This window comes from Cloeon dipterum, chromosome X (genome assembly GCF_949628265.1).
Source record: "Cloeon dipterum chromosome X, ieCloDipt1.1, whole genome shotgun sequence".
In the NCBI taxonomy this organism is placed as follows: Eukaryota; Metazoa; Arthropoda; class Insecta; order Ephemeroptera; family Baetidae; genus Cloeon; species Cloeon dipterum.
In genome coordinates this window covers 10,542,106-10,790,149 of record NC_088790.1, presented here as the reverse complement: position 1 = coordinate 10,790,149, position 248,044 = coordinate 10,542,106, and the positions used below count along the sequence as shown (strand labels likewise).

The following is a 248,044-nucleotide window of genomic DNA, read 5'->3' as shown; positions in this document are numbered from 1 at the left end:
AATGAAGCATGAGAAGACCTCGACAACATCAAATATCTCACATTTTGCCACTGGATGCTTCTTGGTTTAAAGTTACTTTCAGTGCAACAGTAAAAACAGAATGCCTGACCTTTTTAAATTCTTTAAACAGCTTTTATGATTATGAGGGAATGACTTTCTTTTAATTCTCGAAGAACGTAATCAGAAATTTTTTTATCAACCAAATTCCTGAAAATCAGTTTTAGTGGCGTCAAACTTGTAGATTTAATGTGCATATGTTCCTTTTAGAAAATACGAGTTTCCACGACAGTAAAAGCGGTAAATTTGTTTATCTGGAGGATAATGAACATGAACTCCTTGCTTTGGATTTGATAAAAAACAGCCGTTCCGATTATTAAATAAAAATTCATATATCGTGGTTAAAATTACTTTTCTTAAGAATTATTGCTCTCTGTACACAGCACATACCGTAAACACCTATTTCCTTTTTTGATAACAATAAATACAACTGGTAAACTGAAAACCACGATTCGGAAACGAAAATTACATCCGTGCAGGCATCAAATCAAGAGCGGCGCTGCATGCACGTAATTTCGAGATTTGAGGTAATTGCAGGCTGACAGACGGAAGAGCGCAGTGTAATGAGAAAAGTGCACACAACACACACTGCGAGTGTGTCTGAAAATTCCCGGCGCTCACACGCGCGTTTTGACAAATAATTGGCCTCGGCCGCGGGTCGGAGACCCCGCGAGCGGGAATCTGGAGCTGACCTTGGGTGCCGGACCGGCGTGTTAGGGTGCATTCAACTAGTGTGGCAGACCTTGGTGGGCCGCCGCATTAGGCCAAACGCACATGCACACGACGAGCGAGCGCTGCCTGCGCTCCGGCGGCCGAGAAAGAGAGTGCATTCAACTCAAAAATCAAGGCGCGCGCAAAAACGTGAAAAACACACACATACACACACTCGCAAGAGCAGAGGAATAATACTAAAAAAAACGCGGGAGAGCGAAACCTGCAGACCTTGGATGGCCACAATGTGCACAGCTTTGAGCTTTAATTTGAGAGAGCGTTCAACCTAGTAGCGAAATGCACCTCTTTTTCTCTTCCCGCTCCGCTATAATAAGAGCTGCTCGCTCTGCATTTTTCATTAATTGGCCTTCACCTTGCTCGCGCCGGCCGCCAGCGAAATGTTCGGACGCCCGCCAACAATCTCGTGCAATTTGGTTGCATCGGGTCATCGCCGAGAGTCGACTAGCGTGTTTGTATTATTTCAGAGCCACGTAATGAAATTGAAAGCAAATAACCTCCACAATCACGTAGCAAAATAATAATTAAATATACAACACGAAGACACGAAAGCTAAAAGGGATTAGATCTCATTTAAAAATGTGTTTAACATCAAACTGTCTATCTAAAGAGAAAAAATACGAATTTTTACACGGAATATTTTGTAATTTCGAAACTTTACTTGATCGTTGTGGATAGCTTGGAGCAACAAAATCGACCACATCAAATAAATGCAGTTTTAGTGAATGCGCAACTGTTGGGACCTAAGATTTTTGGTTGTCTCGCTATTTTTACTACGACGGCCTTGAAACAAAAGAGACTTTTTATTCTTAGCTTCTAACCATCTTAGATTTACATAAAATGCACACCGCGTTCAACTCGATATGATCACCCAGATAGCTGAAGCAGTCAAAGATGCCAACACCAACAAAAAACGGAAAATTAGTAAATTAAAGCTGAAAAATGATAATTTCTAATTACAAACAATCTTTTGTAGGTCTTATAGAACTTCTATTCAATGACAGAGAAAGCGGGATGAATAATCAGATTAAATTTGAGCCATTCTTAATTGTATGCATGCCTAATTAGTCGTGTCGTTTGCTTTTCTGACAGATCAACTGATAATTTAAGATCGTGCCAATTTTAACGAAAGCTTAAAGTGTTTGACCTTTTTTCATGACATAGTTCTCCAGTTGCATGAATAGAAGCAAAAATATAAAACTTATTTCCAGCTAATTTTCTCGAATATTTCCTTCATTTCAATCCAAAAACAAATATTTTGAGACGGGTTACTTTATAATGTTTGTCCACTTTTCTGGACTGAAAAACTATTTTGAGACCTTAAACGAAAAATTTTTAAACAATAAAATACGACATCTAAGTCCAACCTTTGAAGGTAGTAAATTAATTTCAATAAAAATGACTTGATTTTAATTAAATTTTAAGAAATGAAAGAAATTGGTCAGTGCACTGCAAAAAGTAAACAGATCGATAAACCGTCGTCCTGGTCTAACAAAAAATTAATTAGTTGGTAGATTAAGGAAGGGAAAAATATTTTGACGCGTAAAATTACTAACAATAAGCATAACCAAACAAACAATTTTCGCCAGCTTCAATCTGCTTTATAAATACTGCACGACGCGATGATCTTTATTATGTATTTCCAGGGCGTTGTCATCCAGACTATTGAGATAATGATAGTAATTGTTGTGTAGCTAGAAAAATTGTTATCTAAACAATTCGATCTTAATATCTGACTATTGATTTTCTATACCGTATTTCATATCAGGAGAGGTTCACTTTTTCCACGCACGTTTTGAAATGCAAATAAATATTTTGCAATGCGCTGCACCCAGCATGAGCAAGAAATCTCGTCCTTCAGTAGTGAATGATGCCTTTCAATTGTTTGTTAGATGGAATGACGAATAAACGCAAAGAATTTCAACTCACACACCAGTAGCACGTTCTCAGGCAAAAATAGTAGGAGATATTCATACAACTTATATATGTATGGGGCAAAATAGCCCTGCAGAACCATAATAAAGATTACTTTGAAACTAAAATAAAATGCAACATAACGAATGTATTTTTATTTTCTGAATAATTAAATCTCGCTGAATGTCAAAATTTGCTCACAACCACGATATTTTGGTCTGCTCGTGCCAACGCAAAAATAAACCCCTTACTGCTTCAGCTTCCACTTGGTATATCAGATTTTGCATTTTTATTTTGGTTCCTACCAAAATAGGAGCATCAATAAGTCGTGGTAAAAAATAATTCTGGCGTTAAAAGCATCCGAAAGACTGCTTTTAAAAGCATAATCGAATAGCAGTTGGCTCCTCTGCAAATCAAATGAATAGAAAGCCTCTGACTTTGCACACGTCAAAGGTGAAAAGCTGCGGCAACAACAAATCACTCGTTTAAGAGCCTTTTGTTGTTGGCAAATAGGCGCACGCTAGAGCGAGCGGAATTGCCATTTTCTGGTTTTGCACTTGCACTGCTGCAGCTCGCTGCAGTTATGCGATGGACGCGAAATGCAGCGTCGGGATAAAATTTAACTGGCTGGTTAAGTTGTCGAGTGGCGCGTAGTAAAATGATCCTGCGGATCGCGTTTTCCGGCGAGCGATTCTGCGTACTGCTTTTGCACAAATATTGAGTCCCGAGATGCATGCGGCTAGAATATGTAATTATAATTCGTCGGAAGCCTGCCTGCCTGCAGCGTCGAGTTCCTGCCGCAGTTTGCTACCAGACTATTGGGGATAAATCAACCTAGCGGTGCGTGCTGTTTTAATTAATTCACAATGAACCAACGTCGATGCAGTGCTTTTTCGTACATAAGAATTTGATGCAGCAGCAGGTTTCGCAGCTGAAGTTGGAATTTTTGAATCTTCAACTGGTAAAATTCATTTCATAATTGGGAAGATTCGCAGCGCATAATATGTCTCTGCGAATTCTGTCGCATCAGCAAATGTTGGAATCAGACGTTAAATAAATATGATTATTTATCCGATATTTTAGCAGCTCACGAACGTCTAAATAAATTCAACATTTTCCTAAATATCTTTGAGTAATTTTAGATAAAACCTATCGTTCAAAAAATCCCCACCAATCCATTACGAATTCAGCGAATTTATAATTTTCCAGAGTTCTTTCACGAAACCAAGCATGCAATTTTTTCTCTCGAATCTTCGCAAATGCTATTAAAGACAGACATGTTTTCAACTTCTCGCGTTCGAAGGAAACAAATTGCAGCAAGGATTCATTGATGCGTAACAAATAACTAATAGCATTACGACACAAGAGCTGACCTTGAAAAACTTTGAAAAGAAAGTTAATGGGGTTACGCAAGTATTTTGAGAGTGATCTTGCTCACACACAGAATGCCAAATAATACTCCTTCGTGACTTGGCTGTTGCAGTTAATCGCCTTTTGTAATTATTACCGACACATTTTCCCAGCCGAGATGCCTTGGACATGCGTTCGCTCTGATATGGTTTCAGAAAATTCTTCCTTGACCTAGGACACGGAAAATGAGAATTCCCTATTCCCAGCTCAATCCGCACTCACGGCGCGATTGGCACGCGCGACGGCAGGAAAATCGAAATCTGTGGGCATGTGTGTGTCTTACTTGAAGGTGGAGAGCTCCCTGCCGCATTCAAGGCCCTTTACTAGTTGGGCCATTTTTACTCGACTAGCCTGGCAAACCGTGACAAACGGGCGTGTAAACTGGCTGATTTAAAGTGCATTTTACCTTCTAACTCTTCGCATATAAATATATAAATACGTGTGTGCATAAAGTATAATTCCCCTGCTCGCGCGCGCACAGTTGTTTTATGCAACGACGTCTCTATAATAGTTTACAATCGCCACGCCGCGGGAATATTAAGTGCACACACACACACCGTCGCGCTGTTGCTGCTGCTGATGGCTGGGGATGTGCTGTTTAATTGAAAAACGTCTCGATGGCGGCACGTCAATCTGTGCAAATTTATTTCTGGCGCTGTGACGAGCCAACCGTGCGAAATGTCAAACTGGAATTAACGAACCGGGAAGTGTGCATCGCAGTACACGAACAGTTTTGCATAATTTATGCGGCAGATTTAATTTGCTCGAGAATTTTCATTGAATAATGATTTGCACCGACCAATGAGAGCTCAGTATTTCGTTTCATGTTTCCTGGTTGGAAATTCGCACTTGGGAAATGGTTTCAAAGCGTTTATCTGTTCACAATTATAGACGCAAAAAAATTTTTGAACTGTTTACAATAGCCACTTTTTTGCAGCTAAAACTTTTATGGGTCTTTCCGAATCATCTTTTCTTTGTTTTAAGATGGATATTGTAAAAATATCGATTTTGTCGGTGGAAATCAAAGTTACATTTACCGGTCACTTGATTTATTTGTTTGAACATTTTATTTTAGTGACTTTGCCGTAAAAATTCGAAAGATGTATTTTTTTCTTGAGCCAAGAATTTTATAAAATGTTCTGTTTTGAAACTTAAAACAAGACCCTCTTCCAAAATTTAACCCGAACGCTCTCCCTACCTCTAGATAATTTCAAGGCCATAAAGACTAATGAGTGAAAAAGCAACTTGCAAGAGTGACCGATAAAAATGGAAACACCCAGATAAAAAGGTACTGGTCTTGATTTAAATTTTTGAAGCAATTGACAGTTAACCTTTATCCGCTTTTATGAAAATAATAAAATAAAAATTATTAATAACACGTTTTTAATTTATTAAATATATGGAAACCCCAAGTTTTTCCAGCTCTTACAGTTAGAACAATAATAGTTTTCCAACGGCCCTAATAATCAAGTGGTATTCAAGTTACAGCAAAGCCAACAACTTCTTAATAGTACAATATTGGAATGCTCCAATGATCATTTTAAAAATTGTCTGCATAGCAAGATTTTTTAACAAATTCTTAATTTAATTTTTGAAAATATTTGGCACGTTTCGAACGGCTTAATAAATCGCTGGAACTTTCACATCAAGCAATTACGACCTCTCAACTTATTTCTCAATGAGATCGTTACTTCTTGTCAAAACGTATGATCCATGAACTCTTCTCCTGAGTCATTTTCACTATCATTATTCGTTCAAAAATGTCATGTCTCTTAGCAAATTAGAGCTTGTCTCTTTTCAATGAGATGCAATCGCTCTGGAACATCCGAAGTTTAGAAAGATTAAGTTTATTTAAAAAAATTTGCTCCGCAGTTGATTTTCAACACTCGTCAACAAATTAGTTGAAATTAGGTTGTTTTTAAAATTTCGGGGGTTGCAACCCTTAAAATCACCCTACTCAATGAAACGAGGCCACTCGATTGAACTCGACACAGTCTCAAAATAGAATATGTCGCCGGTAGCGGCGAAAAAGCATGTCAAGCCGAAACTGAAAATAGACGCGTTCAGCCGGCGTTTTGAAGCAGAAAGTGCAATATTCGTGAGGGGTCGGTCGTAGGGATTCGCCGGCGGCTGCAACAATCGATAGACGGGCGGGCCACCCACGAGCTGGGCGGGCGGGCGGGTGGGTGGGTGGGTTGCAGCCTGGTACGCATTCTGAAAATGCACGCGCTGTCCCAGTTTCGCGTTGTTTGCTTGCTTTTCCGAGCGCAGGCCAGCTTACAGCGTCTTCGGTTGCATCATCCGCGCGCGCCAGCGAGATAGAGAGGAGAGAAAAGAGGGAGCGGGTGTCGCAATTTTATTTCATACATTTTTACTGCGTGGGACCAAAGCCGACAACGCGAGAGAGCTGCAGCTCCGGCGGCGCGGTGCGGCGGGCAGGGGGAGGGGAGGCGGGCGGGCGGGCGACGCAACGAAAAATGCAGTAAGCCATGATGGCGGCCCAAGTGCACGGCAAGGGCGGGAGGGAGGGGGGCCTGCACACAAACCGTGTGTATGGTGTGTGTGGGAAATGCAAGCGGCAAGCAAAAACGAGGTCATGGGCTAGCTTTGGCTGCACACGCGCTTTGCACCGAAATGCAAGACGAAGCGGCAGGCAGCTTTTTGTGCATGTGCACGTCTTTTCGTGCCCTGGCACACTCACGCGGGAGGGGGTGGGCCCGGCCGGGGGAGGGGGGGGCGCGGATGGGGCAACGTCAAATAATGTAATGCTTGCAAGCTCGGATTAAATCTATTTTCAAGGATCGTTCCAGAAAAATAATAAGGCCGCCGCGGCGCGTGCACTCTATGCACCGCGTATGGTTGTTATTTTGTAATCTGCCAAAGTGAGTCATGTGCGCTAACCCACACCGCACCGGGTGACACACACACACATATACAACACACGCCGATTAGAGAGAAGGCGAAATATGGGGAATCGTACAACTGGTGGCTCGTGTGTTTGTCGATCTTGCGCTGCAGATGTATTTTAATTCGGATCAAATTGCCGTTTATGGGTCACGGTTGGTTCAGTGCCGTCTGCGTCAACGCTCGCCTCTCGCTCTATCGGGGGTTTGCTTTGACCCTCTGCAGAGTGACACAGAGGGCCAGTGACGCCGGCATTAGAAACGCAAATGCCGTGTTTTCGATTTGGTCTCTTCAGATTAGCCGACGCAGTTGGAGCATCCAAGGTCCGCCGCGGCTGGCTGTTCAATATGCATTAAATGTCAGCGGCAGTTGGTCGCAGACTGGCCAAACCCGATCGGGGAAATAGTGTGTTCAGTCTCCTCCCCTGATTCGACTGGAACCACAAATCAGATTTTAGGAGGGACAAATTTTATCTAATTAAACGTGTTTTTAATCAATTTTGAAAGGGGATCGGTACAAGTGTTCCATTTTCTGAAACTAAAGACGTGATTTCGACCGTCTTGGCATATGGTATGGTGTTTTTCAGATTTTTATTTAAATTTGGTGATGTTGTTGAATTGCCCAATTAAAAATGGGCCACTTAAAAATCCAGGTAATTGTAATTTTTGTAAAAAAAAACCTGACTACTATATATCACGATGTGTGATAAAATCCGTAACTATACAGGAGGAACCAGATTCCCCGGTGGACTGCACTCATTACTGAGCACAGAAAACATAAAAAAGAACATGACGGAACTCCCGCCATTCACCCTCTCTGTGACAAAACTCCTTTTCATTGAGTTTCGACGAGAAAATCACGAAATTTCTTTTCCATTCTTATGAATGCATGACGTTTGCATAAATTTTGCATTTCTCTTTTCTGCAAACTAAATAATAGCTTCAATCACACAAAGGATACATCATGCGTTTGTAACTCTTGTTTTCTAGCACCACAACAAAAGATGAGAAGTCCCGCAAAACTAGTCAACAAAGGGATTACATCAACGCCAATAGAAATAACTCTCATCGTCTGGATGTGACATTACTTATTATCACAGATTTCACACGTAATTCTGGAATAGCAAAATCAGCTGCTTCCTTTTCTTCCCACTTTCTGCATCGATCGCAAGGGGGAGTTGTTTTTTCAGAGCGTGTCAAATTTTCCCATTAAGAGGGCTTTATTAAATTAGGAAGTCCATACACCATCACGTGGAGCAAGAAGTGGTTGGCCAAGCTGAGCGGGCGTGTGTGCAGTGCAGTGCATGCGATAATATGATAATGGTACGTGCTCAACGGGTTGCCCACGGAGCGGCATCTGTTGCGCGAGGCGGCAAGCAGGCGGACGAGGTGGTGGCGCCCGCAGCCAACTCGATTTATTTCCCGTTTGAGATGCACACGTTCAAGTGAGAGCAAGAGCGCATTTAGCAGCCGATGCTTTTCCATTCCGCGAGGCGCCTGCTGATGCTGCTGCTGCTGCTGCTGCTGTGTGTGTGTGTGTGTGTGTGTGTGTGTGTGTGTGTGTTGTGTAACTTGTTGAAAGTAAGAGCTACGAGATGAGATGCTTTGTGCTGCACTTGTTTGCTCTCTCTCACTTGCTCGTTTTATGCATGTAGATGTGGTGCTGCACACGTTATGTACCACATATACTCTCATGCCTGTTCAACGGAAATTAACCGTACTGCTTTATGGGATTCGATTTTTCTTTTTGCCTCGCTTTGATTGTCAACAAGGCTGGAAAAATTGCCAGCACGGTACACACGGCGGGGAATATCATTGTTATGATTGAAAGCGTTGAATAAACGGTTGATGCGAACGCTGAAGAAGTGGCAATTTGTCTGTTTGAGCTCAAAATCGTGCCACAAAGCACCGGAGCTGCAGGGGTTATGCAATTTGGTGGGCACGTCCGTCAAGCAGGTTGCATACATTCGATTTATTCGGAGTGACTAAATAATCTTGCACTTGATTCAAAATGTGAGGATCAAGCTATTTATCAATGGACCAATACATTTTTTAAATTTGATAATAAAAATACTTCAAAACACAAGTTAATTGAATTAAACAAGAGCCATTATTTGCTGGTTTTCGTACCATTCCAGCATCTTTAGGTTCAAATTGGTTCTGGGCCAGCAGGGTAACTTTTCCCCATATTCAAAACCAAAAGCTCCAGGGACAAAAGTTTGCCATTGTATTAAAAAAACTGGGGAGGCGAAAAGATGGCCAAATGGGGCCCAGGCTCCTCTGCGGCCACTCAGGCCCCATGTTTTCCGATCGGTAGTGTTATTGATATCCCGTGAGCTCATAGCTCATATATATATATATATATACACACATGACGCAGGAATTATTGTAATACTTCAAGGATAAAAATTCCTAACCCCAAATTCTGCATTGTGAAATATTTACGAGAGATTCAATTGTGTCTACACAATTATTAGTTGTGTAAATATTAGGGGGAAGGGGCGAACCCTGGCAAGGCTAAATTCGGTATATATCCATCATTATCACTTGTTTTGCTTTTATCAAGTAAGTCAATTGATAGCTGCGGCAGGTGAGACAAGATACTCTGCAAGTTGTTGATTTCGTTTTGCTGGTGAGGCTGAAGGGGTGGAAATGGCTGCTTTCTAGAACATTTAATTTACCACTTTCTTCTCATTCAGAGTTGAAAAATAGAATTGAATGCTAATTTTAGACCAATTATTTTTTAGATAAAAATGTAGCCAACTAAAATCAACACACACGTTTAAAATGGAGAAAACTGACACAAAATGAACGATTCGGACGTTTCGCTGAAGAGATCTAAAAAGGCATCAGACATGAACAACACGACAAGCACTTTTGAATTTTAAAATAATATTATATATATTAATTTTCATTATATGTATTATGTAATACGTGTATTCAGAATTTAAGATTAAAATTTTCACTCTTCGAAGAGATTCCCATTTAAAATTAACATAAATTAACAGTAAAGTTCAACGTTCTACTTCAAAAGCTTAAGAATTCGAAAAACTAACACCCTAAAAAACAGAAATTTCACAGACGCCGCCTAAATAACAACACGCGACTGGTGAAAGTAAACAAGCGGCTGCGGTACGTTAGCTTCCCCTCTGACACACTAACACGGGCTCTGCTTCTTCCTCTCGGTCGGAACGCGCAGCAGATGATCCAAAAGCAGCGGGCCGAAAATAGCCGCCACCGTCCGTCCGTCAGTTGTTCAGTCGACGCTTCGAACGATGGAGCACCAATGCTACCGATGCCCCGTGTGTCTGCACTCGAGTTTCGACTCGTTGGCCGCCCTGTGGCAGGGCCTGATGAGCGTGGCCAGCCGAAGGCTGTCGTGTCCCGTGTGCCAGGAGGTGCTGCTCGGTCTCGACAAGCTCACCCTACACCTGTACGCGCACCTGCCTTCGCACCCCGCGGCCGACGCCCTGCCCGACGCGGCCGTCTTGCCCACCGTCCAGCCGCCCCCACCGCCTCCTCCACCCCTCCAGCCGCTTCCGGCACCGGTGCTGCATCCGATTCAGGTTGGGGCGTCCTGCCCTGAGCTGGACAGGGTGTTTGCCGGCGTGGTTGGTGACGTCGGTGGCAATCAGCACCAGCATAACGGTGGTGAGTGCGGGAGGAGACGATTTAAATTGATCCCATCCAAGCATCCCCAAATGTATTTTAAATTTTATTAGGGGTCTCAGCCAGCCGCGCTGCGTCGCGCCATCCGGCAAATTTTGGGTCACGTGGGCAGCCGCCAGGCGCCGTGAATCTGGCTAAGCTGCGCCAGCCGCCGGCAAAAAGAGTCAAAAATTAAAAAGTGCAGGAGAAAAAAAAATACTTCGGGCCCTTTGGACCGTTAAGCACAATAAAACTTAACGTTTAAAATATTTTCAGCCACCACCTGGCAAAAAATTCGGCTAAGCCGGTAGCCGGTCCCGCCAGTCGCCGCCATAAATCTCGCGGCTGAGAACTCTAAAATGTATATATTTAAAGGGAATTTGCTGAAAATTCTAAAAATTAGAATGCTGTTGGGAGTATTTTGAATCGGCAACTAACAGGTACACATTGTGACGTCATCACTACTCAGGGTTAAGGAGAGGAGTTGCGAACAGCCAGTCAGGAGTCACCGCAAGAAGAGAAAATGAGAGCTATGGCGCACAACAATCAATAATTGCCCCCACTATAATTTTTCCTTTGTTGGTGACCCTGACGGGGTATTTGCATCTCCTTACTCAGGGTGGCAAAGATGCATCGATTTTTGATGCGATTGTTGGGCTGCTTTTTGGATTTTCCGTTTGCTCATGCCAACTTAAACCAAACAATTGGCAAGGAACGACAATCAGGGCGTGTCCAGGACATTCGTGGTTATAAAACTGATGACGCCACAAAGTTCTGACCGCTCTCTTTTCCCAGTATCTGATGGCTAACAAGGCCACCGATTCCAAAATTTCCAACAGCACTTTTACTTTCAAATTTTTTACCCAGGACATCAAATTAGAATTTTTTTCAACACTTATGTTCTTTAAGGTAGATTAAATTTGCCTGATTCAATTAAAAAAAAAACGTTTTACTAAAATTAGTGTTAAATTATTTATGAATGTAAATAAAAACATCTTCCAGGCTGCAGTAACCAGTGCAGCGAGTGCGGCATCTCATTTTCGAGCAGCCAAATGCTGGCGACGCACACGAGCATCGTGCACCCCGTGCCACCAGCGGCCGAGAAAAAGGTGGAGCAGCCACAGCACCAATGCCACCTGTGCTCGCGCAAGTTCAAAATGAAGGGTTCGCTGATGGTGCACATGCGGTTCGTGCATGGTGGCGCGAGGAAGGACAACGGCAAGCACAAAAGGCAAAGCAGACAACAGCAGGTACCGAAATAAACCAATCCGACGCCGTTAATAATTGAAACAGCTGCACGCCGTAGTGTTTGGGAAATTGGGGCGTTACAGCTTTTGGCATGGTGGTGAAATTAGGTTGGTATCCAGAGAGATATTCTATGAAAAGGGGTTTGGAGCTCGGAAAAAATTATTTTCGAAGAGAAAGGTGCAGAATTTAATTTTTGTATGGATGTAGAAAAATTTATTGTAACCATCAAACCAATTAATTCTGGCTCATTTAAAAGTTTAAGTAATTTTTAAGGAGATTAATTACAATTACGTCTAATTCAAGTTCAACTTAAAATTTATCTTTTTAATGAAAAAAGTACTCTTAAAATAAATTTTAAATTAATATTTTAATCTCCATAGCTCCGGAATTTTTTTGTTACCGCGATCAACCCCCTAATTTAATTGTGTCACTTAAAAAAATTTCAGAATCCAAAATCCCCGCCTATGGAGGCGCCGGTGAGCAGCCCCCAGTCCTTCCCTTCGCTCGCCGACCTGAAGGAAACGTTGAGTCCCGTCGAGCCGGCATTCTCACCGGTGGCTGTGCGCTCGCCTGAAGTTTCCGCACACAAAGCACAAGAGTCGTCGACGGCGCCGGTGGAGAAGGAAGCGGCCAACAGTCAGCAGCAGTGGAATCAACTCGTGTCTTCGTGTCTCAACGAGAACTTCAAGTGGGACAATAAACAGTGGGAGTGCGAAGTATGCGGCAAAAAGTTCACGACCAAGTACTTTCAGGTCAGATTTAATTCGATTTAATTCATCCCATGGACTAGAAACTAGAGATAAATTTAAAGCTGGCGGCACACCCCTGCAAGAGAGCGGATTAGGCTTTCCGCTCGTCATATCCACCAAGCGGGTTGCATAATCTGGCTGATCAGGATGCTTGTTGGTCTAGGAGTAGTCTAGGTTCTATCCTTGAGTGGATTTACTGCTTTTATGCAACTTTACTAAACGACCTCAAGACTTTTCCATTTTTTCGAAAACCACACCTTTAAACAACAATAGTTCTCCCTCTTCCCCCTGCACCGTAAATATGAAGAAATAGGATAATTAGGTTATTGTTTAAGTCCAATTTTTGCTGCTTTAAATAGGAATTTAATCCAATTGATCTTTTTGGATTGATAAATTATATAATTTTTGGAGCTATTTTTATTGCACTGAGTAGTAATATTCCCTGAATAATAATTAAACGACTTAATGGCTAGTAAGCAGAGCACACCCCTGCACGAGAAAATTAGGCTTTCCGCTCGTCATATCCGCCAAGCGGGTTGCATAATCCGGCCGATCAGGATGCATGCTTGTCTAGGAGTAGTCTAGGTTCTATCCTTGCGTTGATTTACTGCTTTATTCGCAACTAATTAAGACATTTCCATCTTTTCAAGATACAAACCTTTAGTTCTCCCGCCTTCTCCGTTCATATGCAGAAGTAGGATAATTAGGTTATTTGTAAAGTCCGTTTGTCGCTGCTTTGAATAGGAATTAAAGCCAATTGATCTTGCAATGATAAAGCTTTTTGGTTTGATAGATTACATAATTCTTCAAGCAAATTTTATCGCATTGGGCAGCAAAATTCTCCGAATGATAATTAAACGACTTAATGGTTACTAAGCATAACATATCTAGAAAAGATCTATTACAATTAGTTCTATCACATTTTGTGAATTTAATAAATTTGCAACCAACCTTTGGAAAAAAAACAAACGGCCGAAACAGTTGGAAATTTAATTGCTTTTCTTGAAGTAATTTTTCTTTTGAAAAGAAAAGCTAAAAAATATCAGAGAAAGTTCAGTGAAAAAATGTAAGTATTTTTTTAACATTTGACTAGTCTGTTTTGATTTGAACTTAGGAATGATAAATTAATGTATTTTTGACTAATTGTGAAAATAAACACACGGGCAATTTATTTTTAAAACAAGTATAAAAATTAAAATCGCAACAGTGATTGATACAATGATTATCTCGTTCCCAATTTTTCGTGTTAGAAGAAGCGAAATTTATCTCATTGAAAAAGCTAAAAATTAAGAAGGATGGGATTTTTGATTCGTGAATTTTTTAAAGGGAGCAATATCTTGGAGGCAAGTCGATTGGCGTTTTTTAACGACACCCAAAACACCAACCACAACATGTAATTTTAGGTGGAGAAATTCCTAGCTTCTCAAGTAGTGTTTATAAGTATTCTAATTCTAGATTAATTTCTTAAATCAACTGCTTCCAGTGAAAATGCAAGGCATAAACCCCAAACAAAATGTTATAGATCACCTAAAAAGTCCCAATTCCCCCATTTTCATGGTACTCACCGGGTTGCTGTCGGTTATTTGCAGAAGAAGCACCAGCGGCTGCACACGGGCGAGCGGCCGTACCAGTGCGGCACGTGCGGCAAGAGCTTCGCGTTCCAGCAGTCGTTCCACAAGCACCTGCTCTACCACACGAGCGCCAAGCCACACGTGTGCCAGGAGTGCGGACAAGCGTTCAAGGAGCTGTCCACGCTGCACAACCACCAGCGCATCCACACCGGCGAGCGGCCCTTCGCCTGCGAGACTTGCGGCAAGGCCTTCCGCCAGCGCGTCTCCTACCTCGTGCACCGTCGCATCCACACCGGCGCCCTGCCCTACAAGTGCACCGCCTGCAACAAATCGTTCAGATACAAGGTCTCCAAGCACTTCATTTAAAAAAAATAATATTGCGTGTCAATTAATGCCTACTTAACTACACTAAATGTATTATTCGGAATCGCTCGTTTAGAAACACAGGTTTCCACCTCATATGGAATAAAACATTCAAAAATGTTTTATCTTTCGGAATAAAACTAAAATTAAGATATAATTTCCCCGATAGCTGTAAAATATTCAAATATATCCAATTTCAGAAAAACGGCTATAAAAATCGGGGTTTTAAGAAAAATTTCCGCGCAAAGTAGTTTTTTTTCATATGAAACTTAATCCCTCAAATGTTCTCAAAGAGCACATAATATGATTTTGTGTGCAACTTTGTGAGTGGTGTTTGCGATTTTTTTACTCTCTTGCTTAGAATAAAGATAATTATCTTGCTTGAATTATTTTGACTATTTCAGCTCGAGGTCAAGATTCAGCACGTCATAATCGTTCCTATATACCAGAAGGTTGATTTCACAATATTTTCTAAAATCAAAATATATAAATTTGTTATTCAAATTATGGAGCTGAATTTCTTACTCATGAGAGAGTATACACTTGAAAATTTTCCGATATTACTTCCTTTTAAATTTAAAGAAATGACCAATGGTGAGATTTGGCCTAGATTAATGATCTTTATATATTGACAATCATTTGATCGGGTTCAGCGAGAGCTGAATTGAATATACACACAATAATATGAAAACGGTTACATTCCGAGATCAGACAAAAAGGTCATGGGAAACCCGCTAAAAATGTAACAAAATTTTGCTGATCCTCATAATGAAGACTGACACCTGGTGGGGATTCCGTTGATTTTCCCCAAAATGATTTGAAACTGTCCAACTGACCCGTCACTCTCATACAAACGATTATAATTTACGAAACATGTTAACTTTCTATGGTTAACGTTTGGTTGTTAGTTGTCCAAAACGGAATTAGTCAGAAAGGTTAGAATTTGTCTGAAATGGAAGGGGTCCTAAAGGAATTTATCACCCAAATGGATGGACATATTCAACGATTCCTGCCTGTGATCTAGTTCGCAAGAGAAGAGAACTTCTTTGGAGAGCTTGAATTTGTCTTTAAAATACTCGAGAAACATTTTAAATGGCCGGTAGTGAGTAACGTGATATTAATAAAAAAATACGCATGAGAATTTTTTTTGACAAATTTCTGTTGAATAACTTACATTAAATTTGGGTCTTTCTTACTTATTCCTTTTTAAACGTTTTGGACATCCTACGCACTCTCCTATTTCTATCGCTGTGTCAGTTTAATATCTTTCAAAGCTTGTTTTAGTATTTTTTAATTTCCGATGAAATCTTGCAAGAAACAATCTAAACCCCATTTTTCGCTGTATTTTAATGTTTCAGGTGAGTCAGCGGACGCACAAATGCATAGCACAACCACCCGGCGATTTGGTGCGGCAAAGCGACCTGGTGCAACGCTTGATTTCCAAAACAGTAGGCGCAGACACCATCAAAGACGTGGAAGCGGTGCCGCCGGTTTTGTCCACTCCTGTGGTGCAGCCTGTGCTAATACAGCAGCCCGCGGAGCCGCTGCTAACCATAAATGAGGAATCGTTACGTCAGTTGCTAGCGATTTTCCCGCCAACGTAATATTCAGTTTCAGAGGGGCTAAATGACTGAACGACATGTGATTTATCTGTATTTGCATTTTTATTTTTAAAATTAGTTGTCTGCGTTCAAAACCTTGTGTAATTTAAGTCGAAACTATGCACAATAATAAATGTGTAACTACAGTTACACCAAATCCCAAGGACGATGATTAGTTCATTTGTGCCTTTCTTCTAATGGTTGCAGACTCACCCACTCAGTTCACAAAAATACAGCCCTTACATATTCCTTCCGAAGTCAAGAAAGATAAGACAAACTTTCTTCAACACAAACATCTATCAACGGAAAAACTAGCTAAGCACTTCATGAGTTGACCTGGTGATGCTCCTCCTTCAGCGACACGATTTGGACGAAGGTGCCGCCATCCTGTTCGTGCTCTTCGCCCACTTGCTCGATTTCATCCGAGTCCGCGTTTAACTGCACTATTTGCACGTAGTTGTTGCTCTGATCGGCAAGACTCTCGGCCGTTTCATCGGCACTTGGCAGCTTTACTGTGGCATCTAAGTCGTCCGTGATTAACTGGTGCTGCGGATTGTCTCTGTGCCGGGAAATGTGGTTCAAGAGGTACTGTCTCACAGCAAAGCTCTTCCCGCACTTGTCGCATCTGGAGCAAATTTTTTTAACCCAATTAATTATTCAAAGAATTTCTTGTCTTCTATGATATAATATATTATGTGGTACAATTTGAAATTAAAAAGGTCTAGATAAAAAACATTTTAGCGAAAGTTTAAATATATATTATTAAAAATATAATTAATTGCAACCCCTTGCAGTCTCTCTTTTTCATTAAAAAGGAAACGTTGTGGACCTTCCGCCCCTAGCATGTGTACATTTTTTGTATAAACCTGGTAAACTTTTGTAATTTAATTGTGAACCACCAATCAAAGCATTATTTCCAATTTTCAAAGTGGATTTTTTTGAAATTTAAAAAAAATCCAAATATTGTTATATCATGGTGATTTTTGGTAAATAGATTTCCCTTCGCCGACACGAATCGATTGGTTAGTCACTTAAGGCTTTCTGAAAAACATTTGAACAAATAATTTCAACTTAAATGAGGAAATTATTGATGTTCTGTTAAAATTTTCTGTAAATGGAACATGGTTTTGGGAAGAAGCCGTAACTGGTAGAGCGATATAAAGACGTTAATTTTGAGGGAAATGTTCAGCCTTATTATTCAAGATAAAAAATTACGTAAAATTATTAAAAAACATAACAAAAATATGAAAAACAGTCAAAATCATAAAAATTACTCATCGATTGATTTTTCTTGTCAATGAGAGTCTGCATACAGAATGTCACACTGATTTGGCACAAATTAATCATATAAAAAATAATAAATAAATAAAATGCAAAATCCACATAAGACTCACTTCTTATGGTGCTAGATCAGCACCAATTTTCTTCTAATTTAATGAAAAGTCTACAATTATAAAATACTTTTTACTACGGAACATGTGTGGGGTTTCCTTGTTAATTAGCAAGCAATGGAGAGTGAAATCCAATTAAACGGAAGTAAAATAACTTAAATAATTATTTTGGTTTAAATTTTCTTACCAATATTTTTATATATCTGGATTTGAATGTTGGTAGTTCAACCATTTGACTGGTCTATTAATTTTTTTACGACAAAATGTTATAAAAATCTAAGCAAGTTCTAGAAAATGTCTATTATTTATGGATATAGATCAAAATATAGTTTCAGGAAATTAATGTAAAGACTAGCCTACTTTTTCATTGAAATCTAAACATTAGCAGTAGCAAACAAATTAGACTTCGGGACTTCGGATTTAATAAAAATAATGGTTGCTAGTTTAGTCTCGCAATTCACTGAATTCAAGATTAAAAAATAACTTAAACTCACTTGAATGGTCTCTCTGGAGTCTCGTTGGTATGTGTGGCGCGGTGCATGACGTAGTAATGTTTCATTGTAAACGTCTTACCGCACGTCTCGCACACAAATGGTCCGTTGACGCCGTGCGTTTTGCGGTGCTTCAGCAGGTTGTCCCGCCGCGAGAAGGATTTGCCGCAGACGTCACACTCGTGTTGCTTCTCTCCTGTGTGGCAGGTTGTGTGTCGGATCAGGTGCTCTTTGCGCGAGAATGTCTTCCCGCACACGCTGCACGGAAACGGCCGCTCGCCAGTGTGCAATTTGCTGTGCTGTATGAGGTGCTCTTTCCGTCTACGGAACGCCAAGCAATTATAAAATCGAACTGCAGAAATTTGAGTCAAAAAAATTTATTTCAGGTAAAAAAAATTTAAATCAGGGAGCCATATGAACAGCATTTATATGCTATTATTCTACGGTTTAACAGACGTTTGTTAAGTCTGTTTAAAAAAAAAATTATTTCTGGTTAGATTTAGAAAAACAGTTAAGATTTGTTTGTAAATGATTTTTAGCTCACTTGAACGGCCTTGAGCAGACTTCACAAATATAGCAGGCCTCGTCTGCATTATTTGACTTTAAGTTTGACAAGTTGGCTTTCACAGGTACAATGGTGACTTGGACGCCGCCACATTCATGCTCGTTGAGCAGCTGACTGTCGAAAAAGGTTTTGTTGCAGCGACTACAATGATTTGACGCCTCTGTTGTAGCCGTATCCTGCTTGTTGACTGGCGTCACTGAAACCGGGGTCACCCACACGGGCTTAATGCGCAGGAATTCGCCAATCTGGTCCATTGAGGTTCTGGGGAGGATAAAATTTAAATGAGAAATAGATTGACTCAAAACAAGAATTACCGTCCACACTCGCCATCAGTTTCGTCTGATTTGTCTCCTTTGATGAAGTTGAACTCCATTAAGAGTGTCTCGTTTTCTTCCTCTTCCCTCTGAATAATATGATTTAATTAATTTTTCTCCAAATTAAACGAGAAAGTGGTCAAAGACTTGAATAAATCATCAGTCTGCAGGACAATTTTGACGCGGAATGCTGAGAACTGATTTGTTCTCATTTAATTTATTTTATGAGCGGTCATTGCATGATTTTGTTGTCTTATAGAAAAAAATAAATAAGTGGCTAATATGCACAAATCCAATTATTCCAACACTAACCTCGTCAGAGTTCTTGACCTTATCGTCGACAATGAATTCAAACTCCTGCACAGCCTCATTGTCGACACTATGTTCCACGTCGTCTTCGACCCCAGAGTTCATTGTCTCAATGGGGTGAATTTGCACCTCGCCTACGTGCTGGACACTCTCGATTCGGGGGTTAGTCTGCTCTTCCTCTTGAATTTGCACCGTCGGAAGCACATCCTCAGCTGCCACATCTTTGATCGCTTGTGGTTCTGGTAACGACGGAGTTGTGTTTATCCGAGTGATGTTTATATCTGGTTTAACCAAAGGTTCCAGAGGCAGCTTCAGTTTCTCTCTTTTCTTTGGTACTTCTTTTACGTAGCACTAAATAACCAATCGAAGCCAGATTTAAGGAGTGTTTTTTTGTTTTTGAAATATTGAACATTTATACCTTTCCAGTCTTCCTAAACTCTTCGTTGAATTTTAACGAAGAATAATAGCTCTCCAGCATTGCTTCTGCATTGATGCATGTTTGCCGAAAATCGTAAAAACTCTCAAGCCTATGCACACAGTCCATACAGATGATATTTGGCAAGGAATCTTCTTCTATGACCTGGGAAATTTAGATTGTTTGTTAAAATCAAACAATTATTTGTTGAGTTAATAATTATTAATTAAAAAGTCTAAATCTCAAATTATGCCTAATTAATCACTTTAGAAGCTTGAAAATGGAAAAAAAACACTGAGCTTAATAAAAAGAGCCGAGAACATAGTTTCCTTGTCATAACAAATTATGGGTTAATGGCTAAATTTCTGGGAAATATATAAAATATTAACAACGTTAACTACATAATAATAAACAAATTCAAGATTTAGAGTAAAGTGGCAAAAGGAGGTCAAAAACAGAAACTGACAAAACAAACTCAGAAACTCAGGTCAAAGCTCTTGACCCTGGTAAGAAAATTAATGTGAAGGGACTTAAAACATAAAATGAAATCCACAACTTTATAAAAATAAAAAGGAAAAGGGTTCCTCCCTCACACCCTATTCGGCGGGAACGCCGAGGGAAATGCGGGGAGGGGCGGGTCACCCTGGCGATAAAACGCACCTGGAGGGGCAGGCAGTTCTGAATTTTGTTGATCAACTGCCGGCGCTGGCCCTCCTCCCTGAAGATGTGCACCTTAACGCCCTCGCTGGAGGTGCAGAGGCGGCAGAGCTCGTAGTAGTTAGCCCTTCTGTAGCCGGCGGCCATCGTCCCCCCGGATCGATACGCGCTGCCACTACTTCTCCTCCAGCTGACCTGCAACCTTCGACCTGCCCCCTAACGAGCCACCACCCTGGCAACTGGCGCTGCGGTTCGGCGCCCTCGCCCCTCCTGGCCACGTGACGCACAATTCACCCGCCGATTTCTGCCGATTCGACGGCCGAAAAGCGCCAAGGCTCGGCACAACAAAGCGCTCACTCGGTTGTTTTGTTTGCAGCGTGCTGCCGGTTTAACCGGTTTTCTAACTCGGTGGTTCGGTTTAATTTGGTCGTTTGTTTGGCATTGTAGTTTAAAAACCGGTACTTGTACCGGTGTCAGTATGTGTAACCAAAACCGAGGTGGCAGCACCGGCGCTTTAGATATATGTAAATATTTTTTATACTACACATACATAACATTATATGTATTATCAAAATGATATTAAAAAGATCTGCACGGCCAGCACAACAGTTATGAATTAGATGAAAATTAATATTTCATTTTTTGCTTGTAGGATGATATTCTTTGGTTTTGTTTACAAGATACACTAAAATATTTCAACACAATTCTATGATAGCTCTTACTTGAAAAAATGTGTTTTAGGAGATTAAAAATGGATGAGGCATTTTAACATAATTATGGAAAACATTTTTATGATCAAAAATTTTATCAAAGGTTTTCACAACTAAAATAAAGTGCGTTAATAGTTCTGATTTGATTTGTTCGTTTTTCACGTATTTCATGTCTCTTTTGCTTAGTGGGAGTAAAAACAATTAAAACCATCGATTTGTCCCTTAAGCAGATAAATCGTCGCAACTTTTATTTTTTAACGAAAAAAGAGAGGACGACATTGCTAGTAGCTAATCGTGTGAAGCATCGCAAGAATTTTCAAAATATATTTTCTGGTATTTTGTTTAAATAAACTTATTTAAAAATGTACGTTTTTATAATACTTTAGTTCTTTTTGTGCTTATAAGTGTAAATATGAAAATGAACACATCAATATTCTGTCATGACAAGGCCACAATTATTCAAGCAGATCCGATTCCAAGAATAAGTACAGCAAAAATACAATTTCAGAGAGATGAAAATTTTCCATTCCTCCAGTGCGGAACAACTTTTTATCCTCCTCTGTACGACTTGTAGGCCAAAATAGTACTAGCCAGGTATAGGATCGTGTTGATCAGACCCAAGATCTGTGAAAATTTTTAAATCAAATATATTTATACTTCCTTTTTAATGATTGTTTGAATTAGATTATTATATCAAACAACCATTTCGCTATAAATCGCTCAAATTTTGCTCCCTCACAGCTGCTTGGATTCTGGTGGAGTACAAGTCCTCTGTGACTTTGTGGCCGTGGTTGCGCGAGATCACCGTGAACAGGAGCAGGACGGCGGACAAAAGGTTCATCAGGGTGAGTGGCACCAGTAGCAGGGGCAGCTGCAACAGTCATAGGGGTTCATCCCAAGACAGTTACTGCGGGCGCAACGCACAGGCCACAAAGCAAGCAGAGGATTTGGTGCACTCTCCGTTTCCAGCTCGCTGTGAAGCACAAAATTATTTGCGACGTTAAAGGGTTGCCAGACCCCCATTGTCTCCTGAATTTTAATTTTTAATCATTCTTTTTCCAAATATTATTAATTGATTTTTGTGCCATGAATTTTACAAATGATATAGGAAAATTGAAGATTATCGATCTGGCATCCCCGCTGAGGGGTTAATTTGGTAGGGGTGGCTTACAGCGGCCGTGAGGTAGAGGCTGCTATCGTGGCGGCGGTTCGAGCCGGTTGAGTGCACCAAAGCGAGCGCTGAAGAAATCAGATATAGGAAGAAGGCGACTCCATGGTACACAAGCTCCTACGCGGCGTCAAAAGCAAAAATAGAACAAAGAGTCAGAAGAAAAATTCTTAAAACAAATTCGAATTAAAAAGATCGTTTTTTTATCAAATTCAAAATTAATTTTAATCTTTTATTCACTTTTAAAGCTTCACAAGCGCCGTGAAGGCGTCGTTTGTTGTATTGAGTGCTAAAACACAATTGAGCAAAAATTTGTGATTGAACAATTGCGCTGACGAGTGAATTTTAAATGGCCATTGAATTTAAATTGCGAGGCTACGCAGGTTTATTCCAGCGGATTTCCCGATGTATTGTTTTCATCAATACACGACATATTGCGAAAACCGAAAACACAACCTTTTCATTGTATTAAGGGAGCAGGAGCGGCCTTAAAAAACTAAAATATTTCGGAGTGAATATAGATAGCTTTGTTTAATCTTAAAACTATTTTCTCTCTCATTCTCCTAGTCTGCTGCAGAAAGATGACGCATCACGCAGTCACGTGACCCGAACGTGCCTTTTTTAAGAAAAAGAGGAGCGACTTTTGATATCTTACAAAGTAAACGCGGCGAACTGACGCAAGGTCGGAGACATGTGGCAGCTCAGCGAAAGTTAATATTAATTTTGTTTCAATTTCACTTACAAAAATCGTCTTGCTGATGATGCTGGCCGTGGAGATGGAGAGTAGGCAGGAGATGAGAAGACAGCCCGTGGCTATTACGCAAGCACATGCTGTCACGAAGAAAAATAGCTCTTCATTCCCCGACGAGTAGTAGTTGTGGTAGCGCGAAAGGGTCGTTGCGACCAGCCCAATGATCACCGTGCCCACAATCTGGCAGGAGAAAGTGCGCCGGATGTCATTAAGGATTGTCAAAAAAGACACAACATGTTTACTTAAATGCTGCTATCAATCTACTTGCTGGAGATAATAAAAATAAATTACTGAAATCCGAATAAACAAAACTCAAATAGCCTTTATTATAAGTTTCTATCTTGAATTATTTTATATGTTGAGGCCAAATAGCCTAATGCGGCCTCTAAAATATTCTAGCCTCAATCACATTAAAAAAATTGAGTTTCCTACAAAAAAATCAATTCATTTTGGAAAAAGAACTGACCAGTTCTCCAAGTTTGAGAAGTCCTGGCGCGGCCTTGAAGTAGCCAGTGTTGATGAGGATGGCAGAGGTGGTTGTTGTGGTGGTGGTGCGAGTGACAGTTACGCTGTGCGACATTTTTATCGCCGGAACTGCCGCACACTTATTTCAGACCGAATTGTCTTGTTTTTTCCTTTCTGCGACAAGAACATATAAAATATAATACAGAGATTCTACAGTGCTTCTCGCTACGAGAAAATAATACCAAATGACTATTGTACTACATTATTCAAAATGTTCTGTGGGTTTTAACAGGAAATGATAATGACGTTATCTAAAGTTGAAAGAAAACAGAGAATAAATAAAATAATATAGTTGTATACGTGCTAGGCAAGATCGATCGCGCGGGTGGATGGCGACTGTAGTCTAGCCTCTGTGCGACTGACTGACTGACTGACTGACTAAGACGCGCGTATTGAGGTCACCGCGAGCAAAGGAAAAAATAGCCTCTGGAGTCCAAGCAGCACAAAAAGCGCGTTCGATAATTGGCAAAGAGGCCGAGTGTCAGTCTCCACCCTTTTCGACCTCGTTTTCGGCTCACAAAGGTGCGAGGGGTGTGAGGGTGGAGGCCTATAAGTCTCACCTGTTGGTCGAGGCCCGCGGCGCGAGGAGAAATTGGCCAGGGCGCCTTTTTTGGCCACGACACGGCAACGCCTAATGGTACGCAGAGGTCAACGCCATCTGCTTGCATTCGGATCAAAATAACTCAGGCCGCCACCGCTTCTCTCGGTGCTCGGATGCGCCGTTCCGTAAAATTGGTGCAACAGCCACGGTGGGTGTGCGCGGGCTGGACCACGGGGCGCCCCTTCGTGCGTCACAGCTTATCTGATGTTATATGAGTTGATAAAATCATTATCAATCAAAGTTCGGTCCAAATTTCATCAGATTAAATACAAAAAATTGTTGCAAATTTTTAAAAAGAAAGAAATAAGATTTGACTATTTAAGGAATTAAAATTTTTCGTTTCGAAACAGCCATAGTCAAAATGAACTGAAAGCATCAATCAATGCTATTTGTGCAATTTTAAAACAAATAATATAATTGTAATTATATAAGCACTTAATAAGTAGCTATTGTGTCCACCCCTATGATTGGAAGTTTACTGATTTTCATGGCAAACTTTGACGAGTTTGAGCATAAACGGGTAATTTTGTGTTTGTACTTGTACAAACCGTCGTGGTAGCATATTTTCTCATCACTCAACAAACACACAAGTTTTAATTGTTCATTTGATTGTTGCCCTTTTCTTACAAGAAAGAAATTCGCATTTTAGTTGTTGAGCTATGCTACTACTATGACGAAATTAACAGTCTTACGTGTGAAATTCTACAATTAAAAATACAAGATCGGAACGTTTCATGTACACTTGAGTTCCTAAATTTTGGTTAATATTTTATCAGCAGTAACCAAAATAGATGAATGATTTGGCCACTGAGAAGGCCTGATATTGACCAAAATCGCAATACTCGACAATTATTAAATTTCTAACTCTGAAAAATATGAAATTTGAACAAAATTGTAAAGAAAATGATCTTTCCATGATATGCAACCTGCAAGACATTGCTGTTCGACGGCACAGTATTCCTATGAATAAGTTTTCTTGCGGAGTGCGAATTATTGTGAAGAAAAAAGCAAAACGCTGTAGCAGCGGCGATTGCACATAACTTCTCTCATTGTCAGAGGAACGCAAATTTTACTGTTAAATTGCTCAACAATCAACTCAAGAATTAAAATTCAATCCTTTGTTGGAGGTAATGAGTAATATCCGCTGTCACTACTGCGAAAAGTTATAATCCGTTGGTGTCACATTGAAGCTTAGCTATTTTCCTACGCGTTAGAGAATTATTTACGACCCTAGATTACTAAAAGACCAGGAAAGAAAATTAAATGTAGTCATCATACCTTGCCAAATCTTTTGGGTTTTTTTTATCAATACAACAAGCATGATCAAATTTTAATCTCCGTCGTAAAATAGATTAAGTTTGCGTGACAATAATAGCTACCTTTTCTGCACCTGGAATCCGTTATCTTGAGATTGATCATGGGAAGAGAAAATGTTGACCAATCAGATTTATGGGATTTCTACATCGTGCAACTGCACATTTTAAGACATTGGTACCTCATAACATATTGGAGGGGGGCTCGCCTTTATATTGGAGAAAATTTGAAAAAGCAGTACTCTACTTGCACCAAGAAGTGAAGCATGCCTTCTGAACGTAAGTTATAATTAATTTTCCCTACATCTTTGTTGTAATATGGAAATATTTCCACAGAATCCTACGTCAGCTCTCCTGAAAGAGATGTCGAGGTGCCAAATGTTCCGCTTATGTCCTATGTTTTCGAGCAGCTGAGAGCCGGATTAGAGAAATGGCCGAAGGATAAAAAGTGGATTGTGAGTTTTTAAATGTTATATAGTATTTAGAAGCCATCAACGACACTTTTGTACAGGTGGACATTCCATCTGGCAGATCCATAAAACTCTCCGAAGTTGAGTCAAATGCTCGTAAGATCGCAAGTGCATTCACAAGGCTGGGAATGCAGCACGGCGATTTTCTTTACTTCTGCACGTATGAAATGGCACAATTCTACCAAATTCAGGTGTCGCTCTTCCTTCTGGGCGGATGTGTGAGAGGTTGTCACCCTGCCACCAGACCAGGTTGGACCTCAAAAACAAATTTTAAGCATTAGCCCAATAACAATTGATTTTGCAGAAATTAGCACCAAGGAGATGCAGGATATCAAGGCCAAGTTTGCAATCGTGGACCACGAGACGATTGGTACAATTCGAGAAGCAATCAAAAAGGTTGGCTTTCCCGTTCAGTTGATCAGCGTTGGGGAGAAAAAACTGCCTGGAACTATTTACTACACAGAGCTTCTTGAGGACGACGGGACGGGTATATGTGCGAAATTGCCTTTTTAGAAATTAAACTCATGAAAACTATGGATTATAGCTTTCCCTGAGGACGTGAAAATCAACCCAAAGACCGACATCGCAATTGTCATCAACACAAGCGGCTCGACTGGAGCGCCAAAAGGTGTCGTGCACACTCAGCGCTCCATATTGGCTGCGATGCTCTCCGAGGAACGGTAGGAAAACCAGATAAACAACAAAAATTTTCAACAAGAATTATAATTTCGCATTAACAGCGTGCTCGTGATAGAAGATTCAATGATGGAGCTCATGACGAACTACGGCGTCATCTCTAACAGCCTTCTGATGCACGACTTGTGCCACGGCATAACCACTTATCACTTTACAAAGTTCGAGAAGGAAATTCTCGTCGACCAAATGCTGAAATACAAGGTAAACGGGGCAATGATAGTTAATACAAAAGTATCGAAATACTTAATTTGTGTCACGGGGATTTTATATTTAAAAGCCGTTTTCTTTTCCCGAAACCGACAAAAGAAAGGAAACTGACAATTCACAATCTCCTGCAGCCAAATGGAATCATTTTATATCCACACATCGCAGCCTGGCTTAGCAAGCAGACAGATAAATTAAAGGAAATTCGAGAAAAAGACTTTCTGCGCACCCTCCTCTGCGGGGGTTGGGTCGTGGACGCGCGCACGGCAGACACAATGGCAGAGGCGTTGCCAAATACCTACTTCAAGACGGTTTACGGCATGTCAGAGGCGTTTGGAGTTTCAATGAAGATAAACGGAGCTAAACCCAACAAAATGGAGCGTTGCATCAACGAAGGTGAAATACGACACTTTTATATTTACATGGATAGGGTTAATATTTTTGTAATCTGCAGATAGAGAATATATATCCTCTGGTCCGCTCATGGTAAACGTCAAAGCAAAGGTAAAAATATGACAGAGACAAACGGTAGACGAAAAATATTTACTCTTATTCTTCTCATCAGATCATTGATTTGGAGACAGGAAAAGCACTCGGCCCGTACTGTAGGGGAGAAATTCTAGTGAAAAGCCCATCACTCACGGCAGGATACCTGACAGAAAAAGGGAAGCCGGTAAAGCGCGATTATTAAAGGAATAAAAACCAAGTATTTTAATACCCAATTTGCAGCACAACAGAGATAGTTTCACAGAAGACGGCTGGATGAAGACGAGCGATCTGGGATTCTTTGACGAAAAGGGCTTCCTGTACGTGGTGGAACGGATCACTTTTGTCTACAAATACCTGACCATGATTACGTCCCCGGCTGAAGTCGAGTCAATTCTGATGCAGCACCCTGACGTTCTGGAAGCAGGTGTGATCACCTTCTCCGACCCAGAGTTTGACAATCTGGCCAAAGGCCTCGTAGTGAAGAGGCGCGGCAGCAAGTGTACCGAGGCTGATTTGGTCAAATTTGTTGCGGAGAGGGCGGCCATCAACAAGCACCTGCACAAAGGCGTGCAATTTGTTGATGCTCTACCTCTTGGCACAGGAGGGAAAATTGATAGGAACGCCCTCAGACGTATGGCCATACAGGACTAGCACATTTAAATTTGTAATTTTAATTAAAATGTACTAATTTTTAAAATTGAGTGAGGTGCTTGTTTTGAAGCAGTTGTATGGATTGTAAAAACGGGCCTAGCTTATTCAAGAATATTTTTTCACACCTCATCCTAGATTTTGTATCATCAATTTTATTATAACATATTTATCTACATGCTGAAAATTACATATATTACAGCAGTACGGTTCACGTGTAATAAATAGCGTGGTACTCTTCAGGAAAAAATAATTTTTATTCCAGTGCACCTACTTTCAAATTAAATTTTAATTTGTAGACAAATTTATGGAGAAATTTTAAACTAATAAATTTTTAGCTATTTGTGCTGTTTTAATTGCAAATAAACGAGAAAAAAATCAGAAAATATATCAGCATTTTGCATCTTCAATAAAAAAAACCTTATAGCCTCATTCGGAATGGTCAAGAAAAAGGCATTCGGCATTTTTCTATTAATAGAATGACAAACTACAGCAATCAATAAGCCCTATTGAGACAAGATTAAATTTGTTCTCATGAGGTAACCTTTTTGTTCACTTTCTTAAACATAATCAAGATAAGAGACGCTTTCAGGGAGATTGCAAAGCGCTGCAACGATAGCTTGATATACCAAAATAGATTGCGCCTTTTGTTTGGTCAATCTGCGAGCTGCACCTGGTGTTTCCAATCATATTTTCTTATCGATGATTGAGTAGATCTGAGTCACTTTGAAACAACGAACACGTGAAAAACAACAGTATCATACCGCCAAGTTCGGTCTTCCCTAAGCAAACATCCTACTTGACAAACGTAATCTGCCTCCTTTTGGGGATTCCCTTCCCTACGCACAAAAAAATATTGCGTTCATCCTGATTACAGTATTTACTCGTTTTTCTAAATAGTTTTATTGCGTTCCATCTCAAATCAAGCCGAAGCCACCAGGTTTTTTCGAAAAAACTCGGTGGACTGGGTTAAACTGGTTAAAATCGGTTTCAACCAGTTTGGTCCAAAGTGACTTCGTTTTTTGGTTTCGTCACATTTACCAATCACCATACTATGACACTGTCAAATAATGTTTGCATCATGATACTTTTTGAAATTTTTAAGGTTTTATGCTAAATGAAATAAAAAAAACAAAAAACCCGGGTTTTACTATTTGGTTTAACCCGGTTTTAATCGGGCTGGTTTAAACCGGGTCGATAAATCTCTGAACCCTGGAAGCCACAAAGTCTTAAGTCATCTTAAGTTATCATTTGGCGATCAACAACACGTAGTCCAAATAAAAATCATCGCGAGGAGCCAAAAGCCGGAGAACTCGCAATCAGTACCATAAAAGACGAGATATTAATGAAAAATAACACGCAATATATGTATCAATGCTTCAACGATTCGTTCTGATTGAGAGGTGTTCATTTTGCTTAAAAATCTTATGGGGTTAGAACAGACCAATCTGCAAAGGTCAAAGATTTAAATTTATTTCATGAATTTGTCATCAAATCAAAAAGTTTATATTTTTATCTTCATTATCTTTCATATTATTTGCCTTTAAAATGTGAGAGTGATGATTTTTAAGTTGAGAATAACGATTACCTAACGCACTGATATTGGCTAACAACAAGTAGCTAAGGCAAGTATAGTGCTTTTTCTAGTGACTACACACCTAGGAAGCTGCGTTTAATTTCTTCTGACAATTGTGATAACTTTGCGAGCTTCTACCTTCATTAACATCTATAAAGAAATAAAAACATCTCTTACAAATTTTGCTAGCTAGATCACGCACACTTGAAAAGACAAAGAAAGTGAGGTGACATCAAATAGAAAGATAAATAAAGGTTATTTGAATGGTTTACACGTTCGTAGTAATTTGCGTAATAAGTTTGGCGATCTACGTATTTTATATCGCTTAAAATGTTACCTCCCAATTTGAAGATTGGCTAATCGTAAAATTCATAAGACTTTATTAGATTCAAAAATGGTTTATTACGGATCAGCAGGGCAACTGTGCCCCATACATCCACATCCAGAACACAACAAAAATACATATTATGCCTTATTAAGAGTTGCAGCTTAATAATACAGGGAGGGAAAAAATTTAACGTTCAAAAATAGTTGAAAACCCCGAAAAGAATGGTTGGGGTGGGATCGAAATTCCAACGGTGAGCCGCTCAAAAACTGAAGTTTTTTGTGAAATTTTCAACCCTTTCGGACAAGTGGTTTCGGCGCTGCACCCCAAAATCCAAATTTGAAACAAGTTTAATATGGGAAATCCCATGTTAAACCACTTGAATTTTTTTTCGAAAATTCATCGTGCAAAGGTGTTTTAACTTGGCGAAAAAAATTCCAGCATTTTCGACTTTTCCAGAAAACTCCTGTTAGGGTTCACTTAACTTTATTGAAAAAAGAAAAATATCTATAAATTTTTTCAAGATTTACAAAATTTAGCTGGGATCTTCATATACATCTCATAAAAAATTATAGGAGCGTCGGCGGTCATGAGTTGTAAGAGTTGTAGTCGAATGAATGAAACACGACAAGTAAACTCAACTATTAGATTAACTTTAATCAGCAAAATCAACAGGGGATCTTGAAATCTGGTGTTTGAACTTAACGATGATATTTAATAATATTTATTTCTGTGTATGGTTGATTGGGATGAAATTAGGTTTCTATTTATTATCAGAATTTACAGTACATTATTACATCAATTAGTTGAAAGCACAATTAGTCAGTTAGTTAGATTTATTAACTAAAGTCAATTTAGAAAGAGATGCCGTAATCGATTGTTCTGTAAAGTTTCGTGAGAGTAGAATGAGTGTGGGGATTCTAGAAATTACGCGAATCATCTGGTAGTTTCCAGCACAGAGTGTAGGGAAGAGAATCACCGCAAAACAAAAATACTCTCGTGCAAGCCGTTATCATGCTGCGCGCGATTTCCCAAGTGTTCACCAGGGAAAACCATGAAAAATCGAAACTTGGTCATGTAACAATGAGTTTGCACCTCTTATTTGGACTCGTAATGAAGTGCTGATTTCAAAAGAGTTATTGGTTTTCTAAATTCGGGGCATTTTTCAAAAACATCTTTTTTGAAAAGTTGAAAGTTTTTCCAATTAAAGTTTAAAAATGTAATACCTATTTGAAAAATGCTCCGGTAAATTTCACCACCGGAAACATGTGCGGCACTACAGTTTTTGGCGACTTTGATGTTGACCGTCATCTCCAATCAGCCACTCAACCCTACCCACCAAAAACACCCCTTCCGGACGCCGGAACAAAAAATAGACCTTAGAATCGGAATCAGCGCAAAATTTTAGTCTAGAAAATACCTATGCACGTTGAATTTTCGAAAAAAAAATCTAAGTGGTTTAACATGGGAATCCAATAATAAACTTGATCAAAATCGTATTTTGGGGTGCAGCGACGAAACCACTCGTCCGAAAGGGTTGAAAATTGTACAAAAAAAATAATAATTAAAATTCCAGTTTTTGAAGGGCTCATCACCGTTGGAATTTGGATCCCACCCCAACCACTCTTTTCGGGCTGATCAGTTCTTTTTGAACGTTTAATTTTGCCCCTCCCTGTATTTAAATTGAAAAATCTCTCGTTCTAAAATTACGTCTCACCATATCAACGGGATTTTTCGCTGACAAGATGAAATTGGTTTTGTTTGGCTTTAACTAGAAATGTTGCAAGCCTGACGAATAGCACGTAACCTTTTCAAAAAGTTGTCAAGATAACAAGCAATTTACCAATCACGCACACCTCTCTTTTGGATTTTCCATCGGCATAGAAAGAGCCTTTGTACTTAACTTAAAGAGGCACAATGGAAGGGCGCGAAACTTTATATATACAATAACAGCGTAGAGAGAAAACAATATAGTATAGACAGTATAGTCAATATTGTGCACATAAATAAGCAAACATGCCATCCGCAGGTGAGTGTGTTGCTATTTATTTATTTAAACAAATTTCAGTTTTATCAACGAAGGAATATTTCTAGAGCACAACGTTGTCAGCTCTCCTGAGGGAGACTTAGAAATACCAAATGTTCCTCTCATGACTTACGTTTTTGAGCATCTGAATTCCAGACTGGACAAAATGCCAAAGGACAAACCTTGGATTGTAATTATAACTCAATTTAACAACTCATTGTCAGAGGAAATGGAAAACTTTGCATGTTATCTGTAGATAGACATCCCGTCTGGCAGGTCCATTCTATTTTCGGAAGTGCAGCCTAACGCTCGGAAAATTGCTAGTGCCCTGACTAGACTCGGTCTCAAACACGGAGATTTCATCTACTTCTGCACGTTTGAAATGGCCCAGTTGTTCCAAATCCAAGTGTCACACTATCTTTTGGGAGGGTGCGTGAGAGGATGCCACACTGCTACAACGGCGGGTCTGTACTTAAAATTAGATCCGTAGGAGACGCAGATGTTGAATGTTCGATTTTAGAAACAATCGCCACTCATTTGAGGGAGACTGAAGCCAAGTTCGCAATCGTGGACCCTGAGACAGTGGGAAAAATGAAGCAAGCGATTAAAATAGCCAATGTGGAAGTTCAACTGATTAGCATTGGCGCTGAGAAACTTCCAGGGACGATTTACTACTCTGAGCTGCTTGAGGACGATGGATCAGGTGTGATCATCACCTTTTTTGGAAAATATGCACCACAACATAGAAATTTAAAAACTAGCATTCCCTGAGAACGTGAAAATCAATCCAGAAAAGGACATTGCTGTTGTGATCAACACGAGCGGCTCCACTGGAGATCCCAAGGGAATCGTGCACACTCAGAAATCCATATTGGCTGCAATCATGGCCGAGTCCGAGTAAGTGGACCCTAGCTGGACAATACATCCTCAAATTTAAAACCTGCTTTATAGGGTTCTTGGAATAGAAGATTCTATGATGGAGCTCATGATGAACTATGGCATCGTTGTGTAGGAGCGGTAGTCGTATGAAGTAAAACACTCAACTACTGATTTTTAACTTTACTTCTTACTTCTTGCTTTATTAGACTGAGTGAACAGAGACTGGCCAAAACGGCTGGCCATAAAGTGCGTCGCGAAGTGGAGTTTTATTTGAATCATATTTATTGCTGTGCATTACTAATATGGGTGAAATTGGGTTTAATATAGGGTATGAAACACAAATTTTAAGTAACATTTTCCCAATTAAGTGATATAAACTAAATTTAAAAAATTAAAAAGGAATTATAATCTCAACAAATTAAATCCAATAATTTAAACAGGATTTATAAATGGAAAATCTCTTGTCTACAGCCTAATGGAATTTTTTTGTACCCACACCTCGCCGTTTGGATCACAAAGCAAACAGAAAAGATGAAGGAGATCAGAGAGCAGGATTTCCTGAAAACTCTTATTTGTGGTGGATGGGTCATCGACTCGTATACGGCCGACACATTGTCCGAAATGTTACCGAACGCTCACTTCAAGGTGACATATGGCTTGACGGAGACTTTCGCAGCGACTTTGAAGAAAAATGGCCCCAAGCCAGTAAAAATGGAGCGTACCATCAATCAAGGTAAAAATCACGACCATAATAGCAGTACATCTGATAAAAACATTGTTCCGTGTGTTTACAGATAAAGAATACATATCTTCTGGTCAACCAATGCCTAACTACAAAATTAAGGTTTGCAGATAAAGATAAAAAAAATGATTAGAAGAAAAACTTTTACTCTTCTTAGGTGGTTGACGTGAACACCAGAGAAGCTCTTGGTCCACACAAACGAGGAGAAATTCTTGTTAAGGGTCCTGCTGTCATGGCAGGGTACATAAACGAAAGAGGAAAACCAGTAAATAGCACATTAAAAAATTTATATATAGTGAATGAAAACTTTTGCAGTACAACATGGTGAGTTTCACAGAGGACGGCTGGCTGAAGACCAGTGATCTGGGCTTCTACGATGAAAGAGGACATCTTTACGTGATTGAACGGATCACTTTCGTGTACAAGTACCTGACCATGATCACGTCACCAGCGGAGGTCGAATCGATTCTGCTAGAACACCCGGACGTGCTGGAGGCAGGAGTCGTCACCTTCCCCGATCGAGATTTTGATAATCTGGCCAAGGGTCTTGTGGTGAAGAGGCCTGGCAGCAAGTGCACCGAGGCCGATTTGGTCAAATTTGTTGCGGACCGGGCGGCCATCAATAAGCACCTGCACAAGGGCATCCAGTTCGTCGATTCTCTCCCAATGAACATGGGAGGAAAAATTGACAGGCACGCCCTCAGGCGCTTGGCCGTAGAATAGAATTTGGATTGATTTACTTTTTAATTTCATACAATTAGCAATTGGAATTTTGGTGGTTCAATTGACTTTTATTGTTGGCCAAAAGGCTTTTCTTGAGAATGATGAAGTTTTAAATTATTTTACACAGCTTTTATCTTTAACACCAATGAACACATATACTTTATGATCTTGATAACACATCAAAATTAGCTCACACATACTATGATAAAATAGACGATAAGAAATGTAGCCTTAAATTAATGTCTTAACCTTAAATCAAAAAAGGAAATATGCTTTTAGCTCAAGTTATGGGGACTACCTATCGGCGTAATTATGCAACCTGCACGTCAGGTCACTTTTGCTCCCCACTCATCGCTGCAGCGGCTATCATATCCACAAACCCTGTAGCAGCCGAAGCGACATGAGTGTCTAAGCTAAAACGCAAAGCGATCTCACGCCTGAGCTCTCGCACCACTCGTCGTCGTAAAGCTGTTGGCCGAGGGTGCCTTAAAAGCGTGTGTTAGCTAATTAACGATATGACCCGGACTCGGGTTCTACTTCTACTTCGAACAATATAGCACGCATTAAGGAAAAAGTGAGGTGTTTGAAGTATCCCACACAGCCTAGCTATTCGAGCACCCACAAAGTTTACGACGAGTTGAATTGTTGCAGAAAATGAGTTAATCTAAATAAAAATCTAAAAACTATACACTTCGTTTGTAATTTTTGGGAACCTTATAAAGAGTCTGCTATGAATTGAGTAAGAAGAAATCACATTTGTAAAGGTATAGTTATCAAGTAAAGCAATCAGTTTATAGCTAAAAATTCTAAAAGAATAAATTTATGCGACTAGCTTTTCATGCCGAATTAAACTGTGGTTACATGGACGTAGCGAAATATTTTTATTTGCTGATCCTTCGAGTTGAAATTTCATGTTGAAAATCATGTGATTCAAATATTTCGCTCCGTGCCACAGAATTTAACCACAAAATATATGGAAATATTCGATTAAAAATAAAATTTGGCATTTCTTAACACGCTCAGGACGAGTATCTACGAATCTGTTGAGGATAGGATACTAAATATTTTCGCAAGTAAAGTGAAATTTCTTGGCTTCTCTATTTTCAGGGTTACAAAAAAGTTAACATCGCAGCAATAGTGATGTTTCTTTTCGATTTGATCCAATATCTGCTATTAATGTGCACATTATGAAGACAGGGCGAAGCAGGCAAGCGACCAGACCAAGGAGTCCAAACTGACTCACGGGGAGATGGGTATTATTTCTCGTGCTGAGACAGACCTCGAGGTCGGTCGAGTGACTGACTGAGATCTCACCGAGTGGGTAAAAAGAGGGAGAAAGAAAATGGCCCTTTGCCAAAAAAGTGGCGAAAAGGTTTAAAAAAGCGATAGGCATTTTTCAAGCGTAGACAAAGGGGTCTAACCGATACAGTGAGCAAAACACGAAGGTAATTTGCTCTTTTGTGAGCATATATAAATACTAATTTTATTCGACGAAAAATTTGAGACCAAAAGGAATTTAACGCTTCTTGACAGATATTAATTTAAGTTCTTGTTTTAAGACAGATCTTAAATTACATAATTATTAACACATAGTTAATTAGATTATGATTTGATTATGCTGGTACACCTTTTTCAATTGATTTAATATTTCAAAGTACTATTAGCTTTTCATAAATTAATTTCAATTAACTTAAAACTCTAAATTAACTTGCGGAAAAATGTTATTGTAAGTGACAGAATGTTTAGGAAATTTGAAAACGCTGAAATATAGGGTATGAAACAAACTTTTTTAGAAACGTTCTCCCAATTCAGTGATATAAACTAAATTAAAATAATTAAAAAGGAATCAGTTATTTCCTGAAAAGAAAAATACATAATAAAATAGTAATCTCTTGGCTATACCTTGCACAGGTTTAAGTTATCTCTCAAGTGGTTGTTATAGATGTTGTATAAATGTTAAAGAAAAAATTAATATCTGCAGCTATTATGATGGAGGTTTATCGATCAATTTTAATGCGGAAAAATGGGAAATCCAAAGAGCACCGCCGTATCACTAAATTTTGCTCTGAAAGCGCAGTCCTCCTTTTAGATAAGAGTCAAGCCTTCAAGGAGATGATTCAAAGTCCAATTGAGCCGCAGATGTCTTTTATGGGACGAAGTACATGACGTGACATTATCTTCTCCATAAGTTTTTATCGCGATTTTGTTAAAGGATCTAGAGATTTTGCACATCATCCAAGTAATATTGACGTTGTGGGTACGTATGTATAACATCCTACTTGAAAAGTAGTGAAATCTGTCCCGTTGGGTATTTCCTACACGCCATGCGTAAATATGTAGTTGTTTAAAATACAACATATATAAATATTCCTTACTAGGGGAGCCAAAAATTGATGAAAATTCATTTTAGAAGGACACCTGCAAAATGGATTTTTCTCATTTGTTGCCATATAACAAATTTGGGTAATAAATTTTAATAAAAATGAAATAATTTTTTATTGCTTGTTAGGAAAGCTTCTGCTCATTTAAAATCGAATAAGGCAATAGAAGAAATACATAAATATTTGTAACTCAAATACAGAAAGCATTTCGGTCCACTTTTACTCATCAATCATCAGGGTTCCGAGTTTTATCGGGCCGGTTTAAACCTGGTTAAACCAGATAGTAAAACCTGGGTTTTTTGGGTTTTTCATTTCATATAGCATATGTACAACCTAAAAAATATTAAAAATTAAACGATGAAAAAATTATCTGACAGTGACATATTATGGTGAATGAGACGAAACCAAAAAACAAAGTCGTCTTGGGCCGAACTGGTTAAACCCGGTTTTAACCAGTTTAACCCATCCCCCGGGTTTTTCGGAACCCTGTAAATCATTAATCTTTTCATAACACACCGTTAAAGAAAGAGTTTGGAATACTTATAATATTTAACTTGATATTTCCCCAGCAAAAATTGTTATTTATATAACAATATAATGCATGATCATCAAAAATCAAATTGTGTATAACTAAAACTATCCGATTTATCAGAAGTATCTTTAAAACACCAAGTTCAAAGTGAAAATTAGGCTCGATGATCTAACATTATGAGTAATTAAATGGGAAATTTGTTTGTTCAGCATCAAAGATCATCGTCACGAAATCTTATCTCAACGTATTTATAGTACAGCAGAGAAAGAGTAAATCATTAAGCGGCAAGAGGTTCAACACACCTCCTAGCGACGATTTGCGACCCCTGCTGAGTGTTGATTAAACTTTTGATACTACAAAAGTAAGTTTCCCAGGAATTCATAGTAGGAAAGTGGAATTTTAACACAATGTTGTTGCAGTGGAGCGAATTTACGAATCACCGAGAAAGGCCGATCCTAATGATATTCCAAATGTGCCAATTTATGACTACATTTACAAGAAGCTGTGCGACAAAAAAATGGAGAACTCGACCGACCCCTGGATCGTAAGTGTTATTTTTTCATATCCTTAAATCTAAGGACATGAATTGAAAAATTATAAAAAAAAATCATATTTAGATCGATTCAAGAACTGGTGTTGAGGTGCGATTTTGCGAAATTGATCCTGTCTCAAAGAAAATCGGCAGTGCCCTGACCCGGCTGGGCTTCAAAAAAGGCGATTTCTTGCACTTCGCAACGTACGAAACTGCACAGCTGTATCTGGTCCAGCTTGGTATTTGGAGGATCGGAGGGGCAGTCCGTGGCTGCTTTCAAGAAGAATCGGCGGGTAATTTTATGAGATTTATTCAAGCGAAGGATTGTTTAGTTTCAAAATATAAGTTTATTATGGGCTGACAGGGCAACTCTGCCCCAAATCAGCACACATCCATAAAGTAATGATACAATTATGTAGGAACAACATTTGGAAGGAAGTTTAAATTGTGGCAAATATTTTAGAGGAGTTGGCAAGGCAAATAAGCGAGAGCAAGACGCGATTTGTCCTTGCTGATGAGGAAACGTTGCCAAGGATGAGGGAAGCGGTGGCGAGTTTGGACTGGAAAATTACGATCATTGTTTTTTCCAACGAGCCTGTTGAGAATGCTATCACTGTCAACAGTTTGATGCAAGACGATGGAAGCGGTAAACGCTCTATTTTTTTAAATAACAAATTAAATACGGCTTCAAATGTAGTAACGTAATAAGTAGCAACATTCGAGATTTTATTTAAAACTATTCGTTCACACTCTAAAATTTCACGTTCAGCCATATTAGTTCAATTGAATTATAATCCTTGCTTAAATTTATAGCTTTCCCCAGCAAAGTGGACATCGATCCAGACAATGACACATTTGCAGTTGCAAACACAAGCGGAAGCACTGGATTGCCCAAAGGAGTTGTTCAAACGCACAAATGTGCTGTAGCACTTCTTACTAAACGGGAGTAAGCTTAGATTTTATATGATCAATTTATGCCTATGAATGACTAATATACTTTAATTTTATAGTTGCATGCCCTTCTTTGATCACTCTATCATGACGCCAATGAACAACTTCCCTCAAGGAGTATTCACAGTGACGACAGGCGCACTCGCGCATGGCCTCCGGGTAGTGCACTTGGGCAAATTCGAAAGGGAGCAGTATTTTGACCATTTGGTGAAGTACAAAGTAAGTCTCTATTTAAAATTTTACCTCGTGTTTCAATTACACTCATTACAGCCTGGAACCGTGGTGATGTACCCGTTTGTTGCGACCTGGTTTGCCAGACACGAAAATTTAGACCAATTGGACCTGAGCTTCTTGAAGGTCATTCTTTGCGGCGGCGCTATCATTGACCCGGTGACAATGGCACTTCTGGTGAAGAAACTGCCTCACGTCAAAGTGAAACAGGTATAATTATTTTCAAATTTTACTGGAGGAATTTATTTTTACCTTTTTAAAGATGTACGGAATGACTGAATGTCCTGGAATTATAAATACAGGGGACGAGGTTGGTGTGAAAACTGCTGAGGTTGGAGGTGACTTCATAATTTCTGATTAAATATAAAGAAATTAATTGAATTTTAAATAGGCAAGGAATATGTCTCACCAGGGACACTCACGCCATACGTGAGTGCTAAGGTATGAAATAGGCGCATTTAAAAGTTTTAGGTTCAAATTCTAACAAAATACGAACGTTTCAGATTGTAGATATAAACACAAGAGAGACGCTGGGTCCATATCAAATAGGCGAAATCACGGTCAAGTCCGTTATTGTCATGAAGGGCTACTTGTCCAAAGACTCTCCCACTCCCATACGTTCACACATCGACTCGGAGGGGTGGTTCAGCACCGGGGACGCAGGATTTTTTGATGATAAATCACACCTGTACCTCACTGAAAGACTTAGCTCCGTTTTCAAATACATCATGTATTTTGTAAGTTTAAAATTGAAGAATTAATTCTTGCGCGATTATTTTGTTCAGACTTAATACACCTCCAAACGCGAAGATGAAAATTTTCTATTTGCAGAACGTTGTAGAAGCTTTATTATAATCTTATTTAGAACATCAATATTTTTGATTATTATTGTTCACTCCGTCCGCAGGTTTCCCCAACAGAAATCGAGACTATCTTGCAACAGCACGAGAAGGTCCTTGACGTCGGAGTAGTGGGGGTGCCTAACCCTGAGACCACCAATCTGGCTAGGGCATTCGTCGTCAAGAAAGGAGAAGTCTCAGAGAAAGAGTTGTGTGACTTTGTAGCCGAGAGGCTGCCCGTTTACAAACACCTGCACGGTGGAGTGCGATTCGTTGAGAAGATGCCAATTGGAAAAACTGGAAAGTTGGATAGAACGGAGCTCAAGAAAATAGCGATCCAGCTGAATTAATCTTCATTACCATTATTTTGGTTAAGAGTATGAATAAAATAAAATTTTGTTACAAATGGGTTTCATTTGGCATCAATTAAAAATATAATGAATAAAAACTTACTTTTCTTCATTGCAAAATTAAATGAATCATTGAAGAAATTTTTGTCAAAAGCAGAAGAAAGCCATTTTACTATAGTTTCAAAAAAGGCAGGAAATGAATAATTTTGTATTAGCTATAGAAGAAATTAAACGCAGCTTCCTTGGCGTGCGTTAACATCTTGATATTACACGTGTGCTGCTTACTGTACTCGTAATAAGTTGGATTTTAACTTTGAACAGCCAAAATAAATTGGTACGATCTTCTTCTCTCAAAGGAAAAAATGCAATTTAGTTAAAACGTCTTTTTAGAATCCAATAATGGCAATAATATGTGCTAATGAGATAACGGACGGACAGTAGTTATCCATACAGATCTATTCTGTAATTGATATTCAAGGCGGATAATTTAAAAGGCATGTAGCAATAATGTTATTGTTTTGAAAGCTATTAACAAATGTGTGAGAAATTAATCAGCAAAATTTTCCGCGATAAGAGGGAATTCCAACAATATTGGATTCAGCAAATTTTGCTCTGAAAACGGAATCCTCCTTTAAGATAAGATATAAATTGGCAAGGTGTTGGATGATTCATTGTTCAGCATAGCCAGCGTAATAGATGACAAAGTACACACCATATCTTCCCGTTAGGTTTTATGGCGATTTAGCAAATGGTTCGAGAATTACTGAAGACATTTTATTGGTGCAGGAACAGAATAAGCATCGAACAAGATAAATGTGTGGAATCTGCCCTGTTGGGTATTTCCTGAATTAGATACGTGATACGCAATGATTACAATCAAAATTGCGCTATTTTCCACACAGGGCACGCTAAATTAGAATATTGATATTTAATTCTTAATGAGCTTGTACAAATTTTAGAAATGCGAATTTAAATTTTAGAGCTTCTTCTACCTGAACAATTGGTGAAACCTGAAAATCTTTTGAAATCGGAAGTTCAGGGGCTATGAGGACCTTATGATTTTAAAGAAATTTTACTGGAAAAAAAGTTATTTATATGTGCAATCAAAATTATCAGGAACAAATTTAGCTTATTTAGAAGTTAAGAGCAGCGATTGACACAGAGGAATTAATTAGAAAGAAATACACAAAACTTTGTGGTGACACCGAAATTGCGATTCATGATCATTTTACAGTGCCGTAAAAATGAAATATCACCGTTCATACAACACCATTGCGTCGTCACAACGTTTTATCTTATCTTTTTTATATATAGTAGAACAGAGAAAAACAAGTTCTCATTTTAGTAGTCGAGAGGCAAGACACACCTCTGATATTTTGATGCCGATTGACATCTGAGCGATAAGGCCGATAAGTAGGTTTGAAAAGAATGCATGCAATTAATACTAACTCAATATTAACGCAGTGGAGCGAATATTCGAATCACAAAGGAAGGCCAATCCTAATGAAGTGCCAAATGTACCGATTTACGATTACATTTACGAAAAACTATGCAACACTAAAATGCAGAGTTCCACCAAGCCGTGGGTCGTAAGTATTTTTTCAAAGTTAAATGAGAATCTAAATTTCAAAATCAATAAATTATTTTTAAATTATTAAAAGATCGACTCAAGAACGGGCAAAGAGGTGCAATTTTGCGACATTGATCCTGTCTCAAAGAAAATTGGCAGCGCCCTGACCCGTCTGGGCTTCAAAAAGGGCGAGTACTTGCACTTCGCAACTTATGAAACTGCGCAGCTTTATCTGGTCCAGCTTGGGATATGGAGAATCGGAGGAGTAGTTCGCGGTTGCTTTCAAAACGAGTCGGCGGGTAATTCTACGTGAAGCGGCCCTTCACAATTATTGCCTAAATTCTACCGTATATTATAGAGGAGTTCGCAAGGCAAATAAGCGAGAGCAAAGCACGATTTGTCCTTGCTGATGAGGAAACGTTGCCAAGGATGAGGGAAGCGGTGGCGAATTTGGATTGGAAAGTTACAGTAATCGTTTTTTCCAACGGGCCTGTTGAGAATGCTGTCACCGTCAACAGTTTGATGCAAGATGATGGAACTGGTAAACTTTGAATTTGAATATTTTATTTCGTGTCGGGTCAGTACCAATAATTGACATTTTTTAAAGACGAGATGGCCGGATAATTATTCAATTAGGTGTTTTGAGCCAAACTTTGAATACAATTTAAACATTTGATTGTTTCTTTTTTCACACGTGTAATAAAATCTCAAATTGAATCGGATCCAATTTTTAAATTTTGTTTTCACTTTGTTTCCAAAATTTTAGCTTTCCCTGTCAAGGTGGACATTGATCCGGACAACGACATATTTGCAGTTGCAAACACGAGTGGAAGCACTGGATTGCCCAAAGGAGTTGTTCAAACTCACAAATGTGCTGTTGCGCTCCTAACCAAAACAAAGTTTGTTTCATTTTTGTTTGAATATTAAAAACGTCATTATGTTATTTCTGCCTACACATGTATGCTAAAAATTAACCGTTTTCTTGCTGATAGTTGCATGCCCTTCTTTGATCAGCAATCTGTCATTACGCCTATGAACAACTTTCCTATTGGAGTCTACATGGCGACGATAGGCTCCATCGCAAACGGTTGCCAAGTGGTGCACTTGGGCAAATACGAAAGGGAGCAGTACTTTGACCACCTGCTAAAATACAAAGTGAGATTCTCAAAGATTCTGATTAAATTGCTAGAATGAAAAATTTTAATTTCCCTCAATTAAGCCGGGAACCGCGGTGATGTACCCGTTCATCGCAATCTGGTTCGCCAGACACGAAAACTTGGACAAAGTGGACCTCAGCTTCTTAAAGGTCATAATTTGCAGTGGCGCTATGATAGATCCAACGACTATGAACATACTGGCAAAGAAGCTGCCTCACGTCGAAGTGAAGCAGGTAAATAATGACAAATTTCAATGAAGTGCTGGTTAATAATTCACACTTTCCATTAGTTGTATGGGCTTACTGAATGCTTTTCAATTGCAAACACAGAAGACCTGCCAGGCGTGAAAACTTCCATGGTTGAAGGTATTTTTTTATCTGTTATGTAGTTTAAGAGGGGAATTTAATTCAATCATATACTACTATAGGCAAAGAGTACGTCTCCGCCGGGAAACTCACACCCTACGTGAGAGCGAAGGTATGAATAGAGGGCCTTTATAAGTTACAGTTGTTGTTCCATTTCCAATAAAATATGAATTTGTCAGATTGTAGATTTAAACACAAGAGAGCCACTAGGTCCTTACCAAATTGGAGAAATCACAGTCAAGTCCATCATTGTCATGAAGGGCTACTTATCCAAAGACTCTCCCATACCCCTTCGCCCAAACATCGATTCAGAGGGGTGGCTGAGCACTGGAGACGCAGGATTTTTTGATAATGACTCTAATCTGTATGTCACCGAAAGACTTAGCTTCGTTTTCAAATACATCATGTATTTTGTAAGTTTTAAATTACTTCGGTAAGGTCTTGCATGATTTTTATTAAGTGCAGATTTAATATTCCTAAACGTAGAGAAAATTTTTCTTACTTGCTGAACGTTGTGTAGAAGCTTTAATATTGTTACTTATTTTGAAAATCAATGCTTCAGATTTTTATTATTCACTACGTTCGCAGGTTTCTCCATCAGAAATCGAGTCTATTTTGCAACAGCATGATAAGGTCCTTGAAGCCGGAGTTGTGGGGGTGCCTAACCCTGAGACCACCAATCTGGCCAGGGCATTCGTCGTCAAGAAAGGAGAAGTCTCAGAGAAAGAGTTGTGTGACTTTGTAGCCGAGAGGCTGCCCGTTTACAAGCACCTGCATGGCGGAGTGCGATTCGTACAGAACTTGCCAGTCGGAAAAACAAGCAAAATTGATAGAACGGCGCTCAAAAAACTAGCTATTGAGATGAATTAGACGGTGAATAGCACAATGAAATTCGACGTCATTTATTTTACGATATTTAGTACAGATAATAAAGTTAAATTACACAAAAGAAAATGGCGTTTAATTTTACTAAAATTCATTTGGGCAATAATTCCCACGGTTATTCTATGTATAAAATGTGTCTTGGCCATTGTAATCCTATCAAATATTTATGTAGAAAAAAAACAGAACCGCAACATGCGTTCTTAAAGAGTCCGCTGTTTTACGTTTATTTCAGCGTTGATCAAATAAAAGATAATAGCCTCAGATCTCAGATCAGAGTGCAATGACTTTTGACATAAAAAATTACACAGCGTTATCAAATTCTTTAATCTTCTAGTTAAACGAAGTTTATTTATAGGTGAATCTTATCTGACACAGAACACAGAAGACCCAGTAATACAGCAAACAATTCCTATTCATCAGAAAGGCGATTCGGTTGTCAAGAGTAAATTTCAAATCTGCTTAACCCGGCCAATTAATAATTTTCAATGTCCGTGAAACACATTTTTACTGCTCCCGACCCTGCCGATCCTGATGACATTCCAAATGTGCCTATTTACGATTTCTTGTACGAAAAATTGTGTGAGAACAAGAAGCAAAATTCAACCGAACCCTGGGTGGTATGTTCGACATTTTATAATAGCTATAGTGGAAGACACGAGCAGGACTATTTTGCAGGTTGACTCTATAACAGGCGTGGAAGTCAGGTTTTGTGACATCGATCCGATTTCTAAGAAAATCGCCAGCGCCTTGACTCGCATGGGATTCAAAAAGGGCGACTTTTTGCATTTTGTGACATTTGAATCGGCCAAGTTATATTTGGTGCAGTTAGCTGTGTGGCGACTCGGCGGGGCCGTCAGGGGATCGTTCCAGATGGAATCGGCAGGTGAGCATTTGCAGCACTTTAAAATTGCTTGTACCTTGAATCTTTATTGCATCTTCCAGATGAATTCGCAAGGCAAATTAGTGAAACCAAAGCTAGATTTGCTTTAGTCGACGATGAGACCCTGCCCCGGGTGCGAGAGGCAATTGGAAAGGTGGACTGGAAAATCGAATTGATCATCTTCAGCAACCGCGCCATCGAACAAGCAACCTCGGTAGAAACTTTGATGCAAGATGACGGAACTGGTATAATATTTTGGTCGTAAAAATCATAAATAATTTCAAAACATCTTACTTTATTCATGCTTTCCTAGAATTATTAAAGTTTCCCATTATCACAGCATCATCCCAGTAATAAATTTAAATTATCAGCGTTCCCGTCAAAGATTGATATCGACGTCAATAGTGCGATGTATGTAGCGAACACGAGTGGAAGCACTGGACTACCAAAAGGAGTAGTGCAAACCTACAAATCCACAGTCGCCTCTATCTGCAATCCAAAGTTTGCCAAAATTTTACTCCATACGAATTTAAAATATTGACGACTATTTAATTGCAGACACAAGTACTTCTTTAGGGAGACAGTCATGACACCCATGAACAACTTTCCTGTCGGCGTTTACACCATCACAGCCGGATCAATGGCATACGGATGCAAGGTCGTTCATCTCGGTAAATTCGCGAGAGAAGAATTTTTGGACCACCTTCTCAAGTACAAGGTGTGTGGTTTAGATGTTATAAAAGGGAAACAAATTTAACATAATTAAAATCAGCCAGGCACTGTACTTATCTACCCGTTTATTGCAAACTGGTTAGCACGCGATGAAAGATTGGACAAGGTAGACCTCAGCTTCCTGAAACTGCTTGTGTGCGGTGGAGCTATAATTGATGCGACTACTATGAGACTTTTGACCAAGAAATTGCCAGCAATCAGAGTAACACAGGTAATTTTTCAAAACCTAACTTTCTCCAATTTAATTTTAATTTTTTGTACAATTTATACAAAGGTTTATGGCATGTCCGAGTCTACTACTCTGTCAAGCACAGAAGAACAGACGCAGGTTAGACTTAAGGAAAATGAAGGTAAAGAACAAATTTTATAACTTAGGATTTATTTTTTAAAATACTGTATTTCATTCATAACTAGGAGAATGGTGGGCTTCGACTGGAAAACTAACGCCTTTTGTTCAAGCGATGGTGAGGCTGCCAATAGTTTTTCAATAATTTTTTAACAGATTTTATTTGATAAGATTGTCGATTTGACCACTGGAGAGAGTCTTGGTCCAAACAAGAAAGGCGAAGTCAAAATACTGTCGCCCATGACTATGAAAGGCTACTTGTCCAAGGACTCTCCGACCCCTATCACGCCCAACATCGACTCGGAAGGGTGGCTCAGTACTGGGGACGTGGGATTTTTTGATGAGGAGGGAAATTTGTACATCACTGAGAGACTGAGCTTCGTTTTCAAATATTTTATGTATTTTGTGAGTCCTTTTTCTATTTTTAATTTTTGTCTGATGCCCTAATTTTAATATTTTATAAATTTTGGTGTTATTGCAAGACACTGAGCTACATTCATTGGCTTTAAGAACATGACGTATCAATTTAAGGTAAATTAATTTTGCAGGTCTCCCCCACCGAAATCGAGTCAGTGTTGCAAAAACACGAAAAAGTTGTCGAGGCCGGCGTAGTGGGGGTGCCGCACCCTGAGAGCACAAACCTGGCCAGGGCGTATGTCGTCAAGAATGGCGAGGTTTCAGATAGGGATTTGATCGACTTTGTGGCGCAAAGACTCCCAAGTTACAAGCATCTTCACGGTGGAGTCGGATTTGTGCAAAAATTGCCGATCGGACGGGCTGGAAAACTGGACAGGGCCGAACTAAAGAGGATGGCTATCGACGAAAAGTAATGTTTCCTTTTTCTATCAAAAAAAATGTTTTTAAGACTTGAATTGTTTAGTTGGCTTACTTAAACAAAAGCCTATTATTCCAGTGATTTTTATTTTTCCCTGTATAATAAACTATTATTTGATTAACTTTATCTGTCGGGAGAGAAAAGGGCAAATAAATTATTGGACGTATTTGAACTTTATTACTCTTAACTTAATTTAAGTTATACCAGAGTTTAATCCTGAGGTAGCTTGTCAAGATCAACGCAGATCAACGGTTCTCCTATTTCCAAACAGTAAACCCTAACCCTTCACTAATCAAATAATAGTTGTTAATGTTAATTGTTAAACTGTTAATCCAATAAAGGAGCGCTGTTTCAAGGCCAGTTAATTTAATGACTCGAGAAAAAGAAATTATTTTTCCTACCTTTCCAACGGGAGTTTTCCTCAAAATCTAGCATCTCCTGAAAAATAATTAATTAATATTAATTATATTTATTGTTTGTAGGCAATTAATTTAGGACCTCACACCTCACTAAGAGTATGTTTGTATATATTGTATTTCAATTTAGATACACGTCATTTGAGTGGCATGAAAATGTATACAAATATTATATGATCTACAGAAAAAAATTAAAAAATAATTTAAGTGCAATAATTTTTTTTAACAAAAATTGTTATTTTATAATACATAATAAAAATAATGTTTTTCATTATAATACCTACATAGGAATCCAGGGAAGCTGTTGTTCTGATGTGAAGAGATGGTACATAAAGATATCTTCGGCTATCTTGATACAAGTCAAATTATGTAGCTAACACAGTAAAAAATATCCACTAAACACTCACGCGTAGCACACTAATCAACTTTACAGTTAGTTCGTAAATACTTAAAATAACAAGGTGCTCTTCGCTCTTCATCTCCACAAAACTTGAAGATACTTTAACACTAAACAACACAACGAAGCAACAAACACACAAGAGACAAAAGAGTTCACAAAAATGAATTCTTATGTTATGCAAGACGTCAGCTGACTGGAAACATATAACCTTGCGGAATGGGGGATGTGGATTTGGGAAGACGAGATTTAATTGGTTAGATGAGACACTATTAAACTTGGAGAAATGATGACAGAGATCTTTTAAAGAGCGGCTGGAAATTTACGGAATTATCTAGAACTGAAGAAACTTTTGATTGGTTAATTTACTTTTTTCTTCTTTCTCTCCCTTTCCTTAACAATAATCTTGACATATCAGAACAGAGAATTCGAGATTCGAGGCGCTCAAGCCTCAATCACTGTTTAGAGGATGGGGATGGTGGAGGTTTCCCGCCTTCAGCCGTCTGACGGGCAGCAGCAACAAAATCGGCGATACGAATAAACAAAAGACGGTCGGGAGGCGTTGAATGGACCGAAAGTGACGTTTTGTTCTCCGATTTCCGTATTTTCCGTCGCACTTCTTAGCTGAGACGCGCATTCACGAGCGGACAGCTGGACACTTTGCTGTCCCGATATTCTGAAGTGTCTGCGATGGTTCAGTGAAGGAATAATAGTGGCAGGAATCCGCATCATGGAGAAATTCACCGTGGACCTGGACAAAGTTCTGGACGATTTCGAGGGCACCGAAGAGGGTCAGGAGGAGTGCATCATCGAGCAGGACAGGAAGGTCCTCCCTGAGGCCCGTGTAGAACGCCCATTCGATGACCAGGACAGAAAACCCGACCTCATCGCACCGATGGAAGGGTGCGTTCATATTATGTACTTTTAAATAGGCTATCATCACAAATAATTATGTACATAAATAAAACACGCCCACTTATCACAGTCGACGTTGTTTGTTAATTAAATTATCAAATTTACCGCTAGGATGCTAAGGTTTAGCATTAATCATGCATTGAAAAATATGTTTCAGTGGTGTCGGCGGCCTTCCTGACGTATGCAAAGACGACGGCCCAAAAGAGGAGCCGAGGGAAATCAATACAATTGAATCTCTCGATCCAAATGACGAGTCTTCGACATCTTCCTTGTCCACGGACGAGACCCTTTCTGAAATACCTCTGGCAGCTACAGAGCCTCCACCTCAAGTTGAAGCTGCTCCAGAGCCACTTGTCATCCTAGCAGAGCCGCCGCCTCCCGCTGCTCTTGTCCTTCCTGAAGAGGTACCAACGCCAGTCGTCACAGAAGAGGTGATTCAGCTGGTAGCTGAAGAACCAGCCACCGAGGAAGTGATCACCGTTCAGGAGGAGCCTCCACAGGTCGTCTCCTTCAGTGCTCCTGTCCACATAACTGATGCAGAACTAGACGAGATGCTGGAGGACCTGGACCATTCTGACGTTGCAACTCCCCAGGCTGAGGAGGTGCCGCAGACCCTTATTGAGGAGAGAAATGAACCAGTGGAGGAGGCGACCGTGGTGGCAGCGGAGGAGGAACTGGAAGCCACTTCTGAGGATATGGAGACTGAAACTGGCAGCAGCGATCAGAGCCCGGCATTTGTGCAAAGAGAGGTTCTTGAGCCTGATGACGCAAGGTTGTTTAAAGTTACGTGTCCCTCTCAGCTGGTCTGACTCCGTCTATTTTCAGTGGAAATGATGAAAGGAGAGGCTCTGCAGTCAGACCACAGTCGCTGCAGCTGAATGAGGATGATGGACAGCAACGTTTAGTGACAGTTGGTAATTTTTTGCGGTGACAAATTGAATTGGAAGTAATAATTTCGCTTGCAGGACCACCTGGGAACACGCCAGGAACAAGTGCATACCCCAGCCCACCAAATAGTCCAGGGTAACAATTTTTATAAAATATGATAAGAATTTTATATTAAAAAAAATAACTGTTAACATGTCTTTTCTAGATAAGAATTAAATTTCTTGTCATGCAATACAGAAAGCTGTGTTTTTGTTTATTTTCAGTTCCAGTTCGCCGCGGCCGTCGTTATTGCAGACACTGGGTCAGATGGCGCCGTACTGGATCCCTGACTCTGAGGCCCCAGCATGCATGCACTGCGAGGCAAAATTCACCATGATTAAGCGCAGACATCACTGCAGAGCGTGCGGCAAGGTGTTGTGTTCGAGATGCTGCAACAGTAAAGCGAAACTTAAGTACCTGGACAACAGCGAAGCCCGAGTGTGTCAGAGCTGTTATCCAATCCTAAAAGCAGGTAAATAAAATATGCATTATTTGTTCATGGTGCGTTGCATATACACAAAATTTGCTCTATTTAGCCTGGATATTGTCAAAAGAATTTGATGTTTATATTTTAATGCCTTGCACATTAGCTTGTTTGAATTACTGACTAAAATTATTGGTGCATTTCGATTTTTGTCAGCTATCAAGTGTAAGTGTGTCAAATATGAGAAAACATATACACGTGTTTTAGCTCTTTACAGAACAAGATTATACGTATATTTCCTATCACGAGAAAGATATTGTAAGTTAACGTGATTATGATTCTAATGGCATTACTACGTTGATTTAGACATTTACCCTGATTATTTAGCCTCTAATTGGTTTTGTATTGGTAGATTGTCATTTAAAAAGCATGTGTTAAGTACTTTTATAATCACCATTATAAAGTTCTGATAATTTTGATTGAGTAGAACCCTCTAACATGTGAACAATCGATGTGATGAAACAATTTAATATTATGTTACTTGTTAGCAGCCGAGGATGAGGAGTCTCCGACAACGCGCTCCCCAAATCCCAACAACCCAATGGAGTACTGCTCAACAGTGTCACCCCTGCAGCAAGTGTCGGCCAACCAGCGGCCGCCGTCGGTCATGGTGCCGGTTGGCGTGCTGAAGGACCGGAACAAGCCGCGCGGCGAGCCCAAGCAGGTCGTCTTCAGTGACGGAGTGCGTCCGGGCGGTGAAAGGACAAACCGAACGTCTCCAGAGAAGCGAGGTGCCGAGGCCCTTGTGCCCCCTGACCTCGCGTCCTACACGCTCCTTTCAGACTCAAGTTTCGAGGAGGAGAAAGTGCTAGACGCCATCCGCAATGAGACAGAGCCGCCGGTTGTCTTTGCACTTGGGAAGAATCTCTTTGTCTTAGTGAAAATTGTCAATTGTGAGTTGTTTCGACATTTTTTATTGCTTCCGATTTGATCGTAGACAGAGGCGGTTTTTTATTTGATGTCAAGTATTGCCATTTTTATTCGTTTTTAATGTCTGAAACATTTTAATCATTGATTTAAATTAAATTAATTTTTTGAAGCATTATTACTCGGTCAAGTCCCAAAGTGGTTGTAGTTATTAATTAATTGTTGAAAAAGGATAAAATGCAGTTGACCTGATTTATTCTCCCTTTTAAATTATAAAATCGCTGCTGTTACTTGCTTTTAGTTTCTATAAATTAATCTTGTAGTCTAAAGCAGCCAAACATGAGGGCTTCATCAGAAATTATAAAATGCTTTATATAATTTTATGCCAGAAATATTTGCTCAGCTTTAATCAAATCTAAAAAAAATAATAAATCATTTTATTTTGACTATTAGTTATTTTACCTAAAAATTTACGAAATCTTATAAATTTTAATCGCAGAAACAACATCCTTTTAGATCTAATTATTCATTTTTTTCTTCATTTTCGCAGTAAATTGTTGTGTCCACCGGACTGTGTGGTGTCTGACGACAAGAGGGCTTCGCTGCGAGGGCCAGGACGAAATGGTCTTCATTTTGGAAGCCCGGCCTGACGACCGCCTGCCCAGGGACATTTTCGCGCACATCCTGCGCGTCCACTCCGAAGCTAGTCGTGGCAACACGGTGACCGAGATGGGCCACTCGACCCTGTCTGGGCAGCTGGGTGGCTTCCTTTATATCAGACCCACTACGCAGTGCCTGCAGAGACTCATCCTACCGCCGCCGCCCTTCCTTGTCGCTCTGCTCTTGCAGAAATGGGAGGTGCCGTGGGCCAGGCTTTTCCCCCTCAGGTGTGTATTTCAATTCTGGAATATTTTCTTATGCTCTTTAATGCTCAAACGCTTACGGTTGATTTTAATTTTATTAAAGAGTGTCTGGAAAAATGAATAAATTTTATTACTGATTATCAACATTATCTTAGGAAGGATCTAAATCAAGTGACACCCCCCTTGGCAAGTGGTCTTCAGATTTTGATAAAATTCGGTGGAGATGTTGCCCTAGGGAACTTAAGTTGAACCCTAAAATATTAAGTGAAAATTCCAAAAATTGCCCATTTTACAGGGGTTCAAAATTTGAGATTTTTGAAAAAGGTGATGTTTTCGGCGATTTGTAACTTTGACTCTGTTTGTGGTAAACACAAAAATTTGGTATCCAAAATAATCTACGTTTAATGCCAAACAACTTCCCCACGACAACCAACTTCGTAGGTCAAAGGTCAAGGTCACTAAATTCGGGTCAAATTTTTCAAAAAAATCCCACATACCCTAGTACATAAAATTTTGAAAATTCAAAATAGCCAAAATGTGCCTCATATTCATGGTAACAACATATAAAAAATTGGCGAGACTTATTTTTTTCTTTTTCGAGATATTTTGAATTGAGTGTTAAAAACCGGTGTTTTCCGGGTCTTCTGATCATAAATAAAAACACGTTTTCCGCTTTATCTCAGCTTCTATGGGTCCGATTTAGAAAAACCGCAAACCATTTGATACGTAATGACCTCCCCTAGGTAATGCAAGGGACCATAAGGGTGCCCACCCCCTTCGAACCCTTAACCACCCCCTGGAAATCCGAAAAAAAATTTATATAAATATTTACTCTCTAACTCGATTAATTAAGCAAAATACTAATCAAACATGTTTCAAAATAAATAAAATATAAAACATTTTCATTTACTTTGTAGAAAAATAACTTTAAAAAAGTAAAATTGCTAATAATAGAATAATTCATGTTTATTTTAAATATATATTTATTTTTGGTTTTTGTTTATTCAAAATAGCTGATTTTTTATTTTTTTAAAGAATCTTAAAATGTATTTTATATTCTAGAGTGTTCTTTTATTATTATAAATAAATGCAACCATTAATATTTGTTAAACCACAAGCATTTGGTGAAAATTGTGTGTTTAACAAATTATTGGTATTGGTTGCATTTCTTTATATTTATAAAGAAACACTGTAAAATATAAAATATGTTTTAAAATTCTTTAAAAAAATAAAAAATCAGCTATTTTAAATACACAAAAACCAAAAATAAATATATATTTAAAATAAACATGAATTATTCTATTATTAGCAATTTTACTCTTTTAAAGTTATTTTTCTACAAAGTAAATGAAAATGTTTTATATTTTATTTATTTTGAAACATGTTTGATTAGTATTTTGCTTAATTAATCGAGTTAGAGAGTAAATATTTATATAAATTTTTTTTCGGATTTCCAGGGGGTGGTTAAGGGTTCGAAGGGGGTGGGCACCCTTATGGTCCCTTGCATTACCTAGGGGAGGTCATTACGTATCAAATGGTTTGCGGTTTTTCTAAATCGGACCCATAGAAGCTGAGATAAAGCGGAAAACGTGTTTTTATTTATGATCAGAAGACCCGGAAAACACCGGTTTTTAACACTCAATTCAAAATATCTCGAAAAAGAAAAAAATAAGTCTCGCCAATTTTTTATATGTTGTTACCATGAATATGAGGCACATTTTGGCTATTTTGAATTTTCAAAATTTTATGTACTAGGGTATGTGGGATTTTTTTGAAAAATTTGACCCGAATTTAGTGACCTTGACCTTTGACCTACGAAGTTGGTTGTCGTGGGGAAGTTGTTTGGCATTAAACGTAGATTATTTTGGATACCAAATTTTTGTGTTTACCACAAACAGAGTCAAAGTTACAAATCGCCGAAAACATCACCTTTTTCAAAAATCTCAAATTTTGAACCCCTGTAAAATGGGCAATTTTTGGAATTTTCACTTAATATTTTAGGGTTCAACTTAGGTCCCCTAGGGCAACATCTCCACCGAATTTTATCAAAATCTGAAGACCACTTGCCAAGGGGGGTGTCACTTGATTTAGATCCTTCCCTTAGCAATCAAGTGCTGCTCATTTTGAATCATTTTTGCTCTTGTTGATAGTGTTTACCCTTAATTTTTAGAAACTACAAGTCTCTTTTCTCCTCTTTTACTTCAATATTGAAAAAGGAAAGATTAACTTAAAAATAAATAAAAGGATTTTTGTCATTTCCTTCTTTTAAGTGTGATGAGGATTCCAAAAAATATATATTATAATATATTCAGTAAATTAATCTCCTGCAAATGTAATTTTTCAGACTTGTCCTCCGTCTGGGCTATGAATTCCGTTACTACCCCTGTCCACTGTTCAGTTTGAGAGAGCGACAGCCTGTTTTCTGTGAAGTTGGCCAAACCATTTTAGATCTTTTAGCTGTGAATATTCCACAAAGTCAAATCCACATTGCGCCTGACCGGTCTTCTCCGCAGGATTTTCGCAATTTTACATACACGCTGCCGTGCATTCAAGGCCTTGTGATTCACATGGAGGACAAAAAGACATCCTTGCTCATTCCCCGCAACCGTTACGACCAAGTGGCCAGGGTGCTTAGCAACGCCGCTGACCACGTACTGGCCCTGGGTGCCTCCTTCAGCCGAGATGCCGACTCGCATTTGGTGTGCGTGCAGGGTGAGGACGAGACCTACACCTCTAAGGCGATCAGCATCCAGAACACGGCACGCAAAAGTAAGAAGCCCTCTTGTCTTTTGATAATTACTCTTCTAATACCAGGATTTTCTTTTTGACAAATAAATAACGTTCTATTGGATTAATTTGTGTTGAGAACCAAGTTCAGTAGATGGTTTTTTATTTATAAATTTAGCGGTTTAAGGTTCTCAAAAAATGCTAAACATTTCAGATTTGACTAAATCGCAATTTTGTTCAAAGAAAAAATTTTATGTACCAAAAAAATTGCCAACTTTGTTCTAATTTCTGCAAATTTGTTTAAAAAAACTGAATTTGCTTCAAAAAACTAATCTAATATTTTGATTTTGCATACTAACCAAAAAATAAATACAATATTTCATCATTCCGTAAGTTAAAAAATAAAATGGTTAGTAAAAGTAATATTTTTACGAAAAAACGGAAAAAACTAAGTATTTTCTTCAGCTGTTCCTGTCTAAAACTAAAGATTTTATCCTATAAAATTATCTTTTTTACATATATATGTTTATGTCAAATCAGAACCAAAATTTTCAAAGGGAGTTTATACAATCGTATCTACATACAATCCTATTACATTGAAAATGCCTTGTTTGGAACATTTCGAGTAATTTGTGAATTTAAATCTGTTTTTGCAGCCACTGGAGCGAGTTTCATCGTTTTCAATGGAGCTCTGAAAAGCACTGCCGGATTATCAGCCAAATCATCCATTGTCGAGGATGGGTTGATGGTTCAGGTACTGCCTGACACAATGCAGACCCTGTGCAATTCTTTGAAGGAGATGAAGGACTTTACAATCGCTTGCGGACCGTCAGGCGCTGAAACGGAAACAATTAACATTCAGTGGGTGAAGGAGGATCGTTATTTCAATGTTGGGTTAGTTTATTCTCCACTTGCACCCCTACTCAGAGGAAATCTGATTGTTACGTTCTCTTTTTGCAGTGTTAGTAGTCAGGTTGATGGAACAAAACTAGAGGGTGTGCCTTCGATTCGGGTGCACAATGGAACTGATTACCGAGGGGAAAGGTGTTTTATCCGTTGGACTGAAGTTTTTCTTCTTAAAGTTGTAAGTATCTTTGACTGCAAAATATCTCTAAATAATTCATTTTATTATGCTCTCAATAGAGTGAGGATGTGGGCGCAGCTAGAGGAGACTTAGACATTAGTCGTGTGTCTAGCAACGTTGCTCGTGCCTTTTGTGTGGCCCTTGTGCCCCTTCTTGACATGCTTGCTGCAGCTGGACTATTAATTCTGGCTGTCCGCATCACTCTTCATCCTGAGCAGGTGCTTAACTTTTGTTACTTAATTTCAAACATCAATAGACTTTGGAAAAACTAGTGGTTTTCTCCTACGAATTACACTTTGTGGGTGTTAATAGCCGGACAATCAATTCATAATTTTGTTATTCCCTGGAGATCAAGTCATCATGAAGTTAATTCCTATTAAAGTTGATTTAATGATATTATTTTTTGCCATTAGAAAACAATCTTTGCAATGTTCGGGCGAATGTATTAAATGTAGGGATTTTTTGGAAGAATCGATTTGTCTTGTCAAGAAATTTAATCACGATCGAATGAAAACTGGCCACACAATTTGATTGCAAATCATTTCCCGGGTTAAATTTAATTCCTTTGGAGCTTGTAAACTCAATATTGATCAAAAAAATTCTCCCTAATTTCTCCCTAATGTTATATATTACTCATAGGAGGTAAAATTAAAACAGTGAATCCTAAGGTTTCCTTTGGAAAAACGATTGGTGTTTTGAACAAGAGCTCTTCATTTAAACCAGTTAAAAATTTACAATGAATACAATTAATGGAGCGTTGAACGATAGCTGATTATTTTCAAAGTTTCTACATTTTAATTTATGTCATAGCAAACCTTTTCATAACTGAATTTAAAGAATTAAATAGAGTTTGCTGTAAAAAATCCATTAGTGTTTGGTATAGGTGTATATTTTTCAAACATGTCAAAGAACTAAAACAGCCCCTAACTCTGCAACTTGATTCTTGTTTAGGTTGGCTTTGAGGCTGGTAGCGGCGGTGAGAAGCTGCCCCCTATCTACATGCAGAGTCTGGACGACGAACTAGTACCGGTGATCCATCAGGCAGCTTCGCAGGTGGTCGAAGGCTCGACCGTGCTCGAGCTGGTCTTCAGTGTGATGAGGCATTGATCAGACAAATTTTATTCTTTTGTGGCCAATCTCTTGAGACATGTTGTTTACTCCTCCCTGATCAATTGTGATTATTGCTTGTAATACATATTTCAATAAACAAACATATTTTGAAGCTAGTGTCTAGAGTTAAAAGAGTGAATTTTGTTTAATGTCCCTGTTTTCCTTATTAACGCTCTGCGGAAGTACGTCTACAGTTCCTTATCGCCTGAGCAGCAGTGAGTGTGCGGGATGGAAATAGCGCGTTAGGCGTTTTCGTTGATTTCTGGATAAATCTCAGCATGACAGCCAATGGATTTGCTCAGCAGATGGATGGGAGCATTAGGTCAGTGGGACATTACTTTCTCGAACATTTGTATGTTATCTACGCCTTGCTGGCTGTGACGGCACTCTTCAACATACTGAACTTCGTCCAACTGATCGTAATGCATCTGAGCGTGAAAAGGGAAGAGAAGGAGATGGCTACCCGCCCCATGGAGTTGCAGGGAAGCGCTCGGCAAGAGGCCGTCGAGGAGGAAAATTACATGTACGGCCAAATCGGTGCGAAACCCCCAGTGGAGCAGGAGGAAAATACCATGTACGGCAAGGTCGGGACAGAGAAGAACGGCTACGCGAAGCAGCCGAAAATCGAAACCCGCCTTCCGGCACCGGGAACAATCGAACAAGAGGAGAACTACATGTATGGAGTAATAACGCCAGACACTCGCCCTGCGACGACAATAGCAGAACAGGAGGAGGAGAATTGTTTGTATGGCACAGCAGGCGGATCAGGAGCATGTCTAGTTACAACAGAACAAAAGCCTTTTCTCCAGACTCCACCCCATGTGGTCGAGGAAGGGCTGTATTCCGAGGTTAAAAAACCTTAAATTTACCTGATAATTATATATATTTTGTTTATTATTGTATTGATATGATTAGAACACAAATAAAAAAATCTGTTAAGTTTTCATTCCAGTCTTTTACGAGCTGGTTTCCTTCCCTGAATGCGATTTCCTTTATTTTTTAGTTTTGGTGTGCGACAGGAAAGATGCGGTCTTGATTTTAGAGCTCAGCTTTGTCGCTTTTGCGTGCGCAACTTAAATATAACACAGCATTATTTTTTGTTTTTCAATCAGAACAAAAATGTTAGGTGTCAAGAGAGCTTCCTTGATAATTACGTATCTTTTTGCGTATATCCAAGGTATCATAGCTCTGGAGGGATAAAGGTACTGCACACTAAAGGAAATCTCTAATTGTAAAAGTCCATTTTTCGGGACTTTGATGATGCAGAAAATATTTTTGGGTGCCCATTCACTGTGGTACGTGCATGATGGTGTTTATTGTTACGCTTCCGAACCAACTTCAGTCCATTCTTACGACTTCTCCCAATGAAGTAATTATTCATGCTTCGAGCCAATAATTAAAGGTTAGTATGTATAGTTTTATCCATATGAATGACATAAAATGCTCCAATCATTATTATTCCTGCTTATAATATCAATGACTTCCACTGTCAAAAGGGAGATCGAGGAGCGGAAAAATTTGATTCTCTGGTGTATGCCCTTAAGTCGAAGTTCCACCAATCAAGGAGAAACCATACCCCGGCCAGTTCTATTTGTGCAACCATATAGTGAGCCTGCTGAGGAAACCATGATGCCTGAATTAATTTCATGGGAACTTGCGGCATTTGCAGCGTCTGCGGTTTTGAACGTTGTGCTTCTTGCAGTGATACTATACCTGAAATGCTGCAATAACAGAAAAGCGCCGACGATTAGCACGATTAGCGGCAATTTGAATGGAAACAGTAACATGAACAATGGCGAAGAGGTTAATGAAATGTACCAAGCCTTTGACAATCAAGTTGCTGTTGATTATGCTGAAATATATGAGAAAAAATTTTAGCTGGACAGAATTTTTCTACTGAAATTAGTATTTTGATCGGGAAGAAAACTGCGGTTATATTTATATTGATCAAAAGTGGAATAATTAGATTTATTGTTGCTGGATAAGATTTTGTGAAAATTTGACATTAAAATTATATTGTTTTAAAATGAAGTTTCAAAACAGAAACTGTGTGTGTTACAAATTATTTGGTCACATATACTCAGGTTTTCGTCTCCATTACATTTAAATCAATTTTATTTTGATATTAATTATTTTGCCTTTTTGAAACATTATTATGATATTAGAATAAATTACATTTAACCATTGGTTTAACTCCTGTGCGGTTTGAGGATAAGCATGCAAAATTTTAAAATTAATCCACACGCACGTTACTTGTTTTTTGCTGTGGAAGCTGTTTTTTTTCTACACAAATTTTAAATTATTTTTTATTATCCATTTTCAGTATTTCTATAAATGATTAAACAAGTTTAATTTTAGGATAAAATCATTTTTCAGACAAAAAATTATTTTGTCGATTTATAAAATTAGTATCTATAAACATTAAAACACAATCAACATCTCACAGGACAATTTTCCTCTCTTAGAAAAATAATAATACTTGACTAGTCTATTTTTCCGGAAGAATTTCATTATGGCGTACGCCACTATCTGCCGCAAATGGGCAAATTGACGGTGAAGAAGACGTTGAGCTCGATGAGGGAGGCGAGCAGCAGGTAGAGTGCGTACAGGGCGAGGCACGCGGCGCCGACCCTTCTGTTGAGTCTGAAGTGGTAACAGCTGAAGGTGGCGTAGAGCAGCAGCGTGGTGGACAGCAACGAGACGGCGCTGTACTCAAGTCCGTCAGAGTTGATCACCACGGCCCGCTCCAGCTCCTGCCGCGAGCGCGCTGGGCCCACCAGCGGCACCGCCGTCGCCAGCATCGTCGACTTGATCAGCCACGGCAGGCCCAGGCAAAGCAGCACGTCGAAGATGTTTGAGCCCAGCGAGTTGCTGATGCCCATTCCTCCGTGACCTATAGGTTACATAAAATCGAGGCAAATTTATGAATTAGATAAAGATAATAAATCTTGATAGAAAACATGTCATTTATTGTTGCTTAAATTTTTCTTATTAATTTTTTCTAATTGTTTCAATTTTAAAATAAAACTTTGAGGTGTGTTATTTTTTTAGGGAAAAATAAATAAAATGGTGTCCTAATTTATCCCTTAAATCATATAAAAACATCCATAATAGCAAAGCCCTCAACAGATTTACAGTTTTTAAATTTGTAAAAATTAAGTTGGTCTTGAAACACCGTTAAAAATGCATCTTAAAAAGAAACCAATTTTAAATCCTTGCGTCATCTATTTTCAAAAAAATTATGCTGTTAGAGGCACCAGTCAAAAAAATAAATGCTCTATATACTCTAATAAAACAAACATAATATTCTATTACAATTTTAAGCCAACGCCAAATTAATAAATAATTGAGACAATTAATATTTTTAATTAATTTCCAGGACCCCCAAAAAATTAATATCTTCCATAATTGTGTGCAACAGATGTACAGTAATTGGAAAAATCGTTTAATAACGAAATAACTAAGGCAGACCTGATCTAGTGACGATCACGCTGGACACCACCTCAGGGACGCTCGTGCCCGCCGCCAGGAATGTGATGCCCATGACACTGTCAGGTATTCGCAACGTGTCACCTTATGAAGAAATACGTTGGTTAGCAAGAACTAAACATCAGAAAACTCTTTCATTCTTTATTAATTTACGCACCGACCACGGTGATCATCCAGGAGATGACGTAGGTCATGGTGCCGATCCAGCAAATGCACATGATAAAAGTGAGGGGGTAGAGGCGGGGGCAGCACTCTTGGTTGGGGATGCTGAGGAAGAGGGCGAGGCGAATTGGTGCCGTGAACACCCGCCAGCAGGAAGCGAACCAGCCGCGCTGCACTGCTTTTGCATCTGCGTCATAAACTATGACACGCTCTGAAAAAATACCAAAAATGAAATCAATTTTTTAAATTTATCTCAGTTTATGGTTGAGAGGAAGGCGGAAAAACTTTAAGTTGTATTGATTGGGCGTAAACAAGAGTGAAATCTACAAAAATTTCAGAAACGTTTTCTTTTAGTAGCTATATTCTTTAGGAAGAAGCATGCTAACAAATATCTTGATTTTCGTTGCAATCTGTTGCAATGCGAGAGCAGATGTCACTATAGAATTCGAAAAGGGTGAGTTATATTTGAAATTATTTAGGTGTCATAGTTCTATCTATTTTTTAAATTTTACTGATAGCTTTATATTTAATTCGCATTAATCAAATTGCAGAATGTGAATGCCATAAGTGCAAACCGAGTTGGAGTTGGGAGTTGCCAGTTTCAGGGTGTAAAAATGAGAAGGAGCTGTACAAAGAGAAGATTTTTTTGAGTTGCAGCAAGATGAACGAACAATCCCCAAAAAGAGTTTTACACTGCAGAAAAAACTCACATCCGCTATATGACAGTATGTCAATGTAAACAGCTTATTCTGTATAAATGATTTAAAACAGTTGTTTTCTAGGTGAAATTAATTGTAACGTGATATCTCATACCCCTAACAATATGCCACACTCTGTGACTTCAACTCCACTGGAAAAAACGAAAGGAAACGCAGGAAATTTAGACAGTTCACCATCAACAGGGTCACCAGTAGAAACATGGTCACCAGAACCAGGGTCAATTGGTTGTGATGCACCAGGCAATGATTGTCCGGGTACCATAGGCTTTTTTGTCTGTTCTTTGATAATTAACGTAATTCTATTCGCTTTGGTGATAGCATTATTTGTGAAATTGCAAAATGAAAAGCAGTGCCGATTGGGGCAACAGTCAACGCAGGACCAAGTAGGAAATAGGGAGGAAATGGAGGAAATTAATCCCCTGTATGGAAACATCATAACCATGAATAGAGTACACATAAATCAAACAACTTCTGCATGAGAAAAAGAGTGATCAGGAAATTATGTTAATCCCGACATTCCCGACGTCATTGAATTTCGGGACGCTGCTTGATGGATTTTTTACTGCTACAGTTAACGATAGCCTGAAAATATTATTTGCACCAAAAGCAATCGGAAAATCCCAACTTAATATTATAGGGCAACTGGCAGTTCTTTTTAATTTCCATCGGTCATTTCTTCTCCTAAAATTTGTATACTCTATCGCGTCTAGATTGATTATTCATATTTCCTGTTTTAATTATGTAGAGTTAAATGTGGTAGAGAATAGGATTCGGCAATCCTTTTACCCCCAATGTAATAATTATAGTGGGGATGACGGGGTAATAGGATTTCCGGCCTAATGTTAGATTCTAATCTCTACTATCGCGTTAAGGTATTTTATAATATATGTTTAGCTTAAATAAAAAAGCAACTAAACATTTATTTTCAGTTTAAGCATAACACACAATATAGCACGTTCTCTAGAATAATTAGTGAGCGCGGATATAGGCAACACATTTTAAACTTACGGGAAAAAGCATTTCAATTCACCCAAAAAACATGAAAAATAAATAATTGAATGAAATTTTATGAGCGAAAGCATTAATGAATGCGGTGAGAAAAGCGGGTTAGTAATACCTTCGTCGTTAATGTTTTCATTCAGTTGTCGCGTGGAGACGGACTCGTATTTGGTTTCACTGGGGTTTAAGCTGTGTAGCCAAGCTAACAAGGAGTCCTCCTGCTCACCGCGTACCCCTTGGACATGCACTAATTCGTGTCGAAACAAAAGCAATGAACAGCCTTCTCTAAGGGTTATGAGAAAAAATTGGCGATCACAAACCTTTTGACTGGTTCGCCTGCGGCGGCAGCAACGGCGTCGATTCAGGCGGTGCGGACCAACACTTAAATAATACCTTTCTGCTTGCCCACTGCGATATTCTCCGATTGTAGACCATCACTTTAAAAAGTTAAAATGAAATACTTTATTCATTTAAATAGATCATCAACAAAAATTGCTTTGATATCAAAATTCATAAAAAAAACTTTCAACTAATTGCAATAATTGCGACTTTTATATAAAAGTCAAAAAATTATTCTTGCGGCTTAATTAAATTTTCTTTCTTAAAAAACCATATCCTGATTGATATGCATACGTCATTTTTTTCTATTTTATCAAAAGGTCTTGCACTAACAGAAAAAATGTATGACTCACACACTATATATCCGACGTACATGCTGACTAAAATCGCAGCTTCGTACCATTGAACTACTTCGTCAGCAAGGCAGACTATCAACGCAACAACAGCCAACACGTACACACCGCAATCTCTGGTCATCGGCCACCAGTCGAGCATTATTTCCTACAATTTTAAATTAAATTTACATTTTTTGACAGACTAAGACAAAAAGTTTTTTCCCTCTTTTCATTTGGCATAGTGCATTTTTGAACAGCCTATTACATTTTTTTTAATTTTCCACGCTTAAATGAGCTTAACATAAAGAGGGATGTCTCACTTTTGATGCTGCAATGCCGCAGCATGCGGGCACCGCCAAAATGTTAAAGACAGCGCTGCCGAGGATTGCCCCGACGCCAATGTCCCCCTCGGTGACGAAAGTGCCGACCACGTTGATGAACAGCTCTGGAGATGAGGTTGCTGCTGCCATCAACGTGGCTCCACCAACGTCGTCTGTTACGCCGATAACTGTTCATTCAAGAGATGATTAAAGTTCATTGAAAAAATTTATGTTGAATGTGTTTGCCATGGATTTTCTTTATAAAAGAGGTAATCATGATTGTCTGTGCTTTTATTTTAGCATTGAAATAAAAGTAAGATAATTATGAATTTTGTAAAAAATTTCCCTGTGATTTTGATAAGAATCCAAGTTTCAATTCCATATAATGTCCAAAACACATTTAAACAAAACCCCAAAAATGGTACTGCTTGCCTTCAATTAGTGTTAACAATGCATCAGAAAATTTTTTTTGTTTATACAATAACTACAATGTAGGAGTGAAACATTACATCATCGCGGAATAAACATATATGGACAAATATTTGAGATGACTAATCGTAAGCTATGTAATTTTTATAACAACATACTGTTTTTCTTTTGAAAAGTGCCAGTGGATGAAATACTTGCCTTCGATTAGACGTTCAATGCTAGGCACAAAGTAGTCATCGCACACGATCGCAAGCAAAATAAACAGATAAAAGGCGAGAAACGCGTGCAGCAATGCAGCCCCATGGCGTCTCTCTACGTCGGTAAATAAGTCGGTGGGAAAGTCGTGTATGGCAGGCGGAGTGCAGTTGAAGGGTGAAAAAGTTGTGCCATCCTCAGCAGCCAGCCGCGAGGTGGATAGAAGGCGTCTGCTCGCAAATGCTCTCTCTGCAGAACACGAAAAATGTGTCTAGGAAACGAGATCGAAAAACCGAGAAAAGCTTTATTCAATCAATAAGGTGATTTTGTTTGCTCGACTTCAAGCGAGTTATTGAAGATTGGCCAAAACGTGTTTGAGGCGTCATTCAACACCTTTCACCGCGCCAATAAAACATTCGTATGTTGTCACCCTCAACTCTCCTCTAATCAATCCTGAAATGGCACGTGATGCCTACAACCAGGTCTAAAAATAAACTATCCAAATCAGGCCTCTTTCACTTAAAAAATAATGTGCTATAAATAACGGGTTTTGCGCAAATTGTGCAATTTTTTTCTTTAAAGTTTTGCTGCGTTGAAGACATTCCTGTAGCTCAATCGCATTCTTAAAAATCTAAATACATAAATCAGGCAAGTGAGTTTCTATTTTGAGCAAAAAATATAATAAGGGCTGCGGTAAATTTCCTTATTTCTTAGGAAATATTCAATGAAGTAAAATAAATTGTTCAATTTATCCCGTCCAAATTTTCCGTTAATTTTAAGTCCGCATCTTTAGAGATCTTCCTTTTTGAAAACAAAATACAAATATGTAATGTTAGAGAGTTTCAAAACTTTCCAAACAACAGATCAAACACACCGCGGGCTTTATTAAATTGTCCCCATACAAGAGCATTTCAGAATTGATTCCATATCTCTTTTAATTCGAATTAAACTCCTACTCTATACACTGTCCTATCACAAGAAATTCCTGCAATGAATAACAATTACATCAGACCTGATTGCTGTGTCACGCCCGATAGAGCTGCGATTGCAAAGTAGATTAGCGGCACTCCGAGCGCGATGCCGCTCCTGAGGACGAGCGCCCACCTGAGGAGGAGCCTGGCCCCCCTGGCCCGGCCGCTGTGCCCAGTCTCCGGCATGGTCACGCGCCAACTGATTGTGAGGATAATCAGAAGATCTCTGGTCAATGAAAGAGACGGTTTTACGGAGGGAAGGGGAGGGCAAAGGGCGCTGCTACGGCTTCCCAGCTCTCACCACTGTCAGCAAACAAAAGGGGTAAACGCTGCTTTAACAAAATTATAAAATATGTGGGATGGATTCGGTGACACACAGAGACTAAAATTTGAAACTTTTCAAACGGTTCAAAATCCAGTAAGTTAACTTTGTGGTACAAATAAGAAACTGACAAAATAAACTAAGGGAAAATTATATTAATACACTACGTGTCGCCAACGAAATGACACAGGTAAATGATGCAACTTACAAAATTTTCTTTTAAAATCAATGAAACTTTTGAACAGTATGTATATAGTATGAAGTTGAAAACTTAATTTTTTGCACTCAATCCAAGTGTTGTTTTTATCTCATTTGCACACTACCCTCAAAACAAAAGCTATTCATTTTTTTAAAGAAATATAGTAAGTGGTTTTTTACTTGATAGTTTTCAATTTAATTTTTTTTAGCGAGTTGCAATATTTTTTTTCGCTTCCTAAACATGACAATTTCGACACATGTAAAACTGAAAATTGATCCTTGCCATGTGACCACTGCCTCGCAAGCGCACAAAGAAATCAATAACAATCAAAAGTAATTCGATCCTCCCAGCCGTAGGCAAACGAATTGCTCATATGAAGGGAATGGTGAAATATTTGCTAATTTCTAAAATTTTAATTGAATAAATTATTAATAATCACAATTTTTAAAACAATTAAATGCAAATCAACGAATAAATGAGATAGTAAATTTAATTTCTAACTTTTGTTTTGCCAGGTAAAATGCTAATCGTGAGAGATAAAAATATCTTCCAATTTAACTTTTATCTCATTTTCCTCCTATTTACCAATAAATTTCCGGGTTCTAAAATTAGATTTAAAGACAGCACTGTGAGTCTCATGAGAGTGTAGATTTTGTTCAGAAGGTACCCGCTAGAGCTCGCCTCAATATCAGTCTTCAAACTAATATGTGCTTCTAACATACATATACTGCAGGTAGTTGGCTAACTTTTAAACACACACGTGAAAAGAAATAAGCTATAGGTTGTTTTTTATGTATTGATTCCTTCTATTATATAATAATAGGTCCTCTACTAAAACTTTCAAATGAAGTGTGGCTTTTTTGTTCTTTTTTCAGTCGCTTGAAATGTGATTATAAATGTACAAAACACATCTGAATATATGAAGATTCACAATGCATAAAAACACATTTTTTCCTTTTGTTTTAGTCTTAATTATTTTTAACTTTTTTATGTTACGCTGCGCAGAAGCATTACGCAATTGGAGTTTCCAGTGGATAGACTAAAAGAAAAATCCGTAACATTTTTAAAGGAACATTAAAAAATAAATTTTTCTGATAAAGTTTCATCATTATCGTCTTTAAAAGCAGACTTTTAAAGTTAGAGTGCAATAGAAAAAATGCTCTTGTTTTCCTCCAAATATCGCTAATCCAAATTGCGCCTTCTTGAGCAGAATTAAATTTGATGGAATTATATATATACAGGTGTGATTATCATAATTATCCCTTTTGCCCAAAACTATGAGTCGAAGGCAATTGAACGTGGTGCGTGCTGGCCGTTGATAAGTGTATAGCATAATATCTTTAATACACGATACAAGCGCGAGCCTATAAATACAAGAGAGACGCGGGTGAACGATAAGAATGGGAGAAGATGCGCGGCGCGGCTATTATGCTTCAAGTGGAAGTTATTCCTCCTTTGACGTCACGAGAGACGTGCGAATCTTTGTCGCACAGCTCCAATAAATCGAGCTGATTGAAAATAAAGGCGCGGCCGATGTGGACGGATGATTACACGCTGCTTCGGATTCAAGTTCACGCATAGCTATGTTGAATGCGCGGCTAATTTTCCCAACGCTCATTAAGTTGATTGGGGAGACAACCTTTTGTCTTCTTGCACACAGAACTGTATTGAATTACTGCATCGTTTTGTCGTGTCCTGAATTTCCCGAGTAATTATAGAGTGATTTGTTGGTTCACCATAAAACGAAGCTGTTCAAACGTTGACAAAACCGATGCAAGCGATTCATATCTATTGATTATAAATATTCATCAGCTCCTGAAAACATTTTAAACGCGTGTCATTCATCGTCAGTGGCTTTGTGAACAACAAAAATTTCGTTTTTCCTAGAAGAAAAATGACGGCTGCTGTTTTCCGAGTGTCAAGAGCGTTGATAAACCTACTTTTGACGCGCTCCATAACAACACACACCGCAATCCACGGGGCCACGTCCTCAAATTCATATAATGCACACACGTCGGCTAGTGTTCATCAATTGCTATATTCTTGATCCCTTCTGCCTCTTTATTTGCGACAGTGGGCTTAGTCACCCGTGCACACTGAGTGAGGGTCGTATTTTGCGACCGACTGTACTTACTGGCACAAATCATTTCTATATGCAAGCCTTAATTCCGTACATAATAAGGATAGGCCGCCACATCTATTAAAGAAGAGAGGCGGAAGAGAAACCACTTTGCCAATGGTTTTAAAATTTAGAAAATAATTAACTCGAGACGGCGGCTTCCCAAAAAGAGACATAATAAGTTTTCATTTAAGTTTGGAATTATTAAATGTGTGATTTTTAGTCTTAGGTCATAAACACTAATTGGTATATTAATAATTTAATGAAAAATATCCCAAAATACAAGCCACCTCATTTTAACCATGAAACATGCATGTAGGGTAAAATTTAGAAAATATATTTTAAGTTGAATAAAAAGTAAAAAATATTGATTCTTCAAATTTTGCAAATATTTTGACCACCAAATATCGGCTTCTAACCGTCAGAATGCAGAATCCGCACACCGTTTAACTCCTCTTGACCTCCTCTCTCTTCTGGTGCACTAAATAGGTGCTTACCCTCTAATGTTCTTGTTTTATTCATATATATAAGAAAATAATTTAACTGATGAAACTGCCTCTAATAGAAGTTTTTAATATCAGCATTGAGTTGATATTGATTATTCAATTTCGAGATTTATTCAAATATCCACGTTGCCTTAATATTTCGAAACTGCGAACCCATGACTTTTTGTCATTAGCTAGCTATTTTGCTGTTTATATATATAAGAAAAGTAAAATAATTTAATTTAATATCAATTTTAACTGCATCAGTTCAGTCGGAGTTCTTATTTGGGTCGTTTCGCAGAGGATTTAAATGAAAATGCATTTATCGGAGATTTTCTAAAATACAAACTTACAACATCGACAGAGGCACAAATTTCAATATTAGTAAAATTCCGCAATATTTTCAAATAATTTAGCAAATCACACAAATTGAACAAAGCATGAACGAAGCTTAAATGATAGAATGTATTCCAAATTTGCTAATATTTCAGAGAACTCAAGCACGGAGGGTAAATTTTGATCTCTCTCGACGGTGCATGCTTTACTACGGGGAAACTCCCTTCAATGAAATTAAATCAGAATTTAAAATAGGAATGCAGAGCAACCGTTAAAAAGCACACAATATTTGCATACACGTATATACATCCAAAAAATGTTGGTAAAATTTGCTTTCAGCTCAGAGCTCATCCCTCAAAGATTTTTGTTCAGTTTCAAGAACTATTTTGTGTGTCTGGCAGTAAATGATTTATGTAATTAGAATGGAGAGGAAATATTTACAACAAATATTATTTTTCTCTCCAAATAAATATTTATGCTCTCTTTGCACCTCTCTACAATTCGGTGCCGTCCGACAGGCAGCGCTGGGTGCTGGAAGTCGGCGTGCGCGAGGTGTCTTTCTTGAACCATTCCATCGGCCACTGCGGCGCGAGCAACAATCTTTTCGGCACTAATGTTCTTTTGTTCCGCTCCGCTCGCCGAAGGAATCAGTTAGCCGACGACGGGGGTTCTTTAATACTTGCTTTTGACTGGGAACCAAGGACGAAAATGAGATCGGTGAACTAGAAGCAGAAAGTCCGAGGGAAAGAAGTTGTCGACCATGGCCTCGAACAACAATTTCACGCACACTTTAAGAGGTAACTTATTTAATTAGCTCAATTTTTTATTAAATAGGCAAATATTTTATTGTTTAAAAATTGAAAAAAATATCTTTAAGTGCTGCCCAATTGTAAATGTGTAAGCAACAGATTTTTGTCTTCTTTTTACGCTCTTTTCTTATTTGCGGATTTAATTATCGTCATGAAATGCTATTTTTTGCCCCATCTCTGCAGCAATTTCATGCATTTTTCTCTGGTTGTGTTAGCTTTGCATTACTGCGATAAAAAGGCTTGAAACAAATATCCAACAAATGAAATGATATTTTTTAACATCAACCAGCAGACAATGCGATAGTGTTGGTTTTTGTTTTTTCTTTCAAATCACGCCAGGAGATTATATAAAAAAATATTTTTCCAAATATTTCCTCATCTATTTTTCACACAAGCTTAGTTTGAAAGAAAACATTTGAAGCCAAAAAATTCAGTTAATGTTCGAGGAGCTATTAATTTTCTTAATGTTGCGAACTAATTAATAGGTAATCAAACTAAATGAATGACGTCTCTGAAAAATAAAAATTTGAGAGCTAACATCATTGATTTTTTTAATTTCGTATTTTTTTCATTCTACTATACAGATGTGTTCAGATTAGTCCTCTAGATTGGTGTAATAGGTTTAAGTTGCACGTCGCGTCCTTGAATTAAGTGGCTTAGGGAATCAATCAAAGCTGTGTGTTGGTGTAGAAATAAACGGCTGCTGCTGACGGACTCGTTGCCGATGATAGAGCTTTGAACTTCTTCTCACTTAGGGGATCAGCAATCAAAAATTAAAATAGTTTAATTTTTAGATCTAAGTGGCACTAACAAGAAATCACTGCGGTTGCAGAAATCTGCAAATATTTGTGTATTTCGCACGAGAAAAGTCAATGTTTGTGCTTCTAAGCTGTACATCTGAGCACTCACTCTCTGTTGTTTCAATAATGTAGTAAATCAAAGTTATGTTCATCGCAAAAACTCAGAAAAAGATACAAGTCATCTCACAATCAGACCTTTTTTTCTTAAAAACTACTTTGCTTTTTTGGCTGTCATCTCTCTTTAAAAAAATTATATTTTCCAGAGGTAATTTTACAGTGATCACGAATCTGAAACGTTTTTATTATTACGACTATTGATCGGTCCAGCTGTAGACCCTGTATTTTACAGTTTCAGAAGTACTTCAATAAGCCAATTCTTGCAAGTAAATTTTAATTTGATCGTTATTTTATATTGTGTGTATAGACTATTTAAAGAATTTTAATAAACACAAAAAATCCGTGATCTTAAAATTTAACCTTTTCAGCTGGCCGCATATTGTGGAGGGACGGCCAGCAGAGCGCGGCAAACTGCACGCCGCCGGCCATCGATGACTTCCCCGGCGACTTTTTCACGGAGGAGCAACGCCAGGAAGGTGCTGTCATCGTCCACCTGTTCATCTCCCTCTACTGTTTCTATGCAGTCGCGGTCGTGTGCGACAAATACTTCGTTCCTGCCGTCGAAAGGATATGCAACAGTAATTTAAAATATTACTTGACGTTCCAACTAAATATTTCTTTGATTTCTCTCTGTAAGTTCTGCACATGTCCGGCGACGTGGCGGGCGCCACCTTCATGGCGGCGGCGACGTCGGCGCCTGAAATGTTCGTCAACGTGATCGGCACGTTCATCACGGAGGGCGACATCGGCGTCGGCACGATCGTCGGCAGCGCCGTCTTCAACATCTTGGCGGTGGCCGCGTGCTGCGGCATTGGCGCCGGCATGGTCGTGCCGCTCGAGTGGTGGCCCCTGACCAGGGACTGCGTCGCTTACGGCATCACTGTTGTCCTCCTTATTATCACCATCCGCGATGAGCGCGTCGAGTGGTACGAGGCGCTTACCCTTGTCCTCATCTACTTCATTTACATAGCTGGTGAGTTATCCGATTTTATTTTTATCTAATTTCGATAATTTGTCTCATACATGCCTTTTCTTTGAGTATATATCGTGACTGAAAAATTAGATTATTTATTTCCTTAGTCGTGTTTAGTTTAAAAAAGTGATAATTTATGAGGCAAGGCTTTCATTTTTTTTTCTGAAATCCCTCTTCATTCATGATACACGCGGTTGATGCTTTTCACTTCTTATCTATTTAAAATGTCTTGAAAAATATATGGTAAATTATTGTTTTTAAATACTTTTGTGCTGTAGAAACATTTTATATTATTTTGAACGCAGGCAGAGATATTAGTACATAGCAAAGACAAGACTTTACTGACGTAGAAAGTTTCATTAACATAGAAATTTAAATTTGTTTAACTAGAAATTCACTTTGTCATCTTTTCAACTCTACGTTTTAATATTTTAATATTTATGAAATAATTTCAAATTTTTGATGGATTGGAAAATTAAGTTTAATGCTTTCATAAATATCCGATATCCCTGAAAAATCGAAAGATTATTCTTTTATTTAAAATTTTGGTCAGCTCAGTCTCAGGATGAGATGTAAAAACCTATTGATTAATTCGTCTTCTCCAATAATTCAGCCATTAGAAATTAATTTAATATTTTTGACCATTTTTTGTTTGGTCGCAGTGATGTATTATGACACGAGCATTCAGAAAGCGTTTAAGAGTTTTTCGAATGATGCCAAGAAGCCTGAGTCGATCCCCAGCAGAGATGTGGAAGGTGAAAATCAGATGAGCTCATAATCAAATGCTCTAATTAATGACCTAATTAGCGCGTGACGCTTGCATCCCTCTCCAAGACACGGACTCCAAGGCCACGGCTACTAACGAGAATGACAAAGAAAATAACGGTCGAGTCTGTATTGTTACGGAAGAATTCAAGTCAGGTATGAAACAAAAAATCAAATTTTCAGCTTTTTGAAGCTCACTTTGCACAGAGAAAATCTACTTGAGCACCTATCCGAAGGGCAAGAGCTTTTGGATCGAGTTGAAGTACATAATTTCGTGGCCAATTCACTTCATCCTGTTCCTGACCGTTCCCGATTGTGAGAATCCGAACTGGACCAAGTGGTACCCCGCCACCTTTTGCATGTGCATCGTCTGGATCGGCAGTCTTACCTACATCGTCTCCTGGGCCCTTACAATTATAGGTATTTTCGCACAAATCACTGGGAAATACAAATAAACTTTTAATAAATTTCTAGGCGATACCATGAAAATTCCCGACAGCGTGATGGGAATCACTTTCCTGGCTGCTGGAACTAGCATACCTGAGGCGGTTTCGAGCGTCATTGTTGCCAAGCAAGGTAATTAAAAATTGGCTTTAAATTCACGTATTTTTTTTATTTTTATATTATTTCCAAAAGAGGAATAGTGTTGCTAAAGCCTTGTTGCCGTTTGCATAAACTTAACTTTTCCTTTGCTCAGCCTTTTTTCAATGACAATGCAATTTAGAATAAATATCTTGAATCAGAAAAATTGTACAATAATACAATCTCCTTCGCTCACGGATGATTATTTTTTAATTGCAAGCGCGTGTGAAAATGCAATTAATACCATAAGGAATGAGCCGGTCTAATTTCTCGTTTGTTTTGCAGGCCACGGCTCAATGGGTATCAGCAACTCGATCGGCTCCAACACTTTCGACATTCTGCTCTGCCTTGGTCTGCCGTGGTTCATCAAGGCGGCGTTCTTACCGACCCGGGAGAACCACCACTACATCACGATTCAATCCTCAGGGCTGGAGTACAGCGCCATCTCGCTGCTCTCCAGCCTCTTCCTGCTCTACATGACCTTTTTCTGCAACAAGTTCCGGCTGGATCGCAAAGTGGGCATCGTCTGCCTGATCATGTACGTGTGCTTCCTCGTGCTGGCCTCGGTCATCGAGCTCAACGTCTTCTTCGTCGTCAACCTGCCCACCTGCGAGAGATAAAAATATTTCTTGTGCGGAATGAGAGACGATAATTATACATGAAGTGCCTTTTGTTTGTCTTAGTCAGGATTATAATCGAGATTTTTTAATGTTGCCGATTTTGATGTGCGTGCGATGATGCATTTTCGAATCTATTACTCTCTCAACCCAGTGATACTGTTGATATTGAATTCGTTGTGAGATAGAAACTAGACGCAGCTCCGCTCTGCAAGTGTTAATTATTTTGCTTTGCCAATTAGACTCAGTAATGCATTTTCAGCAAACTTTTCCATTTATTTCTTCCACGCATGAAAATCAAGATGTTTCTTAGATTCTTTTAAAATTTGCAAATGCTTTCCTTTTCGTTTCAGCATAGTTTGAATGGTCTCCGATCAAACCGATCAGCTTTGAGAAAAATAGGTTTTTATTGGATGTCCTGTCCATCTCGGCGTCGCCAGATAAATAAATTTTTCTAATCCGATTCAGCCGAGCAAACTCGAAACCAATTGGACCAATTGTGACTGCGGGGAGATCGGTCGTGGAGGCCATGGATGAAGTGACAAGCAGGAACACGATCAAAGACTCCCAAACTGCCATTTCACTGAAAACAATATTGCTGCAAAAAGGTCATAATGAGCTGCATGTTGTAGATTTTACCTTGGAGCAGCGAGACTCACAGGTTTCGATTATCACTGCGGCTCTTCGTTACACTTTATGCCGAAAGCTCAGCACAGAGAGCTGATTGGAATTAAGTGCTGACTCCACTTTCTCAAAGCAAATATTCAAAAAGAGCCGCGTTGAAAAATTCGATTTCATCGAGGTCTAAATAATAAAAATCGCAAGTATAAGCAATTTTGTATTAAAGTCAAAATATTTATTCAATTACAACGTGGATAATGGCTACTTCTGCGGCATTACGGCATCCCTGTTGTACAGGTAGAAGGCAGCCAGAATTTCGGCCTGTTCGCGACCTAAAAAGTGCTCCACGATGGCGAACGCGAATTCCGCTGATGTTCCTGGCCCTTGGCTCGAAATAAAGTTTCCTGAAAGAGTTAGACAGCCAATAGTTAAACAATGTCAGCGTTGGTATTGGAGGCATTTTATTATTAAATTCCAACAGGTGAAAGTAGTGCATAAAGCGAGTGAAATTGAATTGCAATTCACCTTGATGTCAAGATCAGGTAAACATTACCGTTGCGCTGATTTTTGTTACAAATATTATAGCAGAAAAAATCAAAATAGATAGCGGATAAATCCTAGAAACATCCTGAATATTTCAGTGCAAATTGGCTTTGTTCGTTCCTCAGAATTTCTAATTTTTACTGTCCTTGCCTTCTAAATATTAAAATAATTAAAAGAAATCGTTATGCCTTTTTTAATTTATAAACCCCAAAAAATGAAAATAAAGCTTTTATGCAACCGGCAGTGCACCGACGCCGTGCCTGTTGCATAGCCAGTTCTGGGCAAGGGGCTCACCATCTTTGACGACGCGCTCGTCGTCGATGATTTTCCACTCGTTGTTAACGTCCATCTGGCGCATCAGGTTCCTGAAGTAGGGGAACGAAGTGATCCTCTTACCCCTAACGGCACCGTGCTTCATCAAGGCCCAGCCCCCGCCGCAGATAGATGCGATCACGCGACCCGCCGCCTCCTGCTCGCGGACCAGGGCGCCGACTTTCTCTGACTGAACATTCAATTAAGAATTTAAATTTTATGATCTCAGAGAATGGAGAGAAAACGTGAGCCCACCGCTGCAAGGACTGGAGCTCCGTACAATCCACCTGGCAGGACGACCAGGTCGTACGGACCCTTTTTCAGGGCGTCGTCCAGGCTTTCGTCGGGCGTGCAGTTGATGTCAGCTGAGGTTTTGACTGTCTCAGGACCGATCACGCCAGCCACGGTCACCTCAAACTGAAAATATTGGCATTGGATAAAAATTTATCGAATTAATAATAAATTATTTCTTACTCGTCGAGCCTTTCTCAAGGTGTCTACGGTTTGGAAAATCTCCATATCTTCGCCGCCATGAACGAGCAAAAGCAATGTCTTTATGGCGGTCATTTTTGCTCTAGCTTTTTCTAGTTGAAAAATCACACAGGCTAAAATTTCACGAGAAAGAAGAGTTTTAATTCTCCTGAGCGGAAAATAGTTTTCCTGTTTTGTACTTACAGGAAGCGACGGGATTTTTGTTTCAAGCGCATCCTATCTTGCATGTTATTTTGTGGTATTCTGTTTACATTACGCGTCTTTTAAAATTTCCCCAGCCATGGAAATTTCCACCAACGGAACAAAATATTTTGCAACTGTGCAGTGCGCAAAAGTCAATACATTTAGAATATTAATCAATTTCTTTTTATCAGTATTTAATAAAATTTTTCTGGTCACTGCTCTTATCAAAATAAAACTAGAATGGTTTACTAAATCAGATCATAACCAAAGGTTTATTTAAAATACTCAAACATGTAAATATCATCAAAAATGATTTTCTACATTTTTACTGGGATTAAAGTTGCATTTTTACGGTGACGAATGTGGAGAACAAAGTCTGCAAGTGTGTCTGCTTCCTTTTTGCCTCGCAGCTTTTCAATCAGGTCAAAGGCAAAGTCCATGGCAGTCCACATACCATGAGAGGTGATAAAGTTACCTGAAATAAAAAATGAGAAGAAAATGAATAGAGTCGTAGTTGAAAAAGAATTATACATACCGTCAATAACGACCGTTTCGTTCTTAACGAATTTCCACTCTTTTTTCTTGTCCTCGCTCATCATCACTTCAATAAAGCCTGGCGAAGCGGCGAACCTTTTCCCTTTGCCAACTCCAAACTCCATCAAGGTCAAACAACCAGCGCCCAGTGCACCCACGAGTTTTTTCTGGGCCACATGCTCTTGCACCAATTTCTTCGCTTTCTGGTTCTAATTAATAATTAATTACATTATCTCTACCATTCCGTATTATTTCAAATATCTCCACCTGGCTGACCAAATAAGCGCTTTGCTCCATTCCTGGTATGACAATGACGTTGAACGGACCTCTCTTCAGGGCGTCGTCCAGGCTATTGTCCGGAACGATATTCATGTTTGAGTCCGCCTTCAGTGCTTGAGGCCCGTCGATGCCAGCAATGACCACCTCCATCTGCACATATATTGAGTTAATTTTTGACCTTTGAGATGATATCCGTTTAAAAATTACCCTGACACGACGCAACATGTCAGCCACAGGGATAAGCTCAGTGGTGCTTATCCCTTGGGCGATCAGCACCAGCACCCTCAAACCGTCCACGATCATGCTCAGTGGTCGACAGGAATAAACTGTTAATGCGGCTTGCTGAAACCAAAACTATGTAGCTTCCCTCCTTTCTGCGGTTTAAATCCCACTCCAGTACCGAATTCATGCAGTTTTTGATAAGATTTCGCTACTCAAAACAGTAAATATGAAAATTTTCCATAACATACATACAGCAAAATCATGATAATTGAAGGTCTTATTTAATGGAAAGCTGTTAACTAGTAATAATTAATTGAATTTTAGTGATTTGCCAATATACTGAACAAACGTAGGGGTGTTTCCTTACAAGATATTTGATGAGATCTGCAATTTTAACAATATTGTTTGAGCACCGTCTTGATTTTTTGGTATGTTGTTAGGATGGTTTGCCGGAAAAATTATGCCGTGTCTTGGATCAAAAAATCGGGGAACAGGTTATAATCTGGAGAATCAGGCCTCTCGCCGTTCACAAGAGCGAAAAAATGTTGGCAGTCAAACTATAGGCATTATTCTTTGTTGTTCTAACGTAAATTTAACAAAGGTTTTTTCATTTAAATTAAAAGAGGCCCGTCAAACTGCTTCAAAACATCATTTAAATCATTATTTTAAAAAATTATCTCTCGTGGAAACACTCTTTTATAAGTCTGGTTGAGGCTTGGTAGAAAAATTCGAAGTTGAAAGTTGTTCTGTTTTTTATCATTAATAATATCAATGTGTGGGAGAGCCTGGTAAAAGCGTCGTCATTTCTCACGTTTCAATTGTTAAATCTGTTTTTATTTTTATTTTTTGAAACAAAGACAAGGGAATTCCTCAAATTATCTGTATGTCTGTATAAATCAAAAGGTCCGGAATCTTGTTTTGTAAAGTATATATTTTATTTTATTAAGCAGTCTATAAAGGTCACAATAGACGAAACATTAACAAAAAGTACTGAAAGCCTTTGGTAAAGTTGTGCAATTTTTGTATTTAGTTGATTCTTGGAGCGTCCAAGTCTCAAATTGTGCATCGCTTAACGTATATCATAACAATAAACAAATAAATAACTGCTGGATGCGATAAAAACATCTTATCAAGATAGCTGGGCGGACGAAGAAAGTGAACTTCAAAATGCACTAACATACTATCACAGAGAAAATTACATGTTTGATTGAAAACATCGGTCTTCAATTTCAAAGTTGCTTAGTGTGAAAAACAAAATGATTTATGACTCTTCGGCGTGAAAACAGATTTGAGTATAACGACTTAGATAATTTTGTTGTGTTATTATTGGCTGAAACTAATAGAAATCATGTAAAAAGTATAGTCTTCCATAAAATGTTATCTGTTCTCTATGAGTCATCTGTAAGGTTGGCTCAGACATTTCTCAGTACCATCTAACGCGGTTTTCAGCTCTGCCTTGGCTTTGTGCACCACAAATGCCATCAAAAGGCAGCCAACAAGAATCTGAAATCACAAAATGCACGAAGTTGTTGAAAATATTACCCAAAGAAAATGCAAATAATGAAGTTTTAAATGTAATTATGCCAACTTATTTTTATGTACCTGTACAGCGAAAACAAGGTAACCAGTTGAAGCTGTTGCCTCATCAGAGAGTACGTCTTCCATAGAGCGCAGCGTTGAGCCTAAGTATACGTTGATCACTTGTGTCGGGAAGAGACCGGTAGCAGAGGCCAAAAGGTACATTTTGTAGCTGACATAACTCCCCTGAAGATAAAAATATCAACCGTAAGATAACAATGCATAAACATGGATAGCAAAAGAAATAAATTGGATTCATAAGCCCCAGTCACCAAAAATGGCAATAAGTAGGATGTTATAGTTATTTTTTGGGGGGTACAATCGTAACTAATAAAATTTCAGTACGATTTCTTTACAGGGATTGAAATTTTCAATGGTCTTTAGCATAAAAAAGAAATTTAAGAAACTCAAATTCAGTCGGTTAACTCATTTTTTTTTATTTTGAAGCGAAATACTTGAACTTCCATTTCTGTTAAAGTCAACGACTGATTAAATAAAGAGCATTAAAATTAACCAAAAAATATTACATTCTTGAGTGTCGCATGCAATGAAAATGAATTTAACAAGGAAACTCAGGATTCGATGCTTTAGTTTCTGGCGAAACCATTGAATTCATTGCCTTTTTCCTGATGTGAATCACTTCAGTGGCGTAAATCTCTTGATTAAACGATTTTAGAGATGTTAAGAAAATGGCCCGAAAATGGTATCAAAAAATATAGTTAAATGTGAACTCAAACTTCTCTGCATCCTTCATTACTTCCGAAAAATTGTAAACAAAAAATTATAAAATTAAGTTTAGTTAATTTATTTAAAATTTCTTTCTTAATGTAAAAAATGGAGCTACATTTTACGTGATATTTACCTTATAAATATATAAAACAACATCTCAAAGCGTTAATAATTAGTCATGTCCCAGCAACGGTCTTAAATCTAGGGAATTTACCAGAAATTTAAAATCCATCAATAGATTTTGTCTTGTCAAGTAGTCTGCCTACTAAAAATCATCACGATTGAGTGAAAACGGGCTTCAAAATTAGATTCTGAAACATTTCCCATGTTGAATCCCATGAAGATTTTTATTAACCTTTGGAGAACCCGGGAGCGCCAAAACTCCCTAACTCCGTTCAATCAAAAATTTTCTCTAGATTATTGGTATCTCTTAAATCATTTGGTGCTACAAAATTTTAATAATTTCGCCAAAAAACTAAAAATCCTAAGAATTCTAATTGTTAGAGAAGCATCAAAACTGTGCAAAACCTTTAACTGTAATAAATTTTGTGTTGTACGCCAGGTGTTATTTAGAGACTGGAATTATTAAGTGAAGTTAAAAAACTAAGCTGACCTCTGCTCATTTAAGATAATAAACGTAAAAAATATAACTTAAGAGCCGTCTTTTAAGTCTGATATTGACTTTGAGCGAAAATTGCTTTGCAGAAAATTTCAAATATTTTAAATAAACGGTTTGAATGTGACTGTAAGGTAAAATAATGTTAATTAGGTGTCCACAAGATAACAACAACAATTAACTTCAACTAAAACTTAATACGTTAAGTTTTTGTAGTTAATTATATATTGTATTTGTTTTCAGCTTACAGCAAAAATTGTGTTCTGCAGTCCAAAGGGGATGGGCGTAAGTCTGGCAAAGAGGATGACTTTGAACGCGTTTGGTCCAGCTATGACGGCGAGCAGGGCCTTGGCCGTGTCGCCGTTGAACATTCGTTGCATGGCAAGGTCGGCGAAGAATGTCTGGATGACGTAGTGGGCGATGGTGATGCCGATTACCGCCGCCACGGCTACCACCAGCAGGCCCTTGAGGGTGCCGAAGAGGTAGCCGCAAGCTAGGTTGAGGAAGATGTAACCCCAGGTGAAGGGGAACGAGACCACAGTAAAGAGCACCACGAAAATCAGGTACACAACGACTGAGTCCTGCTGCTCGATCCACAGCAGGACGAGACGCAGGTATTCCTTGCACTGCAAAAGCGAAATTCGACAGTTTTAACAAAGAGATCAATACCGAAGATGAGTCGAACACGCACCTGAAAAACGACGAACACCAGTGAGACAAGGGCCAGGGCCGATATGAGGCAGTTGCAGATGGAGCCCACGCTCAAGATCTGCACTTTGATGTCCTCCTCGAGACCTTTCTCCGCGTCCATGTCCCTAAAAATAACAAACAGGACGTTGTCACACCTCTTTTCCGGAGAAACAATGGGGCTGGCACTCTGTGCGTTCTAAAATTAGCCCTGCTGCGAGCTGTCGAGCGTGCATACATGCATACAAATTTCAGTGCCGCTCAATTCATGAACTCACCACTAAACTTGGGTTCACGGCGTAGTTTGAAGCATTTTGCCTTGAGTTTTTCGATTTACCCTGCCGGTGTTTGTCTTATCTTTTGTTGATTAGCACACGACAGGGATTATCCAAAAGGCAATTCGCACAACATGCTGCCGGCAGGAAGTGTCAGCGTGTCTTGATTGATAAAATCGAGACAGCCCCGCAGCCGTGAGGTGTGCGTGCGGCTAAAATAATAATATAGATGTATCCAATGCTTTTTAATCAGCTGTTTTTTGACAGCGGGCAAAGCAAAGGAAGCAAAATGAGCAACACCCGACAGATGGCTGCACTTGCGCTCTCTCTTTTCTTTCTCTATGCTCAACTTTCCACAAAAACCTTGATTTCTATTCAAAGAACAAGCGAGGTTTAATTTTCATTTTTATTAATCTTTTTAAAATAAATGTAAAACTAAACGTGAATAAACAAAAGCAATTAATAAATTAAATTTCCTTTAACGAGGGTTTCGTTTTATGACAGTTCTCGTAAGTTGGCAGTAGTTGTGCAGGTTTTAGTGAAGCAGCGATGGCCGACAAAAGTGGAAGTAACGACGAAGAAAATCCAAATTTACGGCGCCGCAGAGACTCGGAGGAAGACGACGGTGCTTATGACGATGGTGCCTCAAGCTCGACAGGTGCCCGCAGGCCAGATCTTGGGCTAGGTCACGCTCAGAAACGGCGGGGGCGCGGCAGCAGGGACGACTCAACACCGGGTAAAGACGCCCCCCCACAGAGTTGTGTCCGACCAGAGATCCTTCAGATGTCCGCACTTTTTTTAAAATGTTTTATTGATCAGAATAAATTTTAGCATTGCTGAACAGCTGTGACGGTGTCACCGAATTTTTTCTATCATAATCAGGCCAAATAAATGAATTCTACGTTCTTAAACTTTTGCAGAAATGCCTCGACGTGAGGACAGCAGCTCCCTCTCCTTCAAACACTTTCTTCAGGCGCCGAGCTCGTCAACAGGCGCGCGGCCGAAAGTGTATGACAACCCTCGGAACAACTACGAGCAGAATTCACCACCGTTCAACAGGCCTCCCGCGGCATCCTCCGAGCTGGCGTCTGCCCTGCCGGATTTTGTACAGGACCACCTCGTGATGGAACAGTGCTACCTGCAGAACAACATTGACATTGACAACCTGCCCGACTTTGCCGCGATGGCCCTGGGCCAGAGCAGGGGTCGGCTGCCGTTCGACCTGACGGCCAGGAACAGCGACGACGCCCCCCAGAATGGTAGCCTACCCCTCGACCTGGCGCCCTCGGCCGCCAGCCGACCTGCCCGGGCGCGAAGTGACAATGTGCCCTGTGATCTTGGACTCGGAAATAGCCTAGTACAACAAGTATGCTGATTTTGGTTTACATTTTGTCTGAATCTAAAAATGTGAAAATTGTGACTGAACCGTTGACAGTGATATTTTTCAGGGGTTTCGTTAATAATCTTGCAATTTTTGCCTTACACAGGGGTTCAAAGCCAGTCTTCAATGTTTTAAATCAACCTGACCCTTGGAATATTTTTAACATAAAACAGGATTTTTTATTTAGTATACAAAGTCATTGAATGTCCATTTTCACGTATTTTGGACAGCTTCATTGAATAATTTAAATTATTGTCAGCATCAGTTGAGAGGTTTTGATCTATTTTTTCTTGCAGTCGCCGCTTGATTTGAGAGGTGGCGAAATGAATCTCCAGGACAATTCTGTCAACCAGTCATTGCCAGATTTTTTGTCCGACGCACCAATTTTGAGTGGAAGAGAGACTGACGGCCCAGTTGCCATGGTAGAAGACAATGATAGGGTAAAATTTTTGCATTTTTATATATCATTTAACGATGAAAACACAATTTTACAGAATGGAATGACTGATAATGAGAGAATTCTCAGACGGCAACTAACAGAATCAACGAGACGCGCTGAGCAGCTCGAGTCTGAGCTCCAGAGACAACAAGAAGTAATTAGGCACAAAGAAGAAATTCTCCGTAGAACTAATGTAAATGATATTGTAACTTTGATAATTTCCAATAACGACGTTTTTCTCTTTCAGAGTGAACTAGCTGCTTTAAGAAGAGAAAACGCAAGTCTTAGACAGGGTTTTGGGGGTGGTCAACCTGATCACAGAACGCAAAGGTTGGCCCAGAATTTGGTCACTGCTGCTACAAATGCGGAATCATCTCTAAGGTCAGTTGAAACTTTTGATTTTTGATAACTAACTAGCAGCCAAAAAAATTAGTAAAATAAAAGTATTCATTATAAGGATTCATCGGTTTTTGTAAAAGCTTTGTGGACAGACCCCATGGGTTGTGACATTTTAGTTAAGAAACTTTGTGTCTTTAAATTGGCCATTATCTTTTTTTTTTGCCAAAACCAACTTCATTGGCCAAATGCTTTGTAATCTTGAGTATACTCTATCTCGAGCTGTTAATATTTTTTTATGGAAAAAATAGACCATTTAATAGTTCAAATTTTTCGGAACCCCCATTTAATTTTTTCCCCTTCTTGAATTTTATTTAAGAACTTTCCATAACACTTCCTGTAGGCTATGAGCTTACTGAGTGTGAGTCACAGTAACACATCTAAGCGAATAACTGGGGCCCCGAGTAATCGCAGACGAGCTTGGGATCAATGTATCAATCTTTTCGCCTCCCCGTACTGAGTTCTTTGATAGAAACGCCAGACATTTGTCCCTTAAGCCACTGGAAAGAAGTGAATCCTAACCCATTGAGCTATTTTAGAATTATTTATAAGTCACTAAATTAACCTCCTTTTGCCATCTTTGACATTCAGTCATGACAGTCAGAAACAGATCCATGCTCAAATATCTCCCATTGCCTTAACATTATTAGGAACGCTTTAACAATGCCAACAGGCTGGTGAAAGCTTAAAAATGTTAATACTGCATGCGTTGTTTCACCATGTGGAAAAATGAATATGTCAGCTCAATTTTTATTCCTAAAATAGTAAGCCCCCATGAATTATTCAAAATATTTTTAAAATGACCATTCTAGCAGAAATGATCTTTGTGAAAACCGCGATAAATTGGCTAATATTTCCTAATCTATCCATTAATTGTTTCGTTTCATTACCCCCTGCCCATGATACATGTCATGACAAAAGAAGAATGAAGGAATGAAATGATTCATAAAAAAACTTATCCTCTTGTACCTGTTATATTTTAAATATATATTAACTCCTGCATTGCAAAGGAAACAGACCAACAATGCTTATTGTTTGTCCGACCCATGGAAAAAATCCCAACCTCGATGTATTAGTTTCAAAGTTATATTATTTATAATAGTTCTGCTGGGCTATATTAATAAACAGGTACATTAGAATAACCAATTTTTTGTCACTTATAAAAGCGGATCATATTTTTTCCTTCAGAACCCTTCTGCAGGGAGTGGAAGACCTTCGCATCCTTGCGTCAGCCCTGGACCAGGGTCCATCGGGCCAGATGCACTCACCCCCCAGACAATCCCCCCACCACGACTTTGACCACGAGGACAGAGCAGGGCCTGCCCTCTAACTTCAGCTGCTATGCACAGAAGCAAATTATTTTTTAGTAGCAATTGTTTTAATGTGATTGTGTGATAATTAAATGATAATGCAATAGGACTTTTTGTAAGGATTGGAAGTATTTTGACATTCCTTGTGAGAGTTTGAGTGATGGACACTGAGCGAGCGAAGTGACTTAAGTGCGAGCGCTCTTTTAACTTTAAAATGCTCTCCTTGCGAGAGGGAGCCCGGATTGTGCCAAATTGAAGTACATACTTGAAAGGACTAAATTATTTTATCTGCATGTGTAATGTGAAGTTTATTATTTTCAACTCTTGTTTCTCCACCAATTACCATGTAGCCTTCTACATCATATTTATAAGGGCAATATTAAACCAGATATACATTTAAATGCTGCTTGTGCAAACAAATAAAATTGTTCCACTGACTATATTTCCATGCGAATTTTCATTTTTCAAGAAAAACATGACAATGAGTTGAATTTTGGTCCTTTCTGCTGATGAAATAACCGGAGTAGTTGATTGAAAGATATAGTGATTTTATTACTCTCCATTATGTTTCGGCTCCTTGTGGCGCGCTTTTTATTCATAGGAATGTATGAGCTATAGTCAAACATAATAAAACTCGACAAAGGAATTCTTTGAAAACAACATAGGAGGTCCTGAAATCAAGTGCTCGATTTTCACTTCACAATTTGTTGTTTATTTGAACTATATTCATTACTGTGAATAATCAATTGGGGTATATTTTTAGGTTTGTCTTTATTGCCATAATTTTTAATATCGAATACACATCAATTAATTGGAAAATTAATTTGTTAACTTAATTCTAATAATTATTTTAAGTCTATTTTGGAAAGAGAAAAATCGCACTCAAATGTTCTGGAAAGTTCGGTGTATAGTGCAGAACAAGCGTGGAGATTCTAGAACGTACCAATACATCTTAGAAGTTTCCACATTTCCAGTACCAAGTAGTGGGGAGAATCAACATAGGAATATAAATTCTAACATTTTAACAATAGTCATCTAAAATTATTACAAATTTTTCAAAGAAGATGATATGCATGCACAGCTATATTTGCTGTAAAATTAATTTTTGTAGATTCACCAGATAATGGGGCAAATAATGCAATTCATGCTGAAGCAGCAGGGGATAAACTTTTCAAAGGAACACTCTGCCAGCAAATAGGTGCATATATATGACGAAGAGGATAATTCTTTTTTCCTAAAAGCCTTATTGTTGGTTGGAACCCACGCACTCATGGCTATGCGGGTTAGAGCACTTTGTTCCCTTTATTGTCGAAGCAACAGCTTTCCAAGTTTTTATAAACTTAAAACAAAACTCCTTTATGGAAAAGAGAAACTTTTCGAAAGCACGACACGCAGTGCTATATATATAACGATGCTATATACCATAAAAAAAAATAGAGTGTGTATCAGGGAGAAAAGTTTTTTATGTTTTACCAAGCAGTGCGTGTCATACCCCTCGTCGGTTAACTCATTCGATAAAAGATTCCTTATTTGCAGGAAATAAATATTTAGTATACTTTTCTTATAAAAATTATTACTAATTTTATAAATATATGAAAATAATGGATTTGCTAATAAAATTTATTTCCTCATCAATAAGGGTCGGTTAAAGCCGTGTGGCGCCTTCTCGCCACTACTTTCCTAATGACTAGTTTTGCATTAAACCTGTATCGTCAGGTGGCAGTATTAAGGTGTGCGACAAGCAGTGCACCCTTACTGCACCTTCTCCCCCACTGCACCTTAAGCCTAGCACGACAGCAGTCGCAACACAATAATATTCTCTCTCCGGCTAGGATGGGATTTGGTACGAGAAAATTCCGTAAAAACTATTTCTTATTAGACCCGCACTACGGGTCTTGATTACTAATACTTCAACCACGAGACTTGAATAAAAGACGTTCAGTACTAAAAGACGCATTTCTGTCACTGCTCCACGTACCCACAGCTGAGACATGTCGAAAAAGTCTTAACTTAAACCAACTAGAGAGGACAAGAAGTCTCAAATCATTTTATCAGCCGAACATGACAAAAAATTTATTGAAATAGGTTCCTACACAGCACTATTATTTGCATGGTATAGGAGCCGCTTAATAATATCCTTCCGCTCAAGAAAATGTAAAGCCTCAATCGATATTCCACTTATTTGGATGACACAGGTAGTTAGAAAAGAACACATTACTAAAGTTCTTAACGCAGCAAATTTTCACTTTTATTCACCTGAGAGCGTATTACAGATTTTTGTATGCATTTTATGCATAATATTATATTTACATCATGTAGCTTTTGCTGATGATTTCTTGTCTTGAATTTCTCGGATATACTATAAAAGGGAAACTCTTTTAGGATTTTAAACATTTTAGTTTTTGGCGAAATTATTTGAACCGCCGCAGTAACTAAAACGTCGAGACTTAAATGAGTTTCCTTGAAAGCTGGGTTTTGAGATTGTGCATGTGGGTGGGTCACTCTAAACTGACAATCAATTAATAGTTCGCTAGAGAAAGTTAAATGATGTGAGACTAGTTTTCAAAGAGCTTTTCAATCTTTGGAAATAAAAGTCATTGTCCACCCAAGTGTCCAACACACAGGTATTTGGAAGGATAAGTGATTAATTGTGATCGCTGAAATAATTTCCAAAATTAACAAGCCTCATATAATTATGCTCACATTTACTACACTCTCTGTCAAGTGATTTGAGCATGTTGGTGATCTATGTAAAATGACTTCCCGCAATTTTAGCGGTTGCAAGAGGCATGGTTTATTAAAAGTGGCTTCTGCAGAACACTAGCAAAAGTCAAGCATCCGCATAAGGCCACCGGTATAATAATAGACGCGGCGGTCAACTTCACATGATCTTCTCGGAATGGCTAAAGCTTTGGTACTTTCTACCTCCCGCAGCGTTCAGCTCAATGGACAGGGGAGTAAGCTGTTATTGTGAGCAGAGGTTCAAGCATAAAAAATGTTTAAAGAGAAGTGCTCAATATTTAGGGCTGTGAAAATAAAAGATGGTCTTTTCGAAAAATAGTTACTATTTTTTAGACTGTTATTATTATAATTAGTGCAAAATGGGAAGATAGATAGTTTTAAGTTTTAGACGGTTTCTGAGCCGATTTAAACGATTTTTAGCTTGAATGAACAGGTGTTTTTCGGCTCAAATTTTGAATTTTCCGATGTTCTTGCCTAGACGTTATAACGTCTAGGCAAGAACATAGGAATAATAGGCATGTCATTTTCTTGACAAGCGGGGATGCTACAAAAGCAGGAAAAAATAAAAAATTCCCGATTTTAAATAAGATATTGTTAAGCTAAATTTTTTACAGTATCATTTATTCTTTACTGCTGGAAGGGACCCAAGTCAAATGTTATATTCCAATTGTTCCCTCAATTAAAGTGGAATGATACTGGGCAACAATTAAAAATTATTTAAATTGTTGGATGCCTTAAACAATTGACCGATAAACAATTTGTTCAACAATTTGCAATAATAAAAAAATGACCTTCCTACAATACAAATACAAATTTTGCCAATTTTCTCCAAAATTTACAGTGCTCGAACATATTTTCTTGGCATATTCTGATTCCTTTCGTCGAGATCTGTTCAACGGTGTATGCCACTTATTGGGCAAACTCTTGGTTTTGAAATTAAATCGGATTTCAAGTAAGGAGACAGCCATTGCCATTTGAAAAGCACGGTAACTTTCCAGCCAATTTTCTCAAAAAATTACAGCGCTCCTTAGGGACGAATTAATGCATTGGCAACAAGCATTTTCCAGGCTTTTCCAGTATCATTCCTCTTTAACCCTTCGAATAGCATTGTTTACAGAAACAACGTCTTGTCAAAAAGGTCGAACACTCTCGCCCTTGTCATAAACCTACATTTTGTTATTATTCTAAGCACACACATGTGCATGTCGAATGTCGAATTTGCTTATCCTAGTCGTACACAATAATAGTTTCCTTAGAAAAAAACACATCTGGACATCATACAGAGAGGGACCGCTTCTCACGGTCTTATTTATATTTCAAGATAAATGAATTTCTTTTAGCTGTCAAAGCTGGTGTTTATATATATCCCTGGTCACCCAAGGAGAATTTATCATTGCACAAGTATTGAGTTCATTTATTATTGGGTTTCCTTCGATTTAATTACCTATTTTATTGCACTATTTATAGCGATATTTATTTTATACTTGCTATAAAATAGCATATATTACAAACTATTCCTATCAGTAAAAAGTGAAAAAATCTAAGTGCAGAAGAAGAAAAACACGATCATATAAAATAACCATCAAACATAAAATAGTTCAAATTTCGAACCCATTCAAAATTTAGCAATGGCAGGATCCGCTTTGCTTGCGATTATCGATTATCTTATTCTTGCTCTAGAATAAGACATGACTGTATCGCAGTACTGTTTGGTGTGGGGGTTGACCTTATATTTATTTATTTAATAGTTTATTTCTCTGCTATGTCATTTACATATATCAAAAAGAGTAAAAAGGCACATGTACAAAGTGATCAGGTCACTGAAACGTTGCATAAAAGGTTTTATAAAAAAAGAAACATGTGAGGCCATTGCAGAAAAGAATTTTTTTAAGAAAATGAAGAATAGGAGCGTGATAGATTTTCTTGGTAGAACGTGTGCCCCAAACAAAATAATTTCCGTTATATTAATATGCGGAGGTCAAAGAACTAATCACAGTAAACCTTCATAAATAAAAAGCATTAAAATACAAAAATTTATATCGAATCTGGATATTGAAACAATTTTGAAATTATGGAGCGCTGCATTTTCCTTTGCGCTACACAAATCGAAGCTTAAAATGTTTGCGTGTGGTGGGTCATTGTTGGACATTGAGGGGTGAGAATAATGGATATTCACCTGACAATTGGTCCCTCAAGCATAGCTGGTTTAGTAGTTTGGGATAGGAAGTGCGGGAACTGCGGGAGCGGCATTGAGAGGGATTCTTTTGTCCCCACCATCCTTTCAAAAGAGCCTATGCAAGCCACAGGGGTAAACAACCCTCCGAAGCGCCTGCGCGTTACACAGGTCGGTTTATCCCTCTCTTATTCCTCTTACCTCTTATACATTCCATGCCTTTGCCTGCATGCCTCACGCCTCACTCTTCGCTCGCTTCAACGCAATCACTGCCGCAGCTTGCCAAGACTTGAAAGTCGCACCCTCTCACAGTTTTACAGTTTAAACAACTTTAAAGGTATGTATGAAAAAGGTTTATTTTAAAAACGTTAAAACTCGTACCATATATTCTTTTCTTATTAGGATAATAAGATTAGGATCCGACAAACAGATCAGAAATCCAAAGCGACGAACCAGGAGGTAAAGCACTGTCGGAATCCTAAAATTTTATTAATATGCTCTCCTTCTTGTCTTTAAATCCTATATAATTCCAACCCGTGAAATTTTTTGTCACATCCACAGCCAATATAAGATTGACGCGATTGACGTAAAAAGTTGCAAATATTTCAGAGCGTTTCGCGCCTTTTTTAAAAGTGGGAGTGCGCCGCCGCACCGTGACACAAGTAAAACCTGTGTCTGTGTGGTATTTCGATTCGGCCTTGTGAGAACGCAAACGCACCTCCGTTATTCAAATAACTAAACAACTTTCCGCAAATCATCTGTGTGTGCGAAGAGCAAGAAAGCCGATAAGAAAGCAGGTGTAGATACCGCGTCTATAACGATTCGTTGTGCTCGCGAGAACTATGTATACATATTATCGGGTTATATGAATCTTGTTTGTCGTCTATTTGTGAGCTTTACCGTGAGAAATTTCAAAACCCAAGCTGAGTATTGTGTATCCCTCAAGATCCCGTTATATGTATTTTTCTAGGTCACGCACTGCGTTTAACAAAACAACATATTTTTGGCCGGTAAGATTTTAAGCAAACAGTCTCCCGCAACAACTACATAAATATAATACATAATTGAAATCTTTTTCTAAATTGAAGTATGCTATCTACAATGTTTTTTCCAGTTTTGAAGTTAATATGAGGAGACACAAGCCGGCGAGAGAATTTCCATACATTTTTTTAAAATTTTGTGCATTTCATTTGACATTGATGGAGATAAATTTTTAACATGTCAAAGAAAATCACTAAACAAAACGATTTAAGTGATGTTTTGTTTGTTTGACTACATATTTAATCACTTCCCTGTAATTGCATTCATGTGACGAATGAATGATTTTTTTTCAGCTGCGTCGCCACTATGTCTGACAACGAGAAAAAGCCTTTTGAAAGACTGCCGAAAACAGTTAAACCAGAACACTATGTGTTATATCTCAAACCCGACCTGAATAACTTTACCTTCGACGGCGAGACTGAAATCCACGTTAAGGTATAGGCAATGCGTCCGTGCTGTGCTTGACGTTCCAACATTTTTCCTCTTCCTTCACAGGTTTTGACAGCTACAACAGAAATCGTAGTAAATGCGATGGAACTGAACCTCAAGTCGGTGGCATTCACCCCCAAAGGTGGGATAGCGACCCCCGCCAAGGTCACGCTGTGTGTCGAGGAGGAGACGGCTATCCTGTCGTTTGCAACGCCTATAGAACCCTGCTTGGGCAAGCTGTTTTTCTCTTTTTCTGGAGAGCTCCACGATAATATGAGGGGCTTCTATCGCAGCAAATACACCAGGTTGTATATTTTTGCTACTTTGCTTGTTGAATTTCTTTCTAAACCACAAGTATCAGGTGCGAAAATTTAAAGCATACCTCAGCAGCAGTGACGTTCTTGTGCCCAACAAGTGCTCGTCGGATGTTCCCTTGCTTTGACGAACCCTCCACTAAAGCCACCTTCTCCATTTCGGTTTTGTCTGACGCTCCGACAATCCTATCAAATATGGTGAGCACCTCTCTTTGGTGCACCGCCCTCCCATTCCCTCTTTTCCCATGTGCAATCAAATTTTCGAAAATTGGGATTGTTTCGTTGTTGCTAGACTTTTGCATTTAATAATTAACTCCCTCAGTTTGGAAATCAGGAAATATTAGGAAAATTTTTAGGATTTCATATAAACCGTTTATTCTGATTTTATGGATTTTTTAAAACTTTAGGGAACTATATCGAAATACTAAAATTTCATCTGTTCGCGCGGCGAGTTGTTGAATGTTGCCTTGGCTGATTAATTACGAAAAAGAAGTTAAATCAAAATTCCTAAAATTTTGGTAGAGGTGACAACTCGAGTTTGTTTCCATGTTTTATATAAATGAAACCAGGCTTCATCCTTGTTGTTAAAAAGAATTCGTTGTTTTTAATCCTCGACCAGTTACGACGTCATCCAATGCGTACTAATCATGAGTTTTGAATTACAATCATATACAACAATACAATAATGCCACATCTAAAATTACATAAATCCAACACAAAAATTCCAAACACACTTCTTTACAAATATCACTAACCTATCATGAGGTAGTTGAGGCTTTTTCCAAAGAGCAAATGTAAAAATTCTTGAATATACGCGCACATCACAGTTGGTAGGGGACCTTTTTGTTCCGTGAGCTAAAACTTCCTCTTTCAGCGTGTAAAAAATCCTTCCTAATACCACAAAGTAGGTGGCTCTGCTACTACCCTCTACCCCAAATTGTTGAAGCAGGAAAATAATTTGGGGAAGAGGGTAGTTTTGGAGGCGGGGGGAATGGGATGCTTGGTAAATGTAGTCAGCAGCCCAAGCCACCTACTTTGTGGTATTTAAAAGGATTTTTTACGCGCAGCAAGAGGAAATTTTAGCTCACGGAACAAAAAGTCCCCTACCAAATGTGTTGTGCGCGTATATTTAAGGACGTGGTGAACATATAATTTTTTCATTTCGTCCTGGTCCCGGCAAAATTGCGCAACGTTCAACAAACACCCAAATTTTAACTGTCGAATTGATTGTTGACCTTTTCTTGCAACAAGGATATTCGCGTTTGGTTGTTGAAAGTTACGCAATTTTGCCGGGACAAGGACGATTTGGTCTTTGGAGCAAGCCTCAACTTCCTCATGAATAGGTTGGTGACACTTGTAAAGAAGTGTTTACATTTTTGTGTCGGATTTTTGTAATTTTAGATGTGGCATTATTGTATTGTTGTATATGATTGTTATTTAAAACTCATGATTAGGACTTATTGGATGACGTTCAAACTGGTCGAGGATTAAAAACGATGAATTCTTTTTAACAACAAGGATGAAGCCTGGTTTCATTTATATAAAACAAAATTCCTGAAGTTTTAAAATAAAATTGATAATACATTTTTGTACAGCCAGGCAGTAAAAAATAAAACAGTTCAAGGAGAAAAATTAATCAATTGGAGCACTGATTAATATTTTTGCACTTTCGTCTAATTCCAAGCCTGATTGTCAGACAACCTGGCAATATAAAACCCACCAATCGTATTTCACAACTGCTCATGCACATGGACTGACCAAAGAATATTTTATATTGAGCGAGCGTGGGTCGTTCACAAACCCTTCTGATTGACTCTGCTTTTTCCTCTGCAGCAATTCTTAAAAATTTACAAACATACTCACTGCTAAGTAATGCGTATTTCTCGATACGGTTTTAGAAGTAAAGGGCGGCACAATGGCACAAACATCCTGCTCAAACAGGATTTTTGTTCTGCCAAGCGTTTTGTACCTGCATCATCTTTGTCACAATAGTGAAGATATAATATATATTATCCTTAACTTGTTTACTACTTTTCCACTGGAGCGTTTTCATTTACAATGGGCTTGGCTTGTCAAACCTCAACTTTTCAGGGGAACCTTTGGCTGGCAAATGATGAAATGAGAGACCACCATATTGTATTTCAAAGAAATCCGTATTTCAAAGGTATTTCAAAGCCAATCGGTATTCGCTTTGTCAATTTTTCAAGTTATGATATTTATTTTCTCAAAGGGAAAAAAGAGTTTATTCAACTTTTAATGTAGCTCCGCACTTGTTGCATAGCGAAGCGACAGCCAAACACACCGCAATTCCAATCTTGCTTAATTATTTGAAAAGATATGGCGATGTCGACAAATTCTATCAAACGGTATGTAAATTAACGTGGATATAAGTCATTAAATTAATTATCCATTAATTGAAAAAAACAAGCATTTTGTATCTCCTAGATCAAGAAATACGGGCGTTCTGAGTGACTCATTTTATTTGTGTCATTGTAGGCCAAAATTCACACGCTAAATTACCACTATTGACCTATAAATCTAACTTTTATAAAGCTGTTATAGTTGTATTCATTAGCGATGTCCTCATTTTTCACGTTAGCATAAATTATTATTATTGTATTTCAAAAATTAAAAAAAAAATGTTGATAAATCGGTTAAATATGATTTTATGAAGTTGAAAAATCATGCATTACTTTAAATATATATTCCTTTCATGATACATGAAAATATCTTAAGTATCTGACTGTGAAATCTATGTGTATGGGGCAACCAGGGCAAAAAATCCGCCTTTACGCTTCGAGTTATGTTTTGTGTTGAACAGTGTTTAAGAGGACTGCACCTCGCTGTCCTAAAGATGAATTTTGTACATGCTGCAAAGTATAGATCGGTAAGGAGTGAGAACAAACCATGCTCGACCAATAGAAAAATTCTTTTGTCTGTCCACTTACGCAGTTGTGATGGATGATTTGTGGGTTTGCTGACGAGGCTCAGGATTAGCTGAAATTGCAATACAAACCAGAGCTTCAATTGATTATGTTATTGATCTCATTGCACTACAATGTTTAAATAACACTTACTTCCTGAATAAAATGGAAAATTTTCCCTTGCAACTGGAGAATTAATCTTCAATTTTAACATATTTTAATTCCTAAACAGTTAAGGCAAACTTATTCCACATCCTCCCACGCAAATGAGTAGAGTTGGAAAAATAGCTTAATCAGTTTATTAATTTATGGTCGCTCTATTTCCAATTTGGTGATCATACATTCACTTCTAGTGTAACCAATTTTTACCAGATTATTGTTGAAAAAATAAGTTTTTCTTTTTTAAATTAAATATGAGTGAAAAATCATACAGAACGGCAGGTGGCAGATGGTTTTGAATATAGTGAATTGAAGCTTTTAAAGATGTGAGAGATTTTTTTTTGATTTTAGCTAACTGAAGGTATAAAAAATCCTTATAGGATTAAACATGGAAATCATTTTAAATTCGAATTTGGAAGTCCGTTTCGCGCTGATTTTGAATGGTAGACCCAATTTGACGAAACAAATCAAAAAATGATTGTATCCTTTCTTGCCAAGAGGAACTGTCTTGATTTAAGCCGAAATCTTTATCAGAATTTTGGATGGTTGCACATTAGTTTATATATTATAATGTCCGGTGCACCAAACCTGACTAATCCCTCTGGTTGTCGCGTGTTTTAGCCCGTCAGGCGAGGCTCGCCATGTTGCAGTGACTCAGTTTCAGGCGATAGACGCGCGGAGGTGTTTCCCTTGCTGGGACGAGCCGGCAGTTAAAGCCACTTTTGACATTTCGCTGTGCGTGCCTCATGACAGGGTCGCGCTTTCTAATATGGTGAGCCTCTCCTGTCGATTTGCCTGTGAACAGACTCTCACTTGCGAAAAATTTTGCAGCCAGTCGCGTCCGAAGAGGTGCGGGGAAATGAGCGTCTGTTGAAGTTTGAAAGGACGCCCATAATGTCCACGTACCTGGTGGCTGTAGTCGTTGGCGACTTCGATTTCATTGAGGATACAACAAGTGAGATAATTATGTTTGTTAGGTTTGGGTAGTGAAATAATATTAAAAGAATATTGAAATATAATTTTTGGTTCTTGAAATATATTTAATGAATTAAAATTTAATTTGATTTTAAATAGTGGCCAAGCTTGGGTTTCCTTAATATTTTCGCACATGATTGTGAAACTTTTAAAATAAAACTCAGACTTAAAATTACTTAAAGTTGGTTATAATGAAATAAATTAATAAACAAGCAATGGGAGGTATTTGAGTAGTTCGGAGATCTAATACTGGCTACGAGATGGCAAAAAGTGGTTAGTTTAGTGACTCGAAATGCTCAAATTGCTCAACGGGCTGGGAGGCACACCTGCGCCGACTCGCTACTTGCTGGTTTGCACCTTTCCAGCATGCGTGATTTGGCTTCACGGGACGAATGTCTAGCGTTTCAATGCAGTCCTCGGTGCGGAAGCAAGTGGCTCTTCAGTGGGCTGGGTCCCTGTACGGCCTGTTGCGCCCATGTTATCCGTTCGCGGCGTTATTGTGACCCGGGTTTCAGCATTCGTACTAGTGCAGTGCGCGCCCTTCCCGGTCCTTCGACAGGGATAAAAAAAATATTTGCAACTTAAATTCATATGCAAGTAAAAATCGAGGAAAACTGCTTTCGCTCTTAGATTTTTAAGGATGCGCATTAATTGTAAGTTAAAGCCTGCACTAATATCCAAGGATAAAATTAAATCTAGGATAGTGACTACTCTTAAATTAGATTTTAATTTCTTAACTGAAAAAAAACATTAGTGGAAAATTTTGTTAGCTGATCACTTCCCAAGGGATCTCTTGGTTTGTTCCACCTCTAACAATTATTTTTGCAGTAAACGTGTTCTCTTTTGTGATTTTTACATGGACCAGAGATTTGCAGTCCTACATTTTCTATCTAATATTTTTCAGTTACGGCCTGGACAAATGTTTTAAACTTAAAAATCATTTCAAACAATTACAATATTAGTTCAACCGTGAAGAGTTTTAGTAAAGATTCTCTTTGACGAGACGAACCTATTGATGGGTGTTTTATTAAATTCCGAAATTCTCAAAGATCTGACCAATTTTACTTAAAAGAATTTAAAGCGCATCACATAATAACACATTTTAAAACATTTAAAGATAGCGTGCATATTTTTAATGCTGAATATTTTTTCCATTTTTTTCACCTATACATTTTCTATTATGTAAATTCAACGGTAATTTTTATTAAAAAGTTATTAACATTTAGTATTATATTTCATAAAATATTGTTTCAATCCAAAATATTGCTAAACTGCTTAACTGTTAATCACAAAATAATAATATTTCAAAATAGTTACGTTTCACGATGGAGCTACAAGCTGTTAATTTGTCCCATGCATAAAAATTGTTAAAAATCGATGTTTTTGTAAGAACTTAAAAATAAATTCGATCAATTAGTCTCATCAAGGAGAGTCGTACTGACTTTTTTCATGTTTGGACAAAATTTTCATTTTTTATCATTGGAATCACCATAAGACGCCCTTAGTATTTTTTTCTCTAGAATTCTATCCGAAATGACTAGTTTTTAGCTCATAACTCATCTTTGTCTTTTTTAGGAGACGGAATCAAAGTTCGAGTGTACACGCCCGTCGGCAAGAAAGAGCAAGGGAAGTTCGCTCTGCAAGTGGCCACCGAAGTGCTGCCATACTACACAGACTACTTCGAAGTCAAATACCCCCTGCCTAAAATCGACCTGGTTGCCATTCCAGACTTCGCTGCTGGTAGGCTAGTCTTTATTGGCGAGTTAGCGCGTTTCTAGTAGTTTAAATTCGCAGGTGCCATGGAGAATTGGGGACTGGTCACGTACAGGGAATTATGCCTGCTTGTAGATCCTGACAACACAACTACAGACCGTAAACAGAAAATTGCTCACACGGTCGGACATGAGCTTGCTCACCAGTGGTTCGGCAACCTTGTCACTATGGTAAAGTATTGATTTATTCCTAAATTTTTTCTCGCCATTTTCATTAAATGGGCAGACTTCAATTTTATCTTTACTGAGGTGACAACAAGAAAAAATAACGACTGAAATACCTGAAAGTCTAGATAAATTGAACTTTATAAAGGTTATCGTGATTTTGGTGATTTTAAGTAGCTCTAATTGTATCACAGGAATGGTGGACTCACCTGTGGCTGAATGAAGGATATGCCACTTTTGTGGAATCTATGTGTGTGAACGACATGTTTCCGGAATATGAGATCTTGAATCAGTTTGTCACAAAATCAGTCATTGTCGGACTCCAGGACGATGCTTTAAGGAACTCGCATGCTATCGAAGTTCCAATCTGCCATCCTTCTGAGATTGATGAAATCTTTGATGATATCTCATACAACAAGGGTGCCTCTATACTTCGCATGTTGCACAAATTCATCGGGGACGAGGTTTGCTGCTAATCTTTCGTGATAGGGGTTGGTTTAATAAATATTATTTCACTCAGGCCTTCAGAAAGGGAATGAAATCGTACTTAACCAAACACGAGTATGGAAATGCTGAGACTGAAGATCTCTGGGCTGCCTTACAGGACTCCAGCGAAAAGCCAGTGAAGGAAGTTATGTCAACATGGACTAACAAAATGGGCTTCCCTCTTATTACAGTTTCGTCAAAGCAGATTGGCAACTCCAGGGAACTGACCCTGTCGCAAAAGCGGTTCTGCGCAAGTGCGGATATGAAAGGTGAGTGGAATTAAAGTTCGGATGAAATTAAATAAGTCACGATCCTAAAGAAAAAGATCTGGATAAACAAGAGATAAGTGAAAAAATAGTAATATCTTTTTAATATATTTTTTTAATTTGCTGGAATTTTCTGCTGCGCGCATGATTTAGTTGCGAAAAGTACCACCCAGAATTAAATGAATATATTATTTCAAGACAGGTTTTTTGGTTAATAAGGTTGGATAACTTCCCCTCTGAAAGTCGACTTTCGTGTTAGCGTGGATGTGCATTAAAGATTCCTTGACATAACCATTCGCGTTTCGCATCGTCAGTTCATTCAGTTTCACCACGTCCAACTCGACATTATAAATTTATGCCGAGGATTTTCTTAATGCTAATTCAGGAGTTAATTTTAAAAATCATTCACAATTGCAGACGACCCATCCATGTGGATGGTGCCAATTTCATTGAGCACCTCAGCAGACCCAACGAAAGATTCGCATAATTTTGTGCTCAGTGGCCCGACTCAGATCGTAACGATCGACAACATCAATGATGGCGACTTTGTCAAGGTCAACACGGGAACGTTTGGATTCTACCGCACATTCTACCCTATCGAAATCATCAATCAGATGATTCCCGCTATCACGTCGAAGCAGCTGCCTCCTCTGGACCGTCTTGGCATACTGGACGACGTCTTCTCTCTGGTGCAGGCTGGACACATGGCCTCGACCGAAGGCCTTAAGCTGATGAGCACGTACGCTGAATACGAGGACGACTGTACAGTCTGGAAAAACTTGTGCAGCTGGATAACCAAACTGAACTCTCTGTTCAACTACGCTGACGAATGCAAAATGCCATTCTTAGCTTACGCCAGAAGCATACTACGCAAAATATCGGAGAAACTTGGCTGGGATGCAATTGAAAATGAGAGTAAGCAACAATGATTTTAGGTTACACATTATTCAGGAAGCCGTATTAATTTCACTGAATTTTTCATATAGGTCAAAACTTTATTTAAAAAAATTATAAATCCTCTTGCGTAACCTGTGAACTGACTGACGCGTTCCGAACTTTTGAATTATTTCAATTTTCAGGCCACATGGACACTCTGCTGAGAGCCCGCATTATTGAAGCTCTTGTAGAATGTGAGGATGAAAAAACAATCAAAGAGGCCAAGACTAGATTTGAAGCGCATCGCAATGGAACGAAAATTTTGCCCGCTGACCTAAGACTTCCAGTTTATAGGGCTGTCTTCATTGATGCAGATGCCTCCTTATTTGAGGAAATTGTCAAAGTATGGAAACCCACTAATTATCTTTTTCAACAAGTATATTGGTTCACTTTACTATTTACAGATGCACCGCAGTGCCGATCTGCACGAGGAGAAGCACAGGATTTCCTTTGCGATGGGATACATGAAGGACCCAGAGTTGCTCCAAAAAGCTCTTGATTTTGCTATGTCTGTGAGTGTTGAATTTACATTTCCTTGACTAAGTTTAATTTTGAATTTAATAGGACGATGTGAGGAAGCAAGACACTATTTATGTCATCAGCTTTATTGCATTTTCCAAAGAAGGCCTAAATCTTACTTGGGCTTATCTTACCAAGCATTGGCAAATGTTCCTGGACAAATTTGGGGTAACGCCTTGTTTAAGATGTATTGATTTAGATTATAATTGATGTTTTGGTTAGAGCTGTTTTGTAATTTGATCACTAATTTGTTGGGTTGAAACTCTTAACTGTGTTTGATTGCAGGGTGTATGGTTGATCACAATGCTGGTTAGAAAAGTGACAGAGAAATTCGCCTCGGTGGAAGCAGCTGATGAGGCGGATAAATTTTTCGCTGATAAACCAATCAGCGGCGTCAAGCGCAACATTCGGATGGGTTTGGAGACCGCCCGTCTGAACGCCGCATGGCTGAGCAGGGACCGTGCCATGATTGCTGAATGGCTGAGCGAGGAACTTGCTAGGATTGCCAACCGTGCCACCAACAAAATGTAGTTAACGCGACCGTATGTGCAGTCTCGTGTGGCGACGATACCAAAAATTTCAAATTTGAAGAACCAACTATAAAACCATTACAGTAAGACATTTTTTGATTGTCATTTAGCGTCGAGACATAATCACTCAGCTTTTCAATGCCAAACCTAAGCATGTTGTGTTTGGCAGCAGCGCAACCTTTTTTGGTATATTTCTTTATAAAAATATGTATATATTTTAGATTTAAAGTTTTTACGATTAACTCAAGTCGATTAATTTTGTTCATATTTTATGATGTATTCACCGCGGCGCCCAATCTTTTCTTAGTTCAATTTTGATTATGTCGTCAAACATACAAATAAAACAAGTTAAACCACTACAAAAATCCTTTTTTTTTTGTCCAGACCCTCTCTTAATGTGCACGTGACACATTTTTCAATATAAACAGGACAATAAAATTGAACCAAAATTGCTGTTAAATTAATGTGTGAGAAAAAAATTTGCTGTGTACATAGCACTTTCTTTGATTTATTTACAAAATTGTTGTAAATGCACTTTCAAAACATCACGAGGTCTCAGTCTTTGCTGCACAACTGGAATGTGAAATCTTGAGTTTTAGATGGAGGTATATTCGTAAAGGTAAATTTTTTTAGAACCTCACTCGGTTGCTTTTGGTCGACTGGAGAGAACTTGCGGCTCTGCAATATCAAATCAAATCAGAAACTCTGGACCATCCATGATTTAACAAGTCCCTCAGCACTGATTAATGTATAAAATTACTTGATAAATTAATAGTTTACTAAATACGAGAGCTTTAAAACATCACTTTACATTTGCATTTGGCACAGTATCGCCTTGTACGTTTGCGGGTCGATGAATCTCATTTGAGCACTCCGATACCGTGTGGATGCTGCATCACTTAATTCGCGTAATTCAGTTTGTCGTTAGTGGGAATGGTAATCAGCATAGTCATTTATAATGATTTACTAGATGGCTGGCGACTGCTTCAACTGTTGTCTCGCCTGGATCTTCTTGCGCAACTCCAGCAGCGTGGACGGTTTGGCGCCGGTGCCTGGACGCACATGTTTGCCAGTCATTGGCCGTTGACCTGCTTTCCGCTTTGACTCGCACGCTTCATCCCCGACAGGATGGTCACCAGACTGCAAATTGGAAATGATTTAGTTAAAATTGACACTTGAGGCGTGTCTTGCAATCAGAATTCGAAATAATCCAACACGCAAGAAAATTAATGAAAATAATTAGGTAAATAGGAAATATTATTTTCTGCCGAATGTCAAGAGATGGCAAAAGGTGAGTAAGTGACTCGAAATACTCAGAAGATATCTCAACGGGCTGTGAGGTGCACCGGCGCCGACTCGCCATTTTCTGGTTTTCGCACTTTTCCAGCGGCTTTAAGGACAAATATGGCGTTTCAATAAAAGATCTCGGTGCGAGGAGGCGAAAAGATGGCCACATTGGGCCAAAGCTGCTCTGCGGCCACTTGGGCCCCATGTTTTCCTCTCAGCGGTGTTATTGCGATCGGATGTGCTGAGCAGAGGTTCAAAATTACTATCTCAGCCGCGAAATTTTGGGGTGGCGGTTAGCAGGTCTTGCTTACCTGGATTTTCACCCATCAAATTTTTTTAAGAAAATTTGTAAAATTCAAATTATGGTTGGTCGTAATTTGATTCTTGCATTTCCACATAAATTGAAACCGACAGTGCGCTAAATCCTTTGCCTTTTGGGGTAACTAAAAATAAGTTCAATGTCATATCCTGTTCAGCAAATTTAAATTGCAATAAAATCTAACGTATTCGAAGAAGAGATCATGTACGTTGTAATAAAACACTACGTTTTGAACGTGTATGAGTTATTGCGCTCTTCAGACAGAGATCCAGAATAATTTTTGAGAAGGAAACCTGTTTGGCGGCACCAGCGGGCGAAGCCAATTTTTCGCGTACGTTAATTGTATATACAGGTAGTTGTACTAATTTTAGTAGATTGCATAAAATAACACCCAGATATATATATATAACACCTTTGACTCCTGTCAAGAAACAGAGGTATAAGCTGTTAATATTTGCATTTTGATGACGATATGATTACATCTGAATGACGGCGAAAGGTTGTTTTTACTACCTTAAAAAACACGAACAGGGTCAACGCGCACAACATTAAGAGCATTCACAATTTAATTTTTATTGAAATTAAATTTGTGGACGAGTTGTATATTTATGTATCCAAGGATAAAAATGGAACCAACACGCGATCCAAAAAGAGGTTTTTTAATTCCAACGCCCGACTGGTTTTGTATAAATAGCTGGTGCAATTTTACATTGAGAGCACCTGCTGATTTATGCAGACTTCCTTGTGCGCGATCGAGCTGAGTGTGAGTGTGTGTGTGTATATTTGTTCTTGAAGGTAGTGTATCAGCCGCTAAAAATAAAAGTGAATGGAGACTAAATATAGAATTGGACTGCTCCGCGCGCATAAGCTTTTTGTCGCAAAGTAGCGCAAAAGGGAAACAAGATAATCACATATTACTCAATCATTTCGGAAATTATGGGATTTCCACTATTTGGGTTAACAATTCCGCCATAGCGGAAACATTCCCATTTTTACTTTGCGCAGTAAAAACACAGGAAAAATTCTCTGTGGTTAACATTTTTTGTGCTTCAGAAGAGATTTCCTCCAAAACTAATTCTTTTCTGTTTCAATTTATTTGTGTTTAAACCCCCCATTTTAAATTATTGTTAGTTTTAATGTCTATTAAAATTTGTTCTAAAAAATATGTTGAAGTTGAGTTCTTGTTATTTATAGTTTGCATTTTCGTTTTTGAAAATGGGGCATTTGCATCATAAATGCCAATTAAACTTAAAAGATACTCTAAACGATTCAGCTTGCACTAATAATAAAAAAAACACCATGAAGGCGTTGAAAAACGTCATACAAAGGCACTCAAAATATTCCTCTTTTAAATCTTAATTTTAATAATAGTGTCAACACGTTTGAAGTGCAAAAATTCCCATGCGTCATTTGTATACTTTCTTGAGGATATAGCATGCAAGGGAAATAAAGCAGTGTGGTTTCGTCGCGTTGACCACGTGAAAGGCACGAGTAAAAACAATTATCGCTATATATTATTTACGACCATATTTTTATAGTCCTCGGCGAAATTTGCAAGAACTGGATCTTATAACTATCGTGCCACTTATATTGCTACCTCTGCAATCAAAACCTCAATTTTAAACCTCCACAAGATACCGAGTCGGTTATTTCTGATGATAAAAATAACATTTTGAATTTGAATAAGTATATATAATTTATAGCTGTGGCTTCAACTCTTGCTCGTAATCTAACTCTAAATATCAAATTAAATACTTTCCGGCTTTTCACGCGTGTTGTTTGCCACATTTGAGTGTTAAACAAAGCTCCGCCCTTTCCTGTTGAAAAACTGGTTTCCTTAAAAGCATATAGGTGGGCTAATCTTGTAGCAATAGCAAAAATAATATAAAAAATGTGTAGTTGAGGACTGATTAAATAATTAAACAAACTTTGCGTCATGGCAGCAAAAACTATGGATCGATATTAATCAAATCCTTGAAATACAATAAGTTTTGCACTGGGTACAGCGAGAGGGAAATAAGGGAAAAGATCTGATATAAAATTTTAAGAATACGATAAAAAATAACTGGAAAAATAGGAAAGAGTCAATAGACAAAGTGAGAGGTCATTTTAACGCGAAGTAGAGCTGAAATTTGTTTATGGCCATATACTGTTATCCTGGTGGCTAAAGCCAATATTCGTTTGTTTGGTGACATCAATATAGCTAACATATAGGCAATAAAAGAAGTAGCGGACTAGCCACATCTACGGAGAGACGCAAAATTATCTTTTAGCCGCTGTTTATTACCCTGGGCATGGCTGTAACAAGTTATATAACAACGCTCATTTAGGCCTACAGGTAAATGCGGCGATCGATTCTCAATAATCTATGGACGGGCAATGCTTTCCGTGCCATTTTTCTCGCAAATTTCTTTCCTTATAATTTATTGATATATTTAATTTTTATTATTTACGTTTGTTTGCGATAAATCAGAAATAGAGGGATTGCAATGTTTTTTTGAAAACCTTTTCGCAATTAATCGAATTTTACCTATAAATAATATTTTTATTAATTTAATTTTTACACTGAATCTTATTATACATTGATGGTATTCAAATTTTTGAAAAAGGCAATAATTATGTTGAAAGAAAAAGCACTAGACATAAATCTAATCTATATATACTGATTTTGCAGATTAATGGATATTATTTGAAATTGTATTATAATTTTATTACTCCCTGACTTTTTTGTCGCAAAATATGACCTCTTTTGTGGTTCAAATTCGGAAAAAAGTTGAAAAATGCGGTAAAACAATCAAATTGGTCGGTTTCCCAACCATATCTTCGCGCTAAAGCAAGTATGCCCTTCTAGAAATACATTAATGCGTATTATTTACCTGACTAGGCGAGCTGGAATAATCAATGTCGGCGAGTTCGGGACACTCCTCGTCATCATTATCGTCGTATCCATCGTCCTCTTCGACGGTGGTCGGTGCTGCAACCCCCGTGGCGGCTGACTGCGCGAGCCTCTGCCTCTCGGCCTCCTGCGTCTGCATGAACTGCACCACCTTATTGTAGTAATTGAGGTTGATCTCGGTCGGCTCGGGGCTAGCGCGCTGTTGCAGAATGTCCATCTGCTGCATCCGCTGGCGTTGTAGCTCCTGCTGGTGCTCGATTAGCCACCGCACCGTCCGGTCGTCTGTAGAGTTCAGGGGCGACCGCATGGGTATCACTTGCACCGGCGACACGTCTTGCACGGCGTGCACCTATTTTCGAAACAAAAATAATTCATTTGGTTGAATTGAAATTCGTCCAAGCCATTGTGGGAAAGAACTGTCGAGCAAATAATGGAACGTGTTAGACTTTCTGTTAACTTCAGCTGAGTCATTGCGTGTCGTTCAGAGTCAATTTAATTCCTCGTCAAGGATATGAGGTTTTCTTGTTTTGCTATGACATGGTGACACATTTTAACATTTAAAGTTACTCGCGTCGGGAACAACAATTGCGTGAGTGAAAATTGATAAGAGAGCATTTTACAAGCTTGTAAAATTTGACCATTAACTAAATTGAAACTTTAAACTTTAAGCTGGAACACATAAATCCTTATAAGAGTAAATTATTACTACTCATAAGCAAAGTTTATATCTGAGAAAATTGGGCGATTTACTAAAACTGAACTATTTTAACTGAAAATGACTCAATCTCACAACTTAACTCATCAATAAATTTTTCACTTCGCAGTGCATATTTTTTCGTATTTTCCTCGATGCTCAAGTGTACTCCGATATATTAAAATTATTTTTAATGATAAATAGATGGTGTCGTTGTGAAATCAGAAAGTTTTATTGTTGTGTAAGAGTCAAGAAAATACAGCTATGATTTTACTCATGTTATATTTTTGGAAGCTCATAAGGTACAGGTGATGTATTATCTTTTCTCTGCATTTTGTTTTGTGGACTTTCAAATGAATTTTCAAAGTCGGACAATGAGCCATGAGGATATTTTTGCCTATATAACTGAGTTTTGGAATCTGAAATTAAAACAATTTACTTGATTGCTCAATGAAGAAATTGCAGTCGGATCAACAGGTGGCTGTCTTATTGGCAAACGCAAAAGATGGCGAATAGGCTTCTAGACAGGCGCCAAAACGCTATAATATAACTACTTAATACACATTTTAGTCTTTATTTTAATTACTAAAATGTCGGGGCGTGTTTCTTGAAGGATTGATTAAGTGCATGTTCTACAGTTAATATAAACCCTAAAGAATTCTTTCAGTAAAAAATTAACTTGTATTTTCCGCTTTAAATTTTGACGATGAAGTATTTTTAAGCAGTCGTCCAACTCATTGTTCAAATTACATTAATTTAAGAAGATCAGATTTGAAAAAAATTTAATCAAAATTTTATTATTGAAGCGCCCACTGCGATTACATTCAAAATAGAAAAAACAATTTCGGAATAAGATTAATTTTTCAAATCATAACAACAACTGATACTTATAAATCGTTTTGTGAATCATACAAATGAAATTAATTAATAGTTTATGAAACAACAGTCAAGTTGATAAAGAGAAGAACGTTCACATCAGGTTTACATTGGCAGTTTGAGAAAATATTCAACAGTTTAGGAATAGACAAGAGATGGAAAAAATCTTAAAAGAAATCTGGCAAGTGCCTGATTTTCCTGCTATACTTATTTTCATTCGGATTTACCTGTTACACCTGCCCTTATCTTTTCCTTACTAGCAATCATTTAACTACAAAACAAATCAATATCGCCAAAACTATGTGGATTTTGAGGCGATATTATAGGCTGTGAAAAGTATCATATTACGAATGGCATGGCAAGGATACGAATTTTGACTGTATTTTGAAAATTTTCATTAATTTATCTTATCTGATTTTAATTTGTATTATTAGCACCAAGCATTCAACTGAAGTGGTTTGTGCTTTGAATGCAATTCCTTGAAGTGCATTTTTCATCAAATCCGGTCAGAAATGATTTTCTTTTGTCTTATACACTAGGGGTTTCTTTAATTCCATATATATATATATATATATATATATATATATATATATATATATATATATATATAGAAGAAAGTCTAAAAGTTCTTGCGTGTTTCAAGTACAAAATAAACACGTTTTAAAATTCTTTGTTCGGAGCGTAATTTTTTTAACATATTGCTATCAAAATATTGAAAACGCACCTTGGGAGTAATCCGGGACTCACTAAGCGACTTTTGCCTCTGCAGCGGCGGCAGCGCGGATAGGTAAGGCACGCTGTTGGCCCTGTCGAGGCGCATCTCGAGCTCCCACTGTCTACTAGAGAGCACGGAGGCCGACTCCTCGGTGGTAGTCGTGGTGGTGGTGGTTGTGGTGAACGACGAGCAGCTCATCTCATGCGCCCGCCTTTTGAGGGCCGAGTGCCTGATCCTGCTGAGTGGCACGAAGCGGTTGCTGGTCTGACTCTGCGCCAGCCACCGCTTCTTCACGAACATGTTCTTGGCCATCTGGCCCGCAGAAGTCTCGGCGGTCTCCGTTCTGCTGGCCGGCTTGCTCAGGTCGATCGGCTGCTCATCGGGCGCTCCCATGCTCGGCTCCATCGAAGTCGGCGCACCTCAGGAGCCGCTCTGCATCGCACCTGCGGCAACAAACGCGGCTTGAATGACACATCGGATATTCAGAACGCCAACACGCGTTGACCGGATTATTCTAACATTTATTTTTAAAGTCTTTAGCGGAAATTCGCAACGATGGAAAGCAGGACGCCATTTTTCGAGCGCCATATGTGCACTCTGGAGCAAATAATGATGCGCAATTTACTCGATTTTATTTTTAATTAGCAACGATAGCATGAAGCGATATACAATTTCAGATAATAAGACATTTCAGGAACGTTGTGAAGTTAAAGCAGCATGAAAATCAATTAATACTAGCAAAATTACCAAAATTAAAAAAGTCATGGACGCATGAAATTGAGAGGAACTACTTTTTCAGTGACATAATTAATATTCAAATTGTAAACAGTTATACTTTTGCATAAAATATTAAATATATACAAAATAGTAAATAAAATTCCTTTTTTCAAAATATGTGAATCATAGCCGCCATTACCAGGCTTGGCCATAGTACTTTGGTTATATTCTACCAGCAATTGAATTTAATGAACATATATACACTCCTTCAAATTTCCAAAGCGTCAATTTTCAAGCTAAAAGCCTATGCTCTCCAGCGCAAAAATGTCTAAACTTAAGACATTCTTAATTATTTAAACTCTTTTTTAAATACATATTTACTTTCCATAACTAATTCTCTGCACTGAACACGAGTATTTAATCAATTTTAAACATTCTAAATAAATGATCTGAATTATCTTCAAGCCATAATGAAATTTGTCGCTGATGTTGGGTTAATCTAAATCGTTGTAAAAGCATTGGAAATGTTCAGAAGCTGCGAGAATAAGGGGCAATAAATTTGTTGAGTGAAAATAAAACAAATCCGTGGAACTGGTTGAACCACAAAATCAGCATTGTCGCTGTGTAATAAAAGTTATGATCAGATTAAAAGCACTTCACCAAAGGCACGACCTCATTGTCTATTTATAAGCTAAAGTTGCAACACCCGATTTAAATTTAGAGCTTAATTAACCCGGAGCAATCAACACATAGGTTTATTGACTTTCATATTCGATTTGGCAACCACCATAAATCGTCAGCTGGACCGGATTTTCTGTTTAAATCCACCGCGACATCGCTTTTACACGTCTAAATTCGTGGATCAGTCTAATCTTTGCCATGGTGTCGAGAGAAAAACTACGTGGCCCACACTGCACGCAGCAAACAGTGCTATTAGATATTACATAGCAAGCAAAGCTGGTTAAGTTGGGAAATCATACACGGTGGCTTGGTTTTTGTTGTCTGATCTCGTCATTAAAACTTGACACATGTTAACCACAACACTGAAATAACTAACCTCTTCTTAAAACAATTACAAATTTTCACGATAGTTAAATTATTTAAAACAATGTGATGTACGACAAATATGCGAGAATAATCAACGGTAGAATACTATTGTACTTGTCTTTCTATTCTATTTATACAATTTGAATTGAAGTAAATATTGGGTTTGATGCTTTTCATTTTAAGGCTAGAAGTTATCTCAACTATGGCTTGAGCCAACGCTTTTTACGTATATTTAAAAAAGTGAATTATCTCAAACGGTATTTTCAACGCGTAAAATCTCCTTCTATTTTATCTGCTTGTTCACCATAAAAACTCACGCACTAATATTTTTGCGCCGCGTGAAACTAGTCACGGCATGTTGTGGTTAATTTCCATTTCCCACTGTTTCCAAAAGAAATTAAGGCTCTCGGGCTCCCCAAAACTATTTTCTACGAACAACAACAAGACCTGAAGGCAAAATAGCACAAATTCGGGGAAAAATTAACATAAATAAACATCTTTCTTTTCTTAGGTTGGAAGGAAAAGAGCAAACAAATGAGAGGAAACGATTAATTTTCCTCGTGTCTGAGATGTGTGAAGTCATCTTTGAATTCACTACACTCTGCATGCGTGAAAAATCTAGAAAAAATGCCACACATAAAGTTCGAAATGTCCGCCTCAGGGTCTTATAAATATGTAGCACCATATTTGTGAGAGGCAGATTTCTTAATCGGTAAATCTCCGCAAGTGAAAGTTTATTTTTAGATGCCAGCGTGATTGTTTGAAGCTATTTTTGGATTGTGAATCATTGTTATTGGCTTGTAGTGCAATGTTTTACATGTATGTATTTTGGCATTTCACCGCGAAAAAAGTAAAAGGCGCCGGTGTGCTAGTACCTGTATTCGTGCCAGACGAGTACTTCTGTGGTGGGTGCTCAGGGTATAAATATATCCAAGCATGATTTCAGTGTAAATGTATTGAAACGGGATCACCCGAGCACTTTGACATATTTAGCCAAGATGTCAGCTATTTTTGGCCTAAAAGTGAATGGATCTTTCGCAACCACGATTTATTTTTGGATGTAATTTATCGACAGCAGTATACAATGTTTTCACATGCCTTCGTTGCTTAGTTTCTTTAAAAAAAATCAGCCCGTTGTATTTAAAGATCTGGCATATAAAGCTATATAGTTATTTCCAGCAAGATTTTAAAGGGAATATTTTCCCTGAAATCGAGGCAAGGCTTTGAGTTAAATCGTGCACATTTACTAACTTTCTTTCTTTTGAATTGTGTCATAGTGTGATGTAGCTAATGACTTTAAATATTTCGTTGATGCTAGAGAGCTAAGACTAAAAAGAGATATTTTAGTCGTTTTGGACCTGTTGATTTTAAAGATTTGCTACTTATAAAAAACCATGGCAATGATTTGTTACGAGTATATGAGTTATGAAGAGTAATTTCCTCTTTAAAATTAACTCGCTTTATATAAAAACTTTTTTGCTGCTGGTTCCATAAATTTAGTAAATTTTGAATTTTTCTTGTTGCAATCAGGAGTTTAGACGCATGCAGCGCATAAAACCTTGTGTAAAATGCCTATTTCACACAATTAGCGTTGCTATACTAAAAATATCGACTTTTTGGTCTTTGTTTTGGTGCAATGCAGTCAGAAACGGTCCTTCGTGAACCATCCTTGATCTAAATCCTCATGATCTGTGCCCCGGAATTTAGCTATTAAAAATTTTCTTTTCTTTTATAAAAAATGTGTTACTTGACAGGACAAAGGACAAAAGTTATTGAAAATAATAATAATTTAACAAACAGAGCCCAGGCTTCATCATTCCCGTTTTCCAATAAATGAATGCTCGGTTTGGGAAGTGGACTTGTTTATGCGATTTTTTAGCACCAGAACACTTAATTTTATTGGTCTCCAGAATTTTGTAATGATTTATACGGGTTTTTTACAATCTTGTGCCATCGTGCTGCTAAAGAAGGCTTAGAAAAAAGTGGATCGTCCTAAATACCATCATACTTTCGGTTCATATTTTATTTACTGGAGCAAAATTAAGCTCTGTGCGCATTGAGTATATTTGATTTAAAGCAATGGTAAAATCCAGACTGAATAAACTGGCCAACAGAACTGAAAATGATGCTTCTAAATTTTGATGGTCAAATTTTGAGAGTAAATATACAGCGTCCGGGAGCAGCCTCGCGTGCAGAAGAGCTGATGACATCGGAGAAAGTATAACAATCGAAACTCTGCTCACGGTAAAATTTAGCATTTTTCTTGGTACAGAAGCGTAAATTTTTTTAAATAAAAATTACTTTCACACAGCTAACAGAAAAAAAGTAGAAATTTGGCTTTTAGAATTAGTTACTTCAAATCCAGTAGCCTTCATAACATATAAAAATCCTGGATTTTCCCCAGTTTGCTGGTGTCTCATCGTTTTTAAATCTCAAAGACCTGCGAAGCGGTGCGCTCGCAACCTTCCGACCTCCTCGCTAGCGAGCGTGAGTGGGCCCCATCCAAATTCTATTTTTAGCCTGGCTGGAAGAGGCACCAAAATGCCTTCGCAACCATCATCAGGCATCCTTTAGGAGCTGGGCTCGCAGGGCACCCGTGCCGAGACAACGGCGAATATTCAATATGACGTCAATCGGGAAAGCGCAAAATAATACGCAGCGTGCACGGCACTCTCGTTCGCCCTCGCGAGAACCGTTCGTTCAAGTCACTCATCGGATGGAGACCAAACAGGGAAAAATTGGTTCCCGTTAGGGGCACCGGGATGTCTCTGGACCCAAACTCACCTCTTAGGGTTCTCGGCGGAGGCGGCGGCGGCGGTCGGGGGCGGCTCGGGGCGCAAGGGTCCAGCTGCACGCGGCTTCTGATCGTCCTGGCCGTGTGACACTGCTCCAAGTGCTCCACGTCCTGCTGCACCGACAACAGCACAATACCTGAGAAATTTTCCCCCACTCTCCCGCCGCCCGCCGATTATAAAGACTTACGTCACTCAGGTATTGTGTGATGAGTACGCCGAGCGGTGCGCGTGGCATTTAAAAAACTCGACGGCCGCGCCCTCTCGCGGTTCTGTACTCAAACCTGCACCGCAATTCGCACTCTTTGCACTCGCTCGATCGCAGCCGCGATTTGCTCTGTTCGTGAGTCGGGCTTCTAACCGCACACTCGCAATCAGGTGGAAAGTAAAATTGAAAGTTCTCATATTTTCTGGCCTTTCCCATTCTTGGAATCTTAACTCTGTCCATTTTTTATCCAATGTCATGGCTACTCTAAAATGTATGATATACAATGTTCTATTTTTTATTTAGTTTTCATAAAGTGTTTTGACCACACTTTTTGGACAGAATTTAAAAGAGGAAAGGGGATTTTTATGTAATCATTTAAGACAGTGATATTTAGACGATTGGCTATATTTTCAGCTTCCAATTGTTGCGTACCCATCAAATGAGCACGAATCGCGTAATTCTACGCCATTTAAAATAAATGAAAACTGTCTGGAACTTACCCCTAAAAGCATCTAAATTGGCTAAGTGTGCGTGGATAATAGCTTCGCGTGTCAGAAAATATTTCTCACAGTTTAATTGTATTAGTTTTTGAGCAGAAAAAGTTATATTGACTAGTTTTTCAGTCGAAACATTTTGTCACATGCCAAAGTATATATTTTTTGCAATTTTTACTAGACCTGTTGAGAAACAGATTGGTTTCCATTTCCATTTTTCTCAAATTATAGATACAATTTATTTTTTCATTTTCATGAATTCATTCCATTATGATTGCAAAATGGAAAAAATTCCTGTCCAATTAGTTTTGGTGATTATGTAAGAAGTGTTAAAAAACAAATTAAGATTCAAGTAAGATTAAAAAGGATCAATGTATTCTCTAAAGAGGATTAAACCGTTACGTTTCCGTTTTTATAATTTTTCAACTTAGAAGAAAAAATGTGAATAACCTAAAATTTATTGTTCAAAGCGTTTATCTGTATTTTTAGTTCATGGATTTAAGATATTACCATTTTGACATTCGGACAAGAATATAAAATTTTTTCAGTAAAAATGATAATTTTTACTGTAACATTGTTATAGCAATGGCTCGAAAACCCGTCTAGATAGGTCCAGAAGCCGTTGAAAACCGTCAAATTTACACAGTAAAACAGTCGAATATTTTTCCGAAAAAATCTGAAATTCTCAGCCCTAGATATATGAGACTAAATAAGATTGGAAACAATTGGTTAGTTTTTAGGCATTTAAAAATGTATATAATGAAAGACATGAAAGAGATTAAAAATAAAACAAAAAAGAGTAGCAGTAATAAAAGCTGCGATGTGTACAAAAATACCATGTAATGCCAACTTTCGTAAAATTGTTTATATATAATTAATTATGATACAGTTATTTTTTGACGCAAAGGCGCACTACATTTAATTTTGAAAGTTTTTATCTCTTTCTATCCCCCGAGAGCGATCAACTCGCGATAACTCGCATCCCAATAACATTGTGAACGAATAACATGGGCGCACGGGCCTCATTGGAGGAAGTCTTAGTTCAGAAAAGGGTCTCCTAAAGCTAAATTGATTGCTCAATTGATGCAGAAATTATTTACAAAATTTAATTTTCAATCACGAACAATTCCATATAACTGAATCTCATATCATAAAAAATTCCACCATTTAAGCGCTTTTCTTAAAAAATGTAATAATCATTAAAAATTTAATGGACTGCGAACAAAGAACCCATATAAGCTGATTGAATTTCGGCACCATCAAACAACACGATGCAAACTATTCAGAACCTCTTTCGCGTTTTAATTAGCGGTTAATGATTAATTTAAAATTTGCACCACTAAATCATATGTGTAATTAATTAATTATCTAGTTTAGCACGTCATGTAATGGAGTTGCTCAGGACCGGTTTGTAAATCTTCATTCTTGAAACCATCGACGCGCTCCCAGCAGCGCGCATTTCTTTAAACACGGCGTGCTGTCGGAAATCCAATTACTCGGATCGTGCTAAATGTTAAATTGATCGTTGTTGTAATTATCAATTTTGGGCTTAAGTCATATTAGTTTTAAGTACTTCCGACAACGTGCCAGTCCAGGAGTTCATAAATTTGATTTTGTTTTAATTAACATTAAAATGAGTGACACAAAACGCGACTAGCTGTGCTAAATTAAATTTTAGCCACGAGAGTAAAAATTTAATAATTTTATTTTATATTCCAAATGAAAAAATATTGGTTCTATGCGATGTTACTAACAAAAAACTTCAATTTATCAATGCAGAAGATCTGTCAAAAGTTGTATATTGTTTGCCGGCTCCCCTAATTTTTCCCCATGAGTAGACCCGCAATGTCGAATGAAAAGAGAAGAGGCCTCAGCGTGAGCTTGTTGCCGCGCAGCAGGTATATTTCATAGAGAAAAAAGGTGAGTACGATCCACGACGTAAACAAGGGTGGTTTCCCTGCGGGTAGTAGCGGAGGTGAATAACGTGTGTTGCACAATACCCAGGTGTGTCTGCGAGGCACTAGGGGCGGAGGGAGAGTCTGCACCCTTCGCATACCTGCCTTTTGGCAATATAGCATTGCGTGCGCAACACAGACGTGCCGGCGCTTTGTGTGAGCACAGGCAGAATCCGAGGATTGCGCGTGCAAGCAGGGTCGACGTCCTACGTATGGAGCAAAAAACAGACGTTGGAATTTCGGCTCGATCAATGTTTCCTTAGAATTCATCTTTTTGTGTCGAATGTCGAATAATTGAAAAATACACGGGATTTACATAAAGTTATAGTTTTAAATCTAATGTAATGAATATTTACGTAAAATGGCTGAGATCTGTGTGGAGTTACTCAGGTAGGATAGCTAATATCAGTGAAATTTTTATAGAAAAATTAAACATTAAACACTAAGTTTTCGTACAGCACAATGGCTGTTTCGGCCCCTTAGGCAATCTCCAAACCAAAATTCATACCATGGTATTAGCTGCATTGAATTCTGAATCATAGTTGGTATAACTCCGTGCAAACCTGACAATTAGGGAACTTTTAGAGGATTCGACGTTTAAGGTTTTGGCGAAACCATTGGATTCGTGAGGCCTTTACTCATGAACCACATACAGTCGCGCAATTTGTTCGTTTATTCGACGGTAATTTTTGGAGATTTTAAGAAAATTGCAAAAATTGTAAAATTGATTTAAAACAGTTTTTGTTAAAATTAGTTTAAATTTGGTCTGTAGACATTATAAATGAGACAAATCAATTGGTGGTTAATAATTGACGTTCTGAAAACAATTATTTTAATTTAACTTCCTACGTGTGTATTTCTTTCTTTTTCTACATCAAATTTTAGTGTGTAAATATCAGGGATAGTTTAATTTCTCCTGCAGCTCATTAGTAATGCATTACACAAAATAATATTATTTACAGGATTCTAAAAAGATCTTTAGTTTTTTATATTGCAAAAAATACGAAAATATTATGCCTCAAATCACGTATATTTTGCATCTAGAGGTGCACTGAAAAGCTGTTAAAAATTCATCATTTTTCATTATTAGTGTTAAATATGAAAATTGTATCAATTCAGTCAATACCTCGAGAATATTAGTTTAAATTTGTTTTTTTAGCAAGAGACTACTCCACATTGAATTTTTTACACGACGTGTGTCACTAGACAACCTTTCACCTCAAAAGAATGCAACAATGCGAGGGACTATTTGGCCGGGGGGAGGAATTCTGAAGGGTGAGTGATGGGCTTTGTGTGCACACCTGAGGAAGGTTGCGCGGGTAAACAACCCTTGGGGCATATATAAAGAGGTCATATTGCATGCGTACTCGCGAGGGCACCGCCTCGCAGCTTTTGCCGAACCCGCATCAAGCCGAAAACAGCATGTGTGCGATCGCGGATGAAATCATTATTCTTGTCTGGCTCCTTCGACGAATGCAATTCACTGGATTATATTTTTTTATTGACACAATGGACCCGAGGCAATAATAAATCACTTCCGATCCGATGCACCCATGGTGCAACTGGTTAAAAGTATTAAGTTCCGTGTTTTTCTCTCGCTTGTTGTTCCCAGAGAATGGAGGTCCTATTTTTCTTCCAAATCTCGGATCCGGTTTGTGCTCCCTAATCAGCTGTGCATTAAATAAATACACGCAGTATCTGATTTACTTTATTCTTAAAAATACGTCGATTAGTCTTGTAGAAATTTAATAAAAATATTTGCAAATGGATGCCTGCAATGTAGTGATGAGATTCCACATGATCTCTTTTGCAGTGACATGCCATGAAATAAATAAAGATGAATTGAATTGAATGTTCGATATCAAGATCATATAGATCAGACACAATTTTAAAAAGTATTTGTAACAAACTGTTGGGGGGTCGTCCAGCGTAATCAAATGTGCAAATTCCTTTTGTTGGTTGCGGTTTATTGAATCCCACTAGACTGAACTATGTATTTTACAACAATTATAATTATGCAATTGCGTGTCAATAATACATATAACAATAATTATTATCACAGTGAAATAATAGTCTTACCCTGTTAAAGTCTTCGAGTCTACATATAAGTACCATTATGTTTTAGCTTCTCGCTTGAGCGGCTCCTGGCCAGGGAGCGTGAGTGTGATATGACCGGTAGCGAGCGAAGGTGAGCGGTCAGTAAGGAGTATTACACAGGTTAAGGGAGAAGAACTTATTATACCGTAATAGCGACATCTATAGGTTAAGATAAACACTCAGCTCAGAATACAAAGTTATCACAATATGAAACGTTTTAAATATTACTCGAAAGCTTAGGTTTGCGATAAAAATATTTTTCTAGGTCAAAGGTTTAGGCCACCAATTTATAATTTCAAATATTCTAAGAAAAGAAGCATGTTTTAATTTTTTTCAGGTACACCTTTTGGGGTTTCATAAATATTTCATTATCATTTTAATTATTTTAATATTATTTTCTGCCTTGCAATTTTTGATATGGTGATATGTTACTCTTTTGAGATATTTCAGGTCAAAGATCAAAACCGGCTTTGGGTCAAAATCAAAATATCAAGTGCACGCGAGATTTCGGCTTCTGTACGGTTGGCCAGAAATGCAAAAACTGCACACCGTTACCTCGTCTTGATGCTCTCTGACGAGCCAAAAAGGTTTCAGGGTGGTAACCATCATCCATTTTAATCCTTTGTCCCTTAATCCCCCTCTTCTTCAAGGAATAATTTCATTTTTCTAGCACTATATGCACCGGAGCTGGCCCTGAATACTTGAAAGTATATTAAAAATAGTTTCAAAACACCCATATATTCCTTCATAAACACTTAACTCTCTTCACTCGCCCTTAAAAAAGTACTTTTTGTCAAAATATCTTGTTTCATCCCAATATTAAAATTTGTGACAGAAATTGCTAACAACATTCAAAACACACGTGCCCATTTTCAGTGTCTGTTTCCGACCCAGATACAATGCTAATTATAATCCAGCTGAAGGTTGCAGCCACCGGGATGTGAGCTAGATTCGCGTCCTCAAAAGGTTTAAAATACATCTGCAAATAGGACAACGAACGAACGAACTGATCCATTTCGGTTGCGAAATGGAAAATATTGAGCATTGAAATGCGGTTTAAAACCAAAGTGGCAAAATTTATTTTTTCAATAGTATCCGAAGATCAAACTAACAATGAGATTTTTTAACAGACTTCTAGAATAAACTTATTTTATTAAGTAAGATTTTGTAAAAATTAGGAGTGGATTTCCGGAATTGCGACTTCATATCTTGATTTTTATTTTCCACCAAGTGCGTTTCTAATTGATTGTATATTCCAAATCTTTTGCTTCAAAGAAAAAATATTTGGATTTCTTCATAATTATTAAATTTGTATGCGAGTGCCATCTTGTGAGCCAATGGAGGTATTTTTTATTTCATAATTTTATTCAGAGAACTTTGAAAATTTTCAAAATGAATTTTTGAAATTATTAAAATTTAAAATAGAGCAAAAAATAATGTAAAATACTTTTAGAATAAAACATTTAGGAAAAATCAAACAATGGGTAAATTTTGACATTCTGTAAAATAGAAAGGATTGTCAGGACTCAGTAATTATCTGCACATTCTGGCGTTAACTAAGTTTGTATCAATCCCAACCTATATAGATGTCGCTATTACTGTATGATAAATTCTTCTCCTTTACTTTGTGTAATTCTCCTTATACTGACCGCTCACCCTCAAGCGAGAAGCGAATACTTTACTGTAATTGTTGGACCCAAAGACTTAACCAGGGTCGTAAAACTATTGTTTTACTGAGATAATTATTGTTATATTATTGACACGCTATTCGCAAGATTAAAATTGTTATAAATATATTTCAGTCTAATTTCCATACTATGGAACTCAATGAACCGCAACTATCAAAAGGAATTCGCATATTTGATTCCGCTGGATGACACCACCCCCTCACTATGATCAGAAATTACAGCAGCAGGATTGAGTCTTAATTCGTAACTGAAGAGTGCAATAAAAATCATAAGTGACCTCTGGCACCTTCTATTGGTGGATATGAAAACTAAGGGGCTTTCGCAACTGGCCAAACACTCATCGGAAAGCTTATAGCATTTCCAAACTTTCAATAATCGCCATATTTAATATTCCAAATAAATAGGTTTAGTAATTATTATTTAAAGTTAACAATGAGTGAATTTCATACACGGTCAAATAATGACCAAAAGGGTTGCTTTTATAATATTGTAAATAATGATTATTTTAATAAAAAATCAATCTTATTTCAAACGGCAAATTAAAAATTACAAGTTATTTGCCATGCAATTGCGGAAGCCTGTGGGTAATAATGTTTTATTTTCATGCTTGTGATATCATTTTATCGGAATGATATTCAAAATATAAGAAATTTAAAACGTGTTTTGTAAATAGCAATAACTCCAATAAATGCCCAGCTGAGAGCAAGTCATAAACACTGAACTTGGAATTACACTCACAGTGGTATCGATCATTTCCTCAGTTAGAATTAATTCACATGTTCAGAATAAATGAAAAAGTTGAAATACGCAGTGCAAAAAAGCCCATTAGGCAACTTTGAAATTACTTCGCTGCGCCTGCCAGCAAACGGGCGCGCAGTATAATAATTCATAAAAACGAGGCAGCTCTGCTGTGCGTGTCCCGGCGGACGCCGGAGCGCCGAGTGAGCAAAAAACACACACAGGCAGGTCCCTGCTCAGCTCACAATGGACCGTACGTTGTGTTGCGTTCCGTGCGGCGGCTCCCAGCGTGATGCTAGCGGCGCCACCCAGCGGTGATCTCGCGACCCCCGCGCCGTGTGCAGCATCCCCTCGCGCGCCCGCCGGCCACCAGCCTAAATAAGTGAGCTGCGCGACGACGTCACCCGAGTAACCCTTCACTTGATACGCTGGAATCTGCACTGCACTCTGGGAGTAATAAATTACTAAAACATGCTGAAACTAAATTTTTTACAGATCATAAAGTTGAAAAATGAGGTTCTTGTTTAAATGCCTAACTTACCATTTCGGAGGAAAAGTTTCAGACCTTGTGATTTTAACAATTTAATGCATATTTTTGGTTGGAAAACAGCAAATTAGTATAATAGCCGACAGATGATATTAAAATCAAGTTTTAACCAAAAATTTCTGTATAACTAAATTTATTTCATCATCAGCAAGCCACTCAAATTGCCTGGGATTGGTTTCTCGCACTTGAGAGAAAGAGAGGCTTTTAAAGCATCAAAAGAACAAGAAATTTACTCAACATGCAACCCTTATTACGTAATCAACATCAATTATAATTGAATATTCTGCATTGTGAACGTTAAAACAGTATGAAAAACGTATTTATCAGTATATATACTTATTTTCGTATTTTTAACAATTTAGCTTACAACAGAGCCAAATTCGCTCCCAGAAGAGATGCGCGTATGGTTTTATTAGAGTAAGCAAAATACAAATTACAATAAATACAAACATTCAGATAAACAAAACGAAAAATAACTTTGCAGTCGAAGGAAAAAGTGAAATAGGGCTCCATATCTGACAAACACCGGGTTAAGACCATCCTCTGACTGGGTTGTGATTTTAAAAATTTAATGTATATTTTTGGTTGTAAATCAGCAAATCAGTAACTTAATTAATCATCAAAAATATTAAAATCAAGTAATAACCGATAATTTCAATATTACATATAATATATTATATTTTCCTGCTTCTTCCCAGTTGCTCATCAAAATTTTTGAGTGCTTTTATTGCTGAAATATTTGGCATGAAAAGTTTTTTAGTCCATGAAAAATATAGAAAAATTAACGTTTTTACTTAAAAATAATGGCCATTATACAGCGATGAAAAATTCGAAAAAAAATAAATAATCTACAGTTGGCTCTAGAAATTCATATAAGCACATTTTAACTCCTTTTCCCCGGAAATATCGAGAACTCTAGAACATTCGTCCTTCTAGCAATTAGCTCGATTATTAGCAGTCTTCAACTATGGGTCAATTCGTTATTGATAAAATGAAACTTAATTTAGTCAATTTTAAACAAAATATTTTACGTTCCAACTGTGTCTAGTATGTGGATCTGATACGTTTTTCCCACATTTAATTACATTGCATGAACACAAAAGCACGGAATAGGGTGGAATGCACGAAGTTTTATCTCACACAGCCGTACGAAAGTTCTCAAGCCTCGTTCAAAGTCGCACCGTATAAAATGAATCCTGACCTGCACTTTGACATCAAACCCTGCGCTCATATTCGTGTAAATATGCATTGTTGGCAAGCAGAAAAATTCCGAGAAACTCTCACATTTCGCGCGTGTAACAAGCAGAGTGCACTGAGGCTTTTAATAAGGGCTGCTTTTTCGTCTCCTCGGCTGATTCCTCTTACAGTCGGAGCACACTTGACAGAAGCAAACTCGCTTTTTATTGCTTTGTCAGAGCACACAAGGCACCAAAGTAGGTCAAGAAATGAAAATATTCCATTGCCACCGCGCCCTCGACTCCGTGTCTCCACTGCATGCTGCATACTTCGTCTCTCCACTGCACTGGCGAAAAAACTTATATTGGTGCAGGCTGCATTTACAAGTTTAGTGGTTTCAAGCAGGGTGAGCAAAGGGTGCTGCTGCCAACAAGCGAGCCTCGTAGTCCCCAAAAGCGCACATCAAGAGCTCACTTATTCAAATTGAAATGAAAAATCCATCTTGGCAATTACATTTCCATCTTTAATTTTCTCAGTAGTTCTTGTAATCGTTTAATATAGCATCTCTCATGTTTTACACTCATATAATTAGATTAGGTTAGATTTATTTACGAACACCGACGATGTCCAATTTACAGGACATAAATAATACTAACGCTGATTTAAACGCGATCCAGCTTACTTAGTAGTAAGACCAATTAGCATTGCATTAAAATGGAACATACTAATTTGGCTACTTTTACAAAATTCGCATGCACAAGTTGGGATTGATTAAAAAACGCAGAATGATATTAATGAAAGCCGTATCGAGTGAAAATATGCTCATTTTTAAAGTTTCGCAGATAGTTTCGCTTGAATATCGTAAAAATCAAAGACAATTCAATGGACAAATCACGTTTTAATCAACACATTCCCATAATTTTGAAGGAATCCAAAGAATTTAATGATTAATTAACAACTTATTGTTATTAATATTTTGTTGTTTGAGACTCATTTCTAAATGCGTGGACAGAAATGGAGAAGCTTCGATTTTTGTACCGCTGTGTAATACAAATAAAATAAAATAAAAATTAATTAAATAATTTATTGATCGGAGGGTTTGAGATAGTTTATCATCTACAGTTCACCATTAGGGGGCCTTTTATAAAGCTGATGTACTTGTTTAAATATAAACTCTGCACCATCCATGGGAAATTATGAACACAATCAGTGCACTACATTTGATTGCAACATGAAATTCCAAATAGGTCTCAGAGGCAGCCTCTGTCAAACGACGCGCGCAACGTAGAAATAGGCAACCGGAAATACTCACGTGTTCGACAGGTTGTATACACGTACAAACTTCTTGGCTTTATCTCTTTTGAAATTCGTTTGCTGTGATATCAATATATTTTAATAAAATTTAGAAAAACTATTTGCCAAAGCTAAATTGATGTTTTTTTACTGTAAATTAATTTATAATTATCTTGGATTGCCCGTTAATTATGACTTTTTAAATGAGACCACACCCTTTTTATGAACAATTAATTATTATTGCCTTGTCTTAAAGAGTTCACTCTTTATAAAAAATATTGATATTTGAGAGTTTAAATTATCTTTAAAAATACAATTTGACTGTTATTATAAGCGTTTTTCTCATTGGACGTGTTTTATTATCATTTCTTGATATATGCCAATGAAGGCAGCAGCACGCGAGGCTGTCATAATCGTAAGTTGAAATTAAATGCAGTTTCCTATGAGTGTAGCGAGCTGTTTATTTTTCCGCATATCTACAGAAATGTGCTGCTCTACTAGTCTCGGCTACTTGAGTTATCCTCAGCCTCCAGATGGGACAGGAAGCTCATGCGTTAGGGCTGCTACCAGTAGCCGAAATTAGTTGAGCAGGACATTTCTGTAGAACTACGACGGGATAATAACAAGCTCTCAACACACCGAGGAAGCTGAATTTATGATCTTCTGACAAATGTTTTATTTTTTATTTACGTTCAGTGGAATTTCTTTCGAAACATATTCGAATTAAAACGTCATTAGCGAATGCGTGTTCCTGACCTACTTTGGATAATTCTAAACGGTGATATGGAAAATTTTGACAAAGCAAGTTAATTTTATTTACGATCCATAAGATTTTGGCTAATTTAATATGTTATGGCACGCCAACCCATTGGTCAGGAAATGTTGACTGCTGCACTGGAGCCCAGGCAAAGGAAGCACACGGTTGCAGGAAGCTTTGGGCGGGCGACTGAAGATGGTGGTCGGTCCGGTGGTGGCGGCGGCGGCGGCGGGACAATACGTGTGTCACAATAGCGGCCGCGGTCCGAGCAGTCAGTTTAGCAGTGTGTCCCTGCGTGCCTGCGCGCGGCTCTTTCTCTCTTTCTCTCTCTTTCTCTTCCTCTCTCTCTCTTTCTAGTGCGGACGGGGCCAGCCAGCCGACCGACCGACCGACGGACCGACCGAGAATTGAAGAAGTGGAAGCTGGCCGCTCGCCAGGCCGGGCTCTTTTCTCTCTCTGTGCGGTGAGTGGCCCGCTCTGCCTAGGCACTCTCTCCGAATCCACGAATATACTTTCAGCGTCGGCACTTTTCGGCCGAATTGCCGCCTCCACGCCGCGGCCCCCGTAGATTTGGTCCAGCGAGTGCGTGCGATGTGTCGGCACCACTGGTGAGTACCCCCCGTTTTTATATTGCTGTCTCCGTGCGTGCGAGCTGCTTTGTGCGATTGTGAGTCACGTGTGTGAGTCTGGCCGCTAAAAATACGTGCCTCGGGCTGCCCGTGCCGCGTGGAGCCCGCCGGCGCTTCGATTTCGGCCGAATTTGCGGCCGACCGCACTCGGAATTCGGCGCTGCTCCCCCCGCGCCTCGCAATGAGATCATCTCGCGCGCGCCGCGGCACCAGCCTCTCGTCGGGCCCTTGCAACCATCAGACGACGGCCGGCTGTGGGCGTACATTTTCTCTCGGAAAACGCAAACAGCCGCCGGGATTTTCCGACGCACCGGCTCCGTTTCAAAACAAACCTGCGCGCGTCCTGCTCGCAAGGAAAACAGATGCTTTTGTTCCGCCGCCGTGGCCGAGGAGGAGGAGCAGCAGGCTGGAGAGGAAAAAACGTCTACGCCCGCACCTTGCCGAGATTGTTTGTCACCCTTGAACGGACGGCCGAGTGGCTGAATCAGCGAGCGACAGGCATGAAATGCGATCGAAATATGTTCGCGCCTGCCCACCAATCCATATGCACACGCGACTAATTTGCTCTCCGTGCGGTGCATTGCATGGACACGAGTCGGATGTACATTGTGTGTGTGTGTGCGGCGCGAGCATGGCACAAAGCGCAGGGTTAAAAATAAATCACCACGCCTTGTCCGATTGGACCAGAGCGATAGCTTGGTGGGCGGCAAAACTATTATTGCACTCCCAAGAGGAAACAAATTTTCGGTTTTTCGTTTTCCGGCTTTTCCCCTGTTGGTGATTGGCTCGATTTTCCTTCTATTCACGGCGGACTAACAAAGTAACAAACGGAGGGAATGACGCTTTTTGCTCTCAATGCGAACCTCGCTTGCCGGCCCTAATTGGGTCGCTTTTCAAACCAAGTGGGGCAATTTATTTTCCATTGCACACATGCAACTAATACAAGTGGGTTACCGCTTCTGATTCTCAACTGGCATTAATTGAAAAATGAATAAATAAAAATCATTCTCAGTGAACTGAATGCATTCGCAGAGCTATACGCGAGTGCAAAGGAGGAAGAAAAATTATTTTAACATCAATGGATTGGTATTGCACAAAAGACAAAAAGGGAATTCATTTTATTATTAATTTCATTAAATTTATTCTAAACAGAAAATAACAGCAGCATTGAGAAACTCAATTGGAAGATGCCTGAATGTAGCTTGCCCCAGATGTGATGCATTTCAGTTGTGTTTCTGGCTCTTCAATATCCCTAAAATTAAATTTTCACCTATTTAACAAATAAGAAAATATAACTAAAAATGACGTTTTTAACTTAATTTCTATTAAAGCCCCTGTAAAAAACCCATCAATTAATCAATATTTATTACATTATAAACTAACGAAGTAACGGATCTAAGGATTCACTAGACTTAAAAGTGTGTCAAACTACTTAAAATTTTATGCTCATATATATGGTCTTCCAAATACCTATATTTTTCACTATTTTTGATAGGCATAGGAAAATAAGGGGAATTCCTGTAGGGAATAAGGCAAAGAAGAATGAGTGGTTAAGTCGGTTATTCTGAACCTCAGGAAAATATTTTTCGTAGATTATACGTGAATTGCTTAAAATACGCAAAACAAAATTTGAGAATAAATATAATCCAATGAAAAGCTCTGTAACAAACAACAAAGCGATATGGCTGGCAGGAAGCACACCTCTGACGAGTGGTGCCAAACGCAATTTCCACCTTTCTTTCAGCTTCCGCTCTGGCCTCGCGTTGCATGTATTGGCGTGCGCCACCGATCGATAATTTATTGTGTATACTCAGCCCGTCTGCCGGTGGAATCGCCCTGCCTTGTCGCGACAACGCAAACAATTGCACGCGTTTTCAGTCGACAAAGCTAAAAAAAGTGCGTCATGCAAAAGCCCTGTTTGCCCGGATAAACGAGGAGAGAGAATGGCGGGCGAAAAAGGCATCATGCGTGGCTGAAACTCATGATGAAATTAAACGATGACGGAGGGCAACAAGTCAAATTTATCGTTGCTGGAAGCACGACAAAAATTGTTAATTAGTGAATTTTGGGATTATATGAATTTGTCAAATGATTCATCGGGTATTTCTCTTAATTTTCTTTCCGTGAGAAAGCGGATTTATATTCGCATCAGTTGTTATTGTTACACAACGAGTGGTAAAATTGAGGGTCTGAGGGAATTTTAAAAATATAAACGCGCGGGCGCAGTGAATCTTGGGTTTGGCAGACAGACATTGACCGCGGTGGGCCGCTAATCACATTGTCTGCTCGGTTTTGTTATAGGCTGGGGGCGTGCTTTATTTACGCTGAAGTGCCCTTCTCCCAGCAAATGCATTTGGCATGAATTCGCTGAGTGACACAAAACAGGCGCCTTTTCCGCGCGGGCAGCGAGTGCGGCGCGGGGTTGGAACCGAGAGGGCCGATTGCTTTTAACTCGCCAGCGTCGAAAGCCGAGTTGTTATTGTCGTGTGATGTCTTTTTTATAGACGCGCTGCCGAAAGCTCAGAGGCCATTGGACCGACGCCTCGTAAAACGACAAATATTTGCAGACGTAATTGTTACATTTCCAATAAAAACTGGCAGCAGAAAGTGCGAGAGCGTGCCCAAATGGAAATGATAATAACTTCAGACGTAGAGAGAAAGTTGGCAGTTCGCAAAGAGCTCCCGCGAGAAACCAAACAAGCAATACCGCAAAACTAGCAGCTGTCGAGAAAAAAGAAAGACGAGAAGATCAGAAGATACAGAAACGTCAGGAAGAATAGGCTTCTTCTTACATTTAAGTGCAATCAATGGAGAGAACATTTATTATTAATTTTTGAAGGCAGCATTAGGACTTGGTTGACTGACATAAATAAGCACTCAGTACTCAGTCTGTATTTTCACCAAGCTGTAGTAAAAATGAGAGAAAGACACTTCTGTCGCTCATCTTGTTTATCGCTTATAAAAAAAATCCGACAAAGAAGCAGCCAACAGCTGACTCATCCTAATCTTGCTGCCTCTATATCCACTATTGACGTCACGATATTCTGGCTGCTCTCATTGCATATTGGCGCTTTTTACTTGTTGATTTGTTTCCAACACCTGGAACCCTAAGTTAGCTGACGCTGCACACGGTTTCACCAATTTTAACAAAGTATTTCCTTGTTGTATTCTTGGCAACTTTCATCGCTAAAATTCAATAATTTTGATCAATTGACAGAAAAAACCAGCGGTCTCAGCCAACCGCGATGTCGGCTAATTTCGGGTCACGTTATTAGCCGCCAGTCGTAGTGACACTAGCAAGCTACGCCAGCCGCACCGGTCGAACAGTTGAAAAATTCAAACTTAAATTTTTAAAAATGTGCTAGCCACCGTCAGGATAAAATTCGGCTGGAGCCAGTGGCCATCTAAAATTATGCGGCTGACTAACTAAGACCTCTAGAAAAACTGATTTATTGTAAGTTAAACAGAAAATTACAGTTGAAATTGATAAATTGGAGCTTCCTTACTTAGTGTATAGCAAGCCATTTGTTTCCTGCTTAGTAAGCAAGACTGTTTTAAATTCTGAAATGTTAAAGGAGACGTAATATGTGACGTTATATTCAATACATGTTAATTTGTAATCACTGCATGCTGCATGTAAATTTCTGAAAAACTCTTTTTATAACTCATGTTCCATTCTAGCTCATGAATTAGGGAGTACAACACCTCTAGCCAAAACTAGTTTAGAAGCACGAAATATCTGTAGAAATACAGAATAACAAAATAATACTCACTATGCAGTGTGAAAGCTGCATATAATATCAGCTGAAATATTTTGACATCTTCATTTTATGTTTGTATATTCTCGCTATAAAATGCATAAAAATCACATAATCATCACAAAAAGTTACCTTGTCAAGGGAAAAGTGAGAAAGGACAAACCTTCTCTGGAGAGCAAAGTCGAGTAGGGCCCAGAATAAAAACTTACAACATAATATCACACTACAAACTTGCAATGGCATACGCCTTGCATAAGGGGGGACAACTGTTCCGCCGTACAGGCATGTGCTGCGGAACAGTTTCATTGAAAAATTGTCATCATTTAGTGTCAGTGCCATCATTTTGGCCGCATCATTACATCTTGAAATTGAATCCAATGTTCTATGGCTTTAGTGTATACATTTTAATAATGCCATAATGAAGTGCCAATTTTTCAAACAGAAAATTACAAAACTTTTGTGTATTTGCGTTGCATTGCTGCTAATTTTTTACAAATCATGAACAGAAGGACGAGAAAATAGATTTTTAAATCGAATGAGAAAGTTGTGCAGCCCAATTTCCGGAATAGACAGGCATCGACCGCGGCAGAAACTAATTTTCGGCCGCACGCACTAGCAAAAACTTTTAGGCGGAGAGAATGGAAGCGAGCCTCCCCGAGCCCAGATAAACCGAAAGCGTTGTTAAAAATTAACGACACGAAGAAAAAGCAGTTCATCCCCAAGTTGCGAAACTGAACAGAGCAGCTCACTCGCGACTGGCTGGCTGGCTGGTAGGCAGGCAAAAAGTGGGCGAAAACGTATCATCGATTGCGATCGCCGAGGAATGCGTCCGGAGACGCGAGAGCATCGATGATCGCCCGCCCGGTCGGCCGTCAGCGGGGGCGGCCGGCTGCGCGGGGGAGCGGGGGCCGCGGAGGGGTGCGCGGCGCTGGCGCAGCGCCGCTCGCAGCCTCTCCAGGCTGCTGGAAGGACCCAGTCAGTTCGTGCGAGTCGTTGGCCAGCGTCGGGCCGAACGCACATGGCCACCAGTGAATGAGAAAGAGAGACTCAGCAGCCGCCGCCGAATTGCCGACCGTCGCCTCCGCGCGCGCGCTTGCCGACGCACCGACGCCGCAGCAAGGATGGCGCGATGACCGCCGCCGACACGCAGCCCCGGCTTCTCTCTCTACGTAGTGTTTAGTGATTTTTCATGGAAGACTTCTCTCCGGCAGGTAATTGATTAACGGGCCAGCCAGCCAGCCAGGCGCTCGCTCTTTCTCTCTGCTTCTCGGAACCCTGCTCTCTCTGACTCGTCCGAAAAAATCATGTTGTTTTAGCGGCGGCGAATTTTGAGGCGTTATTCTCTCTAAGGAATTCTCTCCTTTAGGCTTGAAATATTAAATAAGCGGTTTTATCATAAATTTTAAATAACCGTATCAGCTGGGCTATTTTATGACATCAAAACAGACGTTGGTAAAAGGGCGGATAATTGACAAAAAGACCATTAAGGGTTTTTCCTGGAAATTTCTGAAAAACTGCTCGCGTTTCAACAGTTTCATTTAAAACGATTAAAAATAGGGAAACCTCAAATATTATGTGGTAGAAATTACGTGGAAAATTGCGGAAAATTTTTCCCAACAACATATAAATGGAAAAACGTTATAATTTAGCTGAAATAAAGTATCTTTTGCTAAAATGAGGTGTCCAAAAATTTTCATTGGTACACAATTACCAAAAAAGTAAACAAAAATTATTTTTACCTGATGATTATAATGCTTTAATTTTTTAGCTGATAAAGAAACGGCTATGTTTAAGTGGTGTCATCATTTTTTTTTTACCAGAAGTGAAGAAAAAACGCTAGACGGTTTCATTATGGTTTTGAATATAATCCATGTTTTCATGAGTAATTTGCATGTCCAGATAAATAATTTTATCGACCCCAATTGAATCAATCCCGACTTGCTGCAAAATTCCAATCATTTGGAATAACAGCCATATCATGCTCATTTATTTTTACGGAAAAGCCCGGCTGATAAAAAAAAACCAGACGGATAATTGAGTGAGCCCTTAATCCACACTGCATTACTGCTAACAGATAAATTTTTAGATCTCCCTTGGGGCAGTAAATAAATTTTCAACAAACCCAAAATAATATTTTCCGACATTTATAAGCGCTTTGTAATTAATTCAATAAAAAAGGCCATTCAGCTGTATCAAACCAAATTTAATAAACACACATTTCCCTCTGGGAAAGCAGATTATTACTATTTTTTTATTTCCAATCAGTAGATATATTTCCTACGTCACTGAAACGAAAACAGAGCCGGGAATCACTGACCGCTGCCAATTAACGAACGATCAAAATCCGCCGCCGCTCGCCTCCACCCAGACAGAAAGAGAGAGAGAGAGAGGGAGAGATGCCGAGCTGCTGCTAATTGCCACCTATCGCCGACCTTTACTTTTTTATGTGCGACCAACGAAGACGTGTACGTTTTAGCAACCGCAAACCACGACGGCAGCTAGAGAGAAAAGAAAAGGAATCTTGTTAAATTTTGATCAGCGCTCGCGCGTAGCCTAGGCAATAAAAAAGTAAGTGCGCCGGATGAATCTGTTGAGACACACGCTGCACTGCATTTACACAGAAACGAGTGTGCATAGTGAATTTTTCAATAGACCAGAGTGGTAGTGGCCCTGTACTCTTTTCCCTCCTGTAGATCAGAGTGTGTATTATTAGAACTTAGAGCAGAGGTATATAGTGTGTGCGTTTGCTGTGTTCTAGTTGGTAGCTGCAGAGTGAGACTTTTCTACTATTAATTAACCACGAGCTTTTTCACACGCTCACCCGACATTTTAAATATATACATTCAGCGAAAGAGAGAGCGCACACACGAACATGTTCTGTTATATTATATATATTTGCCTGCTTTCACCAGATGTAGCGTGATGATAAAGAGGTATTTGGATAGTGTTGTTATGGCTGCCACGTTTTATCGCGCCACTGAGAGCTTCATTTCACGAACGCACTCCGCCGCTTGAGTACTTATTTCTGCCACGTGTGGATTGGAATTATTCAAAAGCGGCGCGCCCGACCGCGGCCGGCTGCAGGAAAAATGTTTATCGGACCAGAGACCCTCCCTCCGACGGGTGGAATAGCCAATTTCGAAGCGAAATGTGAGTTTCACTCGTTACTACGGGTGCTTGCAATAAATGATTGATTTCAATGCGAAAATAATGGGATATCTCACATTCCGGAAATGAGACATAACTTATTCTTTTTCTTCATTGAAAATTGTTACGAGTGGAACGATACGAGTCGATTTGTAGACCAATAATCGTTGTTTAAAGTGAGAATTTTGCATACATTTCGGAAACTTGCCTTGCTTGACAATTGTTTATTTCTCTCCGAGGTAATTCCCAGAGGAATATGCCTCATGATGGAGATGCTCCTTTTTTTAGGTAAATTCTTGCCTTTATGAATGCAAACAAACTTTACAGCATATACTTTGTATAGGTTCATTCGGCTTCAGAATGGCCTGATACGTAAATTATTAGGAAACAAGGATAATTAATTTTTATTTTTGTAATTCTGTTTGTGAGAGAAACGAGTGCAAATTGATTTATGTAACTTCCAAGTCAAAAAAGGGGCTGTTTAAATTTTAACGATTTCAACAAGTTTGAAATGATCGTTGATTTTAGGGTAATATTCACAAATTTTAAAAATAGTGTGTGCAATTTGGAACAATTCCGTTATTTTTAGATTGCAGAATATTTGTGGCAATAACGTCATGGAGTAATAGAGTGATTGGGAGTATTGGTAGTTGCAATCGATGTGATGCGTAATGAAATAATTTTTAGAATCTTAGCATGTTTGACTGACAATTTTCTTACTAAGCATCACGTGTTGAGGGATTGTTTCATTTATTATAACAAAAGTCATTGAACCAATCAAATCATCAACCATAACCTCATTTTTAAAGTAAATCAATTTGAAAAGTTGTTGCGCATCAGAAGAGGGTTGTGTGCGACGCCCATGTGCAAACTGGACATATCATGTTTATTATTAGCGTTTGTAGTCTGAAAGGTTATGCAGGTTGCATAAACACGAAAAGCTGCAGGCGCGCTTTGATTCAATAGGCGGCGGGCGCGGTGCTCGCTCATTCTCTCTCTCACACACAAAGTGCAGGCAGTAGCAGAGAGCACAACACACACACACGACCGGGCTTTTCAATAGCGAAAAGATTGTTTTTGTCGCTGCTGACGACACGAGAGTGGCGGCTCACTGGATTTTCATGGAAGCCGCGCGTATTGCAATTATTTCGCCGGCGACCCAGTTAACAGCGTCGGGCGGCGCCGGTGATTGCATTATTCGCGGATTGGAACGGATCGTGTGCCAGTCGATTGGACACAGCCAGCGACAGCACAAGAGGCCCTTTGGAGCATGCCGGAATGACTTCCAAATTGGTCGTTTGCATTGTTTGCCGAGCCTGAAAAGCTGCCAATCGAGACGCCGCGCGCGCAATGCCTTCTCAGACGTTTATTATTGCCTCTCGCTTATAGAGCAATTCTCGCTCCTGCGTTTACTCTTGCGAGTTTATCAATGATTTCATATTAGACACTATTTCTCAATAGTTGAAATATGTTTATTAACTACTCCCCTTTTCACATCATTTTCAACACACAGTAAACTAAATGGTGAGTCGTGGGATTTTTACTGTGTTGAAAATGTTGCTCTACAATCAGTCTCGAAGACCAAAATTATAGTTTCAAAATTTAAGTTTATTATGGGCTGACAGGGCAACTCTGCCCCAAATCAGCACACATCCATAAAGTAATGATACAATTATGTAGGAACAACATTTGGAAGGAAGTAATGATTAATGGTAGCTTGAGAATATTGCTTCTTCAATTTTCTTCTTAAACGCACTTGAATTCTCGTTCATTCTCAAATTTGGTGAAAGACTATTCCAATGACGATAGCACTGCACTTGGAAGCACTGTTCAGGCACAGTAACATTTACACGCGGAGCCAGAAGCCTCAATCGATGAGCTCTGGACCTATCAAGTCAACATCGCGCATGGGGGTAACATAACATTTTAAATATTCAGGGCAATTATTGTACAAAATCTTATGTGTTTGTGTTAATACATGCAATTTACGTCTGTCTGTAATCTTTAAGATACGACACTTTTTATACAAAGATGACAAGTCTTGCCCGCGTTTGACGTCAAATATATACCTCATGAGGTTGTTCTGTAAAACTTGCAGCTCATTCAGCTGCTCCGCGCTAAGGTTACAGAACACGATATCACCATAATCAAAATGGGGTAGCATTAGAGTTTTTACTAGTTTAATTCTTATTTTTTCTGGCGTGACATTTCGAAATTTTTCTACATTTTTAAGTGAACCATAAACGTTTTGAAATATTTTAGAAATTTGACCCACCCACTTCAGATGCTTGTCAAAAACAACTCCTAAATTTTTTACTTTGTCACTATAGTCAAATTTAACACAGCCAGTTTCCACTTCATCACTGAATTGAATTTCAGTGTCATTCATTTTAACTTTACTTAACTGCGCCAAGTTTAGCTTTGAGTGCGATCTCTCAGAGCCAACAACTAGCACCTGCGTCTTGCGCGGATTGAGCTTTAAACCGTGCTTTTCCGACCAGGCGACCACGTCGCACAAAATACTGTTCATATCCGCAATAGCGTGTTCCAACTCCTCAGGCTTGCAATTAATATCCAATTGAATATCATCTGCGTACATATGGTACTTACACCGATTTTGAAAGAGATACACCACGTCGTGGGTATAGACGGAAAACAAAAGCGGACCGAGCACCGACCCCTGAGGAACTCCGGTCTCGATGCGGACCCACCTTGAGAATTTTCCGTCCTTGTCACGAATCGCGTGTTCTCTCTCACTTAAAAAATTATAAAACTGAATCAGAAAAATTTAGCTGCGTCAGCTTCCTGAGCAGCAGAGCGTGATCGACCAAATCAAATGCCTTTGAAAAATCAAGGAAAACCATAAGGGTTACCTCACCATATTATAGAAGTCGTTCCGAAATTTACTATCAATATTTTTATCGGTCATTCGATTATTTCCATTTCTGGGAATTAAGTTCGATAGTAAATTTCAGGGTGGGATAGTTCTCATTTGGTAGCAATTCGTCAAAACAAAAAGATTTTAAGGTGTCGCATATTCCCTGAATTAGATTACTGTTCTGCCAGTCCATGCATCGTCTGTTGCATGGATATGCAAATTGAATCCTGGCAGCCCTCAGGGCCTTGAGTGGAAAGTGACAGACGCAGCATTTTCAATATGAACCAATGCCACATTTTGCATTGAAAAAAAGCTCGCTTAGAAAAAGCAATAATCCGGTTGATTTTCTATGATTTGTTGGTAGAATACAATCGCAATCACGCATCAAGCGTTGCCCCCGGCCGCAATAGGGGTTATGTTATAGTTAAATAATTGCTGCCTAAGAAGTACATAAACCGTTAAAAATTCCTACTAGATTGTTGAAAATTTACTGCATAAACCGATAGTGGGTTTCATCGTCGTAAATTATTGTTTTGATTAAACAATGATCACCTCGTGCATGCTGATTGACCAACCCAGACCGACACCATTATCGAGTATTTTGATTGGTTGTTGAACAATGTATGCTGTTAGGTGATAGTTGAAGGTTGCAATGCCTGATGCGCTGTCGTAATTTAGATTATGTAACAGTTAGTAATTGTAAAAGATATTAAATAATATCCACATTTTCCGGGTCACTGAAGATCCCAGCAGAAATGGGCTGGCAAACCTTTAAAAAATCAGATCCTATCAAATCCAAGCTTGAAAAAGGCCGATTTATTGGGCGGGATAGGCGTTATTTAAAGAATCTGGTAATTCAAATGCAAAATGAAACAAGGTTGATAGATGATACCAATGAAGGCAGATGAAGCATACATGCTTGTCATAATTTTTCAGTTTAAATAAAATCCAGCTTCCTCTGAGATATCGAGCTGTTTACTTCTCTGCATTTCTACAGAAATTTCCTGATTTACTAGTTTTAACTGCTGGCTTACAGCCCTAATTCATGAGCTAGAAATGAATTAAATGTTGATGCAATTAGAGTTTCTGACTTTTCACTACCAGATAAGGTTGATTTCGATCTTTTTCAGCCCAGAAATGGATCGATTGTGACCAAATTAGGTTTTGTTATATTTATAGTAATAAAAAATGTCCGAAATTCAACCTTTTGTAAGCTAGAAATAACCGGGAAAACGCAGAATGCGTCGAGGATGGAGCGGAATTCCACGCACGTACATGGATGGGATTCCACGGTTTTGACCTGCCCCAAAGAAACACACGCAAAGATGCAAGTTTCGGGTCCACCAGACGCTGCCCCGCGGTGGGAGGGAGGCGGGGAGGCCGCGGGTCGAAAATTGGCGGTCGTTCGACACACGCGAGCATGCATAAGTAAGTGGGCGCGAGAGTGACAATTGGCGGCGAGTGACACTCTGGAAGCAACCCTTTGGCACGCACGTGTGCAGCTGCACACGGCGGGAGAGACGAACGCGGCGAGCGGTGGTAGCGGCAACGCGGCCACGCCCAAATCAATATGAATGTACTTAGTCGCGAGACAAGAGCAGAGCAGAGTGCATGCAGCTTCGCTCTTCGTTCAGTCTATTTTTCTCGCTCCGTCGTCCGCTCCGTCCGTGCAGGTCTTGCTTGATTACTGACCGAGTTGCATCTCGCCGCACACACCCTTGTGTCGAGTGCCGGCGTGTGAGCATGGCGCGGAATTAGGTGATGCAATTGCGGCCGACAACTGCCTCCTCGACGGCGAACCTTGTTAAGAAACTGGCACGGACGGCAATTCAAATTTCTGCTTTATTGGTTAAAAAGTAAAAATTACATGGAATGCTCTGAATATTTCATAAATTTTTTCAATCCTTCTGAACTGTTTTTATTTCAAATAATGATATATGGCAGTTGCGAAGTTTTTCAAGAAGCTTTTAAGCACTAATGCGGTGCAATAAGAACGCTTTTATACTTTGCCACACACTAATTACCAAAAAATTCACGGATTTCTAAAAACAAAATTAATAAAGCCGTAAGAAATAATGCGTTTTCTGTTCATTTTTCGAACACACATCGATATATATTTATTTAGTCTGCTAAAATTATAATTATTTTATTTAGGGTCAAACGAGTGAAAGCATTTTATTTTTCCATATTTTCATCGAAGGATTAAAAAAAACATTTAATGCTTTTTGACAAATCATGCAGAGGGTTACTTAGTTTTGATTAAGACACTTTTAAGCTGAATCTCAGCGATCTCACAAGGTATTTGTCAGAATTTTGTGTAGCCTATTGGGATATGAATCAAATTCATTTGTCGAAATTTTTAACTCGTCAACTCATCAATTTGGGAGATTTATAAAGAATCTTATTTGGATAGCTGGCTGCACATTTCAAAATTATAAAAATTGTGAATATACGTTAATATTAATGGGTCGAGATTATAAAATAAACCAAAGGACTGTTGTGCCTGACTACAGTAAAACTTTATAGAATATATTTAAAAAAATACCTGAAAAATGTCTTGTATCATTTATTGTTTTTTCCGAAAAATCAAGTATATTTATTAAAAATTGCCGCCGGTTTAAGATATTTTAGAACTTACACATTAAAGCAAAAGTGGAGCAAGGTTACTCATTAGTCGGCTTAGGAAATTTGCTTTAAATATAAATGACTCAATTATTTTTAGAAGGTTTATTAGACCTCGTTAATTCGAGATGGAAATTTTTTCTTATCCTGGCATCGCTGAAATGACAAATGGCCAAAAACTCCGTTTCTCCTGCGCACAAGAGCCTCAAAGTCGACACTTTTTAAGACAGCTGCAGCTGTAGCATCCCAAGAAATAATAAAAAAGGTGCGCATTGATCGTCTAGAAGGGCAAATGAGTGAACAAACACAGGAAGTCGCGACTGTGATCGAGATTGGCTCAGCACAAATCTGAGTGAGAGATGCTTTTGTTCCTTTCTCTGTTCTGTGCGCCTCTAAGAGTTATCGTTCTCAGTCGACACACCACGCGAGCAGCGAGTGGGGCGGAAAGCGTGTCAGGGGTCCGTGCTTGTGATTTTCGGTCGGTGGAATTCTGCGAGTTGGCGCCCCGCCAGCCGCGAGAACACAAAAGAGCGGATTGCCGAGGAAAGTATCCTTGAAAGCGGCGCTCACTTGAAATAAAACGTCGTGGATTAACAAGTTTGTCTGCCACAGCGCGGCTGGCCCACCGCGCGAAACAAAAACGCCAGGCCTTATGTGCAATGCACGACACGTTGTAGAAGTTTTTATTTGTCATTTTCGCCATGGCCTCCTCGGCTGTAGCCGTCAGGCGGAGTGCATAGCGGCGACTGTAAGCCGCTTACGTGGTCATGTTTATTTGTTTGATATATCGAGGCGCGCATTGAATTGAGATTTTTAAGTTGCAACTGATATGAAATGTGCAATTTTTTTATAATATAACTATTTTTCGTCAATTGTTGAGCCTGTATTTTAAACTTGAATTTTATTAAATTAAATTTAATCCTTTAATTTAAAAAAATTAATTTAAAAAAAACCAATTTTAATTATTTTAACCAACTAATTCCAGTTATTTAGATTTTATTTATTATTAAACACATAATCAACAATAATATTTTTAATAAACATGAACTTTAACGCAATAGAATAGAATGCGCTAATAACAGTTTTTTGTGATTCAATAATTTATTTACAAGTGTTTCAGTCGAGTACACTTGTAAATCACATATACTAAAATAATTACACCTCTTCGGTTTTTATTTTGCTGATGTCCCTTCTGTGAGGGGTGGTTTGATCACCTGAGACTCTCCCTCCACTCTCCCCTTTGGGCGCCCAAATATTTTACACTGATTACCTCGATAATATTGATCGTATTCTCGTCAGGTAAAACCCTCACATTTACCTTACAATATAAAAATAAAGTAAATATTTTAAATTTTGTCTTTTGTAAATTGACTTTTTTGAGGAATCTCAACACTGCCCGACATTTGGTGTTGCCGGTGATGATTTTTATTCCGCGCTTTTTTTCTTGCCGCGTCCCTCGTTCTCACGCATTCATCATACGCCCTTCCTGCATAGCATATAGTATATTATTTTAAAAAACCTCTTTTAACGATATTTCGATTATATTTGCTCTTTAAAATTGAATTTATTTTTTTATCGGTTCACTTCTTTTGAGATGGGCGACCACCTGATAGCGAACAACTCTAGAAATCCATGTGTCCCAATGTCCCAAATAATAACGCGAATGAGTAAATGGGTTCTTGATCCTCAATGAAGGAAGCTTAGTCCAGAAAATGACCAGCTCATGTTACTGCCTTCGTAGGATCTTTTTATTGAAACGGTAGACATGATAATATCTCTCTTGATATTAATTCACGCACGCTGGAAAGGTGCAAACCGGCAAGTAGCGAGCCGGACTGCTTTCGCAATCCTCCCAAATTTGAATGGGCACTTGTTAAACAAAACAAGCTTAAGTTATTACTAACAAATTTGAACTTAGAAAGAATAGACGAGTTATAAATATATTTCAGTAAAATAATATTTTTTGGGATATTATTGTTTGTTATATAACAATTTGTTTGATTAATAAAACAAACATGTTTTTAATTTAAATATTTTATTCCCACTCGATTTTAAATAAATATCCTTCCTAAGCGTCTAATCGAATTAATGAAACGACTAGTTCATTGTGTAATTTCATTAACAGGGTGATAAATCCTTTTTATTGGCAATAATTGACGATCACAATCAGTTAAATTGCATGTGTATTAGTGCTCCCCCCGTGCACGAGTATAAGGGACGGGGAGCACAAATACATGCAATTTGACTGACATACATATTAATTTTCTGAGCTCACAATAACTTATTAATTGATGCGAACTGTTTGACTGGCCAATTGCGGTGCATTCTCCGCCGGCATCACCAAGCATTGGTCAAAGTCGACCGCAACTGCTTCTCTTCCTGCTGGGCTCTTCGCTTCTTTCTCAGCTCTAACCGGGCCATTGTGAGCTTTACCTGGTAGTTGAAAATAAATCACATACTAAAATTTTAATGTCATATTTAGTGTGTTTCGAATTAAAGCCGATATCACACAATGAGTGGGCTTTCGTGCGCCGATATAAGAAATAGTTAAAAAAAATTAGCCTACTATCAACATCATGATTATGACTGACTGCACCACGCCAATCCGGGTGTCGGATATGAGCCCTCCTGGCTTTCTTCTTTATTGCGTTTTTCTCCCGCATGTACCGGTCGTACGCTCTACCTGATCATCAAAAAATATAAATTGACACCACGATTCAAATAAACGGCGGATACTTACTATCTTTGTTTGGGTAAGAAACTGTCTCATGTCTATCCATTTTTCTGCTGTGCGTTACAAGTTTTACAAGGAATTGACAAACTCCGAAATGGATTTGTTGTCAGTGAGGACAATTATTTACTTTGTGCAAATAGATCGCAATCGCACTTCGGCCACTGATTGTCAGTTTCAAAAATAACTCTACTTAGAGGCTTATTATTTAAATAAGAATGCACACAAGCAAACATATTAAAAAATACACAAACTGATTTTAAACAGGTCTGATGGGATTGTTTCTGTTTACCAATAACTAGACAAAGCCCTCTATTTTTTTGGTTTGTTCAACGGAGAAAATTATAAAATGTAATTTAATGGTGTAAAAAATATCAAGTGTAAATATAATGAACTCCGTGTTTGGTTAAATGTATTGAGAACAAAAGGCAACTAGCGTTTGTTCGCAATTTTATGTGTTTAAAATAATGGATATACATAAAGCTAATGGAAAAAATTATATAAAAAAATAATCTCACACTGTACCGCGGCTGCATCTACCAGTTGGCAATGCTCCATCTGTTATGCAAACTGTAGAAGGGGACTTGTCCCAATCAGCTGATTGATGTCAGCAACGCGGGGCAGGGGTTTGCAATTGGAATGCACCCTGCCGAGGGCTGTTACTTCTCTCACGAGTCATGACCATGACATGGAGTACTCAATTTTTTCGAAATACAGTTTGAAAGGAGGAATAACACAAATAATTCTTACATAAAACTACATTTTTTTGCCCCTCATTGGGAGGTTAAAAATTTGAACCAAATAAAGATGATAAGCGATTTTTGTAATCAACTCTGCCACTGATATACCTTCCCATTTGAGAGAAATTGAGAGCATTTCTTTTTAGAAGTTTAATTGAGAGATGACAAAATATTTCTCAAGTGTAAGTTACTATAAGCAACTTAAATTGTTCAATTATTTGTTCATTCATTTTAGAGTAAAGACGAAGTTGTTTCAGCTTCCGCAAAGATGAAATTACCCGTACTGGGCATTGTTTCCGACCCACTTTGCTGGGGGTCGAAAACCAAAAGCGAACCGCGTGCGTGCTGCTGTGCTCGTAGCCTGAAACCACTCTGGCGCGCGCAAAAGGCTTTTGATTTCCCAACCGTTTGACCTTTGCCGACCTGCCGACCTTTTAAGTTCCGCGGCTGAAAGTGAAACAGACGTGGTCATTCCAACCTAATTACCCGGCAGACCCAGGAAACGTTGCGAAACCGCTGCAGTCGGGCAAATCGTGCCGGTCTCGGTGGAAAAAGGGCTTTTGGAAAAGTTTGTCGGATGCCGCGAAGGCGGGCACGTGCCCATGCATTCATTCCAGCTCGTTGCGTTGCGCATTGACGGCAGGAGTTTCCTCTTTTGAGCCTGCAAACTGGGCACATAATGGACAGAAATAGCATATTGCAGTGGTTGGTAGGACTAGTTTTACACACACAATATAAAACGTATACTTTTAGAAGCAGTTTTCCTAGAACTAAAATTTGTTGGTCAAAAAAATTCTATTTTTTGAATTACTTGCAGTGAAATTTTGAAGTCATTTTTAAAAATATTAATTCTTTTTTAAGCCTTCAAGGTATTGAATTACTTTAACTCGGTTTTCATATATTATCCTTCGTATTTTTTTTAGATTTAGTGGAATATTTCCTAGTTTGAAAAAAAATAATCCTCTCTCGTAAAAATAATATCCTACGAAAGTTGAAAAGGAATAAAAATCCTTGTAGCCATTTCATGAAATAATCATTGAGGAATGACTTAAAACTAAAATTTGTCCGCCAGCACTGTCAACAAGCATTATCGAGAGAAATTGATGTTAAGTATGAAAAAAATGTTAAGTAAAATTGTCCCTTCTGATCATAACTTAGTCGAGTCTTCTTTTTTTAAAAACAGTTCAGTCTTAATGAAGCCAAGAATGCAAATGATACTGTATACTCACTTTCAATTGGACATTAATTTACACAAAGTTATTTTCACGTGAATATTTAAATACCATATGCCGTACTTCGTGTATTATTCTGAAAAAAAGTTGTTATGAAAAATCGCAAAGAGAGCAAGCTTGCTAGCTTGGCGCTTTCACTCCGATTATTCCATCAAGCTAAATTAACTGAGAATTTTTTAATAACAGCTGAGCTGGTCGCGCGACCCCGCTCTGATTTTTATATCGCAGCCGAGCGGCGACAGACATGAAAGCGTCGAGTTATAAAGTGACAAAGGCGGCTGGCAGAAAAGGCGTCCGCATTATCTAGTTGCTGGCGAAATGAAGACCCAGTGGGACGGCAGCAAATCAATTTCCAGCGCAGCTTCTTCTGAACAGAGATGAAAAAAGCAGCTTTTGTGGCCCAAAACTCTGCTGCCGGCGCTCTCGGAGTCTGCAAATGAAAAATGCGGCCTACTTTGAGGGTGTGAAAGGATTCAAAGGGGCTCCTTTCACAGATTGGCCGCCTCGTGAAATTGGCTTACTCGTGTATGTTCAGCGCGCGGGCACGAGGAACGTCGTTAATTTGCGTCCTGTTTGAGCGAGGTTTGCGTTTGCACAGTGATTCCTCCCTTTGCTTGCCTTCTTATTCCATATGAAATTGCAGTGCCATCAAGATTTTGTCGACTCTTTCTTAGGCAAAAGACGAAAAAAGAAAATCTCTGGAATATAAGTCTGATTAATAATTTTCAGGTTACGCTAGAAACAGCTGGAAAAACATTTTGATGTGAGAATGTTGTTTTTATAGTAGGCTAAACCCGACGAAAAATGCGGACAAGTGGCTGCAAACCATTGAATTTTCTCAGCAAGCAGAAAAACATTTCACTCGGCAAAGAACTCAAGCGCCCTTCAACTTTCATATATAATCTGGCCCTGCACAGCAATATCTGTTCCTAAAGGAGCTATTTTTGTTATTTCTGTAGCCAAGTATTTTTCATGCTACTCAGTGGAGTCATTTTATTGGGATAAACCAGTAAAAGACAAATTAACTGCAACTTTAACCTGTGAGATTGCAATCAGACACGAAAGTTACGATGCTGTAATAGTTAACGCGAGTGATTGCAGCATATACCAATAAAACAAAATGCCCTGGGAACCCTAAAGGCACTAAATACTACTTGATACTTCAGGGGCTCCCTTTTGCACACATCTACTTTTTACAACTAATGCTACGCTTAACTACCAAGAATCCCTAAACAACCCATTGCCGCTTTTTGCCATGAGATTTTTTATGTGTAAAAAACGACCCTTCCCAGCACGAAGCAAAAGAGTCACAGTTATATAAATCCTTGTGTAACAGCCTTAAGATTCTTGAGAAAAGTTATGTAATGGTATATATAATTATTTTAATGCTTATAAGTCTTGTGTCGTTGTTTGGAGTTTATTTTTTTAACAATATTGCATATGGTCCTGGAAAATCGATATTTTACGTATTGGTGAACCAAAAATTTGGGCATACATTTTCTAGTTCTTTGGTGGGTGAATTTATGAGAAAACTATTTACTTTCTTATTTACCATTTTTTTTTCATTTGGAGCTGCTCTGTTCAAAGAATCAAAAAAATATTACACTTAAAGCATCATCGTCACAATATTTTTTTTTGAATAAGAAATTTTTGTTTTATAGAAAATATCTACCTTTTCGGATTTGAGATTTTCTTTCGAGACACGTTTTTTTGCAATTTTGAAGTACTCGATGCCAGTAGAATGTCAATTTTATAAAAAAAATGAACGAGTAATTTTTTTAAAACACCAAACAAAATACGAAATTTAAAAATTATTTTTGTATTAATCACAGCTGGAAAATCACAGTGAGAAAATTATTAATTAAATGTTAAAACAGAAGAACAACACACATGCAGGGCGGATTTCTTAGTATTCATAATTTAATTTTATATCAAATAAATTTTTAACCCACTTTAAAACATCTACATTTTTTTATTGAATTGCTATGTTTTCGAATTATGGTCAAGCTGTTCCTTGCCGTTTCTCTTTTGTTGTAGTAGTCTGTCCAAGATATGAGGAAACTAACTTCTAACGTGCAGTCAAACTATTTTTTTTTCGTTTCGACGGTCTACTATGCCTTTTCCTTTCTTTCCGACGCAACACGATTTTCGCGTGTAGAGCGAAACTTCATCCTCGCCGAGCCAAAGGTGGCGGACGAGGGTGACTCACCATTTGTTGCCGAACGGTTGAACTTGGAGCGCGGCCCCGAAATAAAGTTAGAGCGCGCCAAGACCATTATTCTTATTACAAAAGTCGGTAAAATCACGACTGCTTACGCGTGACGAGCGTGCCACAAGTGGTGCGTTTGTCTCCAGAGAGTGATCGAAGGCGCATTTTTCTCTGAAGGCCAAGCATGAGTAAGGCTGGCTCGGCAGAGACGCGCCGCCAATTGTGTAAATATTTAGAGACGGAGCTGGCGCGTGGAATTTCGTTTCCAGGATGTGAGAGAGCGTTTCCAACTTTTCGGTCGACGCGCCTCCCGAGGGAAAGAAGCGCGCGCGGTCCAATCGGTCGGATATTGCTTTCGTAATCCACTCGGTCGTTCGTTATTAATTGGATTTTGCATAAATTAACAGTGTCGCATTCATGCAGAGCTTTTTCGTTGCCTCCGCGCATGAATAATTAGCTTTTACCAATCGAAGTTTTTCGATTTTATACACTGTACAAATTAATCTAGGTTGAGTGCAGACGACCTATAGCGTATTTAAAACAAATTTAAATGTGCAACTCTGTATTTTTATCTTCAATTCAAATCGGTCCATGTCAGCCATAAAAAAATTCAATTTATTTAGCAGCAAAATTAAACCAAACGTCAACTAAATAAAAATTGTAAGGTCAACAATCATGAACGGCTGCGTAGCCTCGAGCTAGATTTTAAATTTCGAATTGGAACTTAAATACAATTATCTCGGTTGCAGCTAATAACTACATGCGAGTTTAAGATCTCAGCCAGCCGAATAATTTTGGGCCAGGTTGTTAGCCGCCAGCCTCTGTGAATTTGTCGAAACTCTGCCACCTGCCGGTAAAAAAGTAGTAAAAATAAAAAAATGCCGGAGAGAAAAATTCAAACTCAATTAAACTTCATTCTGAATGTTATAACTGAAGTATTGGGAAACTTAAACCAAAGCAATCGCATGCGAGAAATTAGATTCGAAGGAAACTGTCATAACTTGTTTCAGTTGAAGTTAGAAAAAGAAAAAGTAGGTGCCAAAAAATATGATTTTGATGTTTGAAATGCCTGATAACTTGTATCAAGCATGAAAAAGTTGCTCTTATTAAACATGCAGCAAATAAAGCGAATATTAAATTAATAATCTTTAAAGATTGACATGCTCGATGAATAGGTGGATTTTTTTTTATAAAAATTCAGCTTTGTTTTGCTATTGATTTATTTCTAATGGGAAATAAATACATTAGTTAATGCTTATTTGTTTTCTCCATCAAAACAAATATTTTACCACAGATGATCAGCTGGTCTTTTCCTGGACTATAGGCTATTCGTTTGCGGTGTTAATTGGACGCGGAGTTTTCGCGAGTTGTTCACCCATCTCAAAGGAACGGAAAACAATAGTGGAAATATATTTAAATAATTATAAAAGAACCTGATAGCTAAAAAAATTTAAGACACCGCAAAAGGCGCTGGTTGATAAGGCTTTTAATCTTAGTTTGACCTACAAAAAATATCAAAACTCACGACCTGTTAAGTGATTCGTTCAGTGAAGTTAATAGAATAAATATCTTATAGAAAGTGAAAAGGAGTAATGTATGCTCACAATGAAATTAAACGAAGTAACTCATTATAAGTTTTCATGATATTCAATATCTTCAGCTGATGAAAAGGCATTGCGATTCCTTGGCGACGCAGGTACAGAATCCTCGTTCTTGTCTCTTTTAATTGCAAAACTCGGGTCTCTTGCGTTCATTAGCAGCGTCTCAAGGATCTAATTCCAAACGAGCGCTACTTCTTCTCCTCACCGCAAGTAATTCCAGCGAAACACGTTATCAGGCTGCAAATCCCAGGCTGCATAAAAGCTCATCAAGAGCGCGACACGCGTTCTTTACGCGTGCGTTTCCGAGAAAGTGGATCACGCTGCTCGGTACTGTGCTCGGCTAAAAATATACACACACATACAACACACACGCACGCAGGACGCAACGGTGAAAGAGTGAGTTTTATTACGGGGCCTCCTTTCTCCCCGTCTTCCATCTTTCTCTCGCGTGCGCGCCTTTATGGTTCCCTGCTGAAACGGGATGCGCCAACGTTTTTAAGATGCTCTCGGGTGCCACGCGAGATAGAGAGAAAGAAAGAAAGAGAATACGCGGGGATGTGAACGAATAGTAGTTTCTTCCACGATAGCTTTTCCGAGTGCAAACGCAAACTCCAGCAGAAGCAGAGAGATCGCTTTTCTGTCCTTGGTTCAACAATAACCGATAGTTTCAACGACCTTTGTTCTGTCCTTGGATTATTATGATATCTCCCAGTCTGCTTCTCAGTCAGCTGTACCTGTTTAGTTGAGCCTAAATAGCATTTTTGTAATTTAATTTAAATCACATCACTGTAAAACATTATTGGCCTTCATTTAAAATTATATTCTGGTCATTTTGAATGTTTTAAAAACGATAGGATTCGAAAAGCCGAGTATCTTTAAAGAGAGACAAGAAAAAGTAAACAAAATAAACTATAATATTTACATGGGTTAACATTATTATCAGAATTTTCGTTCCTAAGATTGGCACAGACAAATTATATTTCTTTCACTAATTTATTTTGATTTATTAAAAAACTGAACTTTCCAATTTTCGAAATACAATGAATAAAACATTTTAAACGCAAAGAAATATACCAGGAACCCTGAGGAAAAACAAAAGTTCTAGTTTTTTGAAATTTTCGCATTTTACGACTTTTAAATTGTTTTTCATGAAATTATTTAGCTTATTTCAAAGAAAAAGGGTTGACAAGATGAAATCATGAAGCCTATAGGGAAAAGTCTGATCAAGAAATTATGGAATAAATGGTTGATTCTTAGGATTTAAAAACATTCAAAACTAGGAAAGAAAAGTTTGTTTCACGTCCCTGGCAGCGAATTCGGCAACGCAGCCAGCGCCAAGGGAAAGCCAATTTTAGAAGCGTTAACCCGCTCTCTTATTCGCGCTGTTTTTCCTGACACGCATATTGGCCGTAAAACTGGCAAATTTGCTTACGAGGTGATTTTCCACCGTCGCCTGCGTCACCGCGGGCACGTTTGCAGCTCTCACAAACGCGATTTTTGGGCGAGCAGCCAAAATTATCCGTCAGCTCAGCGGCAAAAGCGCGGAGAGAAAATTTCGGAAAATGGCAGCCGCTCGAAATTGAATTGTTAGAGAAAGAGAGCGAGTGGGTTTGAGATACGCGCCGCAACAAGTCTCTTCTTGCTCTGATCTAATCTGCATTGTAAATCGTTGCCGCTGTTTGAGCATGTCAGCTGCGAGAGGCAGGTGGGCAAATTGCTCGACTCGCGTGTCCAACAGATTGCCTACTTCACGCCGCGCCGGAATTTCTCGTGTCTGCAAGCAATGCGTGTTTCTCAGCACGAAATTAATTTCTTTCGCGATGACAGGTACTGCTTTTTGCGCATGAGGTGTCAAGTGACACACCATGCCCGGTTATTTCGGAAAACACGCTTTCTAATTTACCGTGTGAGAAGCGATGCTGAGGCAAACCAATCGATACCCAGTCAGTCGTGCGCCATGTTTATAGTAGAAATAATGATTCATTTCAATGGAAAAGCTGTACAGAAAAATTGAAAAGCCCTCTAGAAATTGGAGCTACAATTTTGCCTGGTTGCCGTTTAAATTTGTAATAAATTTGACTCCAAAGTTTGCTTGCTGAGCACCGTCTCCTTATTGAAAATCATGATTTATTTCGCCAGAAGGGTAATTTATCTCAAAACTCGTACAACGTTGTATAAATCGCGACGAGAGGTATCAAAATCAAGGGAAAATTTATGAACATTCTGATTTTCCGAGAAATTTGGCTAAATCTTGAATTTAACTGTTTGGTTCTGATTTCTGTGCACATTTTAAGTATAAACTGTCGCTAAATTAGACAAAGAATAGACTAAATGAACCACTTGCTATAAATAGCGAACAATGTAAAAACAATGTTCTTAATTGTTGGCCTATAGAGCTCACCTTCAAAATAAACTTGCGAAACATGGGGCTGCAAAACTTTTAATTTGAAAGGCTTCTCGGGAGCATTTTTGTTGTTGAAAGAAAAATATTTTTCAAAAGTTTTAATTACACTTCTTATTTTACTTTTTACAAGGATTCTTTTAATTTTTAACTGCTATTTCCCCAAAAGGAGGATTTATTTTCTTTCCGATTCATAAAAAATGCAATCGGAGAAGTAATATCGTAATACGTCGAGTTAAAAACAATTTTTATAAAACAACGAAACGTTTAAAAATTAAACTCACCAAAATTATACATTGAACTGTTGAATAAATTAGTTCGATCTTAGAATGACGAACGTGCACGTAGGTTCATTATGTAAAATCTAAAAAATCAATCTAAAATTGAAATTAACAAAATAGATGATTAAAAAAAATTTACTAACTAAAAAAAACATTTTTTAAAGTATTTAATGCAAAGTTTAGCATTGTTTTGCAAAGTCTCACATTATCCAGTTCGTTTAGTGTAAAATTAATAAAATTACCAATTTAAAATAAACTAAGAAATTAAATTTGCACTACTTGTTAACTTTGAACTCGACTGTTTGACATACATCTGAAATATTAAATTCTTGCACATTAACTCCCTTTTAATTTTCAATCACGAAAATGGTCGTCACTGTTGTTGACCAACCTTCATAGTTGCCTGATTATTTGTAATTTTAAATAAAGAACAGCTCTAATTAGGGGGAGCCAAATTGACAGCGTCATTCAAAGAACTGTCGAATATTCCACGGGAAAATATCGAGCGTCCTCGCAGCCTGATGGGAAAGATGCAAAAGGGGAATAGCAAAAAATTCGCGAACACGCCCGAAAACATCAAAGCCCGCTTTTCCAAGGGTGGCGAGCCGGTGTGCTCGTGCAAAACAAGGTTCGCTGAATAATTAAACGGCCGGCGACGATCACCTGCAGCCACATAGTTGGAATTGCCTGACGCCGGCGGGGTGCACACGCGTTATTTGCACGCCATATATACCCGAACATGAAGTATTCATCAGCGGCAAGGAGCCCCCGCTTTTCCCGCTATTAGATCAGGTGGAAAATCGCATCATGCAACGGTGAACGAGTGACGTCGCCGGTTGAGCCGAATGGGATTTATTGATTCGGGCCGCTGACCGCTATTTTTATAATAAATGTACCGACCGGCTGTGTTCTGTCACTTTGGTTAATTGTAAGTCGGGCAGTGTTGTTGCAGCGGTTGCCATATGCGAGTCCCGGGTCGATTCGGCTCAATTTTATGTGCGGTTAAAGCGAATTCAGCTCGTGCAGTCTGTTATTGTAGGCGATAAACGCCGGCGTCGTTACGATGCCGATTTCCTTTTTGTACTTACACGTGAAATTGTCCACATGTCGCACAAAGCCTTGCACTAAAGCAAGGTTCGCAAAAATGCACGTATGTAACAGCAAAAAAATGCTTGTTTCCCTGCAGTTTGATTAGTAAATTGTAAAAAGCTTCAATTCATGTCTATAGAATTTTGTAAAGTGATAACGCAAAGGATATGAATAATGTTTATATAAATATAACAAATATATGCGTTTATGTTCAAACGAAGCAAAACCTTCCATTTTAACCGCAATGGAATTTTTGAATTAAAGATCGTCCGGTAAAAGAACTATAATCGAAAAGATTATCATTGTTTTTCTTTCTAAATTTTATTGAATATTTTAAAAAAAAATCCTTTAGCTTGAAGCATCTTTTTGCACCGTGGTTTTGCAAACCTTGGTGACGAGCACATGAAACATTAAAAAGCCAAGTACACGGCGTGATCATCATTTTCTGACGCTATCTCTGGTTTTCCGCAGGTGGCGAGAATGAGGCGTCGTGCAGCAAGCGGCCCTCGTGCAGCAGACTCGCCCCCGCAGCATTCCACACCGACAAGCCGTTGTCGCCCGCATGGCAAACTGCTCTTAGCATCACAAGCATGAGCGCAGAGGCCGCGGCGCCGCCCCCCGCCCCCGCCGACTCTGGCGGGGCCCCCGGCGATGCGTCGGCCGCGGCGGCCGCCGCGCCCGCCGCACCCAAGAGGGAGCCGCGTCGGCCGCTGAGGCGGGGCGGAAAGCCGCTCCCGGACCGGCCCCAGCGGGCCCTCTTCTGTCTCGGCCTCACCAACCCGGTCAGGAAGCTGTGCATCGACATCGTCGAGTGGAAGTATCCTTTTCATTTCAGACACATCGGAAAAGGTTTGTGACCACTTTTTGACACACAATGGCGATCAGCTGGGTAAATTTTTACTTTTTTAAATTTATTTCAATGAATTTTGGGCAATCATGTTTTTGTCCATAATTTACATAAGACATGAATGACGAAAAAATTTCTCATAGTTTGATTGATTAAATTTTACTAAGGAGAATTGATCCGTTGTGAGCTTGTGAGGGTTGATCCCTAAATTCAAATATTTCTTTTTTTGGGGGATGTTAGGAAAAATAACTTTCTTGGAATAATGAATGATACCTTTTAACAATAACTTCATTCTTCGATCAAGAGATTATGGGATTCGATGTTTTAGTCCCCATTATAAGTCAGTGCAATAGGTTAATATTAGCCCTGTTGTTCAAGGAAGTGCTCGGCATACGTGATCAAATGTTTAATCAACGTGCACATGAAAGTGCAAATATGCAGAGGTAGGAAGGAGCGAAACATTAATTAACTCTGACTGGCTAGGAAATCGATTTCGCACACTGTTACTCCCGTATAAAATGGTCAAAATTCAAATAAATGGGAAGTGAAATGGGAAGTGATATATTTATATCATTATTATGTTATGTAGAAAACAAATTAATTTTTTTTAAATTAAATTTAAATTCCTGATTCAATTCAAAATATATTAAGTTCATTTAGTATTTTCATGTTCTCCTCTTGATTTAAAATCGATCGAAGCTTTCTGGAATAGACTAAACCCTTTTGCTGTCACAAGAAGATTAATGAATTCCAAAATAGCCTTCCTCTAGAATATTCGCAAGACGTGCTGCGACAATGGCGGCTGAGTGCGTTGATTCGCCGATTGATTACAAGCCATTAGCGTAATAATAACAACGCCGGGACATGTCCTGCGAGGTTCCGTAATGACGGGGCTCGTGTCACATCTCCATGACGAAAGAGCGAGTTAGAGAACCGCATTTATGTTATTGATCTCGGGGTGGCCGGCTGTGCTGGAGTCGCGCGAGATAAATCACTAGAATAAGGCCAGCTCAGCAGCAGCAGCAACGGCGGCGGCGGCGGCAGCGAATGCACGGTGGCCGCCGCCGTCGCTCTGGCGCGGCGCCCTTTATTATTTATTGCATCGGGGGTGTGCCACTCTTTCATGTCCCGTCCGTATAATGATCAGCCGACTGATCACCGACCGATATGCCCGCCTGCATGCTCACACATATATACACACGCTCGTAAACACGCCGCTCGGCCTTTTCGGGCTCGCCAATTGACCAATTAAAATGGAGATCGCGTGTGGTGTGGATCGATTTGGGCTCGGATATTGGCATTTGTTTACGATAACGTCAGCACACGCTTTAGTAAATATAAAATAAATTTATCCCTTTTAATAAATAATAAGCAGGGGCTGTGAATTTTAATAGTTCTTTTGGGGAAAAGAATCGACTAAACGGTTTCTATGTTTACATGGTTTTCTTGCAATGCTCTTTTGTCATTTTTAAAATGAAAATTCATTATTAAAATATAATTCCTACAATGCTATAACAAACAGCAAAAAGAAATATCTACGATTAATTACGATGTCTAATTTTGTCACTATTTATGTAAAACCTTGATTTAAGGTCGGATTTGAAGGTCCCGTGAAAAATCGAAACTTTAAACCAGCCTGGAATTTGTTGAGCAGAGGTTTTAACACTGTTAATAATGAATGAAATATAAAAAAGGAAAATTAGTCAACGGTCTTAAATTCACAGCCTTATTAATTAGCTATCATTATTTATAGCCGAAAAATATCAACTTAAAATTCAAGCTGTCAGAAAGGCGTTGAATTTTCCTAACTCCGTCGCTGCGGCAAAAAAATTACATACTGAATTTGAGCACAGTTCTGTTACCGCGGATTCCTGAAATATGCGATTTCAATAAGATACAATCTCATCAATAAATCTCTCAAACGCGTTCGTACTTGCATGTGTCTTCCAACACGAAAATAATTGAACCGTAAATTAATTAGCAGCCTAACAGTTGTGAAGTGAGGTTGCTTGGAAAGTGCTCCTGCTCCAAACTTTGTGCGGAACACTTAGAGTCAGCAATCCTGAGCAAATACCATTAAACAGTCAGAAATTTTAAGGACCGCCGTCGTTTGTCCCAACATAGTCACCACTTTACGATTGAGGAGATTGCAAAAAAAGTTACGAGTTGAAATCGAACTCTTTCCATTATTAAAAGTTTACTCACCTCAACGAAGACTTTTTCTAACCTCTCGTCGTCTCTCTTATGATCCGTTTTCCCGGCATAATACGCTCTTTGTGGCAAAATGTAAAAGATGAGAAAATCCGAGGCAGGATGAAAACAATCTTCGGGAAAAGAAAGAAACTCGGTCTCACAAAAGACGACTTGCATTCATTTCATCTGCGCGGGGCGATGAGACGTCGTCGTCGTTGGTGGAGCCCACACACATATAAAAAAAGTAAGAAAAGAAAGAAAATGTGGCCGGCATTCATTTCCTGTGGGTCTGGTCCTCCCGCGGGACGTGCAAAATCACACTTGCACGCGCGCACAAAAGTCATTGTGGCCGGAAAACTCGTCAGGACTGTGGGCGGGCTCTGGCGGGCGCAGGGTTATTTTTATTATCAGCCCACGAGAGCAGGAAGTACGCTTCAGACTTGCGACATGCGATCCCCCGCACCCCCTCCCCCTCCAGCCCGAGCGAAGGGTGCCTTCCGGAAAATCCAATTTCTGGCACACTTTGTGCTCGGAAAATTGCCAATCCAATGATCTGCCTCCCTCCAGTCTCGCGCTCTATGCATGCGAGTGTGTGTATGTATGTGTGCTGCTCGCCCGAACACACAACGGGCCTTGTCATAACAGCGAAAATTATTGTCTCGCTTATCGCCAAGGAATGGGACATCAGCTCCCAGCCAAAGGTCGAGACTTTGCCTCGTCCAAAATGAATTCGTCTGTATTCAGGATGGGGGCTTTCTTGGATCACATCGTAATAGCTTTATGGATATTGTCAAAAGAAGGAAAGAAATAATTTTTCTTTACCAGGAAACCCTATAGGAATGCTATATATGAGTTTTTGGTAAATTCATTGTTTGTTGAATTCATGGTGGCTTCCATGAAGTGAATCATTTACTTCGGTAGAAACGATTTTGGCGATTTGCGAGACTAGGAAAAACGACCAATAATGTAAAAATTGACACAAAGGTTTTGTTGAATCAACATGAAATATTGTTTTATGGACGATGTTTCATGAGATAAATTGATCGGTGGGTAATTTTGACGTTCCAAGAAAGTAAGTGTTTTGCCCTGGGCTTTGCAAGTTTTAAAAAGTAGGCCATAAATGTAGCAAGCTGATGGTCATAAACCATCATATTTTTATAATTTAACCAAAGTTTTCTTAAAGTATGTAATTGTGTGGCTTCCGCAAGGTTATGTTAGTTAAAAAATAAAAAATTCAATAAATCTTCGGATTTCTTAGTTCTCAACATGGCTTTTGAATCATCTCGTTAGAAAGTTAAAACACGAAAATATTATCTCAAATTATTGTCAACGAGCTATTTGGAATTTTTCCAGGCATTATTGTCTAAAATTAAAGAAGAGAACGAAAGATCGAGAATGAATCAATTCCCCTTTTAGATTCCTTATTCCCATTACTCGCGAACTCTAGGCATTGAACTTGAAATCAATGATTTCGCCAACGACTAAACCATAGCGTTCTTTGAATGTCCTTTATGAGGTACACGGTATTTTCTTTCTATTCTTTTTCACTGATCTTAGATGTAGAATTTTTATCTTAGAAATAGCATTAAAAAAAGAATGGAATTTTGGGCTATCAAATTTTGGGAAGGGGAAGTTTCGTTGCAAAAGGGAGTGTAAATGGTTAGAGCGGTAAGAGAATTAGTCACTTGCTCTCTTTTTGAATGTGAATGCAGTCGATCGCTTTAAGCCAGTGATTCAGAATCCTCTTTGAGATGGACTTTGTTTCGCAAGTAAAGTGTACTGCTGATCCGAGGCCTGACGAGGCCAAAAAACTGCTGTCCAGAACGAAATAAATTTTTAACCCTAGGAACTGGAATGTTCCGAATCAATAAAATCTGTTTGGATCGAGAAAGCGTCTCCCTCTGTTCTCGCTCACATTAAGAACAAAAACAATCGGCCAAATGGCAAATTGATTCCCTTGAGGCGTTCGGAAATAATAGAATTCCCAACTTTTTGCCCCGCTCTCTTGCGAGGGAACAAAATGTCAGTTCTGCCGCGTGCACGCCGGTCGAGGGCGAGCACTCAAGAGGGTTGCCATCCGAGGAGGGGCACACCACAGACACGGTGCCACACAAATTCATCTTTCGCACACATGCACTCTCACTCGCTCGCTCACTGGCTCTCGGAGCCTGCCTGCTTCGCTGCTCCGCACTCGCTTACACAATCGATACGCCCTTACAAAGCTGAGCGCGAGAGGAAGAACCTCTGCTCCCACTCGGGCTGCACCAAGTGCATATGCACTTGTTTATTAGCTCGAGATTCTCACCACGCCAGCAGCTGCACACTGCACACCGTAGGTGCGGCTGCTTCCCGTCAGGCGGAATCTTCCAAACGAACTACTTCTTTTTTACTCGGCAGATTGTCGCTTTCTGACGCTCAGTTGAACTTCCGTGCATTAAAGATTGGCCTTAATCATGTGACATAGTGGAGTGCAAGCAGGTCAAAAAGATTATGTTTGACAACTGTTTGACCTTAAAACTAAATCGGCATTTATATAAAGAAATTTTGAATAAATCTGCCTGTTCAGAGGTGCTGTTCTGAAACCTTCAAATGCTGAACAATCCCTTATTTTCTTAGCATGTGGATCAGTGACGCATTCCGTGCACCATTCCCAGCGAAAAAAGAATACACGTAAAAATGGAACTTGTTGAAAATCAGCACTATGTCCAGCTAATTTTCCATGAGGTGGATTCGTTGGTTTTTGGTGAACATTGACGGATTAAATTATAAATATTTAAAAACATTTTATTTAATTTATCCTCAATTGGACCTGTTTCTAATTTTTGGAAAAAAAATTTGTTTGACCACTGTGAAGGTGGTAAAAAAAAAATCAAATTCAGTTAAAGAGCTGGTTACCATGAATTTCTTTTAAAAATGTATCCGTCTCCAACGGTGAAGATCTTAAAATCAACACGTGTGTTTATATTTCACATTTTATTTTTGTATTTTTAACTGTTTTAGGTGGTTTTTGGATATGGTTCAAAAAGTCTTTGAATACGATCTGATGTTCTTTAAAGGCTTTAAATTCACATCAATTTAAAACTATTTATTGCTTGATAGGTGATGCGTACACATTTTTTGTATTTATTAATTCCATTGTAATGTTAATTTGTCTGAAAAAATATTAGCCTTTGCCAATAATTCCTCTGAATTGACTAAACTTGCAAAAGGAGTCGATCGAAGACAGACTTACATTTCCAACATAATTAAATTAAAATCGAGAAAATCACATCAATTTGTAAGATAGATTTGCCTGGAATGAAATTAAAAAAAGAGAGTATAAATCATTGTTTAATATTTGTAACGAGTCAGCATTAAATAAAGCAGATGGATAAAAATTCCAAACAAGGGCCGAGTAAATAAATAAATAAATAAATTTAAGCTTGTGCCGTTTTCCGCGTGTTCTCTCGCCACATCATCAAACGCCGGCGTTTGCTTTCCAGCCTCATTTCAGACGTTCTCCGCACGCGGATGCAGCAGAGGCGGCGTGCTGAACGAGAGATAGAGAAATAGTGCAGCGACCTGCGCGCGCGAGTGAATCGAGTGTCCGGGCTGGACGCAAGCCAAACCTATCAATAGCGCGCCCCGTCCCCCTCCCGCAGTCGGACGTTCGGGCGGGGGTGCGTGGGGGCGACCAGACGCGTGTTGGCAGCGCGCATCCAAGGCCGGACGGACGACCCAAACTGATAACCAATCATTTCGCATTGTCGGCGGCCGAGATTTGTCGCCTCCGGTCGGCGTTTGGCAAGCTTCGCCGCCGTCGCCACCGCCGCATTGCACTCACTATACGAGAGAGCCGTGGCACAGGAATGCTGCTAATTAGATTAAGAGAGGCTGGCTGGCGAACAGCGTCACCGCACGTTGCCTCGCTGCTCCTCTCCTCCAAGCAAACTTAGCGAGCATTACCGACTCACGAGATTAATAAAATTGATGCTCTCCACAGGAGTTGAGCCAAGCACTTTAGAAAGGTTGAATTTCGTTACTAGAGGCAATGCAAGTGCGTTTTTATTGCTCAATTTAAAGGGTTCTATGCTATTTTTTTTTCTTTAAAAGAGGTATTATCGGTGAACATTTCACCGTTAGATTAAAATGAAAATATCTGGAAAATGATGGGTGGCTAACGGACTAAAAAAGTATTTTATTACTGCGGACAGCAGCTGTGTCGGCCCCTCAGGCCTCATCAAAACAATCCATACAGAGTTAACAATGCAGAGGAAAGCCTGAATCACTAGCCGTTGAAAACGATTGACTGCGCTCATTACTGAGCACAATCAAAATGTCAAAAAATCCTGTCACTCACCCTTCCCTGCAAAAATGATTTCCCTGTAAAAATTCAAAGCCGAATCATGATTCTGATAATTCTGCCTACTATATTTTGATATTTGAGAAAAATTGATTTCGTGTTTCAGTTTTGGTCCAACCATAGAGGATTTCTGTGGCAAATCGGCAACATCTCATAAACATTTCAGAGTGACTTGAGCTCACATGTTCATCTTTTCTTCGTTACTTTCAATCAATATTTAGCGGGAAAAATAAATTTTTTAAGCGGGATTTTTTATTTTTTACTAATCATGCTGGTGTACAGAAAAAACTTGTTAAAAATCTCGGTTTATTTTTACTCTCTGCGTGCTCACATTCATGAAATGCCTGAGCAGATATTTGGGATATTAAAAAAACTGAAACGTAAATTAAAAAGACGTAATGCAGTCCTTACCCAGCAATTTTCTTGGTAGGAGTAGACCCTGCCCACTTTTACTACAACAATTCTCCTCATATTCGAGATTTATGTCAATAAGTTCGTCGTTCGTCAACTGATCCTGCCTGAAAACCCCTTCAAACATGAAAAATTAACACGTTTGCAGCTCTGCTTCATTACTCATTATTTTCCTTTGATCCTTTGTTTTCCTCTGATGACATTCACCTCTTTTTCCTCGTCATATTGCGATTTAAAAGTTCTATAGCCACAAAATCATTGAAACATAAAAACCACAAACTTTCGCCTGAGTGGCCTGTGTGCTAACAGTCGGGGGTTAAATATCTCTTGTTATAAAATGAGGTACACCAAACGCAAGCATAAACACACACGGTAATACGGCATGTGGTGAAACGCTCTCAAATTCATTATCAGTTCGGTTTAGGACAAATATTGCGAAAATCTCCCTGCTAGGCGGCAACGTGTTTGCGCAGATCGAGGAATAAAAACCGCATATCGGGCGTATGATATATTTTCTGCCCGGCAGGGCTAATTGAGTGGAATATACGTACATCCGATGGTATTGACTCGCTCGCATTCAGCGGTGCTCGCGCTTATCACGCTTTTCACTCTGAGCCGATGGCAAACAACAGGCTCCGATTAAACCGTGGGTGCGTTCATAACCTGTGCATCGTCCGTCTCTTTAGAGTACGATCCAAACGGAAAAGCAATAAAAAGAATTTGAGTTGAAATGATAGCAATTCGACGAAGCAACTTTAATGATTTGCGATGGATTTCAATTTTTGTTGATCAAAGGGAAAACGATGGAAATGGGAATTTCTATATCATTGGGATAAACTGTTTGATGTTTTATGTTGTTTGATCTATAGTTCACTATTTTTCAAAAAGCATGGACTAATACATCATGGAAATTGGACATAAATTGAAAACCATAGATCGTGAAATGCCCTTATTTTGAGTTACTCCGATTATAATAAAGATAATACAAATCAAACATAGATTTATGCACTGTCAATAGGATCGCAGCCCAACAAGACTAAGTCTGACCTAAAAATAGAATAGGAAATATTTTCATCTGTCGAGATCACGGTTGAATGCCTTAATGACAGGGAAAATAATTAAATTCTTGCTTTTTCAAAATGAAAGGAGTCTTTCCAAAAACACAACAATTTTGAGCTTATTTTCTTCAAAATACATCTGGATAAACGAAAGCTTCAATTCAATCCTGAACGATTGATTTACGCTATAACAACAAGGATTTCTAATAAAATATTACGCTTTAAAAATTCAAAATAAAAATAAATAAATTTGACGTAGTGAATATTGTCGCTAGTAATCAACAATGTCTCGTGTTGCGAAAAATGAATTTTGTTTACATTATCAAAGTAAAGAAAAATTGTGACAAAGTATTTTTATCTTTCCTTTTTTACTCTCTAAAAATTGGGAAAAGCTCAAATTAGCAAAAGTTTCGTTTAAATTTGCGAGAAAATCGGTTACAAACATTGCATGCTAATCAATTGGTGAGCTCTGTCTCCTAATTGATAATCTAATCAGGATTTGCTTCACCAGAAGGAAAGTTTACCTCATAATTCACACACCGTTGGATAGATCACGACGAGAGGAATTGAAATGAAGCTAAAAAAATCACTGACGCGAACTGTTCATATTTTCGAGTAATTTGGCGCAATCTGAAATTTAACTTTCACACGGTCCTGAGTCCATTATTTCACATTGCAAAATACGTAGAAATAAACTGTTGCTCAATTACACTCAAAATAGACTCAATGAACCAATTTCTATAAAGAAAACATGTGAAATCCTCTTTTAATTTTGTTGGCCTTTAAAGTTCCACTTCAATAGAGTGGATATTTTTATGCGAACTAGTCTCGACACAAACTTCCCTCTCATATTTTTTATGTTAACCCTATTGTTTAGGAATAAAAAATATTTATAGAAAAAAATCACAATAGCGTCATAATGCTTGAGCAAAAGAACTTTTTTCCATGGGCCGTTTGAAATCGTGACAAATGCATGTGTTGTGCTTTGTCCTTGTGCAAACAAACGAATTAAATTGATCAGGGGGAATTCGCGTATTTCCCTATCAACTGTTGTGGCTACGTGGCGAGTGAAGCGTGTCGCCAATACGCTAATCCGTGAAATTGGTCGTGCAGCGTGATTAGCACTTTGCTCTGGTGGGACAACGTGCGCGATCCAAGTTCCCGTCGCAACTGTCCGCTCGGCGACGTGCCAACTCTCTCTCTCTCTCTCTCTCTCTCTCTCTCTCTCTCTCTCTCTCTCTCTCTCTCTCGCGTGCGCACACAAAGTCGCGAATAAATTTAGCGATTGCTCCTGGCAGCCGACGCCTCTGCAGAAATTTTAATTTCCTCCTTTTCTCATATCGTCTCGACTGTGTCTCACGTTGCGTCGCTCGGGTTCATGTGAGGGACGCACCCACCCCTCAAATTGGCTCGCAGCAGGGGCTGTTTTTCATCCAGGACAAAACCCGATGCCAGAATTTCGAGCAATTTGAGCTAATGGCTTCGTTTCTTTTTGTCTGACGCGATAATGTGCTTTTCGCACCGTTCACGAGGCAATTTATGAGACTGGTTTTGAACGCTGTGCCATCACTCACCGAATTCAAGCATAATCATGTCGGCCCCAGGTTCTTGCGAAATCGCTTGTCAATCCCGAATCCATGTCGAATTAATCATCAATCGAAAGAAAAGACAAAGAGCTTTCATGTGCTATAGGCTTTTACTGTCTGTATATACGATTCGTGGATACCAATTAATTACGATTGAGACAAACAGCGTTTATTCAAGTGGAAAATTCTTTTCACGAATCGCTAAGGTTATATCTCAGCTGTAAATTCAGTTCAAATTTTATTTATCTTAAGGTATGTTTCTGCAATAAAAATATTTGTTTTCCTTATCCCAATTTTATTGACAAATTAGGTCAAAATCGGTCCATGTATCGGCCGAAAAAGGATGAAAATTAACTTCTTTCCGCTTTTATTGTCTTCCTACTTGTTCTGTACAATTATAAATGCATAATTTAGCATTCAGGGTTTTTTCAATTTCAACAAACACAGAAGGGTTGATTCAATTTAAAAGTTGATCAACTAGGTGGCGAAAGATTCTAGACGAAAGGGGCACAAAAAGGGCGAATGTCAAAAGAGCGTAGCGTCGAAATGCAAACAACACACACACAAAACAGTGAGCTACAAACTGGCCAAGTGGAAAGCGAGCAGGAGGAGCCAAAAAAGAACAGGCTGAGGCTAGAAAGAGCAGAAAACCGCGGCGCGTGCATTTGACACGAACACTTCCAGCGGAAAATTAGCATGTCGGGCGGAAGCGCGTGCGTTTCGCTTTGAGGAAAAGTTCGAAAGCGGTGGCGGCGGTGTCGGCCGGGCTGGCTGGCTGCGCGGCGTACTCTCGCAGTCGATAGTCGGCAGCAACAGGTGAGCTGAATTATTCCACGAGGCGACTCGCCTGCCTGCCTGCTCGCAGCGCAGCCGGCGCGCACCACACCCTCTCTCAAATTGGCCGCCGATTTGATCCGATTACCAACAGACTCGCCGCGGTGAAAAGACTTTTACTATTTTCATCCCAGATTTCGTTACTGCTCCACCGATCGAAATGACTTACAACACGATAACTGCGCATTTACCATCTTGCTCTCGCTCCGACGATTTTTTCGCTGGGAGAAAGGCTCCATCAATCATTTCTGAACCAGTCGTTCAATCAAATGCTTGCGGGAGACCAATTTGTGGCTCCAAAATTCTATGACTTTTTCTGCACCTAAACCAGTCCCTGGAATTCTTAAAAAAAACTTCCATTATTTGTATTCGCAATTAAGACTTTTTAACCCAAAAATGTACTTAATAGTAATAAGTAGCAAATTTTCAACTAGTTGGTCGCGGATCACCCGGTGCGAGACAAATTTGTTTTCAAGTGACATTAGTCAGTGTAAAGAGAAATTTCTCTCTTGCCAAAATATTTGTTTCTGGATTTACATTTTATTATTTTGTGAGTGGTTTAGTTGGTTTAGTGAACTGTCGAGTTATTCATTTACCGCAGAAATAAAGTTTTGTGGAGCTAATTATTGCAGGTATTCAGTCGTCGACTTGTATTTAGAACTTGAAACAATAATTTATTTTATAAATTTATCATTGTGATCAGCAACACATTTGAAAGTAGAAAATGCCATTGAAAATTTTAAGTACATAAGTCCTAATAGTCGTGGTTTATTCGGTTCACCTGTTAGATATCACGAAAATTTAAAGTTACTAGGAGAACGTTTCTAACCGTATAAAAAAAGCAAACTTGTGGGCTCCGTTAATCAAGGAAAAAAACAATTTGAATGAAAAAGTCAAAACTGTTTAAAATTCAACCCTTTCTTCTCTCCAAAATTCTCATAGTCTCATTTAAAAATGATTAAACTTCCTCTCTCGTGACGCACACTCGCTCTGCTGATAAAGTAATAGCGTTTCGCATGATAAAACTAAAAGGGAGAAAATTGCGTGCAAGTGCGTAGATGCTTTCATTTTCGTGCGAAGCGAGAGCGAGCAGTCAAGTGTGGATTTATGCAACCTAATTGTCAAGTCAAGTGGCAGGCCTGTCACCCGATGCGCTGGATTCTAGGAGAAATAAACTAATCTTGAATGCACTTGAACAATTTCATCAAAATAAAAAGTGAACGCTCCGCTGCTTTGGAATGGCGTTTGTGTGTTCAAATAAGAATGAAATAAATCAGTTTTCGACGTATAAAAAAGTGGTAAAGATGTTCTTTTCAGCGTGCCAATAATATGATGTGTTTATAAAGTGATAAAATGATACAGAGGAAGAGTGCCAAAATTTATATTGCATGTCATTTCTCGCTTGAATGCTCTTGGACTGGTGCCAAATGAAAGTGATGTGTCAAATCGGTTTGAATTTATTGTACTATGTTGTCAAACAGCGATTTTCCTTAACCAGCACTTTCAGGCCCTTCGAGTACATGATTTTGTTGACCATCTTCGCCAATTGTGTTGCCTTGGCTGTGTATACTCCATACCCAAACAGTGATTCCAATGTTACAAATTCGTATTTGGTAAGTATTGCAATCTTATAATGATCAAAGTTCAAACTTTTGTACCCATACTCAATTACACAACACCAACGCACGTTCTCGACCCTTTTGCAGAAATAATCCAAGGGCGAGGGTAACGAGAGGGAAATTTCCGCTACGCGCAGCACGTCTTTTGTGCACCAGGGGTCGCGGTGAAGAGGCCGCTTATCTCGGTATTTAATTAAAGCCGTCGCGGGGCACAAAGGATTAATTTATTACGCTATCATCGGCCGCGTTTTCTCATTGTCCGATTATATCGGGAAAAATTAATCAAAGCGCCCTTTCAATTTCCCCTCGGCTCTGGTGGAAAATGCAGCGAGCGCACTTTTATCGAAATTGCACACCTTCTCCTGTGAGTGATCACAGCAGCGCAATGACCCAGTTTGCTAATCAACTCGAGAAGTGCGTGACGAACATTTCTAACTTTTTTAATGAATACGATCGCAAACAACTTCACAGAATTCAATATCCTTTTCACGATCAGTTTAATTAAAATTTGTTTTTGTTATTAATTTTTCTGCGATGTGCATAAGAAAAATAAAATTCATAATGTTGAGTAAATAAGTGAAAAGGAACTGCATTTGTGGTCAAATTAATTTTGCCTTAATTGAATTTATCTTCAAACCATTGGTCTGTTTTTAAGTTTGTCAATAAAAATTTTGACAAACTTCAGCAAATTCTTTTTTCTAGACAATTTCAAACTAATTTTACGAAGAATATAGTTTTGAAGGGCAGTTTCACGATACTTTTTGTACCATTGTTAAATTTTTTCTTTGAGCTTTCATTTTAATAGTACATATTATTAAACGCCTTTTGTTATAGATGGGAAAAAATAGGATTTCAATGCATACATTTCTCTAGGCAGGCCTAAAAATACATTTCCGTCAAAAGAGTGAAGCGTTCCTTGGTTCAGCAAATACTAACGAGCTGAAATTATTGCAGGGACAATTTTTCCTGCTCAAATTTAGTTTTCTGAGTAATATGTGATGCGAAGTGTAAAGAATGATAGATATTTTTAGAAGCATTCAAAATATTGATTATATTCGATTTTACATAATTTACTTCAAGTCCAATTCTTTGAATCTGACGAATCAGAAAAAACTAAATGCTCAGCCCTATTGATGCGGCTCTCCTTCACATCAATAAATGACTTAGTTGCACTACAGCCACGTTTTTATTCCTCTTTTGCTTAAATTGTAGTGAGAAAACATGAAAAGACGTGACGCGCGAGACTCTCGCTTGGAAAAACGGCTTAATTGCATGCGCGACGCAACGCCAGGTACCCAGCCACCCCGACAAGTGCGACGTTTTGCGACATCGCACCTGCGGTCTTCCCTATCTAATGTTTTCGCGCACACACGCAGATCAGTAGGAGCATTTCCATAAATAAAAATATATTGAATTCATCCCGGCTGAAGGAAGAACGCCTCTCACTCACTCATTTTCACATTGGCGGATAGAATGACGCAAGTAGAGTAGAATGCTGACGTCACGCGGAGCGCTCTCCTTGCCGCCACCGCTGCTCCTGTCATTTCGCGGAAAACATAAGAACGTTATATTATATATATATTCTATCGCACACTAACGCAACTGTGCTGTGTTGTGCAATATATTATGTAATTCAGTTCACAACACATATACACACACTCTTACCCCGGATACACCACCACATTTTCTGCCCCTCGGGCCGCCTTTTGCTCCCTTTGATGAGCACAAAGTGGTTTCTTGAATGAAACTCATCACCCGCTTGCCTCTCTCATTCTCGATTTTTCTGCTTGCAGGAGAAAATTGAATACATTTTCCTTGTGGTATTTACATTAGAGTGTGTCATGAAGATTATAGCGTACGGTTTTATGATGCATCAGGGTTCATATTTGAGAAACGGATGGAACTTGCTAGATTTTACAATTGTAGTTATAGGGTAAGTAATTTTTCTCATTATTTGACTAGTAAATATCTGTTGAACATTGTAACCATTTTAGACCATGCACTCTAAATTATATTCTAATTCTAATGAAAGGAAATTTACTAAATACTGTTTGAAGTTCGCTAAAATACAAAGTGATCTAAGTGGATAAAAGATGATCGTTTTCAATTTGAGGGCACTTTCGCTTCATCTTTTAAATTATATTTAGTACCACTTAAAGTTTCAAAATATTTGTTATTTTTTTAACAAGAAAATTAATCTGTTCTGGCATAAAACTGCGTTTGACTAAATCTGTTAAAGATTTCAGCACATCAGATAAGACCTTTAAAAGTCTAGTTTGGACAGTTGAACACGGAAAATCTTTTAATCTGTAATTTTTTAGATGAAATATGTTTGATATAATCATCTTCCTCTGGAAATAGTCGTTTCAAATCCCAAAAGAAATGCAGGTTCTTCACATTTCACAGATTTGTATCTTTCTAATTAAATTAGATCTCCCGATTCCCTTTAGGGAAAATCGCCAAAGTCCCATCTTCTCTCTCGGAAGAGCACTCTTTCCTTTCCTCTCCAGCAACAAGGAGATGAAGATAACTCACGCTTGAATTGTTTTTCAGAGTTATAAGCACAACTCTCTCAAGTCTAAACCTCAACTTGGATGTGAAAGCGCTGCGAGCCTTCCGAGTGTTAAGACCGCTTCGATTGGTCTCCGGTGTGCCAAGTGAGTTCGCTTCAGGATCAGCGCGCGGCCATTCCGCCTCCCAATCATGCGTAAGCCGCTTATCCCTCTCATTTCTCTCTTTCGGTTGCAGGTTTGCAAGTTGTGTTGAATTCAATTCTACGTGCCATGGTGCCTTTGCTGCATATTGCTCTTTTGGTGTTGTTTGTTATCATCATTTACGCGATCATAGGTCTCGAGTTGTTCTCAGGAAAATTGCACAAAACGTGCGTAAACAACGTCACAGGTGGGTGGAGCGGTCCGTCTTTTCGCAGCCGGCTTAACGCGATTTTCCAGGCGAGGAGATGGACATACCGCACCCGTGTGGGGACGGTGGCTTCCAGTGCATGACCATCGGAATGGTGTGCAGGGACGGCTGGGACGGACCCAACTGGGGCATCACCAACTTTGACAACTTTGGCCTCGCCATGCTCACTGTCTTCCAGTGCGTCACCCTCGAGGGCTGGACTGACGTCCTCTACAACGTGAGTTGTTGAAATTTTTTTGCTAGAAAGTTAAGGGTTGAAAACACGTGCATTGCGTTAGGAGAAATTTGATAAATTGCTGCAAAGGAAACAAAAACATAGTCAATTGGTAGGAGGTGTAAATGAGCCACGTTGGCCCTTGGAAAATATTCTTCAGTCAGTTTGTATGCAGATGCGTGCTGGACGACTGGTGGATGTTTCATTAGCCATAGGTTCGCTGACGAGGCTTGGGATTAGCCGAAATTTGTACAAAAAACCAGTGCTCCAATTGATTTTGTTGTTGCACAATTTTTAAATTTCCCTTCCTGACCGACCAAGATTTTTGCTGAAATTTTCACAATTTAAAATAATTAAGAAGATTTGATTTAAAAGTAAATAAAAATTAGGCAAGACACTATTAATTATTTACTGTTGGCAGATTCAAGACGCGATGGGAAGCAGTTGGCAGTGGATCTACTTTATATCGATGGTCATCCTGGGTGCATTTTTCGTCATGAACCTGATTCTCGGTGTATTGAGCGGTGAATTCTCCAAAGAAAGAGAGAAGGCCAAGGCCCGCGGCGACTTCCACAAGCTTAGGGAGAAGCAGCAAATCGAGGAGGATCTCAAGGGCTACCTCGAGTGGATCACCCAGGCGGAGGACATCGATGCTGAAGGAGAGGATAAAGGTGAGCTTTTTAGTTTTTTTTTCAAAATATTATACTTATAATTTATGAAAAATTCTTCATAGCAATTTAAAAAATAAAACACAAGTCCTATATAAAAAAGAAAATATTCCTGTTTCCTTAGACAAATTTGCAAACGAGACTGGCAACGTGGAAAACGAGGAGAATGGAGGCGAGGTCCAGCAGGAGTCGTGGTGGGCCAAGAAAAAAAGAGGCATTGACAAGTGAGCACAATCTTAAGTCTGTCGCGTGGCCGATTGAACACCCGCTTTGTCTCTCCTATTCACAGAGCGAACCGACGGTTGCGGCGCAAGTGCCGGGTAGCAGTCAAGTCGCAAACCTTCTACTGGCTAATCATCATCCTCGTGTTCCTCAACACTGGCGTGCTCGCCACCGAGCACTACAAGCAACCGCTGTGGCTCGACACGTTCCAAGGCAAGTCGGCTCCACGGCTAGGCAACCCGCGCATCGTGTCCGTCACGCGGGATGCATATCACTAAAAATATATTAAATAAGCTAATCAAAGTCCTGCCAAGCAATGAAAACTACATTATTTTTATTGATTTGTTCTGAAAATCAATTATTGTTTCTTACAGAGATGACAAATCTGGTATTTGTCTGCCTCTTCACCATGGAGATGTTGGTGAAAATGTACAGTCTCGGCTTTCAAGTGAGTTCCGCTCGAGATAAAATTTTGATGGAAAATATAACACCAAATTCCAATTTCAGGGCTACTTCATGTCCCTGTTCAACCGCTTTGACTGCTTCGTCGTGATCGGCAGCATCAGCGAGATGATTTTAACCAACACGGACGTGATGCCCCCGCTCGGCGTGTCTGTGCTGCGTTGCGTGCGCCTGTTGCGAGTGTTTAAGGTCACCAAGTACTGGAAATCACTGTCCAACCTGGTGGCGTCATTGCTCAACTCGATCCAGTCGATCGCGTCCCTGCTGTTGCTGCTCTTCTTGTTCATCATGATCTTCGCCTTGCTGGGCATGCAGGTGTTCGGCGGCAAGTTCGACTTTGACCACACAGTCGACAAGCCCAGGAGCAACTTTGACTCCTTCTGGCAAAGTTTGCTAACCGTCTTTCAGGTAAAAAATTGGGCTTGTTAACTACTTGATATTCGGGTGGTATTATTGAACGTATGGGCTAGATGTTTTTTAATTAAATGAAGTAAAAAATTCGTGGACAGGAAATTTAATATTTCTTAATTTTTTTATCTCCGGGTTAATTAATTAATTAGTTTACTTCACTGAACCATACATACACTAATGGAAATAACAAAGGCAATTCATCAAAGATCAAGTCGCTGAACCGTTGGCAAATTAAATGATAGTCGAGTCGTACACACCCTATGCTAAAACACGCTTGCCATAGATGATTTATGAATTCAGACGGGAAAAATCGATATGGACGGTCTTGAAGGGGCTAGGGAAAATAATTCCACTGCTCGGCAATCATAAAGAAAAAAGGCTTCTGGCCGGGGGGCAGTAGCAGGCGCCCTCTGTAGCGTGCCAGAGATTAAAATAATATTAAGGATTAATGAACAAACTGAATTTGTTCTAAAATTCATCTCTTAGCTGAAGAGAATTATGAATGACATCCCCTTCATTTAATTTCTAAATTGAACAAACATTTTTTCAGATATTGACGGGTGAAGATTGGAACGCAGTAATGTACGACGGCATTAGATCGTACGGAGGAGTTTCATCAGTGGGGATTCTCGCTTGCGTTTACTTCATCATCCTCTTTATTTGCGGCAACTGTATCCTTTCCAATTTTCAGGATTAACAAATTTTTTAATTAACATTTTTTGGTCTTTAAAAACTAATTTTATTTTTAAAATAAAATTGAATTAGTTAAAATCACCACTTTCCTTGACTGGCCTGTGTAATCAGACATCCTGCTGAACGTCTTCTTGGCTATCGCCGTGGACAACTTGGCCGACGCCGAGTCGCTATCTGACGTTGAAAAGGAGGAAGAAGGTGCCGAGGTGAGATATGGCAAATCCATTATTTGACGTGCTCGCGATTCGTCTCGCAAACAATGGAGGCGGGAAATCGATGCGTGGCGCATCGCTGCCGAACAATTGTAACTTGATTACGCTCTCGGCAGGGAGGAGAACAAAAAGAGGGATCCGTGGTGGCTGAGGACGGCGAGAAGGAAGGCGAGGAGGGCGCTCAAGACGAGGAAATCGTTGACGAAGAAGGAAACATGTGAGTGTCTTTTGACGCCGAATTCGCTGGATCGAAACAATGGGGTGGAAATGAACTCGCGAGAAGTGCGGGCGGGATTCACCATGAGAATTGCCGGCTGAGCATTATTTTTGAATGCTTGCAGAAAGGAGGAAAGCGGCAGCCATACCAAAGTGCGGATTAATGAAGACGGCGAGGAATACATCTACGATGACCACGAAAACGCAGGTAAAATTTAATTCGGAACTTGCCCTGATTGCTCGCAAATTTCCGGAGGGGCTTTTTCTTTTGCACAAGCGATAGAGAGGTGGAGCCAAAAGCGTATTTCTTGGCGTCCACCGAAACGTTCCGTGTTTTTGCATAGAGGATGAGTTAGACATCCATGGCGAGTTAGACGAGGAGGATTTGGAGGAGCTGGAAAGTTCGCCGCGCAAAGGTTCCGCGCGGCCACGCCGCCTCTCGGACCTGGACATTAAAACAACGACGCACCCCCTCCCCGAGGGGAGCTCCTTCTTTATCTTTTCCAATACGAACAGGTACGTGGCCAGGGTGCACCGGAACTAATGTCTCTTTCTTCCCCTCTGTCTGTTTTCTCTCTTGCGTGTCTCCCTCCACCCCGTTTGACCCTCGTGACAACTAACCCCCGCGGCCGCGCAGACGAGGAGCTTGAGGACGAAGAGGGTCTGGACGACGAGGAGGAGCTCGAGGACGAGGAGGACTTGGAGGAGGAGGAGGAGGAGGAGCAAGACCAGCAGATGGACCAGGAGGTGTCCGCGCTGCCCAAGAGGCGTCCGTCGGCCGCGCCCGCCGCCAGCAAGAGGCAGCCCATTCCGCACGCCTCCTCATTTTTCATCTTCTCTGAGAGCAACAGGTGGCGTGCAATGACTTTCGCTTCAGCTCTGGAGCTGCTTCCAGTTTTTGCTTTAGATGGAGATCACTCGAACTGCTTTGTAAATTCATTTCTTATTGAGCTTCTGTCACCAAGAGGGACCTCGGGGGTTAAATCGACTAGAAACGAAACTATTGCGAGCCGGGTCGTGAAAACGCTGTTACTCTCCAAGGTCCCTCGAAAATGTATTATTTGTAGCCAGCAATAGATTTATTATGCTTTCCTTAGATGTTAGTCACGTCATTTTCATTATGATTTTGAATGCTATCTTTTGTACGCATCGCTGAACAGCCAAAATGTACAAGAGAACCTCTTTTGTCTGCAGCGTTTTTTTTTTGCTTCAGGATAAGACAGCTCTGATTCATTTGATTTACTGCTTTCATTTTTTGTAGGTGCAGCGTTAAACCCACTGACATGAAATCCCTTTTATCCTCGTGTGCTAATTATTTCCTTTGATAATTTTCGTTGCTCCCGTTCTTTTGTGTCGCATGATTATTCAACGTACGCTACCAGAAAAAAATTGCCCACGATTTGGATGGCGTTTTTAATGTACTCTATCTTCTGCGTTGCAGAATTCGAATCTTCTGTCACTGGCTGTGCAACCACAGTCTTTTCGGCAACATCATCTTAGTGTGCATCATGATCTCTTCGGCACTGCTGGCCGCCGAGGACCCTTTGGACGGCAACTCCGACCGAAATCAGGTACATTTCATTTCCCAATCGGTCCGCCTATTTGAAACTCACGCCGGAATTGCAGTTTCTAAATTACTTTGACTACTTCTTCACAACCGTGTTCACCATCGAGTTGACGCTCAAGATGATATCATACGGCTTCATTCTGCACGAAGGTGCCTTCTGCAGGTCTTCGTTCAACCTGCTTGATTTGCTGGTCGTTTGTGTTTCACTCATTTCGATATTTTTCAGGTACGGTGATTTAAATTTAGTTTACGAAAAACTTAGTTTTACTTATTATGGAAATGACTAAGTCGAATTGCGTTTCAGTTCTGGAGCAATCTCAGTAATCAAAATCCTCCGTGTTTTCCGCGTGTTGCGTCCATTGAGGGCCATTAACAGAGCCAAAGGACTGAAGGTAACTTTGAAATTAACTCCGTCCTGAACGAGCTGAAGCACTGAGAATATCAATATCCCGATTTAAAAATTCAACTCCTAATTTTGCGAATAAAAAATATTATTTGTCTCTTATTTCAGCGAAGATAATATGATAAATTATTTGTTCTTTCTTTAACACGAGTATCAGAGACTCCAATTTGGTTCAGATTAAAGCTGAATTAAATAAGTTTCGATTAATTTATGTCTCGATTTGAACTTGCTACTCCCTTATTTCGTATAAACCAACGTTTGACTGAATATTAAAAGCTGATTTTACGCATTATAGCATGTAGTCCAGTGCGTGATTGTCGCAGTAAAGACTATCGGAAACATTGTACTAGTTACATGTCTCCTGCAATTCATGTTCGCTGTAATTGGAGTCCAATTGTTTAAGGTACGCCCTCAATTGCAGATTGACAATGATTTTATTCTGGAACATGACGTGATCAATGTCTTATTGGCAAATGCACTTCTTTGGGGTGTTTTTTTATCATTTTAATTTTACCAATTTATTTTGGAACTTCATTTCTTTCCACCTTCCTCTCATCTCGCCTCTTTTGTTCCTTTCTTCTTTCTGACATCACTTTTTTATTTTTCTCTTCATTTACTTTCTCACTCTTTTTGTGTGCGTGTCCTAACGGAGTTTTGTTTAGTTTTACTCTTTTTGCCGCAGATTCCGATTTTTATTTTTTGATTAACTTTTATCCTTTTTTAATTTAAACTCACAATACTCTTGATGGATTTTTTACTTTTTGCCGGTTTTTTGGTGTTGTAACGTCGTTAAACAGGTGACTTTTGTAAAAAAAAAACACAAGCATTGATGAGAATTACGTATGCAAAGGAAAGTTCAATTTCCCCTGTTTGACGACTTGTACTCGTGACAGTTCTCTGAAAATCTTGATTGCCTTGTCGGTGTGAAGTGTTTTCTCTTCACCTCTCTAATGAGCGTTTGAGAAAATAATCTTGCATGCGACTGTCAACACTCATTATCCTTTCTCTAGAGAGCAACAGATTCTATAAATATAGCTATTTTTATTATATTTTACTGTCCGTGTCTCTAAAAACTGTCCACATTTCAAAAACTCTATATATACATATTACTTAATAATCTAGAGCAAATCGAATAGCGAACTAAATAGACTGTAGGAGAATTTGATAACTCGTTCCCGTCATGTGTCTCTCCTTGCAAGTATGATAATATCAATAAGGATACTTCTTCCTATAAATAAAACTTTAGAGATAGAGCATGATGAGAACTTTACTATTCTCTAATCAAAAGGCTTCTCCATCGATTCCATTAAGCCACAGCAGGATCGTCTAAGCTGCAAACACAGTTTTTACAGCAGTGAGAGAGAGTTTCAGATCCAACACACGCTACAGTTATTCACTCTTTTGTACATACATGTATGTGAACTCTGCTAAATACCTTTTCAAGTGCAAACTCTTCGCCACGTATTATTGTTTTTCTTTCCTCTTCAATCTTTAATCTGATTTTTTTATCTTTAAAATATTATTTAATGCCTTAAGCTCACTCGCATCACTAAAAATTCATCATAAAAGCCGTCTCAAAAACATCTTTCTCAATCATGCCTCTCAGTGGGAATAATGTTGGGAGTTCTCATTCAATTGCATATTAATTTTCAATCTGGCTTTGTAAAACCTTTTACTTTAAATATCTGAAAAGCGTGCTTAATATTTGGGAAATGCCTATTAGAATCGATTTAGCTAATTTATTAAGCGAACCCCTTCTAGGCGAGAGCATCTATTCTCTTAAAATAAATCTAGCCTAGCCGAATCCAGATTATTTGATAAATAGAAATACAGAGAAAACCAAAATAAGACTTGTTTAAACAAACACCCAGCAGACCCCATTAAATAATCAAGAATGTGTAAATACGGCACGCTGATGTACCCGTGCTGACTGTAAATCGTGTCGATTATTTATTTAATCTAAAACTCTGCCGACAAACATGTCTAATTAATCCGAAAATGCTAGCTGTGTAAATAAAAGTGGTGACTAAAGACGAGACGATTAAAACCAAATATTATCTACCTGTCGTCGCTCGCGTCTCTCAAGCTTTTATGTGTGCTGGTAGTCAGCAGGGCCTCTTTAACTCTCTTTAGAACTTGTATAACGTACGCAAGCTGCTGCTGATCTCTTTCCTCATCTCTTAAACATATATTTTCCGTTTTCTTGATCACGATATATACGCAATTATTTGCTGTTTCTCACAATCTTCAAAGGTGCATTTGGCAAAAAGTCTCTCTTTCAATCGACAGAGATTTTTAATTGCAAAACGAGGGCACGACATTATTTATGTTAATTTCCGCTCCCCCTGTCTCTCTCTCGAAGTGACTAAACTCGCTCGCCATTCGAATAAGAACTTTTATAATCGAAATAACTCTCTCTCCTGTTTCACACTTGACTGATTGAATTTTAATTTTGATTTATATATTCAGTATGTAGTGAAATGTGTACTAGTTGCCATTAGGACCATTGGCAATATTATGTTGGTTACATACCTCCTTCAGTTCATGTTCGCCGTGATAGGAGTCCAACTTTTTAAGGTAATTAATTCAAACACTCGCCCGAAATTCTCTCGTTATACTTTTAGTACACTTTTACTGGTTATATTTATTATTATATATAAATACATTATTTTACAATACCATATATTTACTCTCCAAAACCAATACCGAATATATCTTATATATGATACATTCTCTCTTTTTGTAAATCATCTACATCACACATACCCACTTCATTTCCCTAGAGAATTTTTATATGATTTCACACACTTAATTTATCACTGTCACTTCTTTTCGTTGTCCATAAAATATATATATATGCGGTTTAGAAAATCACACACGCTCAAGACCACCACTTAATGTTAGGTTTATTTTTTTCAGTAGAGTTGGAACTAAATACATTTTTGCGAATCAATTTTCGCGTCGATTAATCTCAAAACTCATCTCGTTGCGGTAGTTAGGCTCTTCATCCTTCTTGCTATATTCTGCTCATGGCTGTGTACCTGCTGCAAAGTAATTTGTCCTAATTTGCGTAAGAAACGATACGAAATGCACGTGCGTGATTTGGATGCGTGTTCGCAGGCATGCCTCGCTGACGCTTCTGTACTTGTGCAAGAGTAGTGATTGTGTCTCTCACTTGCCAAACTGTCCGTTTTCCAATTTATTTTTTGGTGTATTATTGCCTGCTATCTCTCTCATTATACGAGAACCGAATCATCGGGCCACGGCGGCTCCGTGCACGCACGCGGAGCCATTCGGCTGCGCGGGCGGAGAGGCCGCCGTGGACCGCACTTGCACATATACTATATCTCCAGAAACACGCTCACTCGTGCGAGCCGAGCACTGATCTACTCTTCTTTTGCAGGGAAAATTCTTTAGTTGTTCTGACGCCTCGAAAGTGACTGAAACCGATTGCCAGTGAGTTCAATTTTATTTATTTTGACAAAAAAATAATTATTTTCATTTTTATTGCTTGGTAACTATTAAAGTATGAAATTTTTAGTCGTTTAGACCTTTAACAACGGCTTAAATCACCAGAACGAACTTAATCGTCTGAAGGGTTTTTGTAGTGAGACTGCAAAACGCCGGCGTGTTATCATTAACAAATCTTAATCAGTTAAATTTTTTCCAATTTAAAATCTGGTGTAAAACTCATCTCATTTTCTGACTTAAAAAATATTTCATCTATATTTATTTTCTTTGAATTTTGCAAGCCTTAAGAAGAAATTTGGTCTTCTCAAACAAATATTATTATTTATTTAATTATAACAAAATTATTCTAACAAATTAAATAATGAATCCTAAATTATAAAACCTCCCAGAAGAAACTCGCTGCAATCAAATTATATAACCTTAGAGTTTTCTTTTTAATTTCCAGTGGCACATATTTGATATTCGAAGGAGGCGATATAAATAAGCCGGAAGTGAGAAACAGAACATGGTCAAGAAACGTGTTCCACTTTGACGATGTCTCAAAAGCCATGCTCACATTGTTTACCGTTTCCACGTTTGAAGGCTGGCCAGGGTAATTTCCCAACCCCTTTCAACTCCATCCCGTGGACTAATTACTTTTCCTGATGATCTTCAGTCTGCTGTACACGTCTATCGACTCTAATGAGGAGGACCATGGACCAATTCACAACTTCAGGCCGATCGTGGCCATTTACTACATCATCTACATCATTATTATTGCCTTCTTCATGGTCAACATCTTCGTCGGTTTCGTTATTGTCACTTTCCAAAATGAGGGCGAGCAAGAGTACAAAAACTGCGAACTCGACAAGAACCAGGTGAACCATTCGAATTCACTGCTTGCTTGGATTAACTATAATTTTGGGTCCTTGCAGCGCAACTGTATAGAATTTGCGCTGAAGGCGAAGCCAGTGCGGCGATACATTCCAAAACACCGGATCCAATACAAAGTATGGTGGTTCGTGACGTCGCAGCCCTTTGAGTACACCATTTTCATACTGATCATGATAAACACGATCACGCTAGCGATGAAGTTCTATCACCAGCCCGAGTACTACACTCAAGCGCTAGACGTTTTGAACATGATATTCACGGCCGTGTTCGCACTCGAGTTTGTTTTCAAGCTAGCGGCTTTCAGATTCAAAGTGAGTACAATTGCAGGAAAAGCGTTTTGTCGTCACATTTGAAACTTTCTTTGCAGAATTACTTTGGAGATGCGTGGAACGTTTTCGATTTCATCATCGTGTTGGGCAGTTTTATTGATATTGTGTACTCGGAAGTGAACGTGAGTATCGCAGCCTTAGTTTTCAATTAATAATTACATTTTGCAGTATATTTGAGTTTCATTCATGATCTTGTAATACTTGACAGTATACACGATTGGCTAATTATTTCAAAATTGTCTCAAAAATCTAGCACATTGGCGAATTTTTAATTGTCACACACAATTAAATATTTCCTTTTGTTGTGTACTCTTTATGTTGACTTTATATAACTAACCTTCGTTTTATTCCATGTCTTCCACCAACACCACCACCACTGCGAATATTAAATAATTTCTGTCTCAAAAACAATTCCTAAATCAATATGTACTTCTTCCAATATTCGACTCAGACCCCGACAAAAATGCAAAAGGTTTGTGGTGCGTTCTACTTCATACCTATATAGCGCAGTTTCTATTTATTATTATTACTATCTATTTTTTCATTTTCCTCCACGAACTTCTCACTTTTCTTTTCTTAGAAGCAGATTCTAACTCCGTAAAAACGCACACACCTGTAAAAATCATGCGAGTAATTCTCGTTTCTAAAAACTAATGCAATGCGTGTTGACACGTTATCCGGTTTAGCAGCATCAAAAGCGGTAGAGCGACGGAATCTTTAGATGTAAAACCCAACCTCTCTTGCAAATGTGGTGTTATTACTTTTACTCTTTTAAAAAGCATGAGCTATAAACGAACTAATCGCTAAGACTAACCCCAAACGCGCCTTCTTGTCATAATTATTGTACATATATGCAAACTTCACAAATTTAATCTAGAGACCAGTTTTCTGGCACCTACATAGTCGTTAATAGAATGCCACTCACATGTGTATTTACGAACTAATTTCACCCCCGAAATCATCGTCCTTGCAATATTAGTTACACACTCGATTACTCACGGAAAAACCGAATCGAAAATTTGCAGCCCGGAACCAACATTATCTCCATCAACTTTTTCCGTCTCTTCCGTGTGATGCGTCTAGTGAAGCTGCTGAGCAGAGGCGAGGGCATCCGAACCCTTTTGTGGACGTTCATCAAGTCCTTCCAGGCGCTGCCCTACGTCGCCCTGCTCATTGTCATGCTCTTCTTCATCTACGCAGTTATCGGCATGCAGGCAAGTCCATCCGACGCACGACTCAAATCTCGAAATTCACATTTGTGTGTGTATGTCCGTAGATGTTTGGCAAGATCACCATGGACCCAGACACAGCTATCCACAGAAACAACCACTTCCAGACATTTCCTCAAGCGGTTTTGGTCCTTTTCCGATCAGCAACAGGTAATTTTTAAATTCATAAAAATTTAAAAGTTGAAATGCGTGACGCTGTAAAAAAATAAAATTAATCTATTATGGAGATCAATTGTATTTCGATCAAAATATCTGAGTGAACGTAAAATTTATTGATGTTTTTGATCATTTGAAATCAAACATTTTTTTAAAACTTCAAAATTAATTAACTTTTTCTGTTTAGGTGAGGCCTGGCAGGACATCATGATGGACTGCTCTGCTCGTCCAGGCGAGGTCAAGTGCGACGAGAAGTCTGACGAATACAAGTACAACGGCAACAAAATTGACTGTGGCTCCAGCATCGCCTTTCCATACTTCATCTCGTTCTACGTGCTTTGCTCGTTTTTGGTGCGGATAAAAATTATTCAAACAGAAACAAAATTAACCATCCTTTCTAGATTATTAACTTGTTTGTTGCCGTCATCATGGACAACTTTGACTACCTTACGAGGGATTGGTCCATTCTCGGACCGCACCACCTCGACGAGTTCATTCGCCTGTGGAGCGAGTATGACCCCGACGCCAAAGGCCGGATTAAACACCTGGACGTGGTCACCCTGCTAAGGAAAATTTCGCCGCCGCTGGGTTTCGGCAAATTGTGTCCGCACAGGGTGGCCTGTAAGGTGAGCGAAAATTGAATAAATATTTATTTCAAAATCGCAACTCTACAAATTTAAATTTATTTTTCAGAGATTAGTGTCCATGAACATGCCGCTTAACAGCGATGGAACTGTGTTGTTCAACGCGACGCTGTTTGCTGTGGTCCGAACGTCGCTTCGAATAAAAACCGAGGGCAACATTGATGATGCCAATGGCGAGTTGAGGGCAGTCATCAAAAAGATTTGGAAGAGGACGAATCCAAAGTTGCTGGATCAAGTGGTGCCACCGCCAGGAGGTGACCTGAAATGCTAATATTTCCCCGACAGTTGATAATTTTGGTTCCCTTTGCAGTTGACGATGAAGTCACGGTTGGAAAATTCTACGCTACATTCCTCATTCAAGATTATTTCAGAAGATTCAAGAAGCGAAAGGCAGAGGAGACCCAAGGAGGGGATAAGGAGTCGCTCAACACTGTCACCCTGCAGGTTCGACCAATATCTGAAAAAATTTTATGTGCAAAAAAATATTTTTAAAGTTTTTGTATGGGAAAATTTTTGCTGCTTCTAATGGGCAGAAAAAAACTGCTGTTCGCTTCAAGATAATTTTTTCTCTTCAATCTTTCCCTTTTGCCTCTCACCATTCGTAAATAATTTGCTTTATTTCATATCGTTTCAGGCTGGTCTTCGCACTCTTCACGATGCTGGTCCAGAACTGAAGAGAGCCATTTCAGGCAACTTAGAAGAGCTGATAGATGATAACCCTGAGCCCATGCACAGGGTAAGTTGAGCTTCTTTTTAGAGTAACTTGGCTGACAGCGTTTGTTCCGCAGCGAAATCATTCGCTTTTTGGAAGTGTTTGGTCGTCCATGAGGAGAGGCCACAATTCATTCCGAGCTCGATCTTTGAAAAACGCTCAACCAAAGGTGAGAACTGTCACGATACTCGGGCAAGACGCACAAGCACAAAATGCATGCTGTCAAAGCACTCTGAGTTTCCCAGCCGCGCCCTTGACTTGTTCTCTTCTTCCCCAACTGGCCTACCCCTTCTTACAGTTGCAATTCTATCATTTGTGACAGATATTCCGTTTTATTTCCCCCTACAATTGAAAACACCGATTTTTGACTCCCCATTGGTCCCATTTCTGTCTGCAAACAAAAGCAACTGGCGAATTTACAACATGACATTTCTATCTCAATTAGCTGAGTGTTCTATCTCCTCGAGTTATCTTCTTAAAGCTACGTTTTTGGTGTGTAGAAAGCCTTCATTGTTGTACGTACGATTCCCTTCTTGCAGATTAATCATTTGGATGTACCAGGAAGAAACCTTAGAAAGGTATATTACCTTCAAAACTCTCAAAATTCTAATCATCTTATTGCATTTTTGTGTCATTGCGATATGTGTGTTTGCACGCTCCAACTATAGCTAGTTTTGTGTGGTTGTATTTTTCGTATTTTTATTCATTATTTAGACAATAGAATAACTTAAACTGTTTGAAACTTAAATTCTTTAGTTCACTAGGCAGAAAAGATACTAAATCCTAGTTGATTTAGAAGTGGTTTAAAATAATGCACAGCGCATGTTTCCACTTTTTAATAGAGCACTTTTGTATCATTAAATTTCTATGGAAGCTTTTATTCAGCAGCAGTTTTCTACTATTGTGATCTTCAAAATCATTAAGTGCCTCAGAAGATCTAAATTTTTGCTTGGCTCTATTTTTTCCATTTAAATCCCGCCAGCCACGAGCAAAAATCTGAATTCACATTTGTACCAGGTTTCTCCAACAAATTCGGTGGAGTTGCAGCCGTTGAACTCCTTCCAGAAGGACATTTCGCACAATATCACGTCCGGAATGAACAACTTAATGAACAATCTGATACCACTCAAAGGAAGGTAGGCTTTACTAAATTAAAACAATTTCGAAACTTTGCAAATTCATTTTTCTCCTCTCAAGTGATGTTGCAATCTACCGGGACGACGACATCCCGCAGAGAAGATTCAAAGTGTCCAATGGAGATCCGGAGAACAGATACACAATAGTCGAGTAAGTAATTTGAAAGTATGCAACCGGCTCCGCCAAAGAGAGGAGCGGATTGCATAACCTGCGAAATTCACGGGGATTTTGTTCATTTTTCATTTACATTCTTATTTTATGTACGCAGTGGTGGGCAGTTTATACACCCATCCAATAATTATGGTAAGCGAAGCAGATTTCGAGTGGAAGCCCGAACCTAACCCTAAAATTTGCAAACTGAGCTCCCCTTTGACAGAAGTGTGCCGTGTGAGTTTTGACCTTCCTAACATACACAATTAAATTTTGATCTTGGTTTGGTTGTTGAAATGTGGCAAACTACAACTTAATTATTAAATGTGTAAAATTTTATATGAAAATTGTAATATTTATTTAAATATTTGTAATTAAAAATTGTACATGCATAACATAAATATTTAAAGGATCAGGATTTGTGTTTTATAGTTATAATGATAGACAGATAAAAATTGTAAATAATTTATTCAAATATTTTAGATTAGCAAAAATATTTTTTTGTTTTTTTTTTAAACCACAAATTTCTGTAAAAATTCAATTTGGTTATTATCAAAATCGTAACAGGCTATTTAAAAAAATTAAATCGGCAGTCCCAGGTTATTTCAATGAATTTTAAATACTGATTTGAAAATCATTTTCATAAATAAAATTTTTAATTTTTGTATGGAACTTCTTACTACACATTTTTATACCACAATAAATCTTGTTTTAAAGCCTCAATTTGCCTGATGTCTTGGCGATCATTCCGATGTTACAACAAAAAAAAACAGTAAACTCAGTCCTCAAACGTTCAGGAAGGGCGCAAAATAGATTTATTCAATTTTTGGGGGTCCAGGGCTTATTCTGGGGGCCGTCAGGTGGAATTTTTTTCCCAGTGTGTGCTGTAATTACTAATGCATGATTGCATGCGTTTGCGCAACAGCATGGAGGAGCACAGTCCGGAGGTGACGCCACCTACGCCGCCGCCGCGGCGCCACTTGTCCCGCCTGAGCGGCTCCTTCCGGCTGGGCTGCATCGGGCGGCAGCAGAGCGAGGGCGGCGAGCCGTTCAGCCGCATCGCCGGCGGCCTCAAACTGGCCCAGACGCAGGCCATGGCCGTCGCCGGTTTCGCGCCGCACGAGGCGGCACCCGCGCGACGCCGCTCCTCGCAGACCACCGCCGACCAGCGGCTCACGTCGCGCCACCCCTCCCCGCTCACCTACCGAGCCTCGTTCCACGGAAGGGGTACGCTCCTCTGAACATCCTCCGCCAATAATTGTGATGCGACTATGTATTTCAATTCAGCTATTTTCCTTTCTGTAAAATACTTTGCTCGTGACGCGGACTTCATTAATTTATTTTGGTCTATCTTTCACTGTGAAATAATAATTATATTTTTGCCCCGGAACTAGTTTTTCGAGCAAATTAGTCTGTGTTTCTTTTTCTATAGCTTAATTAACTACAAAAGGATTTTTCTAAGGTTCTTACTCTTTTTAAAGAGGCTATAGGTTGTTGGTGAAGGTCGTTTTGTGATTTCTGATAAGAAAGCTCTTCTGAAAAAGCTTCTTTTAACATGATTCTTAAAATTGGCTTGCTTATAGTTTCATTTGAGTAAGTTCCTAGTAATAATATCTACTATGATTTGACTATTAAAAATTTCTTGGCACCTTTCTTTGAAAAACATATAAACAGAGAATTTTGTTTTCAATCCAAATTCTAAAAATGAGAATTTGTTAAATTTCATGAAATTTTCTGCATTCCCTCATGGCAAATACTAACTAAATGCATTTAAAAATGCAATAAAACCTAATTTTTGGAAGATGAAACATTTAATTGATTTCTAATAAAAAATGGCTTTGGAAAACGGTTTTTATAGAGTTAAAATAGCTTCAAATTGAACGATTTGAGCTGAATTGAAGTTCCCGGCCATGAATATAAAAGTTTTCACCCAAAAATTAATTTATTATTTTATTATCTATCTATAACTACAGACGAAGATTACGCGACACGAGTGATTTGTATGCTTCAAGCATTTTATAAAAACAGCGTAATCACTCTTCCGACTTTGAAAAACACGTAAGAATCGGATGTTGACCTTCTCAATTAACAAAAACAAAGTTGCATTTTAGCTCGCAATTTTCACATTTTCATTGACGGGAAACATACAGTCGCCTCTCTCTTGCTCTTGTCCTCTGCGTTTTCAAATTGAACTCTTAACTATTTGTGTCGTTTTTGTGTGTTTCTGACTAACCGCATGTTCTGCAGAGTCTCAGCACCGTGATTCCAGCGCCAGCCTGTCCACTGAGAGACTGTCTCATTCTCTTCCAGGGAGCCCTGCGGAAAGTAGACCAAAATTCGGAGTCATTGGCTCTGCCGAGAGTTTGGTCGGAAGAGTAAGTTTGCTTTTTCTTACCTTAAAACATATCTCACCGTAAAAATTCATTTTCTTGGGATCTTTTTCCATGAACTTTTCCCAAAAAACCTTAAAGAAGTAATTTAAATCAAATGCAAAAGTAACAAATGCTACAACTGAATTGAAAAGTGGAAAAAATATCTTGGAATAAAAATGTTAAAAGAAAATGGGAAAGCGACTTTCTGCCAATTTTGCATCCTTATTTTTGGATATAAAAATGAGATAAATGGCCTCATAATTGCATACTGACCATTTGTATGTGTCCAAAAAAGCTCTTATTTCAAATCAGATGGTGATAATTACACAATTTTCTCAAACTGGCTTAAATTTCTACTTTTTAGGTCATGATCAGGGAAATTATCACAGATTCTTTCGAGATTAAATATTTTTTAATAATATTATCATATTTTTCATAAACTATTTGTACTATTGTGAAATTTTAGATTAAAAAATTACAAATATTCGCAGGTGCTTGCTGAGCAGGGCCTGGGGAAGTACTGTGACCCCGAGTTTGTGCGCAACACCTCCAAGGAGATGCAGGAGGCGTTGGACATGACCGAGGAGGAGATGGACAGGGCGGCGCACAAGCTGCTGCTGCAGGAGCGGCACGGACGGCCTCTGTCGTTCCGGCAGCAGAACGCCGAAGACTTATAGCATCAACGGGCCGCCGCCGCCGCGCTGCTTTTGTCGGGACAGTGCCGACAGTTGATTCACTTTTTTACTTCTTTGTTGTCGCAAAGCACTCTCTCTGTTGTTTTAACTCTGCATATTATTTGAATATCTGCACTGATTATGTGTTCAACTAAGGTGAAATCAAATGTGATTGTGAGAAAGACTCTACGACAGCCGGCCGGCAAGAAAAATGCAAAAGATGAAAACTGACTCTAAAGATTTCGCGACGTTTTTATACTTGAACGAAAAGTGCCTTTTTCATACTACTGTAAAAATTGTGACACACACACACACACACACGCATGCAAACACACACGGACACGAATACACGCAAACACACATAAACACACGCATACGAACTTGCTATTTATTATGGATATAATTATTATATTGATTGTGATTGATGGATTCAAATCTAATTGTATAATTCCCAGCTAAACGCGAGATTAATGAAATTATTCGAGTTTTCGACGTGACTACTCGAGAGAGAACAATGTTGATTGACGGTTACCATTGTGGATTGTTCGAGTATAATCTGTCAACATCTGTAAAAGGGTCACTCTTTCGTCGCGTTCGCCCGCCCCGCGCGGCCCAAAACTCGATTCGGACCTTTTGCTAAACGTGGGTTCGCGCGGGCGGCAGCGCCGGACGCAATCTCACGCACTATTCCTTCCACAAGTCCACCTGAAATCCTGCCTAAATGAGATATGAATGACAAAACGAACCAATTTCTCTGTAGCGGTTTAGTCTGACTCACACTTCTCGGTCCAAGTTGACGAACTAGAAGAGGCACTGTTAAAGTGAAGAAAATTAAAATTAATTCTAGAGTGATCTTGGCATCCTTTTGGGCCACCTCGAATGCAGTGAAATTCAAAATTTTTCTCCTCGGAATGGTGTTGTCCTTGTTGAACTGTTCATATTTATACACTCTACTATTAGAGACCTCAACTTCAAAATTTTGAGAGCAGATATTTAGCATTTTTGACTCACTGAAAATGAGTACTCTTTGCCTTATAGTGCCAAAAAGAGTAAAACGCAAAGGAATCTTAAATCTAAAGCTTAACAGGAAGTTCTCTAGGCTAAAATTTGTAATGATTAAAACACCACTTGAAACCACTTTCCAACACATAAACACACACACACACATACACACACAAAAGGTAAACTTGGATTTAGTGAAGTCTTCTCGGTATAACAAACTCTCCTTTTAATACTTACATTCAGTTCCTCGATTTAACACGACGTTTTCAATATATGCATAATTTAATTTAAAAATATTTTGTAAACAATGAACCTTTTCGAGCGCATTATATTGTAATAGCCGAAATTGTTATCGATCAAGAGAATAAAACTTACTTCTGCATCAATTGAAATTTTCTGTCACGCGTATCTTGATGTCAATTTGGAATTTGTAAAAGTTGCTGTTCACGCATAAAACGAAACTTGGTAAAAACGGGAAAATTCCGACGATGTTATTATATAAATATACAAAAGAAAAAAACAGAAACACAGAAGCGCATCTCTCATTTAAGTGTTGATCTAAAAACACACAATCAAAGCAGCGCAAAACGGGAAATTTTCCAAATGGAAATGTTGAAGAAAAGAATCAAATTTAGTACACATGTTAAGCAATTGTTGAATGTAATTTTTTATACCACCACTCGGATTTGATGTGCCAAAATGAAGATGAAAACTTGTTCAGACCGCATTATTATTCAAAATTATGTACCAATCCAGGAAACAGTAAAATGACAAGAGTCACGTTATTGATCTATGTATTCAAGATCTACGCATATAATACAATTATTTATATATTGACAATCATGTTATAATTGTGTGTCCTATCTCTGTTTTTCCACATCATGGTTAAAAATATATAAACAATGGTCATTCAAGCTATTCAAATATTTTTTATTGGAGGACTAAATGAAATTCAGAGTATTTTTTTTATTTCATTTAAATCAATTTATTTGACAAAAAGAATTATCAACTGAACAAGAGCTCCCGTGGTTTCCTAACAAAATTCGACACGCATTGTACAGAGAACAGCGATTGCAACGTGTTGATGACGTCCCATTATTGCAGGCAAATACACATTTTTCTCCTAGTAATATTTATCGATTAATTTCGAACCAAATGCCGAAGCACTAAAAAATAGAAGCAGAGAGCTCTTCTGAACAGAAATCTCTATTGAAATTGTGTACTTATATAACCTTTGATATTCTTCCTTCGTAATTGTCGCACTTGTTACGAGACAGATAATGCGTGTGTTATTATTCTTAATCTTTGGTATGAAGAGAGCCCTTTTTGCTCTCCTTTGCGGTTTCGGGGGTAGTTTTTCGTCCGACACAGTAGTGATATCCTCGGTGAGTGAGATGTGAGTTTCGATAGAAATACATACATCCGTCGACGTGGTGTGTATGTACAACATTCTTAGCTTGCTCTTACTCGTTAAGATAGTCCCTGTTGCTGATATGTATTTTGTTTTCCACGACATGCGCCCATCGCAGCATTTATACTCTCAAAATTAACGTACTTCCTCTTCTTACATATTTGTACAGAAACACCGACTGTCTGCTTATTTAAAAACATTCATCTGCTAAACGACTTTTATCGACGAGAAAGAGAGATATAACTGATGAAATTCAGCCTCCGCTGGACCAATCCGAAGGCTCAGTTTCAGGAGTCGATTCAGAGTAGGCTGAATTTGCCGAACGAGAGAGAGTATATTATACACAATTTTGATTGGGAATGATGCGAGATACACAGTTTAATTAACATCATTGCGTCGACCATCAACCTTTTTTTTAACAAAGCTATAGTTTGTACATCAATCGAGTTGGCTTACACGAGAAAACGTAGGAGGAAGTCATCTCTATTCAAAATATTCACAAATTGAAGAGACACGCAACAATCAAACAGGCAGCAGGAGTGTAAGTTAAACTTAACCGCGAAATCACAGCGACCATTGATGAAATTCAACAATTGTCAAATAGCAGCGTATACACCATATAGTGCGAGAGTATATGGAATATCGTTTTGAACATTCAGTCTTAAAAATATTTTATATGTATTATATATATATATAAGTACGCGCAGAGTTGCGGAAACAGGATGGCGGGTTGTGCGAGAGAGCGAGAAAGAGAGAGAGAGAGAAGCGGAGTAATAAATATACGTTCAGGCTCTGCTCAACAGGGAGAGGAAACGGTCTCGAAAGTCAGGTGCTGCAAGAACCAAAGTTGCCGATTTCCTTGTCGGCGAATGCAACGAAGCAAAAGAGTCAACCGTTTCTTAGCAGTATTACTTCGAAATCTCACTGTTCTTTAAGGCGCATTTTTAATTCAAGTTATAAAAAATACATTTGAGTAAAACTTAGGTCAGACACGAAAGACGAAATGACGAGAACTAATCACTTTAATCACACCTCTAACAATAGAGACTTGGTAATTTTAGTCGGCTGCATTTTATTCTTAATACATATAGGTCCTTAAAACTGATGTAATTAAAATGAATAAATTAAAAATAAATAATTTTATTTAAAAATCTAAAATATAATTCAGCAACTTATAAAGTGTTGCAAAAGAAATTTTTATTAAGGGTCCAGTAAGTTGGAAAATATTAAAATAATAATGTTTTGGCTCATTGACTAGATACGTTAAATTAACATAAAATGTTCTCCATCTTAGAATGAAAACACCTTTTTTGGTTTCAAATTTCCGACTAAAATTGCCGAGCCAATTCCTATTCCTAGCATTCTTGCAAAATCTGGACTGTGAGAAACCGTTTGAGACAATTCACACTGCAAAATCAAGTCGAGGTTCAACCCTTTGATTGCAGTGTTTATGGGATTGTGTGGCCTCTTACACAGAAGTATGACGACACATTAAATGATCGAACTAAGTCTCTAAGAGTAAGCTTTGAGCACGTTGAAAATTATAAAAAAGTCAGCTGCAGCAAAAATTAGCACTGACCATTATACTCTCACACGTCCCTTTTAGAATTGTCAGTTCGGCTTTCACACGACTCGGGCCGGGGAGGGGGAAATAAATAAACATTTACATGCGAGTATGTGTGATACCATTTTGACTCATTCAAGCGCACGCACGCACGCATCCCGGATTGAAATTTGTTCAAAAAAGGAAAGGAAAAACGCACCAGGCGCGAGTATCTGCCTATCCCTTATGGGACAATATTACATTTTGAGCACTCTTCGTAAATTTAATCAAATGCAGCAGCGTACGAGAGCCGGTGCGTCGTCGCGAGGGCAGGCCAGACGTGCGTTTGCCTCGACGCTCCGAGCCGAAGCAGAGCGTACATAAAAAATTACTTACATTATTACTATTTATTAAATGCGACTAGAGTTCATATTATGCGTGCTGCGGCCGAGGCACTGCCGATCGCGACGCGCGGGCACTTCTCTCTTCAATCAAGAAATTAAGGATCGCTGAAACAAGCCTTGCTTTTTGATTGAGTCGATCACAAGAAAGTTTCGGCGTGATTGGCCGAAGTGCTACTGGTAGGCGCTTTCCTGTAAGTTGCACTGTTCATTGTGAGTTTCCGTACATTTTTGTCCGGGTGGAAGACAATGATATAAATCTTTGGCGAGTACAGACAGACTAAAGCTACTGAAGCACTCAGGCTGATGGCTACGCAGAGTGTGGTTACTTGTATCTGAAACAAAATTGGGAAAAGGAACCTTGATTAGAGTGAGAGCTAAAACATAGTTGTTAATTCATAACATTATAATAATTATTGCATCAAAGAAAAAATATTTTTAAAAAATCACTCTAAATTACCAACACATACCTTATTTCAAAATTAAAACATTTTCATTGGAGTTAAATGTTACCCAATAAAAAATCCAAGTGTTTTAAAGGTTTTTTTACAATTTTTCTAAGAGGTTGAAATTTTTAGGGATGAGCACCCCCTAAACCCCTCAGCTAGTCAGGGGAGATCAAGTGGAGTCTAGCGGCGTGTAGTTTATGTAATTCTGATGGTTAGATCCCGAGATTTGAAATTGATAATATTAGCAAAGCACGGAAAAGTCAAACAAATTCGTTGCATTTCGAGATTTTAAGAGTTATTTCTAGAAAACAATAAAGAACACAACTCTGAAATTTTCACACAAGTTCACTCATGTCAACTTTTAAGCACATTTTTTAAATTGAAAAATCCTTAGCTTATTTCCAAAATTTAAATTGGAAATAAAAATTAACAGTACCTTGACCTAGGATACCAAATCTGGTGTCAGTTCAATCGGGCTTGGCGAGAAGAATCCAAAGCACACCTTTTTTTAAATCGCACCACGGGAAGATGAGATAGTGAGGGTCTCAAAGTTTTGCAAAATTGTCCCGTAAATACCCCGAAAATGAATATTTTGTTTAAAATTTTTATGACAAATTCTAAATTTAAAAAAATTCGTTTTACACCAGAAAATTTCATTTTTCACCTCATAGGAGTTGCCGGTTCCAAAGTAGATTGGAATGAACGCCAGCCAGATAATGCAGGTCGTGTACATGGTGAAGCCGATGAACTTGGACTCGTTGAAGTTCTCCGGGATCTTCCTGGTTTTGACCGCGTACACGGTGCAAATCGTGATGAGCAACATGTTGTAGACTTGCGAGATGAGGAAAGACGAGTCGTGAATCTTGCACTTGAGGATGACCTGCGTGCGGTCAGGGTAGTAATGCCTGGTGCCCGGCGTCTCCACCAGCAGCCACACCGCCGTGAACAGCACCTGCCGCGTCCCAGAAAACAAGATAAGCAAGCGGGATAAACAGCGGATGTTTTCGTACTCAGCCTCCAGTTCGTGTGAATATTGATCTAGGCCTGTTTCGCAACACTCGGCAAAACATATTTTCAGCCGACACAGCCACTTTGTGATTTACCGACGCCTGTGTGCGTTGGCTTATTTCCAGTTGTCATTTGGTTGGCAGTTACCAAGTACGCAGAATTTAAAAATCGGCTGCCCTCATTACGCTTGGTTGAATACAATTTTTATATCAAAACAGACACGAACTGGTTTAAATGTGTTTAGTGTTTAGTATTTTTTCGAACGCAAACTCAAAACAAACAAAAAATCTCTGCTACGCTCCCCGCTGGCAAAGGATAACAAACACCAGCAATCTGTTATAGACTACAATGTTTGTTTTATGCCGAAATTTTTCGTTTGCTTTTAAAATTGCTATATTGATCGCTCCACACGGATTTCCACAGACTGAAGGCTGAGTATAAACTTGAAGACACGGTTCTTTTACCTGCACTCCAATGAAAGTGCACGTGATGATGAGCTGCGATCTGGGACTGATGAAGTCGGGCCTTTTAGCCGACTTGGCGGCCGAATCAAAAATTCTGGATATGCGATTTGTCTTGGTGAGCAGCGCCCCGTAAATTATGGAGAAGCCGCCGCCGACCCCAAAGCGCTGCAGGATGCACGAGGTGGTGGTCGGCTTCACCAGCAGGGCAAAGGTGTTCAGGTAGCACAAAAGGATGCCTCCGAGCAGCAAGTAGCTCAGCTCGCGGCCCGACGCTTTCACCTAAAGTGTGAGCCCAAGGGAAGAGATTTAATTTGTTTTTTAAATTAATTAAAATTGCTAGATAATGGCTTCGCAAAATGAGAGAAAATTATATTGACAGAGATTATTCTATGCAATATAAATTTAAACCCATGACGAAATATTAAAATCTAAATTTCAATTCATTGTTTCTGGTCCTAGCTGTGTTGAGGTAGATTTAGTAATTTAAATTTTCGAGAATATTTAAAGTGCATCGGGTGTGGTGAACTTTGAGAGTTAAAAATTATTTCACCAGAAGATCGAAGTCCGTAATAAATATACTAGGCAACAAAAATGATTCGCACCACAGTTGGCTTTTCGAAAGCGGTGGTTTATATTGATTGTCTGATCTAAACTAGAAAAATTCAAATTTCGCTGATTTTTATAGAACTTTTACAGCACCAAATTTGCGTGAGAGATTTCGATTCCTCGTCGCGTCAAGGAGGTCTATCAATCGGGGTGAAATTATTAGAAAAATTCAGACAAGTTTGGATTATACTCAATCCTTCATAATTGGTTCCTGCAGTGGCAGGCTTTTCTTGGGTTCGCAACATAATTTCTCCTTTAGAAATTGAGAAATGGAAATTTAAAACAATATCCACCTTGAACATTAGATAAAAAAAGGCTTTTCGAAGCAATTCAATCATGAATTGCGTAACTGATTTAACCCCTATATTTTCCTCTAACTATTTCAACGAAAAATGCCTTGGATATAGAACTGTTATAAAAATTCATCTTGAAATAAAATTTTCTTTCACCATGAGAACGTCACTGATGACTCACGTGGAAAGCATCAAGCGTTTTTGCAGTATATACCTTGTTCCAAGAAAATTAAAATATTTTCCATTTCAACGCTTAAGGCAAGAATGCAAAGGAAATAAAATCCAAGCTTTTCCAAAGAAGTACTGACTATAGGAGTGTCGTTGTTGCGAATGAAGAGGATCACGACGCCCATGGTGAGGATGATCCCTAAGCAGGAGATGGCGGCTGGCACGATGGCAAACAGGCTGTCCCAGCGCATGTACTGCAGCGGCAGGTCGAAGCAGGACAGCTTGTCCGGGTAGGGCCATCTGCCAGGCCCGCAGTCTCGACACGTGAACTCGTCATACACGAACTCGTAGTCCTCGCACTTGTCGCAAATCCAGCAGCACGTGTCACCCTGGCAGGAAGATATTTGATTTTAAAAGGCTGTGTCCAAAGAGAAGAAAAATTCTGAAGAAATGAAAGACTGGAATTTTAGTTTGAAAAGATAAAAGAAAAACAGACAAATTTGAATGGCATTGAAGCGATTTTGTTAATATTTTTACTAATTTGAAAGAGGAAATGGCCAGGATAAAATTCTAATGTTTTGCAGTCAAATTAAATTAAAGGTCATTTTCTTTCTCTGGCGGTGGTTGAATTTTTACACAGTGCGAACGGCTTTTCCGACACGAGCGTGGATGACGAAGGGAAAAATGTTTACCTGTTGCATTTTGATCATGCCGACAGCGCACGGCAACGAGCAGGCTGAGGTGGGAATGACGTCCGAGCCCCGGTTCCACACGAGTTCGTCGATGTTGAGCTCGAGAGAGTGAAACCACTTGCCCACGACCTGAAGCGGTTAATTTAATGATGACACAGCTAGTCCAATTAGTGGCACAAGCCAACGCAACACGCGCCGTTCTTGCTTGCAGCGAGTGGCCGCGCCAGACATCAAACGGACGCAAACATAAGCACCTCTCTTTGAGGACACGCCAGCAAAATGGATAAATGGGCTCAGCGTAATTGCGGTCGTGCGTCCATACTGCGCTCGACTCTGGTTACAAGTTTCTCAATTACTTCCCGATGGTTAGACAGGAATTTATTAATAATATATGGGCTGTTCTCATATTGTGAAACTTTCGATTGGAGGCTCGCAGTTTGCAGCTTGGGCTGACAAAATTTTAGGCAATTTTACTGAAATAGGGTGGGCTGGATTCGCCGAAACTGGTTGAGTTTAATTAAACAACTCTGAATTTCAACGAGGATAAAGTCTGTTATTCAATTTCTGCTATGCAGGGAACCTCGAGAGAAAATTTGCTCTCGAGAAGTTTACTGACAATGAATATTGATTTCAAACTTCTACTTGATACTCCAGCGTTTCTGGAGAGTTGGATGGGATGCACTTTTGACGTTTTGCAGTTTTAAACGTTTAACAGCTTTAAACTCTTTTTTGTGAAATTTTTAAGACCATGAAAATAATTCGTTTTTTTATCAAAATTTCCGTCCTGAAAATTAATCAATGGAACACTCTGGAGTTAGTTTTCCACAATCTAGCTGGATGTTTCATTTGAGCGCTGAATCCGAATTTATGCTTTTCAGAAAGTTTCTGATGACTGAGAAGGGTCGCTTGTTAATTTTCGTTTCCGCTGGTGCACATTGTGCGAGTTGGCAACGCTTCGACGAAAAGAGACACTTTCGAATGCTTTTGACACTGACGCGGGACGAAAGGGTTCTTCGTTGCAAATCAAATTATTAGGACTGGCACACACGAGCGCGAGTTCGTCTCAATTTGCCAACATTTAGCGAGTCGTATTTCGGACGTGAAAGGCAGTTTAGCTTCTATTCAGGCCAGACTTTGAATGTTCCCGGAGGGTAATTCTAAACGGACGCACCTTGTAATGGTAGCCAGAGGTGTTGGGGAGCTTTTGGTAGTTGAGAATGTCGTAGCGCGCCAAACCGTCGCCCTGGCTGTCAAATTTCACCTCGCTGTTGCCCAAATCTGAAAACACACATTAGAAATTATATCTTTTGACTGATGTTGGTAAATGCAGTGTATTGTATATCCTAAACGAAAGGCACACCACTGAAACAAGCAGTTGTAAATTTGAGTAAATTTTTTTGGTACTGATGCGTAATTTTAAAATATTTTATTTTTTAACCCTTTTTTGAAATTCCCTTTTATCTCTCTCAAATAATTTTGTGAATTGTCCGGACAAAATCCCTAGAGCTTCTAAAAATCAAAGCCTAAAATTTCAAATTACGAGTCTGTGCCAATATTTGTTACTCCAATGAACAACTCCTGCTACAACATCATTAGCATAATTTTCCAAAAAAATCCAAATTCATGAAATTTAACTGCTTGGAACGAGTTCAAGTTTATTTTAAGTATGAGAATGAATGTCGCTAATGGTAGGAAAATGAAAGTTGTATAAAACGTCAAAAGCACTTTGCAAATTTTGCATGAGTTCATACATTTCCTGAAACTATATTTGAGGGTGTTTGCTCATTTAATAGATATGTTTTATTCTTGAGCCTATGCTCAGAACATCCCGTAGGCTACGAGCTCGCCGGATGTCCCTATAACACCACCTAGCGCTTAAATTGGGGCCCGAGTGGCCGCAGAGGAGCTTTGACCCAATGTGGCCATCTTTTCAACTCCTGGCACCGAGGCATTTCATTGAAACGCCAGTCATTTGTCCCTTAGGCCACTGGAAAGACATTCTGGGTTTAAAAGTCTAAAACAACATCCAAATTTAGTATAGCTGATGAATATTATTCTTCGTGACTTTTCCTGTCCTTCAATTTGGTGCTCTTTCGATTAGCTCATAGCAAGAGGAATTTTAAGCTCACCTTACTTTTTAAACTAGACCCCTACAAGTTGAGATATTTTGTTGTAAAGATTTTCCAAAAGGCCCGTCGTATAAACGAGAAAGGATAAATATTTTTGACGAATCTTTCTTCCTTGTCTGAGCCAAATCCGTCACGATTCTATAGCGCACTAAAGCACAAAGAAATAATTCGTTCATTAACCGTCTAATTTCCACAGCCGTTTTTCGTGTAATTGCACGGATTTGCTTATTCAACACAGGTAAATTAATCCAGCAATTAACACCACAAATTACTTTGTGCATCCTTCTCTGCGTGAAAGGGGCACACAACAAATTAAAACGAGGAAAAACAGAAATTAACGTCACGCTGAAGCATAAATCTAGCTTAAATTAAGTGGAGTTTGCGAGCGTTGCGGAATAGCCATATAATTCCTCCCTCTCATATAACACTAGATTGAAATTTACTGCTAAATTTAGGCTCCTTCCGCTTGATGGTCTCGCAATTTTCTGCGCCACTTTTCATTTTGCACATCAGACGAAATGCAAACACATATAGCGTAAATTGTTGATGCGGGGACTGCCAGGGAAACCGCAATTAAATGGCACGCGAAATGTGTTTCAGCTCTAATTAATATTAACTTGCCTCGGGTGCGTCGCACAAAAGCTTTTTAATCAAATCGGCCAGTCGTGCTGATGGATTTTGTGCACAAAAGGTTTATCCAGCAGAGCTGCGGGCTGATCGGAATGCCAGACTGCATTTCGTTTGATGCGATTGCACAGGGTATGTTTGTCAGGACGCAGTGATTGCAAACACCGCATTTATTTGCTCGAAATCAAGTGTATGCATGCGACTGGATATGCTTTTCCTGCAGAGCAGCTTTGCCGGGAAATTCGATTCTCGGTAATTTTATTTTCCAAGTTCTCCGTTGCCATTAATTGGCGATGCCAGCGAGCCGTGAATTATGCTTTGAACACTACTTGAGAAGTCATTACAGTGAAAAGCTATTTTATGCCACATGATGCTGTGTGAGTACATTGCATCAGCTCGGCATGTTGTGTGTGGAGGATATTTTAATGAGAAGCCGCATCACTAATGATTATTATTTCAAGAAAGATTATATTCGATTTTTAACTATACAATTAAAGAGAGTATAACTTTAAGCTTTTCTACCGTTTTAACCAACAAACAACCCATTACAATTCCTTAAACTATATTTTTAAAATTCCTTGAGATATGAATGAATTTAAATATTTAATTAATTCATAAGATTCTCACGCTTTTCTCAAGGTTTTCTGGAAATAATAAGTTCATACAGATTAAGTCTCTATTATGCAAGTTTATATTTACAATAAGTCATAAGTTAAGAATCTGCATCATCATGTTCTAAGCAAAAACAATTAACCCTAGAAAATTGACAACAATCTATCAAACGTTTAATCCATTTAAATGTTTCCAGATATTAGCCAGGAATTGCTTCTGCCGATCTCTTTTACGCTAGTTAGAAAGCTCTTTGACAGATTTGTATTTGAGGATTTGATTTAATTATATTAAATAGGAAAATAAAATATTAAAATTATGTTGCCCGTCTAGTCTTTATCTCATAAATTCCCTTGCGGATACAATAGAAATTCTAACATCATTTTAATAATAAATCGACTCAATAGCAGTTGAAGGAATATTTTATGTGTTGAAAGGGGTAAATATTGTAAACGCGCACGCAGCATACAATATACCGCTGAGGCATAGCAAAAGAAAACTTGAAAATATCATTTTGTTGCTTATCTAAATATGAATGTTTTTTTTTCATAATTTGTCGAATGCGTAATGAATTAGTTCGTGATTGATTTAAATTTCGTGGTTTTTAGTTCTTTTGTTTCATGAATAGAGCTGTAGAGGCAGAAGTAGCAAAATACCTTGTTTGAGATCAATAAAGTTGACTCTTTGGAACGCGGAAAGGCCCGTTTCTTTTTCACATCGCTTAAAATAAAGCTCAATATTAATGAATGCATTCAAAGGAAGTTTATTTTAAGCGCAATATTATTTGATTCAGTTTCCACGGCTTGAGACGAGCAAAAAGTAACAAGCACAATATTCCAGCAGAAAATTCCATTCCACTGCTTTTCATTTAGAAACAATTAACGAGGCATTTCGCATAAGCAGATAGACGGGAGGCTTATAAATAAATCAGCACTCTGCGTCGTGTCCAACAGCTACTTCACGTCTCTTGCGTGCTCAATTAGAGGCTCTCGCAGTGCTCACTCGGTTCTTCTATTTCCATTAAATAAATTGCGTTTTATATTCCACCGCACGACCGCTTTAAGCTTTCAATTTAATTCAATTACGGGCTGGCAGGGCCGTAAATTTCGACCTCTCTGCTCGCGAGTGTCGCGCCAGCTTTGTTTAACTCGATTATTTCGCCATTAAGGGCGGACGCGGCAGCCGGCCCGTTCTCTTACTTTGCGAAAGATGTGTGTGAATTAAATATTTTCCCGCAGCCGTGCGGCTGCGGCACACAGAGGCCGCGTGCATCAGTGAGTGGAATAACAAAGGCTGCAGGGAAAGGACCCATTGTCTGTGTCTCGCCCACCCTGCGAAAAATCTTCATTAGCCAATAATACCAATGATAATTTAATCATAAGCATTATTGGAATAATGTTAATAAATGATGAATAAAAAATGATTGCAACACAATGTTGCGGTAATATTAAAAAAATAATGAAAAACAAATTTAAATAAGTTATTATCTTAATCTTGTTTTAATATTACACCAATTTTAATTCAATGATATCAGTGCGCATGCGTGAATGCGTGCGCATCCATGAGTCGCACACTCTGCTACTCCGTCCGCCATCACCGCATCAAGAAACAAACACTGAACGGCTAACGGCTACGCTTCGCTCAATTTTCGTTTTGTTCTTCGTTCTGCGAGTCGTTTGTCTGCTCTTAAGAGTTTAAAATACACCCATGTAAGGATCCTTGATGTTATCAACACATGCACCGATCAGCAAATATTACAGGTAATGAGAATTATTCGTTTTTTACTTTGTTTTCATTCCAATTCGCGGTTACAAATTTTTACTGCTGCACGCAGTGAGAAAACGAGCCGTAACTTTGATACAACATCGAATTTTGATGCAATTTTTCGTTGACAGGCCGGGCGAGGATGGCTTCGACCCTGTGGAGCAGACGATGAACGAGCTGGAAGAGGGACAAGGACAATGCGCGGCTGGACAAGAAGATGGCGAAGTTCGTCGACTTTGAGCCGGGCCACTTTTCACGTCGCCGCCTAGTGCCCAAGGACATCCACGACCCGCACCCGTTTACCTTGTGGACTTTCTCCTCATGTTGCTGCCCTAATCGTCTTTTCTGATCGAGAACTACCCTAGCTCCATGAACATCCACCTTCCACGAAAGTGGCCCCACGTACCGCCACACCAAACTACTTTGGAACTCAAAATAATTAATTTTATGTCCTTGCGTCATGCGTTCGTGCAGAATTGCATTTGTATTCACCCGGTATTTTTCTACACTGTTTTTTAACTGCTGTTTGAGCAACTCAATTTGTTACCAATTTATAGCGCATTAAATTGACTTTTGTCATTTCCTCCTAGGTATTAATATTATTTAAAATTAGAGGTCGGAGTGTTCAAAATTTACAAGTAGATATTTCCTTTTAAATTTTCATTTGCCTCAATTTCTCAATAAATTTATCTCAGACAATTTTTCTAGTCGCATGAGCAATTTAGAAAAATATTGAAAACTTAAGTGAAAACATGGCCTGCAAGAAACTGGTGAAAATTGATAAAAAAAACCTTATTGCTACCACTTCACTGCATTTTTTTTAATTTGGGCGTTTTGGAACCTTTGGTCCTTGAGTTAAAAAATATTAATGACTTTTATGAGCACTGGCACCAAAAAGGGCGGTCAGAAATTGATGAGGTACTTGTCATGTGTGCTAATGGCCTGAACTTTATATTATACAGAGCCGCCATTATTGTTTCCCATTTTTGTCACTGTCAATGCGGCCCGTCGGGCCGAACGATTTGAGAAAATCAAAAGTGGCACTCTAATTAAAATTAATTTTGCATTTAAATTTTTCAAAATTCGTTAATAACAAAGCTAGAACTGACAGTTATTATTAAATGCCAAATTAATTTTAATTAGTGTGTCACTTTTGATTTTGTCGAATCGTTCGGCCCGACGAGCCGCATTGACAGTGACAAAAATGGGAAACAATAATAGCCGCTCTGTATAATATAAAGTTCAGGCCATCAGCACACATGACAAGTCCCTCATCAATTTCTGACCACCCTTTATTCATGCCAGTGTCGACGTCGCTCTGTGTCCCGACAGGACGACGATTTGACTAAGTGGCCAACATGTATTATGTAGTGCTGATTTTAAGTATTTCCCTACTTAAACCCAACGACTTTGTCTCAATCCCTGCTGTGCACTTCAATGTATATTGTAAAACTAGAATGCTGTGACTAGAGAGAAACCCAACTGTTTTATGTGAAATGACGTATAAATAATTTTTTATAAGTTATATAACTCTTGTGTGACTTATATAAGTGTTACAATTTACAATAATTTGTCTAGATATAATAAAAAAATAAAATAATTTAATATAACTATGTTTCTCATTCAGAAAACCCCTAATTACCAATATTCTACGGAAATTAGGACATCATTTAATTTCCATTTGAAATTAATAATAACGCAATGATAGTGGCCAATATTGGTGCCAATATTAGAACAATATTGAAAAAAGTCACATTTTCACATTGATATAACATTAGACGCCAATATTAAAACAATAATGGTTATTGGGAAATAATGTTACCTTAATATTAAAACAATGAAGATTTTTCGCAGGGCAGTCGCAGGAAAGGGAAATGGGTGTCGGGAATTAAGACGGGCCGGGACAAAACAGCAGCGATCTGAGAGCTGAGCCGCCAAGCTATTCCAGCCAAAATAAATGCAGCCACCCGCTGGCGCATTCATCACGCGCGCGAAAACGTCGTTTGTGCCGGTGTCACCTGTGCGCTGCGCTATTTGCACCACAAAGGCCGGAATCCGCGGAACGCTCGGCTGTCAAAATGGAAATAAAACACCCCGTTTACTGCGCGGAACAGCCATCCTTTCCTCGCTTTTCTTTGTCGCACTTGCATGCGGAAATATCTCTGGTTGCCACCATCGATTTTTGAGTTTCCAGGTCAAAGTGACATAATGCATCCGGGAGAGGAAAATATAAATTTTAGAAATCCAAAAGAGCATCATCTGAATCTATCCGGAAAATTTTAAAAATATAACAAGTGATGCTTAAAAAACTATGCTACTTGTATAAGATTAAAGGTTAATAATTATTAGAAAATATTTGGCAGTTTCAACAAAATGGTTTAAAGGAAAATTATAGAAAATGCATTATTTTTTTTAACCTCTGCTCGGCACTTCCCGTGGGCTATGAACTCACCTGGTCCCAGCGGAAAACATGGAACATGTGGCCCGAGTGGCCGCAGAGGAGCTTGGGCCCAATGTAACCATCTTTTCGCCTCCCCGCGCCGAGGTTTTTTATTGAAACGCCAGACATTTGTCTCCCTTAAGCCGCTGGAAAGGTGCGTAGGCCAGAAAGTGGCGGGTCAGCCTCCCAGCCCCCATTAAGCTATTTGAGCATTATTGTTTAAGTTTTTTCAGATTCCACATTTTTAAACCAAATTTGTATATAGTTGTGAAAGCTAAATATGGCTGGGAACTACGGCGAACTAAAACGAATTCAAACGAATTCAGTATTAATTAAGCCGTAGACTCGCATTGTTGGACGCATGCTTTGTGTGTACTTTGCAATTTGAAAGTCCGAGTGATGTTTGGGGTCGAGTGCGGGCTGATTTGCGCCTCCGTTTGATCCCCTTGCATTATAATGACGTGTCCATTCGGATTTGGGAGGATTGCTTTCGGCAGTCCGACTAACAACATGCTGGTTTGCACCTTTCCAGCAAGCTTGAATCAATTTCACGGGGCGAATGTCTAGCGTCGTTTCAATAAATGACCCCGGAGCGGGGACAGTAACTTGAGCTGGTTCTTTTCTCGACTTGGCTTCCTCCAATGAGGCCCGTGTACCCATTTATTTGTACGCGATGTTTCCACGAAATGCTCGCTATCAGGGGGCTATATATCTTGGAAGAGGTATGCAAAATTAAACTAACTTTAATATACCATTCACATACAGAAAATTTTAAATCCTTGCTGTGACTGTTTGCGATCCAGAGTGACTTACGATCGCATACTTTTCCCATTAAAACTTAATTAATTGAAACAAATAAATTAGATGAAGACAATCCCTGGAGGAATACTCCAGTTACTTTAGCAGAATAGCCGCAGAGAAACTTTTCTATCGAAGTGGAGCACTTATTAAATATGCAGATTGCCGTTCATGCAGCAAAATTTGAAACAGAGATGTTGCAATACTGCGACTGGAGAGAAAACTTTTCCAATGGTTGCCACAGACTACTTTCTTTTTGCTAGAAGCCTCTCTGTTTACCAAAGTTTGGAGGAAAATTTCGCATCTAAAAGCTCCAAACGAATCGATGATTCTGACAGAACGGGAGCCGGCAGCGTGATAAAATCTTAAGACATTTGCGTCAGAAGCTGTTAAAAAGAAAATATCGGGGAATCGAAATGTATTCCATGAATATTAAAAGAAGGGGCTGCGAGTGAAATGAACAGCGGCGCAAATGAACTCAGTGCCCAGCAGATGTAAATTCGATTTGCTCCCGGCTGCCGTTTAATTTTTGCTTAATTGGAAAACGCCGCGGCGGGCGGATCTATCTCGCCTGGCAGACAGCAGCAGCAGCAGGTGCTTTTGTTCTGGCCGGGAGATTAGGTTAAAATAAAAAAGAAGCTCCTGAGTGAGAAAGAGCGAGAGAGAGAGAGAGAGAGAGAGAGAGAGAGAGAGAGAGAGAGAGAGAGAGAGAGAGAGAGAGAGAGAGAGAGAGAGAGAGGATTTCCTTCATCCTGACACTTTTTTATTTGCCCTGCCTAATCCAGCTTAAGGTTGGCGAATAAAAGTAAAGGGGGTGCGAACGTTAATTTAATTCCGAATCTCGAGCCCCCCGCCGGTGCTCTCTCTCTCTCTCTCTCTCTCTCTCTCTCTCTCTCTCTCTCTCTCTGTCAGGCAGCGTGCTCCCTCCATCCCGTTCCGATAATTACTGCCGGCGTATAATTGGAATTGATTACCCCCGGCTGCCATCATCCACGGCGCAAATTGACGCATAGCAGGAGAACGAGCCACTGTCCAAATGACATCGGCCGCAAAAGGCAGCCCGTCTCCTCTGATTTCCATCAGCTACTAACGAGAGCGAGTCGATTGATTAGCTATTTAGCTTCAAGTCAAATTAAACGCCGTGAAAAGGGACATGTTGCATTCAAACTCTACTCGCCATTCAATTTACACCAGTAGCTAGTTTTATTTGACTGGCTGGAACAAATATTTGTCATCTCATCACTGGTACAGCTCAATTTCAGCCGAGCTCACTGCAAATTTATCTTTCGGCGAATACACAAGGTGTGCAAATAAAATCCTCCCCTCGAGAAAAGATATATATGCGAGATCCGCATCTACAAAAACGATCTCATCTCATTCAAACGTAGGTTTGATTCGAGTTTTGATCTACAAAGCAAATATAGAGATACATCCTTAGTTGTAATTTTGTAGCATGGAGGGTGAGTGTTGGGGATTTACACAGTTTTGCCCTATTTTTTATTCTGCTCTCAATCAGCAACGAGTGCAATCGATCGTTTTCAACGGCCATAATCACCAGTTGTTAAGGCTTTATTTTTCAGATAAACTATCTGCGGATCTGAGGCCGCAGCTACCGCCAGCAACAAGATAATTTTTATCTCCAAACTTTCATTTAAAAAAGTCAATAAATATTATTGTTATTATTATTTGTAGCCTCACATCCTGATGTGAAAAACAACGATTGTAGAGCCATTTTTAAATTATTTTGTATCCTCTACCTAGCTCTCATCCCGTGGGGTATAAGCTCACCGGGTCCCAATAACACCGCTGAGCGGCTAACATTGAACTCGAGTAGCCGCAGAGGAGCTAGGGCCCAATGTGGCCATCTTTCCGCCTCCCCGCACCGAGATCTTTTATTGAAGCGCCGGACATTTGTTCCTACAGCCGTTGAAAAGGTGCAAAAACCAGCAAGTGGCGAGTCGGTGCCGTTAATTGCGCTTTCCAGCTCGTTGAGCCACATGAGAATTTCCCTTAATTAACCACATTTTGCCATCTCTGACATTAATAAGCAGTCAGTAATGGATCCCGGAAATGTTCAAATATCTCCTTTTGCCTTAACTCTGCGAGTTGAATTTTCTTCAAATTTTGCACAGCAACTTTGCCCCTCTAGAATAATTGAGGAAACTAACAAGCATCCATTAGTATTGTGAACAATTAGTTCTGTTTCGCTGAATATAACATAATCTACTGATTTTATCATTCGAAGAAGCTGTATTATCACCCACTTTCTCATCCGTTCATCCAACAGATGAAGAGCGTGCGTGGCTGCGATCCGTCCAACAAAATGACATTCGCGAACAATACATCTCGAGAGAGAATTATTTCTATCAGAGGCTGCCGAGGAGCTGCAGAGTGGAGATTAATTACCGCAGACCCAGTAGCAGCAGAAGCAGAGCGAGGCTACGACGAGCCAGCGTACGCCACCTGCGGGCATTTGCGAGCTATCGCTTTGCCGCAGCCACTGACCTAGCAAAGTGACAGCTTACCGACTCGGGCTCAGCGCTGAGAGCCGAGTAATTATCGTTCTGCCGAGCAAGTCGAAAGTGCTTTGTTAAGACGGGCGCAAACATTTCAATAGGCGGGACCTCTTGCCCGCCGACAGCTCTCGCAATGCAAAAAATAGACCTAATGCGGATTCCAGCTGAGAAACGAACGGGAATTCCGGGTCAGCGAGAATTGTTCCTTACCCAGCCTCTTGTGTCGATAAAGAACTCGCGGGAAGGTCAAAGGTTAAATTGATTATAGGTGGGCATATTGCAAACTTTGATTCGCGGTAAAACTATTTGCGGCTTTGTGGGAAAGCAACACACCGCTCTCATCTTTGCCAAAGGAGAGCAAAATTAGTTATGCAAAAGGTACTCATAGCTGCTAATTAGCAAATTCATCACAATTGCTAACCACACACACCGAAGACTGCTAAAATAATAAACCCTCGCCGCATCCTGGAAATTATTTATGCGCGGCGAGAAAACAAAAACCATCTCTACTTCAGCTTTGTGAAGTATGGAAATTATTCGTCACAAATTATGTGAATGCGAATGTCTTGTTTTCAGATGGTTGCATTCCATCTAAAGAGGCTTTGTGGAAATGTAAATTCAGCGAAACGAAGCTTCTTGTTTGTTTATTCAATTGATCTTCCTTTCTTATGTATACCCATTTGCCAGCTCACCCTCCGGGAATATTTTATACGTAAAGTTTCTAACTCGCAGTGGAAGCGGAATGCTATTGATACAAGAAAAAGATGATTTTCCAGCAGACAGAGAACTCTTTTCCTCCTGGTAATTACAAAAAAAAAAAACATCCAGAAATATTCTTTCGACTTTTTTGCCAGAAGAAGAACGCGCTTAAATAAACACCGACAGATCACAAAGGAAAGACGAGTTCCTCGGAAATCGGAGACTTGCTAAATTAAATTAGAAGAAATGATGCTACTTGAAATCCCTTTCTGAAAAGAATTTTCGAATGTGCAGTAATCAGGGACATTTATGCCTACCTTTTATTTCATTCATTAAATAAAATTACTAACCTTTGAAAGCGACGTTGAGCAAGTAGTTCCTGTAGAAGTCCCCGCCGTCATATGTGGCCATGGCTGGACAAACCTTGTCCTTGGGACGGCACAGGTCTCTGTGCAGGTTGTGTAGCGCGTAGGCAAACGCATACACGGCGTCCACCACGAACTGCACCTTTGACTCCTGCTCGTAGCCCACCTTCTCCGAGAGGCGCAGGTCCATACTGCAGATCTCCTGATCAACGTCCTCCGCATTCATGTACTGCGGCAGGATGCAGCTGAAGGTGTCCTACAAAAGATTGTACAAGATGGAAGAATGATGAGGACTAATGAGTGATTAAGTCTGTGACTATTATAAATAAAAATTCATTTATGCAAATTACAATTATTGCTGGACACATTGCAAACATTCTGAAAACTGTCTGATTAAAATTTTCAAAAATATAAATATTTTAGGCTTTATTTAGACGTGATTTATTATTTAATTTTTAAACAAATTACACAGAAACTGATAGTTACGAAACTATAACGTCCCTATCATTTTTAATCAAAGATAAATTTTTAATTTGCTTTGAGGATGCCTTTTTTTAAAAATTATTTTATAGTTTAGACCTCAAAGGGAGCATAGCAGCGGTAAAGAAGTGTTGATTATTTAGACGTACCTGCCAGTACTCATCAAACCAGGGGTTTCTGTGGTTGTTGTCTGGCGTGAGGGACATCATGTACTCGTCGAAGCCTGGCATGTGCTCCGACTGCAGCTCGACGGTGATGGCTCCTTCCGCCACCTCCTCCAGGGACTCGACCAGCTTTTGCTGCTTGCCCCAGCCGTCGCTCGCGATCCAGTGCAGCGAAGTTTGCATCCGCTTGCTCGCGTTCAACAGCCCCCTGCGGACCGGAAATTAATCCTCATTATGCACTCAAGTCCCATCGTTTTAATGGCTTGTTATGAGCGTGCGTGCAAAACGATGATCCTCGTTTTCCTCTTAATTGGCCAACTTTTTGCACAGAAAAGGTTCATAACTCATACGCAATATTCCGAGGAAAAATTGATCCAGATCTTTCACCATAAAAAGTTATGATGGTTTTTTATTTTATATAATATATAAATTAAAATAAATAGATTGATGTATTAAAATCAGCGCCATTATTTGCAATAAAGAGTGTTTCAAGAAGAAACTCGAGATATTTTGCTTCTTTATCACTTTAACAGATTTATTTTGAGATAAAACTCTCTGGAAAATTTATGTTTGATTTTCATCTCAAGAAAGAGTGAAATAATATTCTACACGCGCTGAAGGAATGCTCTGCGCCACAGTTTCATCTCTCTGCCTGGCCTACGTGAATCTAGATTATTTGTACACGTACATAAGAGGATACCCATTGAAAAATACTCTAGACAAACTACGACTTTATCCTTGGGGACAGGCTCTTGGCAAAAATGTGTTACACTTTAATACAATATTTGAAAGTACTTAACCTGGCGAATTTCGGGTCAAATGCTACTCTACTTTAAATTCCAGGAATAAACCGAAGTCAGCTAAAGCGTTCTATGAAATTTGATTATATATTTGGATAAAAAGAGCGTATTCAAATTCATACTCTCATGGCCATAAAAACTTCTGTCGGCATAAAAAACATGCGCAATTTCAAATTTTAATTTTAAAAATAAAATTATTAATTCAGAAAAGAAAAACAGCTTTGAGACTTAATAAGAGATTTATTTTTTAATTAATTTCCATAAAAAAGTGACTGATGACTTAAACTTTTTATAATAATTACAAATTTTTTTAAATCTTTCTACAAAAGATTGCACTTTTTGTTTGTAAAATAAATGCAAATCGATTTTAATAAAACGTAAACAATATAATTTTTAATAATTTTTCTCAAACACTTATGAATTATTCGACTCTTTGACCTGCAGCAGGCGTAGCTGGCACAGCGTGGCCAAATTCACGGTGACTGACCACACGACCCGAAATTAGCCGTCTGGCTGACTGAGACTTCTACTTAAAAACTATTTTATTTTAACTTCTCCACCAAAAAATAATATTAAAATGTATCCCATTCCCTGATCAATGAACACCTGATGACGTAATCCTGCAAGTAATGAAACTTTTCTCAATAATTGCAACAGTACATTACCATGCATTGCTTTGAATGAATTATTGAATATTCTGTGAATAATTTTGCCATTGGGTATATTGGGTACTGCAATTATGGCGAAAGATTATCGCTACCAGGCTTTCTTAAAGCTTCCGAAGGCTGCGAAATCCATTTCCCGGCTCATTCAAGGGCCGTGGAAAGGGCTGTGTATAATTATTGCAGGCTGCAATCGCATCGAGATGCACACTGCAGGGGCAATTTCCTGCACTCCATCGAAAAATGAGCGCGAGTATTCGAGCTAGGAAAAATGAATCTCATCGGAGAAAAAGGTAGCAAGCAACAGTAAGGGCGAAAATGACTTGACGGCTCGCCCGCCAGTTTTAATTTCCAAAGTGCGGCGCGCGCCAGCAGCTGCCTGCCTGCCTTCCCTTTTCTCGTGTGCGCGGATATAAAAGGAGCGCGACAGACCCTCCCGTGAATTGCCACGCGAACTTTCACCGAGTGAGCGCCATTAGGGCCCGCTCTCTTCGCTGCATTATTATTATGTATTTGCATGATGTGTCTCGTCTCTTTTAGACGCTTTTAAGACCAACATTTGTGTTTTTCAGCGATTGCCAGACTCTCGGCTTTTTCCTTCAGCGCCAAAGAACGTCTTCAGATTATCATCCAGCGTGGGAAACGGACTTTATTTTCTGTGTGCTCCGCAGCATCCAAACAAAACATTCCCTCTTGAAGAAAATCTCAAAGAAATTTTGGAGCTCAAGGCACGAGAGCTGCGTTATTTAATTATCTCATATCAGCCCTTTCAGAGTTCAGGCTCAGGCTGGTTTTTTAAGAGCAAAAATTATATATATCCGCAAGGCAGGGTTAGAGAACAGGGAGAAACTTATTTTTAAATAAAACTGGTAGCAGCGTTTGATTTAATTTAAATTTGAAATATCTCGGGGTCTGTAATTGGGAGCGAGTGTACGCCCACATTTGCAGCCACCTTTTATTCAATAACCCTTTGTCATCGAACAGATTCATCTGTTTAATTAATACGCGCACAACCAATTGATTTCGGTCGGACGGACACAGCATCAGAAAACTGACGCCATTCGATTAGTCGGCGCTTTGTACCCGAACGATTTCTCTCGCTCAGCTGGACTGCGAGATTCGATTAAACTGCAAAGCAGTGCTGCAAACACACTTGAACCAGGCGTTAAGCCTCTCCACTAGGATTGCCAGGTCAGAGGGGGTTTAACATCCTCTCATTGACTTGTTGTTTTCCGTGCAGTGTGATTGCTTCGTCCAGATTTAGATTTAGACCTGTCGTTTAATTAACCAACATCCCCGCAGAGCGTCCACGGCGTCGTTCTAATCCTAGTTTTTTTTTAAATATTCATTTTAAACATGCCTAATCTATTTATACGGAAAGTAATTATTTTATTCAACGATTGATTTGGCTAAACCTGAAATCATGCAAGAATTGAACAAAAAGTGTATTTTAAAATAAATGTTTACAAAATTTAAAATTTTTAAAGCTCTGTAAATCAAAGAATTCGACCACTATACTTTTGATGCTCCTTTTTTAGTGTCCAGCATTTATTTATTTAAAGTGAGGGCTGAATTTGCAAAATACGCAGGTAAGACGTTAGACGAAGTACAGCACATTAAGGTGGAAAATAGAAACGCGTAAGAAATGAACCTTTGTAAGCATTATGTTGCGAATTGTGCTAAACGAATCAATCAATTACGCCGAGATCCGTTCGAAAAAACACACTCGTATAGAAAGTAAATCTTTTGACGCAATATTGGATCTGAACAGTGGGAAACTATTACAGGGTGAATCTGGCACCACTGTTTATTTTAAGAATAATATTTTGCTACCATCACGGTGCCTGAAGTTCCTCAAGAGTCTATTATGCAATATAAAATATCAGAATAAACGGGAATCGAGCAATTGATTTTATTTATACTCTTGATCCCAAAATTAGAAAGTAAAAATGTTTTAGAAAGAGGGAAAGGTGGGTTACCTGGCGTCCTCAGCCCTGGTGAAGAGCACGACCCCCTTGGCGTTCTGCTTCTTGAGCAGCTTGCCGAGGATGGTTTCGAAGACGCGCTCGTCGGCGGCGCTGGGCACCTTCTCGGCAGCCGCGATGCACACGTTGCGCTCCTGCGCCTCGCGGTGGAACACCTCGATGCCGTACTCGCCGTACGAGCCCTCGGAGTATACGGTGCTCACGTACGACCAGTTGAGGCTCTTGACAATATCCACCAACGCGATAGCCTGGAATGTGTCCGGCGGTACGGTGCGTGCGAAGTAGTCGAAGCGGCTCTTGTCACTCAGTGCCTTTGCCGTCGACGCCGGCGATATCTGTGGAATGTGGAACAGCCGCAGCAGGTTGGCAACCTGGAAAACGATCAATTGGGGTCCGAATTACTGGTTGAAATGTCGAAGACTTCTTAGAAAATTCGTTGACTTAAATCTTGCGTCGAATGTGACGCAAATATCTTTCGAATCTTATTAATTAAAAATCTATATTAAAGTATGATTTTAGCATGATTTCTGCGTATTTTTATATTACCGGAAATTGAAAAGTATTTCGAATTTTTACATTTATATATAAATGTCTTTTTTTTTAGCAACTTCATATCTCATACGTAAATTTAAAACAGTGATTCACCAGATCCACACAATTATTTAGTTAAGCCCCAATTGAAAAATTAACTAAAATATTTGTTCCTATGTAAGGAGATAATAAATAATTGCAGTTGAAAGTATAAGTTTCATAATTGACAAATCTTACAACACTTTTTTGGTATTAATTATGCTAATATTGCACCATACAACATGAAAAAATCGTAAAATTCGGCTGTAAAAGGAAATTAGTTTTTTTAATCATTCAGGAAAACAATTGCACTCCATTATTCACAAGCAAAACAACTGACCTGCAGCGACACGGAACTGTACGAGCCTCCGACCACTCCGAAAACAGGCCCGGTTGAGTTGGACCTGATTCTGGGCGGTCGCCGGTCGTTGCACTCGAAGGCGGACACGTCTAGGTTGTTCAGTGAGCCGCGGATGAACTCGAGCGAGCGGTTCAGCGCGTACGTGTCCCGAGAGCACGTGTCCAGTATGTTGACGCCGAGTCTGATGGTCGGCAGCAGCGTTTTGTCGGCGTTGATTTTGTCAACGGCGAACATCATCGCCTCTAGCCTCTGCACGCCGCGATTGTATACCTAAGAGGATAACAATTCAAACTGATTTCCTGTGCTTTGAATTTTGTTCCGCAAATATGAATGAAATAGTGGAAATATTTACAGAAAATGCAGTTTTTACTTTCATTTTTTCAGAGGAGCAGATAAATACAGTTTTATTCTGCCCAGCCTTTTTTGCTGGTTCTCTCGTTAATTTTTTTTTTCAAAAATGTCAACTGTGTAGCAATACTGTTTTTAATTTGTCTCGTTTAACTGTATTTTTTCCTTTGGGTGTAATTTTCCTACACTGCTGAAACCTTTTTTGAATTTTTGCAGCCTTTCGTCAAGTAACAAATACAAAGAGCGTTAAATTTGGTTAACAATGACTCCTTGTTAGTCGCAAACTAACTTCTCACTCTCCCTCTTTTGCCTCTCATTTCAATTTGGTTGTTTGTACTCGCTCTAGAAATAAAGTTAGCACTCGCAAACGTTGTCATCATTTGCCTTTTTTGGTAAGGAGACAGGTTTCCTAAGTGGGTTATAAAAAAATTAGGGAGAACCAGTAAAAAACCAACCCTTCTAAATTTCTGGCATTGTGGGAGTCTTTCCAGTCAAATATTTGTTGTGTGATAATTTGGAGGCTATTTACCTTGGCGCCGCAGGGGCTTTTCTCGCCTTTCTCATGCACGGGGAAGAGGCCGCCCAGCACGATGTCGCCGGGCATTTTGACCGACAGCTGGGCCAGGCAGCAGCCACTCAGCGCGAGCAGCACCACCAGCACTCTCATAACGGCCTCATCCACCTCCGAGGCCGGTGCCGACGAGCAAGCTGAAATCAGAAAGCGCCAATTACGAAGTGAGGAGCCGAGCCGCGTTCAAGTGCGTCGGTTCAATTGTCTAGTATTCAATTGGTCATTGTCAGTGCTGATAGGCGCGCCCCGACCTCGACACCATCCTTCGGCGTATTTCATTCTCAAAACGGACTGCGAGTTGAGATTCTCCACCATTACCAAGAGCAAAATAGGATTTTTTTTCTTTCCAAGAGAACTCACAGGAACAGAAAAAATTTAGATGAGAACGAGCTGCTGGAAGCATAATTCACGACTCATAAAGAAGGCCAAACTTCATCAAAGCCTACGCTAGCCCCTTTTCCTGTCTTTGAAACTGAATATACCAGGATGAGAAGCGCTATTTATAAGGGGATTTTAAAAGTATTTTTGTACATTCATATTTTAAAGTTTAACCAAAATTTGCCTCTGTTTTGACGATTGTTTTGCTAATATTAAAATATATTCAACAGTAGTCTGATCTCAACTTGAAACTTTAAATTTATCTCATTCATCATCAGGATTAAAAACCATTTATTTGTATAAATTAAGATAATAACCATGGAAATATTATCTGAGTAACAATGCACGGTCCTTGTAATTTATTTGTCCAATTTAGCATGGCTGGAGTAGAACTTCACACTCTGGCTTTTTCCAAGACACATTTTACATTAAATTTCTCTCTGTAACCTTAGAAAATATACCAAGTTGTTTAGCTTGTGCCTCTGCAAGAATAATTTTATTTAATCTGCTTGAACCACGACCTTTTCCAGCGTCTTAACCGTGCAGTTGCAGGCGTAATGAACGATGTTTGTTAAAATAAAACTAAAGCTTGACGTCAAAGACAAGGGAAAAAAATTTAAATGCCAAGCATCACAGGAGCTGAAGGTATCCAGATGAAAAGACTGGAGTTTCGCGAGGGAATGCCAACAATTTAGCGCGTAAACAACGAGGTCATATTCACGCTCGAGGGAATAATAAAAAAATCGAGTCATTAAAAGCGGTAGCTCGCGGCAGATTTGCGCGAGGTCGGCTCGCGCGCGTGGGGTTGAGGCCCGCGGCGTGGTTTGCGGCTGCCGGCGCGCGCGTTTCATATATATACGGCTGCTTTTGCCCGTTGCTAATGAGGTTGCTCGCGGCGCAGATTAAAAATTACGAAACGGGGCGCACGGCCTGGACGCGTGTGTTCGAGCGCAAAATAATAATGGCCCATTTGCTTTCTCCCGCCCTCGACTTTTCTTTGCTACGTTCGTCGACACACGTTTCTGCCGACAAAATCAAATAAGCAGCTAATTTGCCAGTCAGTGAACTTCACTGGCTTTTGATCAGTCTTCTGGTAAATTGTTATCAAATTTTTAAAATCCTCGTTGATATACTTTAACGAAGGTGATTAGCTTGAAGGAAAATTCTTGGTATTTCCCTAATTTTTTTTAACAAATAGATGTCAGATTTTTTTTGTCAACGGAGGTTTAATTTTTTCTGTTCCTAACAAGCAACATGATTTATAAAATTGATTTTACAATGGCTACTCCTATAGACAAGGAATGGAAGGCTAAAAATACCTACCATATTCATTATTGTTCTCACCTATGAGGGTAGTCATATTGAAAAAATCATTTTGATTAAATTCGCTCTTTATATTTTTTCTTTTCATGTTAAAAAAAGGATGTTAAGGTTTTAAGTTGAATTCGTACAGCCTGTCGTGATGCAAATAAAGAACAAATGGTAGAAAATTTTATTTAAAATGTAAAAGTCGATTTAAAATACGATTTTTGTTCAATTTAAGAGAAAATTGATTTGTGGACAAAGTTTGCTGTGACGATCATATAACTTTCGTACCAAACTCTATCAAAGAGCCAAAAACTGCATAAAAAGTTCATTGACCAACATTTTCTTGTAGTTTTTGGTACATTCAAACATAATTTAAGAAATGGATATGAAGGATTCGAGGCAAATATACTTTGAAAGATTATCAAAGTAAATGTGGGAGTGAAAAATTTTATTGAGGAGATTTAAAAATTTCCGAGAATGCGGGTGTTCTTTTTTATATTGTGTCTTATGGATAGTTGATTTTGTACTATAGCAATTGATTTGGTATGGGGCTGCAGTTCCTCTAAGGTGAAAAAATGAATCAACTTTCCCCAGTCTATTGATTAAATTGAGGAACATTCAGCTCGTTTGCGATGAAATATCGCTTGAAGCGAGCAGAGAAAGGAAATTGCCGAGTTCATTCGCGCATTTAATAACGTGCCATGCGCATTATTTCCCTTCACACACGCGCATTTAGGACAGACAGGGATGAAGCAATTAATTTCGTCGGGAGCGGCTAGTGCACAGCAGTCACAATTGTTTATTTTTTGCCTTGTGAAGCTTCTCTTCATCGCGTCGTTTGTTATTATTTCCTGCTGCTGGGAAAAGCCAAGCCGTCCGAGGGAAAAGGAGCGTCGTGTTCCTTCCCCTTGTAGAGCGGCTGGAGTGTGTGTGCGTGTGTTTGTAACAGAAAACCACCTTCTTTTGTGGCCGCGGGCAGTCGCGAAAACAGCGCAGCAGGCCTTGATTGCGACTCAATCGCCGCTTTCAAAGGAAACTTTTATATGCCCCGTGGAGTTACCCACGCACGCACACACACACCGCTCGCATTCACATCTGCGCTGCTGAGAGTACACAGACGCAATCTATCCGCTGCGGTCCAACAAAAGAGCGAAAAGCGTTGGAAATTAGAAAGCACGCGACCTTCTCCCGACTCCTTATGTTACACTTGAACTCTGACCGACAAATACGCGTTTGGCTCAGTGCGTTTGTTTGTGGCTTTCTCGATGGCAATAAAAAGAATTCCTTTTCATTTGAGGAAAAACTCCTTTCGGAACCAACCATTCAAGTCTCGTGCCAAAACGTGCGATTAATTGCACCTTATTGGAACGCACGTGGGGTAAACACTTAGATAGTTGTTGATTTTGACGTTAAATTGATCAAAGTGAGGACTACGCCTGGATGATATTAAATTTCCCAAGCATGACTTTCGTGTCGTGAAAGTGTGATTTATGCCACCCGCACTGAATGACTGTTCAGCGGCACAGTTTCTCTCCATCTGCAAGGCGTGTTTGACCGCAAGTTTTTGAAGTTGATCTGTTGATGTCTTATTTCTACTAGCAGAGACTCCCTACAGCTTTGGCCTTCTAGACAGGACCACAGTAAACTTTATTTTCACTGATTTTCCGAATAAACATTTTTTGTAATGACAATGACAGAGCCTTTCTTTCGTAGCCGCAATAATGGGAATTTCAAATTCATTAAAATTCAAGCGTTTAAAAATGTGGGGAAAATAATTTGCCGACCTTAAAAGAAAGTAAAAAATGGCGATTCAGGACAAAATCAGTTATTTTTTGGTGGCAAATAAAAAATCGCTATTAGATCAATACTTCAAATTTCCCATTATTTTTATCATTGGGCCTCAGGTTAAGCTGATTTAAATTGAAAAATATTAGTAAAGCTCACATTTCCGATTTATTATAATTATATTTGTAGATTTTTTAAATTTTATTGTACTTGTAAGTTAACTCAAAGCAATATTTTAAATTAAACGAAATTTTTGTCAAAAAATCTCCACCTAATTTGTTAAAGGTGCCGTAAGTTGTGCCCCGCAGGAACTCAAGCAGGTTTACGCGTGCGTGTGATACACCCCAGCGCAGTCAGCAAAAGTTTTCGGCTTCTTGGTAATAAAGTTTTCATCAGCGGCAGACAGGTGCCCGACAGAGTCATTACGCGCGCAAGGTGCTCCGTTGGGGTGCATTATTCAACGCCTTCAACTCGCTAATCGGCCCGTCGGATATATATGACACTCGCCGCGGCGATCATTCTGCGTTTAAATATTCACGTCGTGTCACACATCAAGCGTCTATAGGGTTGCCAGACTGCCTGGTACACAATGACAAACAGCACGTCAATTACTTAAAAGGCGGTACGAAGTTGAAGTTTGGCACCCATACAAAACACGCTGCTCGACTCGTAATGATGCTTTCTAGCAGATTTGGTCGATTTCATTCCAAAAAGCTCCCTAAATATGCAACTCGTTTCCGTTTCCGCGCTTTGAAATTTCGTCCACGCGTGGAGGTTTTTGGGTCGTCTCTTTAAGTAGCTTAATTTTTTTCCTACCGTCCAATCGCTAGAGTAACATATAAAAAATGTGATTTGATAAATAAATATGCTGAGTAAAAGAGTCAAAATATTTTGTGAAGAATTCATCGATTCTCTGCTTTGATAGTGAATTTGCTAAAATACGGTAAAGCTCAGGGAGATCAAAAAGGGATTAACGTGTCCTGCTTTGAAGCTGACCACAGCTGATTTGCTGATATTGATATTGTCCGTGGAAACCGGTTGTGCTGATCGTCAAAACAAACTTTAGAGCCCTTTTCGTGCAGTCGTGCTGTTTGTAGAAAGGCTCAAAATTTCGCTCACGCAACAGATATTGCGTGCCGCTGTTTATGAAAGAGATAAGCGCTCGTGGCTTGTGCAAATACGATTCGTGCTAATTATTTAGCTATAGCTCCACTCAGAATCAAACAAAACCATTGTCAAAATGTCCCACATAAGCACACATACAAAATCAACATTTCATAATTTTATCTTCAATATAGAAAATGAATAAAATGAAAATTACAGCTATGGTACTTTGATATTTATTAATATTCTAGAACTTTCCAAAATATGTTAATTAAATTATAAGCACTTTAATAATTTTGATTTTAATAATGATCGTGAAAATAAATTGCAAATAAAATATTTAAACAGTGCGCCTTGTAAAGTTTCGGATGTAATGTATACCATTTATTGAAACATTTTTATTTAACTTTACAAAATCTGCAAACATTTGTTGAAAATGTGCGATGTCTCTTGAGAAAACACCAGAATGTATACAATCAATGAATTTAGGACATCCTCTCTCCGCTTATTGGTAAATTCTATTTGCATAAATTTGCAGGAATCGCGCTCGCTGATTAGATTTCCAGTCTAGTCAAGTTATCCGCAGGAGGAGGGGTGTGTTTGTCGTCTGCAGGGCGCAAAAGGATTCCTCTCGTGGAACTAACTCTCCCCTGAGAGCGAACAATAGAGAGCAAGGCTCGACGTGGAAGCAAACGCCGCGCCTAGATTAATATGCACGAATATGCGCACGCGGCTCAGATGCAAATGTGAGTGTGTACGCCGGGCTGTATCATAACGGTTCACGTTTTGCGGCACTTTCGCTAACAAAGGCGGCTGCTAGGTTTCTCACACCGCACCGAGGCGGCTGACAAGGCGCACAAGACCCAAACAAGCTAATTGAAATCGTACACACGCAGCAAACACACAACCAACGCACAACACGAAACTCGCGCAAACGTGATATTCGAGATATGAGCAGTGCCGACTTGCGAGTTGTTAGTTGAAACTTGCTGTCAAATCATTCGGTCGGAATATAGGAATTTCATTTGGACGTAAATTTTCATAAGCTGTCCAGAAAATTTGGAGAACATTAAATAAACTAATGACAAAAATAAGAAATATTATTTTTAATGTAAGTGAGCCAAAGTCTTCCAAATAAGAAGAACGTTATCACGGGGTCAAACGTTTTTGTTTTCCTACCTTTTTTAACCTCACTGCGCAACAGAATCAAGTGTTTACCACCCTGAAATCAATTCAGCACTTCACAAGACGTGAAGACAATTTTTATAAATTTGACAACTACGAACCGAGATGGGTTCAGGGAGAAACTGCAATATGGAGAAAAGCAAAAGATAAAGGTTAGAAGCTAGCACGTTAAAAGTAGAAAGTGAGGATTGTCTCTCAAAAATACAAGCGATTGAAACGTAGTTTGGACTGTTTGGAGTTCTTGTTATTCCCTTGATTGGCTGCTAGAGATTTTGGGATTGTTGGAAAATGAAATGAATGCAGATTTAACTTATTTTTGTTGTATTGTATATTCTCATCCAAGTCAAATTGCATTTTAATTCTGGATAAATATTTTGTATGCAAAACAGTAAAAGGAAACGCTTATATAATATTCAAAGAGGAGCGATTTCCTGTGCGGACGAACACAAAAACTGCATATTTGTCGAGCATGCAAAACCGTTTATTGAAATGGAAGATGACAAAAGTTTTCTCTGCGTCGCGCACGAAATCCCTTCGACTGACGCGGGTGAACTACACATATTCCATTTCCGAAGCGTCGAAACGTGCAGGTGGCGCAGACAGTTCAATAGTTCAGCCGACCCGAACAACAGTAGCTTAGAGGAAACTTTCTCGCGGGAGATCGGGTAAAAAAAGTAGGCTGGCCTCGACATCGACAGGTCGAAAGCATATTATGCCAACACTCAATAACAATACAAAAATTGGAAAAAGGTTTTTGTAAATAAAGTAAGTAAGTATAAGTCGATAAAAGGCATTTCTTGAGAATTGTTCGGTAGAATAACAAAGCAGGCTTGATTTAAATAATTCGAAAAAAACTACGGTGAAAAAAGAGGAACATTAAAATTATTTTTTGAATCAAAATCCACTCATTAGATGATGAATTATTTCTAAAATACCCACTATAATTTAAAATTTTTTAGCCACCAAAAGTTTAAATGTGCCTTAAATTCTTGATTAAGATGGAAATAAATTAAAACAATAAAATTTGCAAGGGGAAATCGGTCACGATTATTTTGCATTTTTAATATGCAATAAACCCAGAACACACTCTACAGTTTAATGATTTATGTTAGCTCAACAATGTTTTGAAACGAAGCCAAGGTTTCTTACTCCTCATACACAAAGAAAAAAATATCGCATAGGAAAATGCAAACGGCTGGTTGGTGGGCTATTACCGCAGCTCGTTGACAATTGAAGAATGCGATCGTCGGGAGGGAAAACGGTCCGTCGGGCTGGTGCGCTCGGCGAAAATCCCCAAATCCGCTCCATCAATATTCGACGGACACACAAAAGCAGCTCGCTCTGTATTTACGACTCCATTTGCTGCGTGTGCACGGACGCCGGCCGGCTTTATTCTTTTATGTTTTTATTTCGTGCTTCTTGGGTGTATTCTGCCGAGCTGTGTACACGATCCGAGGGCTGGCTCGTCGTCGTTGCACTGCTTTTTTACGAACATACGTACGTACGAACGTGCGTGTAAACGCACTCGGGGCGCGCGAGGCGGCGCTGGCACGATCGACCCACATGCAAAATCGACCTTTCCGCCTGATTTATCTCCGTGTTTTGCTTGCTCAGCTTTGTCTTGCAGTGGGCGACCTTGACCCGAGAAAAGAGCCGCTCGGGTCGGATGGGTCTCTGTGTAATGATCCTGAATTGCATAACGGCGCCTTTCGTCCCAGCCGCCGTCAAATGGAATCGCCACCGATTGAGTTGCAAGCCGGTTTTTTTTTCATTTTGTTAGCTGCAGTGTAGGTTACGGCTCTCTATCTAAGAAAGACGTTGAGTTGGGATATTTCTTGCAAGGAGAGAAAAGAGAATTTCACGGCAGATCGATGATTCAGAATTCTCCGCAGCTAATACTACACACCATGGAAACGTTGGGGATTTTTTCGCTTTTAAAATTTTCCGCTAAATAGATTCTCATTTCTAGACAGATCAGTGCAGCCATATCTGAATTATTTATTTCGTAAAATTCCTGCAAAAAGCTCTTTTATTTTTCATCTTAAAAATTTTTAAAGTGGAATTTTATAGGTGAACAATTAAGAACATTTCATATTGTTGGATATAGCAAGTGGTTCATTGAGTCAATTTTTTGTGGGATGAGCAACAGATTGTTTCTACAAAATTTTCAATAATAATAGGATCGAGAAACAGTTGAATTTCTGAATTTGCCAAATTTATCAAAAAATCAAAAGGTTTGTTTATTATTTTTCACCTGATTATGATTTCTCCCGTCGCAATCTGTCCAACATTGTACGAATTTTTAGATAAACTCCCCCTCGGACAAAATAAATCATGTTTTTCAATATGGAGACAGTGCTCGGCAAGCAAAATTTGGAGCTGCTTTTCTCATAAATTTAAACGGCAACCTGGAAAATTTTATCTCTTTCCCAAATTCTGAAGAGTCAAGGAAATGTGAAGAGTATTTTTCTCAATTTTTCTTTGTAACTTTACTTTAAATTGGTAGAAAATTGTTGGCTGCATTATAACTAAAAGTAAACTAATTTTATGAACTCCAACCGACCGGTTTATCCCGATTTTCGGGGCAAAGTACCTCAAATATATTCCTTAAGCCTTTCAAAACTTACGATCCCAGCACCACGCAAAATCAAATTGGAGCTAAAATGTAAATAAACAGGTATGAGACGATATGAAATCTTCCATAGAAACAGCCGCGGCTATCATTTCATCTGCCGCAATCTTCAGCGGAACGATCGAGGGCGACGAACACTCGAAACTTCCGTCCGGCTTTTGAATGGAGTTTTTATAGCGACGATACGGCCTCTGACGTAGTTAAAACGCTTTTGCATTTATCGTTACGGCCGACGCTTTTATTGTTTTATTTTCACCCTTTGATAAAAAGAAACGGCTCAGAGCTTTACGACTCACTTTATTTTTCTCTGCGCTAGTTCACGCACTGTGTAAATAAATTACGAGGACCCGGCGAAAGGGCTTTTCGCAATCCTCAGAAAATGTGAAAATTAATTTAGCTCCTTGAAGTTAATTGGGACAAAGAAATGGCAAACTGTGTAGCAGAATCACGTCCTCAATCTCGCTCTGCCGCTTGTTTCGGCATTTTGCATACTCAGCTGGGAAAGGCGTCTGTGAGAGTGCTTTCTGGCTGCGCCGAAAATTTGATCATTCAATTGACGCGTCGCGCGCGCGAAAACGCTTAACACGTTTTCCTTGCAAGGAAGGGGCATCTGCCAAATTGGACGAAAATAAAACAGACGCGCGCGCTGAGCGCAGAGAGCAACTTGTTACACACGCACTGTAATTGATTTCGAGTTGTGTGCCGCTTTTGGCACACACACGCGCGCGCGCCACCTAGAAATGCCAACGCAGCAAAAGTTTCCAAAACCATTTATTTAATCTAATCGTACTCCATTCAAGCATTTCTGCCGTGATGCACGCACGGAAGACTGGCGGCGGAGCAAATTGTAGTAGCACCTGAGTCTCATACGAGATAAAATCCTCAAGAGAAATGTCGGAGCTAACCCGATTTCAAAGGCGCAATTGAAAATAAGGGTTGCGGATTTCCATTGAAAATAGAGTGCTTGGATTTTTGAAGAAATTATCTTCTACTCAAAAATTTTTAATGTGAAGGACGGGAAGATATATTTTAGAGTTGGTGGATATAATTTATGATGGTGTATCTGCTGAACGCGGAAAATTATGCTTTCCAAAAAGGAAAAATGCTATGATATACACGGGAATTTCCTAGAAACGATGGAAAGTAAAAGGTCTGCAAAGTTGACGGCGAAATTTTAGCTGATGAGTTTTGAAATTTTGTTCGTTTTATTGTGTTAAAAGTTATACACGCGCAGGTGTTGATTTTAAAGTTCGCTTTCCTGCTTGATATTGAAAGTATAGTAATTACACAAAGGGATTTGAATCTAACTATAAAAAAGTTTACAAATGATTCTACTCGTTTTGGCCTCTCGGGTTAGCAGTACACCAGTCAAACATAGTCCACACTAAAGTGAGGATTTTGATTACTGGCCGTTGGGAAACGATATGAAAAGTTGCGAAATTCCGCCAATCACCCTCAACCTCCCGTAAAAAATTTATTCAATTCTAAACCCATCATTGTGTGCAATTCAATTTCTGGTTTTTATAATGCTCTCTCTATCACATTTATAAAAATAGTTGAAACTCTTTTTAACTCACCAAGTTGCCTTTTACTTTCCTATTTTACATTATTTTCTGATTTTGGAAGCACCATAATTTTTAGCAAAGTACCAGTGTTTGGGATTAAGTAAGTGAAAAAGCAACACAAACTAAGCCAATAGCAATCCCAAGTTTAGATTACTTGTTGCGCGGGGAAATCGAGGCAGAAACGACGCCATGGTGGATGTTGAGTTACCATTAAGTTAAAATGAATTCCAGCGCTGCTCTCTCGTTCCAGAGAAAAAAATTAATCCGGCTTATCTCTGCTTTTGCAATTTCGCTGCAGCTTGTAATCATTTCGTCGTCGGCTACTTTGCAACATTAAAAAATCAGTCGGCCGACGCAATATTGCCACTGGAGAGTGGAGCGCGCGTTTCGAAACATCAAACAGCCGCCATAATCCAGCAGACTCACGTACGTTTCGCATTAGAAAATGAGATGTGGTCGAGGACGAATCTGCGTGAAATATTCTAGAGTGCGCTCTTAGCTGGAACGTGAATATTGGATTCTTTCATTTGCGTAAATGGCTCGCAGCCCTCATATATCAGTCCTACGTGAGATTTGTCATCTCTGAAAACCGACTCCATCGCAGTCGTACGTAAGGAGCGACAAACTCGTTCATTGAATTTGCATGATCCGTGAAATTAATTCTGTTTTGCAGACAAAGCAAAAGCGCAACTTGTTGTTCTGCAGGAGTGCGGTAATTTCTCTTTATCACAAGGGAGAAGGTGCTGCGTGAATTATTATTATGTCTAGCGCCGACTTTATCCGCAATTTCATCAAACAAGTTGCTTCTCTCTCTCTCTCTCTCTCTCTCTCTCTCTCTCTCTCTCTCTCTCTCTCTCTCTCTCTCTCTCTCTCTCTCTCTCTCTCTCTCTCTCTCTCTCTCTCTCTCTCTCCTCCCTCTCTGTTGATGCCAAAGAGATTCCAACGCGCTTCCAGTTGCTTTTGTTGACTGGCCAAACGCCTCCTTCGTCAGTTGCAATTCGTGTTGAGCGGCGCGGCATCCAATTTTCCCGTTGTGCGAAACGTTTTTCTCGGTCGCTCGTGCGGAATGAATATAAAGAGTATACTCTTTCGCTCGCTCGCCAATCCGCCCATCCGTCCGCCGCGCGAGCCTATAAGAAATGTATGCGTGTTTTCCGTAACAGCACTTCGCTTTGCGTCAGACCAAAAAGCGCTAAATCTTTTGTTCCTCGCTCCTCTTGTTTTATCCCCGATAAAAAGGAAATAACAAGCGCGCACTATAACGAGGAAAGATTCTGAGACTAATAAGCAGCACAAAAAACGAAACGAACATCCTAACAACGCTAAATTTCTCGTGTTTTCTCAAGTACATGATTTCGATGAATGCCTCAATACGTAATCTTTTGGGTCGGTCTTGTTGGCAAGAATTAGGAAAGAGCTGATTTTTTGGAAACACGCTACGATGTTAAAAGTCTTGATTGTGTACATAATTTCGGTATAGTCATGACAAAGGGCTCTGGAAGCTATTTTTAAATAATGTGTTTAACATTTATCTAAAAACTGTTCGCGCACAAAACAATCAACAAATACTCCCCAAAGAAACTGAAAATAAACTTCTTTTCACCAGAACCATTTGTTTCAGCGTCAAAGTTGGCCCCCTAACATTGCGTTATTAAATTAACATTATTTTTGCATTCTGTGTCTTAAAATGCGCTATTTTTAGATTATTGAGATGAGAGTTGTTCGTGGAAATCGTAAAAAAAATATAATCTGGAAAGGAAAATGCATGGTTTGTCAGATTCTTTCGCAATTTTTTTACTATTACAAATAATTTTTGAAGTACAAGAATAATTTGTAGATTTTACAGATTTAGAACACTTTAAGGAGAATATTTGTAGAAATTTTAACTTCTGAAAAGTACAAGCCCAGCCAAAATGCTGTGGTTTGTAGACCTTTATGACATTTTTTTTATTTAATAGGGATGTAGTCTTCGAGGTTTCCACCAGGAAACAGTAAGAAATGTGGAGAAATTACCTAACCTCCTTCACAAATACTTTCAACTTGAGCCTTGAAATGATGGGCAAATAATTTACAATGAAGTGCTTGGTGCTGATAGGATAGAATATTAAGGTTTGATTACACTTAAGTGACACCAACAAGGACCATGTAACTGGCAGATAATCGGAACCATGTTTTTGTCCACCAGCTCTGTTTTCATTGAGATAAATTTTCTCTCTCTTTCCCTCATCGGCTGTTGCTTTTTCCAGGAAAAGCAATTTCATTTGCATTAGTCGCCGACGTCTCCATCAAAGCAAAAATTCCGTGCGTCGAGGCGCAGAACGCACTTTCTTCTTCTGAAGAAGATGAGATGCTGGTATCCCCAAGACCGGGCTGCGCATTATTTCCAGTTTGACGCAGAATTCATGGCGCAACCCGAGAACGAGGGATTTTCTCTTGTTCAAGGAAATTTCCAACGCAAACGGGACAGCATCGTCGTAAGCCCCTGGTGAAAATTGCGCACAAAACAAATAAGCTGTTCTTATTGTTACTACTTGCCTGCTCTATGGAAACTTTGTTCAAGGAAGTGCGGTTCGGAGAAACTCAATATTGATGTAGTTGAGATTTTACTGACTTTCGTTGACGATAAAAATTGAGTTTAACCATTAAAATCATTTTCAAACCTAAAATAAGATAAATTTAGCTCCGATCATTGTATTTAAAAAAAATTAAACTCACACTTGTGTAATTCCGTGACAATTAGAATTTAACTGAGATTTCTAAAGCCAGAACATAATTTTTCAACTAATTTTCTGTTACATGCATTAGAATTTAAATTAAATTAACACGAACTATAGAAACTTAAACAATTAAGATATTGTCGAATTCATACTTTTTTAACTTGCTGCCAGTCTATTATCATTTTATGAAAAATTTTAATTTTGTTTATCCATCACAACCAGGCATATTCATTTTCTTCTTGAATTTTTACATACGTATCCAACGGGAAAATGTACAATAATTAATAAACATTTCAACAAGCCAAACATTAAAAATCTGTCAATGGATTTCTGCTTTACTTTGACTATACAAGCCAATGTGATGAAATCATTAAAAAAAGAATACTTGTATCGTGAGCCTCGCTTGTAAAAAATTATTGGTGCGTACGCTAAACAAATTAACTTGAATAACAAATGACTGTCAGGTTTTAATTAAAAAAATTGTGAGTAAAAAATAATTATTTTTTCTTGATGAAAAAATTTAATCACTGGAAAAAGGACCAGTCCGTTTCCAATTGCACATTAAAATAATGCCAGACCTAATTAAATTTTCAATTAGCTAAGTAACATCATCATTAAATTTTTCTTCCAGTTTTCTCCCTTTTAAAGCTGTGAGCTTCATTGCCACAGACTGCCAACTGCCAGCAAAGTTAATTTGGGGTAGCAGAGCGCGGATGAAATGTGCATGACGCGCGTTGGACGAGGACAAATGAGGTGCAATCTGACCTGACGTATGCACGACCGCGAGCCACGGAGCTGTTAAAAATCGCGTTCAGTCCCGTTTCAAAGTGAATATACACTCGTTGCAGCGGAACTCGGGTAGCCAGGCAACGCGAGCGCGTTTGCAGCGACAAAAAGCGCGCATCGAGCGACGCGTAATTTATATCTCGCGCTGTTCTCGTGCCACAGAAACAAATTGCCGGCGGCGCGAAACGTTGCGAAATTCACGCGCCGCAGTTATTAATCCGAAGCAGCACAATCTTCGTGCTTTGTTCCATTCTGCGCGCGTCAGGCAGAGCACAGCGCGACGAGTTTAAATTAATTACGCCTTCCCGGAAAACGTTTTTGCTCGTGAGCTTAGCATTTTTACCAAGTCGACTACTTTTGTCACCGGAAAAAAAGATGACATTGGAGAAATTTTTGAATTTTGCTTTAAAGGAAGATTAACTTATATAAGAAATTTTAATTGACTTCTAGGATTAAGTTTTAAAATTAAAAGCGGAATTTTTGCAATTTTTATGGGATTTCGGTCAATGAGATGGTTGTATGGCGGGGTTTCATCACTCATTCTCTTTTTGGTCGTGCTCAGTAATAAGTTCGGTCGACTGTTTTCAACGATCGGCGGTTTGAAATACTCTGCAGCTAACACTTCGGTGAAGAATTTGTTTTGCGGGTAATGTGAAGTTGCTGTCCAGCTTGAAATAATTTCTGTTTAAACTTTCACTTTAAACCCAAAATTCCTGCTCTAAAATAATTAAGCAGATTTTTTGCGTTTCAGGAATATCTTTTTTATTATTCAAAAGATTGTTATCATCTCTTATCTCACCTAACAATAAGTCATGTAGGAAAATTTATTAAAAGGAACCACGTTGGCAAGTGTATTTAAAAAAAAAACAGCAATCTTTACAGAAAGCTGCAGCCTGCAACGTCATAGAAACAGCGTGTGTCTTTTGTGAATTTTACTAATTCGGCGTTTTTAATAAATCTGTTATATTTTATGATTACAATTTACTTGTATTTTAGAAAACGCGTTATAAAGATGGTAACTCCATTGAAAATTATCAAGATAAGCGCACTAGAATCTTTCGCTCAGACATGGCGGTGATTCGGGGAGCGTGAATTCTACGTTCAATTGTTTTACTCCGAACAGTTGTCGTGGGGTAGTGGAGGGAGATCGTGCAGATTCAGATGAAAGAAAACACTCGCGTCCCCTCCACTCGCAGTGACAGTGGCAAACAGCACACATTCTCTAGACCAATTAGTAGCAAAATTAGAAACAAAAATTGAATGTCCGCCCTTGACTGAAATTATTTTCCAAAAAGAGAATTTGGAAACATTCCAAGAAAAGGATGAAAACTCGAATTGAAATACTTTTGAACGTAAGTTAAATCTACCGTGGAATCGATAAAGTATTGTTCTGCGAGAGAAAAAGCTCGCTTCGGAGCCAAATTCAAAAGCCGTGTTCTTTCTCATGCCGTTCCCTCTTCGGAATGAATGTAGGCAACCGGCGCGACAAATGTGTCGTGCCGGTTGCTAACTTGCAAAAACAGCTCCGACGCTCCGCGGCAGCCGCACTCCCCGATTTAAACCGAGTTGAAAAAGTCAAAGGTCGTTCTAATTATGGTCGCAATGCGGGCACAGCTCGTGAAATTCCTTTTTGCGCCGATATATGATGGATCGGATAATATTCAGTGTTTTTCATACATGAGCAGTGAAAGGGAAATACATTCTGAATAGAATTCCAGATGAGATTGGTCGATTGGTTGTGATTTCTTGCGATCCTAACTCGTAGAAATTTCATGATGGAATCCCCCTTGCCAAATGAACCATATTATAACGGTTAAATTTCCGTTATAAACAAACATTCCAAACTCGAGTGAGTGGAGCGAGTCGAAAATTGAAATTAAATCAAGTTGGCCGCTCTCGAAAGTTCATCACGAGCACAGCTTGGTAATTGCAGGCGGCGAAAGTTGTTAGCGAGTCGTGGAATGACTAATTAAAGTAATCCGGGGCAGAGGACGCGAATAAACAGAGGGATTTTTGCAATCAATTAACAACTCACTTCGCCGCTGCTGGAGCGTCAGTTGAGCGGGTCGGCGGCGGATGAAGTACCCAGCTTGCCTGCGCTGAAACAAACAGAAAAAAATCTTGAAATTAGACACTCTGGCTCATTATCGCGTGAGTAAGTCATTTATTTCGCGGCGGCAGCGGCGGCGGCAGGCGGTGACGACGAGAATTCATTAAACTAGGCCGTGCGGCGTTTCTCATTAATTCGTGCAAATGACTGGCGCTGATTAACACTTTCGAGACTTCTCCGCCGTCGTCGCCCACCCTTTTAATGAAGAATATGGGCGTTGTTTTGTCGGACGCCACCGCCACCGACTGGCTTTCTTTCCACTCCGTTTCTCTTGTGTGTCCGCGTCGGCCGAACACAGCCACCCGCTCGGAATTATTATTTTAATCCTCGTCAACGATCGAGTCGAGCTGAGCTGAGTCAAAGGAGGAGTCGTCGTAAGTTGGCCCTTTTTCCCGACGACGTACACGTCCCCTTTGAAGCGACCGACTCTGTTGAGGCTGACGAGGCAGATTTCCGTCCTTTTACTACAGAAAGCGTGCGCAAACATACGTGACGAGTTCATGTATGTGTTTAAAGCAGCAAGCAGTTCAACATTGAGTTTGTCTCCGAATGTTTGCTGCCTTTACATAAAAAAGTTAAATGGGTTTTCAAACTTTATTGGATAATTAGCACAGCACTTATGTTGGCGGCCACAGTTGGAAATAAAAGAGTCATCTTTATGCTTTGTGGGTACTAAATGAGCAATTTTAAGAATTTTGAGCTACAATTTAAACTTACTTTGAAACCTAATCGTCTAGAATCATCTAAATCCCCTCTGAAGCTTGATACACACCTAAAAATGCTCACGAAAATACTAAAAATGATTTATTTTTAGAATTTACAACATTTTGGCAGGGAAGCACAATGGTGACCAACAACAACATCAGACTGACACCAGATCTCCAAGCAAAGAGGTTGCCATATTGAACACAATCTCTTTCAACGTTAAAAACTGGGAGCTGCACGTGCACTTTTTAGATTTCAATGCAACATTCAGGAAAATTGGACTTCAAATCACAATGGGTAATAATGCAAAAGGAAATAGATGGTTTAACATAGTATGACGTATGACCAGTAAATTTTGTGGTTCAGTAATGATCCTGAGGGTATTTTTCTTTTGCATAATTTTTATCCTTTTGGTCTCTGAAAAAGTATTTCCTTTTCTTCTGAGAAGCTTAGGAAAAGTTTCAAACCAAGAAAAATTCTCATTACCCGAATATAATCAAAAGTCTCTTTTCAGAAGTTAAAACGATGTGAAAGGAGAAGAAAAAAATTTAATTTCGGCAGTTGAACCACTAAAATTAATGGATTAGGACAATCTAAAACAGTGTCAATTGGTTCAAACCCCTATAAATTGAACCCAATACCGTCTATAAATATCCGTCATTTTATCAAAAGCCCCGTCTTTACTTCCCAACCTAATTGATGGCATTCAAAGATCGACAGCAAAAGAGATTGAGTTAGATTGAAGTGCAAGCTAGAAATTATAGGCATACTGACGAGATGCGAAACTAATTAAAAATTTCAAAGTAAACACCAAGGTTTGCGTGGAGAGGGTTCAGAGCAGCATTACTTGTTCAAAGTTGGATAGATCGTTCGCGGAGAGCTGGAAAATCTAGTAGAGGCGGAAGTCAGAAGACTGCCAGGGAAGTGTGGCAGCCGCAGAATTTTAATTGCATGTGATGGAGAGATATTTATAAAAATTTTAGTCTAGGCAAAATTTTACCGAATAAATAAAAGATTACTGACTTTTCTTTCTTCATTGAAATAATTTCGTTCTCGAGGGGATTTTTGCATGCCATTTTTTTATTTTCAAGCATTTGATTTGATTTGATCAGTTTTAAAATTGCAAGCCAAATGACGAGTAAAAATTTCAGACAATAACAGACAACAATAGATTAATTTTTTTATTTAAATTTCTTTGATTTTATGGAATTTTGTTAAGGAAAGTGCTAAAAAAAGGCAATCACAAATATATCACCCCTTTAAATGGATATGAAAAATATTCAACGAGTTATTCTTACTAATTGCATGTTTGAATCCGTAATTTGATTGAAACAAGTATATTAATAATGGTAATAAAATGACAAATAAAAGCTCATATATGTTAGCACACAAAGAGAAGCCAAACGAATGACATTATCTATTCCAGAGGAACTGGAACTTTATTGCGTCTCTCAGCAGTTTGCTTTCTCGTCCTGAATATTATGCAGTGGATTGCGTCATTATTCACTGCCCCAACGTCCCGACTTGGTGTATATTTCTCAAAGTTTGCCGGCCAGCCCGCCGCTCTCTTCTCTCCTCCATCGTGCGTTTCAAATAGCTAGCTAGGCATTGGAGGAAGAGCCAACTTTCCTCCTTGTTCGATGTGTTTGCCAAGCGCACACGCACACAAAAAATTGCCTATTAAACTATAGTCTGCACACAAAAGAGGCAACTTTTCCCAGCGCCACATAATCGCAGACTGGATTTCAGTGTGAGCACAGTCCACAAAATCAACACCATAGCGTGTTTTGTATCATGCTCCCGGTAATTTACCTCAAACAAACTATATCCAACGGCATCACGACGGCCGAGTTTGTGTTTCTTGTGCACGGCTATATGATTATGTAATAGAGTCGACAAGTGCTAGGGAAATGTTATGTAAATTCGCTTGTTCTGACAACAGTTGGGGAAAACCTGTGAATTTAAATATTCATGAGCAAGGATTTACCGTTTTCAACCAGAGGATTTTCTCTCTTTAACCGCGCTCGCCAAGCCACTGGAGCAAGAACTGCGGCGTGAAGAGAGAGAACTGCTGCTTCGTTATAGAGGACGTCCCAAAAGTTATTCGCGCTTAACTTCAGGTCTGACGGAACAGCAGGGAGGCAAGAACTATTTTAAGTAATTATTTCCCCAACATGCTTCAATTAATTAGCGCTGTTATCAAGTCACGGTGAATTTATTAACTCTGTACTTAATTTTAGATATTAAAACGGAACTCATTTTCCACCTGAAGCAAATCTCCCAGAAATGTTGTTGCCTTTAAAAAATTTGAGCTGCAACGTTGGGCAAACTATCATTATTAAAAAGAGAAGTTTCACTGCTGCGGATAGAAAATATTCTGAAGAATAATGTTTAAACAGTTTTATTTTAAACGTTTAAAATCAATTAAATTGAAACGTTTTTATCATAAATTTAATTTATTAGTGGAAGTCCTAGTTTATATGAATTTTTTTCAAAACTTCCACATTCTCATTTCTTAGATACTTTTCATTTCATTTATTAATAATTTTAACGTTATAAATAAAAAAATTCTTTGCATAAATATTATATATGCAAACTGATGTTAAATATATTATGTTAATTATCAAACATGCAAAGTGTAAAAATCTTTAATTGGTATTTTATCAGGCTTATTGCACAAATAAAATGAGTTCCTAGTAGCAACAGGATGCTTAACTCAATTTTATTTCTTACCGGCTTTCAACATTAGTCCTTATTTCTCGCAATTTTGCCTCGTAAAAATATGGACCTGCCTGTACAATATGGCGTGTTGCGGGTCAGAATTTATCGCGCGAGAAGCCGAATGGATGGAAAAATTAGCAGTGAGAGAAGTATGGGCTGAGCCGCAAGCAGAAGGGCGAAAAAGAGCGCAAGAACGAAAGAAAGAAAGCCCTCGACGAGTTAATCGAGCCTGCTCTCTTGGAATGCGGCCAGGAAAAATATGTTCTTGAGCAGCAAGACCGTGGTGGTCTGCTGCTGTGTTTATTTTTTCTCTCGCGTTTGCCAGCCCGCCTCTACGCTAGGCTCGCGTTTTCGCGGTCGAAAGGGCCAAATGGAGCTTGCTACAACACCTTTTGTTCCCGCGCGCGAATGCACCTTAATGGATTGACTCGGCTCGGCCGTGTTTTCGCGACGCCCACCCGGCAAACCGGCAAAGTGCAAGCTTTCAATTTTTGCAAGGCCCTGCTCGTTTCAGCAGAAATTTTATTACTCCTCCTCGCGCCAAAGAGTGCTTTACGTGCTGAATTTTGTGAAACGGGTGCTACGCATCCTTTGTTGTTCCGAAATTTAACTTTGCTGAGAGAAGAATAAGCGAAAACACAGCTTGTTTGCCCTTTTAAGTCATATTTTTAATCCTCTTTGCTAACAGCTTGCACGTCATTTCATTTTTTCCCATATTAAATGCCAGCATAAGTTAATTAATGTGTGAACTCATTTAGAGAGCAAATTTACTTTCACGAAATGATCACAGGCTAAATATAATTTATGTGTCACGCCGCGGGGATTAAATTTGTGAGAGAGTTATAACTCATAATTTTAAGCGAAAAGCCTATAAATCTGCACTGATTGCCTCGAAATGAATTTATGCAAAACTGAATCTGAATTTATATAGCCTTGCTAAAATCTGCCATCATCGCGTTTAAATAAGGATAAGTCGTTCTCATTATCTGCGCTGAACGCCACAATTGATTTCGCCAAAACCCACCAGAGTCAGCCGCGCAGAAAAAAGGAATAATGGCCCACTTGCCAAATATAATGATGAGCGCCGCGTTGGAAATTCGTTTATCCGCCGTCTGCTGCTGCTGCTTAGCAAAACAATATCGGCTCAAAGCCGGTCGACACATTGTTGGCGGGAAAAAGTTTTTTTCTGCTCTTTCGGCCCCATCTGGCTCGCCGCTCGACGCGGTGGGCGTGAGCTCCATGCGTCAGCAGCGGGGTTTGTGCGCGCCTCATTTTTCTGCTCATTCAAAAACCTCCAATTATCTCGATGAAATCCAGCCTGACACAGTCAGAAACGCCACTCGCGTGCTACAAATCAAAAGAAAGTTCTCCTTGCTCATCCATTCATATTTTTGTCGCGGCTGAATAGATGCAGCAGGCATTCAATCGATTGCACGCAAATGAGAGCGAGCGTCTGCCTCATTATCGGGCGAGCATTTTCATTGTTCTTTCACTAGTGTTTTTTTTCTGGGTTTGAATTTCATCTGGGATCTGACATGAACAGTCCTTGGCTGATTTCAACAGAAGTGCACCTATTAGAGGATATTGAAGCGTTATTCTTTTACACGAAAGAAAAATGACACAGAAAAGATTGTAGATTTTACACTGGTCATTAGGATTTTTAGGGGCTCTTTGCCTCTTCAACTGTTCAAATGGTTTAAACAAACAACTTGATCGATCTGGCAATGCTAATAATTTTTTCGCAGTGCTGCGTATCAAATCCAGTTTAATTAAATGAAATTTCAATCCATATTTTCCATTATTCGGCTTGGGTTTTACAATATTTTCCTCTCGACCCCCGCAGTGAATTAATCATACCCAGTTGTTGCAACTTTTCATATTGAGTGAGTGAGTAAGTGTATGTGCAGCTGCGATCGATGCGCGGCAGAACGCGTGTGTATCGATTTCTTATATCTCACAGCACCTGTGCAAGCCACCACCTTTTGTCTTGTCCTCTTGAGCCGTGCTTTTTTAGTTCGGCTCGCTCGTCGGCGAATAAGCAGGCGAGTGCAGCCTCGCGAATTCGGTCACCGAAACTTTTTCAGGGAACTTGTTGAGCCGAAATTTATTGCCTCGCAACGACGCTTTTTACCCACCTCTGCCACGCATTGTGACATTTCACTGCAGCAGGTTGGAAACTTTTTTGCAAAAGTCGAGCTGCTTTGACTGCTCCAAAAGGATTGGCCGGATTGTAAAATATGGAGCAGGTCGCGAGACCTCTCCTAGAATTTGCTCTTCAAAGCACACCGTTTGGCATTTCGATTACATTTTAATCTGCTGCTCAAAATTCCACGCCCGCATCCAGCAAGTCAGACGGGCGTGCGTTAGCCTCAAAGACTGCTTTTCTCTTGGAGGAATTTGCAGAACGCGCCGGGCCAATGCAAATATGTCCAGCCGAGCACCCTTTGTGAAGCTCTGACCACCCGGAATTCCATCTCACTAATGAGTTTCTGCAAATCGCGCGATTTTGAATCGTTTTTACCGCCTTTCCACCGGCGCAGAGCTAACCTCGCCGGCGCCGAGCACGAGTAAAAAACGAATCTGTGCATGTCGTAAAGCACGCGCGACAAACAACCTCTCCAATTACCCTTCGACCGCCCAGAAGCTATTTGCCTGCTGCCGTTTTTGCGGGGCAATTCCAGCAACTCGCTGTTGTGTAACGTTGAGCATTACACAGCACGTGGGTTGCCTTATGGATGGAATTGCTTCTGCACTACTTAAAAGCTGACATTTCAAAACCTTGTTCCTTTTTTTTAATTTCAGCTCCGGCTGGTAGAAAGAAACACTTGGTATGTCTAATTAGTATTCAGGCCTGGTTTTACAACATGATAGATGACAACAACAACAACAAATTCAGTCTCACAAACTGTAACAGTAGGTACGTAAGGCAGCAATAAATCAGACGCCACTCATTTTCCTCGTGTATAGCTTAGCTTGGGAATTGCGAGTCAGAAGACTGTTTTGCTTCTTAATTTTGTAATCAGCAGAAAAAAATTGATGGTTTTTTGCTAGTTTGCATCTTTTAAGCACACGGGACGTCCGGGACGAATGTCCAGCGTTTCACTAAAAGATCCCGGTGCGGGGGTAGTGACATATGAGCTGATCCTTTTCTGGACTGGGTTTCCTCCATGTTATTCGTTCGCGATATTATTGAGACACGAGTTTTCGCCAGGAATTTTTAAGGGAAGCACGAGATGGTTCATCAAGTTTCCTTGGATTTTATGGACCTATAAACAATCAGTTCCTCCAATTTCCTCATCATCAAGCTTTCCAGGTTTCAAGTAAATGTTAAAATTAATTTTAAATCCAAAGATATTCATAACTCATCAGGGTCATGGCTTTCTCTAATGCACCAACCCGGTGCGCTTCATGGGGGTTTCGCGTAAAAAAAGGATAATTTCCCAGAAAGAGCGTCTTCATCCCGAGGGCATAAATTTTCGCAGGATTGCCGTGGCACCTGAACTGGAACGCGCACATCAGTAATCCCACTGCTTTAGTGCCCGAGCTACGAAAGGAAAACGCTTTTGTAATTACAGATTACGACGTTGTCTGCGCGCGCGAGTGTATTAACTAGAAACGCCATCAATAACTGTTGTTCTCGGCGGCACTCTCGCCAACTCTAATGAAAACTCGATATGAGATATTGCCTCGGCGAAATATTGCCCCACAGCGGCCACAGCGTAATTCATTTTGGGCCGGTATAATGATTTTTCTTGCACGAGCGAGACACACATCGCGCGATCGGTTGGCCGAATAAATGAAAAAGTTATTCAGCAGAGTTCATTTTACGAGGCAATCACTCATGTCGTGCGAGCGATCCAATGACGCCGCTTCCACGCTCTTTCTCTTCTCTCTCGCACTCGGTGATATATCGGACGGCGTTCGATCTTTTGTTTACGGCACCCCACCCCCTGGTCGAGCTTTACTTCTCCAAATTGAGCGGTTCAGCTGTTTGCCCGCTGTCGAATTTCAGCAACCTGTATACAAAGCGTTCTCTTCTCGGTATATTCTTGCTGCAGCAACCGGCACGTCGACACTGATTTAGAACTTTGGTGCTTCAAACGCAGCTTTATAGGTCGTCGATATTGGCTATTTCTGTTTGAGCATCCTCTCCTGTCGGTGAAATTCGACTCTAGACGAAAAACGAGGATCATTTGAGTCAGGCTATAGGAAACAAATGCCACCGTAACTCAGAGCCTGGAGTCAATCAAGGTCACATAACTAATATTTATGGCTTATTTAATTGCATTGTTTTTTTTTAGAAATGTATATAGACGATTAAGAGAGTTCCTGTACTGATTTTAAAGGGTTTTTGGGGGGTAGGAGGTGAAAATGAAATCTTGCGGGATCTTCAACAAATCTTCTCTTTATGAAACAGTCACTTGGCGACTAATTCTAACAGAATACAAGGACCTTTAAACAGAAATGATATTTGACTTTAGGATTAACAATTTAAGAGAATTGAAGAACAATTTAAATTAGAAAAGAATTTACCCGATTGAGCCGGGTCCTTCACAATTAAACGCTCGGAACAATTAAGATGCGACTTGTTGGCTTCAAGTGTCCGGCGAAAACTAATTTAAATTCAAAATCTCTCTCTGTTGCATTAACGAATTTCTAACAATCTCATGAATAACAATACCCTAGACTAAAAATGAAATAGGAGTGGGAGCTCGGCCCCGCAACCACTACAGGTTAAATGCCTTTAACTCACTTATTGGCTGTGATGGAAACAAATTTTTATTTCTTGAATTATATTATAATAAATCAAATAAAATCATTTCTTAGAAATATACGGTGACGCGTTCATAAGAATATAGTAAAGGATTTAAATCGTTTAATCAAAAATGTTTTTTGTTAATTATCTCTATTCACAAATAGCAAAGGTTACCTATGCTGCAAAAGACCGATGATTAATTTCATTTCTTTTTGTTTTGCGATTCCCTTTGTAAAAATGGAATTAATCATCTCGGCTGTAATCCGACTAAAACCGCGCTCTTCACAGCTTAATCAGTCGCGCTCTCCAACTCGTCGTTTTTTTTCGCCCACCTTCCGTTCGTCGGCAAGTGCTGATTTGCAATTAAGAATTTTCAATTAACAAACTCAGAGCGCGGTAAAGAAGAAGTTCCGCAGGCAACTTCCACGATATTCTTTTTCTCTGCTCCACGCTGTCCTTTTTTATTTTCATATAGCTTTTTACCGGCGAAAATTGCAATTTTCGTCCTCTTCACGTTGGCCGGCATTCGAAATGCGAGGGCGCCAAATTTATGCATGAAAATTTGAAGCAACTAATTTAGACGGGGAAATTGACTTGGATCGGCAAGGCAGACTGTTCTGCTTAGTTGGAAAACTTTGGCCGCCTCCAGCTACATGGAATCAGCTCAAATATTGTAGTATTAGGCTCTACTCTGCTACAAGCACTATTTCAGACATGAAGAATATTTCGCACTACGTGATAACGATTCCACGAAAATCATAAATGTCAAATAAGCTTGTTGAATTGCTAAAGAAGAGCATTACTCAGAATTACTCTCATTAAAAAAGTATTACGCATTATATGGATTCTGGGTAAATTTTCCGGCGAATCCAGCAGCGACGTGAAATAGGCAAAATAATTAAATTTCCTGCAAAATCAGCGAAAATTTGATAGCTGCGACCACTTCGTTCAAGGGCCTCAGAAATCGATGGGGTACGAAGGGCATAAATGTTTTCGGGAAACTTAAAAGTAAGTATTATTAATAAAATTCTTTCATTTTTTTCAAGACTAAATCTTTTTGGAATTAGGTTCACTGTTTCAGCGAGGATGAGGAATAAAGACATTCTACTTTTTCCGCGCTTACGGGTTTTTAAAATATACTATGTTAATATATCTCTTTGTCTTGAGCCCTCATTTTTAACTTAATCAGTTTTCTAATAAATCAGGAGTGGAATCTGGGACAATGGCTCGCCTAAGGCATCCAATATAATTGCCATTAAACCCCTAGCGGGCCTTTTCCAAATTCCAATGGCGTAAGGAATGAAAATGCGGCGAGGGCCGGCCGGCGGCGAGCAACAAGCGAGACTGCGTCTCGAGACAAGAGCTGCGAAACCTCGCGGGCAGTTGTGGGAAATTAATGAGGGCCGACCGACCACTCGAGCCACGGGACGGGGGTGGGCCGAGGACGAGCAGGAAAAAGTGCAGCGCAGGCCAAACAATTAAACGTGCAATCGATCGGTCTGCAAGTCCTTAGCGCGCGGTCACCGGGGAACAATTTCACTCGGCGCACACAACGATGTCCTTGGGTGGCTCCTGGAGCACCGGCCCGCGCCCTTTTTATTATTCCTCGGCAGGCACAGCATGTAGATAAAGTGAATCTCTCGCCTTTATTTATGGAAGCCACAGGCAAGAATCCAGTTTGCCTAGCTGGACGCGTGCAATGCTCTGTTCTTTCTTTGCGCTGACTCGCCACCACGAAAGGAATTTCACGTACGGCACGACACGTTCTCGAAAAAAAAACACTCGACGACAAATCGCTTTTGGATGACACATCTTGTTGACACGCGCGCTTGCTTATTTTGCAGTTCAATTTGCTTTTGTCTCGCTGGATGAAAAATGTGGGAATGGAACAGTAACTACTTTTTCTTTCCTCTCTCGCTCGAGTTCAGCAAAGGTCGTGCCCGCTCGCACGGTTTACCCCTAAAATCCGAATACATTTCGCGGCGGTCCTTTCAAAGCAGCTAAAATCGGCATAAGTCTGGCGGAAAAGGAGCTAAAAGATCTGCCTAAATGCATCTCGCTCACACATAATCCGATTTTATTTAGGTTGGAATCCCGCCAGCGATTTTTCAATTTGCCCTCAGATTTAGGACTGGCTGATGTAAAATTGGTCTGATCTTTCCCAAGGGATCCGCATGCACCGAGCTAAACTCGCTATATATAGCGATGAAAGTGCTTGAATATTTAAAGCGTAGGTGAACTCCTATAGGCTGCTACTATTTAGTTATCAGTGAATTTATTGAACTCATGCCTTTTTCAAAGATGTCAGTAAGATAGCCAGAGGGTCTTTCCACAATTCGATTTTGATGCTGTGTGCTATGGAGCTCCTCTTTATAACAAGCGATCGATTTGTCATTTTTTTACTTTCCATAATATTCTTCGATGGTTTAGAGTTTAGACTTTTCTCAGGAAAATAGTATGAAAAAAATGGTCAAGAATTGTTCCAAATTGCTCCAAAATTGTTTGAGCTGTTTATATTCGGTTCTATAGGACTAAAGCCTGTTGGCTCGCATTGTTAAGGCATTCTCAGGAATGTCAAAGCAATGGGAGGTATTTGAGCAGTTCGGAGATCTAATACTGGCCACCCAATGTCAGAGATGCCAAAAAGTGGTTATTTTAGTGACTCAAAATGCTCAAATTGCTCAACGGGCTGGGAGGCGCACCGGCGCCGACTCGCTACTTGCTGGTTTTGCACCTTTCCAGCATGCGTGATTTGGCTTCACGGGACGAATGTCTAGCGTTTCAATGCAGTCCTCGGTGCGGAGGCAAGTGGCCCTTGAGTGGGCTGGGTCCCTGTGCGGCCTGGTGCCATGGCGCCCATGATATCCGTTCGCGGTGTTATTGGGACCCGGGTTTCAGCATTCGTGCTAGTGCAGTGCGCGCCCTTCCCGGTCCTCCGGTCCTCGGACAGGGATAAAAAGAGCAAAAAAGTGTATAAACTTATATAGAATATGAATCAATTTTTAAATATATATTAAATTTACTAAAACTGGAATAACTTATTTTCAACCTGAAAATATAAAATAGGAAATCGCTTCAGCTTTATTCTGGATGTATGTAAAGGTTTTTTGCTTTACGATGAATATTTATAAAAGCCCTAAACCATAAAGAGAAAAAATGTTTATTGTTTTCTTATGATGTTAATTATCGATACATTTTTTAAATCTCCCATAAGTCATTAAAACTATCGAATCGGAGCTTTTTAATCACTAAACATCAATTTGTTAAATAAAACATCATCTAAGTGATAGTTTCCTTACAAAAATCAAGTCTAATAAACGGATTAGGACAGCAACTCAAGTGGTTAGCAAAGTATTCAACAAAGATGGACAAAATGCAAAATTAAATTTCGCAGAGTATGCTGCAAAGATCAAATATTAACTTACACGGACTTGTGCTCACTCTACTTTCCCTCTGCTTTGCTGGATGTATAAAAGGCTCTCTGTTAAGCAGCGGGTTTGCGCGTTGCTTCGAATAGACGGCGACGGCGAGCGAGTTGGCCTAGCTATTAACCGAGAATCTGCTTTATTCTCGGTGCCGAGGAAAGCTCATGAGCTTTTTGCACTGTTAAAAATTCAACGCACCATCAATTACGAGTGCAGTGCAAAGCTGTGAACAAAAGACACGCGAAAGACCGTTTCCATGTTCCGCCGCAGGGTTATTTAATAAAAAACAAAAAGTTGGTGATGATTTATTGTCGGCCTCGGTGAATGCAACAAATGCGGCAGAATGGCAAAGTAGAGCACGCGGAAAACTGCGCTGGATCGCAGCCAATTTTTTCCGTGCGACCGGCAAAATCATTTGTTATCGTTATCTGGCACTCGCGAAGATAGGAATAATATGTGCAAATTTTCACTCGCAGCCGAGATGACGGTATATTAACGGCCTGATGGCCGAGTAATTTCATTACGGGTTTTTTTCGAGGAGAAAATCCCAGTGAATTTTTATCTGATCAAAACTAGGTCACGAGAAGCAGCTTGCCACAGTTGATGTATCCACGGCTGGATAGAGAGCACTGTAGAAAATAGCCTGTTTGAACAAAGTGAATTTTTCCTTTTTTTTTTGCTGGCGAATAAACAAAAAAAACACTAATTGAGAAATCTGGTGTTTGAGCAGGACGATCTAATCCATGTCCATTTAGCGCTGATATAGAATATGAAATTACGCAGAAAAGACTTACATTAGGCAACGATGCAAATTTGTTTGAAAAAATATTTGCCCATTGTGCAAATTCAGCACGTGCATCAAGTCTAATCTATTCCACGCCGGTAAAAAGGATTAAAGCACACATATTGCGAGCCTTGGAACACCGTGATTTTTTTCTCTTTGATTTTCCTGCGCAGGTGACGCGCAAAGGAAGCCAAATTAATTTGAATTTCAAAACTGACAGAGTGCTCAGTTGGCTGGTCTCGATTTAAATTTGTAATTTTGCAAGTCAAGACGCGCGGCGTGCGCCAAGAGTCAAAAGAGCCGTCGCTCACTGATTTACATGCACACGCCTCTCAGGCCCTCTTCAAAATGCACGTTGGCGAGGCGCTCTCCACTTTTCCTCCCGTGTGAGTAAACCCAGCCGCACGAGTACCTGCACGCACTCTTTTCCGCCTTGCATTTTTGTTGTCGACCCTCCATTAGGACATGCGTTTTCACAAATGAGTTAGCTTGTAGTGTGCTAGAATCTAGGTCAAGCAACTCCAAGTTGCTGCAACATTTTAATTAAACAAAGATAAAAATATTTACGAGGAGAGAAAAAAATAAATTTACCTGAAAGTAACTGGGTATACACTTCCATCAGCACGACCTCAACCAATTCTTCCCCCCTAGCAGACCTAACTTGAGTGAAAATTGAATTCTCGCTGGATTGCTCACGTGTGCATTTAAAGTGTTTCAATGCAAATGAGGTGCAGCATCAACGTCTCTTCTATCGCAGTTGCAATTAAACGAAATTGCCCACGTGCGAGGGAAGGAGACGCCCGCCAAGTTTCGCGGAGCATTAATTAATTGCACTTGACGTCTAATTCGCAATTTCTCAGGCGGACAATGCAAGTCATCAGCAAGTTGCAGCGTAATTCCAATCGGGCCGCCGAGAAGTGGTGCTTCTTCTCCTTTTTGAAAAGGGAAAATTAAGACAGCGCTGCTGATGAGGAGACGTGCGGTCGGTTGGTCGAGTAGAGCGCATGATTGCATATACAGACAGGGGCTTCACTGGGCAGGACTGAAAGCCTTAATGACCGTTTTTGTGCCGGCAATTGTACAGCTAGCAGCGCGCGGCTGTTGAGCAAAGGAGCCGGCCACCCACCTTGCCGCTCCTCCGCCCTCTCTTATTCAGACAAACTGCTGAGGAGATGATAAACAGGGAAGAAAGGAAGATTAGCTGCCTGCCTGTTCTCCGACTGGCAGCTGCATGGCTTTTTGCTCGCCCCGAAATGGAAATATTATCGAGTTACTTGGCAAACACGCTGATTATAAAGACCGTCGGAGCGAGAAGGCGGAAAATTCATGCTTTTCTCTTTGTCAGTTGCAAAAACAATGCCTTTTTGTCGGTGTTAATTAACGCCAACATTCACGGATTGTTTCTTGGATTCATGGAATTCATCCTGAAAAGAAAAGAGAAATATCCACTTTGTATATTGCTTTTATTTCTGTGCTGTAATTTTTTAAATGGATTATTTACAAAATGTGACTGCTTTTTATTATTTCAAACACAGCTCACCATTTAAAGAATTTTCTCGTTATTTTTACAAGCATATAATGTTAAACTCTTTTGTTTTCCATTTCGTGGAAAATAAAAAGTTTATCTTTCCACGGCCCCGACAGTGTCCTAATATATTAAAGCCTTTTATTAATCGTATAGATACATTTTTCGGTTAAAGACTTGGTTTTCCTCATTCAAAATATAATCATATCATAACCTCATAGCAATTTAAATCTTCCTCAACTATAGCGAGCTTTTCAGCGACCAATTTAAACAATACTTTGCACAAGTCTCTGGGGACATTGTTAAAATCCAACTTTTATTCCTTGGAAGCGGAGTGTATCTCGAGGCGATCAAAAGGAAAATACTGCCATTAAATCATCGCAGAAATATCCCAGCTGTGTGTGCGCGTTTCTCTCCGCGTCGGATGCAATAAAGTTAGGTCCCGGACAAACACAAGAGAGAAAAGAAAGGCACAAAATATTCATATAACAGAGAAAACGAGCTGGTCGCCTTGTGTTTCCAGCAAATTTCAAGTTTCCATTATGCAAATCAGAAAAAATCAACCTCGGGTACTTTGCTACGCAGAGAGTAGCCAAGAAAGTGGTTTTGTGATGAGATAATAAGGCACAAAGTTTTTCAGTATGAAATGTCAATATTTTTAGTTCACTTGGTTCACACAGTAGACCGGCCGCATGATTGGCTGACCACAATTTTTCTCTTGACTGGTTAGGTCATGGAACAAAACTTTTGTCGTCAGCGCAAAAATTATTGAGACCCGACCAAACGTCATTTCCTTCCGTCCTGAAGCAGAGTCGATAAAACCTTTCCGTTTTCCTCTCCAGCTATGACCACAGAGCGTCTGATACTTAGAACAATCAATCTATTTCAAAAATATAAATGATATTCCTTTATTCACATAAAAATGAAAATGTGGAGCTGATTGAAAGCTCCAAATGATTTTAAATATAAATACATAATTCACAGATAAAGGTTTGAAACCTTTTAAACAAATTTTTCACAACGCATACAAAAAACGGGACAAAAAGCAATTTTTTTCATCAGTAGACACTTTTTGATTGGATTTTATTCCCAAGACCAATCATGCAATTGTTTTAGTCCCCAGATCATAGAGTTCCGGTCTTCGTTGAGAATTCCATTTGCAGAGGTAAAACATCCTTTCAGTCTCATTATTTTTCCAAACAAAGCGTCTGAATTTTCGCAAATAATACGTTCCTCCGGGCATTATCACTGCGAATATTTTGCAGAAATGATGGGGGTTACCAGGGATGTGCAGCAGATTGCCGGCAAAAGATATGGAAGGCGCAGGAGAGGGCAGCCCGCGAGTGAGATTGCTAGCTCGCTCAGCCAGCCATTGAGAAACTTTGGCGAAAGTCGCCAACAAGCCATCAGCGGGCGGAGATGGAGATAAGGGGTGCAGCCCTAAGAAGAGAGAGAGAGAGAGAGAGAGAGAGAGAGAGAGAGAGAGAGAGAGAGAGAGAGAGAGAGAGAGAGAGAGAGAGAGAGAGAGAGAGACCGACTGGCAAAAGTTCTCTCTGTGTCGTCACCGAGGCGTCGTTTTATTTGCTCAATCATCCTGCTCGAAATTAATTCACAGCCTCGTGCACACTTAGCAGAGCGCTCTCTCTCTCTCTCTCTCTCTCTCTCTCTCTCTCTCTCTCTCTCTCTCTCTCTCTCTCTCTCTCTCTCTCTCTCTCTCTCTCTCTCTCTCTCTCTCTCTCTCGCCGCCTGCTGATTGAGATTTATTGCTCCACTTGATCTGACATGACTTCTCCACGCTCTCTTCCGCAATGAAGTCGAAATTTGCAAATTGGCTCTTTTAATATGCGCGCAGCTGTATGAATAGAAGCACTTGTACCTCCGGCTCCGTTTCAGCAATGCGAAGTCTTTTATTCCTCCGCACAACGCGACAAACGACCAGGCATAACGCTGCGAATGAGCTTTTGCTGCGAGAGGGAGAAATAATGCTATTCTCTTTACATGTTGTCTTTTTCCATTTGGTTGGATAAAACTTATGACCTTTTTTATTGAATTCATGATGAAATTGCGTGGCACTTTTGCTCTGACATTGTTTTATTCGAAGCTTTACTACGAGAGATGATTAGTTTGAATCAATTATTTTAAAATATATTTAATTTCAAACAAACACAGAAATTTCCTCGAGGGTAATTGTATGAAATTTAAATTATCGAATGGCTCAGCTCTGAGCAGGCTGAAAAAGCCGCTGCATACAGTGTGAGAGCGTGTTATTTAACTTTACCCCTCAAAATTTCATAGCTGATCAAATCCGAGGCTGATACGACCAATGTTCAGCACTAAAACATTTCCCTCTTAAAATTCACTAAAAGCTTTGTACACCCTGTGTCAATCCGCTTAAAACTAAGCCATTTGATGCATTAAAATTCATATATCTCTTAATTTTTCGATCAGTTCTCATTATTTTAAAGAATCAAGCATTAACGTTCATTGACGATCATGAACACATTTGCACCAAAACTTTTGTTCTACATATTCTTTCCGTTTTTCTTCATTCGGATCGAAAGACGTCAGCACCAACCGTTCGACATTTCACTCAACTCTTGCCGTTTTCCGCAACTCCCTTGTCAGCAATATGGTGTATCAGGGAGGAAATTATTCAAAATACGGTGTTGTCGGAAATGGGAAAGGGATCGGAATGATATGGTTGCAAGCGCAGGATCAATTGCGAGTCGGCGTGCGAGCGAACGTGTTTGCGTAAAATAAAATAGGATCGAGGATGAAAGGCCCGAACAGCGCGGCGATAGGCGAGGAATTCTAATATAGTTTATTCAGATAGGGCGCATTCTTGCCACCTGCGGGTCGTGAACACGGTCCCATCTTGATCGCCGCAAGTAATAAGGCATGCCTGAAATACTCAATATTTCCGCCACCACGTCTCATTATCATACGCCTCCCTTTTATTAGTTTTCTGGCGCGACTTGAACCTCTCCACGTGCGCAAATTCGAGTTATTCCTTTTCTCCCATTTTTGCACGACCTGTTTTTGGAATTCTCATCTTTGTGTCAATCACAGCCGACGCGAGCATTCCATTTCCAAGGGGCTTTTCATGCTCAATCCTCGCATACGAATCTCGGAAATTGGAAATGCGGAGATTTTTTAATTGAATTGCCTGCACACACTCACCAATCGAATCGAAATTTAAAAAGAGAAAATAGATTTTTACCAAAGGGAAACACTGATTGCAAAATTTAAACATCGTACTTTGCGCGAGTGTGGGTTTGGAATGATATTCGAGTAGGGCAAAAGCCACCATATGTTTGTACGTTTGCTAACGAACCGAACGGCTGATTGGCCGCAGCAGAGAGTTGATTGGAATGACGCTCTTCAAAGAGAAATGCAGGGCATGGGGAATAGTCGGCCCCATGCCGCAGAATACAAAGTTGTACGCGACAATAATTAAAATAGACTCACGGTACACTATCGAATGCGGCATAATTAAAAGCAAATAGAACACGACAAAACAGATTAGCTTTTGACGCGAACTATGCATAGCAATGCTCGATGGCAGAATATGTTTTGTGATCCTTATTTTGCAATGTTCGTAGAAACCTTTGAGGGCACAGAAGCACTCGAAGTTTTCAACTTGAGAACTTTATTTTGCAGTTTGGCATTTTTAAAATACAGATTTCATTATGAAAAATAAACTCGAGGCTATTTGCTTTGTATCAGTATATTGCTTCGAAAAATATTGATCTCCTCTAAATCTAATAAAGCGAAGTTGATATTGAAAATTATAGAACACGAAGAAAGAAAACCGATATAGAAGCATGAAACAAGCTGACGTTTCCTTTGTGATCGGCTCCAACCTTGGTTGTTCTCAAATTTGATTTTTTTTATCCTTAATATGCGACTTTGACGAGTTCTTGATTCGATTTTGCGTCTTGGCCTGCAGTGACGCGGACCGATTTTATTTGCGCTTTTCACACTGTCAACGAGCTTATCCGCGTCAAACTGAAGCGATTGAGTGCCAAAGAGGGACAAAGTCGTTTGCAGAGAGCCATTATTTGCGAGGAAAAACACGGCGTGCGTGTGTTTTTGCTGTTCAAACAAATCCAATCATTTTCCGTTTTGACATATATGCATTGGTTATGGTCGATGCGTCGCTGTGTTGTGTGGGCACCGAAATTAGCCTCATAAACGTGTGTTTATGCTGCCGCTGTAAATGGAGTTTGTTTTTGCTCGGGAACATGCGAAAAATTGGATTTTCTTATCGGCGCTTAACACGGAAAACACGCAACAATCGCTACCTGGTTACAATATCCAGTTTGAATTACTCGCGTCATTGAGCTAAATTGACTTTTTTACGGTGAAATAGCTTTCCAACAGTAAATATTTTATCCAGTCCTGATCAATGCCAACAGGAAAGTTAGGGGAATTCAAAACCATTTCCATCTGAATGCAAAAATGTTTTTGCAAATATTTTGTTCTACAGGCACAATGTTGAGTGCTTTGGAAAAAGTACTGCCGGCCTCAAATTCGATTTTTGCTGTCAGCTAATAAAATAAACCCAAAAAGTTAATAATGATTTGAATGATAGAATTAATAAGTGAATTTTCATAGGGTCAAGGCCACTGAAATTGGCCGATATTTAAAATTTGTATTTTGTGATATTTTGGTTAAAACTAGCACTCTGGATATAAAATTAAACTAAAACACGAAGGGGACAAGCAAAATTGTGAAAATTAGAATTGGTAAAAACAGCCGGGACATTGTGGAATAGTCAAATTTACAGGGCTAGCAAATGTAACAATAAATTATCTATAAATCCTGTAGAAAATAAAATAATTATACACAGCTCCAGAAAGCCTGAATGATTAATTCACCTTATCGTTGAATTTAAACGTGAAAAGTGCAGTTCTGATCGTTTTAACACGAGCTCGAAGCTCAATAACTCATTAGGCCACACCGCACGCAAGTTCAAAGCTGCTGCGCAGACGGCCTGTCGGCCGATCGTTTGGTAATTGGTGGGTGATGGCAACTTGTTAGGCACCTCCACAAACACACAGGATGCTTCTGTAATGTATGCGGGTCCGTTTTTGCGCTACCTCTGCATCTCGGTGACGATATACTTGATCGATTATTAAAGCCGCTCATGTGTAATGATGGCTGCGATTGTTGGCCGCGCGGTCCATTATGAAAACCTTATATGTGTGCTGGACGGAGCAAGTAGCAATATTGAAGGGAATTGAGCCGCTCGGAACAAGCCGACCGACCGGATCCGCTCAGAATTCATCCCCCGGGCTGGTCCATTAGCAAATGGCCACCAACCCCTTCGGCTTTTTTGGACGCTCTCAGCACGATTCAAAGCTTTTGGATGCGTGACTAAATCATGCTTTTGTTTTTCCTTTTCTTTATTTCTTCAAATAATTTTTAATCTTTTAATGTGTCCTAAAAAGGTTTGGAGATACAAGTGGAACATCTAATGCTGCCTCCAGACAGAAACTTTGATTGGCAGGAGTTGGGTCCAATTTGACTGAAACGATTTTTCCTAATGAATTTGTTTAATAAATTATAAAGAAACTCTTCATATTTTCATTTAGAGTCAATAATCTGAAAGTAAAATATTTGATTTTTAACTATGAGTTTATTGAAGACCAGTGACATACGACTGTATACTTTTATATAAAGAGGCTATAGCTTTGGCAAGAGTAATTGGTTTTATTGGAAATAATTTTGATAATTTCTAACGTATGGTAGAAGTTATAATAAAGACTATAGCCCATGGAAAAATGGCTGTGTTCCTAAATTCAACCTCCTATACAAATACCTCCAAAGCAATTTTAAATTAACCTACCTCTATTTGACATTCACATGAATTACGCACGATAGTTTTTGCGGAATGTAACAAGTTTTATTTTGCAAACGCTAATTAATAATTCATTTCAATTTGGCATCATCAATTTGATCGCAACCGCATCAGAAAACATTAATTAGCAAGGCAAAAATCAATGCGTCCCTGCGAACTTTGCCGTTTTTTGTACGCGGCGCGCACCCAATCGGCGGGGCTGCTGGGCTGCAAAGCGAGCAAACATCCTTTTCACGTAGCAGTCGATTAGGGGTTGACAGAGAGCCCCACATCGGCTGCATGATTTTCGGCTCAGCTGTCAAAGCGCGCGCGTGTCGCGTTTCGGCGCACAAGCACCTCCCCGACGGCTTTCGAACTCGCCGGCAATAATCCGGCTCTCATCCGCCATTAAAACCGCAAACACTAGTGCATTTGCGAGTCAATTATTCATTGATTCAATAACGCGATGCCGTCTCATGCCCAGCATCGGCAAATTAGACCCGGTGCGGTTTGCCGGTCCCGATCCCATTTTGCCGCCGAGACGACGGCGCTTGTCAATTTCTCTTGCACGCCTGACATGTAGTGCACGCGCGCATCCTTCCGTGACTTGCTCGCCGATTGATGATATTGGCTCCAAAGCACATTCATGCATCCAAGTTTGAAATAGAATTTTGATATGGGTGTGCTTCAAAAAGTCGCGAAAACCCCTACAAAATTTATTAGTCGTCTTTTCACCAAAAATAAAAGGGCTGTTCTTTAATCAGGATAGACGGCAGTAGAGAATTTTTTTAGGAAAGTATTCGTCTCGCACGTGCTGTTTACAATTTGCAGTATAGAAGCTGTCACGTTCGCATCGCACGTAATTTGCAAATCAAATTGAAAACCCACCAAAATTAACTGCTGACGATTCTGAAAGACCGTTCGTAATAAACAATCGACTGCTGCTGATCCGCTGAGGCTGAAATAGTGACTATGGACCAGAACTTTTCACTTCTTATAAAGCTGCCAAACAGTCACATGGAAAAGAGCCATTTGAAATTTCCTCTTCTCATTAAAATTTTTAATGATCTCATCATTACAGAATTTATAATAGAGTAAAATGTTTCAAATGGCTGAAAGATTAAACATTTTTAAGCGATCTAATTGGCCTTTGGTGGAAGGTTATTTATTTTCTCAAATCTTTTTTTGTAGAATATTGTTGAGTCGCTATAATTGGTCCAGGTTGTTCGCAATAAGCTGGAATAGTGTATAGTCAGTTTACAGTTGGCATACTTCTATATTGGTACGGCGACGAGTTTGAAAAAGAAAGCGTTTTGATATTGCAAACTTTTCTTCAGATTCTCGTTGCTCTCAAAAGTTGCTTAGGAAACGTCAGACAACCGAAAGAGTCTTTTCCAATCGTCAAGTTTCCATTCCAGAAAAAGACCTGTTATAGAAATGAAAAATCTACTCTCTGACATTTACAAGATACAGCTTGTAAAGGTTATATATATTTCCAAGGAATATATTTCTAAGAAGCTCACTAACTGCTTTTAGGCTCGTTGTAGAATTTCCCGCTGCTTCACAGGTGTTTAGATAGCCTTTCCTTTCGAGTCTAATACGCAGCTGAAAGAGACCAAGTGCGGCAAAGCAAAAGTTTTCGCTTCAAGGAGAAATGCGCAGTGGACCGAGTTCTCCGTATAATGTCGCGAAATGATTTTTGCGTAATTTATACCGTTTTCTTTCACCGAAACGTGTCCGCGTTTTGGCGCTGCCCGTCAAGAAATGCATCAGCGAAATGCTATCTGGAACGACGCAGACAATTTGGCGCCGCGCCAGCGAAATAAAGTCACTGCGTTACGCTGTCAAGACGCTGGAGCTTTACAATCATCGGATGTGAGACACGCACCACGCTCGTGAGCGCGCGAGAATGGAAATTGCCGAATTCACGTTTACTGCTTGCCCCCTCGATATCATCAGCAATTGGAGCGAATTCGGGGAATGGAAATGGATAGCAAGGCAGCGGAAGTACGATTGGCTCGAAAAAAAGTCCAAAAGTCATGCAAACCGAAATCAAACTAAAATAATGGGACGTGTAATATATGTGTGTGGAGCTGGAAGAAACACCGAGCTGAAACGAACTGTTTAAAAATAACCTAACGTGGAAACATTTTGACAAGTGACGATTTCACTGGCTGTTCTTGTGATGTCCCTGCCATAATGTGAAATAAATGGTGGCCAAAAAATTTAACTCGTCGCTTTTAAGCTGTGAAAAACCAATTAAATAAAAATTGGTTTAAAACACATGATTTATTTGTTGTTTTTAATCAATTGAATGATCATTTGTTAATATCTGAAGAACCAAGCCATTGGCTCGCTTTCTTAAATGCATGCTTTGCGTGGACGTTGCTATGTGAGAATCTAAGAGATGTTTGGGAGTCGAGTACGGACTGATTTGATCCTAAATTTGATTCTCTTACACTGCAATGACGAGTACATTCGGATTTGGGAGGATTGCCAAAGGTTTCCGACTGCTCATTTCCAGTGTGCGTGAATTATTTTCATGGGACAAATGTCTAGCGTTTCAATAAAATGACCCCGGTGCGGGGGTAGTCACTCAAGCTGAACTGGGCTTCCTTCAATGAGGCCCGCGCGCCCATATCATTCGTTCGTGAGGTTATTGGGACGCGGATTTTTCGCTGTTAGGGGGTCGCCCATCTCATTCAGAAGAAGTAAACTGATAAAAAAATATTAAACAAATTTTTCGCAACGGGTTTTCTAGACTATGTAAATTAAAAATCATAATATTATAAAGATAAAATTTCAAAATGTTCTGAAAAACAATTCGAATTCCTGTTTACTGTTCATGTTGTCCATAAATCTAGCAGTTTTCGCTCGTTAGATATAATTAAGGCAGTTTAATATAAATTTAAATCGCATACGCTTCAAATTCCTAATAACAAATATGGAGTTGTTTGAAAATATAGAATTCAATTTTTTCGAATCTATCCACAATTTTCCATCCTAAAATTGATTGATGTGTTAATCTGTTTTTTCCCGAACAGTTTCAGCTAAAATATTCAAAAGTTAATAATGAGCCAAATAATTCCAAATATTATTATGCTAGACTTGTTTTTGTACGGATTAATACATCCTTTCGATATACCTCTTCTTTGATACAAATAATGCTGCTGAGAATATTAAAAGTATTTAAAATTTAAGAATTTTTTAAATTTTAAATAATTTAATTATGTTTTGAATATTAATTTGAAGATATCACCAAATCAAATGCATCTTAAATAATTTTGGATCTGTGGTTAACAAGGCTAAGATTGCATAAATTTGTGCTCTTTTGGTGTTTCCAAATAATTATTTGAATAAATTACACATTGTGACCACCGCCACCAGAAAGGAGTTGAACGTTCGACAAAATTTAATGAATTTCATTTAAAATATGCTAGCTCTAATACTCGTTGTCAAAATTAATGAAGTGTCCTGTCCAAGAAACTAATTCCCTTAATAGAAATTACGTTGCATTCTATTAGCAAGCCCTTAATCTCGTTCCAATCGAAGGGAACAAGATGATAATTGGCGAACAAAATTGGTGGGCTGACTGGAAATACCGGGGCTTAATTGGAGCGTGCCCGTCGCACAGAATCATTAATCCCCGCTTTAAGCTCGAGCTGAAAATCGAATGTTTCCGGAAAGCTAGTGCGGCCGCCAAGAGTTGTTGCCGTGGTAATGTGCGATGAAAATTTGCGAATCGCGCGGATTAGTCTCAGCACTTTTGAAGTTAAATTTCCAAAAGCCTCGAAAGTTGATCAAACGAGTTCCCGGAAATTCTAATCCCCCACTTTCACTGAATGCGAGTGAAATCGTCTTTAAAATCGAGCGTTTGTTAAAACATCGCTATAACTTTTTGGCCCTTATCGAGTATATGTATAGCAATGGAACCAATATAAAATGTCATTCCTCCCTCTGAAAGCAAGAATTTCCAATTAAAATCATGTAACAACGCCGAGCGTGAAGCAGAATGGGTCAGAATATTAGTAAAATTGTGACCCTTTCCCGCTTTATCTCGCCGCCACCAACGTTTGCGGTTGTACTTAACAGAAGTTCGAATCTCCGAGGGCTGTACCCGGGGGATGTGGAAGCGCGGTGTGTCCTGCACTCCGCCGAGCGCACACTCGCACCAGAGGTGAACATTTTTTTCCTGTTTTGCTATGAATTTGCATGATGGAAATGGTAATTACGGCATGAGAACAAACTTTTCAGCAATGTTTGTTCACTACAATTGAACTAATAAACCTACACGACCATTCTTAGGCATAGAAAATTTCGATTCAAAAGTGACGCTCTAGATTAGTTTTAATTTATTAGATAGTTTTTAATTTTTATTCTAAAATAAGGAAACAAAGTTGCTATCAATTTTAAATTAATCACAAAATCTAAATTGAATTTTTTTTAAATAACAAGTAATGGTAAAAAAATAACATGATCATCAGCGAAGTTACAACAGAAAAGGCTAATTAAATCATCCAGGATATCCAGGAAAATTATATTAAAATCAATTCTCCAAAGTACAAACCAGAAAATTTCTAACACGCAATTTAAGTTACATAACAAGCTTGAACATCAATATTTGATTACTATAAAACTATAAAAATCAGCATTAGTAGTGCTCAAATATTAAAAAAAAAACGTGAATCATATGCTATGTAATTCAAAAATTGAATTACTCGTCGACGTCGAAATATGGAAATTCAATTATCTAAAAACTTAGAAACACTCGAGGATATTAAATATTTGACGTGAAAAACCCCTTTCACTGAACGACCCCACTCTTTTAATTGCATTTCGCGCACTAATTAAGGCGGAAAGGGACGCGTTCACAATTTCGCGCAGAACGCGGCAGGCTGAAAACAACGGCTGCCGCTGACAAAAGAGTTAAAGAAGCCAGTGCGGTACTCACTTGAGTGCGCGAGATTGAGTGCGTTTGCAAGGGTCTCTCTCTTTCTCTCTCTCTCTCTCACTTCTCTCCAACTCTATCTCTCTCGGCCGGCGAAGGCGAGCACTCTCCTCTCCTCGGCAGCAGAGTGTGCCGCGGCAGCCGCCTCCGACTCTTTTATATGGCTACACCTCCACGCAGCATCCCCCGCCTGCCGGTCGCTGCGCCTGCACCGATCAATCGGCGAATAAAATCGCCGCCACCGCCGCGAGCCCAACGCTAATTACGTTGCACTTGCCGAATCATTACCTATGCCACGCCGACCGAATGCTGCGGCACTTTTTATTTATTTTATTAGCTCAACCAGTGTGGTCCGAACGGCTTCGTTAAATTGGGCAGTAAACGAGATTTTGTGGCTTGACGCGATTTTTCCATTTGGAAACGGATTTCAGCGGCTGAGCACAATCTGGCTGGCCTCTCTTTGGTCGTTTTGAGTTTTAGCAATTGCAATTTATGTCACATGTTAAGTAAAATTTAAGGTAGTCGATTAAAAATAATGAGAATCCGCTTTTACATTGCGGAGCTGCTGACATATAGTAATTAATTATTACTTTATTTTTTCCGATATTCTGTTCTGATGACAGGTTCAGTCCAAAATTTGGAAATATTTAATTAAATATTTGGGAGTTTGTAAAAACTATATTATGTAATATCTTTATCTTTTATAATGTTCAGACAGTGTTCTTCAAATCAACATGAATTATTTTAACAAATTTTAAAAATTATATACCTATGAATTTTAGTGGATAATTTTTAAGTAAATTTATTCACTCCACAACTGCTGCTTGAGGAGAGCGGGGAATAGAGCGAATCCGATTAATGTGTATTTTGGTTGCAATAGAAGAATAAAAACTTCATGATTTGCATAAATAATTTGTTTTTATTTCTGATAGAACCTCAGATTCAGATATAAATTTTTTTGTCGACGAAAACGATTCTTTGTCTTTTTAGTGGAAATTTTTCGAAGGCTTGTGCAAGCTGAAAAAGAGATAAGAGATTAGGAAACTGATATTAAATAGGTAGATTTTTAAGTTGATAATTCTGCAGGAACTAGCGATAAGAGAGTAAAAAATGACATTTAAAATCTTTGGTGTAGTTTCTAATGCAAAAATAGTTATTTAATAACAAAAGAAATTCACAGGAAATTGTATTTCATAGCTATTAGTTTTTACAACTCATTTTGTCGTACCACTGATGAGACCTGTGGGACCGAAATGCAAATAGTGCAAGAGCTTATATTTCGATATTGTTTTTTTAGCAATATGTTCCTCTTGACCATTAATTGTTTAATTATTTTGTACACGGGAACAGCCATTGTAATTCTATCTTTATAAACTAATTCCTCAATTGAGATTATTTTGTTTTAATAAATAAAAACGAATATATATGTTCACTTGCCCTGCTGGCAAACCTTTTCGTCTTGAAATCCCGTCCAGAATTATTATAACATCTATCTGTTGATTTGCACTTTTCCCATTTTATTATAAATTCAAAAATGTGCCCTGGATACGCCGAAACTTGATGGTTTATTGAAAAATCATACACTAGTAAAGTCTTGTTTTCATTTCCCTATCAAGAATGCAATCAACCTCAAGTGGAACTATATTTCAAGACTAAAATCAAGTTCAAACTACCTGCTTTTTTATTTTCTAGAATTTCTTTCATTTAACCGATTAATAGAATAGCAAATCAGGCCGCTGAAAGTGAAGGTAGAATTTTCCTTTTTTTTGCATGTTTATATAGGATCGAATTGTATATTCACTGCTTACCTGGGTTTTAAAAATCTATCGAGGAAATAAAAATCTTGAAGTGACTCTGAAATTCAATAGAGAGAGAGAGAGAGAGAGAGAGAGAGAGAGAGAGAGAGAGAGAGAGAGAGAGAGAGAGAGAGAGAGAGAGAGAGAGAGAGAGAGAGAGAGAGAGAGAGAGAGAGAGAGAGAGAGAGAGAGAGAGAGAGAGAGAGAGAGAGAGAGAGAGAGAGAGAGAGAGAGAGAAAATAATATATTTCTTGTTATTTTTTCAATCCATCCTTGAGGTTAGAAAATAGATGGGGATTTGCTCTGGCACTCCTTGTCAATTCTATCTTCAATTTCTCCCAGCTTTTCAATTTCATTTTCCCGACAACTCGAAGCAAAAAGCTTTGCTGTCGTTTTTGCTGGCTGGGAATTTGCCAGTGCGTGTAGGAGGCGGTATTTTGACTGCAAAAGTCGATATATGTATGTATATGTACACGCGGCATTATGCGAGTCGAGTGTATTATACAAAGTCGCCGAAGGATTTCGCCGATCTGTGTGCTGCTTGTTGACGCTGTTGATGAGCTCTGGGAGAGAGAAGAGCAGGCATCGCAATTGAAATGAAACCGCGCGCGTGACTGATTTTAAACCACCTCCTTACGCAACCCAGCGAAGTAAAAAGCACGATTTTTTTAACGACTGATGCGCCTTGAAGCCACGCGTGTTTGTGCGTGATCACCAGCCATCCAACCAATTTTCCCAATTTTCCATTGCTGACACTTTGAATACGTCACCATTTCTCACTCAAATGCTCTAGAATGGTCGCGATTGCTGTTAAAAACTTCTTGTTGACTGATAATTAGCAAACTTTAATAATCCTATCTCACACATTTATAAATGTAAAATTGGTAATCATCAAGAGCAAAATTATGGTGCGAACAGCTAATGAACCTTTTACTGCACTGCGCATCCCTTTTCAATGCGCCTTAAGGAAGGAGCTGCGGTGACGCATGCGCAGCGACGAATAAGTGGTTCACATGTTATACGCGCCAAAGCAACGTGCGTTTTACTCCGCTCGTTTGCTCACACGTGGTAAAAAAAATTGGTCACCCCACCTATTTCGACGCTCAGTAATATAAAAAACGAGTTTCAGAGGGTATTTT

At 39.2% G+C, this 248,044-nt stretch overlaps 20 protein-coding genes across 44 annotated transcripts; 12 read left to right on the top strand and 8 right to left on the bottom strand.

The window, feature by feature from the left end:
* Nucleotides 1–8,555: 8,555 nt before the first annotated feature.
* Nucleotides 8,556–16,356, top strand: LOC135945449 (zinc finger protein 551-like). Of its 2 annotated transcripts, XM_065493147.1 has the most exons (6): nt 8,579–8,594; nt 10,095–10,664; nt 11,664–11,911; nt 12,356–12,661; nt 14,248–14,574; nt 15,951–16,356. In XM_065493147.1, the coding sequence occupies exons 2-6, from the start codon at nt 10,289–10,291 to the stop codon at nt 16,194–16,196; spliced, it is 1,503 nt and encodes a 500-aa protein (XP_065349219.1). In that variant the 5' UTR covers nt 8,579–8,594; nt 10,095–10,288; the 3' UTR covers nt 16,197–16,356. The 2 variants fall into 2 exon arrangements, with proteins under 2 accessions (XP_065349218.1, XP_065349219.1); XM_065493146.1 differs by having other exon boundaries at nt 8,556–10,664.
* On the bottom strand, nt 16,238–20,736 carry LOC135945448 (putative zinc finger protein 286B). The gene is made up of 7 exons (XM_065493145.1): nt 20,339–20,736; nt 19,682–19,843; nt 19,267–19,614; nt 18,955–19,043; nt 18,620–18,901; nt 18,079–18,396; nt 16,238–16,818 (listed from the first exon to the last, which is right to left on the bottom strand). The coding sequence occupies exons 1-7, from the start codon at nt 20,480–20,482 to the stop codon at nt 16,518–16,520; spliced, it is 1,644 nt and encodes a 547-aa protein (XP_065349217.1). The 5' UTR covers nt 20,483–20,736; the 3' UTR covers nt 16,238–16,517.
* A 523-nt stretch (nt 20,737–21,259) lies between these two features.
* Nucleotides 21,260–24,273, bottom strand: LOC135945450 (uncharacterized). 5 transcript variants are annotated; one of them, XM_065493152.1, is made up of 5 exons: nt 24,050–24,162; nt 23,431–23,603; nt 22,956–23,144; nt 22,217–22,333; nt 21,260–21,669 (listed from the first exon to the last, which is right to left on the bottom strand). In XM_065493152.1, the coding sequence occupies exons 2-5, from the start codon at nt 23,542–23,544 to the stop codon at nt 21,595–21,597; spliced, it is 495 nt and encodes a 164-aa protein (XP_065349224.1). In that variant the 5' UTR covers nt 23,545–23,603; nt 24,050–24,162; the 3' UTR covers nt 21,260–21,594. The 5 variants fall into 5 exon arrangements, with proteins under 5 accessions (XP_065349224.1, XP_065349221.1, XP_065349222.1 ...); XM_065493149.1 differs by lacking the exon at nt 22,217–22,333 and adding an exon at nt 21,785–21,916; XM_065493150.1 differs by lacking the exons at nt 22,217–22,333; nt 24,050–24,162 and adding exons at nt 21,785–21,916; nt 23,790–24,029.
* A 1,309-nt stretch (nt 24,274–25,582) lies between these two features.
* LOC135946920 (uncharacterized) lies at nt 25,583–28,284 on the top strand. The gene is made up of 10 exons (XM_065495410.1): nt 25,583–25,682; nt 25,740–25,858; nt 25,915–26,122; nt 26,178–26,360; nt 26,418–26,553; nt 26,614–26,770; nt 26,908–27,169; nt 27,228–27,277; nt 27,339–27,446; nt 27,503–28,284. The coding sequence occupies exons 1-10, from the start codon at nt 25,670–25,672 to the stop codon at nt 27,911–27,913; spliced, it is 1,647 nt and encodes a 548-aa protein (XP_065351482.1). The 5' UTR covers nt 25,583–25,669; the 3' UTR covers nt 27,914–28,284.
* A 4,093-nt stretch (nt 28,285–32,377) lies between these two features.
* On the top strand, nt 32,378–32,849 carry LOC135945284 (3-hydroxybenzoate--CoA/4-hydroxybenzoate--CoA ligase-like). The gene is made up of 3 exons (XM_065492874.1): nt 32,378–32,540; nt 32,599–32,734; nt 32,789–32,849. Exons 1-3 carry the CDS (start codon nt 32,429–32,431, stop codon nt 32,847–32,849), a joined length of 309 nt encoding a protein of 102 aa, XP_065348946.1. The 5' UTR covers nt 32,378–32,428.
* Nucleotides 32,850–33,617: 768 nt separating this feature from the next.
* On the top strand, nt 33,618–34,863 carry LOC135946516 (luciferin 4-monooxygenase-like). Its single transcript, XM_065494765.1, has 2 exons — nt 33,618–33,723; nt 33,774–34,863. The coding sequence occupies exons 1-2, from the start codon at nt 33,691–33,693 to the stop codon at nt 34,179–34,181; spliced, it is 441 nt and encodes a 146-aa protein (XP_065350837.1). The 5' UTR covers nt 33,618–33,690; the 3' UTR covers nt 34,182–34,863.
* A 2,473-nt stretch (nt 34,864–37,336) lies between these two features.
* On the top strand, nt 37,337–40,057 carry LOC135946981 (luciferin 4-monooxygenase-like). Its single transcript, XM_065495517.1, has 11 exons — nt 37,337–37,455; nt 37,514–37,638; nt 37,712–37,919; nt 38,090–38,272; nt 38,440–38,572; nt 38,637–38,796; nt 38,848–39,018; nt 39,071–39,146; nt 39,200–39,249; nt 39,312–39,545; nt 39,716–40,057. Coding segments are annotated over exons 1-11 (1,623 nt in total). The 5' UTR covers nt 37,337–37,454; the 3' UTR covers nt 39,998–40,057.
* A 1,334-nt stretch (nt 40,058–41,391) lies between these two features.
* On the top strand, nt 41,392–44,002 carry LOC135946929 (luciferin 4-monooxygenase-like). Its single transcript, XM_065495421.1, has 11 exons — nt 41,392–41,410; nt 41,462–41,586; nt 41,659–41,866; nt 41,926–42,108; nt 42,334–42,466; nt 42,560–42,722; nt 42,787–42,957; nt 43,014–43,089; nt 43,152–43,201; nt 43,269–43,502; nt 43,678–44,002. Coding segments are annotated over exons 1-11 (1,626 nt in total). The 5' UTR covers nt 41,392–41,409; the 3' UTR covers nt 43,960–44,002.
* Nucleotides 44,003–44,435: 433 nt separating this feature from the next.
* On the top strand, nt 44,436–46,946 carry LOC135945610 (uncharacterized). The gene is made up of 10 exons (XM_065493406.1): nt 44,436–44,591; nt 44,650–44,857; nt 44,917–45,099; nt 45,226–45,355; nt 45,413–45,572; nt 45,627–45,797; nt 45,861–45,936; nt 46,001–46,050; nt 46,104–46,337; nt 46,481–46,946. The coding sequence occupies exons 1-10, from the start codon at nt 44,460–44,462 to the stop codon at nt 46,760–46,762; spliced, it is 1,626 nt and encodes a 541-aa protein (XP_065349478.1). The 5' UTR covers nt 44,436–44,459; the 3' UTR covers nt 46,763–46,946.
* Nucleotides 46,947–48,106: 1,160 nt separating this feature from the next.
* On the top strand, nt 48,107–56,689 carry Sara (Smad anchor for receptor activation). 2 transcript variants are annotated; one of them, XM_065493405.1, is made up of 13 exons: nt 48,107–48,483; nt 48,653–49,267; nt 49,321–49,409; nt 49,461–49,518; nt 49,647–49,894; nt 50,398–50,799; nt 51,324–51,660; nt 53,981–54,095; nt 54,150–54,405; nt 55,020–55,257; nt 55,324–55,447; nt 55,507–55,665; nt 56,399–56,689. In XM_065493405.1, exons 1-13 carry the CDS (start codon nt 48,311–48,313, stop codon nt 56,552–56,554), a joined length of 2,970 nt encoding a protein of 989 aa, XP_065349477.1. In that variant the 5' UTR covers nt 48,107–48,310; the 3' UTR covers nt 56,555–56,689. The 2 variants fall into 2 exon arrangements, with proteins under 2 accessions (XP_065349477.1, XP_065349476.1); XM_065493404.1 differs by having other exon boundaries at nt 50,395–50,799.
* A 1,828-nt stretch (nt 56,690–58,517) lies between these two features.
* LOC135946840 (sodium/potassium/calcium exchanger 3-like) lies at nt 58,518–64,750 on the bottom strand. The gene is made up of 9 exons (XM_065495259.1): nt 64,557–64,750; nt 63,548–63,793; nt 62,921–63,108; nt 62,619–62,766; nt 62,247–62,363; nt 62,045–62,173; nt 60,204–60,419; nt 60,029–60,130; nt 58,518–59,450 (listed from the first exon to the last, which is right to left on the bottom strand). Exons 1-9 carry the CDS (start codon nt 64,699–64,701, stop codon nt 59,083–59,085), a joined length of 1,659 nt encoding a protein of 552 aa, XP_065351331.1. The 5' UTR covers nt 64,702–64,750; the 3' UTR covers nt 58,518–59,082.
* A 3,742-nt stretch (nt 64,751–68,492) lies between these two features.
* zyd (zydeco) lies at nt 68,493–72,905 on the top strand. The gene is made up of 8 exons (XM_065494518.1): nt 68,493–68,773; nt 70,071–70,280; nt 70,340–70,675; nt 71,338–71,430; nt 71,483–71,596; nt 71,648–71,860; nt 71,915–72,016; nt 72,308–72,905. The coding sequence occupies exons 1-8, from the start codon at nt 68,737–68,739 to the stop codon at nt 72,640–72,642; spliced, it is 1,440 nt and encodes a 479-aa protein (XP_065350590.1). The 5' UTR covers nt 68,493–68,736; the 3' UTR covers nt 72,643–72,905.
* A 559-nt stretch (nt 72,906–73,464) lies between these two features.
* On the bottom strand, nt 73,465–74,751 carry LOC135946328 (protein dj-1beta-like). Its single transcript, XM_065494519.1, has 4 exons — nt 74,590–74,751; nt 74,371–74,532; nt 74,098–74,305; nt 73,465–73,664 (listed from the first exon to the last, which is right to left on the bottom strand). The coding sequence occupies exons 1-4, from the start codon at nt 74,680–74,682 to the stop codon at nt 73,522–73,524; spliced, it is 606 nt and encodes a 201-aa protein (XP_065350591.1). The 5' UTR covers nt 74,683–74,751; the 3' UTR covers nt 73,465–73,521.
* Nucleotides 74,752–75,034: 283 nt separating this feature from the next.
* Nucleotides 75,035–75,959, bottom strand: LOC135945560 (Parkinson disease protein 7 homolog). The gene is made up of 4 exons (XM_065493322.1): nt 75,811–75,959; nt 75,592–75,753; nt 75,326–75,533; nt 75,035–75,265 (listed from the first exon to the last, which is right to left on the bottom strand). The coding sequence occupies exons 1-4, from the start codon at nt 75,904–75,906 to the stop codon at nt 75,108–75,110; spliced, it is 624 nt and encodes a 207-aa protein (XP_065349394.1). The 5' UTR covers nt 75,907–75,959; the 3' UTR covers nt 75,035–75,107.
* A 777-nt stretch (nt 75,960–76,736) lies between these two features.
* Nucleotides 76,737–79,948, bottom strand: LOC135945843 (transmembrane protein 64). Its single transcript, XM_065493753.1, has 5 exons — nt 79,714–79,948; nt 79,440–79,563; nt 78,997–79,374; nt 77,428–77,589; nt 76,737–77,328 (listed from the first exon to the last, which is right to left on the bottom strand). The coding sequence occupies exons 2-5, from the start codon at nt 79,557–79,559 to the stop codon at nt 77,221–77,223; spliced, it is 768 nt and encodes a 255-aa protein (XP_065349825.1). The 5' UTR covers nt 79,560–79,563; nt 79,714–79,948; the 3' UTR covers nt 76,737–77,220.
* A 230-nt stretch (nt 79,949–80,178) lies between these two features.
* Nucleotides 80,179–83,682, top strand: l(3)04053 (lethal (3) 04053). Of its 2 annotated transcripts, none has more exons than XM_065493751.1 (6): nt 80,179–80,446; nt 80,631–81,076; nt 81,376–81,531; nt 81,586–81,723; nt 81,778–81,911; nt 83,115–83,682. In XM_065493751.1, exons 1-6 carry the CDS (start codon nt 80,260–80,262, stop codon nt 83,254–83,256), a joined length of 1,203 nt encoding a protein of 400 aa, XP_065349823.1. In that variant the 5' UTR covers nt 80,179–80,259; the 3' UTR covers nt 83,257–83,682. The 2 variants fall into 2 exon arrangements, with proteins under 2 accessions (XP_065349823.1, XP_065349824.1); XM_065493752.1 differs by having other exon boundaries at nt 80,181–80,446; nt 81,388–81,531.
* Nucleotides 83,683–88,813: 5,131 nt separating this feature from the next.
* Nucleotides 88,814–99,032, top strand: Psa (puromycin-sensitive aminopeptidase). 3 transcript variants are annotated; one of them, XM_065493177.1, is made up of 14 exons: nt 88,814–88,948; nt 89,486–89,627; nt 89,688–89,926; nt 93,640–93,790; nt 93,850–93,973; nt 95,569–95,733; nt 95,788–95,936; nt 96,125–96,394; nt 96,451–96,685; nt 97,100–97,597; nt 97,762–97,961; nt 98,023–98,130; nt 98,183–98,305; nt 98,423–99,032. In XM_065493177.1, the coding sequence occupies exons 2-14, from the start codon at nt 89,499–89,501 to the stop codon at nt 98,666–98,668; spliced, it is 2,637 nt and encodes an 878-aa protein (XP_065349249.1). In that variant the 5' UTR covers nt 88,814–88,948; nt 89,486–89,498; the 3' UTR covers nt 98,669–99,032. The 3 variants fall into 3 exon arrangements, with proteins under 3 accessions (XP_065349249.1, XP_065349250.1, XP_065349248.1); XM_065493178.1 differs by lacking the exons at nt 88,814–88,948; nt 93,640–93,790 and adding exons at nt 88,984–89,161; nt 89,983–90,133; XM_065493176.1 differs by lacking the exon at nt 88,814–88,948 and adding an exon at nt 88,986–89,161.
* Nucleotides 99,033–99,146: 114 nt separating this feature from the next.
* On the bottom strand, nt 99,147–110,172 carry LOC135945464 (uncharacterized). Of its 2 annotated transcripts, none has more exons than XR_010575429.1 (5): nt 110,003–110,170; nt 105,464–105,897; nt 103,150–103,518; nt 99,479–99,807; nt 99,147–99,345 (listed from the first exon to the last, which is right to left on the bottom strand). XR_010575429.1 is itself a non-coding variant. In XM_065493179.1 (5 exons), coding segments are annotated over exons 2-5 (939 nt in total). In that variant the 5' UTR covers nt 105,860–105,897; nt 110,003–110,172; the 3' UTR covers nt 99,147–99,344. The 2 variants fall into 2 exon arrangements, 1 of the variants encoding a protein (XP_065349251.1); XM_065493179.1 differs by having other exon boundaries at nt 99,635–99,807; nt 110,003–110,172.
* Nucleotides 110,173–121,237: 11,065 nt separating this feature from the next.
* On the top strand, nt 121,238–180,828 carry Ca-alpha1D (Ca[2+]-channel protein alpha[[1]] subunit D). 14 transcript variants are annotated; one of them, XM_065495403.1, is made up of 42 exons: nt 121,238–121,426; nt 121,482–121,571; nt 146,753–147,098; nt 159,060–159,165; nt 160,965–161,104; nt 161,725–161,828; nt 161,920–162,072; nt 162,123–162,310; nt 162,729–162,978; nt 163,100–163,199; nt 163,265–163,410; nt 163,572–163,645; nt 163,705–164,067; nt 164,621–164,741; nt 164,875–164,969; nt 165,092–165,192; nt 165,317–165,399; nt 165,829–166,042; nt 166,633–166,762; nt 166,818–166,984; nt 167,063–167,150; nt 167,457–167,564; nt 170,565–170,617; nt 171,078–171,224; nt 171,288–171,489; nt 171,547–171,816; nt 171,873–171,956; nt 172,286–172,306; nt 172,860–173,048; nt 173,111–173,213; nt 173,407–173,570; nt 173,621–173,845; nt 173,913–174,117; nt 174,174–174,307; nt 174,498–174,599; nt 174,652–174,744; nt 175,115–175,153; nt 175,593–175,711; nt 175,773–175,862; nt 176,788–177,089; nt 178,110–178,237; nt 178,726–180,828. In XM_065495403.1, exons 3-42 carry the CDS (start codon nt 146,872–146,874, stop codon nt 178,909–178,911), a joined length of 5,814 nt encoding a protein of 1,937 aa, XP_065351475.1. In that variant the 5' UTR covers nt 121,238–121,426; nt 121,482–121,571; nt 146,753–146,871; the 3' UTR covers nt 178,912–180,828. The 14 variants fall into 14 exon arrangements, with proteins under 14 accessions (XP_065351475.1, XP_065351474.1, XP_065351476.1 ...); XM_065495404.1 differs by lacking the exons at nt 121,238–121,426; nt 121,482–121,571 and adding exons at nt 126,326–126,561; nt 127,827–127,918; XM_065495405.1 differs by lacking the exons at nt 121,238–121,426; nt 121,482–121,571 and adding exons at nt 126,326–126,561; nt 127,812–127,918.
* A 75-nt stretch (nt 180,829–180,903) lies between these two features.
* Nucleotides 180,904–245,254, bottom strand: mGluR (metabotropic Glutamate Receptor). Of its 2 annotated transcripts, none has more exons than XM_065495408.1 (13): nt 245,113–245,254; nt 220,329–220,392; nt 204,792–204,970; nt 203,894–204,184; nt 202,978–203,354; nt 199,522–199,744; nt 198,878–199,148; nt 188,117–188,223; nt 186,946–187,074; nt 186,394–186,642; nt 185,187–185,465; nt 184,379–184,666; nt 180,904–183,600 (listed from the first exon to the last, which is right to left on the bottom strand). In XM_065495408.1, exons 3-13 carry the CDS (start codon nt 204,927–204,929, stop codon nt 183,406–183,408), a joined length of 2,547 nt encoding a protein of 848 aa, XP_065351480.1. In that variant the 5' UTR covers nt 204,930–204,970; nt 220,329–220,392; nt 245,113–245,254; the 3' UTR covers nt 180,904–183,405. The 2 variants fall into 2 exon arrangements, with proteins under 2 accessions (XP_065351480.1, XP_065351481.1); XM_065495409.1 differs by having other exon boundaries at nt 220,329–220,387; nt 245,113–245,253.
* Between the last annotated feature and the right edge of the window lie 2,790 nt (nt 245,255–248,044).

What these genes read in the sequence shown, in the direction of transcription:
- LOC135945449 (XM_065493146.1), top strand. Translation starts at nt 10,289, where the DNA reads ATGGAGCACCAATGCTACCGATGCCCCGTGTGTCTGCACTCGAGTTTC. An exon ending in TCACGACCAAGTACTTTCAG is followed by an intron (nt 12,662 to 14,247) that starts GTCAGATTTAAT and finishes GGTTATTTGCAG; the next exon opens with AAGAAGCACCAGCGGCTGCA. An exon ending in ACAAATCGTTCAGATACAAG is followed by an intron (nt 14,575 to 15,950) that starts GTCTCCAAGCAC and finishes TTAATGTTTCAG; the next exon opens with GTGAGTCAGCGGACGCACAA.
- LOC135945448 (XM_065493145.1), bottom strand. Translation starts at nt 20,482, where the DNA reads ATGGCCGCCGGCTACAGAAGGGCTAACTACTACGAGCTCTGCCGCCTC. An exon ending in AGTTTAGGAAGACTGGAAAG is followed by an intron (nt 19,615 to 19,681) that starts GTATAAATGTTC and finishes TTGGTTATTTAG; the next exon opens with TGCTACGTAAAAGAAGTACC. An exon ending in AGGTCAAGAACTCTGACGAG is followed by an intron (nt 19,044 to 19,266) that starts GTTAGTGTTGGA and finishes CATATTATTCAG; the next exon opens with AGGGAAGAGGAAGAAAACGA.
- LOC135945450 (XM_065493149.1), bottom strand. Translation starts at nt 23,544, where the DNA reads ATGTCGCACAGCGTAACTGTCACTCGCACCACCACCACAACAACCACC. An exon ending in TCATCAGCAAGACGATTTTT is followed by an intron (nt 21,917 to 22,955) that starts GTAAGTGAAATT and finishes TGACTGTTGCAG; the next exon opens with CTGCCCCTGCTACTGGTGCC. An exon ending in CCACCAGAATCCAAGCAGCT is followed by an intron (nt 21,670 to 21,784) that starts GTGAGGGAGCAA and finishes AAATTTTCACAG; the next exon opens with ATCTTGGGTCTGATCAACAC.
- LOC135946920 (XM_065495410.1), top strand. An exon ending in ACCAAATGCTGAAATACAAG is followed by an intron (nt 26,771 to 26,907) that starts GTAAACGGGGCA and finishes AATCTCCTGCAG; the next exon opens with CCAAATGGAATCATTTTATA. An exon ending in GGAGCGTTGCATCAACGAAG is followed by an intron (nt 27,170 to 27,227) that starts GTGAAATACGAC and finishes TGTAATCTGCAG; the next exon opens with ATAGAGAATATATATCCTCT.
- LOC135945284 (XM_065492874.1), top strand. Translation starts at nt 32,429, where the DNA reads ATGAAGCAAGCGATTAAAATAGCCAATGTGGAAGTTCAACTGATTAGC. An exon ending in GCTTGAGGACGATGGATCAG is followed by an intron (nt 32,541 to 32,598) that starts GTGTGATCATCA and finishes TTTAAAAACTAG; the next exon opens with CATTCCCTGAGAACGTGAAA. An exon ending in GCAATCATGGCCGAGTCCGA is followed by an intron (nt 32,735 to 32,788) that starts GTAAGTGGACCC and finishes CCTGCTTTATAG; the next exon opens with GGTTCTTGGAATAGAAGATT.
- LOC135946516 (XM_065494765.1), top strand. Translation starts at nt 33,691, where the DNA reads ATGGCAGGGTACATAAACGAAAGAGGAAAACCA. An exon ending in TAAACGAAAGAGGAAAACCA is followed by an intron (nt 33,724 to 33,773) that starts GTAAATAGCACA and finishes AAACTTTTGCAG; the next exon opens with TACAACATGGTGAGTTTCAC.
- LOC135946981 (XM_065495517.1), top strand. An exon ending in CTTTCAAGAAGAATCGGCGG is followed by an intron (nt 37,920 to 38,089) that starts GTAATTTTATGA and finishes CAAATATTTTAG; the next exon opens with AGGAGTTGGCAAGGCAAATA. An exon ending in GATGCAAGACGATGGAAGCG is followed by an intron (nt 38,273 to 38,439) that starts GTAAACGCTCTA and finishes TTAAATTTATAG; the next exon opens with CTTTCCCCAGCAAAGTGGAC.
- LOC135946929 (XM_065495421.1), top strand. An exon ending in GTTCCACCAAGCCGTGGGTC is followed by an intron (nt 41,587 to 41,658) that starts GTAAGTATTTTT and finishes AATTATTAAAAG; the next exon opens with ATCGACTCAAGAACGGGCAA. An exon ending in GCGCTCCTAACCAAAACAAA is followed by an intron (nt 42,467 to 42,559) that starts GTTTGTTTCATT and finishes TCTTGCTGATAG; the next exon opens with TTGCATGCCCTTCTTTGATC.
- LOC135945610 (XM_065493406.1), top strand. Translation starts at nt 44,460, where the DNA reads ATGTCCGTGAAACACATTTTTACTGCTCCCGACCCTGCCGATCCTGAT. An exon ending in CAGCAATCAGAGTAACACAG is followed by an intron (nt 45,798 to 45,860) that starts GTAATTTTTCAA and finishes ATTTATACAAAG; the next exon opens with GTTTATGGCATGTCCGAGTC. An exon ending in CGCCTTTTGTTCAAGCGATG is followed by an intron (nt 46,051 to 46,103) that starts GTGAGGCTGCCA and finishes TTATTTGATAAG; the next exon opens with ATTGTCGATTTGACCACTGG.
- Sara (XM_065493404.1), top strand. Translation starts at nt 48,311, where the DNA reads ATGGAGAAATTCACCGTGGACCTGGACAAAGTTCTGGACGATTTCGAG. An exon ending in CTTGAGCCTGATGACGCAAG is followed by an intron (nt 49,268 to 49,320) that starts GTTGTTTAAAGT and finishes GTCTATTTTCAG; the next exon opens with TGGAAATGATGAAAGGAGAG. An exon ending in CCAGAACACGGCACGCAAAA is followed by an intron (nt 54,406 to 55,019) that starts GTAAGAAGCCCT and finishes CTGTTTTTGCAG; the next exon opens with CCACTGGAGCGAGTTTCATC.
- LOC135946840 (XM_065495259.1), bottom strand. Translation starts at nt 64,701, where the DNA reads ATGCCGGAGACTGGGCACAGCGGCCGGGCCAGGGGGGCCAGGCTCCTC. An exon ending in GCGGCATTGCAGCATCAAAA is followed by an intron (nt 62,767 to 62,920) that starts GTGAGACATCCC and finishes TTAAAATTGTAG; the next exon opens with GAAATAATGCTCGACTGGTG. An exon ending in TGAAAACATTAACGACGAAG is followed by an intron (nt 60,420 to 62,044) that starts GTATTACTAACC and finishes GTATTTTTTCAG; the next exon opens with AGCGTGTCATAGTTTATGAC.
- zyd (XM_065494518.1), top strand. Translation starts at nt 68,737, where the DNA reads ATGGCCTCGAACAACAATTTCACGCACACTTTAAGAG. An exon ending in CCCCAGCAGAGATGTGGAAG is followed by an intron (nt 71,431 to 71,482) that starts GTGAAAATCAGA and finishes TGACCTAATTAG; the next exon opens with CGCGTGACGCTTGCATCCCT. An exon ending in CGTCATTGTTGCCAAGCAAG is followed by an intron (nt 72,017 to 72,307) that starts GTAATTAAAAAT and finishes TTTGTTTTGCAG; the next exon opens with GCCACGGCTCAATGGGTATC.
- LOC135946328 (XM_065494519.1), bottom strand. Translation starts at nt 74,682, where the DNA reads ATGACCGCCATAAAGACATTGCTTTTGCTCGTTCATGGCGGCGAAGAT. An exon ending in CCTTGAGAAAGGCTCGACGA is followed by an intron (nt 74,533 to 74,589) that starts GTAAGAAATAAT and finishes CAATATTTTCAG; the next exon opens with TTTGAGGTGACCGTGGCTGG. An exon ending in CGAGCGCGTCGTCAAAGATG is followed by an intron (nt 73,665 to 74,097) that starts GTGAGCCCCTTG and finishes TAACTCTTTCAG; the next exon opens with GAAACTTTATTTCGAGCCAA.
- LOC135945560 (XM_065493322.1), bottom strand. Translation starts at nt 75,906, where the DNA reads ATGATCGTGGACGGTTTGAGGGTGCTGGTGCTGATCGCCCAAGGGATA. An exon ending in GCGCTTATTTGGTCAGCCAG is followed by an intron (nt 75,534 to 75,591) that starts GTGGAGATATTT and finishes ATTATTAATTAG; the next exon opens with AACCAGAAAGCGAAGAAATT. An exon ending in CGAAACGGTCGTTATTGACG is followed by an intron (nt 75,266 to 75,325) that starts GTATGTATAATT and finishes TTTTTATTTCAG; the next exon opens with GTAACTTTATCACCTCTCAT.
- LOC135945843 (XM_065493753.1), bottom strand. Translation starts at nt 79,559, where the DNA reads ATGGACGCGGAGAAAGGTCTCGAGGAGGACATCAAAGTGCAGATCTTG. An exon ending in TGCAGAACACAATTTTTGCT is followed by an intron (nt 77,590 to 78,996) that starts GTAAGCTGAAAA and finishes TTTTATCTTCAG; the next exon opens with GGGAGTTATGTCAGCTACAA. An exon ending in ACCTTGTTTTCGCTGTACAG is followed by an intron (nt 77,329 to 77,427) that starts GTACATAAAAAT and finishes TTGTGATTTCAG; the next exon opens with ATTCTTGTTGGCTGCCTTTT.
- Psa (XM_065493177.1), top strand. Translation starts at nt 89,499, where the DNA reads ATGTCTGACAACGAGAAAAAGCCTTTTGAAAGACTGCCGAAAACAGTT. An exon ending in GGGTCGCGCTTTCTAATATG is followed by an intron (nt 93,791 to 93,849) that starts GTGAGCCTCTCC and finishes AAAATTTTGCAG; the next exon opens with CCAGTCGCGTCCGAAGAGGT. An exon ending in CATTCCAGACTTCGCTGCTG is followed by an intron (nt 95,734 to 95,787) that starts GTAGGCTAGTCT and finishes TTAAATTCGCAG; the next exon opens with GTGCCATGGAGAATTGGGGA.
- LOC135945464 (XM_065493179.1), bottom strand. Translation starts at nt 105,859, where the DNA reads ATGGAGCCGAGCATGGGAGCGCCCGATGAGCAGCCGATCGACCTGAGC. An exon ending in AGTCCCGGATTACTCCCAAG is followed by an intron (nt 103,519 to 105,463) that starts GTGCGTTTTCAA and finishes TTTCGAAAATAG; the next exon opens with GTGCACGCCGTGCAAGACGT. An exon ending in ATTCCAGCTCGCCTAGTCAG is followed by an intron (nt 99,808 to 103,149) that starts GTAAATAATACG and finishes TCCAATTTGCAG; the next exon opens with TCTGGTGACCATCCTGTCGG.
- Ca-alpha1D (XM_065495393.1), top strand. Translation starts at nt 126,540, where the DNA reads ATGGAAGACTTCTCTCCGGCAG. An exon ending in TTTACAATTGTAGTTATAGG is followed by an intron (nt 161,105 to 161,724) that starts GTAAGTAATTTT and finishes ATTGTTTTTCAG; the next exon opens with AGTTATAAGCACAACTCTCT. An exon ending in AGCCTCGTTCCACGGAAGGG is followed by an intron (nt 177,090 to 178,109) that starts GTACGCTCCTCT and finishes CATGTTCTGCAG; the next exon opens with AGTCTCAGCACCGTGATTCC.
- mGluR (XM_065495408.1), bottom strand. Translation starts at nt 204,929, where the DNA reads ATGAGAGTGCTGGTGGTGCTGCTCGCGCTGAGTGGCTGCTGCCTGGCC. An exon ending in AAAGCCCCTGCGGCGCCAAG is followed by an intron (nt 204,185 to 204,791) that starts GTAAATAGCCTC and finishes TTATCCTCTTAG; the next exon opens with GTATACAATCGCGGCGTGCA. An exon ending in GAACCGGCAACTCCTATGAG is followed by an intron (nt 183,601 to 184,378) that starts GTGAAAAATGAA and finishes ATTTTGTTTCAG; the next exon opens with ATACAAGTAACCACACTCTG.